General features: G+C 45.0%; 2 protein-coding genes across 10 annotated transcripts in view; one reads left to right on the top strand and one right to left on the bottom strand.

Moving 5' to 3' along the window:
- Positions 1 to 62,614: 62,614 nt before the first annotated feature.
- On the top strand, positions 62,615 to 236,980 carry SEZ6L2 (seizure related 6 homolog like 2). 4 transcript variants are annotated; one of them, XM_063935258.1, is made up of 18 exons: positions 62,618 to 63,038; positions 66,344 to 66,493; positions 82,779 to 83,030; positions 88,342 to 88,475; positions 92,420 to 92,612; positions 98,902 to 99,087; positions 100,682 to 100,847; positions 113,233 to 113,396; positions 130,176 to 130,370; positions 148,284 to 148,422; positions 216,352 to 216,548; positions 216,740 to 216,949; positions 224,356 to 224,547; positions 229,387 to 229,578; positions 229,730 to 229,768; positions 230,057 to 230,174; positions 235,230 to 235,332; positions 235,733 to 236,980. In XM_063935258.1, exons 1-18 carry the CDS (start codon positions 62,984 to 62,986, stop codon positions 235,760 to 235,762), a joined length of 2,715 nt encoding a protein of 904 aa, XP_063791328.1. In that variant the 5' UTR covers positions 62,618 to 62,983; the 3' UTR covers positions 235,763 to 236,980. The 4 variants fall into 4 exon arrangements, with proteins under 4 accessions (XP_063791330.1, XP_063791328.1, XP_063791327.1 ...); XM_063935257.1 differs by having other exon boundaries at positions 62,624 to 63,038; positions 100,679 to 100,847; XM_063935259.1 differs by having other exon boundaries at positions 62,626 to 63,038; positions 100,679 to 100,847; positions 216,755 to 216,949.
- A 49,907-nt stretch (positions 236,981 to 286,887) lies between these two features.
- Positions 286,888 to 288,358, bottom strand: part of DPPA4 (developmental pluripotency associated 4) — an 89,074-nt gene continuing 87,603 nt past the window's right edge. For all 6 annotated transcript variants that reach the window (XM_063935245.1, XM_063935242.1, XM_063935246.1 and 3 more), the window contains 4 exons: positions 287,669 to 287,715; positions 287,432 to 287,471; positions 287,284 to 287,347; positions 286,888 to 287,178 (listed from right to left, as the gene is read on the bottom strand). In XM_063935245.1, coding sequence (XP_063791315.1) covers positions 287,053 to 287,178; positions 287,284 to 287,347; positions 287,432 to 287,471; positions 287,669 to 287,715 — 277 coding nt within the window. In that variant the 3' untranslated portion in view covers positions 286,888 to 287,052. The remainder of the gene's footprint in view (positions 287,179 to 287,283; positions 287,348 to 287,431; positions 287,472 to 287,668; positions 287,716 to 288,358) is intronic.

Below are 288,358 nucleotides of genomic sequence, written 5' to 3'. Positions count from 1 at the left end.
TGTGACTGAGTAACAAGGTAACTGTGTGTATGCAGCTATGTCATTATGTGACTGTGTAACAAGGTAACTGTGTGTATGCAGTTATGTCATTATGTGACTGTGTAACAAGGTAACTGTGTATATGCAGTTATGTAATTATGTGACTGAGTAACAAGGTAACTGTGTATATGCAGCTATGTCATTATGTGACTGTGTAACAAGGTAACTGTGTGTATGCAGCTATGTCATTATGTGACTGAGTAACAAGGTAAGAGTGTGTATGCAGTTATGTCATTTTGTGACTGAGTAACAAGGTAACTGTGTGTATGCAGTTATGTCATTATGTGACTGAGTAACAAGGTAACTGTGTGTATGCAGTTATGTCATTATGTGACTGTGTAACAAGGTAACTGTGTATATGCAGTTATGTCATTATGTGACTGAGTAACAAGGTAACTGTGTGTATGCAGTTATGTCATTATGTGACTGTGTAACAAGGTAAGTGTGTGTATGCAGTTATGTCATTATGTGACTGTGTAACAAGGTAACTGTGTGTATGCAGTTATGTCATTATGTGACTGTGTAACAAGGTAACTGTGTGTATGCAGTTATGTCATTATGTGACTGTGTAACAAGGTAACTGTGTGTATGCAGTTATGTCATTATGTGACTGTGTAACAAGGTAACTGTGTGTATGCAGTTATGTCATTATGTGACTGAGTAACAAGGTAACTGTGTGTATGCAGTTATGTCATTATGTGACTGAGTAACAAGGTAACTGTGTGTATGCAGCTATGTCATTATGTGACTGTGTAACAAGGTAACTGTGTGTATGCAGTTATGTCATTATGTGACTGAGTAACAAGGTAACTGTGTGTATGCAGCTATGTCATTATGTGACTGTGTAACAAGGTGACTGCGTGTATGCAGTTATGTCATTATGTGACTGAGTAACAAGGTAACTGTGTGTATGCAGTTATGTCATTATGTGACTGAGTAACAAGGTAACTGTGTGTATGCAGCTATGTCATTATGTGACTGTGTAACAAGGTGACTGTGTGTATGCAGCTATGTCATTATGTGACTGAGTAACAAGGTAACTAGGTGACTGTGTGTATGCAGTTATGTCATTATGTGACTGTGTAACAAGGTAACTAGGTATCTGTGTGTATGCAGTTATGTCATTATGTGACTGTGTAACAAGGTAACTGTGTGTATGCAGCTATGTCATTATGTGACTGTGTAACAAGGTGACTGTGTGTATGCAGCTATGTCATTATGTGACTGAGTAACAAGGTAACTGTGTATGCAGCTATGTCATTATGTGACTGTGTAACAAGGTAACTGTGTATGCAGCTATGTCATTATGTGACTGAGTAACAAGGTAACTGTGTGTATGCAGCTATGTCATTATGTGACTGAGTAACAAGGTAACTGTGTGTATGCAGCTATGTCATTATGTGACTGTGTAACAAGGTAACTGTGTGTATGCAGTTATGTCATTATGTGACTGTGTAACAAGGTAACTGTGTGTATGCAGTTATGTCATTATGTGACTGAGTAACAAGGTAACTGTGTGTATGCAGTTATGTCATTATGTGACTGTGTAACAAGGTAACTGTGTGTATGCAGTTATGTCATTATGTGACTGAGTAACAAGGTAACTGTGTGTATGCAGTTATGTCATTATGTGACTGAGTAACAAGGTAAGTTGTGTGTATGCAGCTATGTCATTATGTGACTGTGTAACAAGGTAACTGTGTGTATGCAGTTATGTCATTATGTGACTGTGTAACAAGGTAACTGTGTATATGCAGTTATGTAATTATGTGATTGAGTAACAAGGTAACTGTGTATATGCAGCTATGTCATTATGTGACTGTGTAACAAGGTAACTGTGTGTATGCAGCTATGTCATTATGTGACTGAGTAACAAGGTAAGAGTGTGTATGCAGTTATGTCATTATGTGACTGAGTAACAAGGTAACTGTGTGTATGCAGTTATGTCATTATGTGACTGTGTAACAAGGTAACTGTGTATATGCAGTTATGTCATTATGTGACTGAGTAACAAGGTAACTGTGTGTATGCAGTTATGTCAGTATGTGACTGTGTAACAAGGTAACTGTGTATATGCAGTTATGTCATTATGTGACTGAGTAACAAGGTAACTGTGTGTATGCAGTTATGTCATTATGTGACTGTGTAACAAGGTAACTGTGTGTATGCAGTTATGTCATTATGTGACTGTGTAACAAGGTGACTGTGTGTATGCAGTTATGTCATTATGTGACTGTGTAACAAGGTAACTGTGTGTATGCAGTTATGTCATTATGTGACTGTGTAACAAGGTAACTGTGTGTATGCAGTTATGTCATTATGTGACTGTGTAACAAGGTAACTGTGTGTATGCAGCTATGTCATTATGTGACTGTGTAACAAGGTAACTGTGTGTATGCAGCTATGTCATTATGTGACTGTGTAACAAGGTAACTGTGTGTATGCAGTTATGTCATTATGTGACTGTGTAACAAGGTAACTGTGTGTATGCAGTTATGTCATTATGTGACTGAGTAACAAGGTAACTGTGTGTATGCAGTTATGTCATTATGTGACTGAGTAACAAGGTAACTGTGTGTATGCAGTTATGTCATTATGTGACTGAGTAACAAGGTAACTGTGTGTATGCAGTTATGTCATTATGTGACTGTGTAACAAGGTAACTGTGTGTATGCAGTTATGTCATTATGTGACTGTGTAACAAGGTGACTGTGTGTATGCAGTTATGTCATTATGTGACTGTGTAACAAGGTAACTGTGTGTATGCAGTTATGTCATTATGTGACTGTGTAACAAGGTAACTGTGTGTATGCAGTTATGTCATTATGTGACTGTGTAACAAGGTAACTGTGTGTATGCAGTTATGTCATTATGTGACTGAGTAACAAGGTAACTGTGTGTATGCAGTTATGTCATTATGTGACTGAGTAACAAGGTAACTGTGTGTATGCAGTTATGTCATTATGTGACTGAGTAACAAGGTAACTGTGTGTATGCAGTTATGTCATTATGTGACTGTGTAACAAGGTAACTGTGTGTATGCAGTTATGTCATTATGTGACTGTGTAACAAGGTAACTGTGTGTATGCAGTTATGTCATTATGTGACTGTGTAACAAGGTGACTGTGTGTATGCAGTTATGTCATTATGTGACTGTGTAACAAGGTAACTGTGTGTATGCAGTTATGTCATTATGTGACTGTGTAACAAGGTAACTGTGTGTATGCAGTTATGTCATTATGTGACTGTGTAACAAGGTAACTGTGTGTATGCAGTTATGTCATTATGTGACTGAGTAACAAGGTAACTGTGTGTATGCAGTTATGTCATTATGTGACTGTGTAACAAGGTAACTGTGTGTATGCAGTTATGTCATTATGTGACTGTGTAACAAGGTAACTGTGTGTATGCAGTTATGTCATTATGTGACTGAGTAACAAGGTAACTGTGTGTATGCAGTTATGTCATTATGTGACTGTGTAACAAGGTAACTGTGTGTATGCAGTTATGTCATTATGTGACTGAGTAACAAGGTAACTGTGTGTATGCAGTTATGTCATTATGTGACTGTGTAACAAGGTAACTGTGTGTATGCAGTTATGTCATTATGTGACTGTGTAACTAGGTAACTGTGTGTATGCAGTTATGTCATTATGTGACTGAGTAACAAGGTAACTGTGTGTATGCAGTTATGTCATTATGTGACTGTGTAACAAGGTAACTGTGTGTATGCAGCTATGTCATTATGTGACTGAGTAACAAGGTAACTGTGTGTATGCAGCTATGTCATTATGTGACTGTGTAACTAGGTAACTGTGTGTATGCAGTTATGTCATTATGTGACTGTGTAACAAGGTAACTGTGTGTATGCAGTTATGTCAATTATGTGACTGTGTAACAAGGTAACTGTGTGTATGCAGTTATGTCATTATGTGACTGAGTAACAAGGTAACTGTGTGTATGCAGTTATGTCATTATGTGACTGTGTAACAAGGTAACTGTGTGTATGCAGTTATGTCATTATGTGACTGTGTAACAAGGTGACTGTGTGTATGCAGTTATGTCATTATGTGACTGTGTAACAAGGTAACTGTGTGTATGCAGTTATGTCATTATGTGACTGTGTAACAAGGTAACTGTGTGTATGCAGTTATGTCATTATGTGACTGTGTAACAAGGTAACTGTGTGTATGCAGTTATGTCATTATGTGACTGAGTAACAAGGTAACTGTGTGTATGCAGTTATGTCATTATGTGACTGAGTAACAAGGTAACTGTGTGTATGCAGTTATGTCATTATGTGACTGTGTAACAAGGTAACTGTGTGTATGCAGTTATGTCATTATGTGACTGTGTAACAAGGTGACTGTGTGTATGCAGTTATGTCATTATGTGACTGTGTAACAAGGTAACTGTGTGTATGCAGTTATGTCATTATGTGACTGTGTAACAAGGTAACTGTGTGTATGCAGTTATGTCATTATGTGACTGTGTAACAAGGTAACTGTGTGTATGCAGTTATGTCATTATGTGACTGAGTAACAAGGTAACTGTGTGTATGCAGTTATGTCATTATGTGACTGAGTAACAAGGTAACTGTGTGTATGCAGTTATGTCATTATGTGACTGTGTAACAAGGTAACTGTGTGTATGCAGTTATGTCATTATGTGACTGTGTAACAAGGTAACTGTGTGTATGCAGTTATGTCATTATGTGACTGTGTAACAAGGTAACTGTGTGTATGCAGTTATGTCATTATGTGACTGTGTAACAAGGTAACTGTGTGTATGCAGCTATGTCATTATGTGACTGAGTAACAAGGTAACTGTGTGTATGCAGTTATGTCATTATGTGACTGAGTAACAAGGTAACTGTGTGTATGCAGTTATGTCATTATGTGACTGTGTAACAAGGTAACTGTGTGTATGCAGTTATGTCATTATGTGACTGTGTAACAAGGTAAGTGTGTGTATGCAGTTATGTCATTATGTGACTGAGTAACAAGGTAACTGTGTGTATGCAGTTATGTCATTATGTGACTGAGTAACAAGGTAACTGTGTGTATGCAGCTATGTCATTATGTGACTGTGTAACAAGGTGACTGTGTGTATGCAGTTATGTCATTATGTGACTGTGTAACAAGGTGACTGTGTGTATGCAGCTATGTCATTATGTGACTGAGTAACAAGGTAACTGTGTGTATGCAGTTATGTCATTATGTGACTGTGTAACAAGGTAACTGTGTGTATGCAGTTATGTCATTATGTGACTGTGTAACAAGGTGACTGTGTGTATGCAGCTATGTCATTATGTGACTGAGTAACAAGGTAACTGTGTATGCAGCTATGTCATTATGTGACTGTGTAACAAGGTAACTGTGTATGCAGCTATGTCATTATGTGACTGAGTAACAAGGTAACTGTGTGTATGCAGCTATGTCATTATGTGACTGAGTAACAAGGTAACTGTGTGTATGCAGCTATGTCATTATGTGACTGTGTAACAAGGTAACTGTGTGTATGCAGTTATGTCATTATGTGACTGCGTAACAAGGTAACTGTGTGTATGCAGTTATGTCATTATGTGACTGCTGTAACAAGGTAACTGTGTGTATGCAGTTATGTCATTATGTGACTGCGTAACAAGGTAACTGTGTGTATGCAGTTATGTCATTATGTGACTGTGTAACAAGGTAACTGTGTGTATGCAGTTATGTCATTATGTGACTGTGTAACAAGGTAACTGTGTGTATGCAGTTATGTCATTATGTGACTGTGTAACAAGGTTAACTGTGTGTATGCAGCTATGTCATTATGTGACTGTGTAACAAGGTAACTGTGTGTATGCAGCTATGTCATTATGTGACTGTGTAACAAGGTAACTGTGTGTATGCAGTTATGTCATTATGTGGACTGTGTAACAAGGTAACTGTGTGTATGCAGTTATGTCATTATGTGACTGCGTAACAAGGTAACTGTGTGTATGCAGTTATGTCATTATGTGACTGCGTAACAAGGTAACTGTGTGTATGCAGTTATGTCATTATGTGACTGAGTAACAAGGTAACTGTGTGTATGCAGTTATGTCATTATGTGACTGAGTAACAAGGTAACTGTGTGTATGCAGTTATGTCATTATGTGACTGTAACAAGGTAACTGTGTGTATGCAGTTATGTCATTATGTGACTGAGTAACAAGGTAACTGTGTGTATGCAGTTATGTCATTATGTGACTGAGTAACAAGGTAACTGTGTGTATGCAGTTATGTCATTATGTGACTGTGTAACAAGGTAACTGTGTGTATGCAGCTATGTCATTATGTGACTGTGTAACAAGGTAACTGTGTGTATGCAGTTATGTCATTATGTGACTGAGTAACAAGGTAACTGTGTGTATGCAGTTATGTCATTATGTGACTGAGTAACAAGGTAACTGTGTGTATGCAGTTATGTCATTATGTGACTGCGTAACAAGGTAACTGTGTGTATGCAGTTATGTCATTATGTGACTGTGTAACAAGGTAACTGTGTGTATGCAGTTATGTCATTATGTGACTGAGTAACAAGGTATCTGTGTGTATGCAGTTATGTCATTATGTGACTGAGTAACAAGGTAACTGTGTGTATGCAGTTATGTCATTATGTGACTGCGTAACAAGGTAACTGTGTGTATGCAGTTATGTCATTATGTGACTGCGTAACAAGGTAACTGTGTGTATGCAGTTATGTCATTATGTGACTGTGTAACAAGGTAACTGTGTGTATGCAGTTATGTCATTATGTGACTGAGTAACAAGGTAACTGTGTGTATGCAGTTATGTCATTATGTGACTGAGTAACAAGGTAACTGTGTGTATGCAGTTATGTCATTATGTGACTGTGTAACAAGGTAACTGTGTGTATGCAGTTATGTCATTATGTGACTGTGTAACAAGGTAACTGTGTGTATGCAGTATGTCATTATGTGACTGAGTAACAAGGTAACTGTGTGTATGCAGTTATGTCATTATGTGACTGAGTAACAAGGTAACTGTGTGTATGCAGCTATGTCATTATGTGACTGTGTAACAAGGTAACTGTGTGTATGCAGCTATGTCATTATGTGACTGTGTAACAAGGTAACTGTGTGTATGCAGTTATGTCATTATGTGACTGAGTAACAAGGTAACTGTGTGTATGCAGCTATGTCATTATGTGACTGTGTAACAAGGTGACTGTGTGTATGCAGTTATGTCATTATGTGACTGAGTAACAAGGTAACTGTGTGTATGCAGTTATGTCATTATGTGACTGAGTAACAAGGTAACTGTGTGTATGCAGCTATGTCATTATGTGACTGTGTAACAAGGTGACTGTGTGTATGCAGCTATGTCATTATGTGACTGAGTAACAAGGTAACTAGGTGACTGTGTGTATGCAGTTATGTCATTATGTGACTGTGTAACAAGGTAACTAGGTATCTGTGTGTATGCAGTTATGTCATTATGTGACTGTGTAACAAGGTAACTGTGTGTATGCAGCTATGTCATTATGTGACTGTGTAACAAGGTGACTGTGTGTATGCAGCTATGTCATTATGTGACTGAGTAACAAGGTAACTGTGTATGCAGCTATGTCATTATGTGACTGTGTAACAAGGTAACTGTGTATGCAGCTATGTCATTATGTGACTGAGTAACAAGGTAACTGTGTGTATGCAGCTATGTCATTATGTGACTGAGTAACAAGGTAACTGTGTGTATGCAGCTATGTCATTATGTGACTGTGTAACAAGGTAACTGTGTGTATGCAGTTATGTCATTATGTGACTGTGTAACAAGGTAACTGTGTGTATGCAGTTATGTCATTATGTGACTGAGTAACAAGGTAACTGTGTGTATGCAGTTATGTCATTATGTGACTGTGTAACAAGGTAACTGTGTGTATGCAGTTATGTCATTATGTGACTGAGTAACAAGGTAACTGTGTGTATGCAGTTATGTCATTATGTGACTGAGTAACAAGGTAAGTGTGTGTATGCAGCTATGTCATTATGTGACTGTGTAACAAGGTAACTGTGTGTATGCAGTTATGTCATTATGTGACTGTGTAACAAGGTAACTGTGTATATGCAGTTATGTAATTATGTGATTGAGTAACAAGGTAACTGTGTATATGCAGCTATGTCATTATGTGACTGTGTAACAAGGTAACTGTGTGTATGCAGCTATGTCATTATGTGACTGAGTAACAAGGTAAGAGTGTGTATGCAGTTATGTCATTATGTGACTGAGTAACAAGGTAACTGTGTGTATGCAGTTATGTCATTATGTGACTGTGTAACAAGGTAACTGTGTATATGCAGTTATGTCATTATGTGACTGAGTAACAAGGTAACTGTGTGTATGCAGTTATGTCAGTATGTGACTGTGTAACAAGGTAACTGTGTATATGCAGTTATGTCATTATGTGACTGAGTAACAAGGTAACTGTGTGTATGCAGTTATGTCATTATGTGACTGTGTAACAAGGTAACTGTGTGTATGCAGTTATGTCATTATGTGACTGTGTAACAAGGTGACTGTGTGTATGCAGTTATGTCATTATGTGACTGTGTAACAAGGTAACTGTGTGTATGCAGTTATGTCATTATGTGACTGTGTAACAAGGTAACTGTGTGTATGCAGTTATGTCATTATGTGACTGTGTAACAAGGTAACTGTGTGTATGCAGTTATGTCATTATGTGACTGAGTAACAAGGTAACTGTGTGTATGCAGTTATGTCATTATGTGACTGAGTAACAAGGTAACTGTGTGTATGCAGTTATGTCATTATGTGACTGTGTAACAAGGTAACTGTGTGTATGCAGTTATGTCATTATGTGACTGTGTAACAAGGTGACTGTGTGTATGCAGTTATGTCATTATGTGACTGTGTAACAAGGTAACTGTGTGTATGCAGTTATGTCATTATGTGACTGTGTAACAAGGTAACTGTGTGTATGCAGTTATGTCATTATGTGACTGTGTAACAAGGTAACTGTGTGTATGCAGTTATGTCATTATGTGACTGAGTAACAAGGTAACTGTGTGTATGCAGTTATGTCATTATGTGACTGAGTAACAAGGTAACTGTGTGTATGCAGTTATGTCATTATGTGACTGTGTAACAAGGTAACTGTGTGTATGCAGTTATGTCATTATGTGACTGTGTAACAAGGTGACTGTGTGTATGCAGTTATGTCATTATGTGACTGTGTAACAAGGTAACTGTGTGTATGCAGTTATGTCATTATGTGACTGTGTAACAAGGTAACTGTGTGTATGCAGTTATGTCATTATGTGACTGTGTAACAAGGTAACTGTGTGTATGCAGTTATGTCATTATGTGACTGAGTAACAAGGTAACTGTGTGTATGCAGTTATGTCATTATGTGACTGAGTAACAAGGTAACTGTGTGTATGCAGTTATGTCATTATGTGACTGTGTAACAAGGTAACTGTGTGTATGCAGTTATGTCATTATGTGACTGTGTAACAAGGTAACTGTGTGTATGCAGTTATGTCATTATGTGACTGTGTAACAAGGTAACTGTGTGTATGCAGTTATGTCATTATGTGACTGTGTAACAAGGTAACTGTGTGTATGCAGTTATGTCATTATGTGACTGAGTAACAAGGTAACTGTGTGTATGCAGTTATGTCATTATGTGACTGAGTAACAAGGTAACTGTGTGTATGCAGTTATGTCATTATGTGACTGTGTAACAAGGTAACTGTGTGTATGCAGTTATGTCATTATGTGACTGTGTAACAAGGTGACTGTGTGTATGCAGTTATGTCATTATGTGACTGTGTAACAAGGTAACTGTGTGTATGCAGTTATGTCATTATGTGACTGTGTAACAAGGTAACTGTGTGTATGCAGTTATGTCATTATGTGACTGTGTAACAAGGTAACTGTGTGTATGCAGTTATGTCATTATGTGACTGAGTAACAAGGTAACTGTGTGTATGCAGCTATGTCATTATGTGACTGAGTAACAAGGTAACTGTGTGTATGCAGTTATGTCATTATGTGACTGTGTAACAAGGTAACTGTGTATATGCAGTTATGTAATTATGTGATTGAGTAACAAGGTAACTGTGTATATGCAGCTATGTCATTATGTGACTGTGTAACAAGGTAACTGTGTGTATGCAGCTATGTCATTATGTGACTGAGTAACAAGGTAAGAGTGTGTATGCAGTTATGTCATTATGTGACTGAGTAACAAGGTAACTGTGTGTATGCAGTTATGTCATTATGTGACTGTGTAACAAGGTAACTGTGTATATGCAGTTATGTCATTATGTGACTGAGTAACAAGGTAACTGTGTGTATGCAGTTATGTCATTATGTGACTGTGTAACAAGGTAACTGTGTGTATGCAGTTATGTCATTATGTGACTGTGTAACAAGGTAACTGTGTGTATGCAGTTATGTCATTATGTGACTGAGTAACAAGGTAACTGTGTGTATGCAGTTATGTCATTATGTGACTGTGTAACAAGGTAACTGTGTGTATGCAGTTATGTCATTATGTGACTGTGTAACAAGGTAACTGTGTGTATGCAGCTATGTCATTATGTGACTGTGTAACAAGGTAACTGTGTGTATGCAGTTATGTCATTATGTGACTGAGTAACAAGGTAACTGTGTGTATGCAGCTATGTCATTATGTGACTGAGTAACAAGGTAACTGTGTGTATGCAGTTATGTCATTATGTGACTGAGTAACAAGGTAACTGTGTGTATGCAGTTATGTCATTATGTGACTGTGTAACAAGGTAACTGTGTGTATGCAGTTATGTCATTATGTGACTGTGTAACAAGGTAAGTGTGTGTATGCAGTTATGTCATTATGTGACTGAGTAACAAGGTAACTGTGTGTATGCAGTTATGTCATTATGTGACTGCGTAACAAGGTAACTGTGTGTATGCAGTTATGTCATTATGTGACTGTGTAACAAGGTAACTGTGTGTATGCAGTTATGTCATTATGTGACTGTGTAACAAGGTAACTGTGTGTATGCAGTTATGTCATTATGTGACTGTGTAACAAGGTAACTGTGTGTATGCAGCTATGTCATTATGTGACTGTGTAACAAGGTAACTGTGTGTATGCAGTTATGTCATTATGTGACTGTGTAACAAGGTAACTGTGTGTATGCAGCTATGTCATTATGTGACTGTGTAACAAGGTAACTGTGTGTATGCAGTTATGTCATTATGTGACTGTGTAACAAGGTAACTGTGTGTATGCAGCTATGTCATTATGTGACTGTGTAACAAGGTAACTGTGTGTATGCAGCTATGTCATTATGTGACTGTGTAACAAGGTAACTGTGTGTATGCAGCTATGTCATTATGTGACTGTGTAACAAGGTAACTGTGTGTATGCAGTTATGTCATTATGTGACTGTGTAACAAGGTAACTGTGTGTATGCAGTTATGTCATTATGTGACTGCGTAACAAGGTAACTGTGTGTATGCAGCTATGTCATTATGTGACTGTGTAACAAGGTAACTGTGTGTATGCAGCTATGTCATTATGTGACTGTGTAACAAGGTAACTGTGTGTATGCAGTTATGTCATTATGTGACTGTGTAACAAGGTAACTGTGTGTATGCAGTTATGTCATTATGTGACTGCGTAACAAGGTAACTGTGTGTATGCAGTTATGTCATTATGTGACTGCGTAACAAGGTAACTGTGTGTATGCAGTTATGTCATTATGTGACTGAGTAACAAGGTAACTGTGTGTATGCAGTTATGTCATTATGTGACTGAGTAACAAGGTAACTGTGTGTATGCAGTTATGTCATTATGTGACTGTGTAACAAGGTAACTGTGTGTATGCAGCTATGTCATTATGTGACTGTGTAACAAGGTAACTGTGTGTATGCAGTTATGTCATTATGTGACTGAGTAACAAGGTAACTGTGTGTATGCAGTTATGTCATTATGTGACTGAGTAACAAGGTAACTGTGTGTATGCAGCTATGTCATTATGTGACTGTGTAACAAGGTAACTGTGTGTATGCAGTTATGTCATTATGTGACTGAGTAACAAGGTAACTGTGTGTATGCAGTTATGTCATTATGTGACTGAGTAACAAGGTAACTGTGTGTATGCAGTTATGTCATTATGTGACTGAGTAACAAGGTAACTGTGTGTATGCAGTTATGTCATTATGTGACTGCGTAACAAGGTAACTGTGTGTATGCAGTTATGTCATTATGTGACTGTGTAACAAGGTAACTGTGTGTATGCAGTTATGTCATTATGTGACTGTGTAACAAGGTAACTGTGTGTATGCAGCTATGTCATTATGTGACTGAGTAACAAGGTAACTGTGTGTATGCAGTTATGTCATTATGTGACTGAGTAACAAGGTAACTGTGTGTATGCAGTTATGTCATTATGTGACTGCGTAACAAGGTAACTGTGTGTATGCAGTTATGTCATTATGTGACTGTGTAACAAGGTAACTGTGTGTATGCAGTTATGTCATTATGTGACTGAGTAACAAGGTAACTGTGTGTATGCAGTTATGTCATTATGTGACTGAGTAACAAGGTAACTGTGTGTATGCAGTTATGTCATTATGTGACTGCGTAACAAGGTAACTGTGTGTATGCAGTTATGTCATTATGTGACTGTGTAACAAGGTAACTGTGTGTATGCAGTTATGTCATTATGTGACTGTGTAACAAGGTAACTGTGTGTATGCAGTTATGTCATTATGTGACTGAGTAACAAGGTAACTGTGTGTATGCAGCTATGTCATTATGTGACTGTGTAACTAGGTAACTGTGTGTATGCAGTTATGTCATTATGTGACTGAGTAACAAGGTAACTGTGTGTATGCAGTTATGTCATTATGTGACTGTGTAACAAGGTAACTGTGTGTATGCAGTTATGTCATTATGTGACTGTGTAACAAGGTAACTGTGTGTATGCAGCTATGTCATTATGTGACTGTGTAACAAGGTAACTGTGTGTATGCAGTTATGTCATTATGTGACTGTAACAAGGTAACTGTGTGTATGCAGTTATGTCATTATGTGACTGAGTAACAAGGTAACTGTGTGTATGCAGTTATGTCATTATGTGACTGAGTAACAAGGTAACTGTGTGTATGCAGTTATGTCATTATGTGACTGTGTAACAAGGTAACTGTGTGTATGCAGCTATGTCATTATGTGACTGTGTAACAAGGTAACTGTGTGTATGCAGTTATGTCATTATGTGACTGAGTAACAAGGTAACTGTGTGTATGCAGTTATGTCATTATGTGACTGAGTAACAAGGTAACTGTGTGTATGCAGCTATGTCATTATGTGACTGTGTAACAAGGTAACTGTGTGTATGCAGTTATGTCATTATGTGACTGAGTAACAAGGTAACTGTGTGTATGCAGTTATGTCATTATGTGACTGAGTAACAAGGTAACTGTGTGTATGCAGTTATGTCATTATGTGACTGAGTAACAAGGTAACTGTGTGTATGCAGTTATGTCATTATGTGACTGCGTAACAAGGTAACTGTGTGTATGCAGTTATGTCATTATGTGACTGTGTAACAAGGTAACTGTGTGTATGCAGTTATGTCATTATGTGACTGAGTAACAAGGTAACTGTGTGTATGCAGTTATGTCATTATGTGACTGAGTAACAAGGTAACTGTGTGTATGCAGTTATGTCATTATGTGACTGCGTAACAAGGTAACTGTGTGTATGCAGTTATGTCATTATGTGACTGTGTAACAAGGTAACTGTGTGTATGCAGTTATGTCATTATGTGACTGAGTAACAAGGTAACTGTGTGTATGCAGTTATGTCATTATGTGACTGAGTAACAAGGTAACTGTGTGTATGCAGTTATGTCATTATGTGACTGCGTAACAAGGTAACTGTGTCAATTTTGGTGCTTTTCTCTGAGTTTCATGTTATCACAATTGAATCATATCCTAATCGTTAACCTCTAACAAACCATTACTACAACCTAACTCCATGGTTCACACGTTTATTCACATACAAGATACGGTTTTAGTGATTCAGGTGCACTCTCATTAGTGTTGCATCAATAAAGTTCAATATCTACTACCATTCCTCAATACACATTCCCAATCTCATCTGATCTTGGAAGCCAACTAGTGTTGGACTGGGTCAGTGCTTGGAAGGAAGACCTCCAAAGAATACCCAGTGTTGTAGATCGTTTTGAACTGGTATGGATGCACGATTTTGCTGCAATACTAACAGCAGGATCACCCTCTTTCCTCCTTCGCATTTTTCTGGCCAAGCAACTCCTGATTACTCAGCTTTTAGAACAGCCTACATGTCACCTTTAATCACACATATCACTAACATAGCACTTATGTTCTTCTTATTAACCCTCACTAATTTTCACCTGTATGCTGGTGGGGTGGTCAGCCTGTGCCGACATGATGGGGTCCCGCACCTCGTACCCATATCTAGTGTTAGGGACCCCCAGTGACAGATACGCCTTGCCATGTGGCCTGGGGGCTTAACCCTATATCTGCAGATATATGCAACCAAGATCTCTGTATTATCTGATATTATGTAGTATTATTTTTCTCTCAGTGTGCATTAGGGATAGCAAAATGTTTTTTCTTACTCAGAATTACTCCTCTCTTTTATCACGAGTGACATCACAATTTGACTGAGCAGCTTGCCAATGTGCATTGTAGTTTAGAGGGGTGGTCTTCAGGTTGCCGACTGTCAGGATCCCGGCGCACAGTATACCGGCGCCGGAATCCCGACAGCTGGCACACCAACAGTTTTTTTCCCTCATGGGGTCCACGACCCCCCTGGAGGGAGAGTGAATAGCGTAGCGCGCCACTGTGCCCGCAGCGTGGCAAGCACAGTGAGCCCGCAAGGGGCTCATTTGCGCTCGCCGCGCTGTCGGTATGCTGGCGGTCGGGCTTCCGGCGCCGGTATGCTGGTCGCCGGGAGCCCGGCCGCCGGCATACCATACTACACCCGTTTAGAGAGGTATGGATGGGTTAGCATTAGGAGGTATTGCTGACTCCAAAGTGCAATTGGAGAAGCTAGGGGTGTCTCCAGGTTAGTGCTGCCAAGAGCAGTCCCCGGTATAACAACTTCCTGCCTCCCCTAAAGGGGATGTGGCCACAGCATGCTGGGGGCATGGCCACACCTCTTTGGGGGCGTGTTTAGCACATGAGAAGCACCCACTCAGAGGAGCATAGCATGCCTCCCCAAGCCAGGGCGGTAGAGAGCCCAGGTACTTTTCAGGGGGCAAGGCCTAATCACAAGAGGCGTACACCCTGCAGCCCAGCACACAGCAGCGTGTGTTGGGCTGAGAAGAAAACTGTAGCTGTTACTTCCAGGTAAGGATAAGGGGGAGACAGGGGCCCCCAATGGTCCCCTCTATCAGACCTGGGCCCAGGTAATTTGTATCCTTACCCCCTTCTCTTGGCGCCACTGCTCCAGGTAAGCTCGCTCTCAGATGCTGTAGGAGCCATTATCATGTGGCCTTACACTGGGCTATTAGACAGAGACATATTTATAATTATTTATGGGGTGGGTTTGGGGCGTAGTGCCCCCTGTGTTGGAATGGCTGGGCTGCTTTAGGTCGGCACACCCTAACACTTTATTAACACTTACGTTTCTGCTGCAGGGTACAACTGGCTCCACAAGGATTCACATCGGGCTGTAGAGTAGGATCTTGATCCGGAGGCACCAACAGGCTCAAAGCTTTGACTGTTCCCAAGATGCACAGCGCCGCCTCTTCTATAACCCCGCCTCCCTGCACAGGAGCTCAGTTTGTAAGTTGGTGCCATGCAGTAAGCAGGCAATCAACAGGGGGGTTGCCCTTGCAGCCCATATCATAGCTGTTTGAAGAAAGAAGAAAAGAATTTCAGGACTTCAAGGGCTGCAGCATTTGATGTCAGTAGACATACTTTGCTGCAGCTCCATCACCCCCAGAGGCGCTGTATACTCCCGCGCCCTGGTTGCCGGGTAACTACAGCGGAGGCTCCGGTGTTCTTCTGTTAGTCACACACACCCGCCGCTACCATCCGGGATTGCGTGGCCACAGGTACATGGGGAGGTAAGGGGTCTCTTTGGCCGCTGTTTGCCGCAATTCGGCGTGGCCGTGGGATGGCGGGCCGCACGTGCTGGTGTGGACACTGTTATTGGGCAACCACTCCACTAGCCACCAGGGACACTGGGCACAGGTGTGGGGGTTTTTACTCTCTAGCGCCTGGTGAGGATGCCAGCAGGGGGAGAAGGCCTAACCTGTAGCCCCTCCCCCAGCCCCAGGGCGCCATTTCTGAGACTATTCCCGCCCTGGAACTGCACATATCTCCCTCACTCCCGGTCAGCCGCCATCACACACGGAGCTGAGCTGTTCCTGGGACTGCTGGGGCAAATCCTCCTCTGTAAAGCCACCTGATCGCCAGCGCTGTGCAATTTACAGGACACTTAAGTATTCTACCTGTCACTGGGACAGTGTTAGTTAAGAAAGAGTGCATACATTCAGGGTTGTGTAGGTACAAACACCCTGTGATATACATGCAGTATCTGCTGTGCATTGTTATATCTATTGTTGACACATATAGCTATACTGAGTATTACTTTGTATTGCTAGTCCAGTGCAGTTTTATGGTACATAACTTCTGCATGGTACACTTGTGATTATATATGTGTGTGTGCATGTAGCTGCTGCGTGGCTGCCATATCGGGTATTTCACTCACCGCGCTACTCCTATATTCCATAACCTGAGGGGGCTAAGTGTATCAGGTTTTCTGTATAATATAGAATTCTTTTCACAGGATATACTTGCTGGGTATTTTTCCATGTGATTTATAGTCACCATATATCTCTGGGATTCCCGGTTTGTGCTGACACAGTCACACTTCACTGGGAGTTCTGGCTAGGAATATCGCTGCTTAGAATTGTACCAGGTTTGCCCGATATTGTGCTACTTGTTATGTCAGCTACACGAGGCAATGGAGCTGGGGCTTCTCCCACTTTACGTGGTGGTGATGCCACAGACATTTTGGAGGAAAATTTGGCAGCAGAGAGTTCAGGTTCAGGGGGTTCCTTACTCCCCCCCAGTGGGTCTGTAGCACCGGGGGCAACAAATGACCCACCTTGGGCTACCTTTTCCACGCTGTTAAACACGCTAGTAACTAAATTGGCGCCCCCTGTGGGACCACCTGTGCCAATGCAGCAGTTTATGGTCCCTGCTATTAATCCGCCATGGGCAGATCAAATCTCCACTCAGTTACAGCAACTGAATCGGTCACTGACTAAATCTAAGTGTCACTCTCGCCCGCCTAAGACTAAGACGTCTTCTAAACGGGCCATTACCTCCTCACAATCCACTGCTATCCCAGACACGTCCTCAGAGGAGGATGGTGCATATACTGATCCCACAGACACTGACTCAGATGCTTCTGATGGGGAAGGGAAGTCAGTGGTGGATGTCCCCGATTTGATTGAGGCTATCAGGCTCATTCTTCAGGTCTCTGATGATCCTGAGCCTGAGGCTGACTCTAGAAAGCCGGACAGATTTAAACGTAAGAAGGTGGTTAAACAAGTTTTACTTCATTCTCAACACCTGGCTGACATACGTCAGGAGTCCTGGGAAAATCCGGTGACAAAATTCACACCGAACAAGAGGCTGTTGGCTCGCTATCCTCTCTCCGTGGAGTTATGTAAAAATTGGGAAACTCCTCCGCCTGTAGATTCTCATGTGTCGCACATGGTAGTTTCCTCTGCTCTGCCAGTAACTACCGTCACCTCTCTGAAGGAACCAACGGATAGACGTGTGGAGAGTTTTTTTAAAGCAATTTACACCCTAACGGGGGTGGTGCATAGGCCAACCATTGCAGCAACTTGGGCTGCTGAAGCTATTGAGGTGTGGGCTCAGGAGCTAGAGGTGGAGTGACCTCCTTATGCAGGGGCGGCCAACCAGTCAGTGACAAAGAGCCAAAAAACCTTGTTAGGTACGTCAAAGAGCCGACATCGAGCCAAAGGCGCGCATGCAAAAATGGAATGTGGCCTTGTGCCTGCTAGACCACACCGCTGGTAAAAAAATACATTGAAAAAGCCAGAACGACATAAAATTAAAAAAATTTAAAGTCAGATCCATTTAAAAAGCCACTTTCACATAAAATAATTGAAAAAGCTAGATTCACATAATAAACTTAAGTTCCCCCATGAGTCACTCCAGCCAGCTCCCCATGTGACACTCCTGCTAGCACCCTCCTATGTCACTCCAGCCAGCTCCCCATGGGACACTCCTGCTAGCACCCTCCTATGTCACTCCAGCCAGCTCCCCATGTCACTCCAGCCAGCTCTCCCATGTGTCACTCCTGCTAGCACCCTCCTATGTCACTCCAGCCAGCTCCCCATGTGACACTCCTGCTTGCACCCTCCTATGTCACTCCAGCCAGCTCCCCATGTGACACTCCTGCTAGCACCCTATGTCACTCCAGCCAGCTCCCCATGTCACTCCAGCCAGCTCTCCCATGTGTCACTCCTGCTACCAACCTCCTATGTCACTCCAGCCAGCTCTTCCATGTGTCACTACTTCCAGCACACTCCTTCATCACTGCAGTCAGCTCCTCCATGTGTCACTCCTGCCAGGACCCTTCTGTGTCACTCCAGCGTGCTCTGCCTTGTGTCACTCTAGCCCACCCTCATGTGTCACTAAAGTTCCCCCACCAAGTCGTGCCATTAATGCAGCCCCTAATGTGTTCTCTGTTTGCCAGTGGGTGTCTCGCCTCTAGTATCTGGCTCCTTCAATTTTCAGTCCCTGTAGTGCTGCTGCATGTCTGTCTGGAGTGCAGCAGTTTCTGTATCTGTTGTGGTCACATGATTTAGAGTGTTGGGAGCCACATTTAAATAAAGAAAGAGCCTCATGAGGCTCAAGAGCCACTGGTTGGCCACCGCTGTCCTAATGCATCTGAGCATGCTCAACAACGTCTCTCGTATATTTCTACGGCTTCTCTGTACCTTAAGGAGGCGGCCTCCGATGCCGGGGTGCTGGCGGCCAAGGCTGCTACTACGTCCATCTTGGCCAGGCGTATCCTTTGGTTGAGATCCTGGTCGGTGGATATGGATTCAAAGAAAACCCTGGAGGTGCTTCCTTTCAAAGGAGACATTCTCTTTGGAGAAGACCTCAATAAGATTGTGGCTGATCTGGCTACTGCTAAAATAGCTTGCCTACCTAGTATGGCTCCTTCCGCTCAGAAGGCTAAAAGTACTTTCCCTTGGCCCTTTCGTCCTCCAGGTAAAGCAAAAGGTCAGGCGTACCCAAAGCAAGCTCGTGCTTCCAGACCTGCCAAGCCTAGACCGAAACGAGCCTGGGCTGCCCATCAGCCTGCTTCCAAAACTGACAAGCCTGCCACATGACGGGGCGGGCCTCCCTCTGGGGGATCCCAGGGTGGGGGGCCGACTTCTAGGTTTTGCCCAGGAATGGTTGAAGACCACTTCGGATACCTGGGTAAGGGAAGTCGTCACTCGAGGTTACGACATATCCTTCAAGAATCGTCCCCCTCGTCGATTTTGCCTGACAGATGTTCCTCTGGACCCGACAAAGGCAAACATTCTGCATTCGGTGGTACATTCCCTCCTGTCCACAGGAGTGGTCGTACAGGTGCCTCTGGCTCAGAGAGGCAAGGGGTACTATTCACCGCTGTTTCTAGTCCCGATACCGAACGGGTCCTCTCAGCCCATTCTCAATCTGAAGTCCTTGAACAAGTATGTGTGGGTCTCCAAGTTTTGTATGGAAACTCTGCGCTCTATTGTTCTGGCCTTGGAGCCTGGGGACTATATGGTCTCCCTGGACATAGAAGATGCCTACCTGCATATCCCTATCGCAGTGTCTCATCAGCAGTACCTCAGGTTTGCGGTGGGCAATCTTCATTACCAATTTCGGGCGTTACCCTTTGGTTTGACAACAGCTCCCCGAGTTTTCACCAAAGTGATGGCGGTCATGACGCTACACTCCGCCATCAGTGGGTCAAGATCCTACCATACCTCGACGATCTGTTGATCCTGGCAAATTCCCCAGAACTTCTCCCGTGTCATCTCGATCTGACGGTCCAGTGCATGAAAGCCCACGGGTGGCTGATCAACTGGAAGAAATCCAACCTGGTTCCTGCTCGGACCATGATACACCTGGGAGCGTTATTGGACACTCACAACCAATGGTTGTTCTTGTCTCAGGAGAAAGTCCTGAAGCTTCAGGACAGGATTTGATGCTTCCTATCTCGTCCGCAGGTGTCGATTCATTCGGCAATGCAAGTGCTAGGTCTCATGGTGTCGGTTTTCGACATGGTGGAGTATGCTCAATTCCATTCTCGCCTTCTGCAGAAGTTAATTCTGACCAAATGGGACGGCCTGCCTCACCGGAACAAATCTCACATGATCTCCTTGTCTCCGGAGGTCCGCCTGTCACTGAGCTGGTGGCTTCAGGACCAATGATTGAGCAGGGGCCGTCCCTTCTGGATATCCAACTGGGTCCTGCTGACGGATGCCAGTCTGAGAGGTTGGGGCGCGGTGTTGGAACAACACTCTTTCCAGGGTCGGTGGACCAAGGAGGAGTCTCTACTCCCGATAGACATTCTGGAATTGCGGGCAGTGTTCAATGTATTGACAATGGCCCTGCATCTGATACAGAACAGACCTGTTCGAGTACAATCGGACAACGCCACCATGGTGGCGTACATCAGTCATCAAGGCGGCACTCGAATCAAGGATTCTTCAGTGGGCAGAACGCCATCTGCCGGCCATATCAGCAGTGTTCATTCCGGGCGTTCTGAACTGGGAAGCGGACTATCTCAGTTGTCAGGACGTACATGCCGGAGAATGGAGCCTACATCCAGAAGTGTTTCAACTTCTTGTGGACAAGTGGGGCCTTCCAGATGTGGACCTGATGGCGTCTCGACACAATCACAAGGTTCCGTTCTTTGGAGCAAGGACAAGGGATCCTCAAGCAGCATTCGTGGACGCTCTGGCAATTCCATGGAACTTCCGGCTGCCGTATGTTTTCCCTCTGGTGTCACTCCTGCCCAGAGTAATACGGAAGTTCAAGCAAGATGGAGGAAACCTACTTCTGGTCACTCCTGCGTGGCCCAGGCGGCACTGGTTCTCCGATCTACAGAGCCTCTTGTTGGATCGTCCCCTTCTACTTCCAAAATGTCCAGATCTCCTCGTTCAGGGCCCTTGTGTTTACCAGGATTGAAGCTTCCGTCCTGGGAGCCAAAGGTTTTTCTGAGGCGGTCGTTCAAACTATGTTGAAGGTCCGTAAGCCGGTTTCTGATCGGATCTACCGTAGGGTCTGGCATGCTTACTTTACTTGGTGTGCGTCTCACAATCATGACGTTTTCAAGTTTAGTACGGCAAAATTATTGGCCTTTCTACAACAGGGCCTGGACTTAGGCCTGCATCTGGACTCCCTCAAGGTTCACATCTCTGCCTTGTCTGTCTGGTTTCAGAGAAGGATTGCTACCCTGCCTGATGTCCATACATTCACTCAGGGCGTGTTGCGACTTCAGCCTCCTTATGTGCCACCCGTGGCCCCTTGGGATCTGTCGGTGGTTTTGGAGGCCTTGCAAGAGTCTCTGTTTGAACCTCTTGCATCTGCTGACCTTAAGTGGCTTTCCCTAAAGGTGCTATTTTTGCTGGCTATTGCTTCAGCCAGAAAGGTCTTGGACTTGGGTGCCTTATCCTGTAAGTCTCCCCATTTGATTTTTCACCGTGACCGGGCGGTTCTTAGAACGCAACCAGGTTATTTACCCAAGGTGGTGTCTTCCTTCCACCTTAACCAGAAGATTGTGGTTCCGGCCTTTAATTCTCCGGAGTTGTCTACCAAAGAGCAGTCTTTGGATGTAGTACGGGCTCTCCATATTTATGTGAAGAGGACATCTTCCATTAGGAAATCTGATTCTCTTTTCATGCTTCCAAGCAGACACTGGCCAGATGGATTAGAATGGTGATTGCACATGCTTATGTACAGGCTGGTCGTCCGGTTCCTGCTACTATCAAAACCCATTCTACTCGGTCGGTTGGACCTTCTTGGGTGGCCCACCATGGTGCGACCTTTGAACAATTGTGCAAGGCGGCTACGTGGTCCTCAGGGAACACGTTCATAAGGTTCTATGCCTTTGATACTTCCGCCTCCCAGGATGCTTCCTTTGGACGCCGGGTTCTTGTGCCCGCTACAGTACATCCCCTCCCATAAGGAACTGCTTTAGGACATCCCCGATGTGAATCCTTGTGGAGCCCAGTGTACCCCGCAGCAGAAAACGAGATTTATGGTAAGTACTTACCGTTGTTAAATCTCTTTCTGCGAAGTACACTGGGCTCCACAAGGCACCCACCCTGATGCACTTAGCTTCTTTGGGTTGGTATGGCATAGCCGCTGACACCCTCTCCTGTGGTGAGTGTGTGGTGTAATTGGCTACGAGCGATTGTCGTCTCTAGTACCTGCTACTGCATTGGGCTGTTAAACGAAACTGAGCTCCTGTGCACGGAGGCGGGGTTATAGAGGAGGCGGCGCTGTGCATCTTGGGAACAGTCAAAGCTTTGAGCCTGAGGGTGCCTCCGGATAAAGATCCTACTCTACACCCCGATGTGAATCCTTGTGGAGCCCAGTGTACCTCGCAGAAAGAGATTTAACAACGGTAAGTACTTACCATAAATCTCGTTTTTTCCCCTATCACATTGTATATATTTTGTATTATTTTAATCACACCTCACTTACATAGCACTTATGTGCTTCTTATTAACCCTTACTAATTTTCACCTTACTAATTTTCACCTGTGTGCTGCCCTGGGGTGGCCAACCTGTGCAGACATGATGGGGTCCCACGCTCTGGACCCATACCTAGTATTAGGGACCCCCAGTGATAGAGATGTGTTGCCGTTCAGCCTGGGGGCTTAACCTTATATCTGCAGATATATGCAACCAAGATCTCTGTATTATCTGATATTGGGGGGTAATTCCAAGTTGATCGCAGCAGGAATTTTGTTAGCAGTTGGGCAAAACCATGTGCACTGCAGAGGGGGGGGGGGGGGGGCAGATGTAACATGTGCAGAGAGAGTTAGATTTGGGTGGGGTGTGTTCAATCTGCAATCTAAATTGCAGTGTAAAAATAAAGCAGCCAGTATTTACCCTGCACAGAAACAAAATAACCCACCCAAATCTCTCTCTGCATATGTTATATCTGCCTCCCCTGCAGTGCACATGGTTTTGCCCAACTGCTAACAAAATTCCTGCTGCGATCAACTCTGAATTACCCCCATTATGTAGTGTTATTTTTCACTCAGTGTGCATTAGGGATAGCTGTATGTTTTTCTCTTACCCAGAATTTAGCACCTGAGTGACATGACAATCTGATTGATCAGCTTGCCAATAAATGTGTAACATGTCAACTTTGTTGGTTATTGAAAACACTATTACTAGAAATTGACTATACTCAGTGGTACTAATAGTTGGTACTCTCTGAGACAGGTGTTTTGGTTTTCCTGGATGTATTTTGACCGGTATCCAGTCTCTAGGTCGACAGTGTCTAGGTTGACCACTATTGGTCGACAGTAACTAGGTGTGGCCGGAGAGGCTCCAGCCACGTGGGAAATGGCCGCCGCGGCACTGAAGGGGTTAACCCCTAGTGCCCGGCGCCATTTTACAGACAATGGGCGCTTGGCGCCAGATTTGAAATACTGTGGGCGCTAGGCGCCGTGTTGTATAAATGTTTAAAATATGCAGTTGTAAATGTGTGCCGTAGTCCCGGGCCTCTCCGGAAACCACGGCAGTGAGGGCAGCCCCCGGCGCGCTGAGCAGAGTGTGCGCGCCGGGGGAGAGGGGAGCCGCTGACCGCCAGAGTCCGGGAGCTCCGTTCCCAGCAGCGGTCAGTGCAGCCCCGGGCGCACTAGCTGTGTGCGCGCCGGGGAGTAGGGAGAGCCGCTGCAGGCGGGAGATCCACTCCCGCTGCAGCGCTCTCTGTGTGTGCCGCCGCTGGGGTCCGGGAGCTCTGCTCCCGGCGCCTCAGCCCATCGGAGGTGGCCAGCCGCGGCAGCCGGGACGAACGTCCTGGGCTGCTGGGCGGCAAGGGGGGTGCTTCCCGCCGGACGCTGCGGCGAGGCCACAGATCCAGCGCCGCATACAGGGGACCGGGCTAGCCGGCTCCCTGGCGGCGGGGGGATGAGTAGGTTGGTGAGTGCTGGGGTCCGGGAGCTACGCTCCCGGCACCTCAGCGCTGCAAAGGACACAGAGCCACAGCGGCAAGTGTCCCGGGCCGCCGAGCTTCGGATCAGGAGGGTGCGCCGCTCCGTGCGGCGAGGCCACAAAGTGAGTGCCCCACTGGGAGGACAGGGAGAGCCAGCTCCCTGGACCCCAGTGGCAGGCAGACAGGCTGGAGGATGGGGGAAGCCAGCCCCATACCTCCAGCACAGACAGAGTCCTAGCAGCCAGGCTGCAGGACTAGGGGACAGGATGTAAAAAGAAAAACAAAGACATTGTTTTAAATGTAATAACATGTACAGTGTGTTTTAAATGTGATGTATTTAAAGGTAAATTGCACTTACTTGGTTGTGTGTCCCAGGAGGGGGGAATCCATGGCTGTGCAGGCTGATGGATTCTCCCAGACCTTTTCCCCAAAAACGGAATACTTTCCCATCCAGCCTCACACTTTAAAGGGGCATTGGGAGAAAGAGAAGAAGCTCAGCTGTGAAACAATCTGAGTGGTTTTCTGGAGCTCCATGGAGATCACCCGTAGTGGCCCGGAAACCTGGACCGGGGAGCCAGGCTGCCCAGCTCTGGAGCCCAAATCCAGGCTGCAGGCAGTGGGCTGGGTCCCGGGCAGGTTTCTGGAAGTCAGTTTTAGGAGGGAAAACTTCCCCCAGCCTAGACTGAACGGCACCTGGGCGTATCCTGATCCTCCAGGATGGGACAGTCAAAGGAGAACGACCACTCCCCACTGTCCATAGAGAACAATGTTAGCTGTGCATGTGACCAAGGCATGCAAAGCTCATGGGTAAACATTGATTGGTTGTACACCACAGGGCGGGCTTACCCCCTGTGGTAATGTGTATTGGAGTGGGATAAAAGGAGGGCAGTTGGCCCATAGAGATTGTATTGTACCATCTTTATTCTGCTGAAACATCTGATTGTATGCTGTTGCCCCTAGCAATAGGGAGGAGCCTTTTTAAAGGTTATTATCATTGAGCAAATAAACATCATTGCCTCAAGAAGACTGCTTCATCTTGTGACCTACAGGGTTAGGCCAAACCTAGCCCCGTTCTCCGGCTGTCCAGGGAAGCACCTAAACGTCTCCAAGTTCCGCCTTCCGCCAGCAACCGGTAGAGGCCTAGCAAGTGGCTAGTGGGGATTCGTCAACACCACACAGGTGTGGTAAGGCAGTGCGTCGGCACATACAGAGCCGAACCGTGGTTCCAAATGCCAAGGCCGGTTAGGAGTTTGGTGGTGGCAGCATAAACCCGCCCACAACGCAGTGGGTGGAGTCAGTAACAGGCGGTTACTGACGGTAAGCGGGAATCCCCTATGTGGTCAGGCCTCGTGTGACTTGACCTGCCATTCTGTGAGCAGCCAACGGGACGCGAAAGCGGCGAGTGCTTTCGTACGGGACCGTCCTGTCACACTAGGTTGACAGGGTTTATTGGTCGACAGGGTCTCTAGATCGACATGTTCTAGGTCGACAGGTCAAAAGGTCGACATGAGTTTTTAAAAACTGTTTGAACTTTTTCATACTTAACGATCCACGCGGACTACGATTGGGAACAGGGCCGTTTCTAGACAATTTGGCTCCCAGTGCGAGATTTCAAAATGCGCCCCCCCTATTGCTCTAAAAAAAAAACGTGTGCCCCCCCCCCCATATAGCCATAAAAAGACAAAGCATGCGCGCGCCATAGGCGCGCGCGCTCCCGACAAGGGTGTGTGGCCTGATTAAAATGGGTGTGGTCTCATTAAAGTGGGCATGGCCTCATCTGATATCATCACACCCACCACAGGGGGGGAAAAATAAAAATAAAAAAGTCCCCTTTTTACACATTACAGCAGGCAAGTGTCCCCATATTACACAGCGCAGCATGCAGGTGTCCCCATTTTACACAGCGCGGCAGGCAGGTGTCCCCATTTTACACAGTACGGAAGGCAGGTATCCCCATTTTACACAGTACGGTAGGCAGGTATCCCCATTTTACACAGTACGCAGGCAGGTGCCCCCATTTTACAAAGTGCAGCAGGCAGGTATCCCCATTTTACACAGTGCGGCAGGCAGGTATCCCCATTTTACACAGCACGGCAGGCAGATATCCCCATTTTACACAGCACGGCAGGCATCCCCATTTTACACAGCACGGCAGGAAGATATCCCCATTTTACACAGCACGGCAGGCAGATATCCCCATTTTACACAGCACGCAGGCAGGTGCCCCCATATTACACAGTGCGGCAGGCAGGTATCCCCATATTACACAGTGCGGCAGGCAGGTGCCCCCATTTTACACAGCACGGCAGGCAGATATCCCCATTTTACACAGTACGCAGGCAGATGCCCCCATATTACACAGTACGCAGGCAGGTGCCCCTATATTACACAGTACGCAGGCAGGTATCCCTAGTTTACACAGTGCGGCAGGCGGGTATCCCCATTTTACACAGCGCGGCAGGCGGATATCCCCATTTTACACAGTACGCAGGCAGATGCCCCCATATTACACAGTACGCAGGCAGGTATCCCCATTTTACACAGTGCGGCAGGCAGGTATCCCCATTTTACACAGCGCGGCAGGCAGATATCCCCATTTTACACAGTACGCAGGCAGATGCCCCCATATTACACAGTACGCAGGCAGGTGCCCCCATATTACACAGTACGCAGGCAGGTATCCCCATATTACACAGTACGCAGGCAGATGCCCCCATATTACACAGTACGCAGGCAGGTGCCCCCATATTACACAGTACGCAGGCAGGTGCCCCCATATTACACAGTGCGGCAGGCAGGTATCCCCATATTACACAGTGCGGCAGGCAGGTGCCCCCATTTTACACAGCACGGCAGGCAGATATCCCCATTTTACACAGTACGCAGGCAGGTGCCCCCATATTACACAGTACGCAGGCAGGTATCCCTAGTTTACACAGTGCGGCAGGCGGGTATCCCCATTTTACACAGCGCGGCAGGCAGATATCCCCATTTTACACAGTACGCAGGCAGATGCCCGCATATTACACAGTACGCAGGCAGGTATCCCCATTTTACACAGTGCGGCAGGCAGGTATCCCCATTTTACACAGCGCGGCAGGCAGATATCCCCATTTTACACAGTACGCAGGCAGATGCCCCCATATTACACAGTACGCAGGCAGATGCCCCCATATTACACAGTACGCAGGCAGGTGTCCCCATATTACACAGTACGCAGGCAGGTGTCCCCATATTACACAGTACGCAGGCAGATGCCCCCATATTACACAGTACGCAGGCAGGTGCCCCCATATTACACAGTACGCAGGCAGATGCCCCCATATTACACAGTACGCAGGCAGGTGCCCCAATATTACACAGTACGCAGGCAGATGCCCCCATATTACACAGTACGCAGGCAGGTATCCCCATTTTACACAGTGCGGCAGGCAGGTATCCCCATTTTACACAGCGCGGCAGGCAGATATCCCCATTTTACACAGTACGCAGGCAGATGCCCCCATATTACACAGTACGCAGGCAGATGCCCCCATATTACACAGTACGCAGGCAGGTGTCCCCATATTACACAGTACGCAGGCAGGTGCCCCCATATTACACAGTACGCAGGCAGATGCCCCCATATTACACAGTACGCAGGCAGGTGCCCCCATATTACACAGTACGCAGGCAGGTGCCCCCATATTACACAGTACGCAGGCAGATGCCCCCATATTACACAGTACGCAGGCAGATGCCCCCATATTACACAGTACGCAGGCAGGTGCCCCCATATTACACAGTACGCAGGCAGGTGCCCCCATATTACACAGTACGCAGGCAGATGCCCCCATATTACACAGTACGCAGGCAGATGCCCCCATATTACACAATACGCAGGCAGATGCCCCCATATTACACAGTACGCAGGCAGGTGCCCCCATATTACACAGTACGCAGGCAGATGCCCCCATATTACACAGTACGCAGGCAGATGCCCCCATATTACACAGTACGCAGGCAGGTGTCCCCATTTTACACAGTGCGGCAGGCAGGTATCCCCATTTTACACAGTGCGGCAGGCAGGTATCCCCATAGGCAGGTGTCCCCATTTTACACAGTGCGGCAGCGGCAGGCAGGTTTCAAGTTGAGAGGAAGGAAGGGGGAGAGAGAGAGAGAGAATACTTACGTCTTCCCGCTCTTCGGTCCCGCCGCCTCACATCCATCGCGCCGTCCGCCTCCTCCTTCATGCTTATCTCCTTCTCGCCTCTCCCGAGCGCTCCTGCTCGTGGGGCGGAGTTTCGCGGAATGACGCGTTTGCATCGCGACGTCACGACGCAACGCGTCATTCATTGTAGACAGAGGGAGAGGGGGCATGCCAGCGGCTCACGGAGCGCTGGGCATGCCCCCTCAATGACGAAATTGGGGGCGTGGCTCGCGATTGCAGGTCTTCCCGCGAAGCCACGCCCCCTTTTCATAGACCACGCCCCTTTTTCGGGAGCGCGTGTGTCTCTCTTTCAAGGCGGCCAAAGTTGGGAGGTATGCAGCAGGAACTTTGTTAGCAGTTGGGCAAAACCATGTGCACTGCAGGGGAGGCAGATATAACATGTGCAGAGAGAGAGAGATTTGGGTGTGGTGAGTTCAATCTGCAATCTAAATTGCAGTGTAAAAATAAAGCAACCAGTATTCCAGTATTTACCCTGCACAGAAACAAAATAACCCACCCAAATCTAACTCTCTCTGCACATGTTACATCTGCCCCCCCTGCAGTGCAGCATGGTTTTGCCCAACTGCTAAAAAATTTCCTGCTGCGATCAACTTGGAATTACCCCCAATATGAAAAACTGCAATCACAGGTGCCCAAATGGTAACTTTTGGAAAGAAACTTACATTCGGGTTCTCACCCGTAGACCCTAAGCAGTTTCTTTAACAGCCTGAGTGACAGAGGTGTGTGAGGTGAATGCAGGCAGACACGCCAGTAAGAAATACACTTACATTAGAGTTCAGTCCCTTTCCCATAATGCAGTGGTTCCCAAACTGTGTGCCGTGGCTCCCTGGGGTGCCTCGGGACACTTGCAGGGGTGCCGCGGGTTGGTGGTCCAGAACCAATTCAAATTCTGCATGGTCAATGTAAAAAGCAAAGCCAGTGTTAATGGCTGCCAATCATAAAATATATTGACAATCAGAAGCAAATCTTGTCCCTCACCACATAAGTTACCCTAAGGATGACATATAAAGACAATTTACTTTATTTAATATTTCTTTCTAAAGTTTTCAATAAGAAACTATTGGCTTAGGGGTGCCGTGAAAAAAATTCTGATACTCTGGGGTGCCGTGATTCAGAAAAGTTTGGGAACCACTGCCATAATGGTTTCTTTTAGATGACTCCAGAAGATCTCCACACCATATCAATTCCCAAAAAGGATCTTTTAATATATTCACAAAGATAAAAGATAACAAGATCAGACCAATGGCCCTCATTCCGAGTTGTTCGCTCGCAAGCTGCTCTTAGCAGCATTGCACACGCTAAGCCGCCGCCTACTGGGAGTGAATCTTAGCTTAGCAAAATTGCGAACGAAAGATTTGCAATATTGCGAAAAGACTTCTCTGTGCAGTTTCTGAGTAGCTCCAGACTTACTCTTCCAGCGCGATCAGTTCAGTGCTTGTCGTTCCTGGTTTGACGTCACAAACACACCCAGCGTTCGCCCAGACACTCCCCCGTTTCTCCAGCCACTCCCGCGTTTTTCCCAGAAACGGCAGCATTTTTTCACACACTCCCATAAAACGGCCAGTTTCCGCCCAGAAACACCCACTTCCTGTCAATCACATTACGATCACCAGAACGAAGAAAAAACCTTGTAATGCCGTGAGTAAAATACCAATCTTCATAGCAAATTTACTTGGCGCAGTCGCAGTGCGAACATTGCGCATGCGCAATAAGCGGAAAATCGCTGCGATGCGAAAAAAATTACCGAACGAACAACTCGGAATGACCACCAATGTCCGGATACTTATAAGCATAGGGATGTTTGCCATCGGCTTCCAGGCCGGTCATCACTGGCAAACATCGATGGTCGACTTGGAAGTCGATGGTAACAGGATCAAATATGCAAAAGATGGTAATGCAACTGATGACAGTGAACACAGGCAATAGTAACTCCGGTGATTGGTCTGGAAACCAACAGCAATGAATTCACACAGTCTGTATATCATGAATCATGTGCAGTGCAGGATTGGGTGTTACAGGTCAGCTGACCGCAAGTGTCATGGCAACGCCCATGCTGCACAGATGGTGGGTACACACTAGATGGACTTCAGGGGTACACAATGACAATGGGCACTGCGCCTGCGGACAGAGCATTCACGCAGCCGCAAACTGGGGCCGTGACCTCTGGAGGCCTGCACACCAGCGCGTCGGTAAGTGAGATGCCTCTGAACATCGATTCCTGACAGTACCCCCACTTTATCGGTGGGCACCGAACACCCACGAGGCTTGGAAGGAAAAAGTCTATGAAAAGCTTGAACTAACCGTGGAGCATGAACATCAGTGGCGTTGACCCAACTCCTCTCCTCAGGACCATACCCGGACCAGTCGATCAGATATTGTAGACGACCATACCGATGTCGGGAACCCAGATCTTCTCAACCTCGTGCTCTACGCCCCGATGGGTTTGAACTTTTGGAGCCGCTGGAAGAGCTTTCTGGAAACGGTTAAGAATCAAAGGTCTGAGGAGAGAAATATGAAATGGATTTTAAAATAAGGAGGAAATTTCAGCTTGTATGCCACTTGATTGATGACACGTTCAACAGGAAATGGATCAAAGAACCGCGGAGCAAACTTCATAGAAGGAACTCTGAGATGGGGGTTACGGGCGGATAACCAGACTTTATCACCTGGCTTTAAACTTGGAACTGCTTGCCTTTTCCGTTCTGCAAGGACTTTGTACTGGTTGGATGCTTTTTTGAGAGAAAGATCAATCTTTTTCCAAATCTGAGAAAACTGCTGAAGCGCTGAAAAAGCAGCGGGTACATCAACAACAGGAAGATCTTGGAAATCTGGAACTCTGGGATGTTGACCATAAACTGCAAAGAAAGGAGTAGTATCGGTGGCTGAATGATAACGGAAGTTGTGAGCAAATTCGGCCCACGGTAACAAATCCACCCAGTCATCTTGCGAAGAAGATATGTAGAGTCTTAGAAAGGTCTCACGCTCCTGGTTTACTCTCTCCGTCTGCCCATTCGTTTGCGGATGGTATACTGTGGAAAACTCGAGTTTGACTTGCAAGGCAGAACATAAGGCCCTCCAGAATCTTTCCACAAATTGAACTCCACGGTCGGAAATAATCTCCGTTGGAAGTCCATGTAATCTAAAGATTTCACGTAGAAATAATTGTGCAAGCTTTGGAGCAGAGAGCAAGCCAATGAAAGGAACAAAGTGGGTCATCTTAGAGAACCTGTCGACCATTACCCAGATGGTATCGTACCCTTTGATGGGAGGTAGATCTGAAATAAAATCCATTGACAGATGAGACCAGGGACAACTTGGTATGGAATTTGGCAACAGTTGACCAGCAGGAGCTTGACAAGGAACTTTATGCTGGGCGAATTTGCATGAAGCTACAAATTCTTGGATATCGGCTTTCATATGTGGCCACCAATAGGATTGTGACAAGAACTTATAAGTTTTAAGGATTCCAGGATGAAGTGTGAGCCCAAGACAGGAGATTTGGACGAAGCTCAGGTGAAACGAACATCTTGCCAGGAGGCGGAGCTGGAGACACATTTGTGGAAGCAGAAACCACAGGATTGAGAACTGGACGAGAGATTTGATCTGAAGATTCTTCATTAGCACTCATGGAGCGTGATAAAGCATCCGCTTTAACATTCTGAGAGCCAGGACGAAACTGCAACTTGAATTTAAAATGAGAAAAGAATAAGGCCCACCTTGCTTGTCGAGGATTCAGACACCATGCTGCCTTTAGGTAAAGGAGGTTTCTCTTACGTCCTAGAGGATGCTGGGGTCCACATTAGTACCATGGGGTATAGATGGGTCCGCCAGGAGCCATTGGAACTTTAAGAGTTTGAGAGTGTGGGCTGGCTCCTCCCTCTATGCCCTTCCTACCAGACTCAGTTTAGAAAATGTGCCCGGAGGAGCCGGTCACAGCTAGGGGAGCTCTGCAGAGTTTCCTTAGTAAAAGTTATTTTTTAGAGTTTATTGTTTTACAGGGAGGCTGCTGGCAACATCCTCCCTGCAGCAAGGGACTTAGGGTCTGAGCCACTGTCTCCGCTGACTGGACACTGAGCTCCAGAGGGGATAGATCGTTCCCCGCCACAGGGGATTGCTCACCCCAGCAGCATGCCGCCACCCCCTTACAGAGCTGAAGATTGTGGCGAGTGAGACACCGACTTCCCTAGCAAGCGGGGGGCTGGTGTGAAGATGGCGGGATCAGGGTAGGAGCGCAGTATTAACTGCGCTTCGGGAGGCTCAGCGGTACTAAAGTCCTCCGTATGACGGTGGACTGCACGCCCCGGTGGTGGGGCCGGTGGGAGCGCAGCTCAGACATTTCAGTCATGTCTGGGTGTCATCCGGCCTGGATCCCTGAGTGCAATATATTGTGTCCCAGGGATACAGGCTGGTATTTCATTTCTCTCCTCACCGATTTTCAATTCAGGCCTGCCAGCTCTGCTGGCAGACAGGACTGTCCGGCAAGACGCCATCCAGACGTTGGTGGAGGCACAGGTTCTTGTGCCAGTACCACCTCATATGCAAAACAAAGGTTTCTATTCGAACCTTTTCATATACCGAAACCGGATGGGTCGGTCAGACCCATTTTAAACCTAAAAAACACTTTTCTGAGGGAGTGCAAGTTCAAAATGGAGTCTCTAAGGGCGGTAATATCAGGAGAAGGGGTTTTCCTGGTATCCCTGGATATCGAGGATGCATAACCCCACATTCCGTTTTGGCCGCCGTGTCAAGCAATTCTCCGATTCGCTCTGTTGAACTGTCATTTCCAAGACCTGCCATTCGGCCTCTCCACAGCACCGAGGGTATTAACCAAGGTGATGGCAAGGATGATGGTTCTCCTCCGCACACAAGGGGTGAACACGATTCCATATCTGGACGTTCTGCTGATAAAGGCATCGTCCAAGGAGAAGCTGTTGCGGTCCATGGCTCTCACGAACCATCCACTCAGAGTCCACGTTTGGATTCTGAACATTCCAAAATCACTTTGGAACCATCCAGGAGGTTGTCCTTTCTGGGATTGATCCTCGACATGGAAGTGTTGAGGGTGTTTCTTCCACGCGAAACAGTGTTGGTGATGCAAACATCGGTCTGGGATGTCCTGAAGACTGCCCGGGTGTCGGTTCGTCACTGCAATTGCCTTCTGGGGAAGATGGGGGCCTCTTACGAGGCCCTCCAGTACGGAAGGTTTCATGCTAGGTTTTTCCTGCTGGATCTCCTGGACAAGTGGTCAGGATCTCATCTGCATGCACCTGAGAATTCGTCTGTCGCCAAAAGCCAGAAATTCACTCCTCTAGTGGCTCCAATTAACTCACCTTCTGGAGGGCCGCAGGTTCGGAATTCAGGACTGGATCCTTCTAACCACTGATGCAAGCCTCCGGGGCTGGGGTGCAGTCACTCGAGGGGAGACCTTCCAAGGAAGGTGGTCAATTCTGGAGGTCGGCCTACCAATCAACTTTCTGGAATTAAGAGCCGTTTACAACGGTCTTCTTCAGGCGGCCCATCTTCTAAAAAAGCGGGCCATTCAAGTGCAGTCGGACAGTGTAACAACAGTGGCTTACATAAACCGATAGGGTGGAACGAAGAGCAGAGCTGCAATGTTAGAGGTGGCAAGAATCCTCCTCTGTGCAGAAAAACACACGTTGGCGCTGTCAGCAATCTTCATTCCGGGAATGGACAACTGGGAAGCAGACTTCCTCAGCAGACTCGATCTCCATCCAGGGGAGTGGGGTCTCCATCCGGAGGTGGTCAAGGAAATAACAGACCTTTGGGGATTACCCCAAGTAGACATGATGGCCTCTCGTCTCAACAAGAAGCTTCGGCATTATTGTTCCAGGTCGAGGGACCCACAGACAGTGGCAGTGGACGCCCTGGTGTCTCCATGGGTGTTCCAGTCAGTGTACATGTTTCCACCGCTCCCACTCATCCCAAGACTCCTAAAGCTCATAAGGAGAACAAGGGTTCAAGCGATCCTCATTGCTCCAGACTGGCCGAGAAGGGCTTGGTAGGCGGGCCTTCTGGATCTACTACAAGAAGAGCCAAGGCCTCTTCCTCTTTGAGTGGACCTGCTGCACCAGGGGCCGTTCGCCTATCAAGACTTACCATGGCTACGTTTGACGGCATGGATGTTGAACGCCTGATACTAGCTCGGAAGGGCATTCCGAAAAAGGTTGTTCCTACCCTGATACAGGCTAGGAAAGGAGTAGCGTCTAAACATTACCGTCGTATTTGGAAAAAATATGTGTCTTGGTGTGAGTCCAAGAAGTTTCCTACAGTGGAGTTTCAACTGGATTGATTTCTCCTCTTCCTGCAAGCAGGTGTGGATATGGGCCTGAGGTTGGGATCCGTAAAGGTCCAGATTTCGGCCCTATCCATTTTCTTCCAGAAACAATTGGCTGCCCTCCCTGAGGTTCAGACCTTTTTGAGAGGAGTCCTGCACATCCAACCTCCCTTTGTACCGCCTACGGCACCATGGGATCTTAACGTGGTGTTGCAGTTTCTCCAATCTAACTGGTTTGAGCCTCCACAAGAGGTAGAGGTCAAGTTTCTTACATGGAAGGCTGTCACTTTGTTGGCCTTAGCTTCTGCTAGACGTGTGTCGGAGTTGGGGGCTTTGTCATGTAAAAGCCCATACTTGATCTTCCAAGAAGATAGAGCTGAGCTTCGGACACGTCAGCAGTTTCTTCCGAAGGTTGTGTCGGCATTTCATATCAACCAACCTATCGTGGTGCCAGTTGCTACGGACTCCTCAATTTCTTCAAAGTCCTTGGATGTTGTAAGGGCTCTGAAGATCTATGTGAAGAGGACTGCTCGTCACAGAAAATCAGATGCTCTGTTTGTCCTGTATGATCCCAAGAAAATAGGGTGTCCTGCTTCTAAGCAGACGATCACTCGCTGGATCAGGTTCACTATCCAGCACGCTTATTCTACGGCTGGATTGCTGTGTCCAAAATCTGTTGAGGCCCACTCTACTCGTAAGGTGGGTTCTTCCTGGGAGGCTGCCTGGGGTGTCTTGGCGTTACAACTTTGCCGAGCGGCAACTTGGTCTGGGTCGAACACGTTTGCTAAGTTCTACAAGTTTGATACTTTGGCCTCTGATGATCTGAAGTTCAGTCAATCAGTTCTGCAGGAGCCTCCACGCTCTCCCTCCCGTTCTGGGAGCTTTGGTACATCCCCATGGTACTAATGTGGACCCCGGCATCCTCTAGGACTTAAGAGAAAATAGGATTTTGGTAACCTACTGGTAAATCCTTTTCTCGTAGTCCATAGAGGATGCTGGGCGCCCGCCCAGCGCTTCATTTTCCTGCTATTATTATTTGGTTCAGTAAAACTTCATTTTAGTTGAGTACTGCATTGTTACTTGGTAAGTAATGTTTCAGCGGTTGCTGAGTTTTCAAGCTAAGTTAGCTTACTGTGCCTTGTATGCGTGAGCTGGTATGAATCTCGCAACTATCTGTGTTAAATCCTTCTCTCAAAGATGTCCGTCTCCTCGGGCACAGGTTCTAGACTGAGTCTGGTAGGAGAGGCATAGAGGGAGGAGCCAGCACACACTCTCAAACTCTTAAAGTGCCAATGGCTTCTGGTGGACCTGTCTATACCCCATGGTAATAATGTGGACCCAAGCATCCTCTACGGACTACAAGAAAATGATTTACTGGTAGGTAACCAAAATCCTATTTTTTGTGGTCGGTATAGATGGTGATGGGAAACTTGGTATCCTCTAACAGATACCTCCATTCTTTGAGGGCCAGTTTAATTGCTAGCAGCTCCTGGTCTCCGATGGAGTAGTTCATCTCAGCGGGTGAGAATCTATGGGAGAAGAACCCACAAGGGTGAGTCTTGCCATCGGCGCCCGCTTGGGACAAGACTGAGCCAACGCCAACCATCGAGGCGTCCATCTCTAACACGAAAGGCTTGTTGACATCTGGCTGCTTTAACACAGGAGCTGAAACAAAAGCATGTTTAATTTTTCGAAAGGCAGACAGTGCTTCTTCAGACCACTGGGAAGGACTCGCCCCTTTCCGAGTGAGCCAAGTAATGGGAGCTATCAATGTGGAGAATCCTTTGATACATTTTCTATAATAGTTGGTGAAGCCAATGAAATGCTAAATCGACTTGAGTGTAGTGGGAAGAGAGTTCTCTATGGTTTCCAACTTAGCTGGATCCATTTGAAGATCGGAAACGGAAATTATGTACCCTAGGAAGGGCATTGAAGAAGTTTCAAAAGTACACTTGGACAATTTACCATAAAGACGGTTCTGTCGTAGACGTCGAAGAACCTCTTTCCCTTGTTGGCGATGGGAGGGCAGGTCATAGGAGAAGATCAGGATGTCATTGAGGTAGACTACCACATACTTGTACAATATGTCTTGGAATATTTCATTGACAAAGTTCGGGAATACCGCTGGGGCATTACTTAGGCCGAAGGGCATCACTAGATATTCGTAGTGGCCATCGCGAGTGTTGAAGGCGGTTTTCCATTCGTCGCCACTTTGGATCCTGATGAGATTATAAGCCCCATGGAGGTCTAGCTTGGTGAAGATACTGGCACCTTTGACTCTGTCGAATAGTTCCAAGATTAATGGCAGAGGGTAGCTGTTCTTAATAGTGATATCATTTAAACCTCGGTAATCGATGCAGGGGCGTAATCCTCCGTCTTTTTTCTTGACGAAGAAAAACCCTGCTCCTGCTGGAGATGAGGAAGAACGGATGAACCCTTTCTGCAGATTTTCTCTTATGTACTGACTCATGGCGAGGGTCTCAAGAATGGATAGAGGATATGTGCGTCCTTTGGGTGGGGTTTTCCCTGGGAGGAGATCAATGGGACAATCCCATTCACGATGGGGAGGCAGAACATCAGCGGCCTTTTCACTGAAGACGTCAGCAAAATCCTTCAGGCCTCAGGAAGTCCAGACTGGGGTTTTAACCCTGAAGATCTCACGGGACAGATTTGAGCCAAACAGGAATGGAAACAGGAAAGACTCCATGCTGTGAGCTGTAGTGTGGACCAGTTGATTTGTGGGTTGTGTATTTAACGCCAGGGCATGCCCAGTATAATCTCATGAGTGGCTTTAGGGATGACCATAAGTTCAATGAATTTGGAATGGAGGAAGCCCACTCCTAGGACCACTGGCTTAGTCTGCTGGTTGATGGAACCCTCAGCAATACGACTACCATCCACGACAGTGAGGTAGACTGGGCAAGACAACTTTAGAACAGGAAGATTGATTTTATCAACTGCAGCCTGTGTAATAAGGTTCCCAGCAGCACCACAATCTATTAAAGCAGAAAAGGTATGTAATCCACTCTGTTTCCAATGTTACAGGGAGGATGAGGTCTTGAGAAGAAGGAGCTTTGGCTGAAATTCCTAACTTGACTCCTCCTTTACAAGTTAGGATCTGGAGTTTCCCGAATGCGACGGATAGGAACGAATCCCGTGACCAGCAGCAGCACAATATAGACACAGTCTCTCCTGTAACCTTCTTGACCGCTCCTCAGGGGTTAAGCGGGACCTATCCACTTGCATGGGCTCATCAGAAGTAGTGGATAGAGACTGTACTTGAGGCATAGCCCGATGCTTGCGAGGGTCACTTCGAGAACGTTCACTGGTTCTTTCGTGTAAACGCAGGTCCAATTTCACACATAGGGAGATTAAAGCTTCCAGTTGCTCTGGGAGCTCTCGGGTTGCCAACTCATCTTTTATACGGTCAGACAGTCCATGCCAGAACGCAGCAACCAACGCTTGATTATTCCATTTAACCTCTGATGCCAATGTCTGGAACTGGATGACATATTGTCCCATGGTGCGTGTTCCCTGGCGAATCTGGAGAATGTCAGAAGAGGCAGATATTGTACGCCCAGGTTCATCAAAGATGCGTCGGAATGCAGCAACAAATTCTGTATAGTTGTTCAGTAGAGACTCTGCTTGCTCCCATAACGGGGAGACCCAATTCAAGGCAGGACCAGTCAGGAGGGACACGATGTATGCAACCTTTGTCCTAGGTGTCGGGAACTTGTGCGGCAGCAATTCAAAGTGTACTTCACACTGATTCAGGAATCCACGACACATTTTGGGATTGCCATCAAACTTACTAGGCGTAGGAAGATGGAGACAAGACCCTGGAGAGGTAGCAACTGGAGGACCTGAAGCTGCGGAACTGGAAACTGGAGCTGGGGCTGAAGCAACAGAACTTGGAAGAGACTGTTGTAAAGTGTCCCTTGCAGGTACTGTATTATCTGCTGTTGTGCATCCTCTTGACCGAGTCGTGACACTAAACTTGGAGTGCCCCTGCCCCCACACTCTGACCGCCGTCCGGGTCCATGGTGCCTTGAACAAACTGTCAGGTCTGTAACTGTGTCTGTTCCAGGAGGGGGCATTAGTGGGTCAGTGGTGGTGGAGGAAACGAGGAGGCTGTAGAAGATTCCTGCGCATGTGCGCAATTATGTTTATTTAGCACACAGATGTATGAACAGTCACTGAAGCACAATAACAATACTGATGGTTTAAGCAAGGAAGCTGACAGAGGTATAACAACAGTCACAGGTGATGATGATCTGTAAACCAGTGAGATAAACAACAGTGATGACCGGCCTGGAAGCCGATGGCAAACATCGACGCTCGATTTGGAAGTCAATGGTAACTGTATATAAAATATGCAGATGATGGTAATGCAACTGATGACAGTGAAACGGGCAATAGTAACGCCGGTGGTTGGTCTGGTAACCAACAGCAATGAATTCACACAGTCTGTATATATGCACACGTCCAAAAAGCCAAGCAAGGCCACAGTTTGTAAATTGCAAGCTGGTTGTTTTAAGTGCCAGATGGAATAGCACAGTGCTGAACGCAGATAAACAACACACAGGTGAGAATGATGAGGGAGCACCTGGAGAGAGTCTCTTACTGCATGCATAGGTGGAAGCTGACTGTGGAAGGAGTTGTAGCAGAGCTGGATGGCTGGAGCCTGTAGTTCTACGGAGACACTGGAGCAAGGAAATCACTGGATGTGACACGTTGTTCAAGGCGATGAGACTGAGCCGATGTTCTGGATTTATACCCCCTGGCCAGCAGGCATTGGATGCTTGAATCATGTGTGCAGAAACAGCGCAGGGTTGGGTGTTACAGGTCAGCTGACTGCAAGTGTCATGGCAGCGCCCATACTGCACAGATGGTGGGTACACACTAGATGGACTTCAGGAGTACACAATGACAATGGGCACCGTGCCTGCGGACAGAGCATTCACGCAGCCGCAAACTAGGGCCGTGGCCTCCGGAGGCCTGCACACCAGCGCGCCGGTAAGTGAGATGCCTCTGAATGCCGATTCCTGACAAACGATATTTCACTCAATTTTAACATTATTTTAGTATCACCTGAATGTACTAACAGGCAATTAGAGAGATAATTCGCAAAATTCTCCTCCAAGCCCTTAAGTTCTCATTTGCATTTCCTATGCTTGTAATGGGAAAAGCGATCTGCCCGAATTTACAAAAACAAAATTGTAAAAAAATACCTGAGGGAGCCTGGTGATAATAATGCAATCTCCATATAGCGTTATCAGTGCTTCCCTCCAGTTCTCTGACTCCTGCACAGCCCTCTGTGCCTTCTGGCAGTGAAGGCTGTGCTTGGATCCGGCCCCTGTGATCAACCATGTGCGTCTGCTAGACCACAGTCTGATCACTGTATTAAAATAAAAAATAAAAATTAGTTTAAAAAAAAAAAGATAATACTTTCCTGCAGAGATCAGCGGGTTCGGTTCGTCGAGATCAGAACCCCCCCGAACTTCACTTATTTTACACGGGTCCGAAGCAGCCTCTGATCTTCCCGCCTTGCTCGGTTAACCCGAACGCGGCCGAACGTCATCATCCCACTGTCGGATTCTCGCAAAATTCGTATTCTATATAAAGAGCCGAGCGTCGCCGCCATTTTCACTCGTGCATTGGAGATTGAACGGAGAGGACGTGGCTACGTTCTCTGCCTGAAAAGCTCCATATCTGTGCTCAGTGTGCTGCAAGTATCTGTGCTCAGTGTGCTGCAAATATCTACGTTCTCTGCCTGAAAAGCACCATATATGTGCTCAGTGTGCTGCAAATATCTGTGCTCAGAGTGCTACATTTTGGTGACCAACAGTATATAGTTGTACAGTACAGTAGGCCATTGCTGTATCTTGCAGCTCTGTGTCACTGCAATTATCCATTCTATATTTGTGCTGCATTTTTGTGAGCAGTATATATAGTAGTACAGTGCAGCATTTTGGTGACCAACAGTATATAGTTGTACAGTAGACCATTGCTGTATCTTGCAGCTCTGTGTCACTGCAAGTATCCATTCCATATCTGTGCTGCATTTTTGTGAGCAGTATACATAGTAGTACAGTGCAGCATTTTGGTGACCAACAGTATATAGTTATACAGTACAGTAGGCCATTGCTGTATCTTGCAGCTCTGTGTCACTGCAAGTATCCATTCCATATCTGTGCTGCATTTTTGTGAGCAGTATATATAGTAGTACAGTGCAGCATTTTGGTGACCAACAGTATATAGTTGTACAGTACAGTAGGCCATTGCTGTATCTTGCAGCTCCGTGTCACTGCAAGCATCCATTCCATATCTGTGCTGCATTTTTGTGAGCAGTATATATAGTAGTACAGTGCAGCATTTTGGTGACCAACAGTATATAGTTGTACAGTACAGTAGGCAATTGCTGTATCTTGCAGCTCCGTGTCACTGCAAGTATCCATTCCATATCTGTGCTGCATTTTTGCGAGCAGTATATATAGTAGTACAGTGCAGCATTTTGGTGACCAACAGTATATAGTTGTACAGTACAGTAGGCCATTGTTGTATCTTGCAGCTCCGGTGTCACTGCAAGTATCCATTCCATATCTGTGCTGCATTTTAGTGAGCAGTATATATAGTAGTACAGTGCAGCATTTTGGTGACCAACAGTATATAGTTGTACAGTACAGAAGGCCATTGCTATTGATATAATAATATTACTGGCATATAATTCCACACATTAAAAAATGGAGAACAAAAATATGGAGGGTGAAATAGGGAAAGATCAAGATCCACTTCCACCTAGTGCTGAAGCTGCTGCCACTAGTCATGGCAGAGATGATTCAATACCATCAACGTCGTCTGCCAAGGCCGATGCCCAATGTCATAGTAGAGAGCATGTAAAATCCAAACAACATAAGTTCAGTAAAATTACCCAAAAATATAAATTAAAAGTGTCTGAGGAGAAGCGTAAACTTGCCAATATGCAATTTACGACACGGAGTGGCAAGGAATGGCTGAGGCCCTGGCCTATGTTCATGGCTAGTGGTTCAGCTTCACATGAGGATGGAAGCACTCATCCTCTCGCTAGAAAAATGAAAAGAGTTAAGATGGCAAAAGCACAGCAAAGAACTGTGCATTCTTCTAAATCACAAATCCCCAAGGAGAGTCTAATTGTGTCGGCAGTTGCGATGCCTGACCTTCCCAACACTGGATGGGAAGAGGTGGCGCCTTCCACCATTTGCACGCCCCCTGCAAGTGCTGGAAGGAGCACCCACAGTCCAGTTCCTGATAGTCAAATTGAAGATGTCACTGTTGAAGTACACCAGGATGAGGGTATGGGTGTTGCTGGCGCTGAGGAGGAAATTGACAAGGAGGATTCTGATGGTGAGGTGGTTTGTTTAAGTCAGGCACCTGGGGAGACACCTGTTGTCCATGGGATGAATATGTCCATTGACATGCCTGGTCAAATTACAAAAAAATCACCTCTTCGGTGTGGAATTATTTTAACAGAAATGCGGACAACAGGTGTCAAGCCGTGTGTTGCCTTTGTAAAGCTGTAATAAGTAGGGGTAAGGACGTTAACACCTAGGAACATCCTCCCTTATACGTCACCTGGACCGCATTCATCAGAAGTCAGTGACAAGTTCAAAGACTTTGGGTGACAGCGGAAGCAGTCCACTGACCACTAAATCCCTTCCTCTTGTAACCAAGCTCCTGCAAACCACACCACCAACTCCCTCAGTGTCAATTTCCTCCTTAGACAGGAACGCCAATAGTCCTGCAGGCCATGTCACTGGCAAGTCTGACGAGTCCTCTCCTGACTGGGATTCCTCCGATGCATCCTTGAGTGTAACGCCTACTGCTGCTGGCGCTGCTGTTGTTGCTGCTGGGAGTCGATCGTCATCCCAGAGGGGAAGTCGGAAGACCACTTGTACTACTTGCAGTAAGCAATTGACTGTCCAACAGTCCTTTGCGAGTAAGATGAAATATCACAGCAGTCATCCTGTTGCAAAGCGGATAACTCAGGCCTTGGCAGCTGTGTTGGTGTTAGACGTGTGTCCGGTATCCACCGTTAATTCACAAGGACTTAGAGAATTTGTTGAGGTAGTGTGTCCCTGGTACCAAATACCATCTAGGTTCCACTTCTTTAGGCAGGCGATACCGAGAATGTACACAGACGTCAGAAAAAGAGTCACCAGTGTCCTAAAAAATGCAGTTGTACCCAATGTCCACTTAACCACGGACATGTGGACAAGTGGAGCAGGGCAGACTCAGGACTATATGACTGTGACAGCCCACTGGGTAGATGTATTGCCTCCCGCAGCAACAATAGCAACAGCGGCACCAGTAGCAGCATCTTGCAAACGCCAACTCGTTCCTAGGCAGGCTACGCTTTGTATCACCGCTTTCCATAAGGGGCACACGGCTAACAACCTCTTACGGAAACTGAGGAACATCATCGCAGATTGTCTTACCCCAATTGGACTCTCCTGGGGATTTGTGACATCGGACAACACCACCTATATTTTGCGTGCGTTACATGTGGGCAAAGTCCAGCACGTCCCATGTTTTGCACATACAATTAATTTGGTGGTGCAGAATTTTTTTTTTAAATGACAGGGGCGTGCAAGAGATGCTGTCGGTGGCCCGAAGAATTGCGGGCCACTTTCGGCATTCAGCCACCGACTGGAGCACCAAACACTCCTGAACCTGCCCCTCCATCAGCTGAAGCAAGAGGTGGTAACGAGGTGGAATTCAACCCTCTATATGCTTCAGAGGATGGAGGAGCAGCAAAAGGCCATTCAAGCCTATACATCTGCCTACGATATAGGCAAAGGAGGGGGAATGCACCTGACTCAAGCGCAGTGGAGAATGATTTCAACGTTGTGCAAGGTTCTGCAACCCTTTGAACTTGCCACACGTCAAGTCAGTTCAGACACTGCCAGCCTGAGTCAGGTTATTCCCCTCATCAGGCTTTTGCAGAAGCACCTGGAGAGATTGAAGGAGGAGCTAAAACAGAGCGATTCCGCTAGGCATGTGGGACTTGTGGATGGAGCCCTTAATTCGCTTAACCAGGATTCACGGGTGGTCAATCTGTTGAAATCAGAGCACTACATTTTGGCCACCGTGCTCGATCCTAGTTTTAAAGCCTACGTTGTATCTCTCTTTCCGGCAGACACAAGTCAAGCGGAACGTGACCCGTCAACAGCTCCTCCTTCACATTCTCCCGCAACTGGGGATGCGAGGAAAAGGCTAAGAATTTTGAGCCCACCCGCTGGCGGTGATGCAGGGCAGTCTGGAGCGAGTGCTGACATCTGGTCCGGACTGAAGGACCTGCCAACGATTACTGACACGTCATCTACTGTCACTGCATATGATTCTGTCACCATTGAAAGAATGGTGGAGGATTATATGAGTGACAGCATCCAAGTAGGCACGTCAGACAGTCCGTACGTATACTGGCAGGAAAAAGAGGCAATTTGGAGGCCCTTGCACAAACTGGCTTTATTTTACCTAAGTTGCCCCCCCTCCAGTTATGTACTCCGAAAGAGTGTTTAGTGCAGCCGCTCACCTTGTCAGCAATCGGCGTACGAGATTACTTCCACAAAATGTGGAGAAGATGATGTTCATCAAAATGAATTATAATCAATTCCTCCGTGGAGACATTCACCAGCAATTGCCTCCAGAAAGTACACAGGGACCTGAGATGGTGGATTCCAGTGGGGACGAATTAATACTCTGTGAGGAGGGGGATGTACACAGTGAAAGGGGTGAGGAATCGGAGGATGATGATGAGGTGGACATCTTGCCTCTGTACAGCCAGTTTGAGCAAGGAGAGATTGATTGCTTCTTTTTTTGGTGGGGGCCCAAACCAATCAGTCATTTCAGCCACAGTCGTGTGGCAGACCCTGTGGCTGAAATGATGGGTTTGTTATCCTGTTCATACAACATAAGGGTGGGTGGGGTCCTGTTCATACAACATAAGGGTGGGTGGGAGGGCCCAAGGACAATTCCATCTTGCACCTCTTTTTTATTTATTTATCTTTGCATCATGTGCTGTTTGGGGACTATTTTTTGAAGTGCCATCCTGTCTGACACTGCAGTGCCACTCCTAGATGGGCCAGGTGTTTGTGTCGGCCACTTGGGTCACTTAGCTTAGTCACACAGCTTCCTCATTGCGCCTCTTTTTTTCTTTGCATCATGTGCTGTTTGGGGACTATTTTTTTGAAGTGCCATCCTGTCTGACACTGCAGTGCCACTCCTAGATGGGCCAGGTGTTTGTCCCGCCCACTTGGGTCACTTAGCTTAGTCATCCAGCAACCTCGGTGCAAATTTTAGGACTAAAACTAATATTGTGAGGTGTGAGGTGTTCAGAATAGACTGGAAATGAGTGGAAATTATGGTTATTGAGGTTAATAATAATATAGGATCAAAATTACCCCCAAATTCTATGATTTAAGCTGTTTTTGAGGGGGTTTTGAAAAAAAACACCCGAATCCGACAAAAAATTTTCAGGGAGGTTTTGTCAAAACGCGTCCAAATCCAAAACACGGCCGCGGAACCGAATCCCAAACCAAAACACAAAACCTGAAACATTTCTGGTGCACATCTACTTTCCTGCACCCAGGGACCGGTGATCGGTGATCTGGGAGGGCAGCCGATCATCTGATCGCTGTTTTCCAGCTGTGACCTCCGGTGCAGTAAAGTGATGCTGTGAAGCCAGCATCTCGCTTTACAGCACCGGGGGTCACAGCAGAGCACAGGATCAGATGACCGTCTGCCCTCCCAGAGCACCAATCCTGTCTGCAGGTGAGTGTAAGCGGCATGGCGGGGGAGGGGGGTGGGAATTCACGGGGTTAGCCAGCGGCAGCGCATGTGCGGTCACAATCTCAGGGTATTTTTTTAGGAAAAATACCCAGAGAGTTACAGTAAGAGGAATCGCAGGCTCAGACCTCTCTCGCAGGCGATGTATTCAATTATTGCAATGTGAATTTAAGCAAAGTTATCTCAATCCATCCACATCTGAGATGCGGCTTGTGATAAACATGGTAAATATGTAACTAGGAGGTCTGTGTACTGGAGAGAGATAAAGTGGGAGAGAGGTAAAGTACCAGCCAATCAGCTCCTAACGGTCATGTTGCAGGCTGTGTTTGAAAAATGACAGTTATGAGCTGATTGGTTAGTATTTTATCTACGTCCTCTTTATCTCTCTCCAGTTTTTGATACATATCCCCCTATGTAGTTCTGTAGCTGGGTAATTATGTTACTAGGTAAATATGTAATTATGTTACTAGGTAAATATGTAGTTGTGTAACTGGGTAATTATGTTACTAGGTAACGACAGTATGAGCCGATGTAAAACTCTGCTGCCTCCAGCCTTATAACCAAAGGCAACAGTCTCATCCTTCCCTGATTCAGTTGCCAACCTAATTTAATTAATTTGCTGAAGCCCTGGTATGTAAATCCCTGACCTGCAATAATGAAATATAACTACTACTGATCTATAAGCTCCCTTATGATTCAAGGCCGATTACACAGGTTACTACATATCCCAACACAGTCATAATCTGCTCTGACTTCTACATCTTCCAGCTCTGCAGGGTAGGAGAAAGCAGTTCCTGTAAGAAACTATCAGCAGGAACTGAGTTTGTCTAGTAGCTGTTACCAGTTTTGCACCTTTCTCTGCTTGTTCCTGGGTCTTTCTTGTGAAATACTCTGCAAGCAATGTAAGTCAGTAACCACCTGTAATATCCTTATAACTTACAATGGTGGGGTACTGGGGCGAGGTCACTGGTGACCAATCAGCTGTGACATCCTCCCAGCCACTTCTAGGCTCACTGGCTGACCTTCAGGAGACAATAAGCGGCACAGGTGGGTGGAATGAATTATAGGGGGGTCATTTAGGGGCAGTATGAATGACAAGGTGGGTGTTGAGGTGGGTACTCAATTATAGCATGTGAGGGGGAATGTATTACACATTAGGGGATGAGGGGGGGGGGTTAATTCCAGTATGGGGGGGGGTCCGAGTGAGGCGAAATTAACTACAGGTTTCTTAGTGCCGTACTCACTGATGCATGTTCTATATATATATATATATACACACACACTTTTGGGGCCTACTATAGGCTGGCATATCCTGAGACTCCTATAACGCCCTCACCACCTGCTAACATGGGACCAGCAGCCAGACACCCTCATCTCTCCTAACCAGCAGGACCAACGCCAAGTTGATGGCAACAGGTCCATTCTCTGGTGTAAAGATGAGCGTATGAAGGAAACAGGGGGACCAATGTGTTTCTGACCACAGGGTCCTTCCTCAGCTTGGACCCTGTGGTCAGAAACGTGTTTTCGGTGAAAGGGGACTTAGCGATCTCCATCTGGATTAGGCATTCCCAACTCTGCTCATTCCGGGTGATAGGGAGAGGGTTTTGTCATGTCGTCCATTATTCCTGTGTTTTTTTTTTTTTTAACCTGTTTTTATTGTAGTTTGGAATAAATTACCTTTTTTGGGGGGGAAGAAATCACTTTGTGGGATGCTGCATATACCTATATACTGCTGAAGGGACATACCAGACATGGAGGTGTAACCAGTTGTAAAGATACCTTTATGTGAACGCATCTCACTTCTATTAGGTGAGTTTCTTGTTGGAATACCACGGTATCATCTGAAGTAATAGACTGTTCTGTTCTTCTTTAACCCCCTGAGAATGTTGAATGCCCATCAGAAGAGATATCAGAATTAGGAGAAGAGTGACATATTTTCTTCAAAGAGACAGCGCTTGTTTGGATGGATTCCTCCTGATGCCCTAGGTTTCTTTGAATTATTGCTATACATTGCAAAACATAATTTACACTCTGGCCCCACATTACTGCAGCTTCGTATGTGACCTTTACTGTCACTTACACACTCACACACAAACGCCAGGAACACACCAGCACAGGAACAATTGTTACACTTGTCAGTTGTGCTGCTGCCTTAGGGGGTAATTCAGATCTGATCGCAGCAGCAATGGGCAAAACCATGTGCACTGCAGGAGGGGGCAGATGTAACATGTGCAGAGAGAGTTAGATTTGGGTGGGTTATTTTGTTTCTGTGCAGGGTAAATTTGTCTGCTTTATTTTTACACTGCAATTTAGATTTCAGTTTGAACACACCCCACCCAAATCTAACTCTCTCTGCACATGTTACATCTGCCCCCCCTGCAGCGCAACATGGTTTTGCCCATTAGCTAACAAATTTGCTGCTGCGATCAGATCTGAATTAGGCCCGTAATGTGTTTCTGCCTCAGTTGCGATGGAAGCTGCGATTGCTGGGCTACAAAATTGATCTGTCCCCCCCCCCCCCCCCTTCCTTTGTCAGTCATAGCCCCCCTTTGGTGGCCACATGTGCAGATGGCTGGTGGTGTACCGTGTGCTATCGGTGTGTATCTATTATCTCCTCATTGATTCACAACAATGGCTGCGGTGTGTAAACATGAGCTGGAGCATTGCAATGACGGAGCTATTTGTGCAGCAGAAAAAGGAATTCGTTTGTGTGACAGATTCTTGAAACGCAGGCCCTGGTGCTACATTGAAATCTATTAATTAATTGGATTGTACTAAAAACGAAACATCTCTCCCTCGGCAGAGTACAATGGCAGGCTATTAGTTTTTTTTACACCTCACTGAGCTTTCACACAGCCAGCCGGCCTTGATGTGCCTCTCACAGGCAAACTAAGCATTGATTAGGGGGACGGGGTTGTAGCGGGGCTGGGACAGTGGACGGGAGATCTCTGAGATGATCAATAGTTACACTGCGCGTGAGGCAGATTAAGCCGTCCGTCACAGGGTTACTACAAGTTTCAGGATGGCCCTTAACCCCTAGCACCATACATCTGGTCCACTATAATGTCCCATCAGAAACAACAGATATGTCCTCGTACAATGGTGTTCAAGTCACGCCAAATAGATCCTCTCGGCACGCCAGTTCCCAAGCGCCTTAACCGCGCCCGAGCAGGTTTTCACTCACAAATACAATTTCTAGAAGCAACAATCTGTATGGCTACTAGTGTACACAGTGGTGTGTGACAATTGTACACCTGTGTGAGTCTGAATCTGGGTAAGAAGGGCTCCTATGCAGCGGTTGTGGATTTTCCCCTCACAACAAGTCCCATTGATGCATGCTTATCTCTCTAAGGGTCTCGTATGGCGTACTCCTAGATGCTAGGTGTATGACTGGTTTATAGGAACTGTCCCGCAAAAATCGGGACAGTTGGGAGGTGCGCTAGTGTACCTAAGGCCTCAGTTGGGGGGGAGGGGGGGGGGGGGGGCAACGGTTCAGGGGCATGACCTCACGGGACTGTTGCTATGGCAAGTCACTCCCCCACTTTTTGTCACTCTGGGGGCATGCCCAGCGCTCTGTGAGCTGCCGGCATGCCGGCTAGTCCCTCTCTCCTGGTGAATAGATGCTATGCGCATGTTACGTACGGCAGCAAGTGAGAGAGGATCTCCCAATGCCCCCCACCACTGACAGACAGTGCCCCCAAAATGGGACTGTCCCACTAAATTCGAGGCAGTTGGGAGGTATGCTTTAATGCCCTAATCTCTCACAGTGAACGCTGCGCAGGAGCCTGACTGGAAGCAATCATTTTACAGATTCCCTTTCTCGTGTAGGATCCTTCTCAGAGATAACCCCGCCCTCCCCGCACAGTGGTTTCGGTTGATACGGATTCTAGACTTTGGGTCTGATTCAGAGATGGATCTTGAGATAATAGACACTGCCTGTATGCTTGTGTGGTCCGCTGCTGTACCCGAAGGCAGAACATCAGATCACTTGTGTGACCATCGCCCATCTCAGGATATTTGGAATGGCCAGGTTGTTCACACTGCAGAGGCCAGGCAATCACCATCTGAAGACGCAGACCCTGACCTCTCTGCTTCAAGAAAACAGGGGACGCAGACACGGATCTCTCTGCTCCAAGAAAACAGGGGACACAGACACGGACCCCTCTGCTCCAAGAAAACAGGGGACACAGACCCAGACCTCTCTGCTCCAAGAAAACAGGGGACGCAGACCCAGACCTCTCTGCTCCAAGAAAACATTCTAACCCTCCCTTGTGGGTGCCTAACCCTAACCCTCCTTTCCCCGCTGCCTAACCCTAACCCTCCCTTACCCGCTGCCTAACCCTAACCTCCCTTCCCCGCTGCCTAACCCTCCCTTCCCCGCTGCCTAACCCTAACCCTCCCTTACCCGCTGCCTAACCCTAACCTCCCTTCCCCGCTGCCTAACCCTCCCTTCCCCGCTGCCTAACTATAATCCTCCCTTACCCGCTGCCTAACCCTAACCTCCCTTCCCCGCTGCCTAACCCTAACCCTCTCTTCCCCGCTGCCTAACCCTAACCCTCCCTTACCCGCTGCCTAACCCTAACCTCCCTTCCCCACTGCCTAACCCTCCCTTCCCCGCTGCCTAACCCTAACCTCCCTTCCCTGCTGCCTAACCCTATCCCTCCCTTCCCCGCTGCCTAACCCTAACCTCCCTACCCCGCTGCCTAACCCTAACCTCCCTTCCCCGCTGCCTAACCCTAACCCTCCCTTACCCGCTGCCTAACCCTAACCTCCCTTCCCCACTGCCTAACCCTCCCTTCCCTGCTGCCTAACCCTAACCTCCCTTCCCTGCTGCCTAACCCTAACCTCCCTTCCCTGCTGCCTAACCCTATCCCTCCCTTCCCCGCTGCCTAACCTTAACCTCCCTTCCCCGCTGCCTAACCCTAACCTCCCTTCCCCGCTGCCTAATCCTAACCCTCCCTTCCCCGCTGCCTAACCCTAACCTCCCTTCCCCGCTGCCTAACCCTAACCTCCCTTCCCCGCTGCCTAACCCTAACCCTCCCTTCCCCGCTGCCTAACCCTAACCCTCCCTTACCCGCTGCCTAACCCTAACCTCCCTTCCCCACTGCCTAACCCTCCCTTCCCTGCTGCCTAACCCTAACCTCCCTTCCCTGCTGCCTAACCCTAACCTCCCTTCCCTGCTGCCTAACCCTATCCCTCCCTTCCCCGCTGCCTAACCCTAACCTCCCTTCCCCGCTGCCTAACCCTAACCTCCCTTCCCCGCTGCCTAATCCTAACCCTCCCTTCCCCGCTGCCTAACCCTAACCTCCCTTCCCCGCTGCCTAACCCTAACCTCCCTTCCCCGCTGCCTAACCCTAACCCTCCCTTCCCCGCTGCCTAACCCTAACCCTCCCTTCCCCGCTGCCTAACCCTAACCCTCCCCACTTGGTGCCTAACCCTAACCCTCTCTCCCCGGTACCTAACCCTAACTTTCTCATCCCTGCACCCTAACCCTAACCCCCCTTCTAATGCCTATACCTAACCTGCGAGCGTGTTCTGCTGGAACTATGATCAGGATTCCGGTGTCGGTATTTTGAGCGCCACGATCCCGTACGGCCGCATTTTAACTGCATCTCATTCATTCTTATTTACTTCTCTCCTTCACGTCATCTTTCCTATGTTCATCGGTGGTTTATATTTAGCTGGAGCAGATGACTTCTTATGCTAATGTGTGTCACCGGGACGTTATCAGTAAAGCTATTTCTAAAATGAAAAAGGAGAATAAAATGGAAGGGAATGCCTGACTGTTCACTCCAGGCGACACCTCCTCTGTCCTGCTCTCCCGTATTCATATATGTACCCATCGTGACGCTGGTGCGCCGGGGCTGATCATGTGTTACTGGAGTCTAGGTGCTCTAATCCTAAAGCAGTGAAAAGAGTGGCAAGTTATATAAAATTATACGTAGCAGCAGATTGGTTGCCATGGGCAACTTCTCCACTGGCTCATTTCTCCGCTCTTTTCACTGCTTCATGAATAGACCCCTAGAATGGCCTTATTATATTACCATTCATTTATATAGCGCACACATATACCGCAGCGCCTCACATAGAATATGTCAGTCATTCACATCCGTCCCTACCCCAGTGAAGCTTACAATCTATATTCCCTACCATTTGTTCACCACATGTACGCACTAGGGTTAATTTCTAGAGTTAATCAGAAGCGCTAATTAATCTACCAGTATATTTATATGGGGGGGAAAACTGGCGAATCCCAGAGAAAACCAATGCAAACACAAGAGGCACATATAAACTCCACACCTATGGATTTACAGGTTCAAGTGCAACCACATGGAGAGATTCTTATGAAAGACTTTCTACAATGACATTCTGGTTAAAGTTGAAGTTAATGACGGGCGAGGTCGTATCGTGGTCAGCTGGACTTTCCCCACCGAGACCTGCAAGACTGGAAACGTAGGGATTGTGATTATCTGGGGGAGTTCAACAAACCAGACTGTGGCCACCTAAAGAAACTGTAAGCTGACTGATGCATTCACAGAAATAGAAAATCACTACACAGCAACACATTTTGGCAGGGTCATAGCCAGAAATGTGTGGGCCCCATTACATTTTTACGGGATTCCTGTCCCAATGCTTCTAGAGAGACCTCTCTGTACTAGCTGACAATTGTATGCCCCATAGTAGTGCCCTAGTTTACTTTTTGCCACATTGTAGGGCTGCCAGTTCATATTATACCTCACTATAGTGCCTCCACTTCATATTGTGCCACATTACAATGCCCCCAGTTCATATTATGCCACACTATAGTGCCTCCACTTCATATTGTGCCTCATTACAATGCCCTCAGTTCATATTATGCCACACTATAGTGCCTCCACTTCATATTGTGCCTCATTACAATGCCCTCAGTTCATATTATGCCACACTATAGTGCCTCCACTTCATATTGTGCCACTTAATACAGTGCCTCTGGTTCATATTATACCACACTATAGTGCCTCCACTTCATATTGTGCCACTTAATACAGTGCCTCTGGTTGATATTATACCACACTATAGTGCCTCCACTTCATATTGTGCACATTACGATGCCTCCAGTTCATATTATACCATACTATAGTGCCTCCACTTCATATTGTGCCACATTACAATGCCCCCAGTTCATATTATGCCACACTATAGTGCCTCCACTTCATATTGTGCCACTTAATACAGTGCCTCTGGTTCATATTATACCACACTATAGTGCCTCCACTTCATATTGTGCCACTTAATACAGTGCCTCTGGTTGATATTATACCACACTATAGTGCCTCCACTTCATATTGTGCACATTACGATGCCTCCAGTTCATATTATGTCACACTACAGTGCAGGGCTGTTTCTAGCCAATTTAGCTCCCAGTGCAAGATTAAAAAATGTGCCCCCCCCCCCCACCCATTGACATTAAAAAAAAATATATATGCGGCCCCCCCCCCCATAGATAGAGAAAGAAAAAGCAAGCGCGCGCGCTCCCGGAAAGGGTGTGTGGCCTCATTAAAATGGGCGTGGCCTCATCTGATATCATCACGCCCACCACAGGAAAAAAAAAGTCTCCATTTTACACGCTGCGGCAGGCACGTGTCCCCATTTTACACAGTATGGCAGACACGTGTCCCCATTTTACACAGTACGGCAGGCACGTGTCCCCATTTTACACAGTATGGCAGGCACGTGTCCCCATTTTACACAGTACGGCAGGCACGAGTCCCCATTTTACACAGTACGGCAGGCACGAGTCCCCATTTTACACAGTACGGCAGGCACGAGTCCCCATTTTACACAGTACGGCAGGCACTAGTCCCAATTTTACACAGTATGGCAGGCAAGAGTCCCCATTTTACACAGTACGGCAGGCACGAGTCCCCATTTTACACAGTACGGCAGGCACGAGTACCCATTTTACACAGTACAGCAGGCACGAGTCCCCATTTTACACAGTACGGCAGGCACGAGTCCCCATTTTACACATTGCGGCAGGCAAGAGTCCCCATTTTACACAGTACGGCAGGCACGAGTCCCCATTTTACACAGTATGGCAGGCACGAGTCCCCATTTTACACAGTATGGCAGGCACGAGTCCCCATTTTACACAGTACAGCAGGCACGAGTCCCCATTTTACACAGTATGGCAGGCACGAGTACCCATTTTACACAGTACGGCAGACACGAGTACCCATTTTACACAGTACAGCAGGCACGAGTCCCCATTTTACACAGTACGGCAGGCACGAGTCCCCATTTTACACAGTACAGCAGGCACGAGTCCCCATTTTACACAGTACGGTAGGCACGTGTCCCCATTTTACACAGTACGGCAGGCACGAGTCCCCATTTTACACAGTACAGCAGGCACGAGTCCCCATTTTACACAGTATGGCAGGCACGAGTCCCCATTTTACACAGTACGGCAGGCACGAGTCCCCATTTTACACAGTACGGCAGGCACGAGTACCCATTTTACACAGTACAGCAGGCACGAGTCCCCATTTTACACAGTACGGCAGGCACGAGTCCCCATTTTACACAGTATGGCAGGCAAGAGTCCCCATTTTACACAGTACGGCAGGCACGAGTCCCCATTTTACACAGTATGGCAGGCAAGAGTCCCCATTTTACACAGTACGGCAGGCACGAGTCCCCATTTTACACAGTACGGCAGGCACGAGTCCCCATTTCACACAGTACGACAGGCAAGAGTCCCCATTTTACACAGTATACAGGCAAGAGTCCCCATTTTACACAGTATACAGGCACGAGTCCCCATTTTACACAGTACAGCAGGCAATAGTCCCCATTTTACACAGTACAGCAGGCAATAGTCCCCATTTTACACAGTATTGCAGGCAAGAGTCCCCATTTTACACAGTATTGCAGGCAATAGTCCCCATTTTACACAGTATTGCAGGCAATAGTCCCCATTTTACACAGTATTGCAGGCAAGAGTCCCCATTTTACACAGCATTGCAGGCAAGAGTCCCCATTTTACACAGCATTGCAGGCAAGTGTCAAGTGGGGGGAGAGGAAGGGAGAGGGAGGGGGGGGAGAAAGAGAGAGAATACTTACATACAGTATGAAGACACTCTTCCCGCTCTTCGGCCCGCGCCGGCTGCCTCCTCCTTCCAGCTGGCTCCCCCTCCTCTTGTCATCTGTACTCCTGTTCGGGGGGCGGAGTTTTGCGGAATGACGCGATTGCGTCGTGACGACGCAACCGCATCATTTTGCGAAACTCCGCCCCCCAAACAGGATTACTCGGGAAGGGGGAGGAGGGGAAAAAGGACCTGCAAAGTGCCGCGGCGGGCGCCCCGTGCGGTTGCACGGCTCACCAGCCGCTAGAAACGGCACTGCTACAGTGCCTCCACTTCATATTGTGCCACATTACAGTGCTCCAGTTCATATTATACCACACTATATTGCCTCCACTTCAAATTGTGCCACATTACGATGCCTCCAGTTCATATTATGTTACACTATAGTGCCTCCACTTCATATTGTGCCACATTATAGTGCTCCAGTTCATATTATACCACACTGTAGTGCCTTCACTTCATATTGTGCCAGATGACAGTGTCCCAGTTCATATTATACCACACTATAGTGCCTCCACTTCATATTGTGCCACATTACATTGCCCCCAGTTCATATTATGCCACACTATAGTGCCTCCACTTCATATTGTGCCACTTAATACAGTGCCTCTGGTTCATATTATACCACACTATAGTGCCTCCACTTCATATTGTGCACATTACAGTGTCCTAGTTCATATTATGCCACACTATAGTGCCTCCACTTCATATTGTGCCACTTAATACAGTGCCTCTGGTTCATATTATACCACACTATAGTGCCTCCACTTCATATTGTGCCACTTAATACAGTGCCTCTGGTTGATATTATACCACACTATAGTGCCTCCACTTCATATTGTGCACATTACGATGCCTCCAGTTCATATTATGTCACACTACAGTGCAGGGCTGTTTCTAGCCAATTTGGCTCCCAGCGCAAGATTTAAAAATGTGCCCCCCCCCACCCACCCATTGACATTAAAAAAATATATATATGCGCCCCCCCCCCCCATAGATAGAGAAAGAAAAAGCAAGCAATCGCCTAAGGCGCGCGCGCTCCCGGAAAGGGTGTGTGGCCTCATTAAAATGGGCGTGGCCTCATCTGATATCATCACGCCCACCACAGGAAAAAAAAAAGTCTCCATTTTACACGCTGCGGCAGGCACGTGTCCCCATTTTACACAGTATGGCAGGCACGTGTCCCCATTTTACACAGTACGGCAGGCACGAGTCCCCATTTTACACAGTACGGCAGGCACGAGTCCCCATTTTACACAGTACGGCAGGCACGAGTCCCCATTTTACACAGTACGGCAGGCACTAGTCCCAATTTTACACAGTATGGCATGCAAGAGTCCCCATTTTACACAGTACGGCAGGCACGAGTCCCCATTTTACACAGTACGGCAGGCACGAGTACCCATTTTACACAGTACAGCAGGCACGAGTCCCCATTTTACACAGTATGGCAGGCACGAGTCCCCATTTTACACAGTACGGCAGGCACGAGTACCCATTTTACACAGTACAGCAGGCACGAGTCCCCATTTTACACAGTATGGCAGGCACGAGTCCCCATTTTACACAGTACGGCAGGCACGAGTACCCATTTTACACAGTACAGCAGGCACGAGTCCCCATTTTACACAGTATGGCAGGCAAGAGTCCCCATTTTACACAGTACGGCAGGCACGAGTCCCCATTTTACACAGTATTGCAGGCAAGAGTCCCCATTTTACACAGTACGGCAGGCACGAGTCCCCATTTTACACAGTACGGCAGGCACGAGTCCCCATTTCACACAGTACGACAGGCAAGAGTCCCCATTTTACACAGTATACAGGCAAGAGTCCCCATTTTACACAGTATACAGGCACGAGTCCCCATTTTACACAGTACAGCAGGCAATAGTCCCCATTTTACACAGTACAGCAGGCAATAGTCCCCATTTTACACAGTATTGCAGGCAAGAGTCCCCATTTTACACAGTATTGCAGGCAATAGTCCCCATTTTACACAGTATTGCAGGCAATAGTCCCCATTTTACACAGTATTGCAGGCAAGAGTCCCCATTTTACACAGCATTGCAGGCAAGAGTCCCCATTTTACACAGCATTGCAGGCAAGTGTCAAGTGGGGGGAGAGGAAGGGAGAGGGAGGGGGGGGGAGAAAGAGAGAGAATACTTACATACAGTATGAAGACACTCTTCCCGCTCTTCGGCCCGCGCCGGCTGCCTCCTCCTTCCAGCTGGCTCCCCCTCCTCTTGTCATCTGTACTCCTGTTCGGGGGGCGGAGTTTTGCGGAATGACGCGATTGCGTCGTGACGACGCAACCGCATCATTTTGCGAAACTCCGCCCCCCAAACAGGATTACTCGGGAAGGGGGAGGAGGGGAAAAAGGACCTGCAAAGTGCCGCGGCGGGCGCCCCGTGCGGTTGCACGGCTCACCAGCCGCTAGAAACGGCACTGCTACAGTGCCTCCACTTCATATTGTGCCACATTACAGTGCTCCAGTTCATATTATACCACACTATATTGCCTCCACTTCAAATTGTGCCACATTACGATGCCTCCAGTTCATATTATGTCACACTATAGTGCCTCCACTTCATATTGTGCCACATTATAGTGCTCCAGTTCATATTATACCACACTGTAGTGCCTTCACTTCATATTGTGCCAGATGACAGTGTCCCAGTTCATATTATACCACACTATAGTGCCTCCACTTCATATTGTGCCACATTACATTGCCCCCAGTTCATATTATGCCACACTATAGTGCCTTCACTTCATATTGTGCCACTTAATACAGTGCCTCTGGTTCATATTATACCACACTATAGTGCCTCCACTTCATATTGTGCCACATTACAGTGTCCTAGTTCATATTATACCATACTATCAGTGCCGTTTCTTGCGGCGGGCAAGCCGCGCAACCGCGTGGGGCGCCTGCCACGGCACTTCTTGAGGACTTTTGAGGACCCTCCCCTCTCCTCCCGAGTGCCCAGCTCGGGGGGCGGGGTTTCACGGAATGACGCGATTGCGTCGTAACGTCACAACGCAATCGTGTCATTCCGCGAAACCCCGCCCCGCGAGCTGGGCACTCGGGAGGAGGGAGAAGGAGAGCCAAGCCGGCCGGCGGCGGCACCGCGCAGACGAGGGAGAGGCGGCTGAAGAGCGGGAAGAACCGCTTCAAATGTAAGTCAGCCCCTCTCCCTCTCTCTATCTCCCTCCCCCCCCCCCACCTGCCGTACTGTGTAAAATGGGGACACCTGTCTGCCGGAATGTGTAAAATGGGGACTCTTGCCTGCCGGAATGTGTAAAATGGGGACGCAGTCTCTCGGAATGTGTAAAATGGGGACTCTTGCCTGCCTTAATGTGTAAAATAGGGACACTTGCCTGCAGGAATGTGTAAAATAGGGACACTTGCCTGCCGGAATGTGTAAAATGGGGATGCAGTCTGCCGGAATGTGTAAAATGGGGACTCTTGCCTGCCTTAATGTGTAAAATAGGGACACCTGTCTGCCGGAATGTGTAAAATGGGGACACTTGCCTGCCGGAATGTGTAAAATGGGGACACTTGCCTGCCGGAATGTGTAAAATGGGGACGCTTTCCTGCCGCAATGTGTAAAATGGGGACACTTGCCTGCCGTGCTGTGTAAAATGGGGACACTTGCCTGTTGTACTGTGTAAAATGGAGGCACGTGCCTGCCGCAATGTGTAAAATGGGGACACTTTCCTGCCGCAATGTGTAAAATGGGGGCACGTGCCTGCCGCAATGTGTAAAATGGGGACACTTTCCTGCCGCAATGTGTAAAATGGGGACACTTGCCTGCCGTGCAGTGTAAAATGGGGACACTTGCCTGCCGTAATGTGAAAAATGAGGACTTTTTTTTTTTATCCTGTGGTGGCCGTGATGATGAGATCAGATGAGGCCACCCCCATCTTAACAAAGCCACACCCATTTTAACAAGGCCACACACTCTTGCCGGGAGAGCGCGTTCCTTCAGCGCGCGCATGCTTTTACTCTTTATATTTATGGGGGTGGCGCATTTTTTTTTATGTGAATGGGGGGGGGGGGGGGCGCATTTTTAAATCTCTCACTGGGAGCCAAATTGGCTAGAAACGGCCCTGCATACTATAGTGCCTCCACTTCATATTGTGCCACATAACAGTGCCCCAGTTCATATTATACCACACTATAGTACCTCCACTTCATATTGTGCCACATTACAGTGCCCCAGTTCATATTATACCACACTATAGTACCTCCACTTCATATTGTGCCACATTACAGTGTCCCAGTTCATATTATACCATACTATAGTGCCTCCACTTCATATTGTGCCACATTACAGTGCCCCAGTTCATATTATACCACACTATAGTACCCCCACTTCATATTGTGCCACATTACAGTGTCCCAGTTCATATTATACCATACTATAGTGCCTCCACTTCATATTGTGCCACATTACAGTGCCCCCAGTTCATATTATACCACACTATAGTGCCTCCAATTCATATTGTGCCACATTACAGTGTCCCAGTTCATATTATACCATACTATAGTACCTCCACTTCATATTGTGCCACATTACAATGCCTCCAGTTCATATTATACCACACTATAGTGCCTCCACTTCATATTGTGCCACATTACAGTGTCCCAGATCATATTATGTAACATTATATAACTGATGATCGGGATCCTGACACACAATGGAATACCGAAGCTGGAAAGAAGCAAGGTCAGTCTGTAGACCCTTCCACACACATTCTTATAAGTACCTGTATAAAACTCTCGCTGTTTTATTTCGGAACTTATTATTTAAATGTATATTTTATTTTGTTTCTTGCTAGAACGGGATGCAGTCAGTTTACCTCCAATCAAAATCCCGACGTTTAAAATCCCGACACCAATTGACCGATGGTCAAAATCCAGACAAGGTCAAAATCCCGACATGGACAAAATACCGACATTTAAAATACCGACAAGGTCAAAATACCGACATGTAAATGCCGACAGGTCAAAATACCGACATGAGTTTTTCATGATTTTTTTAATTGAAACCGACTTGTTCATACTTTACCATCCCAGTGGACCTGGAGAGGGAATATAATAGTGTGTGAGCGCAGCGAGCCATGCAAGGGGACGCGGTACAGTTATATGGTGTCCATGTTGACTTATGTCGACATACACACAAAAAAACAACAAAAACGCATGTCGGTATTTTGACCTGTCGGCATTTTACATGTCGGGATTTTGACCATCGGTCAATTGGTGTCGGGATTTTGAACGTCTGCATTTTGATTGGAGGTATTTCATACCGATCCCGCTAGAACTTAGAGGGACATGTACTAAGCAGAGATAAAAGTGGAGAAGTGAGCCAGTGGAGAAGTTGCCCATGGCAACCAATCAGTGGTGACATAACATTTATAAGTTGCAACCTATAAAAGCCTACAGAGCAGCTGATTGGTTGACGTGGGCAACTTCTCCACTGAATCACTTCTTCACTTTTATAACTGCTTATTACATGTCCCTCTTTATCCCTAATGCCCATGGAATATTGATGCAGATCAGTGGTAGGGGACAGAGTCAGCTGTCATTATAGTAGCTTAAAAAGTGGGCTTTTCACCATACATTTGGTTTGTGGACCAATCCGAGAGAGCCCTGCCTTATTTAGCTCTATTGGGGCAGGGACTAAAGTGAATGGGCAAATATTGTCTGTATACGCGCTGCAGAATATGTCTATATAAATAACTGGTAGTAATAATAATAATTAGTGGCGGAACTTGTGAGTACTGGGGGCAGGTGCAAAAATATGCTTTGGGCCCACCTCCTTTGTCCCACCCCAAGTACATAATATGTCACATTCATAATGGTGACTGGGAGAGGTAGTTGGTGACACGGGTGCAGAGAATGGGGGGGATGTTCCTTGGTGGAGGGGGGAAAGCAGCAGCCTCTGTTCTGTCTGTGAGAGGGGGCCACGCCCCCCGAGCTTTGCGCAGATTAGCACTCACTCAGGTAGGCTTCGGAATCACCAGATACACCGGCCATGAGCTGCCTCTAATTCACAGAGAGCTTGTCTGTGAATAAGAGGCAATGCATGGCAGTGATCATCGCCGCTAATAGGGGGCGGTCCCTTTTCAGCCCGCTCAAATGGCACGCTGATGCAGCTGCAGACGCACAAGCTCAGCCCCACCTCCCTGTGATAAGGGGCAGGTTGTTTAGGAGGTGGAACCCATCCTGCTCCCAGTGGTGGGCCAGTCTTCAGACATTGATCAAAATGGTAAGGTGGCAAGCCAGGGGAAAACTCAATGCTGGTCTGGGCAGCGGTGGGCCCCTTAGACCCCACGGGGCCCTGCTGCAGCCATGTTAGTTCCGCCCCTGATAATAATACTATATCACACAATGCATCATTGCGCTTAATCTGCTACTTTATAACAAAACTAATCCTAAGTGCCTAGGACACTATAAGCTACTTTGCATGCAGGACAAAGTACAATAGTCCAGGAACCACTGCCCGTGGTGGATAGTCTAAGTTGCGCCAAGTGTCTCATGCCATGTGGTGCAAAAAAGGAAAGGTGTATGAAGACATATATAAAAATATCTTATCTATGTATGTATTTATATATATATATATATATATATATATATATATTTATATGTATTATATATGTGTGTATATACATATATATATATATACATATACATAAGTGTGTATGAGTGTGACATCCGGGTACTGTCTTGCGAAGAAGGAAATGTTGGTGCAGAATGTGTTACGTGATACGTATGTCGGTACCAATGTGTCAGCTCGCTGTGCGAGTGTGACTGTACGTCTCCCTGTATATCTCACTCAGGCTGCTCCCCCTCCCCGGACTCTCTCCTCCAGTCTGTCTCTATCTGTCTGTCTCTTCTATCTCCCCTCTGTGTGGGTCTCTCCTCATCCTCTGATAGAATATTCTGTGGTAGTGGTAATGATCCCAGTGCCTAGCAGAGCCTGCAATGCAGAGAGTAGGGAGGAGAGAGGGGGGAGGAGAGAGTTATGTAGGGGGGAGGAGAGAGAGCGAGAGGGCACAGGGAGAGTATGGGGAGGGGGGGGGGGGGGGGGAGCAGAAGGTAAAGGAGTGATGGAGAACACTTAGATGGAGTGACAGAAAGAGGAGGGGGAGATGGGAGATATTTGGAAGAGACATAGGTAACAGTGTGGACAAAGAAAACATAATAGCAGAAAAACATTATTCCCTACTATGCAAAAAGAAGGATAAAAATGGGGACTATAGTCTACACATCTCCTAACTCTTGCCAGGCCCAACATGCTGAAAAGGCCTGCCACTGTCTCCCCATATGAACAGCAAATGAGTAACCCTAAAATATTTGGGCAAAAATGCAGGGTTACAGAACCTGCACTGGAACTACAAGTCCCAGCAGGTGCTGTGGCAGGCAAGCCACGTTGCTGCTAGTCCCATAGGAACTGTGAGCCACAAGTTCCCTTAGCCGCCCCTGTAGTGAGAGAAGGGAGCTGTCCGCCGGGCCTGGTGCTGAAACAGAGACTGCATGGAACGCACAGATACACTGTAACTATAACCTGACTCAGAGGCATGTGGCAGATTTCAGACACAATAACCCCCCTCTGGGGCAACTATGAGATGAGAAGAAAGCATTCAGCAGTGTAACAATGACAGGGCAAAAAGGGCCAGGCCTGTGGACATTAGAGACTAGGGTCCAAATCTTACCCTGAGTCATCCTGACACATTGCTCTAGCCACACAAGGGTCCAATGTCATCCAAGGCTTCTCCCTGAAGGGTTAACAGACACCCCTGTCCCTATCCCCACAGGGGACACGATTTGGTCTGGGTCCCATCTGGCTACACGTTTCCTGTCCCTCCCCCTCCTCTCCACCTCCTAAAAGTCATATTGATTCAGCTCTTGGGTACAGAAGCCCCTTCAGCTGTCAGAGCACCCCCCTCAATACCACAACAGCACCCCTGCAGGACTGGAGATCTGCTCTAGCAGGGGGACCCTCAGCCAAGATCCCCCCCTAGCCAAGGGGGGCAGGAGAAGGGAGGGGGACTTGATCTTGTAGGTGGGAGAAAGCTGCACCTTTCCCATAAGACACAAGGAGGTGTATCTGAGCATCGCAGCATCCTCCAGCAGACTGCACAGTCAGGGACCAGCGCTGCTCCATCTCCCTGGGTACACAGCCACTGCAAGGAGAGAGCCCTGGCTAGGGTAGACTGCAGGATGCCGGCTCTTCATGCTTTCTCCACGGTGCTGCTGATCCTGGCTTCTGTGCAAGGTGAGGGGCATGGCTGGGACCCAGCAGAGTGCTGCAGTGATACATGAGTGTGCATGGGGGAGCCTAGATGTATAAATCATATTTTTAATGCATCATGCACTGCACAGAACATACATAGCAATCCTTTGCATCATGTACAGGGGTGGGGGCAGGGGGCTAACATACTGACACACAAACACATGTGACCGAATACAGATTGGTATGTTCATAAATATATGCATTCAGCTGTGTATCTATGGATCGTGGGAGGTTTTAGTAGGGGGCATAGATCAATAATGTACATGAATCTGTCGCTAGGTACTTCCAATGTTTTTCTCCTATTAGATCTGGGGCTTTATATATACATAATGTTCATTGTGTGTGTGTGTGTGTGTGTGTGTGTGTGTGTGTGTGTGTGTGTGTGTGTGTTGTGTGTATATATATATATATATACATATATATATATATATATATATATATTTATACACACATTAATATATATATATATAAATATTTGTGTATGTGGTATGTGCATTAGAACACGCAGTATACATTGGTTTTCGCTCATGCCTATAATGCTTGCAGCACAGTGGGAAAAAAAGGCCAGTGGCTTCTTTTGTCTTTGTGAATACTCTGTTGCATATTGATGCCTATTACCGTATTATATGTGCATGGAAATCTATCGTCTTCTAGTCATGCGTTGGCAATACACAGCATGTGTGGTTATTGCATTAGGATGTATGGGTACATATATAAATAGATGTACAGACAGGGAGCTGGTGATAGGGTGGTTGGCGAACAGCATCGCCGCTCTGCGTGGCTGGTTGCATGTGGTTGCTGGGGGGAGTTGGGATACGCTGCAGGCCTGTGCGGCCAGGACAGAGTTAAACGGTGGCTGTACACACCAGGAGCAGACAGTGTAACGTGCCTGTCTCTCACTGGGCCTGTCTCCCAGGAGTTAGGTTATCTTGCAGTATTCCGCCCTGCCGTCACCTCTGTGACAGATAATTTAATCACGGCTGATCATCCCAATCCTGTCTCTTCAATCATATCTTCATTGCTGACTTGTCTTCTAGCCTACTCCTGTCTCCTCACTCTTTAGTATACACCTCTTATTGCTTTCTGTGCCCCCCTCCCTATTTATTCTCGCCTCCTCTGTCATAATATATATGTCACCTCCACCCAGCGCTGCCTTATTGCCTTGTGTTGTGTCCCTACCATGCCTGAGAGAGAGAGAGAGAAAGAGGAGGGGGATATAGAAAAGAGAAAGAGAGAGAGAGACAGAGAAAGAGGCAGGGAGAACGATAGCAACAACAGGCGAGAGACAGAGGGATAGAGAAACAGATAAGGAGGAAGAAGAGAAGGGAGTAGGGGAAGACAGAGAGAGAGAGAGAGAGACTGGGACGCAGAGTGAGGGTGGAAAAAAAATAGAGGCCTATTTATCACTGATCGGATGCTCGGTGACCTGGCCGCGATATTACAGAATAGCATTGCAGTTGCGATTATCCTGACGCCATGTACGAAAGAGCACCTGCATGGACGGTCCCTGCGATGTGCTCAGAGTGGTAGCGGGACTCCTGTGCATGCATGATCTACTGACCACACATGCGCGGCGACCATTTCTGGAGAGGGTTCCGGAGGAACCCTATGCCGGCTAATTTTGCAATATGAAGCCCATAGGTTACAACGGGTTAATGCCATCTTCAGACGGCGTCAGCTGCGAGGAACAAATGCCGAAAAGGGGAAAGCTATGGTGGCTGCAGCTGCTGTCGGAAATGGAGAGATATCTGCTGCGGTTCCTCTGTCATACTTATTAGTGATACAAAATATTTACGGCTAACCCAGTAGAAAATGGGTGTTTTCTGAGAATTTGCCGCAAATATTTACTGATAGTAATAGAGTAATAGAGAGTGAGATAAAGAAAAAGATGGTGAAAGAGGGGGAGAGAGGGAGAGAAATCAAGGAGCAGATTCTACCTTGAGCTACTCAGTTAGCGCTGTCCCACGCATTTCGCCACAGATGGTGCACTTAATGTGGATCTTTCCTCACAGCCGCAAGAGTTGTAAGGAAATATCTGCGTTAAATGTAACCCCTGGGGCTTGTCGCGCATGGTAACCTATGGATTCTGGGCACTTAATGTGGAATCTATGGGTTATTGTACATTAGCTGCCGGGAAATTGCCTAAACCCAGAACTTTAACTGCGCGTTAAACCCGCATCTTTATGAATCTGCCCCTAAGTGTGTCTGCAGGGGATAATATGGATACAGGTGACATACACACACTAGAAATCTAATATTCATTTTACAGTATATTATCAGTCAACTTACTCAAAGTGGGACCAGCCATTTTGTGGGTGGAGCCTCCCCCCCGGCCTCCCAGGAACATCACAAACTGCCTTATGATGTCACTAATAACTAGGGAACCGATAAGCTGCACTCCCATAAATAAGAGTACAGCCAACAACATGCCAGCCTCCAATGCAGTATGGTGACAGGGACACTGAGCACACTGGAAGCATTACAGGTGTCTATGTCAGTGTACGTACTCTGGAAATGACTCTGATGAGGTTGGTATTGCACAGGCGCAGGGAAGCGGCTGTGCAATACGTACAATAAATATTCTAATGCAGCAGGAGGCGCCTGTAGGAAAAATCCAGCATCTGCGATCCCAGTGTTGCGTCCAAAGATGCGGCATCAGATCACCGTCGCCACCGATGGTTGCAGCTCTCGCCCAGGCCGCGTAAGCCAAAGCTTACTCAGACTGGCCGTTGGATCCCTTCTGCCGGATCTAGGAAGTCTGCGTCTAAAGATGCAGACCCTGGGCATCACACCCCCAATTTGTAGAACGGTCCAGGTTACCGCCCCTCCCCAAACACCGTATTCATGCTGTGGCTAAGGGGGGACTGTGAGCTATCACACAGAACCTGTTCTGCATTTGCCATTGGGCATCTGGGCAACTCTAATGATCCTCAGGTTGCCCGCCACCGTTAAGTTGCCGTGGCCAGAGAATCTGCATCCGCCGAGGCAGTCACTGGCTTCAGCACGCTCTGCATCTCAACCCCCAAGCCTGACAATCAGGCTGCAGCTAGCACCACACTGTGAGCGGGACCGCAGCACCATCGCATCGCATGCACACCGCGGTGCCAGTGTGTGTATAGAAAAAATAGCAGTCAGTTGCCTCCAAAACATGTCTGAGTCCGGGTATGAATAAGCCCTAAGTACGGCTGTATAAGGGGGAGCATAGCAGGGATAATGGGTAAATGGATGAAAGGACAGAGAGTCTACATGTTTACAGAGTAACACAGTCTTTGGATTCGGCCCCACAGGACTGCCGCTGCTGGATGAGGAGGCCACAGAAAATCCCGAGTTGTTGCACACATCACCCCTGGGGCGCTCAGACCCAGTCTCCCTGGAGCAGCTCGTTCACCAGGCTGTCATGAAGAAAGACTTTCTAGGACAGGACACCTTCTTCGCAGGTGAGATAAATGAATATTGTTTTGTTCTACAGAATGTCTGCTTCTAATGCATCTCTCCCAACCGTCCCAATTTAGGCAAGGCGGTCCCAATTGATTTATTCAAGGGAGGGAAGAGAGTGTTGGGGCATCCTAGTGCTTTGGAAGCGCTAGGCATGCCCCTGTAGAGTGGTACACGCCTGTGTTATGGACACACCCCCTGCATAGGTTATAGCAACCCTATACGTGTACCAATTTATAATTTCCCGGTGTTGGGAAGTATGTTTACATGTGTAGGTGACTGGTGCTTTGCAAATCAAAGTTTTTTTTTTAAATACCTGGTTTTGCCTTTTAAATGATTGCTCGTGAAACAACAGTGCCCGTGTCTCATAGGCTATAACGTTTCTACCCCCATATACATTCCCACTCCCATATATCTTATACCCCTTTCACATCTCTAATGCCGGATCCCACCCGGGAATTGGAAACGGGTCCTTCCCAGGTGGGATCCGGCATTGGAGACTCTCCTACCCCTTTTGCTGGCTTCGTCGATTGCCATAGCGGCGGGGGGCGGAGCTAGCGGCGGGGGTGGCGCTGGGAGATGAGCTCATCTCTGCGCCGCCTCTCCCTATCTAGTAAACGGGTCCCGGGTCAAATCCGTTTATGCAGCCACTGACCCGATATTCAACCCGGGAATAACACTGCTTATAACCTGGATTGAATTACCGGGTCAGGCGACCCGGAAATTCGGACTTGGCGCTTTCACACCGCACACTGACCCGTGTCGACACGGGTCGATACCGAGTTATTTGTGTGGTGTGAAAGGGGTATCAGATAAAGTAAAGCTGCTATTTTAAGTGCATGTGCATCAAATGTTCTGTTTTACTGATGGAAAGAATATGCCTGCAATAAGTAAATAATTATGTATGTATATATATATATATATATATATATATATATACAATGTAAAGAAGGTAGCCGCACTCAGAGGCTGTAATGGTCAAAACTTGTATTCCACAAAGATACCAACGTTTCGGGGAACAAAACGTCCCCTTTGTCAAGGTGAACAGCATGCTGTTCATCTTGACAAAGGGGACGTTTTGTTCCCCGAAACGTTGGTATCTTTGTGGAATACAAGTTTTGACCATTACAGCCTCTGAGTGCCGCTACCTTCTTTACATTGTGTTTTATCCATGATAGAGGGCACCGGAGCATTATTGCATTTTTTGAGGGAGTTGCGGTCCGCAAATGACATTATATATATATATATATAGGACTGTGCAAAAGTTTTAGGCAGGTGTGGAAAAAATGCTGCAAAGTATGAATGCTTTTAAAATTAGAAGTGTTAATATTTTATTTTTATCAAGTAACAAAATGCAAAGTGAATGATCAGAAGCGAAATCTAAATCAAATCAGTATTTGGTGTGACCACCCTTTGCCTTCAAACAGCATCAATTCTTCTAGGTACACTTGCACCCAGTTTTTGAAGGAACTTGGCAGGGAAGTTGTTCCAAACATCTTGGAGAACTAACCACAGACCTTCATGCTAACAACTCCCTCAGTGTGTCTGTGGTCGCGCAGCATTGCCCCCATAACTGAGACGCTGGAGCCATTTTATCTGCGTACAGGATCGCAGGCGCTACCTGAGACATGCCATGAAAATGGTTGCGGGACACCTACGTTTATGTCGTCACTCCACGGTACCGCCCACAAAACAGTTGCTTCCAATCACTTGTGAGCGAATTCTCAACGCATCTACAGTATAATCGCAATTCAATTGCCATGCATGCGACTGCAGCAGTGATGCATGCGCAGACCACCGATAATCGCTCAATCAGTATAGCGTGCCACTAATAACCAGGCCCATATTCGGTAGGCGCGCTAATTTTTGGGTTATTATTTTCCATTTAAGGCTCCGCAGTGAGTTCCTGTTCATCCTATATGAGGATCTGTAAGATTACAGGTATAGCCAGATTAAGGAGGTGTGGGGGGGGGGGGGGGGGAGAGATGCAGGGCATACTGTACCCGGGCTCCCCTTTGTCAGGGGGTCCCCCGTCCAGAGCACACTGACATGACTAGCTTTCCCTCTTAAGCAGCAGCAGAACCAGCAGCCAGAATGCCAGCAGGCAGAACCAGCAGCCACTATGCAGTGCAGGCAGAGACACAGGAATATCATGTTTCTTAAACTACCGACAGAAGCTTTCTGACCAGAGGAGAGATAGGAGGGTGGAGAGAGCTGTAAGCAGTGCGGTATGGGGCGGTACAGCGTACCAGTAAGAAATTTCCAGCCGGTAAGCCATACCGCCGGGCCGTCCACCATACCTGCCTCCCGCTGGCTGCTGTGTGAGGGGAGGAGAGCTCAGCGCAGCGCCTCTCCAGACCCTCAATTCTCTGGGATGGATTGTCCAGTCTCCGGCGGCTGTGGCGGCGGCGGGGTGAATCTCATAAAGCACCGGTTTGCTAGCCATGGCTCCTGATTGGCTTCTGGTCTGCGAGCTCTGATTGGCTAACGAACCGGCGCATCATTTGAGATACCCGCCACTGGAGCTGCAGAGACTGGACTTCACTCACGAGCATTGAGGGGCAGGAGAGGCGCTGCGCTCTCCTCCCCTCACACAGCAGAAACAAGAGGCAGCGGTGAGCAGAGGAGGGGGGGGGGGGGGGCGCTGTATATCTGGCACTGTGGGGGTCATTTCTATATCTGGCACTGTGGGGCAATATATATCTGGCACTTTGGGGGCATTTGTGTATCTGACACTGTGGGTCAATGTATATCTGGCACTGTGGGGCAATGTATATCTGACACTGTGGGTCAATGTATATCTGGCACTGTGGGGTCAATGTATATCTGGCACTGTGGGGGCATTTGTGTATCTGGCACTGTGGGGGCATTTATATATCTGGCACTGTGGGGCAATGTATATCTGACACTGTAGGGGCATTTGTGTATCTGGCACTGTGGGGGCATTTGTGTATCTTGCACTCTGGGGCAATGTATATCTGGCACTGTGGGGGCAATGTATATCTGGCACTGTGGGGGCATTTGTGTATCTGGCACTGTGGGGGCATTTATATATCTGGCACTGTGGGGCAATGTATATCTGACACTGTAGGGGCATTTGTGTATCTGGCACTGTGGGGGCATTTGTGTATCTGGCACTCTGGGGCAATGTATATCTGGCACTGTGGGGGCAATGTATATCTGGCACTGTGGGGGCATTTGTGTATCTGGCACTGTGGGGGCATTTATATATCTGGCACTGTGGGGCAATGTATATCTGACACTGTAGGGGCATTTGTGTATCTGGCACTGTGGGGGCATTTGTGTATCTTGCACTCTGGGGCAATGTATATCTGGCACTGTGGGGGCAATGTATATCTGGCACTGTGGGGGCATTTGTGTATCTGGCACTGTGGGGGCATTTGTGTATCTGGCACTGTGGGGCAATGTGTAACTAGCACTGTGGGGGCAATTGTGTATCTGGCACTGTGGGGGGCATTTGTGTATCTGGCACATTTGTGTATCTGGCACTCTGGGGCAATGTGTATCTGGCACTCTAGGGCAATGTATATCTGGCACTATTGGGGTCATATGTGTATCTGGCCCGCCCATATTTGTATCATGACCCCAGTTTCATTGGCTCATTTTCATTTGGCAATGCTAATTTTTTGGCACGCACGCCTTAGGCGCGCACACACACAGAGTACCTATAAGACATTTTTTCTACTTGCACCACTGGCTGTAAGTGACACAGGGATCCCAGCTTCTCCTCCTCCTGCCCTGGGTTTCTGAGTCATGTATAAACTGTTATGCAACTAAACCATATGGGTCTAGAGATAGAGACACACACAGAGAGACCTCCTGAGTCCTGTCCCAGTGTGTAAGTAGTACAGAGGCTGCTGCTATTTTTGACAAGATAAATTATTTTATTTTTCTATGTGTATTTTAAGGTTAAGTTGTCTTTGTTCCTCTACAAGAAAAAATAAATAAAATAGTTGTCTTTCAGTTAGGTGAAGCTATAAACAGTACCCAGGCATTATTAAACTATTAGTTAAAACTAATATACACCATTGGTTTACATTTAATATACACAATCCATACCTCCCACCATGACCCATTCCAGGAGGGACAACATGCTCTCTACCTGGACTTCCTTCTTAATTTATGATTGCAATCACCTGTGTTGAAACTACCTTATCAGTTAAATAGTTCAACACAGGTGACGCCAATCATATATTAAGTGGGGAGTCCAGATAGAGAGCATTTTGTCCCTCCTGGAATGGGACATGTTGGGAGGTAAGCACAATATAATATTCATACTCCACCGTCTATCAGGGCACTCCCAAGACTTAATCCGGCCCTGATTACAGGCACCACATATGGCAAGTATATACTGATCCGGATCGCCAAACTATATACTGTCTGCCATTGCATCACTGATCTATCACTCTTGGTGGCTTCATGCTCACTTGTTTTCATTACATGTATTATTTTCATTATATATTGCATTTCCTTTTATTAATAATACATTTACAGTAATACCCACAGGCATTAACGTAAGACTGATCGCTGCATAGTCTCCACGTATTCAGGCGTCTTCCCACTCACTTATTACCATAATCCGTTTTACAATATAGCAGCCCCCACCCTTTATTCGCTCTCCCTTCCCTTTGCACCTTCATGTTTGTATGCAATGGCCGATGTTCATGCAACGAGCGGTTATTGGCGGACTGCGCACATGCTGCGATCGCACTAAGAACTTAAGGGCCCTACACACTTGTCGACCCGCCGCCGAGCTGCCCGACGGCCGATACAGCCGGCGGGCGACATGGTGGCATGGGGGGGGGGGGGGAGTAACGGGGGGAGTGAAGTTTCTTCACTCCCCTTGTCACCTGGCTCCATAGCAGTGCATGCTAATATGGACGAGATTGTCCATATTGGCCTGCATGCATAAGCGACGGGGCACCGGCGATGAACGAGCGCAGGGCCACGCATCGTTCATCGCTGGTGACGCCACACTGAACAATATGAACGTTCATATCGTTCAGTGTTATCTGCCAGTGTGTAGGGGCCATTAGAGTGATTGACAGGCAGTGGCCGTTTGGAGGTGGTAACGGGGAGTTAAAGGGGAGTGCTTGGGAAAACGTAGGAGTGTCATGGCAATTTTCGGGGTGTGAATCTGCCGATGGATTCATGAGCGTACGTGCAAATACATGGCGTCTGAGCCGCCATTGCTGTGGCCAGCCTGCGTAGCCATAGAGGAACCCTTAGCTTCAATGTTCTCCGTAGATGGGTACAGCCCGCTAATGTGTACACAGTTGGGTATGAGTTTGCGATGGCTCCGGGGGTCTTCTCTACTCATTCGTAGCCTAGAAAATTGCACTTTTGGTGCAGATCTACATTAGTTACACATCGTAAGAGGAGGAGGGAACTTGAATCCAATATTCTGACTATCGGTAGTACGATGTTTGAGTTATATTGTGCGGCAGGCAGTGGTAATTCTTCATTATTCCAGCGATGCATCACTCAGATTCCTGTATCATTTATACCACAATAAACTGGATTCAAATGAAAGGACAGAACTTAAAGTCATTATGCACTCCTATAGTTGCTGCCCCTGCACCTCCCTGGCTAGTGAAACACCAAACATTGCTTCTCTGTCCTGCCAGCAAACAGTTTACTGTGTAATGGTGATGTGCATGAACGTGGCACCTAATCTCACTGGCCACATGTTTGAGGTGTGCATGAACGTGGCACCTAATCTCACTGGCCACATGTTTGAGGTGTGCATGAACGTGGCACCTAATCTCACTGGCCACATGTTTGAGGTGTGCATGAACGTGGCACCTAATCTCACTGGCCACATGTTTGAGGTGTGCATGAACGTGGCACCTAATCTCACTGGCCACATGTTTGAGGTGTACATGAACGTGGCACCTAATCTGACTGTCTGCAGGTGTGAGGTTTCCATGAACGTGGCACCTAATCTCACTGGCCACATGTTTGAGGTGTGCATGAATGTGGCACCTAAACTCACTGGCCACATGTTTGAGGTGTGCCTGAACGTGGTACCTAATCTGACTTTCCGCAGGTGTGAGGTTTCCATGAACGTGGCACCTAATGTCACTGGCCACATGTTTGAGGTGTGCATGAACGTGGCACCTAAACTCACTGGCCACCTGTTTGAGGTGTGCATGAACGTGGCACCTAATCTGGACACAGGTGTGAGGTTTCCATGAACGTGGCACCTAATGTCACTGGCCACATGTTTGAGGTGTCCATGAACATAGCACCTAATCTCACTGGCCACTTGTTTGAGGTGTGCATGAACGTGGCACCTAATCTGACTGTCCGCAGGTGTGAGGTGTCCATGAATGTGGCACCTAATCTCACTGGCCACTTGTTTGAGGTGTGCATGAACGTGGCACCTAATTTCACTGGCCACATGTTTGAGGTGTGCATGAACGTTGCACCTAATTTCAGGTCTCGTAATTGAGGTTCAACCTTCTGTACTCCATGGGCCAAGTTATTCCCCATAACCGAGCAACCTTAGGGGAAAATTAAGCACAACCTATCGATTTGCAGGTGTGGTATAATAGCATTAGAGACAGGTGTCCCTACTATAAAACCAGGAATAATGGGAGCTATGCATCTATTGGCTGGTGGCCTATAACTGTCTCAGTGCCTTATACACAACAAATGCCATGTTATTGTACAGTAGGATAGCTCTGAGTATGGTGGCTGCTCTGCATATAGGGAGTCACTTGTTCCTCACAGCAGATACTGGTAATGTGCTTTCATGTACGTGGATCAGGCCGTAGCGGTACATGTCATCATTATGCGAAATTACAATGTGGCAGTGCCAGATTACAGGCCACATGGACCCGGGATTGCAGCGATCAAGGATCTATTGTGAGAAGCAGAGGGGCTGTGTGTTCAGTGCTGTGTGGGTTTGGCCAGTGATGTGTGGGTGTGGGCAGTGCTGTGTAGGAGTGACTAATGCAGTGTGGGTGTGTCTAGTACAGTTTGGGTGTGGCCAGCACAATGTGGGTGTGACCAGTGCCATGTACACCCCCTGCACTGTCAGCCCCAATGTCTCCCTAAATGCATAAATGTAGAGAAATTGCATCATTTTGTTAGGAAAATAGAAATACAATATAAATACTTATGATATATGGCTGACCGGGTGGCTTGTTATTTTTATGTGGAGGCCTGGAGCTGTAGTCCCATTGGGCCCATTGTAATCTGGCCCTGCAATGCGGGTCACTGCACCCATGTGATAATGTTCTCATTCTGTTGTATCACTCCCCACGTTCTGCAATTTGGGCTGAATTGAAGATAATTGGTGTAAAAAAAAACCACTTTTAACACAGATTATCTAATAACCCGAGATGTGTCGTTAAATAATTTATTTTTTACCCAAATTATAGCAGCTGGAATAGAATTTGGGATTAACAGGAGCAGCATATTATTACACTGGTGGAATGGGTCATGTTTATACGGCTGCACTGGCGACTTCACGGCGTTAAATAAGAATTTGCCGGCTGAAAGTGTAAAGGGCGTATGTAGTATGTTCCTATTCCTGGTGTCAGGGGAGGTGTATCTGCCACGGTTACCTACTCCTCACATACCTCTCTGGAGGATGTGAAGACTCACTACAGAGATGGAAAAATAATAATATATTAAGTTAATTATTTATCTATCTCAGTCTGGACTGTCTCCCACCTGTCCTTGCAGTCTTCACGTGACCTAGTTACTGTCAACCAATAGTGTTCGACCTAAGTGTGGTTGACCTTGCATACCACACCCGTTTCAACTGGCTTTCTTGCAAATTAAGTGGCGCATATTGGGGGTCATTCCGAGTTTATTGCTAGCAGAAAATGTTGGAAGCGCAGCGATGATGCAAAAAATGGCACTTCTGTGCATGCGTATGCGGTGCAATGTGCGCGCGCGACGTACTTTCACAACGGCCGATGTAGTTTCACACAAGGGCTAGCGAAGCTTTTCAGTCGCACTGGCTGCCGCAGAGTGATTGACAGGAAATGGACGTTTCTGGGTGTCAACTGACCGTTTTCAGGGAGTGTTCAGAAAAACGCAGGCGTGGCAGGAAAAACGCAGGGCGTGTTCGTGACGTCAAAACAGGAACTGAACAGTCTGAAGTGATCGCAAGCGATGAGTAGGTCTGGAGCTACTCTGAAACTGCACAAAAATATTTTGTAGCCGCTCTGCGATCCTTTCGTTCGCACTTCTGCTAAGCTAAAATACACTCCCAGTGGGAGGCGGCATAGCGTTTGCACGGCTGCTAAAAACAGCTAGCGAGCGATCAAATCGGAATAACCCCCATTGTTTGGTCACTTTATTACTGTACACGTATGCCTAACGTGGGCCATACATCTATTCGCCAATTCCCCGATGCCGACGTGATATGCTGATCGCCGCACTCCGATGATGGTGATTTGAAGACGGAGTAAGCATGACAAGCAGAAACATAAACAGAATGCCATAAAGTATTTGTGTCCTAACCAAGCAAACTCCATGATCCGTCTCACTCATTTTTTTTTCTACTTCTATTATTATGTGTTTAGCCAGAGTTTCTCAAACGCAGTCCTCGAGGCACCCCAACGGTCCAGGTTTTCAGTATATCCATAGCTCAGCACAGATGGTTAAATCAAATTGACTGAGGTCCTAATTAAGTCACCTGTGGCCAAGCCTGCATATACTGTACTTAAAACCTGGGCCATTGGCGTACCTTGAGGACCGCGTTTGAGAACCTCTGGCCAAGCCTGATTAATCATCTCTTGTGAGTCATCGGAAATATTTAGTCAAGATTCCCATCCAATAAGTCTAATGTCACTCTCATCCTGTTCTGCCTGGTCACAGTGCCGATCGCAGTCATTTCCACTGTGCACAATTAAAATCTTCTTGCAGTTCCATTGCATAAACGTTGCAGCACTTCTGAAGAACACTGTAGGTTCTTTGCCAGTCCTGTTATGTCATAAATGGGGAATAAGACAGCAAAATCAGTTTCAGAAACTTCAATCACATCCATCATCGTACCTAGGAAGATAATGAACATGCCTAATTGCATGAAGTATATATCCTAATAAGCTGACGAATCTCTTTGTAACAATAAGTCAACTTGTGCCCCACAAATAAACCAGTATCCCTGGCAAATGCTAATACTGTGTGCTAAATCATAACCCGTTATATGCACGGTCTTATTACCAAATGAAGCATTTAGATATCTCCCTACAGAGACATTACATTGACTGTTTCCCAGTGGGCGAGTTCCATTGTGTACAGAACATATGAAGCCAGAAACAGAAGCCGCTAATTACAGATGCACAGTTTTGCAAATTCTTGGTTCTGTTCCCTACATTACATTTATTTATAGCAAGAGCAGAAGGTAATAGTAGAATTCTAGTATCATAAGGGATGTTTTATTTATTTATTTATTTTTACATTTATAACCAGTGGCAGATTTTACCTAGCGGCTGAAGGGCTGCGGCACCCCAGTAAATTCCCCCACTTGAAGTGAGCCGTGCATTGACTTCATTGGCAGTGGCTTACCATTGGAAGCGCACTCTGCTAGTAACTCATCAAACGGGTATTTTCTCCCCCGGGGAATGCTGGTCCTGATTGAAAAAGAGCTTCCAATGAGGAGCCACTACCCTGCCAGTCTGTGGTGCATAGGAAAGGAGGCGTGGCCATATATTACACCCGTGTTCTCGTCACATTGGGGGCTCGTCCAGTGCTCAAGCAGCCGCTGGGTAGCCCCCAGCCTCTCTCCAGTCTCCCCATGCCGTGTGGCTGCACCTTGACACCATCCGAGGGAGTGAAGACAAAATAGCAGAGTAGCTCAGCTGTTTTGGTGTCGCCCCCTCAGATGGTGTCACCCGGTGCAGCCTGCATCCCCCCCAGTGACATCACTGCTGCCAATCCACCATCTCGACTGGGCTTCTGTAGAGATGCAATCATAAGGGCTACATTCACAACACTGACAAACATAATGCATAGTTGCCGACTTAATGGCTGCCCCCTCTTTACTGGGTAAGTGGATGGTGGGTGGCTGTGGGAGACTTGCCCACTTTCCCTTGGGACCGAGAGCTTCACCAGATTTTTGGGAGCCTCCCGGCTATTCCGGTGGAGTAGGCAAGTTTGCATTATGTTGGCACCACAGTGTTGAGAGTAATGATATCCACATTGATGAAATGTCTACAGGTAACATATTAACGACTGGCAGAATGTCGACACATTCACAATGTCAAGATCTGAAATCTTAGAGGAGTTTGACGTGAGAATTAGAGCTCAGTAAGAAAGGGCGATGGTCAGAGGTTGGTCCACTGGCCTCATTATAAGATCCTAGGGCAGTAATAGTTCTAGAAGAGGGTGGAAGTGACAGTGTCACAACATGGGGGTATTTGTTGTTCTTTTTGGACATTGTGCTTTCCATTGCTTGGGTGGTGAATTAGGCCTTCGCACTTCTCCTACACTCTTACTCCAACTTACCCAGGTGACACTGCCCCAGGAGCTGGTTTACATCAGCCATTTATAACTATTACTTAATGATGTGGGGCTCCTCTCTAGTGTCAAGGTGACCTTCACCTAGATTCCATAGGTCAGTAGGAACCAAGGGGACACTGCTTAATTCACACAGGCTCCTGACATGGGAGAAATATTCCTTATGGTCCTTTTATACAAAGGGTTGAGGTCTTCAAGAATGGTAACCATGCTTCTCAGTCCCATAAAGTTCCTCTAGTCCAGGCCTGGTTAGAGATAAGACCTTTACCATGATAGCAAATCCTTTTCTGAATCTGTATGACCATTAATTTGCCCTACTTTTCTATTCCTCTGTAGTATTACACCGTCCTATATAACAACAACACAGACTAATGCAATAAGAGCAATTCCTACCAGAAACATGGCTTAAAAATGACGATCATAAATTCTCAGCTGCTTCTGAATCTGGCCAATCAGGGCACACAAAGGTCTGATGTAGGTATCTCTGGGCGTAAGATCAGGAGGCGACTTACCTCGTCTGTGGTGTTGGGGGTACACCCATGCATTGTCTTGCTCGCTACTTATCATTCCTTCTCCCTGCACCTAAAGCCCACAAGCCATGGTCCAGAAGGTTCTACAAAGTTAGAAGGACAAGAGTCAGATATACTTAGATCTCAGATGCGCAACCTGTAAATTGTTCGCTCCGGAACAGGGTATCCGGACTCCAGGCCAACACCAATAAGGTCGACACACCTTAGGTCTACACCTGAAATAGGTCGACATGAACAAGGTCAGCATGCTAAAAGGTCGACATGAGTTTTTAAAAAATGTTTACATTTTTTGAACTTTTTCATACTTTCCAATCCACGTGGACTACAATTGGGAACGGCAGCCTGGTCTAAGTGCAGCGGTAGCGGAGCGAGGCACCTTGCCCGAAGCATGGCGAGTGAACATGGTGCACTAATTGGTCACATTACGGAGAAAATGACACCCAAAAAACATAAAAACTTATGTCGACCTTTTTCCACGTCGACCTTGTTCAAGTTGACCTTTTACCCATGTCGACCTATTTCAGGCGTCGACCTTGGTGTGTCGACCAAGTGGTGTCAACCCTGAGTCCCATACCCCCGGAATAGATACACCCAGCAATTTTCAGACATTCCCCACTTTGGGTGGGTGGGGTGTCAGGTTGGGAGTATTTATAGCATGAAAGTAAAAATAAAAATATGACCTTTCGCTTATTATTCCTATGCTATATGCCGAAGATTCTTCAGATAGAACGTTGGCAATTATAAAAGTCTCCTGTATCAGGAGAAGAGTGCAGCTGGAAAACCAAACTGTGTGCCGTGGCTCCCTGGGGTGCCTCGGGACACTTGCAGGGGTGCACTGGGTTGATGGTCCAGGACCAATTCATATTATTCATGGTCAATATAATAGGTAAAACCAGTGCTGGTGGCTGCCAGTCATAAAATATGAGGCCAAACAGAAGCAAATCTTGTCCCTCACCACACAACTGACCCTAAGGATGACATATAAACGTGATCTACTTAATGTAATATTTATTTCTAAATTTCTCAATAAGAAATTTTTGGCCTAGTGGTGCCGTGAAAAAAATTCTGATATTCTAGGGCGCCGTAATTCAAAAAAGTTTGGAAACCACTGTGCTATGCACAAGAATTTCAGGACTGGAGTTGGGCTCTGTGACTACTTATACTATTCGGTTGATGTAATCCTCTGGCGTCTTGCAGTGGCCTGCTAACAATCTCTTCAGACAGCTCCTAGAAAAGGTCATGGTAATCTATCCAGGTGACAACCTCATTTTTTCCCACAGTCTGGGCAGCAAACATAAATCTAGTTTCGGGTAAATTAAAAGAAATTTGGATTATTCACTGAAAGTAAAATCTGTGTGTGTGAGGTCACAGAGGACCCGCTTCTCGGTCACGTGACTGTGTGTGTGAGGTCACGGAACCCGCTTCTCGGTCACGTGACTGTGTGTGTGAGGTCACAGGGGACCCGCTCCTCGGTCGCGTGACTGTGTGTGTGAGGTCATGGAGGACCTGCTTATCGGCCATGTGAGTGTGTGCGTGAGGTCAGAGGACCCGCTACTCGGCCATGTTACTGTGTGCGTGAGGTCACAGAGGACCTGCTTGTCGGCTGTGTGACTGTGTGTGTGAGGTCACAGGGGACCAGCTTCTCTGCCTTGTGACTGTGTGCGTGAGGTCACAGAGGACCCGCTTGTCGGCCATGTGACTGTGAGCGTGAGGTTACAGAGGACCGGCTTCTCTGCCATGTGACTGTGTGCGTGAGGTCACAGTGGACCTACTTGTTGACCTTGTGACTGTGTGCGTGAGGTAACAGAGGACCCGCTTGTCGGCCATGTGACAGTGAGCGTGAGGTCACAGAGGACCGGCTTCTCTGCCATGTGACGGTGTGCACAGTCATACGGTCAACAAGCAGGTCCTCTGTGACCTCACGTCACAGAGGACCTGCTTGTCGGCCGTGTGACTGTATGCGTGAGGTCACAGAGGACCTGCTTGTTGACCGTATGACTGTGCGTGAGGTCACAGAGGACTGGCTTCTCTGCCATGTGACTGTGTGTGTGAGGTCACAGAGGACCGGCTTCTCGACCTTCTGACTGTGTGCGTGAGGTCCCAGAGGACCCGCTTCTCTGCCATGTGACTGTGCGTGAGGTCACAGAGGACCCGCTTCTCGACCTTGTGACTGTGTGCGTGAGCACAGAGGATCTGCTTCTCGGCCATGTGACTGTGTGCATGAGATCACAGAGGACCCGCTTGTCGGCCGTGTGACTGTGTGTGTGAGGTCGTGTGACTGTGTGCGTGAGGTCACAGAGGACCGGCTTCTCGACCTTCTGACTGTGTGCGTGAGGTCACAGAGGACCTGCTTCTCTGCCATGTGACTGTGTGCGTGAGGTCAGAGGACCCGCTACTCGGCCATGTTATTGTGGGCGTGAGGTCACAGAGGACTTGCTTGTCGGCCATGTGACTGTGTGCGTGAGGTCACAGGGGACCAGCTTCTCTGCCTTGTGATTGTGTGCATGAGGTCACAGAGGACCCGCTTGTCGGCCATGTGACTGTGTGCGTGAGGTCACAGAGGACCGGCTTCTCTGCCATGTGACTGTGTGCGTGAGGTCACAGTGGACCTGCTTGTCGGCCGTGTGACTGTGTGCGTGAGGTCATAGGGGGGTCGCTTGTAGGCCGTGTGACCGTGTGCATGAGGTCATAGGGGGGTCGCTTGTAGGCCGTGTGACTGTGTGCATGAGGTCACAGAGGACCAGCTTCTCGACCTTGTGACTGTGTGCGTGAGGTCACAGGGGGGTCGCTTGTAGGCCGTGTGACTGTGTGCCTGAGGTCACAGGGGGGTCGCTTGTAGGCCGTGTGACTGTGTGCATGAGGTCACAGAGGAACTGCTTCTCGGCCATATGACTGTGTGCATGAGATAACAGAGGACCCGCTTCTCTGCCATGTGACTGTGTGTGTGAGGTCACAGAGAACCCACTTCTCTGCCATGTGACTGTGTGCGTGAGGTCACAGAGGAACTGCTTCTCGGCCATGTGACTGTATGCATGAGATCACAGAGGACCCGCTTCTCGACCTTGTGGCTGTGTGCATGAGATCACAGAGGACCCGCTTGTCGGCCGTGTGTCTGTGTGCGTGAGGTCACAGAGGACCCACTTGTCGGCCATGTGACTGTGTGTGTGAGGTCGTGTGACTGTGTGCGTGAGGTCACAGAGGACCCGCTTGTCGGCCGTGTGACTGTGTGCGTGAGGTCACAGAGGACCCGCTTGTCGGCCATGTGACTGTGTGCGTGAGGTCACAGAGGACCCGCTTGCCGGCCTTGTGACTGTGTGCGTGAGGTCACAGAGGACCGGCTTCTCGACCTTCTGACTGTGTGCATGAGGTCACAGAGGACCCGCTTGTCGGCCATGTGACTGTGAGCGTGAGGTCACAGAGGACCTGCTTCTCTGCCATGTGACTGTGTGCGTGAGGTCACAGAGGACCCGCTTGTCGGCCATGTGACAGTGAGCGTGAGGTCACAGAGGACCTGCTTGTCGGCCGTGTGACTGTGTACATGAGGTCACAGTGGGGTCGCTTGTAGGCCGTGTGACTGTGTGCATGAGGTCACAGAGGACCCGCTTGTCGGCCGTGTGACTGTGTGCGTGAGGTCACAGAGGACCTGCTTGTCAGCCGTGTGACTGTGTGCGTGAGGTCACAGAGGACCTGCTTCTCGGCCATGTGACTGTGTGCGTGAGGTCACAGAGGACCGGCTTGTCGGCCATGTGACTGTGTGCGTGAGGTCACAGAGGACCAGCTTCTCGACCTTGTGACTGTGTGCGTGAGGTCACAGAGGACCAGATTCTCGACCTTCTGACTGTGTGCGTGAGGTAACAGAGGACCGGCTTCTCTGCCATGTGACTGTGTGCGTGAGGTCACAGAGGACCGGCTTCTCGACCTTCTGACTGTGCACGTGAGGTCACAGAGGACCCGCTTCTCTGCCATGTGACTGTGTGTGCGAGGTCACAGAGAACCGGCTTCTCGACCTTGTGATTGTGTGCGGGAGGTCACAGGGGACCCGCTTCTCGACCTTGTACCTTTGTGCGTGAGGTCACAGAGGATCCGCTTGTCGACCATGTGACTGTGTGCATGAGGTCACAGAGGACCCGTTTGTCGGTCGTGTGACTGTGTGCGTGAGGTCATGCAGGACCCGCTTGTCGGCCATGTGACTGTCTGCGTGAGATCACAGAGGGCATGACTCTCGGCCATGTGACTGTGTGCGTGAGGTCACAGGGGACCCGCTTGTCGGCCATGTGACTGTGTGCGTGAGATCACAGAGGGCATGACTCTCACCCATGTGACTGTGTGCGTGAGGTCACAGGGGACCCGCTTGTCGGCCGTGTGACTGTGTGCGGGAGGTCACAGAGGGTATGACTCTCAGCCATGTGACTGTGTGCGTGAGGTCACAGGGGACCCGCTTCTCTGCCAAATCGCTTCTCTGCCATGTGACTTCCAAGGATGGCTTTGACATGACCCATCTTAAGGTACAGATTGGTCTCAGCCTATGAGCCATACATCAGTGCAGAGACTTTCAGGTTTCACTAATTCTTGTTGGCAATGTGACAGGATGAAATCAGATGATATCACAGCACCGGACCCGGCATCCAAATATTACCAACTCCCGCCTCCTTCATCACTGAGGTTGCCGCATCCCCATTGTGTATCAGGAGATATTTAATTTCGGTAATCCTTTAAAATTAAATATGACATCCTTGTATCTCCTTCTCCAGAAGGTTCTCTTCCTCAGGGGCCAATTATGACACTGGGAATCAGGTGTTATTAGCAACTGAATGGGCCTTGGGGGAGTGATAAGAATGAGACGCGCACACACGACTTCGGTAACGCCGATTGTAAAAATTTGGAGTATATGTTAGAGATATTAGGGGAGATGTATCAAGCCTTGGAGAGAGTGGAGAATTTGCCCAAAACAATCAGAAACAACTATCAGCTACTGTCATTTATCTAAGCCAGTCCTTGAAGCTGATTGGTTGTTTCGGGAAACTTCCCCAGTTTATCTCTCTCCCAGGCTTGATACATATCCCCTTAGAAATGGCAGGGGGCTGAGTGTTAGGTGCAAATGAATGGGGAAGAGAGGGGGGGAGCAGTGACCATTCTTTGAGCACCAGACCGACTGGCAGACTGATGAAGGTCCCTTTGCAGCTGACATCGTTAATATACTGTCAATATAATGGAATTATGTCACAGTGCAGTAACAATGCTTGTGCTCCTACAACAGGTACAACCTCTGTTCCGACCCGGGCTGCCCCCGTGTCCTTGACCGAAGACCTGGCTCCAGCGGGTGTCAGTGAGACCTCCGGTGTCCTCACCACCGCCATCGGTGGGGCGTTCTCCCTGCCCCCACCTCTCAGTACATTGACACCTCCATCACCAGCACCAACCGGAGGCCCGGGGCCCTCTGCTGAAGGGGAGGAAGAGACCACGACCACACTCATCACCACAACAACTGTAACTACGGTACACAGTCCCGGTAAGAGTCACGGACATGGATATTTCATCTAATATCTAAATGTAACTAAACAATAAATTAAAACCATTAGGTAGATCCTGAAACAAACTGGTATAACGCCTCATACCGGATATGACTTCTGCATGAAATCGCCTGTTGAAATCTCAAAAAAAACACTTATTCTGGACTTGATAGATACAGTGGGGTTTCAGTAACCGTCCATCAGTGATCTGTAACCATGGAAACAAAATGGAGAAAAGCACTGATTGTTTCCATGGTAACTGGTTGCTAAGGAAGGTCAGTCATTCACAACCTACCTGAGGAATGTGGATCTGCGCCCTATTCACTCAGGGAATTATATCAAGACAATCGGTGTTGAGAGGAGATCAGGACCTCGTCCTCAAAGTCCAGCATGAGCGAAACTCCTCTCTGGCGCAGGTTCCCCACGAACTGAGTCATCACTAATCAGTACGCTTCTACAAAACGAGTAGTCTATTGAGTAATCTGTCATATCTAAGTGACCATCAGCTACAACATGTAGCGACCACATCAACTTGTAACGCGTTTCACGGGAACACTGTCCGCTTCATCAGACAGTTTACACCAGTGATAAAGACAAAGGGGCCCATTTATGAACGAGTGATAAAACGCGTTGCGTATGATAAATGGTGCTCCAGCCAGTCAGCTCCCAACTGTCATTTTTCAACACATGACGGGAGCTGAACACATGACAGATAGGAGCTGATTGGCCGCTGCACTATTTATCATATGCAACGAGTTTTATCATGCATTGATAAATGATCCCCAAAAACTTACAAATCCTGAGGAATAATGCAAGCTGCACCTTTTTCTTGTTTGCAGAGTGCAGACGGAAAGACCATTCTCTATGTGGAATGAAAGTCACTGTGCTGGCACTCTGCAAGGAATACAATATCACATGTATAATAATAGCTCTATCACCAATATCACATGTATAAGAGTAGCTCTATAGTAACATCTCTATCACCAATATCACATGTATAATAATAGCTCTATACTAACACCTCTATCACCAATATCACATGTATAATAACATCTCTATCACCAATATCACATGTATAATAGTAGCTCTATAGTAACATCTCTATCACCAATATCACATGTATAATAATAGCTCTATACTAACATCTCTATCACCAATATCACATGTATAATAATAGCTCTATAGTAACACCTCTATCACCAATATCACATGTATAATAATAGCTCTATAACCAATATCACATGTATAACAGTAGCTCTGTCGTAACACCTCTATCACCAATATCACATGTATAATAACATATCTATCACCAATATCACATGTATAATAGTAGCTCTATAGTAACATCTCTATCACCAATATCACATGTATAAGAGTAGCTCTATAGTAACATCTCTATCACCAATATCACATGTATAAGAGTAGCTCTATAGTAACATCTCTATCATTAATATCACATGTATAACAGTAGCTCTATAGTAACATCTCTATCACCAATATCACATGTATAATAGTAGCTCTATAGTAACATCTCTATCATTAATATCACATGTATAATAATAATATCTCTATAGTAACATCTCTATCACCAATATCACATGTATAATAGTAGCTCTATAGTAACATCTCTATCACCAATATCACATGTATAACAGTAGCTCTATAGTAACATCTCTATCACCAATATCACATATATAATAGTAGCTCTATAGTAACATCTCTATCACCAATATCACAGATATAATAACATCTCTATCACCAATATCACATGTATAACAGTAGCTCTATAGTAACATCTCTATCACCAATATCACATGTATAACAGTAGCTCTATAGTAACATCTCTATCACCAATATCACATGTATAATAGTAGCTCTATAGTAACATCTCTATCATTAATATCACATGTATAACAGTAGCTCTATAGTAACATCTCTATCACCAATATCACATGTATAATAACATCTCTATCACCAATATCACATGTATAAGAGTAGCTCTATAGTAACATCTCTATCATTAATATCACATGTATAACAGTAGCTCTATAGTAACATCTCTATCACCAATATCACATGTATAATAACATCTCTATCACCAATATCACATGTATAATAGTAGCTCTATAGTAACATCTCTATCATTAATATCACATGTATAACAGTAGCTCTATACTAACATCTCTATCACCAATATCACATGTATAATAACATCTCTATCACCAATATCACATGTATAAGAGTAGCTCTATAGTAACATCTCTATCATTAATATCACATGTATAACAGTAGCTCTATAGTAACATCTCTATCACCAATATCACATGTATAATAACATCTCTATCACCAATATCACATGTATAATAGTAGCTCTATAGTAACATCTCTGTCATTAATATCACATGTATAACAGTAGCTCTATAGTAACATCTCTATCACCAATATCACATGTATAATAGTAGCTCTATAGTAACATCTCTATCACCAATATCACATGTATAATAGTAGCTCTATAGTAACATCTCTATCACCAATATCACATGTATAATAACATATCTATCACCAATATCACATGTATAATAGTAGCTCTATAGTAACATCTCTATCACCAATATCACATGTATAATAGTAGCTCTATAGTAACATCTCTATCACCAATATCACAAGTATAATAGTAGCTCTATAGTAACATTTCTATCACCAATATCACATGTATAATAATAGCTCTATAGTAACATCTCTATCACCAATATCACAGATATAATAATAGCTCTATCACCAATATCACATGTATAATATAATAGCTCTATAGTAACATCTCTATCACCAATATCACATGTATAATAGTAGCTCTATAGTAACATCTCTATCACCAATATCACATGTATAATAGTAGCTCTATAGTAACATCTCTATCACCAATATCACATGTATAATAGTAGCTCTATAGTAACATCTCTATCACCAATATCACATGTATAATAACATATCTATCACTATTATCACATGTATAATAGTAGCTCTATAGTAACATCTCTATCACCAATATCACATGTATAATAGTAGCTCTATAGTAACATCTCTATCACCAATATCACATGTATAATAACATATCTATCACCAATATCACATGTATAACAGTAGCTCTATAGTAACATCTCTATCACCAATATCACATGTATAACAGTAGCTCTATAGTAACATCTCTATCACTAATATCACATGTATAACAGTAGCTCTATAGTAACATCTCTATCACCAATATCACATGTATAACAGTAGCTCTATAGTAACATCTCTATCACCAATATCACATGTATAATAACATCTCTATCACCAATATCACATGTATAATAGTATCTCTATAGTAACATCTCTATCACCAATATCACATGTATAATAGTATCTCTATAGTAACATCTCTATCACCAATATCACATGTATAAGAGTAGCTCTATAGTAACATCTCTATCACCAATATCACATGTATAATAACATATCTATCACCAATATCACATGTATAATAATAGCTCTGTAGTAACATCTCTATCACCAATATCACATGTATAATAACATCTCTATCACCAATATCACATGTATAATAGTAGCTCTATAGTAACATCTCTATCACCAATATCACATGTATAATAACATATCTATCACCAATATCACATGTATAATAGTAGCTCTATAGTAACATCTCTATCACCAATATCACATGTATAATAACATATCTATCACCAATATCACATGTATAAAAGTAGCTCTATAGTAACAGCTCTATCACCAATATCACATGTATAATAATAGCTCTATAGTAACAGCTCTATCACCAATATCACACGTATAATAACATATCTATCACCAATATCACATGTATAATAACATATCTATCACCAATATCACATGTATAATAGTAGCTCTATAGTAACATTTCTATCACCAATATCACATGTATAATAACATCTCTATCACCAATATCACACGTATAATAGTAGCTCTATAGTAACATCTCTATCACCAATATCACATGTATAATAACATATCTATCACCAATATCACATGTATAACAGTAGCTCTATAGTAACATCTCTATCACCAATATCACATGTATAATAGTAGCTCTATAGTAACATCTCTATCACCAATATCACATGTATAATAACAAATCTATCACCAATATCACATGTATAATAGTAGCTCTATAGTAACAGCTCTATCACCAATATCACATGTATAATAATAGCTCTATAGTAACAGCTCTATCACCAATATCACACGTATAATAACATATCTATCACCAATATCACATGTATAATAACATATCTATCACCAATATCACATGTATAATAGTAGCTCTATAGTAACATCTCTATCACCAATATCACATGTATAATAACATATCTATCACCAATATCACATGTATAACAGTAGCTCTATAGTAACATCTCTATCACCAATATCACATGTATAATAATAGCTCTATACTAACATCTCTATCACCAATATCACATGTATAATAATAGCTCTATCACCAATATCACATGTATAATAATAGCTCTATACTAACATCTCTATCACCAATATCACATGTATAATAATAGCTCTATCACCAATATCACATGTATAACAGTAGCTCTATAGTAACATTTCTATCACCAATATCACATGTATAATAACATATCTATCACCAATATCACATGTATAACAGTAGCTCTATAGTAACAGCTCTATCACCATTATCACATGTATAATAATAATAATAATAATAATAATAATAATAATAATAATAATAATAATATCTCTATAGTAACAGCTCTATCACCAATATCACATGTATAATAATAATATCTCTATAATAACAGCTCTATAGTAACATCTCTATCACCTATATCACATGTATAATAATAGCTCTATAGTAACAGCTCTATCACCAATATCACATGTATAATGATAGCTCTATAGTAACATCTCTATCACCAATATCACATGTATAATAATAGCTCTATAGTAACAGCTCTATCACCAATATCACATGTATAATGATAGCTCTATAGTAACATCTCTATCACCAATATCACATGTATAATAATAGCTCTATAGTAACAGCTCTATCACCAATATCACATGTATAATGATAGCTCTATAGTAACAGCTCTATCACCAATATCACATGTATAATAACAGCTTTATAGTAACAGCTCTATCACCAATATCACATGTATAGTAATAGCTCTATAGTAACATCTCTATCACTGATGTATTTTCTCTATATAGGTGCATATCTAATTGCTTTTTCTTATATTCCAGTTCTCTGTAACAACAACATCTCTGAGCTGGAGGGGCTGCTGGAGGCACCTGAATATTCTGGCGGAAGTTTCTTTGGTGGTCTGGACTGCACATACACTGTGTCTGTATACCTGGGACATGGAGTGGAGATTCGGGTGGGTGTTATGGGAGTAAAATTGAAATAATACAATTCTTTGTTACATTGCTGGGACAGGTGAGATCCCCATGAGGTAGTGGAGGTAGAAGATTGCATTGCTGGGACAGGTGAGATCCCCATGAGGTAGTGGAGGTGGAAGATTACATTGCTGGGACAGGTGAGATCCCCATGAGGTAGTGGAGGTGGAAGATTACATTGCTGGGACAGGTGAGATCCCCATGAGGTAGTGGAGGTGGAAGATTACATTGCTGGGACAGGTGAGATCCCCATGAGGTAGTGGAGGTAGAAGATTGCATTGCTGGGACAGGTGAGATCCCCATGAGGTAGTGGAGGTGGAAGATTACATTGCTGGGACAGGTGAGATCCCCATGAGGTAGTGGAGGTGGAAGATTACATTGCTGGGACAGGTGAGATTCCCATGAGGTAATGTAGGTGGATGATTACATTGCTGGGACAGGTGAGATCCCCATGAGGTAGTGAAGGTGGAAGATTACATTGCTGGGACAGGTGATATTCCCATGAGGTAGTGGACGTGGAAGATTACATTGCTGGGACAAGTGAGATTCCCATGAGGTAGTGGAGGTGGATGATTACATTGCTGGGACAGGTGAGATTCCCATGAGGTAGTGGAGGTGGAAGATTACATTGCTGGGACAGGTGAGATCCCCATGAGGTAGTGGAGGTGGAAGATTACATTGCTGGGACAGGTGAGATTCCCATGAGGTAATGGAGGTGGATGATTACATTGCTGGGACAGGTGAGATTCTCATGAGGTAGTGGAGGTGGAAGATTACATTGCTGGGACAGGTGAGATTCCAATGAGGTAGTGGAGGTGGATGATTACATTGCTGGGACAGGTGAGATCCCCATGAGGTAGTGAAGGTGGAAGATTACATTGCTGGGACAGGTGAGATCCCCATGAGGTAGTGGAGGTGGAAGATTACATTGCTGGGACAGGCGAGATCCCCATGAGGTAGTGGAGGTGGAAGATTACATTGCTGTTACAGGTGAGATCATCATGAGGTAGTGAAGGTGGAAGATTACATTGCTGGGACAGGTGAGATCCCCATGAGGTAGTGGAGGTGGAAGATTACATTGCTGGGACAGGTGAGATCCCCATTTGGTAGTGGAGGTGGAAGATTACATTGCTGGGACAGGTGAGATTCTCATGAGGTAGTGGAGGTGGATGATTACATTGCTGGGACAGGTGATATTCCCATGAGGTAGTGGAGGTGGAAGATTACATTGCTGGGACAGGTGAGATCCCCATGAGGTAGTGGAGGTGGAAGATTACATTGCTGGGACAGGTGAGATTCCCATGAGGTAGTGGAGGTAGAGGATTACATTGCTGGGACAGGTGAAATTCTCATGAGGTAGTGGAGGTGGATGATTACATTGCTGGGACAGGTGATATTCCCATGAGGTAGTGGAGGTGGAAGATTACATTGCTGGGACAGGTGAGATCCCCATGAGGTAGTGGAGGTGGAAGATTACATTGCTGGGACAGGTGAGATTCCCATGAGGTAGTGGAGGTGGAAGATTACATTGCTGGGACAGGTGAGATTCCCATGAGGTAGTGGAGGTGGATGATTACATTGCTGGGACAGGTGATATTCCCATGAGGTAGTGGAGGTGGAAGATTACATTGCTGGGACAGGTGAGATTCCCATGAGGTAGTGGAGGTGGATGATTACATTGCTGGGACAGGTGAGATCCCCATGAGGTAGTGGAGGTGGAAGATTACATTGCTGGGACAGGTGAGATCCCCATGAGGTAGTGAAGGTGGAAGATTACATTGCTGGGACAGGTGAGATCCTCATGAGGTAGTGGAGGTGGAAGATTGCATTGCTGGGACAAGTGATATTCCCATGAGGTAGTGGAGGTGGAAGATTACATTGCTGGGACAGGTGAGATTCCCATGAGGTAGTGGAGGTGGATGATTACATTGCTGGGACAGGTGAGATCCCCATGAGGTAGTGAAGGTGGAAGATTACATTGCTGGGACAGGTGAGATCCCCATGAGGTAGTGGAGGTGGAAGATTACATTGCTGGGACAGGCGAGATCCCCATGAGGTAGTGGAGGTGGAAGATTACATTGCTGTTACAGGTGAGATCATCATGAGGTAGTGAAGGTGGAAGATTACATTGCTGGGACAGGTGAGATCCCCATTTGGTAGTGGAGGTGGAAGATTACATTGCTGGGACAGGTGAGATTCCCATAAGGTAGTGAAGGTGGAGGACTACATTGCTGGGACAGGTGAGATTCCCATGAGGTAGTGAAGGTGGATGATTACATTGCTGGGACAGGTAAGATTCTCAGGAGGTAGTGGAAGTGGAAGATTACATTGCTGGGACAGGTGAGATTCTCGTGAGGTAGTGGAGGTGGAAGATTACATTGCTGGGACAGGTGAGATTCCCATGAGGTAGTGGAGGTGGAAGATTACATTGCTGGGACAGGTGAGATCCCCATGAGGTAGTGGAGGTGGATTATTACATTGCTGGGGCAGGTGAGATCCCCATGAGGTAGAGAAGGTGGAAGATTACATTGCTGGGACAGGTGAGATCCCCATGAGGTAGTGGAGGTGATAGATTACATTGCTGGGACAGGTGAGATCCCCATGAGGTTATGGAGGTGGAGGACTACATTGCTGGGACAGGTGAGATTCCCATGAGTTAGTGGAGGTGGATGATTACATTGCTGGGACAAGTAAGATTCTCAGAAGGTAGTGGAGATGGATTCTCAGGAGGTAGTGGAGGTGGAAGATTACATTGCTGGGACAGGTGAGATCCCCATGAGGTAGTGGAGGTGGAAGATTACATTGCTGGGACAGGTGAGATCCCCATGAGGTAGTGGAGGTGGAGGACTACATTGCTGGGACAGGTGAGATTCCCATGAGGTAGTGGAGGTGGATGATTACATTGCTGGGACAGGTAAGATTCTCAGGAGGTAGTGGAGGTGGAAGATTACATTGCTGGGACAGGTGAGATTCTCGTGAGGTAGTGGAGGTGGAAGATTACATTGCTGGGACAAGTGAGATTCCCATGAGGTAGTGGAGGTGGAAGATTACATTGCTGGGACAGGTGAAATTCTCGTGAGGTAGTGGAGGTGGATGATTACATTGCTGGGACAGGTAAGATTCTCAGGAGGTAGTGGAGGTGGAAGATTACATTGCTGGGACAGGTGAGATCCCCATGAGGTAGTGGAGGTAGAGGATTACATTGCTGGGACAGGTGAGATTCCCATGAGGTAGTGGAGGTGGAAGATTACATTGCTGGGGCAGGTGAGATCCCCATGAGGTAAGAAGGTGGAAGATTACATTGCTGGGACAGGTGAGATCCCCATGAGGTAGTGGAGGTGGAAGATTACATTGCTGGGACAGGTGAGATCCCCATGAGGTAGTGGAGGTGGAGGACTACATTGCTGGGACAGGTGAGATTCCCATGAATTAGTGGAGGTGGATGATTACATTGCTGGGACAAGTAAGATTCTCAGAAGGTAGTGGAGATGGATTCTCAGGAGGTAGTGGAGGTGGAAGATTACATTGCAGGGACAGGTGAGATTCTCATGAGGTAGTGGAGGTGGAAGATTACATTGCTGGGACAGGTGAGATTCTCATGAGGTATTGGGGGTGGGGGATTACATGTCTGGGACAGGTGAGATTCCATGAGGTAGTGAAGGTGGAAGATTACATTGCTGGGACAAGTGAGACTCCCATGAGGTACAATAGGGGAGGTGGAGGATTACATTGCTGGGACAGGTGAGATCCCCATGAGGTATTGGCTGGAGGACTACATTGCTGGGACAAGTGAGACTCACATGAGGTACAATAGGGGAGGTGGAGGATTACATTGCTGGGACAGGTGGGATTCTCATAGTGCAGTACTCCATGTCACAGCAGACTGACGGGAAACACTTATATAAAGATTCTTGCACGTTTACAGGTGGAGAAATTGAACCTGTCGAAAGAGGAGGCTCTAAGTATAGAGGGATTAGAAGAGGACCATCGCTTCCTTCTGGCCAATGAGACCCTGATGGCTGAGGGTCAGGTGATTCGCAGTCCAACCAATCATATTGCAGTGCGCTTCCAAACTTACCGCGCAACCAGTCCGGGCGCATTCAAACTGCGTTATCAAGGTAATAACATTATAGCCCCTCCCAAATGACTATGATAATCTCTTAGCCCCTGTCCTGTATTTGCAAAACTAAACATCAGGCGAAAGTGAATGGCTGTGTACATAAACATTTCCGATGCGATGCGTATTTGTAAATTGACGTAATTCCTGCTTGAAATGATGTTGTCATCACAGGAATTCTTACTAGATTTAGGTGCATTACTGGGTCATGTTTTTGCAGATAAAAAATTCCCATTTACTCAATTGTACGTTATCTTAAATACTGACGTGATAAAAATCTTAAAGAACTGATCTGGAATATAAAAAATAAGAATTTACTTACCGATAATTCTATTTCTCGGAGTCCGTAGTGGATGCTGGGGTTCCTGAAAGGACCATGGGGGGGGGGTAGCGGCTCCGCAGGAGACAGGGCACAAAAGTAAAGCTTTTACAGGTCAGGTGGTGTGTACTGGCTCCTCCCCCCATGACCCTCCTCCAGACTCCAGTTAGGTACTGTGCCCGGACGAGCGTACACAATAAGGGAGGATTTTGAATCCCGGGTAAGACTCATACCAGCCACACCAATCACACCGTACAACTTGTGATCTAAACCCAGTTAACAGTATGATAACAGAGGAGCCTCTGAAAGATGGCTTCCTAAACAATAACCCGAATTAGTTAACAATAACTATGTACAAGTATTGCAGATAATCCGCACTTGGGATGGGCGCCCAGCATCCACTACGGACTCCGAGAAATAGAATTATCGATAAGTAAATTCTTATTTTCTCTATCGTCCTAAGTGGATGCTGGGGTTCCTGAAAGGACCATGGGGATTATACCAAAGCTCCCAAACGGGCGGGAGAGTGCGGATGACTCTGCAGCACCGAATGAGAGAACTCCAGGTCCTCCTTTGCCAGGGTATCAAATTTGTAAAAATTTACAAACGTGTTCTCCCCTGACCACGTAGCTGCTCGGCAGAGTTATAATGCCGAGACCCCTCGGGCAGCCGCCCAAGATGAGCCCACCTTCCTTGCGGAATGGGCCTTAACAGATTTAGGCTGTGGCAGGCCTGCCACAGAATGTACAAGTTGAATTTTGTTACAAATCCAACGAGCAATCGACTGCTTAGAAGCAGGTGCACCCAACTTGTTGGGTGCATACAGTATAAACAGCGAGTCAGATTTTCTGACTCCAGCCGTCCTTTAAATGTATATTTTTTAAGGCTCTGACAACGTCCAACAACTTGGAGTCCTTCAAGTCGTCTGTAGCCGCAGGCACTACAATAGGCTGGTTCAGGTGAAACGCTGATACCACCTTAGGGAGAAAATGCGGACGCGTCCGCAGCTCTGCCCTATGTCGAATGGAAAATTAAATAAGGGCTTTTATAAAACAAAGCCGCCAGTTCAGATACTCTCCCGGCCGAAGCCAGGGCCAGTAACATAGTCACTTTCCATGTGAGATATTTCAAATCCACATTCTTTAGTGTTCAAACCAATTGGATTTGAGGAAATCTAAAACTACATTTAGATCCCACGGTGCCACCTTAGGCACCACAGGAGGCTGTATATGCAGTACTCCTTTGATAAAAATCTGGACCTCAGGGACTGAGGCCAATTCTTTTTGGAAGAATATTGATAGGGCCGAAATTTGAACCTTAATAGATCCCAATTTGAGACCCATAGACAATCCTGATTGCAGGAAATGTAGGAAAACGACCCAGTTGAAATTCCTCCATCGGAGCACTCCGCTGCTCGCACCACGCAACATATTTTCGCCAAATACGGCGATAATGCTTCGCGGTGACTTCCTTTCTTGCCTTTATCAAGGTAGGAATGACTTCTTCTGGAATGCCTTTTCCTTTTAGGATCTGGCATTCAAACGCCATGCCGTCAAACGCAGCCGCGGTAAGTCTTGAAAAAGACAAGGACCCTGCTGAAGCAGGTCCCTTCTCAGAAGTAGAGGCCACGGATCGTCCGTGACCATCTCTTGAAGTTCCGGGTACCAAGTCCTTCTTGGCCAATCCGGAGCCACTAGTCTTACTCCTCTTTGCCGTATAATCCTCAATACCTTTGGTATGAGAGGCAGAGGAGGAAACACATATACCGACTGGTACACCCAAGGTGTTACCAGCGCGTCCACAGCTATTGCCTGCGGATCTCTTGACCTGGCGCAATACCTGTCCAGTGTTTTGTTGAGGCGAGACGCCATCATGTCCACCATTGGTTTTACCCAACGGTTTAATAGCATGTGGAAAACTTCTGGATGAAGTCCCCACTCTCCCGGGTGAAGGTCGTGTCTGCTGAGGAAGTCTGCTTCCCAGTTGTCCACGCCCGGGATGAATACTGCTGACAGTGCTATCACGTGATTCTCCGCCCAGCGAAGGATCCTGGCAGCTTCTGCCATTGCCCTCCTGCTTCTTGTGCCGCCCTGTCTGTTTACATGGGCGACTGCCGTGATGTTGTCCGACTGGATCAACACCGGTCTTCCTTGAAGCAGAGGTTCCGCCTGGCTTAGAGCATTGTAGATTGCTCTTAGTTCCAGAATGCTTATGTGAAGAGACTTTTTCAGGCTCGACCACACTCCCTGGAAATTTCTTCCCTGTGTGACTGCTCCCCAGCCTCTCAGGCTGGCATCCGTGGTCACCAGGATCCAATCCTGCATGCCGAATCTGCGGCCCTCCAATAGATGAGCCTCCTGCAACCACCACAGAAGGGATACCCTTGTCCTCGGCGACAGGGTTATCCGCAGGTGCATCTGAAGATGCGACCCTGACCATTTGTCCAACAGATCCCTTTGCATGGAATCTGCCGAAAGGGATTGCTTCGTAAGAAGCTACCATTTTTTCCCAGGACTCTTGTGCATTGATGTACAGACACCTTTCCTGGTTTTAGGAGGTTCCTGACCAGGTCAGATAACTCCTTGGCTTTTTCTTCGGGAAGAAAAACCTTTTTCTGAACTGTGTCCAGAATCATCCCCAGGAACAGCAGACGAGTTGTCGGCATTAATTGGGATTTTGGAATATTCAGAATCCATCCGTGCTGCTTTAGCACCTCTTGAGATAGTGCTAAACCCATCTCTAGCTGTTCTCTGGACCTTGCCCTTATTAGGAGATCGTCCAAGTATGGGATAATTAATACGCCTTTTCTTCGAAGAAGAAATATTATCTCGGCCATTACCTTTGTAAAGACCCGAGGTGCCGTGGACAAACCAAACGGCAGCGTCTGAAACTGATAGTGACAGTTTTGTACAACGAACCTGAGGTACCCCTGGTGTGAGGGGTAATTGGAACGTGGAGATACGCATCCTTGATGTCCAAGGATACCATAAAGTCCCCTTCTTCCAGGTTCGCTATCACTGCTCTGAGTGACTCCATCTTGAACTTGAACTTCTTTATGTACAGGTTCAAGGACTTCAGATTTAGAATAGGCCTTACCGAGCCATCCGGCTTCGGTACCACAAAAAGAGTGGAATAATACCCCTTCCCTTGTTGTAGAAGAGGTACCTTGACTATCACCTGCTGAGAATACAGCTTGTGAATGGCTTCCAAAACCGTCTCCCTTTCTGAGGGGGACGTTGGTAAAGCAGACTTCAGGAAACGGCGAGGTGGCTCTGTCTCTAATTTCAACCTGTACCCCTGAGATATTATCTGCAGGATCCAGGGATTTACCTGCGAGTGAGCCCACTGCGCGCTGTAATTCTTGAGACGACCGCCTACCGCCCCCGAGTCCGCTTGCGAAGCCCCAGCGTCATGCTGAGGCTTTTGTAGAAGCCGGGGAGGGCTTCGGTTCCTGGGAAGGAGCTGCCTGTTGCTGTCTCTTCCCTCGTCCTCTGCCTCGTGGCAGATATGAATAGCCCTTTGCTCTCTTATTTTTAAAGGAACGAAAGGGCTGCGGTTGAAAGGTCGGTGCCTTTTTCTGTTGGGGAGTGACTTGAGGTAGAAAGGTGGATTTCCCGGCCGTAGCCGTGGCCACCAAATCCGATAGACCGACCCCAAATAACTCCTCTACGCATCGCCTGTCCACTGTCGTGTCCATAAAGCTCTTCTGGCCGAAATGGACATAGCACTTACCCGTGATGCCAGTGTGCAGATATCTCTCTGTGCATCACGCATATAAAGAAATGCATCCTTTATTTGTTCTAACGACAGTAAAATATTGTCCCTGTCCAGGGTATCAATATTTTCGATCAGGGACTCTGACCAAACTACCCCAGCACTGCACATCCAGGCAGTCGCAATAGCTGGTCGTAGTATAACACCTGCATGTGTGTATATACCTTTTTGGATATTTTCCATCCTCCTATCTGATGGATCTTTAAGTGCGGCCGTCTCAGGAGAGGGTAACGCCACTTGTTTTGATAAGCGTGTTAGCGCTTTGTCCACCCTAGGAGGTGTTTCCCAGCGCTCCCTAACCTCTGGCGGGAAAGGGTATAAAGCCAATAACTTCTTTGAAATTAGCAGTTTTTTATCGGGGCACCCCACGCTTCATCACACACGTCATTTAATTCTTCTGATTCGGTAAAAACTACTGGTAGTTTTTTCACACCCCACATAATACCCTGTTTAGTGGTACCTGTAGTATCAGCTAAATGTAACATCTCCTTTATTGCCAAAATCATATAACGTGTGGCCCTACTGGAAAATACGGTTGATTCGTCACCTTCACCACCGGAATCAGTGCCTGTGTCTGGGTCTGTGTCGACCGACTGAGGCAAGGGGCGTTTTACAGCCCCTGACGGTGTTTGAGGCGCCTGGACAGGCACTAATTGAGTGTCCGGCCGCCTCATGTCGGCAAACGACTGCTTAAGCGAGTTGACGCTATCCCGTAATTCCACAAATAAAGGCATCCATTCTGGTGTCGACCCCCTAGGAGGTGACATCCTCATATTTGGCAATTGCTCCGCCTCCACACCAATAACGTCCTCATACATGTCGACACACACGTACCGACACACAGCAGACACACAGGGAATGCTCTATACGAAGACAGGACCCACTAGCCCTTTGGGGAGACAGAGGGAGAGTCTGCCAGCACACACCAAAAAACGCTATATATGACAGGGATAGCCTTATGATTAAGTGCTCCCTTATAGCTGCTTTTATATTAATATATTGCCATTTATTTTGCCCCCCCTCTCTGTTATACCCTGTTTCTGTAGTGCAGTGCAGGGGAGAGACCTGGGAGCCTTCCTGACCAGCGGAGCTGTGACAGAAAATGGCGCCGTGTGCTGAGGAGATAGGCCCCGCCCCTTTTTCGGCGGGCTCGTCTCCCGCTATTTAGTACATTTAGGCAGGGGTAAATATCTCCATATAGCCTCTGGGGCTATATGTGAGGTATTTTTAGCCTTTTTAAAGGTTTTCATTTGCCTCCCAGGGCGCCCCCCCCCCCAGCGCCCTGCACCCTCAGTGACTGCCGTGTGAAGTGTGCTGAGAGGAAAATGGCGCACAGCTGCAGTGCTGTGCGCTACCTTAAGAAGACTGCAGGAGTCTTCAGCCGCCGATTCTGGACCTCTTCTTGCTTCAGCATCTGTGAGGGGGCCGGCGGCGTGGCTCCGGTGACCATCCAGGCTGTACCTGTGATCGTCCCTCTGGAGCTTCATGTCCAGTAGCCAAGAAGCCAATCCATCCTGCACGCAGGTGAGTTCACTTCTTCTCCCCTCTGTCCCTCGTTGCAGTGATCCTGTTGCCAGCAGGAATCACTGTAAAATAAAAAACCTAAGCTAAACTCTCTAAGCAGCTCTTTATGAGAGCCACCTAGAATTGCACCCTTCTCGGCCGGGCACAAAAATCTAACTGGAGTCTGGAGGAGGGTCATGGGGGGAGGAGCCAGTACACACCACCTGACCTGTAAAAGCTTTACTTTTGTGCCCTGTCTCCTGCGGAGCCGCTACCCCCCCCCCCCATGGTCCTTTCAGGAACCCCAGCATCCACTTAGGACGATAGAGAAATAAGATTTTACCAAAGCTTCCCTCCAGCATGCAGCTAGCAGAACCACAGGGGTCCGGTTTCCTGTGCTCCTGCCAAGTGTCAGAGTATCATCCAAAGTGCCTAATTAACAGTCGGAGGGGCAGGAGTCGTCGGAAGTCAAGCTTGTGATGCAGACGTGATACATTTTCCACTTAATATTCCCTCATTTCTGTCTCAGGCACCCAGGTTTTGTCACCTCCTAATCCTCACACCTCCGGCTGAGGCCACTCTCCCATGCCCTCCAGCCAGCAGTGATGTTCTGCAGATGTTCCCTATCAAGTGTTCAGCAATTGTTGACTTGCTACTGACGCGTCTTTCTCCTGTCCCCCCTACCCCCTCCCAGCCTATGTCCTGAGCTGCGTCTTCCCTCCCCGGCCCGAGAATGGGGAAGTCACCGTTACAGACCTCCACCCAGGTGGGGCAGCCAATTTCCACTGTGCTCCTGGCTTCACTTTGAAGGGCGTAGACTCTTTGGTCTGCCTGAACATCACCCGTCCACAGTGGAGTGGAAAACCACCAGTGTGCGCAGGTAAGGAGCGCTAGTTGGGCGGATATGTTGGTAGTAATTGGGATGGGGGCTTATGTGCAACACAGGTGGGCAATCACTAAGGATCATAGATAGTGCCAGAAGGGAGCGCTGTGGGACACAACTAGTCTGCATCTGTTACTAGCGAGTGAAGATCACAGGAGGTTCTCCAGAAGCTTTTGTGTCATACAGAAAAGTTGTACAGTTACTCTTGGGAAGACCTGCTGTGAAGGAACATCTCACAAATCATTGCTGACATAGGGGGTCATTCCGAGTTGTTCGCTCGCAAGCTGCTTTTAGCAGCTTTGCACACGCTAAGCCGCCGCCTACTGGGAGTGAATCTTAGCTTATCAAAATTGCGAACGAAAGATTAGCAGAATTGCGAATAGACACTTCTTAGCAGTTTCTGAGTAGCTCCAGACTTACTCGGCATCTGCGATCAGTTCAGTCAGTTTCGTTCCTGGTTTGACGTCACAAACACACCCAGCGTTCGGCCAGACACTCCTCCGTTTCTCCAGCCACTCCCGCGTTTTTCCCAGAAACTGTAGCGTTTTTTCGCACACACCCATAAAACGGCCAGTTTCCGCCCAGAAACACCCACTTCCTGTCAATCACATTACGATCACGAGAAAGAAGAAAAAACCTCGTAATGCCGTGAGTAAAATTCCTAACTGCATAGCAAATTTACTTGGCGCAGTCGCACTGCGGACATTGCGCATGCGCATTAGCGACTAATCGCTCCGTTGCGAAAAAAAATAACGAGCGAACAACTCGGAATGACCCCCATAGCCCAGAACACATAATCATATGGCCAGCAGGTGGCGCTGTTCTATAGCTGTCCATGGGAAATAGTTTGAGTTACTTTGTGCAAGCAGTTTGGCAACTCTCATGTTTTTATATGAAATGAGACAAAATTCTTTTTTTTTAAATTGTAGATAGATAGATAGATAGATAGATAGATAGATAGATAGATAGATAGATAGATAGATAGATAGATAGATAGATAGATAGATATCTGGTATTGCATCATCCTTTATACAATTATGTCATGTGCTGTGTCTGCCTGACCACTCTGACCAAAGCTGTGATAGCTAGAACTTGGCTTGCTCTGCTGCTCTTTCCTACATACATGGCAGGCTCTTGTTACTGATTCTGCAGACCTTTACTGGTACTTACAGTATACTCCCCTAGGAATGTTGCTCATACGTATTATATGATTTGGGATCGCTGGTGTCCGTATCGGTGCGGCCTCCGCCGGGGCGGGGATAGCGGTGTTTATTTATTTATTGCTTATATACTATTGGCCCGAGGCGGCACATTATGGGATGGTTGGTATGTTAGCACATAATATTGGCTCAATGTCTTATATAGTTTATGATCTATTTTTTTGTTTTGTTATTATTATTATTATTTATATACCTTGCATTAACTCTGTTATAATTTGTATTGTACGCTACTTATTTGATGCTCATATGTCTTATTTGTTATTATACTGTTTATGTGACTCTTTCTTAAACTACAAGACACATGACAGCACTGATACTAGTAGTTGGGTGCCGGGAGGGTAACAAGGTTCCTGTATATGTGTCCCCAGCAGCCTGTGGGGGTGTAATACGTAACGCCACGGTGGGACGCATTGTGTCACCTGATGTCACTGCAAACCATGCCAATAACCTGAGCTGCCATTGGCTGATTGAGGCATCAGAGGGACAGCGACTTCACCTGCACTTTGAGAGGGTCTCATTGGATGAGGACAATGACAGGTCTCTCTCTCCATATACTGTCTCTGTGACCTCTGGCTGTCTCTCTCTCCCTATACTGTCTCTATGACCTCTTCCTGTCTCTCTCTCCCTAAACTGTCTCTGTGACCTCTCCATGGGGTAAATTTACTAAGGTGGGAGTTTTTTTAGAACTGGTGATGTTGCCCATAGCAACCAATCAGATTCTACTTAAGCTGCTTCTAGAAGATAATAGATACAATCTGATTGGTTGCTATGGGCAACATCACCAGTTCTAAAAATCTCCCACCTTAGTAAATTTACCCCTATGTCTCACTCTATACTGTCTCTGTGACCTCTCCCTGACCCTCTGTCCATATACTGTCTCTATGACCTCTCTCTGTCTCTCTCTCACTATACTGTCTCTGTGACCTCTCCGTCTCTCTCTCCCTAAACTGTCTCTGTGACCTCTCCCTGCCTCATTCTGTACTGTCTCTGTGACCTCTCCCTGTCTCTCTCTCCCTATACTGTCTCTGTGACCTCTCCCTGTCTCTCTCTTACTATACTGTCTCTGTGACCTCTCCCATTCTCACTCAATACTGTCTCTGTGACCTCTCCCTGTCTCTCTCACTATACTGTCTCTGTGACCTCTCCGTCTCTCTCTCCCTAAACTGTCTCTGTGACCTCTCCCTGCCTCATTCTGTACTGTCTCTGTGACCTCTCCCTGTCTCTCTCTCCCTATACTGTCTCTGTGACCTCTCCCTGTCTCTCTCACTATACTGTCTCTGTGACCTCTCCCTGTCTCACTCTATAATCTCTGTGACCTCTCCCTGTCTCTCTCCCTCCCTATACTGTCTCTGTGACCTCTCCCTGTCTCTCTCACTCCCTATACTGTCTCTGTGACCTCTCCCTGCCTCTCTCCCTCCCTATACTGTCTCTGTGACCTCTCCCTGCCTCTCTCTCACTGTACTGTTTCTGTGACCTGTCCCTGTCTCTCTCTCCCTAAACTGTCTCTGTGACCTCTCCCTGTCTCACTCTATACTATCTCTGTGACCTCTCCCTGTCTCTCCCTATACTGTCTATGTGACCTCTCCCTGTCTCTCTCTCACTATACTGTGTCTGTGACCTCCCCGTCTCACTCTATACTGTCTCTTTAACCTCTCCCTGTCTCACTCTATGCTGTCTCTTTGATCTCTCCCTGTCTCACTCTATACTGTCTCCTTGACCTCTCCATATCTCACTATACTGTCTCTGTGAACTCTCCCTGTCTCACTCTATACTGTCTCTTTGACCTCTCTCCCGGTCTCACTCTATACTGTCTCTGTGACCTCTCCCTGTTTCTCTCTCTCCCTATACTGTCTCTGTGACCTCTCCCTGGCTCACTCTATACTATCACTGTGACCTCTCCCTGTCTCTCCCTATACTGTCTATGTGACCTCTCCCTGTCTCTCCCTATACTGTCTCTGTGACCTCTTCCAGTCTCACTCTGTACTATCACTGTGACCTCTCCTTGTCTCTCCCTATACTGTCTCTGTGACCTCTACTTGTCTCTCTCTCCCTATATTGTCTCTGTGACCTCTCCCTGTTTCACTCTGTAATATCTCTGTGACCTCTCCCTGTCTCTCTCTCTCCCTATACTGTCTCTGTGACCTCTCCCTATCTCACTCTGTACTGTCTCTGTGACCTCCCCCTGTCTCTCTCTCCCTATACTGTCTCTTTGACCTCTCCATCTCACTCTATACTGTCTCTGTGACCTCTACCTGTCTCTCTCTCCCTATACTATCTCTGTGACCTCTCCCTGTCTCACGCTATACTGTCTCTGTGACCTCTCCCTGTCTCTCTCTCCCTATACTGTCTCTTTGACCTCTCCGTCTCACTCTATACTGTCTCTGTGACCTCTACCTGTCTCTCTCTCCCTATACTGTCTCTGTGACCTCTCCCTGTCTCTCTCTCCCTATACTGTCTCTGTGACCTCTCCCTGTCTCTCTCTATACTGTCTCTGTGACCTCTCCCTGTCTCTCTCTATACTATCTCTGTGACCTCTCCCTGTCTCTCCCTATACTGTCTCTGTGACCTCTCCCTGTTTCACTCTGTAATATCTCTGTGACCTCTCCCTGTCTCTCTTTCCCTATACTGTCTCTGTGACCTCTCCCTATCTCACTCTGTACTGTCTCTGTGACCTCCCCCTGTCTCTCTCTCCCTATACTGTCTCTTTGACCTCTCCGTCTCACTCTATACTGTCTCTGTTACCTCTACCTGTCTCTCTCCCTATATTGTCTCTGTGACCTCTCCCTGTCTCTATCTCACTATACTGTCTCTGTGACCTCTCCCTGTCTCTATCTCACTATACTGTCTCTGTGACCTCTCCCTGTCTCTATCTCACTATACTATCTCTGTGACCTCCCTCTGTCTCATTCTATACTGTCTATATGACCTCTCCCTGTCTCACTCTATGCTGTCTCTGTGACCTCTCCCTGTCTCTCTCTTCCTATACTGTCTCTGTGACCTCTCCCTGTCTCTCTCTCCCTGTGCTGTCTTTGTGACCTCTTCCAGTCTCACTCTATACTTTCTCTGTGACCTCTCCCTATCTCATTTTATACTGTCTCTGTGGCCTCTCCCTATCTCATTCTATGCTGTCTCTGTAGCTATATCTGTATTGTCTCTATAGCCCTTCACCTCTTTCTGTGCGGGGTACACTGGGCTCCACAAGGATAGACATTGGGGTGTAGAGTAGGATCTTGATCCGAGGCACCAACAGGCTCAAAGCTTTGACTGTTCCCAGAATGCACAGCGCCGCCTCCTCTATAACCCCGCCTCCCAGCACAGGAGCTCAGTTTTGTAGTTGGTTCTGCAGTAAGCAGGCACATAACAGAGGGGCTGCTCCAGGCAGCCCTGAGAAAAGCTTTTTTTGAAGAAAAAAGTGAAGATTTCAAGGGCAGCAGCGGTGGTAAATGTCAGAAGACATTCACTGCTGCAGCTCCAGCTCTCCCCAGCGGCGCTGTACACTCCCGAGCCCTTGTTGGCGGGTAACTACAGCAGGAGGCTCCGGTTTTCTTCACGTCAGGCACACATGATGGGGGCTCTCCGGGATCCCGTGGCCGCGCTTCAGGAGGTGGTGAGTGGGTCCCGCTTGCGGGACCCGGTCTTTATCGCGATCCAGCGCGGTCAGTATGAGGCGGGCCGCGCGCCCTGGCGGTGGACACTGTGGCAGTACAGGCGATCCCACTAGATCACCAGGGCATGGGTGCAGGTCAGATTTTCTCTCTAAACCATTTTCAGTAGCCCACAGTACCCGGTGGTTTTGCCAGCAGGGGGATAAGGCTTAGACCTGAAGCCCCTCCCCCAGCCCCAGGGCGCCATTTCCCGCAAATGTTCCCGCCCTGGAGCTGCATATCTGTCTCTCCCTCACTCCCTGTCAGTCTCTGGGCGCCATTATCTCTCAGCTTCACTGTTCCTGGGACTGCTTGGGCAAATCCTCCTATGTAAAGCCGCCTGGTTGTCAGTGCTGTGACTTTACATGACACTTAAATATACTACCTGCCTTTTTAGACAGTGCTAGTTAAGAAAGAGTGCATTTAGTCAGGGTTTTCTAGTACAATTACCCTGTGATATACATCCAGTTCTTACTGTGCAGTGTTATATCTATTGACTATATAGCTATATATATAAGCTAGTCCAGTGCAGTATTATTGTTAGTAATAACCTCTGCATTGTACAAACTGTGACTATCTGTGTGTGCATTAGATAGCTGAGTGGTGTCCATTTCATGTCTTTCACTCAACTTGCTATCCCTATATTCTATAACCTGAGGGGGCTTGGTGCGTCAGGTGTTATTTAATATAGGATTTTCACAAAGATATACTTTAATACGTATTTTTCTCTGTGATTTAGTCACCATATCTCTCCTTTATCTCTGCTAGTGCTGAGTACACTGTGCAGGGGTTTGGGTAAGAGGTATTGTGCTGCTGCCAATTGTACTGTGTTACCTGATACTGCAAGTTATATCATGTCTGCTTCTGAGGGTAACGGTTCTGGGGCTGAACACACTGCCGGTGTTGCTGAAGCCACAGATCCCTATGAGGAGACTATAGCAGCTGTGGGCTCTGGTTCTGGGGGCTCCTTGCCCCCCAGTGGGACTGTGGCAACGGAGGTACATAATGACCCATCGTGGGCCGTTTTTTCCACGCTTCTACATACGCTAGTTAATAAACTAACACCCCCTATGGGACCCCCAATGCTGGTACAACCTTATGTGGTCCCCGCAGCTAACCCGCCGTGGGCGGACGATTTATCTGCTCAATTGAAGAAGTTGAACCAGTCCCTGACTACTAAAAAGTCTGACCATTGCTCGCCTAAGCCCAAGGGGTCCTCTAAGTGAGCGCTTGTCTCCTCACAATCCACTGCTGTCACTGACACCTCGTCTGATGAAGACGGCACATATACTGACCCCTCAGGTTCTGACTCAGATACGGCTGATGGGGAGGGTAGTTCACATGTGGATGTTCCTGATCTTTTGGAGGCTATTAAGTTAATTCTACAGATTACGGATGATCCCGAGCCATCCGTCCCTCCTAAGAAACCAGATAGGGTCCAATGTCAGAAGGTGGTTAAACAAGTTTTACCTCACTCTGACCACCTAGTGGATATACGTCAGGAACCCTGGGAAAACCCGGGTACGAAGTTTGTGCCTCAAAAGAAGATGCTGACTCGCTATCCCCTCGCACCAGAGTTGTCTAAGAATTGGGAAACGCCTCCTCCAGTAGACTCACATGTGGCTAGGATGGTGGTTTCCTCAGCACTACCTGTCACTACCGCCACGTCTCTAACAGAGCCTACGGATAAACGTGTGGAGGGTTGTCTTAAAGCGATTTACACCCTCACGGGTGCTGCACAAAGGCCCACTATTGCAGCAACATGGGCTGCAGAGGCTATTGAAGCATGGGCCTTGGAGTTAGAAGCTGAAATCTCTTCTGACCATGCTAGACAATGCTTGTCATATATTGTCACAGCTTCTCGCTATATTAAAGAGACAGCTTCTGATGCCGATATCCTAGCAGCCAAGGCCTCTACTACGTCAGTCCTGGCTTGCTGGATATTGTGGCTGAGATCCTGGTCTGTGGATATGGACTCTAGAAAAACCCTGGAGGTACTCCCTTTCAAGCGAGATATTCTGTTTGGGGAGGACTTAAATAAGATAGTGGTTGACTTGGCTACTGCCAAAACTGCCTGTCTGCCAAGTACCGCTCCTTCTGTGTCGAAGGCTAAAGGTACTTCCTTTCGCCCCTTTCATCCTTCAGCTAAAGCAAAAGATCAGGCGTACAACAAGCAGGCCCGCACTTCCAAACCTGGTAAGCCAAAGCCAAAAAGAGCCTGGGCGGCCCGTCAGCCAGCTTCCAAGGCCGATAAGCCTGCCGCATGACGGGACGGGCTTCCCCCTGGGGGATCCCAGGGTGGGGGGCCGGCTTCTAGGGTATACCCAGGAATGGTTGAAGACCACTTCAGATGCCTGGGTTCGGGAAGTTGTCACTCGAGGTTACGCCATAGCCTTCAACAACCGACCCCCTCATCGATTTTGCCAGACAGACATCCCATTGGACCAGACAAAGGCAAACACTCTGCATTCGGTGGTACAGACCTTCCTGGATACAGGAGTCGTAGTACAGGTGCCTCTTACGCAGAGGGGCCGGGGGTACTATTCTCCGCTGTTTCTAGTCCCGAAACCGAATGGGTCCTCCCGGCCCATTCTCAACCTCAAGCATTGAACAGGTTTGTGAAGGTTACCAAGTTCCGTATGGAAACCCTTCGCTCTATAGTTCTGGCCTTGGAACCTGGGGACTACATGGTCTCCCTGGACTTACAGGATGCTTACCTGCATATTCCTATAGCAGCGTCACATCAGCAATACCTGAGGTTTGCTATTGGCAACCTCCGTTACCAGTTTCGGGCATTACCTTTTGGTTTAACAACGGCTCCGCGAGTCTTCACCAAAGTTATGGCGGTGATGACGGTGGTACTCCGCTGTCAAGGGGTCAGGATACTGTCGTATCTGGACGACTTGTTAATCCTGGCAAATTCCCCAGAACATCTCCTACGTCATCCTGATATGACGGTCTGGTTTCTACAAGCCCATGGGTGGCTCATCAACTGGAAGAAATCCTCCCTGATCCCTGCTCAGAGCATGGTGCATCTGGGAGCGCTATTGGACACTCACAACCAGAGGTTGTTCTTGTGTCAGGAGAAACTCCTGAAGCTTCAGGACAGGATTCGTTGCTTCCTTTCTCGTCCGCAAGTGTCGATACATTCGGTGATGCAGGTGCTGTGCCTCATGATATCAGCATTCGACATGGTGGAGTATGCTCAATTCCATTCTCGCCCCCTCCAGAGGCTGATTCTAGCCAAGTGGGACGGCCTGCCTCACCGGATCAGGTCTCAAATGATCTCATTGACTCCGGAGGTCCGTCTGTCGCTGCTCTGGTGGCTCCAGGACCAACAATTGTGCAGGGGCCGTCCCTTCTGGCTATCCAACTGGGTCCTGTTGACGACAGATGCCAGTCTAAGAGGTTGGGGCGCGGTGCTGGAGAAACACTCCCTTCAGGGTCGGTGGACCAAGGAGGAGTCCCTCCTCTCTATCAACATTCTGGAATTGCGGGCGGTCTTCAATGCATTGAACCTAGCCCAGCATTTAATTCAGAACCGTCCTGTTCAAGTGCAGTTGGACAACGCCACCACAGTGGCTTACATAAATCATCAAGGCGTCTGGCAATGGAGGAAGTATCACGGATTCTACATTGGGCGGAACGCCATCTACCGGCCATATCGGCAATCTTCATTCCGGGAGTCCTGAATTGGGAAGCGGACTTTCTCAGTCGTCAGGACGTACATGCCGGCGAGTGGGGCCTCCATCCAGAAGTGTTTCAACTCCTAGTGGAAAAGTGGGGTCTTCCAGACGTAGATCTGATGGCGTCTCGACACAATCACAAGGTTCCAGTCTTCGGAGCAAGGACAAGGGATCCTCAAGAGGCATTTGTGGATGCGCTGGCGGTGCCGTGGAGGTTTCGGCTGCCGTACGTGTTCCCTCCGGTGTCACTCCTGCCCAGGGTAATTCGGAAGTTCAAGCAAGAAAAAGGAATTCTGCTTCTCATAGCTCCTGCGTGACCCAGACGGCACTGGTTCTCAGACCTGCAAGGCCTATCGTCAGAGCGTCCAATTCTACTTTCACAACGCCCAGACCTCCTCGTTCAGGGCCTAGCCCGGCTGTCTTTGACGGCGTGGCTCTTGAAGCTTCCATCTTAAGGGCTAAGGGGTTTTCTGAGGCGGTCATTCAAACTATGTTGCGGGCCCGGAAACCGGCTTCGGCTCGGATTTACTATAGGGTCTGGCATTCTTACTTTGTTTGGTGCGCATCTAACGATTATGACGCTTCCAAGTTTAGTATAGACAAGTTGTTGGCTTTTCTTCAGCAGGGCCTGGACTTAGGCCTACGTCTGGCCTCCCTCAAGGTTCAAATATCTGCCTTGTCGCTGTGGTTTCAGAGAAAAATTGCGACCTTACCTGATGTGCATACCTTTACTCAGGGTGTGTTGCGTATCCAACCTCCCTATGTCCCGCCTGTGGCTCCTTGGGACTTGTCGGTGGTTTTGGAGGCGTTACAAGAGTCTCCGTTTGAACCTCTTGGTTCAGCTGATCTTAAGTGGCTTTCCCTTAAGGTGGTGTTTCTGCTGGCTATTGCTTCAGCTAGAAGAGTGTCGGATTTGGGTGCCTTGTCCTGTAGTTCCCCATATCTGATATTTCAGCGTGACCGGGCGGTTCTTAGGACTCGTCCCGGATATTTACCACCTTAACCAGGAGATTGTGGTTCCGGCACTTGTTTCTCCTGATCTGTATCCCAAAGAGAAGTCTTTGGATGTGGTACGGGCTCTCCGTATATATGTGAAGAGAACTGCTTCCATTAGGAAATCTGATTCTCTTTTTGTACTGTTTGGATTTCACAAACGGGGCTGGCCTGCTCACAAGCAGACTTTGGCCAGATAGATTAGAATGGTGATTGCACATGCTGATGTGAGGGCTGGTCTGTCGGCTACTGCTCACATTACGGCCCATTCTACTCGGTCTGTTGGACCTTCTTGGGTGGCCCGCCCAGGGCCGGTGCAAGGTTTCTCAGCACCCTAGGCAAATTTTCAGTGCACCCCTCCCCACAATGGGGGTAATTCCAAGTTGATCGCTGCAGGAATTTTGTTAGCAAATGGGCAAAACCATGTGCACTGCAGGGGGGGCAGATGTAACATGTGCAGAGAGAGTTAGATTTGGGTGGGGTGTGTTCAATCTGCAATCTAAATTGCAGTGTAAAAATAAAGCAGCCAGTATTTACCCTGCACAGAAACAAAATAACCCACCCAAATCTAACTCTCTCTGCACATGTTATATCTGCCTCCCCTGCAGTGCACATGGGGGGTAATTCCAAGTTGATCGCAGCAGGATTTTTGATAGCAATTGGGCAAAACCATGTGCACTGCAGGTGGCGCAGATATAACATGTGCAGAGAGAGTTAGATTTGGGTGGGGTGTGTTCAAACTGAAATCTAAATTGCAGTGTAAAAATAAAGCAGCCAGTATTTACCCTGCACAGAAACAATATAACCCACCCAAATCTAACTCTCTCTGCACATGTTATATCTTCCTCCCCTGCAGTGCAAATGGTTTTGCCCAAAAATCCTGCTGCGATCAACTCGGAATCACCCCCAATACCCAGCCCACCAGGTGAAAAAGTGCGAAGGCTGCATCTTATGGGCGGTATTCAATTTTTTCTGCCCCATTCTACACACGTTCTGTTTCTGCTGACGGGTGTGGCATCATCATTTCAGCTCGCTACCCCTGGGGTAGCGAGGCCCCCTAACCCTTTATACAGCTAAACCTGATTACTAAGGGCACGATATGTGCAATAACGGGGATCACTTTAGAAAGGATATTGGGCGTGACATATCATTTGAATACCGCTATAAGTTCCACAGACACTTCCTGATAATATTAGTGCTGCGCGAAAGAATATTTTCTTAACATACAATTTGACGGCACACAGGGACCATATGACCCATCCAGTCTGTCCTTTAGGGTTTTGGACTAGAGAGTATTAGGGTTAGTTTACTGGTTTGGACAAGGATATTAGGGATAGGGTATTAGGGTTGTTTTGGCGATTTGGGTTAGGGTATTGGGTTAGTTTGGGGATGGGGTTAGGGTATTAAGGATAGGATATAGCGTTGGTCTATCAGTTTGGTTTAAAGGGGTTAGGATTAGGGAGAGATCTGGCTATAAATTTAGAAAGGTAGCCGGAGGGCAGCGGGTGGATGTTTCCCTTGGAGATGCACTCATGCACGGGGTAGTGGCTGCCGGCAGAGGCGTAACTAGGGTTGATGGCACTTACTCTATCAGTTAACCGCCAAGCCCTCCTGCCACCCCACCCCCACCCCCACACACCATATAGAGATAATCAAAAGGCAGGTGCCACGAGCAGCTGCAGGGTCCAGGTGAGGTGCCCGCTGCACTAATGGCAGGGTGTAAGTACTGTTGGTGTCAGGGCCAATAGTGACATGGGGAGGGAGAGAGAAAACGAGACATGGGGGAAAGAGAGGGACATGGGGGAAAGAGAGAGAACGAGACATGGGGAAAGCGAGACACGGGGAGAGAGACATGGGGGAAAAAAGAGAGACATGGCAGATAGATACACAAATAATGCCCCCTTCACTGCCCACCTCACAGTTTGACATACTGCCCCATTAATCTCCCATAATAACAGCACCACTCCTCCCCACCTTTCTTCTCCTCTCTCCAGCTCCAGTGCTGGAGAGGGAGTTACAATTCTGCATCAACTTTCCCCTCAGCAATGAATGTGCTGGAATGCACTTGGAGGGGGGAGATATGCAGTGACAATGCCAACGCAGGACAGTGTGAGGGAAGAGAGAAGCCTGCTCGCCCAACTGCACTTCCGGGGTCAGCCTGCAGCGAGTGGGCTTCAACCTTGTCCTGCTGACAGAATGAGAGAGGTGTAGTGCAGCCACATCACTAACCTGAGTGAGGCCAGTGAACAGGGGATCCGCGGCACTGTTAGGACCAGCATCAGAATAAAATGATTTTCCATCTTGGGAATGGTGGTATTTTGGGGTTGGCACCCCAAAGGAGGAAGAAGGATGAGAAGTAGGGGTGGGTCTGTGAAAATAGAATGCTGCTCATTGGTGGCTGATCTTGGGGGAGGGACCAGCCTCTAGAGCTTAGCAGGGCAGAGACTGGGTTTGTCTCTGCAGAGCCAGAGATCAAGAATATCGTGCAGCTCTAGTTGAGGAGCTAGGCGGAGGCGGGGACAGGAGTTCCCTGTAAATGGCTTTGCCTTCCTCCCAGCGTCAGCCTGAACATAAGAGTGCCCATACTACCGCTGCTGGACAGAAGTCACGGTCACCAGCTGCTGCTGAACAAACTGGTCCGGCTGCGAGTGAGTCTAAGCTGGGCACATTCCATATGACTCGCCCAGACTGAGACAGCCCGCCCCCAAAACATGTTGCCACCCTCCCTCTCGTACTGTGTGAACTGGACTACAATAGTGGATCGATAGCTGATGTATTAATCGGGCCGCCCTCAACTCCTCCCAGCTGAGCTACAGGCATGATCGCCCCGCAGTAATCTCCTCCCCGCTGTGATGCCGCTGTGATTGGCAACACTGCCGCAGCAGGAAACGCAAATGAACAACTACCAACTTACCAAGGGTGAGAGGAAGTGCCTGGCTCAGGATGACATGCAGCTTCAGCCCCGGCCGGCAGATGGGACTCCTCACATGTCTCATCCCTCATGGCGTTCCACTCAGCGCCGCCCTTCAAGTGCCGGCGCCCATAGGCAGCTGCCTAAAGCTGCCTAGTGGTAGCGCCGGCCCTGGGCCCGCCGTGGTGCGACCCTTGAACAATTGTGCAAGGTGGCTACGTGGTCCTCAGTGAACACGTTCATAAGGTTCTATGCCTTCGATACTTCCGCCTCCCAGGATGCTTCCTTTGGACGCTGGGTTCTTGTGCCCGCTACAGTGCGTCCCCTCCCATAAGGAACTGCTTTAGGACATCCCCAATGTCTATCCTTGTGGAGCCCAGTGTACCCCGCAGCAGAAAACGAGATTTATGGTAAGAACTTACCTTTGTTAAATCTCTTTCTGCGAGGTACACTAGGCTCCACAAGGCGCCCACCCTGACGCACTTAGGCCCTCATTCCGAGTTGTTCGCATGCTATCCGCTTTTCGCAGCATTACACACGCTAAGCCGCCGCCCTCTGGGAGTGTATCTTAGTTTAGCAGAATTGCGAACGAAGTATTCGCAATATTGCGAAAAGATTTTTCTGTGCAGTTTCTGAGTAGCTCGAGACTTACTCTTCCAGTGCGATCAGTTCAGTGCTTGTCGTTCCTGGTTTGACGTCACAAACACACCCAGCGTTCACCCAGACACTCCCCCGTTTCTTCAGCCACTCCCGTGTTTTTCCCAGAAACGGCAGCATTTTTTCACACACTCCCATAAAACGGCCAGTTTCCGCCCTGAAACACCCACTTCCTGTCAATCACACTCCGATTACCAGAACAAAGAAAAAACCTCATAATGCCGTGAGTAAAATACCAAACTTCTTAGCAAATTTACTTGACGCAGTCGCACTGCGAACATTGCGCATGCGCAATTAGCGGAAAATCGCTGCGATGCGAAGAAAATTACCGAGTGAACAACTCGGAATGAGGGCCTTAGCTTCTTTGGGTTGGTATGGCATTAGCCGCTGACACTTCTCTTGTCATGAGAGTGTTGTGTATGTGGCTACTAACCGTTGTCGTCTCTTTTCCTGCTACTGCATTGGACTGGTTAACTAAAAACGGAGCTCCTGTGCAGGGAGGCGGAGTTATAGAGGAGGCGGCGCTGTGCATTCTGGGAACAGTCAAAGCTTTGAGCCTGTTGGTGGCTCGGATCAAGATCCTACTCTACACCCCAATGTCTATCCTTGTGGAGCCCAGTGTACCTCGCAGAAAGAGATTTAACAAAGGTAAGTTCTTACCATAAATCTCGTTTTCTCTCTATACCCTGCCTCTGTGACCACCTGTCATGCTGCCTATCTTTATAGTCTGTCTCTGTGACACACTCCATTCTCTCTCTCTTTCTCTGTATACTGTCCCTGTGTCTCCCTCTCCTTACTCTCACTCTCTCTCTCTATATATACCCAGTGTCTGTGACTCCTTCCCTCACTCTCTCTCTGTATAGCCAGTCTCTGTGACCCCTTCCCTCACTCTCTGTATAGCCAGTCTCTGTGACCCCTTTCCTCACTCTCTCTCTCTCTGTATAACCAGTCTCTGTGACCCCTTCCCTCACTCTCTCTCTCTGTATAGACAGTCTCTGTGACCCCTTCCCTCACACTGTCTCTCTTGTCAGGCTGGTGGTCCACTCCGGCAGTTCCACGCTCTCCCCGCTCATCTATGATTCCGATATAGACGATGCCCCAGAAAGAGGTCTCCTGAGTGATGCGCAGTCTCTTTACATCGAGCTTGTCTCGGAGAATCCGGCGGTACCCCTGCTTCTCAGCCTGCGCTATGAGGGTGATTATGGCCTCTTACTGTCTACATATGAGCTCACTGGTGTCCACTACGTAAAAATTATAGTATTAATTCTTAGAGCACTCAAAGGGCCAGTACACCTTAAATAAAAGTTGATAAGTCAATACGAAAATACATCTTATTACTAATAATGAAATAAATGTGGAAATAAGTGGAAGGTTTTAGTCCCTGTTATCAGTCAATGCAGGTGGTTGGAAAGAATCCAGGCCAGGTTTTCGGTGTGGTCAAGTCTAAGAAACAGCAAGCCTGATTGCAGACACCCGTCAGCTTGTTTTAAAAAGGAATCAGCCAGAGGAACAGTGCTCCTGACGGTGAACTAGTCGCCCAGGTGATAGGCCCAGGGGGTGGTTACTGTTAGGAGTCCTGGAACTTAGTGGCCTCTGGAGTAGTTACACCCTGTTTGCAAAAGACCTGCTGTGATCTGTTATGTGACCCGTGGCTTGCTTGCAACTGCTGACATTCTGCTAAGAGCTGCCTGCCTGTGGGAAGCTGTGGAAAAATAAACCTTGCGCTTGGAACTTTTACCCGGTATATTTGATCCTTGTCACATTTGGCACCCGAACAGGGACCCTTTTGCTAGACGCTACTAAGTAGCAAAGAGTCCTGGAAAAGGTGACTGGATTTACCCACCGCGGCAGCCAGACGCATTACAGGATGCTACCCGCTGCCCCGTGACTCGGTGAGACTGAGCCGCACGGACAGCAGCTGGGTAAGTGAGTCAGGCAGGCCAGCCTGTCATGACTAAGGTTTTGTGAACCCGGTGCTAGCGAAGTCTGCGCGGGCGACTGGAGGACTACACGAATACCACCACTGACCTGGTTTGGAAGTGTTGTGGACTCTGGGTCTCTTCCGGTGACTGGGAAGAGGAACCGCGGCAAAGATGGCCGAATCCAGGTTCTCCTCATGCAGGATGAGGTCGGCAGACAGGAAGCACGTGTGGGCGCTGAAGGTCTCCTGAAAGACAGAACTGGAGGAAAGGCGCTGATGAATCAGTGAAGAATAACAGGTACAACTGTGCTAAAGGGCACGGGGTGCTTGGGGACACTGAGATGCTGGGAGACACTGAGGTGCTTGGAGACACTGAGGTGCTTGGAGACACTGAAGTGCTTGGAGACACTGAGGTGCTTGGAGACACTGAGGTGCTTGGAGACACTGAGGTGCTTGGAGACACTGAGGTACTTGGAGACACTGAGGTGCGTGGAGGCACTGAGGTGCGTAGAGGCAGTGGGGTGCGTAGAGACACTGGGGTGCTGGAAGCACGGAGATGCTGAGGCACGGAGGTACTGAGGCACGGAGGTACTGAGGCACGGAGGTGCTGAAAGCACGAAGGTGCTGGAAGCACGGAGATGCTGAGGCACGGAGGTGCTGAGGCACGGAGATGCTGAGGCACGGAGGTGCTGAGGCACGGAGGTGCTGAGGCACGGAGATGCGGAGGCACGGAGGTGCTGAGGCACGGAGGTGCTGGAAGCACGGAGATGCTGAGGCACGGAGGTGCTGGAAGCACGGAGATGCTGAGGCACGGAGGTGCTGAGGCACGGAGGCACGGAGGTGCTGAGGCACGGAGGTACTGAGGTACTGAGGCACGGAGGTGCTGGAAGCACGGAGATGCTGAGGCACGGAGGTGCTGAGGCACGGTGGTGCTGAGGCACGGAGGTGCTGAGGCACGGGGGTACTGAGGTACTGAGCTCTGGAGATCCGATCTACAACAGTAGTAAAACTGAAACACGACAGCTGTGGTTTTCAGTGGAGAACACGGAATTCAGTACTGTGCCTTTAAGACTAAACATTGCAGCTGTGCCTTTACATTGAGACTCAGGGAAATGGTGAAATCAAATGGCAACACACAAGTAAACCAAACGGTAACAAGGGAACAGAGTTTCCACAGGAACTTAGGTACAAAGGTTACCTTAAGGGAGCTCAGCATAAAGACTCACACAAGGCTGTATGTGACACGAGGAACTGGCCCAGATTCTAACTCAGCCTCCTGATTTATACTTCCTGGTCCTTGATGATTGGTGAGCAGGATTAGGTGATGCAGACAGTCTCAGGCTGGCAGAGGATTGGACAACTCTGGGTCAGGTGAACAGACACTGTCATGTGACTACTCTAGCCAAGGCTGTGATGTAGAATGAGGCCTAGCAGGCCGAGAGAACACTGAAGCCTGGACTTCTGCAAAACACAGGATGCTGGCTTTTAGACCTAAAGTTCAGATTACTGAATTCAGCCTCACACAGGAGATCACCACAGGTGGAGCTAATTAACTATTACCTCTCAGGCAGAGAACTCAGGAAAACTCATAGTGCTGACAAGCTGTTTAACTCCGTGAGTGAAAGGACACAGGATCCAGGACAGATGGCAGGGGTAAGTCACCAAATATAAAACCTACAGTCAGGATTGTGACAGTATCCCCCTCTTCAAGGGTGGACTCCGGACACCCATCTTAAATCTTAGAGGAACTTGAGAAATTCATACAGAAGAATTTAGGACCTTCGTTGATGCCTCTTCTTCTTACGGGAACGTTTGGTTTTGACCAAGGACAGCGGGATCTCCTGTAAAGAAAAACCTTCCTTAGAAAACATGGGGCCTCCCAAGAAAGGAGTAGCATCATGAACTGGATCAAATTCAGAGTTTGAGTCCAAGTCTAATGGAAGATATGAATCTCCCATAGATACACAGTTTGCAGATGAAAAGGAGGTGCACTGGAGTTTTAAATTCTCTGGGCTAGGAGAGACTCCAACATGAGCAATTTTAATGGTCGGATTCTTACCGAAGGAGATTCTTAGATTATCCCTGGGAGGACAGCACAAACTTCCTTCTGCATTCCCTTTAGAGCAGGATATCTTTACCGAGTCAGATTCCATAGGTTTAGGACCAAATTCTTTAACCACAGCATTACTAAAAGTCTGTAAGTCATGGAACACAGGATCATTACTCTCAAAAAGCATGTTGGCCCACTCCAAAGCTCTTCCTCTGAATGCCAGGAACAGATATCGAGTAACGTTGGAAGGAGTTACTGCACCTGAAGGATCAGACTCCATCCGAGAGAGAAATTGTTCAACCAGAGCGGCGTATTGCAGTAAATCTCCATTGAAGTAAATAGGTGGTAAACCATCAGATGAAAGCTTAGAGGCTGAAACTGGAGAAATCTTTGACTGGACGAGTAGGACTGGATTGGATCCGAGGATACTTGAATTGGCCGGAACCAAAGGAGACTGACCAGGCTGGTCCTGGAGTAACACTGGACCGGCTGGAACCGGAACGAACTGACCAGGCGGAGCCTGGAGTATTGCTGGACCGGCTGGAACCGGGACGGACTGAGCCCTTTCTTCACGGGGCTGAACTAAGGCAGGAGCCCCCTCTTCACGGGGCTGGGCTGAGGCAAGAGCCCCCACTTCACGGGGCTGGGCTGAGGCAAGAGCCCCCTCTTCGCGGGGCTGGGCAGCACTCTGTAGACTCTCTGGCTGGGCAGCACTCTGAAGACTCTCTGGCTGGGCAGCACTCTGAAGACTCTCTGGCTGGGCAGCACTCTGAAGACTCTCTGGCTGGGCAGCACTCTGAAGACTCTCTGGCTGGGCAGCACTCTGAAGACTCTCTGGCTGGGCAGCACTCTGAAGACTCTCTGGCTGGGCAGCACTCTGAAGACTCTCTGGCTGGGCAGCACCCTGAAGACTCTCTGGCTGGGCAGCGCTCTGTAGACTCTCTGGCAGGGCAGCGCTCTGTAGTCTCACTGGCTGGACAGCGCTCTGTAGTCTCACTGGCTGGACAGCGCTCTGAAGTCTCTCTGGCTGGACAGCGCTCTGAAGTCTCTCTGGCTGGGCAGCGCTCTGAAGTCTCTCTGGCTGGGCAGCGCTCTGAAGTCTCTCTGGCTGGGCAGCGCTCTGAAGTCTCTCTGGCTGGGCAGCGCTCTGAAGTCTCTCTGGCTGGGCAGCGCTCTGAAGTCTCTCTGGCTGGGCAGCGCTCTGAAGTCTCTCTGGCTGGGCAGCGCTCTGAAGTCTCTTTGGCTGGGCAGCGCTCTGAAGTCTCTCTGTACCCCTCACTGGGGCTGAAGACACGGACGCCCTCCCTGGGGCTGGACACTCTGAAGACGCCCCTCCTGGGGCTAGACACTTTGAAGACGCCCCTCCTGGGGCTGGACACTCTGAAGACGCCCCTCCTGGGGCTGGACACTCTGAAGACGCCCCTCCTGGGGCTGGACACTCTGAAGACGCCCCTCCTGGGGCTGGACACTCTGAAGACGCCCCTCCTGGGGCTGGACACTCTGAAGACGCCCCTCCTGGGGCTGAAGACATGGACGCCCCCCCTGGGGCTGGACACTCTGAAGACGCCCCTCCTGGGGCTAGACACTTTGAAGACGCCCCTCCTGGGGCTGGACACTTTGAAGACGCCCCTCCTGGGGCTGGACACTCTGAAGACGCCCCTCCTGGGGCTGGACACCCGGACTCCTCTGTGACTCTAAATGGCTTGAATATTCTTCTCTGGACACCCAACTTGGGATAAGGTCTTTTAATCACCGGACCCCAGTCATAAATTTGAGTCTCTTTCCGAGTAGCCATCTTGATACCCCCGTCAGCAGTAGCAGGATCGGCTACTGTGGATGACTTGTAGACATGAGCACTGTGATACTGAGATTTGTCACCATTCCCTGGCTTGCGAAGAATGCAGTCTTTAACAAAATGACCGGAATTTCCACAGTAAAGACAGAGGTGTAGCTCCCTACGCCGCTGACGTTCAGCTTCAGAGAGCTTGGGCCGTGGATAGCTCTGATGAACAACTTTTCCTTGCACAGAGGAAGAGACTCTATTAACTGGTTGGGACAAAACAGGATCAACAACGTTGGTAGTATTCCTGAGGAGATCAGGCATCACAGAGAGAATACTAGGCAAAAGTTCTTGTAACTGTAGTAACATCTGGTAGAAAATCTGCAGTTGGTCAGGAGTCTTAGAGCAGAAGGTCAGAGAATCTCTGGAGAAAGAATTCCGCTGCAGACACTGTGCCAATTGATGCTGAGTCGACTCCAGACCTTCCAAGCGTCCTGCAATATTGCTTAGGAGGTCCTGCGTCAGACAAACACTTTCGGCCGGGTCCATGGGGCCAGTTCCTACTGTCATGACTAAGGATTTGTGAACCCGGTGCTAGCGAAGTCTGCGCGGGCGACTGGAGGACTACACGAATACCACCACTGACCTGGTTTGGAAGTGTTGTGGACTCGGGGTCTCTTCCGGTGACTGGGAAGAGGAACCGCGGCAAAGATGGCCGAATCCAGGTTCTCCTCATGCAGGATGAGGTCGGCAGACAGGAAGCACGTGTGGGCGCTGAAGGTCTCCTGAAAGACAGAACTGGAAAGGCGCTGATGAATCAGTGAAGAATAACAGGTACAACTGTGCTAAAGGGCACGGGGTGCTTGGGGACACTGAGATGCTGGGAGACACTGAGGTGCTTGGAGACACTGAGGTGCTTGGAGACACTGAGGTGCTTGGAGACACTGAGGTACGTGGAGGCACTGAGGTGCGTAGAGGCAGTGGGGTGCGTAGAGACACTGGGGTGCTGGAAGCACGGAGATGCTGAGGCACGGAGGTACTGAGGCACGGAGGTGCTGGAAGCACGGAGGTGCTGGAAGCACGGAGGTGCTGGAAGCACGGAGATGCTGAGGCACGGAGGTGCTGAGGCACGGAGGTGCTGGAAGCACGGAGATGCTGAGGCACGGAGGTACTGAGGTACTGAGGCACGGAGGTGCTGGAAGCACGGAGATGCTGAGGCACGGAGGTGCTGAAGCACGGAGGTGCTGAGGCACGGGGGTACTGAGGTACTGAGCTCTGGAGATCCAATCTACAACAGTAGTAAAACTGAAACACGACAGCTGTGGTTTTCAGTGGAGAACACGGAATTCAGTACTGTGCCTTTAAGACTAAACATTGCAGCTGTGCCTTTACATTGAGACTCAGGGAAATGGTGAAATCAAATGGCAACACACAAGTAAACCAAACGGTAACAAGGGAACAGAGTTTCCACAGGAACTTAGGTACAAAGGTTACCTTAAGGGAGCTCAGCATAAAGACTCACACAAGGCTGTATGTGACACGAGGAACTGGCCCAGATTCTAACTCAGCCTCCTGATTTATACTTCCTGGTCCTTAATGATTGGTGAGCAGGATTAGGTGATGCAGACAGTCTCAGGCTGGCAGAGGATTGGACAACTCTGGGTCAGGTGAACAGACACTGTCATGTGACTACTCTAGCCAAGGCTGTGATGTAGAATGAGGCCTAGCAGGCCGAGAGAACACTGAAGCCTGGACTTCTGCAAAACACAGGATGCTGGCTTTTAGACCTAAAGTTCAGATTACTGAATTCAGCCTCACACAGGAGATCACCACAGGTGGAGCTAATTAACTATTACCTCTCAGGCAGAGAACTCAGGAAAACTCATAGTGCTGACAAGCTGTTTAACTCCGTGAGTGAAAGGACACAGGATCCAGGACAGATGGCAGGGGTAAGTCACCAAATATAAAACCTACAGTCAGGATTGTGACACAGCCATTAAACTGCAGTTGGTCACAGTTAACATTATTGATGTGGATGTATGTGGCTTAGAGACCAGAAAACGCTGTATTGTGTGTTTATTTATGGCAGTGTGGCCAGTAGGGGGGACGCACACACATCGCTAGCTGCAATTTGTTTTATTTGTCTGTTAAGACTGGCTTGCCAGAGATATTTTGTCAAGCCTGCTAAATTTATCCACAAAGTGGAGGAAGTCTGGAAAATGTTTGCTAAATTGGACATGGGGCAACAAACCCTGATTCAAGGCCAGCAAACCAAGATCCAGTTGCTGCTGGAGGAATTGGTGGAGATAAGAAAAGATGGACAGGAGCAAGAAGTGTTGCATAAGCTGACACACTCAGATGATATAGAAGCGTTTTTGTGTACCTTTGAAAGCACTGCTACCAGGCTTAGGTTAGAATGGCCAGAGGGGCATTGGGTGGCAAAGTTGTCTCCCTGTCTTCCAGGGGAGGCTCAGAGGGCCTATGTGGATTTGCCAGTGGCTGAAGCTAATTCCTAGTCTCTCCTGAAAAAGGCTGTCATCGCCAGGGTTGGCATGACGGGCCCCAGCAAAGCCCGGAAATTCCATAATTGGTGACTGAACCCCTCTGATGCTCCGAGGGTTTAGCTGGCAGAACTGGCCAGGCTAGGTAGAGCCTGGCTACAGCCAGATAAGAACAGCCCTCCGTGGATAATGGAGGTTGTTGCTCAAGACCATGCTATAAGAGTGTTAGATCCCAAAAGAGGTTTCAACTGACCAGGGGACACCGTTTATGTCTAAGGTAATGAAAGATTTGTGCCGTCTGTTGGGGGTTGAAAGAATAAACGCCTCGGGGTATAGTCCGCAAACAGACGAATTAGTAATACGCTTAAACCGCACCCTGAAGCAAATGGTAAGGCGGGCGGTATCTGAGGATAATAGAGACAGGGACCAGCTCTTACCCTATTTAATGTTTGCAGTTCGGGAGATACCCCAATCATCTACGGGGTTTAGCCCCTTTGAACTCCTTTATGGTAGACAACCCAGTGGTGTCGGGAGAGGGGGTGGGAGAGGGTACAAATTACCTGGGCCCAGGTCTGATAAATTGGTCCAGTGGGGGCCCAGGTCCACGCCTCCTTTGATTAGGCCATGCCCCCTGAAAAGTATTTGGGCCCAGCCAGGCTCTCTACTATCCTGGCTGGGAGGCATGCCATGCTCCTGTGTGTGGGTGCTTCTGATGTGCTAGACACCCCCCCAAAGAAAAGTAGCCATGCCCTCAGCATGCTGTGGTCACACCCCCTCCAGTGGGAGCAGGGGGGCCCAAGAAGTTGTTGTACCGGGGGCCGAGAATTTTTCTTGGTAGCCCTGAAACAACCTATAGGAATCCTAGATCGCTTAAAAGAAGGATGGGAACAACAACCGTCCCAAGAACCTAACATTGTGCAATTTGTATCTCAACTTTATGGTCACTTAAGACAAATTGAGCCACTTGTAAAAGAATACGTGAACTTGGCCCAGCAACATCAAAAGCTTAGTTATGATGTTACGGCAGTGAACCGGTCCTTGAAGCCGAGGGACAAGGTATTGGTTTTGGTTCCCACCCCTGAAAGTAAATTGTATGCTAATTGGCAGGGTCCTTCTGAGATCATAGAGGCAGTATTGCCTGTTAATTACAAAGTACACCAAGAGGGTAGAAGGAAAGAGGTACAGATCTATCATGTTAAGTTTTTAAAGCCCCGGAAGGGTAGTACCAATCAACCCTCTTTGTTGTCCATGAAAACTTCCAATTGTCAGGTGGCCCCATGACACCTCTTTGAATTCCAGTCAAAAGCAAGAGGTTATAGACCTGGTATCATGAAACCAGGATGGTTTCTCTGCCATCCCTGGGAAAACCCATATAATAAAGCATAATATTATTACACCACCCAGCATAATGATAAAACAAAGCCTTTGTCACATTCCCGAGGCTATACGGGCTGTGGTAAAACGAGAGGTAGAGGAAATGCTGTGCCTAAGGATTATAGAGAAGTCAAATAGTGAGTGGCATAATCCAATTGTGCTGGTAGCCAAGCCTTCGGGGGCTATAAGGTTTTGCAATGATTTTAGTAAACTGAATAAGTTCTCACAGTTTGATGCCTATCCTATGCCCCAGGTTGACAAGCTGGTAGAGAACCTAGCAAAAAGCCAATATTTAAACACTCTTGATTTGACAAAAGGGTACTGGCAGAAACCCTTAACTGATGCCACCAAAGCTAAAACAGCCTTCTCTTCCCCAGAGGGACTGTTCCAATATTAAGTGTTACCTTTTAGTTTACATGGCGCTCCTGCAACCTTCCAGAAGGCCATGAACAAATTGCGTTGGCCTCATCTGGATTATGCAGCGGCTTACCTCAATGACATCATCATCACCAGCTCTGACTGGAAAACTCACTTTCTGAGGAAAGAGGCAGTTTTGCAGTCTCTACGGGGACATGGGTTTATCGCTAACCCGGAAAAGTGTGCATTACGTATGATAGAGGCAATGTACTTTGGGTATGTTGTAGGAAAGGGACAAATTAACCCACGGATCATGCACCCTTACATTGGATGCACACAAACAAAGAGGTGAATACTTGTATGACCCGCTGGTTTTTAGTCCTAAAGCCATTCAAATTTGAGGTGCAACATCACCCTGGGAAGCTCTACCTCAATGCAGATGGTCTCTCAAGGAAATTTATGAATCCTGATTCTTCAGTCAACCCTCTGGTGAAGTTAGAGGAGGGGTAAGAGGGAGAGGGAATGAGGGTGGACTCTGGAAGGAGGTGGAGAAGAGGCGTCTTCCCAGATGGGCAATGGGAATAAAGGTAGGCAAGGTAGTGCTTTCGCCTGAAGAACTTAGCTTCACCAGGATGGTTGAGTCTGACAGGGTCAGCACGAACATAGCTGCATATATATATAACAGCAGGGAGTGGTTCGAAAGAATCCAGGCCAGGTGTTCGATGTGGTCAAGTCTAAGAAACAGCAAGCCTGAATTGCAGACACCTGTCAGCTTGTTTTAAAAAAGTATCGGACAGAAGGATCAGGGCTCCTGATGGTGAGCTAGACGCCCAGGTGATAGGCCAGGGTCCTAGAACTTAGTGGTCTTTGGAGAAGTTACACCCTACTTGCAAAATACCTGCTGTAATCTGTTATGTGACCTGTAACTGCTGACATTCTACTAAGAGCTACTGATCTGTGTCACATTTATTATATATATATATATATATATATATATATAGCAAGCGAAACTGGGCACTCGTGGTTTTCTTGTAAAAAAACACTTAGCATACAAGAGAAATTTGCAACATTTCAGGCGACTAATGCCCATGGGTCAGGCAGAAATATATATGTGTGTGTATAAATATATATATATATATATATATATATATATATATAATTGTAATATATTGTATCGACCGCTATCCTTATTTTTAAAAATAACCTTTCTTTTTATTGCTGACCCAGAGAAGTCTCATTATAGCATAAAGAGGCTCCACAGTGACAATTATATCACTGTAACTACAGCAAGTAGCAGGTTCTGTCGCCATGGCTACGTATGTGTAACAATGTAATAGGTTCAGGTTCTAGACTTCACCATGATTATGAATGTGTAATTATGTAACGGGTTGTAGCTGTCACCATGGCTATGTATGTGTAACTATGTAATAGTTTCTAGCTGTCGCCGTGGCTATGTATGTGTAACTATGTAATAGTTTCTAGCTGTCGCCGTGGCTATGTATGTGTAACTATGCAACAGGTTCTAGCTGTCGCCGTGGCTATGTATGGGTAAATATGTAACAGGTTCTAGCTGTCACCATGGCTATGTGTGTGTAACTATGTAACAGGTTCTAGCTGTCACCGTGGCTATGTGTGTGTAACTATGTAACAGGTTCTAGCTGTCGCCGTGGCTATGTATGTGTAACTATGTAACAGGTTCTAGCTGTCGCCATGGCTATGTATGTGTAACTATGTAATAGTTTCTAGCTGTCGCCGTGGCTATGTATGTGTAACTATGTAACAGGTTCTAGCTGTCACCATGGCTATGTATGTGTAACTATGTAACAGGTTCTAGCTGTCACCATGGCTATGTATGTTTAACTATGTAATAGTTTCTAGCTGTCGCCGTGGCTATGTATGTGTAACTATGTAACAGGTTCTAGCTGTCACCATGGCTATGTATGTGTAACTATGTAACAGGTTATAGCTGTCACCATGGCTATGTATGTGTAACTATGTAACAGGTTCTAGCTGTCACCATGGCTATGTATGTTTAACTATGTAATAGTTTCTAGCTGTCGCCGTGGCTATGTATGTGTAACTATGTAACAGGTTCTACCTGTCACCATGGCTATGTGTGTGTAACTATGTAACAGGTTCTAGCTGTCGCCGTGGCTATGTATGTGTAACTATGTAACAGGTTCTAGCTGTCACCATGGCTATGTGTGTGTAACTATGTAACAGGTTCTAGCTGTCGCCGTGGCTATGTATGTGTAACTATGTAACAGGTTCTAGCTGTCGCCATGGCTATGTATGTGCAACTATGTAATAGTTTCTAGCTGTCGCCGTGGCTATGTGTGTGTAACTATTTAACAGGTTTTAGCTGTCGCCGTGGCTATGTATGTGTAACTATGTAACAGGTTCTTGCTGTCACCATGGCTATGTGTGTGTAACTATGTAACAGGTTCCAGCTGTCGCCGTGGCTATGTATGTGTAACTATGTAACAGGTTCTAGCTGTCACCATGGCTATGTATGTGTAACTATGTAACAGGTTCTAGCTGTCGCCGTGGCTATGTATGTGTAACTATGTAACAGGTTCTAGCTGTCACCATGGCTATGTATGTGTAACTATGTAATAGTTTCTAGCTGTCGCCGTGGCTATGTATGTGTAACTATGTAACAGGTTCTAGCTGTCACCATGGCTATGTGTGTGTAACTATGTAACAGGTTCCAGCTGTCGCCGTGGCTATGTATGTGTAACTATGTAACAGGTTCTAGCTGTCGCTGTATGTGTAACTATGTAACAGGTTCTAGCTGTCGCCGTGGCTATGTATGTGTAACTATGTAATAGTTTCTAGCTGTCACCATGGCTATGTGTGTGTAACTATGTAACAGGTTCCAGCTGTCGCCGTGGCTATGTATGTGTAACTATGTAACAGGTTCTAGCTGTCGCTGTATGTGTAACTATGTAACAGGTTCTAGCTGTCGCCGTGGCTATGTATGTGTAACTATGTAACAGGTTCTAGCTGTCACCATGGCTATGTGTGTGTAACTATGTAACAGGTTCTAGCTGTCGCCGTGGCTATGTATGTGTAACTATGTAACAGGTTCTAGCTGTCACCATGGCTATGTGTGTGTAACTATGTAACAGGTTCTAGCTGTCACCATGGCTATGTGTGTGTAACTATGTAACAGGTTCTAGCTGTCACCATGGCTATGTATGTGTAACTATGTAACAGGTTCTAGCTGTCGCCGTGGCTATGTATGTGTAACTATGTTACAGGTTCTAGCTGTCACCATGGCTATGTGTGTGTAACTATGTAACAGGTTCTAGCTGTCGCCGTGGCTATGTATGTGTAAATATGTAACAGGTTCTAGCTGTCACCATGGCTATGTATGTGTAACTATGTAACAGGTTCTAGCTGTCACTGTGGCTATGTATGTGTAACTATGTAACAGGTTCTAGCTGTCACTATGGCTATGTATGTGTAACTATGTAATAGTTTCTAGCTGTCTCCGTGGCTATGTATGTGTAACTATGCAACAGGTTCTAGCTGTCGCCGTGGCTATGTATGTGTAACTATGTAACAGGTTCTAGCTGTCACCATGGCTATGTGTGTGTAACTGTGTAACAGGTTCTAGCTGTCGCCGTGGCTATGTATGTGTAACTATGTAACAGGTTCTAGCTGTCGCCATGGCTATGTATGTGTAACTATGTAACAGGTTCTAGCTGTCGCCATGGCTATGTATGTGTAACTATGTAACAGGTTCTAGCTGTCACCATGGCTATGTATGTGTAACTACATAACAGGTTCTAGCTGTCACCATGGCTATGTATGTGTAACTATGTAACAGGTTCTGGCTGTCGCTGTGGCTATATATGTGTAACTATGTAACAGGTTCTAGCTGTCACCATGGCTATGTATGTGTAACTATGTAACAGGTTCTAGCTGTCACCATGGCTATGTAAGTATAACTATGTAAAACGTTCTAGCTGTCACCATGGCTATGTAAGTATAACTATGTAACATGTTCTAGCTTTCGCCATGGCCTTGTATGTATAATTATGAAAAAACGTTACAGCTGTTGCCATGACTACATTTGTGCAAATATGTAACAGGTTTTAACTGTTGCCATGGCTATATTTGTGTAACGATGTAGCAGGTTCTTGCTGTCACCATAGCTCAATGGGTGTAAGTATTTGTAGCTATATAACAGGTTCTAACTGACATGTAACTGTGTAACTGTGCAGCAAGTAATAGCTTGTGTGTATCCTGAGTTACATGTTTCTCAAGGTGTGTCCAACTGAAAAAGAGCAGTGGCCCTCATTCCGAGTTGATCGGTCGCAAGGCGAATTTAGCAGAGTTACACACGCTAAGCCGCCGCCTACTGGGAGTGAATCTTAGCTTCTTAAAATTGCGACCGATGTATTCGCAATATTGCGATTACTAACTACTTAGCAGTTTCAGAGTAGCTCCAGACTTACTCTGCCTGTGCGATCAGTTCAGTGCTTGTTGTTCCTGGTTGACGTCACAAACACACCCAGCGTTCGCCCAGGCACTCCCACCGTTTCTCCGGCCACTCCTGCGTTTTTTCCGGAAACGGTAGCGTTTTCAGCCACACGCCCCTGAAACGCCGTGTTTCCGCCCAGTAACACCCATTTCCTGTCAATCACATTACGATCGCCGGAGCGAAGAAAAAGCCGTGAGTAAAAATACTTTCTTCATAGTAAAGTTACTTGGCGCAGTCGCAGTGCGAACTTTGCGCATGCGTACTAAGCGGATTTTCACTGCGATGCGATGAAAAAGAACGAGCGAACAACTCGGAATGAGGGCCAGTATTCCTGTGTCAGGTATATGTCGTCCATCACTGGATGTTATCTCATCTCAAAGCAGCTGTTTCTGAATGGATTGGGAGAGGTTCTTTCCATTGTATACTGGCCATCACATGGGACGCTGCATTGTACAGTATACTGGTTATCAGATGGGATTCTGCATTGTGTACTAGCCAACAGAGGGTATTCTGCATCATAGATTGGCCATTACATGGGACTCTGCATTGTATACTGGTCATAACATGGGACTCTGCATTGTATACTGGTCATCACATGGGACTCTGCATTGTATTCTGGTCATCACATGGGATTCTGCATTGCATTCTGATCATCAGATGACACTGCATTGTATACTGGTCATAACATGGGACTCTGCATTGTATACTGGTCATCACATGGGATTCTGCATTGTATTCTGGTCATCACATGGGATTCTGCATTGTATACTGGACATCACATGGGACTCTGCATTGTATACTGGTCATGACATGGGACACTCTGCATTGTATTCTGGTCATCAGATGATGCTACATTGTATACTGGCCATCAGATGACACTCTGCATTGTATATTGGTCATCAGATGACACTCTGCATTGTACACTGGACATCAGATGGGACTCTGCATTGTATACTGGCCATCAGATGACACTCTGCATTGTATACTGGACATCAGATGGGACTCTGCATTGTATACTGGTCATCAGATGGGACTCTGCATTGTATACTGGCCATCAGATGAGACTACATTGTATACTGACCATCAGATGACACTGCATTGTATACTGGACATCACATGGGACTCTGCATTGTATACTGGCCATCACATGGGACTCAGCATTGTATACTGGACATCAGATGACACTCTGCATTGTATACTGGCCATCAGATGACACTCTGCATTGTATACTGGTCATCATATGGAACTCTACATTGTATACTGGCCATCACATGGGACTCAGCATTGTATACTGGACATCAGATGACACTCTGCATTGTATACTGGCCATCACATGGGCCTCGGTATTGTATACTGGCCATCACATGGGCCTCAGCATTGTATACTGGCCATCACATGGGACTCAGCATTGTATACTGGCCATCACATGGGACTCAGCATTGTATACTGGCCATCACATGGGCCTCAGCATTGTATACTGGCCATCACATGGGCCTCAGCATTGTATACTGGCCATCACATGGGACTCAGCATTGTATACTGGCCATCACATGGGCCTCATCATTGTGTACTGGCCATCACATGGGACTCCGCATTGTATACTGGACATCACATGGGACTCAGCATTGTATACTGGCCATCACATGGGACTCAGCATTGTATACTTGTCATCACATGGGACTCAGCATTGTATACTTGCCATCACATGGGACTCAGCATTATATACTGGCCATCACGTGGGACTCAGCATTGTATACTGGCCATCACATGGGACTCAGCATTGTATACTGGCCATCACATGGGCCTCAGCATTGTGTACTGGCCATCACATGGGACTCAGCATTGTATACTGGCCATCACATGGGACTCAGCATTGTATACTACCATCACATGGGACTCAGCATTGTATACTGGCCATCACATGGGACTCAGCATTGTATACTGGTCATCACATGGGACTCAGCATTGTATACTTGCCATCACATGGGACTCAGCATTATATACTGGCCATCACGTGGGACTCAGCATTATATACTGGCCATCACGTGGGACTCAGCATTGTTATTGTGTAGATTGGGTTCTGCATTACATAGTTATTGTCCAATGGGTTAATTTCCGAAGAATAATTCAGGCATATGTATATGCAGTGGAGTAACACAGACAGATCACATGCATGAGGCCCAAACGAGAGAAACAATTAAATTGATTTGGAAAGAGAAAGGAAAGTTGGATTCTAGGCCTCTGTTAGCCTCTAGAGCCTCTGTGCCTATTACACTTCATTCCCCCTCTGTGACTGTCCGCTGGGTAATGTATCAGCCACTCTGCAGTGTCACACTCCTCTGTGGTCCTGTTATTACGGGGAAGCGTGCGGATTCTCCCAGCAGGGTGCGTGTGAGCCGGTCCTCAGTGTCACTAGTGTGTACTACTATTCAATAATATGCTAAAATGAGTTTTCCCCTTGTGTGATCTAATGTAAATAAGAGAGGGAGGGTTCCTGACGTTACTTCCGGGCCCGGACAGGCTGAAGTGATCGCAGCGGCTGAGTAAGTCCTGGGCTGCGCAGAGACTGCACAAGATCTGTTTGTACAGCTCTGCTACATGTGCGATTGCACACTTGCACAGCTAAAATACACTCCCCTATGGGCGGCGACTATCTGATCGCAGCAGTGAAAAAAAAACCTAGCGATCAGGTCTGAATTACCCCCACAGAGCAGCAGGTTTATTCCCAAAACCGAAAAGAGAAAACCTACAGAGATAACATCTATATGTATATTATCATTTTAGGTTTTGTGTCTTTGCTGCAAAATTGCACCAGCACCAAGCAGACAGGTAGGAAATGATGAACAGTAAGTGATCGCAGTTTAGCTGTAAGATGTAATACACAGAGGGGGTCATTCCAAGTGGATCGCTCGCTGCTGTTTTTCGCAGCGTAGTGAACAAGTTACTACTACGCATGTGTATGCACCGCAATGCGCAGGCGCGTTGTACAAGTACAAAGCGGATCCTTGCTGGGCGATGGATTTAATGAAGAATCCATTCGCACAGCCGATCGCAAGGAGATTGACAGGAAGAGGGCGTATGCGGGTGGCAACTGACCGTTTTCAGGGAGTGTTTGGAGAAATGCAGGTGTGTCCAAGCGTTTGCAGGGCGGGTGTATGACGTCAATTCCGGGTCCAAAAAGACTGAAGTGATCGCAGCGGCTGAGTAAGTCCAGAGCTACTCAGAAACTGCAAAAAACTTTTTCATCCCGCTCGTCTGCACATCCGTTCGCACACTTGCAAAGCGAAAATACACTCCCCCGTGGTCGGCGACTATGCGTTTGCATGGCTGCTAAAAGTAGCTAGCGAGCGATCAACCCGAAATGACCCCCAAAGACCCATACTGAAATTGGCTGGACTTGTCTGAGAACTGAGATATGTATGTTAGCACCCTCTTCTGTCATCTCACTGACTCTCATGCTCACCCTCTATATCTAATCTGTCTCTCTCTGTGTTTGCAGTGTTCTCAGAGACCCGCTGTTATGAACCTTTCTTGGCTCACGGTAATTTCAGCACATCTGACCCTCTCTTCTCCCCGGGGACACTGGTCTCATTCTCCTGTAATGCGGGGTACATGCTGGAACAGGGACCCCCTGTCATAGAGTGTGTGGACCCCACAGATCCTCATTGGAATGAGAGCGAGCCGGTGTGTAAAGGTAAGAGCTGGTGGCTATACCGGCAAGTTACTTATCCATTGCGCACTTATAATAAAAGTCTGTAGGTGAGTACGTACTTTTCCTATTTAGATGTTGGATGGTGAGGTCCACCCGGTGCCTGTAGGTGAGTGTGTGCTTTCCCCTATGTAGATGTAGGACGATGAGGCCCACCCGGTGTCTGTAGGTGAGTGTGTGCTTTCCCCTATGTAGATGTAGGACGGTGAGGCCCACCCGGTGTCTGTAGGTGAGTGTGTGCTTTCCCCTATGTAGATGTAGGATGGTGAAGCCCACCCGGTGTCTGTCGGTGAGTGTGTGCTTTCCCCTATGTAGATGTAGGACGGTGAGGCCCACCCGGTGTCTGTCGGTGAGTGTGTGCTTTCCCCTATGTAGATGTAGGACGGTGAGGCCCACCCGGTGTCTGTAGGTGAGTGTGTGCTTTCCCCAATGTAGATGTAGGACGGGGAGGCCCACCCGGTGTCTGTAGGTGAGTGTGTGCTTTCCCCTATGTAGATGTAAGACAGTGAGGCCCACCCGGTGTCTGTAGTTGAGTGTGTGCTTTCCCCTATGTAGATGTAAGATGGTGAGGCCCACCCGGTGCCTGTAGGTGAGTGTGTGCTTTCCCCTATGTAGATGTAAGATGGTGAGGCCCACCCGGTGTCTGTCGGTGAGTGTGTGCTTTCCCCTATGTAGATGTAGGACGGTGAGGCCCACCTGGTGTCTGTCGGTGAGTGTGTGCTTTCCCCTATGTAGATGTAGGACGGTGAGGCCCACCCGGTGTCTGTAGGTGAGTGTGTGCTTTCCCCTATGTAGATGTAGGACGGTGAGGCCCACCCGGTGTCTGTAGGTGAGTGTGTGCTTTCCCCTATGTAGATGTAAGATGGTGAGGCCCACCCGGTGTCTGTTGGTGAGTGTGTGCTTTCCCCTATGTAGATGTAAGACAGTGAGGCCCACCCGGTGTCTGTAGTTGAGTGTGTGCTTTCCCCTATGTAGATGTAAGATGGTGAGGCCCACCCGGTGTCTGTTGGTGAGTGTGTGCTTTCCCCTATGTAGATGTAAGATGGTGAGGACCACCCGGTGTCTGTAGTTGAGTGTGTGCTTTCCCCTATGTAGATGTAAGATGGTGAGGCCCACCCGGTGTCTGTAGGTGAGTGTATGCTTTCCCCTATGTAGATGTAAGATGTTGAGGACCACCCGGTGTCTGTAGGTGAGTGTGTGCTTTCCCCTATTTAGATGTAGGACGGTGAGGTCCACCCGGTGTCTGTAGGTGAGTGTGTGCTTTCCCCTATGTAGATGTAGGACAGTGAGGACCACCAGGTGTCTGTAGGTCAGTGTGTGTTTTCCCCTATGTAGATGTAGGACGGTGAGGCCCACCCAGTGTCTGTAGGTGAGTGTGTGCTTTCCCCTATGTAGATGTAGGACGGTGAGGCCCACCCGGTGTCTGTAGGTGAGTGTGTGCTTTCCCCTATGTAGATGTAGGACGGTGAGGCCCACCCAGTGTCTGTAGGTGAGTGTGTGCTTTCCCCTATGTAGATGTAAGATGGTGAGGACCACCCGGTGTCTGTAGGTGAGTGTGTGCTTTCACCTATGTAGATGTAGGACAGTGAGGCCCACCCGGTGTCTGTAGGTCAGTGTGTGCTTTCCCCTATGTAGATGTAAGATGGTGAGGCCCACCAGGTGTCTGTAGGTGAGTGTGTGCTTTCCCCTATGTAGATGTAGGACAGTGAGGCCCACCCGGTGTCTGTAGGTCAGTGTGTGCTTTCCCCTATGTAGATGTAAGATGGTGAGGCCCACCAGGTGTCTGTAGGTGAGTGTGTGCTTTCACCTATGTAGATGTAGGACGGTGAGGACCACCAGGTGTCTGTAGATCAGTGTGTGCTTTCCCCTATGTAGATGTAAGATGGTGAGGCCCACCAGGTGTCTGTAGGTGAGTGTGTGCTTTCCCCTATGTAGATGTAAGATGGTGAGGCCCACCCGGTGTCTGTAGGTGAGTGTGTGCTTTCCCCTATTTAGATGTAGGACGGTGAGGCCCACCCGGTGTCTGGAGGTGAGTGTGTGCTTTCCCCTATGTAGATGTAGGACAGTGAGGACCACCAGGTGTCTGTAGGTCAGTGTGTGCTTTCCTCTATGTAGATGTAGGATGGTGAGGCCCACCCAGTGTCTGTAGGTGAGTGTGTGCTTTCCCCTATGTAGATGTAGGACGGTGAGGCCCACCCGGTGTCTGTAGGTGAGTGTGTGCTTTCCCCTATGTAGATGTAGGACGGTGAGGCCCACCCAGTGTCTGTAGGTGAGTGTGTGCTTTCCCCTATGTAGATGTAAGATGGTGAGGACCACCCGGTGTCTGTAGGTGAGTGTGTGCTTTCACCTATGTAGATGTAGGACAGTGAGGCCCACCCGGTGTCTGTAGGTCAGTGTGTGCTTTCCCCTATGTAGATGTAAGATGGTGAGGCCCACCAGGTGTCTGTAGGTGAGTGTGTGCTTTCCCCTATGTAGATGTAGGACAGTGAGGCCCACCCGGTGTCTGTAGGTCAGTGTGTGCTTTCCCCTATGTAGATGTAAGATGGTGAGGCCCACCAGGTGTCTGTAGGTGAGTGTGTGCTTTCACCTATGTAGATGTAGGACGGTGAGGACCACCAGGTGTCTGTAGATCAGTGTGTGCTTTCCCCTATGTAGATGTAAGATGGTGAGGCCCACCAGGTGTCTGTAGGTGAGTGTGTGCTTTCCCCTATGTAGATGTAAGATGGTGAGGCCCACCCGGTGTCTGTAGGTGAGTGTGTGCTTTCCCCTATTTAGATGTAGGACGGTGAGGCCCACCCGGTGTCTGGAGGTGAGTGTGTGCTTTCCCCTATGTAGATGTAGGACAGTGAGGACCACCAGGTGTCTGTAGGTCAGTGTGTGCTTTCCTCTATGTAGATGTAGGATGGTGAGGCCCACCCAGTGTCTGTAGGTGAGTGTGTGCTTTCCCCTATGTAGATGTAGGACGGTGAGGCCCACCCGGTGTCTGTAGGTGAGTGTGTGCTTTCCCCTATGTAGATGTAGGACGGTGAGGCCCACCCAGTGTCTGTAGGTGAGTGTGTGCTTTCCCCTATGTAGATGTAGGACGGTGAGGCCCACCCGGTGTCTGTAGTTGAGTGTGTGCTTTTCCCTATGTAGATGTAGGACGGTGAGGCCCACCTGGTGTCTGTAGTTGAGTGTGTGCTTTCCCCTATGTAGATGTAGGACGGTGAGGCCCACCCGGTGTCTGTTGGTGAGTGTGTGCTTTTCCCTATGTAGATGTAGGACGGTGAGGCCCACCTGGTGTCTGTAGTTGAGTGTGTGCTTTCCCCTATGTAGATGTAGGACGGTGAGGCCCACCCGGTGTCTGTAGGTGAGTGTGTACTTTCCCCTATGTAGATGTAAGATGGTGAGGACCACCCAGTGTCTGTAGGTGAGTGTGTGCTTTCCCCTATGTAGATGTAGGACGGTGAGGCCCACCCGGTGTCTGTTGGTGAGTGTGTGCTATCCCCTATGTAGATGTAAGATGGTGAGGCCCACCCGGTGTCTGTAGGTGAGTGTGTGCTTTCCCCTATGTAGATGTAAGATGGTGAGGACCACCCGGTGTCTGTAGGTGAGTGTGTGCTTTCACCTATGTAGATGTAGGACAGTGAGGACCACCAGGTGTCTGTAGGTCAGTGTGTGCTTTCCCCTATGTAGATGTAAGATGGTGAGGCCCACCCGGTGTCTGTAGGTGAGTGTGTGCTTTCCCCTATGTAGATGTAAGATGGTGAGGCCCACCCGGTGTCTGTAGGTGAGTGTGTGCTTTCCCCTATTTAGATGTAGGAAGGTGAGGCCCACCCGGTGTCTGGAGGTGAGTGTGTGCTTTCCCCTATGTAGATGTAGGACAGTGAGGACCACCAGGTGTCTGTAGGTCAGTGTGTGTTTTCCCCTATGTAGATGTAGGACGGTGAGGCCCACCCAGTGTCTGTAGGTGAGTGTGTGCTTTCCCCTATGTAGATGTAGGACGGTGAGGCCCACCCGGTGTCTGTAGGTGAGTGTGTGCTTTCCCCTATGTAGATGTAGGACGGTGAGGCCCACCCAGTGTCTGTAGGTGAGTGTGTGCTTTCCCCTATGTAGATGTAAGATGGTGAGGACCACCCGGTGTCTGTAGGTGAGTGTGTGCTTTCACCTATGTAGATGTAGGACAGTGAGGCCCACCCGGTGTCTGTAGGTCAGTGTGTGCTTTCCCCTATGTAGATGTAAGATGGTGAGGCCCACCAGGTGTCTGTAGGTGAGTGTGTGCTTTCCCCTATGTAGATGTAGGACAGTGAGGCCCACCCGGTGTCTGTAGGTCAGTGTGTGCTTTCCCCTATGTAGATGTAAGATGGTGAGGCCCACCAGGTGTCTGTAGGTGAGTGTGTGCTTTCACCTATGTAGATGTAGGACAGTGAGGACCACCAGGTGTCTGTAGATCAGTGTGTGCTTTCCCCTATGTAGATGTAAGATGGTGAGGCCCACCAGGTGTCTGTAGGTGAGTGTGTGCTTTCCCCTATGTAGATGTAAGATGGTGAGGCCCACCCGGTGTCTGTAGGTGAGTGTGTGCTTTCCCCTATTTAGATGTAGGACGGTGAGGCCCACCCGGTGTCTGGAGGTGAGTGTGTGCTTTCCCCTATGTAGATGTAGGACAGTGAGGACCACCAGGTGTCTGTAGGTCAGTGTGTGCTTTCCTCTATGTAGATGTAGGATGGTGAGGCCCACCCAGTGTCTGTAGGTGAGTGTGTGCTTTCCCCTATGTAGATGTAGGACGGTGAGGCCCACCCGGTGTCTGTAGGTGAGTGTGTGCTTTCCCCTATGTAGATGTAGGACGGTGAGGCCCACCCAGTGTCTGTAGGTGAGTGTGTGCTTTCCCCTATGTAGATGTAGGACGGTGAGGCCCACCCGGTGTCTGTAGTTGAGTGTGTGCTTTTCCCTATGTAGATGTAGGACGGTGAGGCCCACCTGGTGTCTGTAGTTGAGTGTGTGCTTTCCCCTATGTAGATGTAGGACGGTGAGGCCCACCCGGTGTCTGTTGGTGAGTGTGTGCTTTTCCCTATGTAGATGTAGGACGGTGAGGCCCACCTGGTGTCTGTAGTTGAGTGTGTGCTTTCCCCTATGTAGATGTAGGACGGTGAGGCCCACCCGGTGTCTGTAGGTGAGTGTGTACTTTCCCCTATGTAGATGTAAGATGGTGAGGACCACCCAGTGTCTGTAGGTGAGTGTGTGCTTTCCCCTATGTAGATGTAGGACGGTGAGGCCCACCCGGTGTCTGTTGGTGAGTGTGTGCTATCCCCTATGTAGATGTAAGATGGTGAGGCCCACCCGGTGTCTGTAGGTGAGTGTGTGCTTTCCCCTATGTAGATGTAAGATGGTGAGGACCACCCGGTGTCTGTAGGTGAGTGTGTGCTTTCACCTATGTAGATGTAGGACAGTGAGGACCACCAGGTGTCTGTAGGTCAGTGTGTGCTTTCCCCTATGTAGATGTAAGATGGTGAGGCCCACCCGGTGTCTGTAGGTGAGTGTGTGCTTTCCCCTATGTAGATGTAAGATGGTGAGGCCCACCCGGTGTCTGTAGGTGAGTGTGTGCTTTCCCCTATTTAGATGTAGGAAGGTGAGGCCCACCCGGTGTCTGGAGGTGAGTGTGTGCTTTCCCCTATGTAGATGTAGGACAGTGAGGACCACCAGGTGTCTGTAGGTCAGTGTGTGCTTTCCTCTATGTAGATGTAGGATGGTGAGGCCCACCCAGTGTCTGTAGGTGAGTGTGTGCTTTCCCCTATGTAGATGTAGGACGGTGAGGCCCACCCGGTGTCTGTAGGTCAGTGTGTGCTTTCCCCTATGTAGATGTAGGACGGTGAGGCCCACCCAGTGTCTGTAGGTGAGTGTGTGCTTTCCCCTATGTAGATGTAGGACGGTGAGGCCCACCCGGTGTCTGTAGTTGAGTGTGTGCTTTTCCCTATGTAGATGTAGGACGGTGAGGCCCACCTGGTGTCTGTAGTTGAGTGTGTGCTTTCCCCTATGTAGATGTAGGACGGTGAGGCCCACCCGGTGTCTGTTGGTGAGTGTGTGCTTTTCCCTATGTAGATGTAGGACGGTGAGGCCCACCTGGTGTCTGTAGTTGAGTGTGTGCTTTCCCCTATGTAGATGTAGGACAGTGAGGACCACCAGGTGTCTGTAGGTGAGTGTGTGCTTTCCCCTATGTAGATGTAGGACGGTGAGGCCCACCCGGTGTCTGTAGGTGAGTGTGTGCTTTCCCCTATGTAGATGTAGGACAGTGAGGACCACCAGGTGTCTGTAGGTCAGTGTGTGCTTTCCCCTATGTAGCTGTAAGACGGTGAGGCCCACCTGGTGTCTGTAGTTGAGTGTGTGCTTTCCCCTATGTAGATGTAGGACGGTGAGGCCCACCCGGTGTCTGTAGGTGAGTGTGTGCTTTCCCCTATGTAGATGTAGGATGGTGAGGCCCACCAGGTGTCTGTAGGTCAGTGTGTGCTTTCCCCTATGTAGATGTAAGATGGTGAGGCCCACCCGGTGTCTGTAGGTGAGTGTGTGCTTTCCCCTATGTAGATGTAGGACGGTGAGGACCACCCGGTGTCTGTAGGTGAGTGTGTGCTTTCCCCAATGTAGATGTAGGACAGTGAGGACCACCAGGTGGCTGTAGGTCAGTGTGTGCTTTCCTCTATGTAGATGTAGGATGGTGAGGCCCACCCGGTGTCTGTAAGTGAGTGTGGTAGGTTATCGCCTGATATTCCTGATACACTCCACCGTATAAGAGTCGTGGGGGAGGTGTACGGATATATGTGGGTCGCAGTAATTTCCAGTTGCCATAGTAACTATTATAGGCTCTCGAATAACTCTTCAATGGTTAGAAGAAAAAAAACTTCAGGGATGGCGAGCCTTAGACACAGAGGAAGTGATGTGAGGTCATATATATATATATATATATATATATATATATATATATATAATACAGTCAATTATTCACTTTCTGTTACCATATAGCAGAATACTGTATCGGAGGAGCTTGTTGTACTACAAGCCCCAGCATTCATGTTCACTCTAACATATGTTTCTGCATTTTAAATAATCTTGTCCAATAAGTATTACCGCATACAGGCCAGGGGATAAGGACTATGGTGGTCATTCCGAGTTGTTCGCTCGCTGACGATTTTCGCAGGGCAGTGATCAAGTGAAAAAACGGCAAAAATGCGCATGCGCATAGTACACAGCGCGCATGCGCTAAGTACTTTCACACAAAATTTTGTAGATTTACACAAGCTCGAACGACGTTTTTTCAACGCTTGAGTGATCGTAGTGTGATTGACAGGTACTGGGTGTTTCTGGGCTGAAACTGGCCGTTTACAGGGAGTGTGCTAAAAAACGCAGGCGTGCCAGGTAAAAATGCAGGAGTGGCTGGAGAAACGGGGGAGTGGCTGGCCAAACGCAGGGCGTGTTTGTGACGTCAAACCAGGAACTAAACGGACTGAGGTGATCGCAGTGTAGGAGTAGGTCTGGAGCTACTCAGAAACTGCAGGAAATTATTTAGTAGCAGTTCTGCTAATCTTTCGTTCGCTATTCTGCTAAACTAAGATACACTCCCAGAGGGCGGCGGCCTAGCGTTTGCAATGCTGCTAAAAGCAGCTAGCGAGCGATCAACTCGGAATGAGGGCCTATGGGTGAGAACTAATTCTACATTGTAGAGCAAGGTCTCCTCTGTAAATCCGCCTGATTCATCAGCGCTGTGATTTTACAGACACTTAAGCATTCCACATGTCATTTTAAGACAGTGTTAGTCAAGAACAAGTGTACCTCTACCAGAATATATTGTACCTCCACCGTGCAATGAGATAAGTTTTTTTATCCTTCAGACTCAGCTACTCATTGTTTTTATGTTTCATTTTTATAATGGTATTTGTTATTGTGCTCAGTTCCTTCATGGTATTTTATTACATTTATATATATTTTATTGATACTGGCTTTTAGTCTCCATTTTTAACGGTCATATAGAGCATTCACTTTTTTATCACATTTGGTCGCCGTACTCCTATTCCTTTTATTTATCTATCTATCTATCTATCTATCTATCTATCTATCTATCTATCTATCTATCTATCTATCTATCTATCTATCTATATACACTGCTCAAAAAGATAAAGGGAACACTAAAATAACACATCCTAGATGTGAATGAATGAAATATTATTAAATACTTTGTTCTTTACATAGTTGAATGTGCTGACAACAAAATCACACAAAAATAATCAATGGAAATCAAATTTATTAACCCGTGGAGGTCTGGATATGGAGTCACACTCAAAATTAAAGTGGAAAAACACACTACAGGCTGATCCAACTTTGATGTAATGTCCTTAAAACAAGTCAAAATGAGGCTCAGTAGTGTGTGTGGCCTCCACGTGCCTGTATGACCTCCCTACAACGCCTGGGCATGCTCCTGATGAGGTGGCGGATGGTCTCCTGAGGGATCTCCTCCCAGACCTGGACTAAAGCATCCGCCAACTCCTGGGCAGTCTGTTGGTGGATGGAGCGAGACATGATGTCCCAGATGTGCTCAATTGGATTCAGGTCTGGGGAACGGGCGGGCCAGTCCATAGCATCAATGCCTTCGTCTTGCAGGAACTGCTGACACACTCCAGCCACATGAGGTCTAGCATTGTCTTGCATTAGGAGGAACCCAGGGCCAACCGCACCAGCATATGGTCTCACAAGGGGTCTGAGGATCTCATCTCGGTACCTAATGGCAGTCAGGCTACCTCTGGCGAGCACATGGAGGGCTGTGCGGTCCCCCAAAGAAATGCCACCCCACACCATTACTGACCCACTGCCAAACCGGTCATGCTGGAGGATGTTGCAGGCAGCAGAACGTTCTCCTTGGCATCTCCAGACTCTGTCGCGTCTTGTCACATGTGCTCAGTGAGAACCTGCTTTCATCTGTGAAGAGCACAGGGCGCCAGTGGCGAATTTGCCAATCTTGGTGTTCTCTGGCAAATGCCAAACGTCCTGCACGGTGTTGAGCTGTAAGCACAACCCCCACCTGTGGACGTCGGGCCCTCATACCACCCTCATGGAGTCTGTTTCTGATCGTTTGAGTAGACACATGCACATTTGTGGCTTGCTGGAGGTCTTTTTGCAGGGCTCTGGCAGTGCTCCTCCTGTTCCTTCTTGCACAAAGGCGGAGGTAACGGTCCTACTGCTGGGTTGTTGCCCTCCTACGGCCTCCTCCACGTCTCCTGATGTACTGGCCTGTCTCCTGGTAGCGCCTCCATGCACTGGACACTACGCTGACAGACACAGCAAACCTTCTTGCCACAGCTCGCATTGATGTGCCATCCTGGATGAGCTGCACTACCTGAGCCACTTGTGTGGGTTGTAGACTCCGTCTCATGCTACCACTAGAGTGAAAGCACCACCAGCTTTCAAAAGTGACCAAAACATCAGCCAGAAAGCATAGGAGCTGAGAAGTGGTCTGTGGTCACCACCTGCAGAACAACTCCTTTATTGGGGGTGTCTAGCTAAATGCCTATAATTCCCACCTGTTGTATATTCCATTTGCACAACAGCATGTAAAATTGATTGTCAATCAGTGTTGCTTCCTAAGTGGACAGTTTGATTTCACAGAAGCGTGATTGACTTGGAGTTACATTGTGTTGTTTAAGTGTTCCCTTTATTTTTTTGAGCAGTATATATATATATATATATATATATATATATATATATATACAATATATATATATATATATATATATATAGGACCTCCTGTGCCATTGCAGCCACATATTGTCCCTGTGGTAAATCCGCCCTGTCTACCTGTGTACCCAGATACAAATATGTAATCAGTCTTTGGTTAGACAAAAACATCTAAGCAGGCCACTTCCTCCTCACAATCCACTAATACATCAGATGATATTTCTGATGTGGATGGGGAGTATACTGATCCGTCAGACACTGATACAGTTGCTTCTGATGAGGAATCTACAACTCAGGTTGATGTCCCTGACCTAGTGGAGGCTATTAAGCTGATTCTACAAATCGATGATGATGTAGATCCCACTACTGCATCTAAGAAACCTGATAAGTTTAAATGTCAGAAGGTAGCTAAAGTAGTCTTACCGCATTCTGACCATTTAGTAGACTTACGTCAGGAACCTTGGTCTTCTCCAGGAAAGAAATTCTCTCTGTCTAAAAAGATGCTCGTTATCCTCTCCCTGCTGAGTTGTGTAACAAGTGGGAAAATTCACCTCTAGTGGATGTCACCTGTCTTGTGGTGTCATCTACTCTGCCTGTCACCACTGTCACATCACTGAAGGAACCGACAGATAAGCGTGTGGAGGGATGCCTGAAGTCTATTTACTCCCATATAGGTGCTGTACATAGACCCACTATAGCGGCCTCCTGGGCCGCAAAAGGAATTGAAGCATGGGTTCAGGCAATAGAGGATGAGCTGCCTCAGGATATATCTGACACTGCCAGACAATATCTGTCTCATATTACTACCGCCTCACAATATATTCAGGAGGCGTCCTCTGAGGCAGGTGTAATGGCGGCCAAGGCTTCGACCAAGTCCATCCTGGCTCACCGAATTCTGTGGTTGAGGTCATGGAAGGTAGACCTGGACTCCAAAAAGACTTTGGAGGTACTTCCTTTTAAGAGAGACATCCCATTTGGGGAAGATCTGAATAAGATTGTGACTGACTTAGCAGCTGCTAAGACTGCATTTCTCCTGAATACCAATCCTTCTGCACAGAAGGCAAAGAGTACCACTTTTCGTTCCTTTCTACCTCAAGGGAAAGCAAAGGGTCAGACATACCTGACAAGCTTGTGCTCCCAAAACCACTAAGCCCAAAACTAAACAATCCTGGGCTGCCCGTCAGCCTGCTTCCAAACAAGACAAGCCTGCTGCATGACGGGTCGGGCCTCCCCCTGGGGGATCCCAGGGTGGGAGGACGACTTCTGCAGTTCACCCAGGTCTGGTTAAAGGCCACTTCAGACGCATGGGTGCGAGAAGTCATCTCTCAAGGGTACGCAGTCTCTTTCAAGAGATGTCCCCCTCTCCAGTTCTGCACGACGGTTATTCTTTCAGACCCATTGAAGGCGCAAGCTCTACACCTGGTTGTGTGTTCCCTCCTGGATACAGGTAGTGGTAGTGCCGGAACCCCTGTCCCAGAGAGGCGGAGGATACTACTCGACCCTGTTTCTAGTCCCGAAACCCAGTGGGTCTTTCCGGCCTATACTCAACCTCAAATCACTGAACAAATTTGTGAGAGTGTCCAAGTTCCGTATGGAAACACTGCACTCGATTGTACTGGCCATGGAACCCGGATATTATATGGTATCCCTGGATATACAAGATACTTATCTGCGGTTTGCTATTGGCAACCTTCACTATCAGTTCCAGGCTCTGCCGTTTGGACTGACCACGGCCCCTCGGATCTTCACCAAGGTTATGGGCGTGATGACGGCTCATCTGCGTCATCAGGGAAACAGGATCCTGCCATATTTAGACAACTTGCTGATCCTGGCGAACTCCCAAGATGTCCTCCTTAGTTATCTACAACTGACGATACACTTCCTACAAGCCCATGGGTGGCTCGTCAACTGGAAGAAGTCTTCGCTGGTCCCTGCTCGGAGCGCGGTACACCTGGGGGCACTGCTGGAAACACACAGCCAAAGACTGTTTCTTACTCCAGAGAAAGTCCTGAAACTTCAGGACAGGATCATATACTTCCTCGCTCACCCAAGAGTGTCGATACACTCGGCGATGCAAGTACTAGGCCTGATGGTGTCGGCTTTCGACATGGTAGAGTACGCTCAATTTCATTTCCGCCCTCTAATCCTTTCCAAGTGGGATGGCCTGCCTCATCGGATCAGGTCTCAAATGATCTCCTTGACTCCGGAGGTACATCTGTCACTGAGCTGGTGGCTACAGGACCAACAGTTGAGCAGGGGCCATCCCTTCTAGATCTCCAACTGGGTCCTCCTGACAACAGACGCCAGTCTGTGAGGTTGGGGCACGGTGTTGGAGCAACACTCTCTCCAGGGCCGGTGGACCAAGGAGGAATCTCTCCTCCCGATAAACATTCTGGAATTGCGAGCAGTGTTCAATGCTTTGACTCGTGCCCTGCCTCTGATACAGAACAGACCTGTTCAAGTACAATCAGACAACACCACCATGGTGGCATACATAAACCATTAAGGCGGCACTCGAAGCCGCATGGCAATGATGGAAGTGTCAAAAATCCTTTGTTGGGCGGAACGCCACCTGCCAGCAATATCAGCAGTGTTCATTCCGTGAGTCCTCAACTGGAAAGCGGATTTCCTCAGTCATCAGGACGTACACACTGGAGAGTGGAGTCTTCATCAGGAAGTCTTTCAACTCCTAGTGGGCAAGTGGGGTCTACCAAATGTAGACCTGATGGCGTCCCGACACAATCACAAAGTTCCGGTCTTCAGATCAAGAACAAGGGATCCTCAAGCAGCATTCATGGACCGACTGGCAATTCCATGGAACTTTTGTCTGCCCTACTGTTCCCTCCAGTGTCACTTCTGCCCCGGGTACTACGGAAGTTCAAGCAAGAAGGAGGAATACTACTTCTAGTCGCTCCAGCGTGGCCCAGATGGCATTGGTTCTCAGACCTGCAGGGTCTATCGATAGAGCGTCCTCTTCTGCTTCCTCAATGCCCAGACCTCCTCGTTCAGGGCCCTTGTGTCTACCTGGACCTGGCCATACGGCTTTGATGGTATGGCTCTTGAAGCTTCACTCCTGAGGGCCAAATGATTCTCCGAGGCGGTTATCCCACTATGCTAAAGGCCCACAAACCGCCTTCTGCACGGATTTATTATAGGGTCTGGAATTCTTTCACCTGGTGTGCTGCTAAGAATTATGATACTTCCAAGTTTAGTACTTCCAGACTTCTGGCTTTTTTGCAACAAGCCATGGATTTAGAACTTCATCTGGGCTCCCTCAAGGTTCACATATCTGCCTTGTCAGTGTGGTTTCAGAGAACAGTTGCGTCTATGCCTGACATTCATACTTTCACTCAGGGCGTACTGTGGATTCAGCCTCCCTATGTCCATCCTGTGGCTCCATCGGATTTGTCTGTTGTCCTGAATGCCCTGCAAGAGTCTCCACTTGAACCTCTTGAGTCAGTGGACCTTAAATGGCTCTCAGCCAAGGTCCTGTTTCTGCTGGCTATTGCTTCTGCTAGAAGGGTGTCAGACTTCAGCGCTTTGTCCTGTTATCCACCCTTTTTAATATTTCATCGTGACCGACCAGTTCTTTGAACTCGCCCTGGTTATTTACCTAAGGTGGTGTCATCTTTTCACCTTAATCAAGAGATTGTGGTTCCAGCCTTCATCTCTTCAAAATTGTCCTCCAAAGAACGGTCTTTGGATGTGGTACAGGCTCTCCATATATATGTGGAGAAGACTGCCTCTATCAGGAGGTCAGATACCCTCTTTGTACTGTTTGGTTTCCACAAACGCTGCTGGACTGCGAATCTGCAAACCTTGCAGCATTAACAGAAAAAGAAAAAGTATTCCTACACAGGCTCATAGACTTTAAATAACTTTAAGTCATCATCCTAATAGGTAGATGACCATTAATTGATTAAAATATAACTTTTATTAGATATACGTTAGTAGCTTACGAAATATTTGCAAGTGAAAAATGAAAAAATGTGAACCAGTGTACAAATTACATGTGAATTAAAATGCTAAACCACTGTTCTTGTGTGTTTTGTATTTGTTATTAGAATGTATATGAAATGTTGCTAAAGTAGAGTATAGTTACTGTAGCAATTTCTGTTGTTTAAAGAGGATACACTTGTATCTGTACTGGGCTGATATGAATTTCTATTTGTTTGTATGGTAACCTCAATGTTACTTGTTGTGCCTTTCACTTATTATCACATGGGAACATACAAGGCCAGATTAACAATGGGGCGGATGGAGCTACAGCTCCAGGCCTCCACATAGAAATAGGCCCATCATCATAACTATTAAGATTGTATTTATATTTTTTCACTAAATTATGCATTTTTTTAATATTTTTACATATTTAGGGAGACATTGGAGCTGATAGTGTAGTGGGTGAACAGAACTGATCACACCTCCCATTTCTCACAATAGGCCCTTGAATGTTTTTAGCTCCAGGCCCATGTGGCCCTTAATCCGGCCCTGGGAACATATAGGAGGTGTGTGCATCACCTACATATAATTAGCCCTTTGTGAATCAGCAACAGCTTGTATCCATCTCTACAACAGAGAGTGTGTTTCCCAGTTGTATATATACTATACATCATATATCTTAAATTAATTTATTGAGACACAATTATGCACTGAATGATAGAGCCTTCTCAGTTAGTTCAAATAAAGTGTTACTGGTGATAAATTTAATTTAATTTAACTTATGACATATAAATTGATGCGTACAGTGGAATGTATCAGTTTTACCATCTAATGGACTTTATTGGCCCCCTCCTCATTTATCTGTAATCACATTTCGTAGGGACCTAATTCTCACACGATAAGGTATAATCCCCACTAGAATTGTGGGCATATGGTACCCGTAAATGTGATCGCATGTGTGGTTGGCTGGAGTGATGTTGAGTGTGTGTGTGTATGTTCTATCACACACTCAATGAAAAATATAATACCCCGCCTTCTGGCATCAATTATTATTATTATTATTATCAGTTATTTATATAGCGCACACATATTCTGCAGCGCTGTACAGAGAATATTTGCCCATTCACATCAGTCCCTGCACCAGTGGAGCTTACAATCTCTATTCCCTATCACATGTACACACAGACACATTCACGCTGGGGTTAATTTTTGTTGGGAGCCAATTAACCTACCAGTATATTTTTGGATTGCGGGAGTACCCAGAGGAAACCCACGCAAGTACGGGGAGAATATACAAACTCCACACAGTTAGGGCCATGGTGGGAACCGAACCCATGACCTCAGTGCTGTGAGGCAGTAATGCTAACCATTACACTATCCATAGTGCCCCCATTATAGGTCATTATCCAATATCACAATGTGTCTCTTTGTAGCCTTGAAATATATGAAGAAGCCCACATACTGTAGGCATATTATAAAGTTATTGTAATATCTCAAATGTGCACACAAATGAGTAACTAATAGTATTGTATATCACATCTCTCAGTCGTCAGTTATCATAAGTCATCCTGAGTCCACTTGTATATAACCCACATTATGATATACAGATTCACCTGTCCAGGCGATTAAATGTAGTAAGTCACCATAATAACATATTTATAGTACATCAGGCAGTATTGTTTAATGAAGCACCTCTCAGCGCCCGCCGTTACTAATTGTAATAGAGTGTCTAATTCTGCCCGGACACCGGTGAATTACTTAAAGCGGCCAGTGATCTCCTTAGATTTAACTTACAGATGTCACTTGACACATGCATCAAGAGCCTACTTAGATATATTATGAGTTTATGATGATCTCAAATTTGTACATAAATGGGTGTTTATTGACACTATCTGTCACGTATCTCAGCTGTCATAAAAATCCTGAGTCCGTTTTCTCCACTGGCTCACTTCTCCACTTTTATCACTGCTTAGTACATGTCCCCCTTAGTATATTGGTTTACAGTCCGGCCGGCCGGCGGTGTTATATACTGAAGCGCCTCTCAGCGCCCGCCGTCAGTAAGTAGGATAGTGTGTATAGATTTACCCAGACAGTGGTAATACTGCTAACCGTGGCAAATGATCCTGCATGGTGCTATTTGCACATATCATATGGTACACTCACAACACAGAGTATTTGCACACATGTGCGTCCAGAGTCTCCACTGACACACAGCTATATATAATATCAATAAGCTGCTGTGGTGATCGAGTCCCGCACACAGCGGCTGTCACACTCCGACACGTATTTTAATCAGTTCATACAAATACACACATATATATACATTTATAAGGGCTTAAATACCCATTTTCTCAGTGGTTTAGCTATTAAAATGAGCAAACGCGTTTGACACGTGTACCGCACTGTCTGCCTAACGACCGTTTCGCTTTACAGCTAAATCATAGGAAACCCGAGTTTCAGGTGGAAGGGAGTTAAATAGCCCATCCATGTCCTCTATTCGTTGTCAGTTTTGTTCATACAAATACACACATATATATACATTTATAAGGGCTTAAATACCTATTATCTCAGTGGTTTAGCTATTAAAATGAGCGGACACGTTTGACACGTGTACCGCACTGTCTGCGTAACGACCGTTTCGCTTTACAGCTTAATCATAGGGAACCCGAGTGCCAGGCGGAAGGGAGTTAATTAGCCCATCCGTGTCCTCTATTCGTTGCCAGTTTTGATTGACACTTAGTTAGACCAGTCAAAATTCCTATTTGTCATTCAAATTGATACTGGCTCCATAGAGGGAGTTTAAACAAAGAGTAACATATGTATCAATATAATATTATTGAAACATAATGAGTTATCAGTGCAGTATAAAATACTATTGAGACATGACAAGTAAACACTGCAGTGTAAAATAAATCTGTTAATCAAAGACTATTTACTACAATTGATATATATAAGAAGGAGACAGATATATCAATTCAAGGATAGTCAGGCACAAATTGGAAAAGATTGTGTTGTTAAATTATATCCAGATTGTATGAACATGTCACACATGGCTTCATTCCATATGTAGAGAAATGGTGTCCAAAAAGTTGAACCCAGATTCATATACATTAATTGCATCTGATGCCCAAAAGCATATGGACAGTGAAATATTATATTTGAGTATTAATGCTATTATAATCATATCTGTTTATCATGAATTAAACTCAAGTATACATAACCCAAGTATCTATTCCCATGAATTGTTCTATCATATTTATAACGGTGAATAAAATAAAGTGCAACCACTCGTGTATACAATTCCTGATAGTCGATCATATTTTACAATGGATAGGATCGACTATCAGGAATTGTATTAGAGGTATTGCAGGTCAATCTCCTTTATCATGGAGATCCATGGTGACTTCTATGATCCATAATAACTTAAAGTAGGGGGTGAATTATATCTTATGACGGGAAGCAGTTGGTTGTCCGACGGATGGGATCCCGGCGATCAATATATCTATGCCGGGATGCCGAGGGAGGACATGATGCCGACGTCAATATACAGACACTGTTTGGGATGCCGACGACACATTACTGACAGTTAGCATCCCAAAGGTCCTCACAGTGGGACACGCTGGAGTCCTGCCAAGGGATTTTAGGTTTAGGTAGGAGAAGGTAGGTTAGCTTTAGGGATCAGGGATGGGAAGGTTGGGGTTAGGGACCGGGGAGGGAGGGTTAGGTTTAGGCACTAAGAGGGGGAGATTAGGGTTAGGCATCAAGCAGGGAGGGTTAGGGTTAGGCACCTAGTGGGGAAGGTTAGGGTTAGGCACCCCCAAGGGAGGGTTACTGTAGGGAAAAGGTGAGGGTTATGGGGGGCTACCGGGATTCTCATGGATGGAATGCTGCTGTCGGTATACTGACAGCTGGAATCCCGTCCATTGGCAAATCATACTGATCCCCTTATGACATGTGTTTCCAAGCAATCAATGAAGTGATGACATCAGAACTCTGCGATTGTAGATGACATCAGAACTGTTTATATACAGTAGATATTGGCACCACTTGTGTATTATAATATTATATTACTTATGGGGGATTATTAGGATTTAATAGCAATCCATGATGGGGTTTGTAGTCCTTCAATGTACGGCTAGGTCCTACCAAACATGCGCTTGCTTAGCTCCTTAGAAATGATTTTAAAATGTTTTTAAGTGTGCTCATAAATTCCGGTCATCCTGCGGGAGTACGCGGTGTAATATGCTGTCTCTTTCCTCCCCGTAGCGCTCTGTGGTGGGGAGATCTCCGAGCCGGCTGGGGTGATCCTGTCTCCGGACTGGCCGCAGAATTACGCCAAGGGTCAGGACTGTGTATGGGGGATCCATGTTCAGGAGGACCGGAGGGTGCTGCTGGAGATAGAGATGTGAGACTCTTCATTTCATTGCACAGTGAATATAGCATGTTACGCTGTAACCTATAGCAACCAGTCACAGTATCACTTTTTATCAAACTTCCGAATGCGCTAATAATAAACCCTTATGTCTGAGGTTGAAGGTTGCCACGAGAACCACAGCCCATTATACTCCTATTATTGGGAAAATGGAATAATACACCCTCCCAGCACCAACCAAAAGGCAGCCTACGGTGCATACACAAGGGTAACCGTAACCCCAGAGGAAATGTACAAATGTAAGAAGTGTGTATAAACCGCTGGCACCAAGCAAAAAGAAAAAAAGAAAAAAATGTTTAAAAGACGGAAATATTTATCTCTTTTACGGCGAGATGTAATGCCGCCCGGCATTACATCCCGCCGATGGTGTTTTCTCTCAAATGGTCAGAGTATCCACGTGCATATACAGATGTGTCCTCTTACACCCTTGCTGCAGTCATGCTAAACAGCCCTTGAAGTCGTGCCATGCTGTGGCAGGACCCGATAGAGCTGAGCGTCTTTTTTTTCTTAATGTTTACCCCGCGAAAATGCATTGTAGACACAAAGTAATGTAATAGGATGCACAAGCAGTATCACTTTAATCAGCAGCTTCTGCTGATTAAAATGGTATGCTGCATGCCTATATTCTGTGCGTGACTGCGGCTGTATCTGCATCCGAAATGTCATGTTACAGTGTTATCCAGGAAAACACTATAGCAGAGCATTTTGCATGCAGATACAGTCGCAGTCACACACAGAATATAGGCATGCCGCATCTCATTTTACTCAGCAGAAGCTTCTTGTGCGTATTATTACATTACTTTGCATCTATGACACATTTTTGTGCAAAAATGCAAAAAAGACGCTCTGTGCTACTGAGTGACACGGAACTCGTGCGTTAAGTGTAACGTGACTTGTAGCGCTCGGAGTAAAGATGTAAGAGGACACATCTGTATGGAGAGAGAATAAAGCAGATAACAGTGCGATATTGCTAAAAGGCTATATTTATTCACACAATTTTAAAAGATAAAATAAAAAATAAAATAATTGAACATCAAATGGATAAATCACAGTAAACAGTATTATCTCACTTATCTCTGACTGGTAAGGCCACAGATACCCACCTTACTCTATCCTGTGATCCCAAGTGCCCATTAAGGAGACACAGGCCCCCAATCCCCGAATGCCTGATCCTCAGATAAACCTGATCTTACTGTAAATGCGACATAATTCTTCAATGTCGGCTCAATTTAAATGCACAGTACAGTACAGTCCCGTTATTAGTGATAAGCACATTACATCTGTCCGTTATTAGTGATAAGCACAATACATCTGTCCCCTGTTATTAGTGATATGCACAATACATCTGACCCCTGTTATTAGTGATACACACATTACATCTGTCTCCTGTTATTAGTGATACGCACATTACATCGGTCACCTGTTATTAGTGATACGCACATTACATCTGTCCCCTGTTATTAGTGATACGCACATTACATCTATCCCCTGTTATTAGTGATACACACATTACATCTGTCTCTGTTATTAGTGATACGCACATTACATCTGTCCCTGTTATTAGTGATACGCACAGTACATCTGTCTCTGTTATTAGTGATACGCACAGTACATCTGTCCGTTAATAGTGATACGCACATTACATCTGTCCCCTGTTATTAGTGATACGCACATTACATCTGTCCCCTGTTATTAGTGATACGCACATTACATCTGTCCCTGTTATTAGTGATACACACATTACATCTGTCCCGTTATTAGTGATACGACATTACATCTGTCCCCTGTTATTAGTGATACGCACATTAAATCTGTCCCGTTATTAGTGATACGCACATTACATCTGTTCCCTGTTACTAGTGATACGCACATTAGATCTGTTCTGTTATTAGTGATACGCACATTAAATCTGTCCCGTTATTAGTGATACGCACAGTACACCTGTCCTTGTTATTAGTGATAAACACAGTACATATGCCCCTATTATTAGGTATACGGACATTACATCTGTCCCGTTATTAGTGATACGCATAATACAACTGTCCCTATTGTTGGTGATATGCACAATACAGCTGTCCCCTGTTATTAGTGATACGCACATTACATCTGTCCCGTTATTAGTGATAAGCACATTACATCTGTCCGTTATTAGTGATAAGCACAATACATCTGTCCCCTGTTATTAGTGATATGCACAATACATCTGACCCCTGTTATTAGTGATACACACATTACATCTGTCTCCTGTTATTAGTGATACGCACATTACATCGGTCACCTGTTATTAGTGATACGCACATTACATCTGTCCCCTGTTATTAGTGATACGCACATTACATCTATCCCCTGTTATTAGTGATACACACATTACATCTGTCTCTGTTATTAGTGATACGCACATTACATCTGTCCCTGTTATTAGTGATACGCACAGTACATCTGTCTCTGTTATTAGTGATACGCACAGTACATCTGTCCGTTAATAGTGATACGCACATTACATCTGTCCCCTGTTATTAGTGATACGCACATTACATCTGTCCCCTGTTATTAGTGATACGCACATTACATCTGTCCCTGTTATTAGTGATACACACATTACATCTGTCCCGTTATTAGTGATACGACATTACATCTGTCCCCTGTTATTAGTGATACGCACATTAAATCTGTCCCGTTATTAGTGATACGCACATTACATCTGTTCCCTGTTACTAGTGATACGCACATTAGATCTGTTCTGTTATTAGTGATACGCACATTAAATCTGTCCCGTTATTAGTGATACGCACAGTACACCTGTCCTTGTTATTAGTGATAAACACAGTACATATGCCCCTATTATTAGGTATACGGACATTACATCTGTCCCGTTATTAGTGATACGCATAATACAACTGTCCCTATTGTTGGTGATATGCACAATACAGCTGTCCCCTGTTATTAGTGATACGCACATTACATCTGTCCCGTTATTAGTGATATACACTGTGCATCTGTCCCTGTTATTAGTGATATGCACATTACATCTGTCCCCTGTTATTAGTGATACGCACATTACATCTGTCCCGTTATTAGTGATATACACAGTGCATCTGTCCCTGTTAATAGTGATATGCACAATACATCTGTCCCGTTATTAGTGATACGCACAGTACACCTGTCCTTGTTATTAGTGATAAACACAGTACATATGCCCCTATTATTAGGGATAAGTACATTACATCTGTCCCGTTATTAGTGATACACACAATACATCTGTCCCCTGTTATTAGTGATACGCATAATACAACTGTCCCTATTATTAGTGATATGCACAATACAGCTGTCCCCTGTTATTAGTGATACGCACATTACATCTGTCCCGTTATTAGTGATATACACTGTGCATCTGTCCCTGTTATTAGTGATACGCACATTAAATCTGTCCCGTTATTAGTGATACGCACAGTACACCTGTCCTTGTTATTAGTGATAAACACAGTACATATGCCCCTATTATTAGGGATAAGTACATTACATCTGTCCCGTTATTAGTGATACACACAATACATCTGTCCCCTGTTATTAGTGATACGCATAATACAACTGTCCCTATTATTAGTGATATGCACAATACAGCTGTCCCCTGTTATTAGTGATACGCACATTACATCTGTCCCGTTATTAGTGATATACACAGTGCATCTGTCCCTGTTATTAGTGATATGCACAATACATCTGTCCCGTTATTAGTGATACGCACAATACATCTGTCCCCTGTTATTAGTGATACGCACATTACATCTGTCTCCTGTTATTAGTGATACGCACATTACATCTGTCTCCTGTTATTAGTGATACGCACATTACATCTGTCCCTGTTATTAGTGATACACACATAACATTTGTCCCTGTTATTAGTGATACAAACAGAACATCTGTCCCCTGGTATTAGTGATACGCACAGTACATCTGCCCCTATAATTAGTGATACGCGCATTACATCTGTCCCCTGTTATTAGTGATACGCATATTATATCTGTCCCTGTTATTAGTGATAAGCACAATACATCTGCCCCTGTTATTAGTGATACGCACATTGCATCTGTCCCCTGTTATTAGTGATATGCACATAGCATCTGTCCCCTGTTATTAGTGATAAGCACATTACATCTGTCCCGTTATTAGTGATACGCACATTACATCTGTCCCTGTTATTAGTGATAAGCACATTACATCTGTCCCCTGTTATTAGTGATACGCACAGTACATCTGTCCCTGTTATTAGTGATATGCACATTACATCTGTCCCCTATTATTAGTGATACACACATTACATCTGTCCCGTTATTAGTGATACGCACATTACATCTGTCCCCTGTTATTAGTGATATGCACATTACATCTGTCCCTGTTATTAGTGATACGCACAGTACATCTGTCCCTGTTATTAGTGATATGCACATTACATCTGTCCCTGTTATTAGTGATAAGCACATTACATCTGTCCCCTGTTATTAGTGATACGCACAGTACATCTGTCCCTGTTATTAGTGATATGCACATTACATCTGTCCCCTGTTATTAGTGATACGCACATTACATCTGTCCCTGTTATTAATGATGAGCACATTACATCTGTCCCCTGTTATTAGTGATACGCACATTACATCTGTCCCGTTATTAGTGATACGCACATTACATCTGTCCCTGTTATTAGTGATAAGCACATTACATCTGTCCCCTGTTATTAGTGACATGCACATTACATCTGTCCCTGTTGTTAGTGATACGCACATTACATCTGTCCCCTGTTATTAGTGATACGCACATTACATCTGTCCCCTGTTATTAGTGATATGCACATTACATCTGTCCCTGTTATTAGTGATACGCACATTACATCTGTCCCCTGTTATTAGTGATACGCACATTACATCTGTCCCCTGTTATTAGTGATACGCACAGTACATCTGTCCCCTGTTATTAGTGATACCCACATTGCATCTGTCCCCTGTTATTAGTGATATGCACATTACACTTGTCCCTGTTATTAGTGATATGCACATTACATCTGTCCCTGTTATTAGTGATACGCACATTACATCTGTCCTTGTTATTAATGATGAGCACATTACATCTGTCCCCTGTTATTAGTGATACGCACATTACATCTGTCCCGTTATTAGTGATACACACATTACATCTGTCCCTGTTATTAATGATGAGCACATTACATCTGTCCCCTGTTATTAGTGATACGCACATTACATCTGTCCCTGTTATTAGTGATACGCACATTACATCTGTCCCTGTTATTAATGATGAGCACATTACATCTGTCCCCTGTTATTAGTGATACGCACATTACATCTGTCCCGTTATTAGTGATACACACATTACATCTGTCCCTGTTATTAGTGATACACACAATACATCTGCCCGTTATTAGTGATACGCACATTACATCTGTCCCTGTTATTAGTGATACGCACATTACATCTGTCCCTGTTATTAGTGATACGCACATTACATCTGTCCCTGTTATTAGTTATACGCATATTACATCTGTCCCGTTATTAGTTATACGCACATTACATCTGTCCCCTGTTATTAGTGATACGCACATTACATCTGTCCCTGTTATTAGTGATACGCACATTACATCTGTCCCTATTATTAGTGATACGCACATTACATCTGTCCCCTGTTATTAGTGATACGCACATTACATCTGTCCCTGTTATTAGTGATACGCACATTACATCTGTCCCTATTATTAGTGATACGCACATTACATCTGTCCCCTGTTATTAGTGATACACACATTACATCTGGCCCCTGTTATTAGTGATACGCACATTGCATCTGTCCCCTGTTATTAGTGATACGCAGATTGCATCTGTCCCCTGTTATTAGTGATATGTACATTACATCTGTCCCGTTATTAGTGATACGCACATTACATCTGTCCCTGTTATTAGTGATACACACAATACAGCTGCCCGTTATTAGTGATACGCACATTACATCTGTCCCTGTTATTAGTGATACGCACATTACATCTGTCCCTGTTATTAGTGATATGCACAGTACATCTGTCCCGTTATTAGTGATACACACATTACATCTGTCCCTGTTATTAGTGATACGCACATTACATCTGTCCCCTGTTATTAGTGATACGCACATTACATCTGTCCCAGTTATTAGGGATAAGCACATTACATCTGTCCCCTGAGGGAAATGTTACCAGTGGAGTACCCCAGGGATCTGTACTTGGACCAGTGCTTTTCAATATCTTTATTGGTGACATTGCAAATGGGATTAAAGGGAAAGTATGCCTTTTTGCAGATGACACAAAGGTATGCAACAGGGTAGACACACCAGGTGGGGTAAAACAAATGATTGAGGATCTAGGTAGACTAGAGGAATGGTCAAGAGTCTGGCAATTACAGTTTAATGCCAAAAAATGCAAAATCATGCACTTGGGTCTCAAAAATCCTAAAGCTAAATACAGTATTAATGGCACTATACTGGAAACTACTGAGGAGGAAAGGGATCTAGGAGTCACTATTTCAGATGACTTAAAGGCAGGTAAGCAATGTAACAAGGCAATGAGGAAGGCTAGTCAGATGCTTGGCTGCATTGGGAGAGGAATCAGCAGCAGAAAGAAAGAAGTAATAATGCCACTGTATAGGTCATTGGTGCGGCCTCATCTAGAATACTGTATTCAGTTCTGGAGGCCATATCTTCAAAAGGATATTAATACATTAGAAACTGTACAAATGAGGGCAACTAAAATGGTGCATGGCCTACATCACAAAACATACCCAGAAAGACTAAGAAATCTCAATATGTATAGTTTGGAGCAGAGAAGAGAAAGGGGGGACATGATAGAAACTTTCAAATATATGAAGGGTTTTAACAAAGTCCAGGAGGGAAACATTCTCCAAATGAAGAGAAGCAATAGGACACGAGGACATGCACTGAGACTGGAGGGGGGGAGGTTCAGGGGAAATTTGCGGAAAAATTATTTCACAGAAAGGGTAGTGGACAAGTGGAATAGCCTCCCATCAGAGGTGGTAGAGGCTAAGACAGTAGAGCAATTTAAACATGCATGGGATAGACATAAGGATATCCTTACAAAGAAATAAGGAACAAATAAGGTTAGTGATAAAAAAAAAATAATATATAAAAAAAAAAAAGGGGCAGACTAGATGGGCCAAGTGGTTCTTATCTGCCGACAAATTCTATGTTTCTATGTTATTAGTGATATGCACAGTACATCTGTCCCAGTTATTAGGGATAAGCACATTACATCTGTCCCCTGTTATTAGTGATACGCACATTACATCTGTCCCTGTTATTAGTGATACACACATTACATCTGTCCCTGTTATTAGTGATACGCACATTACATCTGTCCCCTGTTATTAGTGATACGCACATTACATCTGTCCCTGTTATTAGTGATACGCACATTACATCTGTCCCTGTTATTAGTGATACGCACATTACATCTGTCCCGTTATTAGTGATACACACATTACATCTGTCCCATTATTAGTGATACGCACATTACATCTGTCCCATTATTAGTGATACGCACATTACATCTGTCCCTGTTATTTGTGATATGCACAGTACATCTGTCCCTGATTATTAATGATATGCACAGTACATCTGTCCCTGTTATTAGTGATATGCACATCACATCTGTCCCTGTTATTAATGATACGCACATTACATCTGCCCCTATTATTAGTGATACACACATTACATCTGTCCCCTATTATTAGTGATACGCACATTATATCTGTCCACTGTTATTAGTGATACCCACAGTACATCTGTCCCTGTTATTAGTGATATGCACAGTACATCTGTCCCCTGTAATTAGTGATAAGCACAATACATCTGCCCCTGTTATTAGTGATACACACATTACATCTGTCCCTGTTATTAGTGATACGCACATTATATCTGTCCCCTGTTATTAGTGATATGCACAGTACATCTGTTCCCTGTTATTAGTGATACGCACATTAAATCTGTCCCTGTTATTAGTGATAAGCACAATACACCTGTCCCTGTTATTAGTGATACACACAATACATCTGCCCGTTATAAGTGATACACACATTACATCTGTCCCTGTTATTAGTGATACGCACATTACATCTGTTCCTGTTATTAGTGATACGCATATTACATCTGTCCCTGTTATTAGTGATAAGCACATTACATCTGTCCCTGTTATTTGTTATATGCACATTACATCTTTCCCGTTATTAGTGATATGCACAAGACATTTCTCCCTGTTATTAGTGATACGCACATTACATCTGTCCCTGTTATTAGTGATATGCACATTACATCTGTCCCTTTTATTAGTGATACGCACAGTACATCTGTCCCTGTTATTAGTGATACGCACAGTACATCTGTCCCTGTTATTAGTGATACGCACATTACATCTGCCCCTATTATTAGTGATACACACATTACATCTGCCCCTATTATTAGTGGTACGCACATTATATCTGTCCACTGTTATTAGTGATACCCACATTACATCTGTCCCTGTTATTAGTGATATGCACAGTACATCTGTCCCCTGTTATTAGTGATAAGCACAATACATCTGCCCCTGTTATTAGTGATACGCACATTACATCTGTCCCCTGTTAGTGATACGCATATTACATCTGTCTCCTGTTATTAGTGATACGCACATTACATCTGTCCCCTGTTATCAGTGATACACACATTACATCTGTACCTATTATTAGTGATAAGCAAATTACATCTGTCCGTTATTAGTGATACGCACCGTACATCTGTCCCTGTTATTAGTGATACGCACAGTACATCTGTCCCTGTTATTAGTAATATGCACATTACATCTGTCCCGTTATTAGTAATACGCACATTACATCTGTCCCCTGTTATTAGTGATACGCACACTACATCTGTCCCGTTATTAGTGATACACACATTACATCTGTCCCCTGTTATTAGTGATACGCAAATTACATCTGTCCCATTATTAGTGATACGCACAGTACATCTGTCCCGTTCTTAGTGGTACGCACAGTACATCTGTCCGTTATTAGTGATACGTATAGTACATCTGTCCTTGTTATTAGTGATATGCACATTACATCTGTACCCTGGTATTTGTTATACGCACATTACATCTGTCCGTTATTAGTGATACGCACATTACATCTGTCCCGTTATTAGTGGTACGCACAGTACATCTGTCCCCTGTTATTAGTGATACGAATAGTACATCTGTCCTTGTTATTAGTGATGCGCACATTACATCTGTCCCCTGTTATTAGTGATACGCACATTACATCTGTCCCGTTATTAGTGATACGCATATTACATCTGTCCCCTATTATTAGTGATACACACATTACATCTGTCCCGTTATTAGTGATACGACATTACATCTGTCCCCTGTTATTAGTGATATGCATATTACATCTGTCCCCTATTATTAGTGATACACACATTACATCTGTCCCGTTATTAGTGATACGACATTACATCTGTCCCCTGTTATTAGTGATACACACATTACATCTGTCCCGTTATTAGTGATACGACATTACATCTGTCCCCTGTTACTAGTGATACGCACAGTACATCTGTCTCTGTTATTAGTCATATGCAAATTACATCTGTCTCTGTTATTAGTGATATGCACATTATATCTGTCCTTGTTATTAGTGATACGCACAGTACATCTGTCCTGTTATTAGTAATACGCACATTACATCTGTCCCCTGTTATTAGTGATACACACATTACATCTGTCCTCTGTTGTTAGTGATACGCACATTACATTTGTCCTGTTATTAGTGATACGCACATTACATTTGTCCCCTGTTATTAGTGATACACACATTACATCTGTCCCTGTTATTAGTGATACAACATTACATCTGTCCCCGGTTATTAGTGATACGCACATTACATCTTCCCCTATTATTAGTAATACGCACATTACATCTGTCTTTGTTATTAGTGATACGCATATTACATCTGTCCCTGTTATTAGTAATACACATATTACATCTGTCCCCTGTTATTAGTGATATGCACATTACATCTGTCCCTGTTATTAGTGATACGCACATTACATCCGTCCCTGTTATTAGTGATACGCATATTACATCTGTCCCTGTTATTAGTGATACGCATATTACATCTGTCCCTGTTATTAGTAATACACATATTACATCTGTCCCCTGTTATTAGTGATATGCACATTACATCTGTCACCTGTTATTAGTGATACGCACATTACATCTGTCCGTTATTAGTGATACGCACAGTACATCTGTCCCTGTTATTAGTGATACGCACATTACATCTGTCCGTTATTAGTGATATGCACAGTATATCTGTCCCTGTTATTAGTGATATGCACAGTACATCTGTCCCTGTTATTAGTGATATGCACAGTACATCTGTCCCTGTTATTAGTGATACGCACAGTACATCTGTCCCTGTTATTAGTGATACGCACATTACATCTGTCCCCTGTTACTACTCTAGTGATACGCACATTACATCTCTCTCCTGTTATTAGTGATACGCATATTATATCTGTCCCCTGTTATTTGTGATACGCACATTACAGCTGCACGTTATTAGTAATACGCACAGTACATCTGTCCCGTTATTAGTGGTACGCACAGTACATCTGTCCCTGTTATTAGTGATACGCACATTGCATCTGTCCCCTATTATTAGTGATACACACATTACATCTGTCCCGTTATTAGTGATACGACATTACATCTGTCCCCTGTTATTAGTGATGTGCACATTACATCTGTCCCCTGTTATTAGTGATACGCACATTACATCTGTCCCCTGTTATTATTGATATGCACATTACATCTGTCCCCTGTTATTAGTGATATGCACATTACATCTGTCCCTGTTATTAGTGATAAGCACATTACATCTGTCCGTTAATAGTGATACGCACAGTACATCTGTCCCGTTATTAGTAGTACGCACAGTACATCTGTCCCTGTTGTTAGTGATATGCATAGTACATCTGTCCTTGTTATTAGTGATACACACAGTACATCAGTCCCTGTTATTAGTGATACGCACATTACATCTATCCCCTGTTATTAGTGATACACACATTACATCTGTTCCCTATTATTAGTGATACGCACATTACATCTGTCCCCTGTTATTAGTGATACGCACATTACATCTGTCCCCTGTTATTAGTGATACGCACAGTACATCTGTCCCCTGTTATTAGTGATACGCACATTGCATCTGTCCCCTGTTATTAGTGATATGCACATTACACCTGTCCCTGTTATTAGTGATATGCACATTACATCTGTCCCTGTTATTAGTGATACGCACTTTACATCTGTCCTTGTTATTAATGATGAGCACATTACATCTGTCCCCTGTTATTAGTGATGCGCACATTACATCTGTCCCGTTATTAGTGATACACACATTACATCTGTCCCTGTTATTAATGATGAGCACATTACATCTGTCCCCTGTTATTAGTGATACGCACATTACATCTGTCCCTGTTATTAGTGATACGCACATTACATCTGTCCCTGTTATTAATGATGAGCACATTACATCTGTCCCCTGTTATTAGTGATACGCACATTACATCTGTCCCGTTATTAGTGATACACACATTACATCTGTCCCTGTTATTAGTGATACACACAATACATCTGCCCGTTATTAGTGATACGCACATTACATCTGTCCCTGTTATTAGTGATACGCACATTACATCTGTCCCTGTTATTAGTGATACGCACATTACATCTGTCCCTGTTATTAGTTATACGCATATTACATCTGTCCCGTTATTAGTTATACGCACATTACATCTGTCCCCTGTTATTAGTGATACGCACATTACATCTGTCCCTGTTATTAGTGATACGCACATTACATCTGTCCCTATTATTAGTGATACGCACATTACATCTGTCCCCTGTTATTAGTGATATGCACATTACATCTGTCCCTGTTATTAGTGATACGCACATTACATCTGTCCCTATTATTAGTGATACGCACATTACATCTGTCCCCTGTTATTAGTGATACACACATTACATCTGGCCCCTGTTATTAGTGATACGCACATTGCATCTGTCCCCTGTTATTAGTGATACGCAGATTGCATCTGTCCCCTGTTATTAGTGATATGTACATTACATCTGTCCCGTTATTAGTGATACGCACATTACATCTGTCCCTGTTATTAGTGATACACACAATACAGCTGCCCATTATTAGTGATACGCACATTACATCTGTCCCTGTTATTAGTGATACGCACATTACATCTGTCCCTGTTATTAGTGATATGCACAGTACATCTGTCCCGTTATTAGTGATACACACATTACATCTGTCCCTGTTATTAGTGATACGCACATTACATCTGTCCCCTGTTATTAGTGATACGCACATTACATCTGTCCCAGTTATTAGGGATAAGCACATTACATCTGTCCCCTGTTATTAGTGATATGCACAGTACATCTGTCCCAGTTATTAGGGATAAGCACATTACATCTGTCCCCTGTTATTAGTGATACGCACATTACATCTGTCCCTGTTATTAGTGATACACACATTACATCTGTCCCTGTTATTAGTGATACGCACATTACATCTGTCCCCTGTTATTAGTGATACGCACATTACATCTGTCCCTGTTATTAGTGATACGCACATTACATCTGTCCCTGTTATTAGTGATACGCACATTACATCTGTCCCGTTATTAGTGATACACACATTACATCTGTCCCATTATTAGTGATACACACATTACATCTGTCCCATTATTAGTGATACGCACATTACATCTGTCCCTGTTATTTGTGATATGCACAGTACATCTGTCCCTGATTATTAATGATATGCACAGTACATCTGTCCCTGTTATTAGTGATATGCACATCACATCTGTTCCCTGTTATTAGTGATACGCACATTAAATCTGTCCCTGTTATTAGTGATAAGCACAATACACCTGTCCCTGTTATTAGTGATACACACAATACATCTGCCCGTTATAAGTGATACACACATTACATCTGTCCCTGTTATTAGTGATACGCACATTACATCTGTTCCTGTTATTAGTGATACGCATATTACATCTGTCCCTGTTATTAGTGATAAGCACATTACATCTGTCCCTGTTATTTGTTATATGCACATTACATCTTTCCCGTTATTAGTGATATGCACAAGACATTTCTCCCTGTTATTAGTGATACGCACATTACATCTGTCCCTGTTATTAGTGATATGCACATTACATCTGTCCCTTTTATTAGTGATACGCACAGTACATCTGTCCCTGTTATTAGTGATACGCACAGTACATCTGTCCCTGTTATTAGTGATACGCACATTACATCTGCCCCTATTATTAGTGATACACACATTACATCTGCCCCTATTATTAGTGGTACGCACATTATATCTGTCCACTGTTATTAGTGATACCCACAGTACATCTGTCCCTGTTATTAGTGATATGCACAGTACATCTGTCCCCTGTTATTAGTGATAAGCACAATACATCTGCCCCTGTTATTAGTGATACACACATTACATCTGTCCCTGTTATTAGTGATACGCACATTATATCTGTCCCCTGTTATTAGTGATATGCACAGTACATCTGTTCCCTGCTATTAGTGATACGCACATTAAATCTGTCCCTGTTATTAGTGATAAGCACAATACACCTGTCCCTGTTATTAGTGATACACACAATACATCTGCCCGTTATAAGTGATACACACATTACATCTGTCCCTGTTATTAGTGATACGCACATTACATCTGTTCCTGTTATTAGTGATACGCATATTACATCTGTCCCTGTTATTAGTGATAAGCACATTACATCTGTCCCTGTTATTTGTTATATGCACATTACATCTTTCCCGTTATTAGTGATATGCACAAGACATTTCTCCCTGTTATTAGTGATACGCACATTACATCTGTCCCTGTTATTAGTGATATGCACATTACATCTGTCCCTTTTATTAGTGATACGCACAGTACATCTGTCCCTGTTATTAGTGATACGCACAGTACATCTGTCCCTGTTATTAGTAATACGCACATTACATCTGCCCCTATTATTAGTGATACACACATTACATCTGCCCCTATTATTAGTGATACGCACATTATATCTGTCCACTGTTATTAGTGATACCCACATTACATCTGTCCCTGTTATTAGTGATATGCACAGTACATCTGTCCCCTGTTATTAGTGATAAGCACAATACATCTGCCCCTGTTATTAGTGATACGCACATTACATCTGTCCCCTGTTAGTGATACGCATATTACATCTGTCTCCTGTTATTAGTGATACGCACATTACATCTGTCCCCTGTTATCAGTGATACACACATTACATCTGTACCTATTATTAGTGATAAGCAAATTACATCTGTCCGTTATTAGTGATACGCACCGTACATCTGTCCCTGTTATTAGTGATACGCACAGTACATCTGTCCCTGTTATTAGTAATATGCACATTACATCTGTCCCGTTATTAGTAATACGCACATTACATCTGTCCCCTGTTATTAGTGATACGCACTCTACATCTGTCCCGTTATTAGTGATACACACATTACATCTGTCCCCTGTTATTAGTGATATGCAAATTACATCTGTCCCATTATTAGTGATACGCACAGTACATCTGTCCCGTTCTTAATGGTACGCACAGTACATCTGTCCGTTATTAGTGATACGTATAGTACATCTGTCCTTGTTATTAGTGATATGCACATTACATCTGTACCCTGGTATTTGTTATACGCACATTACATCTGTCCGTTATTAGTGATACGCACATTACATCTGTCCCGTTATTAGTGGTACGCACAGTACATCTGTCCCCTGTTATTAGTGATACGCATAGTACATCTGTCCTTGTTATTAGTGATGCGCACATTACATCTGTCCCCTGTTATTAGTGATACGCACATTACATCTGTCCCGTTATTAGTGATACGCATATTACATCTGTCCCCTATTATTAGTGATACACACATTACATCTGTCCCGTTATTAGTGATACGACATTACATCTGTCCCCTGTTATTAGTGATATGCATATTACATCTGTCCCCTATTATTAGTGATACACACATTACATCTGTCCCGTTATTAGTGATACGACATTACATCTGTCCCCTGTTATTAGTGATACACACATTACATCTGTCCCGTTATTAGTGATACGACATTACATCTGTCCCCTGTTACTAGTGATACGCACAGTACATCTGTCTCTGTTATTAGTCATATGCAAATTACATCTGTCTCTGTTATTAGTGATATGCACATTATATCTGTCCTTGTTATTAGTGATACGCACAGTACATCTGTCCTGTTATTAGTAATACGCACATTACATCTGTCCCCTGTTATTAGTGATACACACATTACATCTGTCCTCTGTTAGTGATACGCACATTACATTTGTCCTGTTATTAGTGATACGCACATTACATTTGTCCCCTGTTATTAGTGATACACACATTACATCTGTCCCTGTTATTAGTGATACAACATTACATCTGTCCCCGGTTATTAGTGATACGCACATTACATCTTCCCCTATTATTAGTAATACGCACATTACATCTGTCTTTGTTATTAGTGATACGCATATTACATCTGTCCCTGTTATTAGTAATACACATATTACATCTGTCCCCTGTTATTAGTGATATGCACATTACATCTGTCCCTGTTATTAGTGATACGCACATTACATCCGTCCCTGTTATTAGTGATACGCATATTACATCTGTCCCTGTTATTAGTGATACGCATATTACATCTGTCCCTGTTATTAGTAATACACATATTACATCTGTCCCCTGTTATTAGTGATATGCACATTACATCTGTCACCTGTTATTAGTGATACGCACATTACATCTGTCCGTTATTAGTGATACGCACAGTACATCTGTCCCTGTTATTAGTGATACGCACATTACATCTGTCCGTTATTAGTGATATGCACAGTATATCTGTCCCTGTTATTAGTGATATGCACAGTACATCTGTCCCTGTTATTAGTGATATGCACAGTACATCTGTCCCTGTTATTAGTGATACGCACAGTACATCTGTCCCTGTTATTAGTGATACGCACATTACATCTGTCCCCTGTTACTACTCTAGTGATACGCACATTACATCTCTCTCCTGTTATTAGTGATACGCATATTATATCTGTCCCCTGTTATTTGTGATACGCACATTACAGCTGCACGTTATTAGTAATACGCACAGTACATCTGTCCCGTTATTAGTGGTACGCACAGTACATCTGTCCCTGTTATTAGTGATACGCACATTGCATCTGTCCCCTATTATTAGTGATACACACATTACATCTGTCCCGTTATTAGTGATACGACATTACATCTGTCCCCTGTTATTAGTGATGTGCACATTACATCTGTCCCCTGTTATTAGTGATACGCACATTACATCTGTCCCCTGTTATTATTGATATGCACATTACATCTGTCCCCTGTTATTAGTGATATGCACATTACATCTGTCCCTGTTATTAGTGATAAGCACATTACATCTGTCCGTTAATAGTGATACGCACAGTACATCTGTCCCGTTATTAGTAGTACGCACAGTACATCTGTCCCTGTTGTTAGTGATATGCATAGTACATCTGTCCTTGTTATTAGTGATACACACAGTACATCAGTCCCTGTTATTAGTGATACGCACATTACATCTATCCCCTGTTATTAGTGATACACACATTACATCTGTTCCCTATTATTAGTGATACGCACATTACATCTGTCCCCTGTTATTAGTGATACGCACATTACATCTGTCCCCTGTTATTAGTGATACGCACAGTACATCTGTCCCCTGTTATTAGTGATACGCACATTGCATCTGTCCCCTGTTATTAGTGATATGCACATTACACCTGTCCCTGTTATTAGTGATATGCACATTACATCTGTCCCTGTTATTAGTGATACGCACTTTACATCTGTCCTTGTTATTAATGATGAGCACATTACATCTGTCCCCTGTTATTAGTGATGCGCACATTACATCTGTCCCGTTATTAGTGATACACACATTACATCTGTCCCTGTTATTAATGATGAGCACATTACATCTGTCCCCTGTTATTAGTGATACGCACATTACATCTGTCCCTGTTATTAGTGATACGCACATTACATCTGTCCCTGTTATTAATGATGAGCACATTACATCTGTCCCCTGTTATTAGTGATACGCACATTACATCTGTCCCGTTATTAGTGATACACACATTACATCTGTCCCTGTTATTAGTGATACACACAATACATCTGCCCGTTATTAGTGATACGCACATTACATCTGTCCCTGTTATTAGTGATACGCACATTACATCTGTCCCTGTTATTAGTGATACGCACATTACATCTGTCCCTGTTATTAGTTATACGCATATTACATCTGTCCCGTTATTAGTTATACGCACATTACATCTGTCCCCTGTTATTAGTGATACGCACATTACATCTGTCCCTGTTATTAGTGATACGCACATTACATCTGTCCCTATTATTAGTGATACGCACATTACATCTGTCCCCTGTTATTAGTGATATGCACATTACATCTGTCCCTGTTATTAGTGATACGCACATTACATCTGTCCCTATTATTAGTGATACGCACATTACATCTGTCCCCTGTTATTAGTGATACACACATTACATCTGGCCCCTGTTATTAGTGATACGCACATTGCATCTGTCCCCTGTTATTAGTGATACGCAGATTGCATCTGTCCCCTGTTATTAGTGATATGTACATTACATCTGTCCCGTTATTAGTGATACGCACATTACATCTGTCCCTGTTATTAGTGATACACACAATACAGCTGCCCATTATTAGTGATACGCACATTACATCTGTCCCTGTTATTAGTGATACGCACATTACATCTGTCCCTGTTATTAGTGATATGCACAGTACATCTGTCCCGTTATTAGTGATACACACATTACATCTGTCCCTGTTATTAGTGATACGCACATTACATCTGTCCCCTGTTATTAGTGATACGCACATTACATCTGTCCCAGTTATTAGGGATAAGCACATTACATCTGTCCCCTGTTATTAGTGATATGCACAGTACATCTGTCCCAGTTATTAGGGATAAGCACATTACATCTGTCCCCTGTTATTAGTGATACGCACATTACATCTGTCCCTGTTATTAGTGATACACACATTACATCTGTCCCTGTTATTAGTGATACGCACATTACATCTGTCCCCTGTTATTAGTGATACGCACATTACATCTGTCCCTGTTATTAGTGATACGCACATTACATCTGTCCCTGTTATTAGTGATACGCACATTACATCTGTCCCGTTATTAGTGATACACACATTACATCTGTCCCATTATTAGTGATACACACATTACATCTGTCCCATTATTAGTGATACGCACATTACATCTGTCCCTGTTATTTGTGATATGCACAGTACATCTGTCCCTGATTATTAATGATATGCACAGTACATCTGTCCCTGTTATTAGTGATATGCACATCACATCTGTTCCCTGTTATTAGTGATACGCACATTAAATCTGTCCCTGTTATTAGTGATAAGCACAATACACCTGTCCCTGTTATTAGTGATACACACAATACATCTGCCCGTTATAAGTGATACACACATTACATCTGTCCCTGTTATTAGTGATACGCACATTACATCTGTTCCTGTTATTAGTGATACGCATATTACATCTGTCCCTGTTATTAGTGATAAGCACATTACATCTGTCCCTGTTATTTGTTATATGCACATTACATCTTTCCCGTTATTAGTGATATGCACAAGACATTTCTCCCTGTTATTAGTGATACGCACATTACATCTGTCCCTGTTATTAGTGATATGCACATTACATCTGTCCCTTTTATTAGTGATACGCACAGTACATCTGTCCCTGTTATTAGTGATACGCACAGTACATCTGTCCCTGTTATTAGTGATACGCACATTACATCTGCCCCTATTATTAGTGATACACACATTACATCTGCCCCTATTATTAGTGGTACGCACATTATATCTGTCCACTGTTATTAGTGATACCCACAGTACATCTGTCCCTGTTATTAGTGATATGCACAGTACATCTGTCCCCTGTTATTAGTGATAAGCACAATACATCTGCCCCTGTTATTAGTGATACACACATTACATCTGTCCCTGTTATTAGTGATACGCACATTATATCTGTCCCCTGTTATTAGTGATATGCACAGTACATCTGTTCCCTGCTATTAGTGATACGCACATTAAATCTGTCCCTGTTATTAGTGATAAGCACAATACACCTGTCCCTGTTATTAGTGATACACACAATACATCTGCCCGTTATAAGTGATACACACATTACATCTGTCCCTGTTATTAGTGATACGCACATTACATCTGTTCCTGTTATTAGTGATACGCATATTACATCTGTCCCTGTTATTAGTGATAAGCACATTACATCTGTCCCTGTTATTTGTTATATGCACATTACATCTTTCCCGTTATTAGTGATATGCACAAGACATTTCTCCCTGTTATTAGTGATACGCACATTACATCTGTCCCTGTTATTAGTGATATGCACATTACATCTGTCCCTTTTATTAGTGATACGCACAGTACATCTGTCCCTGTTATTAGTGATACGCACAGTACATCTGTCCCTGTTATTAGTAATACGCACATTACATCTGCCCCTATTATTAGTGATACACACATTACATCTGCCCCTATTATTAGTGATACGCACATTATATCTGTCCACTGTTATTAGTGATACCCACATTACATCTGTCCCTGTTATTAGTGATATGCACAGTACATCTGTCCCCTGTTATTAGTGATAAGCACAATACATCTGCCCCTGTTATTAGTGATACGCACATTACATCTGTCCCCTGTTAGTGATACGCATATTACATCTGTCTCCTGTTATTAGTGATACGCACATTACATCTGTCCCCTGTTATCAGTGATACACACATTACATCTGTACCTATTATTAGTGATAAGCAAATTACATCTGTCCGTTATTAGTGATACGCACCGTACATCTGTCCCTGTTATTAGTGATACGCACAGTACATCTGTCCCTGTTATTAGTAATATGCACATTACATCTGTCCCGTTATTAGTAATACGCACATTACATCTGTCCCCTGTTATTAGTGATACGCACTCTACATCTGTCCCGTTATTAGTGATACACACATTACATCTGTCCCCTGTTATTAGTGATATGCAAATTACATCTGTCCCATTATTAGTGATACGCACAGTACATCTGTCCCGTTCTTAATGGTACGCACAGTACATCTGTCCGTTATTAGTGATACGTATAGTACATCTGTCCTTGTTATTAGTGATATGCACATTACATCTGTACCCTGGTATTTGTTATACGCACATTACATCTGTCCGTTATTAGTGATACGCACATTACATCTGTCCCGTTATTAGTGGTACGCACAGTACATCTGTCCCCTGTTATTAGTGATACGCATAGTACATCTGTCCTTGTTATTAGTGATGCGCACATTACATCTGTCCCCTGTTATTAGTGATACGCACATTACATCTGTCCCGTTATTAGTGATACGCATATTACATCTGTCCCCTATTATTAGTGATACACACATTACATCTGTCCCGTTATTAGTGATACGACATTACATCTGTCCCCTGTTATTAGTGATATGCATATTACATCTGTCCCCTATTATTAGTGATACACACATTACATCTGTCCCGTTATTAGTGATACGACATTACATCTGTCCCCTGTTATTAGTGATACACACATTACATCTGTCCCGTTATTAGTGATACGACATTACATCTGTCCCCTGTTACTAGTGATACGCACAGTACATCTGTCTCTGTTATTAGTCATATGCAAATTACATCTGTCTCTGTTATTAGTGATATGCACATTATATCTGTCCTTGTTATTAGTGATACGCACAGTACATCTGTCCTGTTATTAGTAATACGCACATTACATCTGTCCCCTGTTATTAGTGATACACACATTACATCTGTCCTCTGTTAGTGATACGCACATTACATTTGTCCTGTTATTAGTGATACGCACATTACATTTGTCCCCTGTTATTAGTGATACACACATTACATCTGTCCCTGTTATTAGTGATACAACATTACATCTGTCCCCGGTTATTAGTGATACGCACATTACATCTTCCCCTATTATTAGTAATACGCACATTACATCTGTCTTTGTTATTAGTGATACGCATATTACATCTGTCCCTGTTATTAGTAATACACATATTACATCTGTCCCCTGTTATTAGTGATATGCACATTACATCTGTCCTGTTATTAGTGATACGCACATTACATCCGTCCCTGTTATTAGTGATACGCATATTACATCTGTCCCTGTTATTAGTGATACGCATATTACATCTGTCCCTGTTATTAGTAATACACATATTACATCTGTCCCCTGTTATTAGTGATATGCACATTACATCTGTCCCTGTTATTAGTGATACGCACATTACATCTGTCCGTTATTAGTGATACGCACAGTACATCTGTCCCTGTTATTAGTGATACGCACATTACATCTGTCCGTTATTAGTGATATGCACAGTATATCTGTCCCTGTTATTAGTGATATGCACAGTACATCTGTCCCTGTTATTAGTGATATGCACAGTACATCTGTCCCTGTTATTAGTGATACGCACAGTACATCTGTCCCTGTTATTAGTGATACACACATTACATCTGTCCCCTGTTACTACTCTAGTGATACGCACATTACATCTCTCTCCTGTTATTAGTGATACGCATATTATATCTGTCCCCTGTTATTTGTGATACGCACATTACAGCTGCACGTTATTAGTAACACGCACAGTACATCTGTCCCGTTATTAGTGGTACGCACAGTACATCTGTCCCTGTTATTAGTGATACGCACATTGCATCTGTCCCCTATTATTAGTGATACACACATTACATCTGTCCCGTTATTAGTGATACGACATTACATCTGTCCCCTGTTATTAGTGATGTGCACATTACATCTGTCCCCTGTTATTAGTGATACGCACATTACATCTGTCCCCTGTTATTATTGATATGCACATTACATCTGTCCCCTGTTATTAGTGATATGCACATTACATCTGTCCCTGTTATTAGTGATAAGCACATTACATCTGTCCGTTAATAGTGATACGCACAGTACATCTGTCCCGTTATTAGTAGTACGCACAGTACATCTGTCCCTGTTGTTAGTGATATGCATAGTACATCTGTCCTTGTTATTAGTGATACACACAGTACATCAGTCCCTGTTATTAGTGATACGCACATTACATCTGTCCCGTTATTAGTGATACGCACATTACATCTGTCCCCTGTTATTAGTGATACACACATTACATCTGTTCCCTATTATTAGTGATACGCACATTACATCTGTCCCCTGTTATTAGTGATACGCACATTACATCTGTCCCCTGTTATTAGTGATACGCACAGTACATCTGTCTCTGTTATTAGTGATATGCACATTAACGCTGTCCCCAGTTATTAGTGATATGCACATTACATCTGTCACTGTTAGTGATACGCATAGTACATCTGTCCTTGTTATTAGTGATACGCACAGTACATCTGTCTGGTTATCAGTAATATGCACATTACATCTGTCCCTTTTTTTAGTAATACGCACATTACATCTATCCCTGTTATTAGTGATATGCACATTACATCTGTCCCGTTATTAGTGATTTAGTGATACACACATTACATCTGTCCCTGTTATTAGTGATACGACATTACATCTGTCCCCTGTTATTAGTGATAAGCACATTACATCTGTCCCCTATTATTAGTGATACACACATTACATCTGTCCCCTGTTATTAGTGATACACGCATTACATCTGTCCCCTGTTACTAGTGATACGCACAGTATGTCTGTCTATATTATTAGTGATACGCACATTACATCTGTCCTGTTATTAGTTATAAGCACAATACATCTGTCCCTGTTATTAGTGATACGCACATTACATCTGTCCCTGTTATTAGTGATACGCATATTACATCTGTCCCTGTTATTAGTGATACGCACATTACATCTGTCCCCTGTTATTAGTGATACGCAAATTACATCTGTCCACTTTTATTTGTGATACGCACATTACATCTGTCCGTTATTAGTGATACGTATAGTACATCTGTCCTTGTTATTAGTGATACGCACATTACATCTGTCCCGTTATTAGTCATACACACATTACATCTGTACCCTGTTATTAGTGATACGCACACTACATCTGTCCAGTTATTAGTGATACGCAAATTACATCTGTCCACTTTTATTAGTGGTACGCACAGTACATCTGTCCCCTGTTATTAGTGATAAGCATAGTACATCTGTCCTTGTTATTAGTGATGCGCACATTACATCTGTCCCCTGTTATTAGTGATACGCACATTACATCTGTCCCGTTATTAGTGATACGCATATTACATCTGTCCCCTGTTATTAGTGATACACACATTACATCTGTCCCGTTATTATTGATACGACATTACATCTGTCCCCTGTTACTAGTGATACGCACATTATATCTGTCCTCTGTTGTTAGTGATACGCACATAACATCTGTCCCGTTATTAGTGATACACACATTACATTTGTCCCCTGTTATTAGTGATACACACATTACATCTGTCCTCTGTTGTTAGTGATACGCACATAACATCTGTCCCGTTATTAGTGATACGCACATTACATTTGTCCCCTGTTATTAGTGATACACACATTACATCTGTCCCTGTTATTAGTGATACAACATTACATCTGTCCCCTGTTATTAGTGATAGACACATTACATCTGTCCCCTGTTATTAGTGATACGCACATTACATCTTCCCCTATTATTAGTAATACACACATTACATCTGTCCCCTGTTATTAGTAATACACACATTACATCTGTCCCCTGTTATTAGTGATAGACACATTACATCTGTCCCCTGTTATTAGTGATACGCACAGTACATCTGTCTTTGTTATTAGTGATACGCATATTACATCTGTCCTGTTATTAGTTATAAGCACAATACATCTGCCCCTGTTGTTAGTGATACGCACATTACATCCGTCCCTGTTATTAGTGATACGCATATTACATCTGTCCCTGTTATTAGTGATACACATATTACATCTGTCCCCTGTTATTAGTGATATGCACATTACATCTGTCCCTGTTATTAGTGATACGCACATTACATCTGTCCGTTATTAGTGATACGCACAGTATATCTGTCCCTGTTATTAGTGATATGCACAGTACATCTGTCCCTGTTATTAGTGATATGCACAGTACATCTGTCCCTGTTATTAGTGATACGCACAGTACATCTGTCCCTGTTATTAGTGATATGCACATTACATCTGTCCCCTTATTAGTAATACGCACATTACATCTGTCCCCTGTTACTACTCTAGTGATACGCACATTACATCTCTCTCCTGTTATTAGTGATACGCATATTATATCTGTCCCCTGTTATTTGTGATACGCACATTACAGCTGCACGTTATTAGTAATACGCACAGTACATCTGTCCCGTTATTAGTGGTACGCACAGTACATCTGTCCGTTATTAGTGATACGCATAGTACATCTGTCCCTGTTATTAGTGATACGCACATTACATCTGTCCCATGTTATTAGTGATACACACATTGCATCTGTCCCCTATTATTAGTGATACACACATTACATCTGTCCCGTTATTAGTGATACGACATTACATCTGTCCCCTGTTATTAGTGATATGCACATTACATCTGTCCCCTGTTATTAGTGATACACACATTACATCTGTCCCCTGTTATTATTGATATGCACATTACATCTGTCCCCTGTTATTAGTGATATGCACATTACATCTGTCCCTGTTATTAGTGAAACGCACATTACATCTGTCCCCTGTTATTAGTGATATGCACATTACATCTGTCCCCTGTTATTAGTGATATGCACATTACATCTGTCACTGTTAGTGATACGCATAGTACATCTGTCCTTGTTATTAGTGATACGCACAGTACATCTGTCCGGTTATTAGTAATATGCACATTACATCTGTCCCTTTTGTTAGTAATACGCTCATTACATCTATCCCTGTTATTAGTGATATGCACATTACATCTGTCCCGTTATTAGTGATACACACATTACATTTGTCCCCTGTTATTAGTGATACACACATTACATCTGTCCCTGTTATTAGTGATACGACATTACATCTGTCCCCTGTTATTAGTGATAAGCACATTACATCTGTCCCCTATTATTAGTGATACACACATTACATCTGTCCCCTGTTATTAGTGATACACGCATTACATCTGTCCCCTGTTACTAGTGATACGCACAGTATGTCTGTCTATATTATTAGTGATACGCACATTACATCTGTCCTGTTATTAGTTATAAGCACAATACATCTGCCCCTGTTATTAGTGATACGCACATTACATCTGTCCCTGTTATTAGTGATACGCATATTACATCTGTCCCCTGTTATTAGTGATACGCACATAACATCTGTCCCCTGTTATTAGTGATACGCACATTACATCTGTCCTGTTATTAGTGATACGCACGTTACATCGGTCCGTTATTAGTGATACAACAGTATATCTGTCCCTGTTATTAGTGATACACACAGTACATCTGTCCCTGTTATTAGTGATATGCACAGTACATCTTTCCTTGTTATTAGTGATATGCACATTACATCTGTCCCGTTATAAGTAATACGCACATTACATCTGTCCCCTGTTACTTGTGATACGCACACTATATCTGTCCCATTATTAGTGGTACGCACATTACATCTGTCCCCTGTTATTAGTGATACGCACATTACATCTGTTCCCTGTTGTTTGTGATACGCACATTACATCTCTCCGTTATTAGTGAAACACACAGTACATCTGTCCCTGTTATAGTGGTACGCACAGTACATCTGTCCGTTATTAGTGATACGCATAGCACATCTGTCCTTTTTATTAGTGATACACACAGTACATCTTTCCCTGTTATTAGTGATACACACATTACATCTGTCCCTGTTATTAGTGATACGCACATTACATCTGTCCCCTGTTATTAGTGATACGCACATTACATCTGTCCCTGTTATTAGTGATACGCACATTACATCTGTCCCTGTTATTAGTGATACGCACATTACATCTGTCCCGTTATTAGTGATACACACATTACATCTGTCCCATTATTAGTGATACGCACATTACATCTGTCCCATTATTAGTGATACGCACATTACATCTGTCCCTGTTATTTGTGATATGCACAGTACATCTGTCCCTGATTATTAATGATATGCACAGTACATCTGTCCCTGTTATTAGTGATATGCACATCACATCTGTCCCTGTTATTAGTGATACGCACATTACATCTGCCCCTATTATTAGTGATACACACATTACATCTGTCCCCTATTATTAGTGATACGCACATTATATCTGTCCACTGTTATTAGTGATACCCACAGTACATCTGTCCCTGTTATTAGTGATATGCACAGTGCATCTGTCCCCTGTTATTAGTGATAAGCACAATACATCTGCCCCTGTTATTAGTGATACACACATTACATCTGTCCCTGTTATTAGTGATACGCACATTATATCTGTCCCCTGTTATTAGTGATATGCACAGTACATCTGTTCCCTGTTATTAGTGATACGCACATTAAATCTGTCCCTGTTATTAGTGATAAGCACAATACACCTGTCCCTGTTATTAGTGATACACACAATACATCTGCCCGTTATAAGTGATACACACATTACATCTGTCCCTGTTATTAGTGATACGCACATTACATCTGTTCCTGTTATTAGTGATACGCATATTACATCTGTCCCTGTTATTAGTGATAAGCACATTACATCTGTCCCTGTTATTTGTTATATGCACATTACATCTTTCCCGTTATTAGTGATATGCACAAGACATTTCTCCCTGTTATTAGTGATACGCACATTACATCTGTCCCTGTTATTAGTGATATGCACATTACATCTGTCCCTTTTATTAGTGATACGCACAGTACATCTGTCCCTGTTATTAGTGATACGCACAGTACATCTGTCCCTGTTATTAGTGATACGCACATTACATCTGCCCCTATTATTAGTGATACACACATTACATCTGCCCCTATTATTAGTGATACGCACATTATATCTGTCCACTGTTATTAGTGATACCCACATTACATCTGTCCCTGTTATTAGTGATATGCACAGTACATCTGTCCCCTGTTATTAGTGATAAGCACAATACATCTGCCCCTGTTATTAGTGATACGCACATTACATCTGTCCCCTGTTAGTGATACGCATATTACATCTGTCTCCTGTTATTAATGATACGCACATTACATCTGTCCCCTGTTATCAGTGATACACACATTACATCTGTACCTATTATTAGTGATAAGCAAACTACATCTGTCCGTTATTAGTGATACGCACCGTACATCTGTCCCTGTTATTAGTGATACGCACAGTACATCTGTCCCTGTTATTAGTAATATGCACATTACATCTGTCCCGTTATTAGTAATACGCACATTACATCTGTCCCCTGTTATTAGTGATACGCACACTACATCTGTCCCGTTATTAGTGATACACACATTACATCTGTCCCCTGTTATTAGTGATACGCAAATTACATCTGTCCCATTATTAGTGATACGCACAGTACATCTGTCCCGTTCTTAGTGGTACGCACAGTACATCTGTCCGTTATTAGTGATACGTATAGTACATCTGTCCTTGTTATTAGTGATATGCACATTACATCTGCACCCTGGTATTTGTTATACGCACATTACATCTGTCCGTTATTAGTGATACGCACAGTACATCTGTCCGTTATTAGTGATACGTATAGTACATCTGTCCCCTGTTATTAGTGATACGCACATTACATCTGTCCCGTTATTAGTGATACGCATATTACATCTGTCCCCTATTATTAGTGATACACACATTACATCTGTCCCGTTATTAGTGATACGACATTACATCTGTCCCCTGTTATTAGTGATATGCATATTACATCTGTCCCCTATTATTAGTGATACACACATTACATCTGTCCCGTTATTAGTGATACGACATTACATCTGTCCCCTGTTATTAGTGATACACACATTACATCTGTCCCGTTATTAGTGATACGACATTACATCTGTCCCCTGTTACTAGTGATACGCACAGTACATCTGTCTCTGTTATTAGTCATATGCAAATTACATCTGTCTCTGTTATTAGTGATATGCACATTATATCTGTCCTTGTTATTAGTGATACGCACAGTACATCTGTCCTGTTATTAGTAATACGCACATTACATCTGTCCCCTGTTATTAGTGATACACACATTACATCTGTCCTCTGTTGTTAGTGATACGCACATTACATTTGTCCTGTTATTAGTGATACGCACATTACATTTGTCCCCTGTTATTAGTGATACAACATTACATCTGTCCCCGGTTATTAGTGATACGCACATTACATCTTCCCCTATTATTAGTAATACGCACATTACATCTGTCTTTGTTATTAGTGATACGCATATTACATCTGTCCCTGTTATTAGTAATACACATATTACATCTGTCCCCTGTTATTAGTGATATGCACATTACATCTGTCCCTGTTATTAGTGATACGCACATTACATCCGTCCCTGTTATTAGTGATACGCATATTACATCTGTCCCTGTTATTAGTGATACGCATATTACATCTGTCCCTGTTATTAGTAATACACATATTACATCTGTCCCCTGTTATTAGTGATATGCACATTACATCTGTCCCTGTTATTAGTGATACGCACATTACATCTGTCCGTTATTAGTGATACGCACAGTATATCTGTCCCTGTTATTAGTGATATGCACAGTACATCTGTCCCTGTTATTAGTGATATGCACAGTACATCTGTCCCTGTTATTAGTGATACGCACAGTACATCTGTCCCTGTTATTAGTGATACGCACATTACATCTGTCCCCTGTTACTACTCTAGTGATACGCACATTGCATCTCTCTCCTGTTATTAGTGATACGCATATTATATCTGTCCCCTGTTATTTGTGATACGCACATTACAGCTGCACGTTATTAGTAATACGCACAGTACATCTGTCCCGTTATTAGTGGTACGCACAGTACATCTGTCCCTGTTATTAGTGATACGCACATTGCATCTGTCCCCTATTATTAGTGATACACACATTACATCTGTCCCGTTATTAGTGATACGACATTACATCTGTCCCCTGTTATTAGTGATGTGCACATTACATCTGTCCCCTGTTATTAGTGATACGCACATTACATCTGTCCCCTGTTATTATTGATATGCACATTACATCTGTCCCCTGTTATTAATGATATGCACATTACATCTGTCCCTGTTATTAGTGATAAGCACATTACATCTGTCCGTTAATAGTGATACGCACAGTACATCTGTCCCGTTATTAGTAGTACGCACAGTACATCTGTCCCTTTTGTTAGTGATATGCATAGTACATCTGTCCTTGTTATTAGTGATACACACAGTACATCAGTCCCTGTTATTAGTGATACGCACATTACATCTGTCCCGTTATTAGTGATACGCACATTACATCTGTCCCCTGTTATTAGTGATACACACATTACATCTGTTCCCTATTATTAGTGATACGCACATTACATCTGTCCCCTGTTATTAGTGATACGCACATTACATCTGTCCCCTGTTATTAGTGATATGCACATTACATCTGTCCCCTGTTATTAGTGATACGCACAGTACATCTGTCTCTGTTATTAGTGATATGCACATTAACGCTGTCCCCAGTTATTAGTGATATGCACATTACATCTGTCACTGTTAGTGATACGCATAGTACATCTGTCCTTGTTATTAGTGATACGCACAGTACATCTGTCCGGTTATTAGTAATATGCACATTACATCTGTCCCTTTTTTTAGTAATACGCACATTACATCTATCCCTGTTATTAGTGATATGCACATTACATCTGTCCCGTTATTAGTGATACACACATTACATTTGTCCCCTGTTATTAGTGATACACACATTACATCTGTCCCTGTTATTAGTGATACGACATTACATCTGTCCCCTGTTATTAGTGATAAGCACATTACATCTGTCCCCTATTATTAGTGATACACACATTACATCTGTCCCCTGTTATTAGTGATACAAGCATTACATCTGTCCCCTGTTACTAGTGATACGCACAGTATGTCTGTCTATATTATTAGTGATACGCACATTACATCTGTCCGTTATTAGTGATACGTATAGTACATCTGTCCTTGTTATTAGTGATACGCACATTACATCTGTCCCGTTATTAGTCATACACACATTACATCTGTCCACTTTTATTAGTGGTACGCACAGTACATCTGTCCCCTGTTATTAGTGATAAGCATAGTACATCTGTCCTTGTTATTAGTGATGCGCACATTACATCTGTCCCCTGTTATTAGTGATACGCACATTACATCTGTCCCGTTATTAGTGATACGCTTATTACATCTGTCCCCTGTTATTAGTGATACACACATTACATCTGTCCCGTTATTAGTGATACGACATTACATCTGTCCCCTGTTACTAGTGATACGCACAGTACATCTGTCTCTGTTATTAGTCATATACACATTACATCTGTCTCTGTTATTAGTGATATGCACATTATATCTGTCCCCAGTTATTAGTGATATGCACATTACATCTGTCCTTGTTATTAGTGATACGCACAGTACATCTGTCCTGTTATTAGTAATACGCACATTACATCTGTCCCCTGTTATTAGTGATACACACATTACATCTGTCCTCTGTTGGTAGTGATACGCACATAACATCTGTCCCGTTATTAGTGATGCGCACATTACATTTGTCCCCTGTTATTAGTGATACACACATTACATCTGTCCCTGTTATTAGTGATACAACATTACATCTGTCCCCTGTTATTAGTGATAGACACATTACATCTGTCCCCTGTTATTAGTGATACGCACATTACATCTTCCCCTATTATTAGTAATACACACATTACATCTGTCCCCTGTTATTAGTGATAGACACATTACATCTGTCCCCTGTTATTAGTGATACGCACAGTACATCTGTCTTTGTTATTAGTGATACGCATATTACATCTGTCCTGTTATTAGTTATAAGCACAATACATCTGCCCCTGTTGTTAGTGATACGCACATTACATCTGTCCCTGTTATTAGTGATACGCACATTACATCCGTCCCTGTTATTAGTGATACGCATATTACATCTGTCCCTGTTATTAGTGATACACATATTACATCTGTCCCCTGTTATTAGTGATAGGCACATTACATCTGTCCCTGTTATTAGTGATACGCACATTACATCTGTCCGTTATTAGTGATACGCACAGTATATCTGTCCCTGTTATTAGTGATATGCACAGTACATCTGTCCCTGTTATTAGTGATACGCACAGTACATCTGTCCCTGTTATTAGTGATACGCACAGTACATCTGTCCCGTTATTAGTGATACGACATTACATCTGTCCCCTGTTATTAGTGATACACACATTACATCTGTCCCGTTATTAGTGATACGACATTACATCTGTCCCCTGTTACTAGTGATACGCACAGTACATCTGTCTCTGTTATTAGTCATATGCAAATTACATCTGTCTCTGTTATTAGTGATATGCACATTATATCTGTCCTTGTTATTAGTGATACGCACAGTACATCTGTCCTGTTATTAGTAATACGCACATTACATCTGTCCCCTGTTATTAGTGATACACACATTACATCTGTCCTCTGTTGTTAGTGATACGCACATTACATTTGTCCTGTTATTAGTGATACTCACATTACATTTGTCCCCTGTTATTAGTGATACACACATTACATCTGTCCCTGTTATTAGTGATACAACATTACATCTGTCCCCGGTTATTAGTGATACGCACATTACATCTTCCCCTATTATTAGTAATACGCACATTACATCTGTCTTTGTTATTAGTGATACGCATATTACATCTGTCCCTGTTATTAGTAATACACATATTACATCTGTCCCCTGTTATTAGTGATATGCACATTACATCTGTCCCTGTTATTAGTGATACGCACATTACATCCGTCCCTGTTATTAGTGATACGCATATTACATCTGTCCCTGTTATTAGTGATACGCATATTACATCTGTCCCTGTTATTAGTAATACACATATTACATCTGTCCCCTGTTATTAGTGATATGCACATTACATCTGTCCCTGTTATTAGTGATACGCACATTACATCTGTCCGTTATTAGTGATACGCACAGTACATCTGTCCCTGTTATTAGTGATACGCACATTACATCTGTCCGTTATTAGTGATATGCACAGTATATCTGTCCCTGTTATTAGTGATATGCACAGTACATCTGTCCCTGTTATTAGTGATATGCACAGTACATCTGTCCCTGTTATTAGTGATACGCACAGTACATCTGTCCCTGTTATTAGTGATACGCACATTACATCTGTCCCCTGTTACTACTCTAGTGATACGCACATTACATCTCTCTCCTGTTATTAGTGATACGCATATTATATCTGTCCCCTGTTATTTGTGATACGCACATTACAGCTGCACGTTATTAGTAATACGCACAGTACATCTGTCCCGTTATTAGTGGTACGCACAGTACATCTGTCCCTGTTATTAGTGATACGCACATTGCATCTGTCCCCTATTATTAGTGATACACACATTACATCTGCCCCGTTATTAGTGATACGACATTACATCTGTCCCCTGTTATTAGTGATGTGCACATTACATCTGTCCCCTGTTATTAGTGATACGCACATTACATCTGTCCCCTGTTATTATTGATATGCACATTACATCTGTCCCCTGTTATTAGTGATATGCACATTACATCTGTCCCTGTTATTAGTGATAAGCACATTACATCTGTCCGTTAATAGTGATACGCACAGTACATCTGTCCCGTTATTAGTAGTACGGACAGTACATCTGTCCCTGTTGTTAGTGATATGCATAGTACATCTGTCCTTGTTATTAGTGATACACACAGTACATCAGTCCCTGTTATTAGTGATACGCACATTACATCTGTCCCCTGTTATTAGTGATACACACATTACATCTGTTCCCTATTATTAGTGATACGCACATTACATCTGTCCCCTGTTATTAGTGATACGCACATTACATCTGTCCCCTGTTATTAGTGATACGCACAGTACATCTGTCTCTGTTATTAGTGATATGCACATTAACGCTGTCCCCAGTTATTAGTGATATGCACATTACATCTGTCACTGTTAGTGATACGCATAGTACATCTGTCCTTGTTATTAGTGATACGCACAGTACATCTGTCCGGTTATTAGTAATATGCACATTACATCTGTCCCTTTTTTTAGTAATACGCACATTACATCTATCCCTGTTATTAGTGATATGCACATTACATCTGTCCCGTTATTAGTGATACACACATTACATTTGTCCCCTGTTATTAGTGATACGACATTACATCTGTCCCCTGTTATTAGTGATAAGCACATTACATCTGTCCCCTATTATTAGTGATACACACATTACATCTGTCCCCTGTTATTAGTGATACACGCATTACATCTATCCCCATTACATCTATCCCCCATTACATCTGTCCCCTGTTATTAGTGATACGCACATTACATCTGTCCCGTTATTAGTGATACGCATATTACATCTGTCCCCTGTTATTAGTGATACACACATTACATCTGTCCCGTTATTAGTGATACGACATTACATCTGTCCCCTGTTACTAGTGATACGCACAGTACATCTGTCTCTGTTATTAGTCATATGCACATTACATCTGTCTCTGTTATTAGTGATATGCACATTATATCTGTCCCCAGTTATTAGTGATATGCACATTACATCTGTCCTTGTTATTAGTGATACGCACAGTACATCTGTCCTGTTATTAGTAATACGCACATTACATCTGTCCCCTGTTATTAGTGATACACACATTACATCTGTCCTCTGTTGTTAGTGATACGCACATAACATCTGTCCCGTTATTAGTGATACGCACATTACATTTGTCCCCTGTTATTAGTGATACACACATTACATCTGTCCCTGTTATTAGTGATACAACATTACATCTGTCCCCTGTTATTAGTGATGGACACATTACATCTGTCCCCTGTTATTAGTGATACGCACATTACATCTTCCCCTATTATTAGTAATACACACATTACATCTGTCCCCTGTTATTAGTGATAGACACATTACATCTGTCCCCTGTTATTAGTGATACGCACAGTACATCTGTCTTTGTTATTAGTGATACGCATATTACATCTGTCCTGTTATTAGTTATAAGCACAATACATCTGCCCCTGTTGTTAGTGATACGCACATTACATCTGTCCCTGTTATTAGTGATACGCACATTACATCCGTCCCTGTTATTAGTGATACGCATATTACATCTGTCCCTGTTATTAGTGATACACATATTACATCTGTCCCCTGTTATTAGTGATATGCACATTACATCTGTCCCTGTTATTAGTGATACGCACATTACATCTGTCCGTTATTAGTGATACGCACAGTATATCTGTCCCTGTTATTAGTGATATGCACAGTACATCTGTCCCTGTTATTAGTGATATGCACATTACATCTGTCCCCTTATTAGTAATACGCACATTACATCTGTCCCCTGTTACTACTCTAGTGATACGCACATTACATCTCTCTCCTGTTATTAGTGATACGCATATTATATCTGTCCCCTGTTATTTGTGATACGCACATTACAGCTGCACGTTATTAGTAATACGCACAGTACATCTGTCCCGTTATTAGTGGTACGCACAGTACATCTGTCCGTTATTAGTGATACGCATAGTACATCTGTCCCTGTTATTAGTGATACGCACATTACATCTGTCCGTTATTAGTGATACGCACAGTATATCTGTCCCTGTTATTAGTGATATGCACAGTACATCTGTCCCTGTTATTAGTGATATGCACAGTACATCTGTCCCTGTTATTAGTGATACGCACAGTACATCTGTCCCTGTTATTAGTGATACGCACATTACATCTGTCCCCTGTTACTACTCTAGTGATACGCACATTACATCTCTCTCCTGTTATTAGTGATACGCATATTATATCTGTCCCCTGTTATTTGTGATACGCACATTACAGCTGCACGTTATTAGTAATACGCACAGTACATCTGTCCCGTTATTAGTGGTACGCACAGTACATCTGTCCCTGTTATTAGTGATACGCACATTGCATCTGTCCCCTATTATTAGTGATACACACATTACATCTGTCCCGTTATTAGTGATACGACATTACATCTGTCCCCTGTTATTAGTGATGTGCACATTACATCTGTCCCCTGTTATTAGTGATACGCACATTACATCTGTCCCCTGTTATTATTGATATGCACATTACATCTGTCCCCTGTTATTAGTGATATGCACATTACATCTGTCCCTGTTATTAGTGATAAGCACATTACATCTGTCCGTTAATAGTGATACGCACAGTACATCTGTCCCGTTATTAGTAGTACGCACAGTACATCTGTCCCTGTTGTTAGTGATATGCATAGTACATCTGTCCTTGTTATTAGTGATACACACAGTACATCAGTCCCTGTTATTAGTGATACGCACATTACATCTGTCCCGTTATTAGTGATACGCACATTACATCTGTCCCCTGTTATTAGTGATACACACATTACATCTGTTCCCTATTATTAGTGATACGCACATTACATCTGTCCCCTGTTATTAGTGATACGCACATTACATCTGTCCCCTGTTATTAGTGATATGCACATTACATCTGTCCCCTGTTATTAGTGATACGCACAGTACATCTGTCTCTGTTATTAGTGATATGCACATTAACGCTGTCCCCAGTTATTAGTGATATGCACATTACATCTGTCACTGTTAGTGATACGCATAGTACATCTGTCCTTGTTATTAGTGATACGCACAGTACATCTGTCCGGTTATTAGTAATATGCACATTACATCTGTCCCTTTTTTTAGTAATACGCACATTACATCTATCCCTGTTATTAGTGATATGCACATTACATCTGTCCCGTTATTAGTGATACACACATTACATTTGTCCCCTGTTATTAGTGATACACACATTACATCTGTCCCTGTTATTAGTGATACGACATTACATCTGTCCCCTGTTTTTAGTGATAAGCACATTACATCTGTCCCCTATTATTAGTGATACACACATTACATCTGTCCCCTGTTATTAGTGATACACGCATTACATCTGTCCCCTGTTACCAGTGATACGCACAGTATGTCTGTCTATATTATTAGTGATACGCACATTACATCTGTCCGTTATTAGTGATACGTATAGTACATCTGTCCTTGTTATTAGTGATACGCACATTACATCTGTCCCGTTATTAGTCATACACACATTACATCTGTCCACTTTTATTAGTGGTACGCACAGTACATCTGTCCCCTGTTATTAGTGATAAGCATAGTACATCTGTCCTTGTTATTAGTGATGCGCACATTACATCTGTCCCCTGTTATTAGTGATACGCACATTACATCTGTCCCGTTATTAGTGATACGCATATTACATCTGTCCCCTGTTATTAGTGATACACACATTACATCTGTCCCGTTATTAGTGATACGACATTACATCTGTCCCCTGTTACTAGTGATACGCACCGTACATCTGTCTCTGTTATTAGTCATATGCACATTACATCTGTCTCTGTTATTAGTGATATGCACATTATATCTGTCCCCAGTTATTAGTGATATGCACATTACATCTGTCCTTGTTATTAGTGATACGCACAGTACATCTGTCCAGTTATTAGTAATACGCACATTACATCTGTCCCCTGTTATTAGTGATACACACATTACATCTGTCCTCTGTTGTTAGTGATACGCACATAACATCTGTCCCGTTATTAGTGATACGCACATTACATTTGTCCCCTGTTATTAGTGATACACACATTACATCTGTCCCTGTTATTAGTGATACAACATTACATCTGTCCCCTGTTATTAGTGATAGACACATTACATCTGTCCCCTGTTATTAGTGATACGCACATTACATCTTCCCCTATTATTAGTAATACACACATTACATCTGTCCCCTGTTATTAGTGATAGACACATTACATCTGTCCCCTGTTATTAGTGATACGCACAGTACATCTGTCTTTGTTATTAGTGATACGCATATTACATCTGTCCTGTTATTAGTTATAAGCACAATACATCTGCCCCTGTTGTTAGTGATACGCACATTACATCTGTCCCTGTTATTAGTGATACGCACATTACATCCGTCCCTGTTATTAGTGATACGCATATTACATCTGTCCCTGTTATTAGTGATACACATATTACATCTGTCCCCTGTTATTAGTGATAGGCACATTACATCTGTCCCTGTTATTAGTGATACGCACATTACATCTGTCCGTTATTAGTGATACGCACAGTATATCTGTCCCTGTTATTAGTGATATGCACAGTACATCTGTCCCTGTTATTAGTGATACGCACAGTACATCTGTCCCTGTTATTAGTGATACGCACAGTACATCTGTCCCGTTATTAGTGATACGACATTACATCTGTCCCCTCTTATTAGTGATACACACATTACATCTGTCCCGTTATTAGTGATACGACATTACATCTGTCCCCTGTTACTAGTGATACGCACAGTACATCTGTCTCTGTTATTAGTCATATGCAAATTACATCTGTCTCTGTTATTAGTGATATGCACATTATATCTGTCCTTGTTATTAGTGATACGCACAGTACATCTGTCCTGTTATTAGTAATACGCACATTACATCTGTCCCCTGTTATTAGTGATACACACATTACATCTGTCCTCTGTTGTTAGTGATACGCACATTACATTTGTCCTGTTATTAGTGATACTCACATTACATTTGTCCCCTGTTATTAGTGATACACACATCACATCTGTCCCTGTTATTAGTGATACAACATTACATCTGTCCCCGGTTATTAGTGATACGCACATTACATCTTCCCCTATTATTAGTAATACGCACATTACATCTGTCTTTGTTATTAGTGATACGCATATTACATCTGTCCCTGTTATTAGTAATACACATATTACATCTGTCCCCTGTTATTAGTGATATGCACATTACATCTGTCCCTGTTATTAGTGATACGCACATTACATCCGTCCCTGTTATTAGTGATATGCACATTACATCTGTCCCTGTTATTAGTGATACGCACATTACATCTGTCCGTTATTAGTGATATGCACAGTACATCTGTCCCTGTTATTAGTGATACGCACATTACATCTGTCCGTTATTAGTGATATGCACAGTATATCTGTCCCTGTTATTAGTGATATGCACAGTACATCTGTCCCTGTTATTAGTGATATGCACAGTACATCTGTCCCTGTTATTAGTGATACGCACAGTACATCTGTCCCTGTTATTAGTGATACGCACATTACATCTGTCCCCTGTTACTACTCTAGTGATACGCACATTGCATCTCTCTCCTGTTATTAGTGATACGCATATTATATCTGTCCCCTGTTATTTGTGATACGCACATTACAGCTGCACGTTATTAGTAATACGCACAGTACATCTGTCCCGTTATTAGTGGTACGCACAGTACATCTGTCCCTGTTATTAGTGATACGCACATTGCATCTGTCCCCTATTATTAGTGATACACACATTACATCTGTCCCGTTATTAGTGATACGACATTACATCTGTCCCCTGTTATTAGTGATGTGCACATTACATCTATCCCCTGTTATTAGTGATACGCACATTACATCTGTCCCTGTTATTATTGATATGCACATTACATCTGTCCCCTGTTATTAGTGATATGCACATTACATCTGTCCCTGTTATTAGTGATAAGCACATTACATCTGTCCGTTAATAGTGATACGCACAGTACATCTGTCCCGTTATTAGTAGTACGCACAGTACATCTGTCCCTGTTGTTAGTGATATGCATAGTACATCTGTCCTTGTTATTAGTGATACACACAGTACATCAGTCCCTGTTATTAGTGATACGCACATTACATCTGTCCCCTGTTATTAGTGATACACACATTACATCTGTTCCCTATTATTAGTGATACGCACATTACATCTGTCCCCTGTTATTAGTGATACGCACATTACATCTGTCCCCTGTTATTAGTGATACGCACAGTACATCTGTCTCTGTTATTAGTGATATGCACATTAACGTTGTCCCCAGTTATTAGTGATATGCACATTACATCTGTCACTGTTAGTGATACGCATAGTACATCTGTCCTTGTTATTAGTGATACGCACAGTACATCTGTCCGGTTATTAGTAATATGCACATTACATCTGTCCCTTTTTTTAGTAATACGCACATTACATCTATCCCTGTTATTAGTGATATGCACATTACATCTGTCCCGTTATTAGTGATACACACATTACATTTGTCCCCTGTTATTAGTGATACACACATTACATCTGTCCCTGTTATTAGTGATACGACATTACATCTGTCCCCTGTTATTAGTGATAAGCACATTACATCTGTCCCCTATTATTAGTGATACACACATTACATCTGTCCCCTGTTATTAGTGATACACGCATTACATCTGTCCCCTGTTACTAGTGATACGCACAGTATGTCTGTCTATATTATTAGTGATACGCACATTACATCTGTCCTGTTATTAGTTATAAGCACAATACATCTGTCCCTGTTATTAGTGATACGCACATTACATCTGTCCCTGTTATTAGTGATACGCATATTACATCTGTCCCTGTTATTAGTGATACGCACATTACATCTGTCCCCTGTTATTAGTGATACGCAAATTACATCTGTCCACTTTTATTTGTGATACGCACATTACATCTGTCCGTTATTAGTGATACGTATAGTACATCTGTCCTTGTTATTAGTGATACGCACATTACATCTGTCCCGTTATTAGTCATACACACATTACATCTGTACCCTGTTATTAGTGATACGCACACTACATCTGTCCCGTTATTAGTGATACGCAAATTACATCTGTCCACTTTTATTAGTGGTACGCACAGTACATCTGTCCCCTGTTATTAGTGATAAGCATAGTACATCTGTCCTTGTTATTAGTGATGCGCACATTACATCTGTCCCCTGTTATTAGTGATACGCACATTACATCTGTCCCGTTATTAGTGATACGCATATTACATCTGTCCCCTGTTATTAGTGATACACACATTACATCTGTCCCGTTATTAGTGATACGACATTACATCTGTCCCCTGTTACTAGTGATACGCACAGTACATCTGTCTCTGTTATTAGTCATATGCACATTACATCTGTCTCTGTTATTAGTGATATGCACATTATATCTGTCCCCAGTTATTAGTGATATGCACATTACATCTGTCCTCTGTTGTTAGTGATACGCACATAACATCTGTCCCGTTATTAGTGATACGCACATTACATTTGTCCCCTGTTATTAGTGATACACACATTACATCTGTCCCTGTTATTAGTGATACAACATTACATCTGTCCCCTGTTATTAGTGATGGACACATTACATCTGTCCCGTTATTAGTGATACGCACATTACATCTTCCCCTATTATTAGTAATACACACATTACATCTGTCCCCTGTTATTAGTGATAGACACATTACATCTGTCCCCTGTTATTAGTGATACGCACAGTACATCTGTCTTTGTTATTAGTGATACGCATATTACATCTGTCCTGTTATTAGTTATAAGCACAATACATCTGCCCCTGTTGTTAGTGATACGCACATTACATCTGTCCCTGTTATTAGTGATACGCACATTACATCCGTCCCTGTTATTAGTGATACGCATATTACATCTGTCCCTGTTATTAGTGATACACATATTACATCTGTCCCCTGTTATTAGTGATATGCACATTACATCTGTCCCTGTTATTAGTGATACGCACATTACATCTGTCCGTTATTAGTGATACGCACAGTATATCTGTCCCTGTTATTAGTGATATGCACAGTACATCTGTCCCTGTTATTAGTGATATGCACATTACATCTGTCCCCTTATTAGTAATACGCACATTACATCTGTCCCCTGTTACTACTCTAGTGATACGCACATTACATCTCTCTCCTGTTATTAGTGATACGCATATTATATCTGTCCCCTGTTATTTGTGATACGCACATTACAGCTGCACGTTATTAGTAATACGCACAGTACATCTGTCCCGTTATTAGTGGTACGCACAGTACATCTGTCCGTTATTAGTGATACGCATAGTACATCTGTCCCTGTTATTAGTGATACGCACATTACATCTGTCCCATGTTATTAGTGATACACACATTGCATCTGTCCCCTATTATTAGTGATACACACATTACATCTGTCCCGTTATTAGTGATACGACATTACATCTGTCCCCTGTTATTAGTGATATGCACATTACATCTGTCCCCTGTTATTAGTGATACACACATGACATCTGTCCCCTGTTATTATTGATATGCACATTACATATGTCCCCTGTTATTAGTGATATGCACATTACATCTGTCCCTGTTATTAGTGATACGCACATTACATCTGTCCCCTGTTATTAGTGATATGCACATTACATCTGTCCCCTGTTATTAGTGATATGCACATTACATCTGTCACTGTTAGTGATACGCATAGTACATCTGTCCTTGTTATTAGTGATACGCACAGTACATCTGTCCGGTTATTAGTAATATGCACATTACATCTGTCCCTTTTGTTAGTAATACGCACATTACATCTATCCCTGTTATTAGTGATATGCACATTACATCTGTCCCATTATTAGTGATACACACATTACATTTGTCCCCTGTTATTAGTGATACGACATTACATCTGTCCCCTGTTATTAGTGATAAGCACATTACATCTGTCCCCTATTATTAGTGATACACACATTACATCTGTCCCCTGTTATTAGTGATACACGCATTACATCTGTCCCCTGTTACTAGTGATACGCACAGTATGTCTGTCTATATTATTAGTGATACGCACATTACATCTGTCCTGTTATTAGTTATAAGCACAATACATCTGTCCCTGTTATTAGTGATACGCACATTACATCTGTCCCTGTTATTAGTGATACGCATATTACATCTGTCCCTGTTATTAGTGATACGCACATTACATCTGTCCCCTGTTATTAGTGATACGCAAATTACATCTGTCCACTTTTATTTGTGATACGCACATTACATCTGTCCGTTATTAGTGATACGTATAGTACATCTGTCCTTGTTATTAGTGATACGCACATTACATCTGTCCCGTTATTAGTCATACACACATTACATCTGTACCCTGTTATTAGTGATACGCACACTACATCTGTCCCGTTATTAGTGATACGCAAATTACATCTGTCCACTTTTATTAGTGGTACGCACAGTACATCTGTCCCCTGTTATTAGTGATAAGCATAGTACATCTGTCCTTGTTATTAGTGATGCGCACATTACATCTGTCCCCTGTTATTAGTGATACGCACATTACATCTGTCCCGTTATTAGTGATACGCATATTACATCTGTCCCCTGTTATTAGTGATACACACATTACATCTGTCCCGTTATTAGTGATACGACATTACATCTGTCCCCTGTTACTAGTGATACGCACAGTACATCTGTCTCTGTTATTAGTCATATGCACATTACATCTGTCTCTGTTATTAGTGATATGCACATTATATCTGTCCCCAGTTATTAGTGATATGCACATTACATCTGTCCTCTGTTGTTAGTGATACGCACATAACATCTGTCCCGTTATTAGTGATACGCACATTACATTTGTCCCCTGTTATTAGTGATACACACATTACATCTGTCCCTGTTATTAGTGATACAACATTACATCTGTCCCCTGTTATTAGTGATGGACACATTACATCTGTCCCGTTATTAGTGATACGCACATTACATCTGTCCCTGTTATTAGTGATACGCACATTACATCCGTCCCTGTTATTAGTGATACGCATATTACATCTGTCCCCTGTTATTAGTGATATGCACATTACATCTGTCCCTGTTATTAGTGATACGCACATTACATCTGTCCGTTATTAGTGATACGCACAGTATATCTGTCCCTGTTATTAGTGATATGCACAGTACATCTGTCCCTGTTATTAGTGATATGCACATTACATCTGTCCCCTTATTAGTAATACGCACATTACATCTGTCCCCTGTTACTACTCTAGTGATACGCACATTACATCTCTCTCCTGTTATTAGTGATACGCATATTATATCTGTCCCCTGTTATTTGTGATACGCACATTACAGCTGCACGTTATTAGTAATACGCACAGTACATCTGTCCCGTTATTAGTGGTACGCACAGTACATCTGTCCGTTATTAGTGATACGCATAGTACATCTGTCCCTGTTATTAGTGATACGCACATTACATCTGTCCCATGTTATTAGTGATACACACATTGCATCTGTCCCCTATTATTAGTGATACACACATTACATCTGTCCCGTTATTAGTGATACGACATTACATCTGTCCCCTGTTATTAGTGATATGCACATTACATCTGTCCCCTGTTATTAGTGATACACACATGACATCTGTCCCCTGTTATTATTGATATGCACATTACATATGTCCCCTGTTATTAGTGATATGCACATTACATCTGTCCCTGTTATTAGTGATACGCACATTACATCTGTCCCCTGTTATTAGTGATATGCACATTACATCTGTCCCCTGTTATTAGTGATATGCACATTACATCTGTCACTGTTAGTGATACGCATAGTACATCTGTCCTTGTTATTAGTGATACGCACAGTACATCTGTCCGGTTATTAGTAATATGCACATTACATCTGTCCCTTTTGTTAGTAATACGCACATTACATCTATCCCTGTTATTAGTGATATGCACATTACATCTGTCCCATTATTAGTGATACACACATTACATTTGTCCCCTGTTATTAGTGATACACACATTACATCTGTCCCTGTTATTAGTGATACGACATTACATCTGTCCCCTGTTATTAGTGATAAGCACATTACATCTGTCCCCTATTATTAGTGATACACACATTACATCTGTCCCCTGTTATTAGTGATACACGCATTACATCTGTCCCCTGTTACTAGTGATACGCACAGTATGTCTGTCTATATTATTAGTGATATGCACATTACATCTGTCCTGTTATTAGTTATAAGCACAATACATCTGCCCCTGTTATTAGTGATACGCACATTACATCTGTCCCTGTTATTAGTGATACGCATATTACATCTGTCCCTGTTATTAGTGATACGCACATTACATCTGTCCCCTGTTATTAGTGATACGCACATAACATCTGTCCCCTGTTATTAGTGATACGCACATTACATCTGTCCTGTTATTAGTGATACGCACGTTACATCGGTCCGTTATTAGTGATACAACAGTATATCTGTCCCTGTTATTAGTGATACACACAGTACATCTGTCCCTGTTATTAGTGATATGCACAGTACATCTGTCCTTGTTATTAGTGATATGCACATTACATCTGTCCCGTTATAAGTAATACGCACATTACATCTGTCCCCTGTTACTTGTGATACGCACACTATATCTGTCCCGTTATTAGTGGTACGCACATTACATCTGTCCCCTGTTATTAGTGATACGCACATTACATCTGTTCCCTGTTATTTGTGATACGCACATTACATCTCTCCGTTATTAGTGAAACACACAGTACATCTGTCCCTGTTATAGTGGTACGCACAGTACATCTGTCCGTTATTAGTGATACGCATAGTACATCTGTCCTTGTTATTAGTGATACACACAGTACATCTTTCCCTGTTATTAGTGATACACACATTACATCTGTCCCTGTTATTAGTGATACGCACATTACATCTGTCCCCTGTTATTAGTGATACGCACATTACATCTGTCCCTGTTATTAGTGATACGCACATTACATCTGTCCCTGTTATTAGTGATACACACATTACATCTGTCCCGTTATTAGTGATACACGCATTACATCTGTCCCATTATTAGTGATACGCACATTACATCTGTCCCATTATTAGTGATACGCACATTACATCTGTCCCTGTTATTTGTGATATGCACAGTACATCTGTCCCTGATTATTAATGATATGCACAGTACACCTGTCCCTGTTATTAGTGATATGCACATCACATCTGTCCCTGTTATTAGTGATACGCACATTACATCTGCCCCTATTATTAGTGATACACACATTACATCTGTCCCCTATTATTAGTGATACGCACATTATATCTGTCCACTGTTATTAGTGATACCCACAGTACATCTGTCCCTGTTATTAGTGATATGCACAGTACATCTGTCCCCTGTTATTAGTGATAAGCACAATACATCTGCCCCTGTTATTAGTGATACACACATTACATCTGTCCCTGTTATTAGTGATACGCACATTATATCTGTCCCCTGTTATTAGTGATATGCACAGTACATCTGTTCCCTGTTATTAGTGATACGCACATTAAATCTGTCCCTGTTATTAGTGATAAGCACAATACACCTGTCCCTGTTATTAGTGATACACACAATACATCTGCCCGTTATAAGTGATACACACATTACATCTGTCCCTGTTATTAGTGATACGCACATTGGCCCTCATTCCGAGTTGTTCGCTCGTTCTTTTTCATCGCATCGCAGTGAAAATCCGCTTAGTACGAATGCGCAAAGTTCGCACTGCGACTGCGCCAAGTAACTTTACTATGAAGAAAGTATTTTTACTCACGGCTTTTTCTTCGCTCCGGCGATCGTAATGTGATTGACAGGAAATGGGTGTTACTGGGCGGAAACACGGCGTTTCAGGGGCGTGTGGCTGAAAACGCTACCGTTTCCGGAAAAAACGCAGGAGTGGCCGGAGAAACGGTGGGAGTGCCTGGGCGAACGCTGGGTGTGTTTGTGACGTCAACCAGGAACGACAAGCACTGAACTGATCGCACAGGCAGAGTAAGTCTGGAGCTACTCTGAAACTGCTAAGTAGTTAGTAATCGCAATATTGCGAATACATCGTTCGCAATTTTAAGAAGCTAAGATTCACTCCCAGTAGGCGGCGGCTTAGCGTGTGTAACTCTGCTAAATTCGCCTTGCGACCGATCAACTCGGAATGAGGGCCATTACATCTGTTCCTGTTATTAGTGATACGCATATTACATCTGTCCCTGTTATTAGTGATAAGCACATTACATCTGTCCCTGTTATTTGTTATATGCACATTACATCTTTCCCGTTATTAGTGATATGCACAAGACATTTCTCCCTGTTATTAGTGATACGCACATTACATCTGTCCCTGTTATTAGTGATATGCACATTACATCTGTCCCTTTTATTAGTGATACGCACAGTACATCTGTCCCTGTTATTAGTGATACGCACAGTACATCTGCCCCTATTATTAGTGATACACACATTACATCTGCCCCTATTATTAGTGATACGCACATTATATCTGTCCACTGTTATTAGTGATACCCACATTACATCTGTCCCTGTTATTAGTGATATGCACAGTACATCTGTCCCCTGTTATTAGTGATAAGCACAATACATCTGCCCCTGTTATTAGTGATACGCACATTACATCTGTCCCCTGTTAGTGATACGCATATTACATCTGTCTCCTGTTATTAGTGATACGCACATTACATCTGTCCCCTGTTATCAGTGATACACACATTACATCTGTACCTATTATTAGTGATAAGCAAATTACATCTGTCCCTGTTATTAGTGATACGCACAGTACATCTGTCCCTGTTATTAGTAATATGCACATTACATCTGTCCCGTTATTAGTAATACGCACATTACATCTGTCCCCTGTTATTAGTGATACGCACACTACATCTGTCCCGTTATTAGTGATACACACATTACATCTGTCCCCTGTTATTAGTGATACGCAAATTACATCTGTCCCATTATTAGTGATACGCACAGTACATCTGTCCCGTTCTTAGTGGTACGCACAGTGCATCTGTCCGTTATTAGTGATACGTATAGTACATCTGTCCTTGTTATTAGTGATATGCACATTACATCTGTACCCTGGTATTTGTTATACGCACATTACATCTGTCCGTTATTAGTGATACGCACATTACATCTGTCCCGTTATTAGTGGTACGCACAGTACATCTGTCCCCTGTTATTAGTGATACGCATAGTACATCTGTCCTTGTTATTAGTGATGCGCACATTACATCTGTCCCCTATTATTAGTGATACGCACATTACATCTGTCCCGTTATTAGTGATACGCATATTACATCTGTCCCCTATTATTAGTGATACACACATTACATCTGTCCCGTTATTAGTGATACAACATTACATCTGTCCCCTGTTATTAGTGATATGCATATTACATCTGTCCCCTATTATTAGTGATACACACATTACATCTGTCCCGTTATTAGTGATACGACATTACATCTGTCCCCTGTTACTAGTGATACGCACAGTACATCTGTCTCTGTTATTAGTCATATGCAAATTACATCTGTCTCTGTTATTAGTGATATGCACATTATATCTGTCCTTGTTATTAGTGATACGCACATTACATCTGTCCCCTGTTATTAGTGATACACACATTACATCTGTCCTCTGTTGTTAGTGATACGCACATTACATTTGTCCTGTTATTAGTGATACGCACATTACATTTGTCCCCTGTTATTAGTGATACACACATTACATCTGTCCCTGTTATTAGTGATACAACATTACATCTGTCCCCGGTTATTAGTGATACGCACATTACATCTTCCCCTATTATTAGTAATACGCACATTACATCTGTCTTTGTTATTAGTGATACGCATATTACATCTGTCCCTGTTATTAGTAATACACATATTACATCTGTCCCCTGTTATTAGTGATATGCACATTACATCTGTCCCTGTTATTAGTGATACGCACATTACATCCGTCCCTGTTATTAGTGATACGCATATTACATCTGTCCCTGTTATTAGTGATACGCATATTACATCTGTCCCTGTTATTAGTAATACACATATTACATCTGTCCCCTGTTATTAGTGATATGCACATTATATCTGTCCCTGTTATTAGTGATACGCACATTACATCTGTCCGTTATTAGTGATACGTACAGTATATCTGTCCCTGTTATTAGTGATATGCACAGTACATCTGTCCCTGTTATTAGTGATATGCACAGTACATCTGTCCCTGTTATTAGTGATACGCACAGTACATCTGTCCCTGTTATTAGTGATACGCACATTACATCTGTCCCCTGTTACTACTCTAGTGATACGCACATTACATCTCTCTCCTGTTATTAGTGATACGCATATTATATCTGTCCCCTGTTATTTGTGATACGCACATTACAGCTGCACGTTATTAGTAATACGCACAGTACATCTGTCCCGATATTAGTGGTACGCACAGTACATCTGTCCCTGTTATTAGTGATACGCACATTGCATCTGTCCCCTATTATTAGTGATACACACATTACATCTGTCCCGTTATTAGTGATACGACATTACACCTGTCCCCTGTTATTAGTGATGTGCACATTACATCTGTCCCCTGTTATTAGTGATACGCACATTACATCTGTCCCCTGTTATTATTGATATGCACATTACATCTGTCCCCTGTTATTAGTGATATGCACATTACATCTGTCCCTGTTATTAGTGATAAGCACATTACATCTGTCCGTTAATAGTGATACGCACAGTACATCTGTCCCGTTATTAGTAGTACGCACAGTACATCTGTCCCTGTTGTTAGTGATATGCATAGTACATCTGTCCTTGTTATTAGTGATACACACAGTACATCAGTCCCTGTTATTAGTGATACGCACATTACATCTGTCCCGTTATTAGTGATACGCACATTACATCTGTCCCCTGTTATTAGTGATACACACATTACATCTGTTCCCTATTATTAGTGATACGCACATTACATCTGTCCCCTGTTATTAGTGATACGCACATTACATCTGTCCCCTGTTATTAGTGATATGCACATTACATCTGTCCCCTGTTATTAGTGATACGCACAGTACATCTGTCTCTGTTATTAGTGATATGCACATTAACGCTGTCCCCAGTTATTAGTGATATGCACATTACATCTGTCACTGTTAGTGATACGCATAGTACATCTGTCCTTGTTATTAGTGATACGCACAGTACATCTGTCCGGTTATTAGTAATATGCACATTACATCTGTCCCTTTTTTTAGTAATACGCACATTACATCTATCCCTGTTATTAGTGATATGCACATTACATCTGTCCCGTTATTAGTGATACACACATTACATTTGTCCCCTGTTATTAGTGATACACACATTACATCTGTCCCCTGTTATTAGTGATAAGCACATTACATCTGTCCCCTATTATTAGTGATACACACATTACATCTGTCCCCTGTTATTAGTGATACACGCATTACATCTGTCCCCTGTTACTAGTGATACGCACAGTATGTCTGTCTATATTATTAGTGATACGCACATTACATCTGTCCTGTTATTAGTTATAAGCACAATACATCTGTCCCTGTTATTAGTGATACGCACATTACATCTGTCCCTGTTATTAGTGATACGCATATTACATCTGTCCCTGTTATTAGTGATACGCACATTACATCTGTCCCCTGTTATTAGTGATACGCACATTACATCTGTCCCGTTATTAGTGATACACACATTACATCTGTCCCCTGTTATTAGTGATACGCAAATTACATCTGTCCACTTTTATTTGTGATACGCACATTACATCTGTCCCGTTATTAGTCATACACACATTACATCTGTCCACTTTTATTAGTGGTACGCACAGTACATTTGTCCCCTGTTATTAGTGATAAGCATAGTACATCTGTCCTTGTTATTAGTGATGCGCACATTACATCTGTCCCCTGTTATTAGTGATACGCACATTACATCTGTCCCGTTATTAGTGATACGCATATTACATCTGTCCCCTGTTATTAGTGATACACACGTTACATCTGTCCCGTTATTAGTGATACGACATTACATCTGTCCCCTGTTACTAGTGATACGCACAGTACATCTGTCTCTGTTATTAGTCATATGCACATTACATCTGTCTCTGTTATTAGTGATATGCACATTATATCTGTCCCCAGTTATTAGTGATATGCACATTACATTGTTATTAGTGATACGCACAGTACATCTGTCCTGTTATTAGTAATACGCACATTACATCTGTCCCCTGTTATTAGTGATACACACATTACATCTGTCCTCTGTTGTTAGTGATACGCACATAACATCTGTCCCGTTATTAGTGATACGCACATTACATTTGTCCCCTGTTATTAGTGATACACACATTACATCTGTCCCTGTTATTAGTGATACAACATTGCATCTGTCCCCTGTTATTAGTGATACGCACATTACATCTTCCCCTATTATTAGTAATACACACATTACATCTGTCCCCTGTTATTAGTGATAGACACATTACATCTGTCCCCTGTTATTAGTGATACGCACAGTACATCTGTCTTTGTTATTAGTGATACGCATATTACATCTGTCCTGTTATTAGTTATAAGCACAATACATCTGCCCCTGTTGTTAGTGATACGCACATTACATCTGTCCCTGTTATTAGTGATACGCACATTACATCCGTCCCTGTTATTAGTGATACGCATATTACATCTGTCCCTGTTATTAGGGATACACATATTACATCTGTCCCCTGTTATTAGTGATATGCACATTACATCTGTCCCTGTTATTAGTGATACGCACATTACATCTGTCCGTTATTAGTGATACGCACAGTATATCTGTCCCTGTTATTAGTGATATGCACAGTACATCTGTCCCTGTTATTAGTGATACGCACAGTACATCTGTCCCTGTTATTAGTGATATGCACATTACATCTGTCCCCTTATTAGTAATACGCACATTACATCTGTCCCCTGTTACTACTCTAGTGATACGCACATTACATCTCTCTCCTGTTATTAGTGATACGCATATTATATCTGTCCCCTGTTATTTGTGATACGCACATTACAGCTGCACGTTATTAGTAATACGCACAGTACATCTGTCCCGTTATTAGTGGTACGCACAGTACATCTGTCCGTTATTAGTGATACGCATAGTACATCTGTCCCTGTTATTAGTGATACGCACATTACATCTGTCCCATGTTATTAGTGATACACACATTGCATCTGTCCCCTATTATTAGTGATACACACATTACATCTGTCCCGTTATTAGTGATACGACATTACATCTGTCCCCTGTTATTAGTGATATGCACATTACATCTGTCCCCTGTTATTAGTGATACACACATTACATCTGTCCCCTGTTATTATTGATATGCACATTACATCTGTCCCCTGTTATTAGTGATATGCACATTACATCTGTCCCTGTTATTAGTGATACGCACATTACATCTGTCCCCTGTTATTAGTGATATGCACATTACATCTGTCCCCTGTTATTAGTGATATGCACATTACATCTGTCACTGTTAGTGATACGCATAGTACATCTGTCCTTGTTATTAGTGATACGCACATTACATCTGTCCCTTTTGTTAGTAATACGCACATTACATCTATCCCTGTTATTAGTGATATGCACATTACATCTGTCCCGTTATTAGTGATACACACATTACATTTGTCCCCTGTTATTAGTGATACACACATTACATCTGTCCCTGTTATTAGTGATACGACATTACATCTGTCCCCTGTTATTAGTGATAAGCACATTACATCTGTCCCCTATTATTAGTGATACACACATTACATCTGTCCCCTGTTATTAGTGATACACGCATTACATCTGTCCCCTGTTACTAGTGATACGCACAGTATGTCTGTCTATATTATTAGTGATACGCACATTACATCTGTCCTGTTATTAGTTATAAGCACAATACATCTGCCCCTGTTATTAGTGATACGCACATTACATCTGTCCCTGTTATTAGTGATACGCATATTACATCTGTCCCTGTTATTAGTGATACGCACATTACATCTGTCCCCTGTTATTAGTGATACGCACATAACATCTGTCCCCTGTTATTAGTGATACGCACATTACATCTGTCCTGTTATTAGTGATACGCACGTTACATCGGTCCGTTATTAGTGATACAACAGTATATCTGTCCCTGTTATTAGTGATACACACAGTACATCTGTCCCTGTTATTAGTGATATGCACAGTACATCTGTCCTTGTTATTAGTGATATGCACATTACATCTGTCCCGTTATAAGTAATACGCACATTACATCTGTCCCCTGTTACTTGTGATACGCACACTATATCTGTCCCGTTATTAGTGGTACGCACATTACATCTGTCCCCTGTTATTAGTGATACGCACATTACATCTGTTCCCTGTTATTTGTGATACGCACATTACATCTCTCCGTTATTAGTGAAACACACAGTACATCTGTCCCTGTTATAGTGGTACGCACAGTACATCTGTCCGTTATTAGTGATACGCATAGTACATCTGTCCTTGTTATTAGTGATACGCACATTACATCTGTCCCTTTTGTTAGTAATACGCACATTACATCTATCCCTGTTATTAGTGATATGCACATTACATCTGTCCCGTTATTAGTGATACACACATTACATTTGTCCCCTGTTATTAGTGATACACACATTACATCTGTCCCTGTTATTAGTGATACGACATTACATCTGTCCCCTGTTATTAGTGATAAGCACATTACATCTGTCCCCTATTATTAGTGATACACACATTACATCTGTCCCCTGTTATTAGTGATACACGCATTACATCTGTCCCCTGTTACTAGTGATACGCACAGTATGTCTGTCTATATTATTAGTGATACGCACATTACATCTGTCCTGTTATTAGTTATAAGCACAATACATCTGCCCCTGTTATTAGTGATACGCACATTACATCTGTCCCTGTTATTAGTGATACGCATATTACATCTGTCCCTGTTATTAGTGATACGCACATTACATCTGTCCCCTGTTATTAGTGATACGCACATAACATCTGTCCCCTGTTATTAGTGATACGCACATTACATCTGTCCTGTTATTAGTGATACGCACGTTACATCGGTCCGTTATTAGTGATACAACAGTATATCTGTCCCTGTTATTAGTGATACACACAGTACATCTGTCCCTGTTATTAGTGATATGCACAGTACATCTGTCCTTGTTATTAGTGATATGCACATTACATCTGTCCCGTTATAAGTAATACGCACATTACATCTGTCCCCTGTTACTTGTGATACGCACACTATATCTGTCCCGTTATTAGTGGTACGCACATTACATCTGTCCCCTGTTATTAGTGATACGCACATTACATCTGTTCCCTGTTATTTGTGATACGCACATTACATCTCTCCGTTATTAGTGAAACACACAGTACATCTGTCCCTGTTATAGTGGTACGCACAGTACATCTGTCCGTTATTAGTGATACGCATAGTACATCTGTCCTTGTTATTAGTGATACACACAGTACATCTTTCCCTGTTATTAGTGGTACGCACAGTACATCTGTCCCCTGTTATTAGTGATACGCATAGTACATCTGTACTTGTTATTAGTGATGCGCACATTACATCTGTCCCCTGTTATTAGTGATACGCACATTACATCTGTCCCGTTATTAGTGATCCGCATATTACATCTGTTCCCTATTATTAGTGATACACACATTACATCTGTCCCGTTATTAGTGATACGACATTACATCTGTCCCCTGTTATTAGTGATATGCATATTACATCTGTTCCCTATTATTAGTGATACACACATTACATCTGTCCCGTTATTAGTGATACGACATTACATCTGTCCCCTGTTACTAGTGATACGCACAGTACATCTGTCTCTGTTATTAGTCATATGCACATTATATCTGTCTCTGTTATTAGTGATATGCACATTATATCTGTCCCCAGTTATTAATGATATGCACATTACATCTGTCCTTGTTATTAGTGATACGCACAGTACATCTGTCCTGTTATTAGTAATACGCACATTACATCTGTCCCCTGTTATTAGTGATACACACATTACATCTGTCCTCTGTTGTTAGTAATACGCACATTACATCTGTCCCGTTATTAGTGATACGCACATTACATTTGTCCCCTGTTATTAGTGATACACACATTACATCTGTCCCTGTTATTAGTGATACAACATTACATCTGTCCACGGTTATTAGTGATACGCACATTACATCTTCCCCTATTATTAGTAATACACACATTACATCTGTCCCCTGTTATTAGTGATAGACACATTACATCTGTCCCCTGTTATTAGTGATACGCACAGTACATCTGTCTTTGTTATTAGTGATACGCATATTACATCTATCCTGTTATTAGTTATAAGCACAATACATCTGCCCCTGTTGTTAGTGATACGCACATTACATCTGTCCCTGTTATTAGTGATACGCACATTACATCCGTCCCTGTTATTAGTGATACACACATTACATCTGTTTCCTGTTATTAGTGATATGCACATTACATCTGTCCCTGTTATTAGTGATACGCACATTACATCCATCCCTGTTATTAGTGATACGCATATTACATCTGTCCCTGTTATTAGTGATACACACATTACATCTGTCCCCTGTTATTAGTGATATGCACATTACATCTGTCCCTGTTATTAGTGATACGCACATTACATCTGTCGTTATTAGTGATACGCACAGTATATCTGTCCCTGTTATTAGTGATATGCACATTACATCTGTCCCTGTTATTAGTGATATGCACAGTACATCTGTCCCTGTTATTAGTGATACGCACAGTACATCTGTCCCTGTTATTAGTGATATGCACATTACATCTGTCCCCTTATTAGTAATACGCACATTACATCTGTCCCCTGTTACTACTCTAGTGATACGCACATTACATCTGTTTCCTGTTATTAGTGATACGCATATATCTGTCCCCTGTTATTTGTGATACGCACATTACAGCTGCACGTTATTAGTAATACGCACAGTACATCTGTCCCGTTATTAGTGGTACGCACAGTACATCTGTCCGTTATTAGTGATACGCATAGTACATCTGTCCCTGTTATTAGTGATACGCACATTACATCTGTCCCATGTTATTAGTGATACACACATTGCATCTGTCCCCTATTATTAGTGATACACACATTACATCTGTCCCGTTATTAGTGATACGACATTACATCTGTCCCCTGTTATTAGTGATATGCACATTACATCTGTCCCCTGTTATTAGTGATACACACATTACATCTGTCCCCTGTTATTAGTGATATGCACATTACATCTGTCCCCTGTTATTAGTGATATGCACATTACATCTGTCCCTGTTATTAGTGATACGCACATTACATCTGTCCCCTGTTAGGAAAAGGACTTAGGTGTCCTCATAGATAGCAAGCTAAGAAGTAGTATCCAAAGTAGGACTGCAGCAAAGAAGGCTAATAAGATATTAGCATGCATAAAACGGGGTATTGATGCTAGGGACGAGAGTATTATACTCCCGTTATATAAATCACTAGTGAGGCCACACCTTGAATACTGTGTACAGTTCTGGGCACCGTACTACAAAAAGGATATCCTGGAGCTTGAAAAGGTACAGAGGAGGGCGACCAAACTAATTAAGGGCATGGAGACGATGGAATACAAGGAAAGGCTTGAAAGACTAGGCATGTTTACATTGGAAAAGCGGAGACTAAGAGGGGATATGATCAACATCTACAAATATATAAGGGGACAATACACAGAGCTTGCGCGGGACCTGTTTTTGGTTAGATCAACACAGAGGACTCGTGGACACTCGCTCAGGTTAGAGGAGAGGAGATTCCGCACAATACAGCGTAAAGGCTTTTTCACGGTAAGGACAATACGTGTTTGGAATTCCCTGCCCGAGGGAGTTGTAATGGCGGAATCTGTCAACACCTTTAAGAATGGGTTAGATAAATTCCTATTGGAAAAGGATATCCAGGGGTATGGTGCATAGTCATGCATTATAGTTACTATAAATAGGGATAAAATGCAACGGCTGACAGCAGCATCAGTCAGAAATTTTAGTCAAATCATCATGCATAGGACACCACAAATAGGTTGAACTCGATGGACAATTGTCTTTTTTCAACCTCAGATACTATGTTACTATGTTACTAGTGATACGCACATTACATCCATCCCTGTTATTAGTGATACGCATATTACATCTGTCCCTGTTATTAGTGATACACACATTACATCTGTCCCCTGTTATTAGTGATATGCACATTACATCTGTCCCTGTTATTAGTGATACGCACATTACATCCATCCCTGTTATTAGTGATACGCATATTACATCTGTCCCTGTTATTAGTGATACACACATTACATCTGTCCCCTGTTATTAGTGATATGCACATTACATCTGTCCCTGTTATTAGTGATACGCACATTACATCTGTCCGTTATTAGTGATACGCACAGTATATCTGTCCCTGTTATTAGTGATATGCACATTACATCTGTCCCTGTTATTAGTGATATGCACAGTACATCTGTCCCTGTTATTAGTGATACGCACATTACATCTGTCCCGGTTATTAGTGATACGCACAGTACATCTGTCCCTGTTATTAGTGATATGCACATTACATCTGTCCCCTTATTAGTAATACGCACATTACATCTGTCCCTGTTATTAGTGATACGCACAGTACATCTGTCCCTGTTATTAGTGATATGCACATTACATCTGTCCCCTTATTAGTAATACGCACATTACATCTGTCCCTGTTATTAGTGATACGCACATTACATCTGTCCCTGTTATTAGTGATACGCACAGTACATCTGTCCCTGTTATTAGTGATATGCACATTACATCTGTCCCCTTATTAGTAATACGCACATTACATCTGTCCCCTGTTACTACTCTAGTGATACGCACATTACATCTGTCTCCTGTTATTAGTGATACGCATATTATATCTGTCCCCTGTTATTTGTGATACGCACATTACAGCTGCACGTTATTAGTAATACGCACAGTACATCTGTCCCGTTATTAGTGGTACGCACAGTACATCTGTCCGTTATTAGTGATACGCATAGTACATCTGTCCCTGTTATTAGTGATACGCACATTACATCTGTCCCATGTTATTAGTGATACACACATTGCATCTGTCCCCTATTATTAGTGATACACACATTACATCTGTCCCGTTATTAGTGATACAACATTACATCTGTCCCCTGTTATTAGTGATATGCACATTACATCTGTCCCCTGTTATTAGTGATATGCACATTACATCTGTCCCCTGTTATTAGTGATATGCACATTACATCTGTCCCTGTTATTAGTGATACGCACATTACATCTGTCCCCTGTTATTAGTGATATGCACATTACATCTGTCCCTGTTATTAGTGATACGCACAGTACATCTGTCCGTTAATAGTGATACGCACAGTACATCTGTCCCGTTATTAGTAGTACGCACAGTACATCTGTCCCTGTTGTTAGTGATATGCATAGTACATCTGTCCTTGTTATTAGTGATACACACAGTACATCTGTCCCTGTTATTAGTGATACGCACATTACATCTGTCCCCTTATTAGTGATACGCACATTACATCTGTCCCCTGTTATTAGTGATACACACATTACATCTGTTCCCTATTATTAGTGATACGCACATTACATCTGTCCCCTGTTATTAGTGATACGCACATTACACCTGTCCCCTGTTATTAGTGATACGCACAGTACATCTGTCTCTGTTATTAGTGATATGCACATTAACGCTGTCCCCAGTTATTAGTGATATGCACATTACATCTGTCACTGTTAGTGATACGCATAGTACATCTGTCCTTGTTATTAGTGATACGCACAGTACATCTGTCCCGTTATTAGTAATATGCACATTACATCTGTCCCTATTGTTAGTAATACGCACATTACATCTATCCCTGTTATTAGTGATATGCACATTACATCTGTCCCGTTATTAGTGATACACACATTATATTTGTCCCCTGTTATTAGTGATACACACATTACATCTGTCCCTGTTATTAGTGATACGACATTACATCTGTCCCCTGTTCTTAGTGATAAGCACATTACATCTGTCCCCTATTATTAGTGATACACATATTACATCTGTCCCCTGTTACTAGTGATACGCACAGTATGTCTTTCTATATTATTAGTGATACGCACATTACATCTGTCCTGTTATTAGTTATAAGCACAATACATCTGCCCCTGTTATTAATGATATGCACATTACATCTGTCCCTGTTATTAGTGATACGCATATTACATCTGTCCCTGTTATTAGTGATACGCGCATTACATCTGTCCCCTGTTATTAGTGATACGCACATAACATCTGTCCCCTGTTATTAGTGATACGCACATTACATCTGTCCTGTTATTAGTGATACGCACGTTACATCTGTCCCTGTTATTAGTGATATGCACAGTACATCTGTCCCTGTTATTAGTGATACGCACAGTACATCTGTCCCTGTTATTAGTGATATGCACATTACATCAGTCCCGTTATTAGTAATACGCACATTACATCTGTCCCCTGTTACTTGTGATACGCACACTATATCTGTCCCGTTATTAGTGGTACGCACATTACATCTGTCCCCTGTTATTAGTGATACGCACATTACATCTCTCCGTTATTAGTGATACACACAGTACATCTGTCCCTGTTATTAGTGGTACGCACAGTACATCTGTCAGTTATTAGTGATACGCAAAGTACATCTGTCCTTGTTATTAGTGATACACACAGTACATCTGTCCCTGTTATTAGTAGTACGCACAGTACATCTGTCCGTTATTAGTGATACGCATAGTACATCTGTCCTTGTTATTAGTGATACACACAGTACATACGTCCCTGTTATTAGTGGTACGCACAGTACATCTGTCCGTTATTAGTGATACGCATAGTACATCTGTCCTTGTTATTAGTGATACACACAGTACATCTGTCCCTGTTATTAGTGATACGCACATTACATCTGTCCCGTTATTAGTGATACGCACATTACATCTGTTCCCTGTTATTAGTGATACACACATTACATCTGTCCCCTATTATTAGTGATACACACATTACATCTGTCCCGTTATTAGTGATACGACATTACATCTGTCCCCTGTTATTAGTGATACACACATTACATCTGTCCCCTGTTATTAGTGATACACACATTACATCTGTCCCCTGTTATTAGTGATACGCACATTACATCTGTCCCCTGTTATTAGTGATACACACATTACATCTGTCCCCTGTTAGTGTTACGCATATTACATCTGTCCCCTGTTATTAGTGATACGCACATTACATCTGTCCCCTGTTATTAGTGATATGCACAGTACATCTGTCCCTGTTATTAGTGATACGCACATTACATCTGTCCCGTTATTAGTGATACGCACATTACATCTGTTCCCTGTTATTAGTGATACACACATTACATCTGTCCCCTATTATTAGTGATACACACATTACATCTGTCCCGTTATTAGTGATACGACATTACATCTGTCCCCTGTTATTAGTGATACGCACATTACATCTGTCCCCTGTTATTAGTGATACACACATTACATCTGTCCCCTGTTAGTGATACGCATATTACATCTGTCCCCTGTTATTAGTGATACGCACATTACATCTTTCCCCTGTTATTAGTGATACGCACAGTACATCTGTCCCTGTTATTAGTGATACGCACATTACATCTGTCCCTGTTATTAGTGATACGCCCATTACATCTGTCCCTGTTATTAGTGATACGCACATTACATCTGTCCCTGTTATTAGTGGTACGCACATTACATCTGTCCCTGTTATTAGTGATATGCACATTACATCTGTCCCTGTTATTAGTGATATGCACACTACATCTGTCCCTGTTATTAGTGATACGCACAGTACATCTGTCCCTGTTATTAGTGAGACGCACAGTACATCTGTCCCTGTTATTAGTGATACGCACAGTACATCTGACCCCTGTTATTAGTGATACGCACATTACATCTGTCCCCTGTTATTAGTGATACGCACATTACATCTGTCCCTGTTATTAGTGATATGCACACTACATCTGTCCCTTTTATTAGTGATATGCACACTACATCTGTCCCTGTTATTAGTGATATGCACAGTACATCTGTCCCTGTTATTAGTGAGACGCGCAGTACATCTGTCCTTGTTATTAGTGATACACACAGTACATCTGTCCCTGTTATTAGTGGTACGCACAGTACATCTGTCCGTTATTAGTGATACGCATAGTACATCTGTCCTTGTTATTAGTGATTCACACAGTACATCTGTCCCTGTTATTAGTGATACGCACATTACATCTGTCCCGTTATTAGTGATACGCACATTACATCTGTTCCCTGTTATTAGTGATACACACATTACATCTGTCCCCTATTATTAGTGATACACACATTACATCTGTCCCGTTATTAGTGATACGACATTACATCTGTCCCCTGTTATTAGTGATACGCACATTACATCTGTCCCCTGTTATTAGTGATACACACATTTCATCTGTCCCCTGTTAGTGATACGCATATTACATCTGTCCCGTTATTAGTGACACGACATTACATCTGTCCCCTGTTATTAGTGATATGCACATTACATCTATCCCCTGTTATTAGTGATACACACATTACATCTGTCCCCTGTTATAAGTAATACGCACATTACATCTGTCCCCTGTTATTAGTGATACACACATTACATCTGTCCCCTGTTAGTGATACGCACATTACATCTGTCCCTGTTATTAGTGATACGCACAGTACATCTGACCCCTGTTATTAGTGATACGCACATTACATCTGTCCCTGTTATTAGTGATACGCACATTACATCTGTCCCTGTTATTAGTGATATGCACACTACATCTGTCCCTGTTATTAGTGATACGCACACTACATCTGTCCCTGTTATTAGTGATACGCACAGTACATCTGTCCCTGTTATTAGTGATACGCACAGTACATCTGACCCCTGTTATTAGTGATACGCACATTACATCTGTCCCTGTTATTAGTGATACGCACATTACATCTGTCCCTGTTATTAGTGATATGCACACTACATCTGTCCCTGTTATTAGTGATACGCACACTACATCTGTCCCTGTTATTAGTGATACGCACAGTACATCTGTCCCTGTTATTAGTGATACGCACATTACATCTGTTCCCTGTTATTAGTGATACACACATTACATCTGTCCCCTATTATTAGTGATACACACATTACATCTGTCCCGTCATTAGTGATACGACATTACATCTGTCCCCTGTTATTAGTGATATGCACATTACATCTATCCCCTGTTATTAGTGATACACACATTACATCTGTCCCCTGTTATTAGTGATACGCACATTACATCTGTCCCCTGTTATTAGTGATACACACATTACATCTGTCCCCTGTTAGTGATACGCACATTACATCTGTCCCTGTTATTAGTGATACGCACAGTACATCTGACCCCTGTTATTAGTGATATGCACATTACATCTGTCCCTGTTATTAGTGATACGCACACATCTGTCCCTGTTATTAGTGATACGCACAGTACATTTGTCCCTGTTATTAGTGATACGCACAGTACATCTGACCCCTGTTATTAGTGATACGCACAGTACATCTGTCCCTGTTATTAGTGATACGCACAGTACATCTGTCCCTGTTACTAGTGATACGCACATTACATCTGTCCCTGTTATTAGTGATATGCACATTACATCTGTCCCTGTTATTAGTGATACGCACATTACATCTGTCCCTGTTATTAGTGGTACGTACATTACATCTGTCCCTGTTATTAGTGATATGCACATTACATCTGTCCCTGTTATTAGTGATATGCACACTACATCTGTCCCTGTTATTAGTGATACGCACAGTACATCTGTCCCTGTTATTAGTGATACGCACAGTACATCTGTTCCTGTTATTAGTGATACGCACAGTACATCTGACCCCTGTTATTAGTGATACGCATAGTATATCTGTCATTGTTATTAGTGATACACACAGTACATCTGTCCCTGTTATTAGTGGTACGCACAGTACATCTGTCCGTTATTAGTGATACGCATAGTACATCTGTCCTTGTTATTAGTGATACACACAGTACATCTGTCCCTGTTATTAGTGATACGCACATTACATCTGTCCCGTTATTAGTGATACGCACATTACATCTGTTCCCTGTTATTAGTGATACACACATTACATCTGTCCCCTATTATTAGTGATACACACATTACATCTGTCCCGTTATTAGTCATACAACATTACATCTGTCCCGTTATTAGTGATACGCACATTACATCTGTCCCCTGTTATTAGTGATACACACATTACATCTGTCCCCTGTTATTAGTGATACACACATTACATCTGTCCCCTGTTAGTGATACGCATATTACATCTGTCCCCTGTTATTAGTGATACGCACATTACATCTGTCCCCTGTTATTAGTGATATGCACAGTACATCTGTCCCTGTTATTAGTGATACGCACATTACATCTGTCCCGTTATTAGTGATACGAGATTACATCTGTCCCCTGTTATTAGTGATATGCACATTACATCTATCCCCTATTATTATTGATACACACATTACATCTGTCCCCTGTTAGTGTTACGCATATTACATCTGTCCCCTGTTATTAGTGATACACACATTACATCTGTCCCCTGTTATTAGTGATACGCACATTACATCTGTCCCCTGTTATTAGTGATACACACATTACATCTGTCCCCTGTTAGTGATACGCACATTACATCTGTCCCTGTTATTAGTGATACGCACAGTACATCTGACCCCTGTTATTAGTGATACGCACATTACATCTGTCCCTGTTATTAGTGATACGCACACATCTGTCCCTGTTATTAGTGATACGCACAGTACATCTGTCCCTGTTATTAGTGATACGCACAGTACATCTGACCCCTGTTATTAGTGATACGCACAGTACATCTGTCCCTGTTATTAGTGATACGCACAGTACATCTGTCCCTGTTACTAGTGATACGCACATTACATCTGTCCCTGTTATTAGTGATATGCACATTACATCTGTCCCTGTTATTAGTGATACGCACATTACATCTGTCCCTGTTATTAGTGGTACGCACATTACATCTGTCCCTGTTATTAGTGATATGCACATTACATCTGTCCCTGTTATTAGTGATATGCACACTACATCTGTCCCTGTTATTAGTGATACGCACAGTACATCTGTCCCTGTTATTAGTGATACGCACAGTACATCTGTTCCTGTTATTAGTGATACGCACAGTACATCTGACCCCTGTTATTAGTGATACGCATAGTACATCTGTCCTTGTTATTAGTGATACACACAGTACATCTGTCCCTGTTATTAGTGGTACGCACAGTACATCTGTCCGTTATTAGTGATACGCATAGTACATCTGTCCTTGTTATTAGTGATACACACAGTACATCTGTCCCTGTTATTAGTGATACGCACATTACATCTGTCCCGTTATTAGTGATACGCACATTACATCTGTTCCCTGTTATTAGTGATACACACATTACATCTGTCCCCTATTATTAGTGATACACACATTACATCTGTCCCGTTATTAGTCATACAACATTACATCTGTCCCCTGTTATTAGTGATACGCACATTACATCTGTCCCCTGTTATTAGTGATACACACATTACATCTGTCCCCTGTTATTAGTGATACACACATTACATCTGTCCCCTGTTATTAGTGATACACACATTACATCTGTCCCCTGTTAGTGATACGCATATTACATCTGTCCCCTGTTATTAGTGATACGCACATTACATCTGTCCCCTGTTATTAGTGATATGCACAGTACATCTGTCCCTGTTATTAGTGATACGCACATTACATCTGTCCCGTTATTAGTGATACGAGATTACATCTGTCCCCTGTTATTAGTGATATGCACATTACATCTATCCCCTGTTATTATTGATACACACATTACATCTGTCCCCTGTTATTAGTGATACGCACATTACATCTGTCCCCTGTTATTAGTGATACACACATTACATCTGTCCCCTGTTAGTGATACGCACATTACATCTGTCCCTGTTATTAGTGATACGCACAGTACATCTGACCCCTGTTATTAGTGATACGCACATTACATCTGTCCCTGTTATTAGTGATACGCACACTACATCTGTCCCTGTTATTAGTGATACGCACAGTACATCTGTCCCTGTTATTAGTGATTCGCACAGTACATCTGACCCCTGTTATTAGTGATACGCACATTACATCTGTCCCTGTTATTAGTGATATGCACTGTACATCTGTCTCTGTTATTAGTGATACGCACAGTACATCTGTCCCTGTTATTAGTGATACGCACATTACATCTGTCCCTGTTAGAAGTGATACGCACATTACATCTGTCCCTGTTATTAGTGATACGCACATTACATCTGTCCCTGTTATTAGTGATACGCACATTACATCTGTCCCTGTTATTAGTGATATGCACATTACATCTGTCCCTGTTATTAGTGATATGCACACTACATCTGTCCCTGTTATTAGTGATACGCACAGTACATCTGTCCCTGTTATTAGTGATACGCACAGTACATCTGTCCCTGTTATTAGTGATACGCACAGTACATCTGACCCCTGTTATTAGTGATACGCACATTACATCTGTCCCTGTTATTAGTGATACGCACATTACATCTGTCCCTGTTATTAGTGATACGCACATTACATCTGTCCTTGTTATTAGTGATACGCACATTACATCTGTCCCTGTTATTAGTGGTATGCACATTACATCTGTCCCTGTTATTAGTGATATGCACACTACATCTGTCCCTGTTATTAGTGATACGCACAGTACATCTGACCCCTGTTATTAGTGATACGCACATTACATCTGTCCCTGTTCTTAGTGATACGCACATTACATCTGTCCCTGTTATTAGTGATATGCACACTACATCTGTCCCTGTTATTAGTGATATGCACACTACATCTGTCCCTGTTATTAGTGATACGCACAGTACATCTGACCCCTGTTATTAGTGATACGCACATTACATCTGTCCCTGTTATTAGTGATACGCACATTACATCTCTCCCTGTTATTAGTGATACGCACATTACATCTGTCCCTGTTATTAGTGATATGCACACTACATCTGTCCCTGTTATTAGTGATACGCACACTACATTTGTCCTTGTTATTAGTGATACGCACAGTACATCTGTCCCTGTTATTAGTGATATGCACAGTACATCTGACCCCTGTTATTAGTGATACGCACATTACATCTGTCCCTGTTATTAGTGATACGCACATTACATCTGTCCCCTGTTATTAGTGATACGCACATTACATCTGTCCCTGTTATTAGTGATACGCACATTACATCTGTCCCTGTTATTAGTGATACGCACATTACATCTGTCCCCTGTTATTAGTGATACGCACATTACATCTGTCCCTGTTATTAGTGATACACACAATACATCTGCCTGTTATTAGTGATACGCACATTACATCTGTCCCGTTATTAGTGATACCCACATTACATCTGTCCCCTGTTATTAGTGATATGCACATTACATCTGTCCCCTGTTATTAGTGATACGCACATTACATCTGTCCCTGTTATTAGTGATACGCACATTACATCTGTCCCTGTTATTAGTGATACGCACATTACATCTGTCCCCTGTTATTAGTGATACGCACATTACATCTGTCCCTGTTATTAGTGATACACACAATACATCTGCCTGTTATTAGTGATACGCACATTACATCTGTCCCGTTATTAGTGATACCCACATTACATCTGTCCCCTGTTATTAGTGATATGCACATTACATCTGTCCCTGTTATTAGTGATACGCACACTACATTTGTCCTTGTTATTAGTGATACGCACAGTACATCTGTCCCTGTTATTAGTGATATGCACAGTACATCTGACCCCTGTTATTAGTGATACGCACATTACATCTGTCCCTGTTATTAGTGATACGCACATTACATCTGTCCCCTGTTATTAGTGATACGCACATTACATCTGTCCCTGTTATTAGTGATACGCACATTACATCTGTCCCTGTTATTAGTGATACGCACATTACATCTGTCCCCTGTTATTAGTGATACGCACATTACATCTGTCCCTGTTATTAGTGATACACACAATACATCTGCCTGTTATTAGTGATACGCACATTACATCTGTCCCGTTATTAGTGATACCCACATTACATCTGTCCCCTGTTATTAGTGATATGCACATTACATCTGTCCCCTGTTATTAGTGATACGCACATTACATCTGTCCCTGTTATTAGTGATACGCACATTACATCTGTCCCTGTTATTAGTGATACGCACATTACATCTGTCCCCTGTTATTAGTGATACGCACATTACATCTGTCCCTGTTATTAGTGATACACACAATACATCTGCCTGTTATTAGTGATACGCACATTACATCTGTCCCGTTATTAGTGATACCCACATTACATCTGTCCCCTGTTATTAGTGATATGCACATTACATCTGTCCCCTGTTATTAGTGATATGCACAGTACATCTGTCCCCTGTTATTAGTGATATGCACATTACATCTGTCCCTGTTATTAGTGATACGCACATTACATCTGTCCCTGTTATTAGTGATACGCACAGTACATCTCTCCCTGTTATTAGTGATATGCACATTACATCTGTCCCTGTTATTAGTGATACGCACATTACATCTGTCCCTGTTATTAGTGATATGCACATTACATCTGTCCCCTGTTATTAGTGATATGCACATTACATCTGTCCCCTGTTATTAGTGATACGCACATTACATCTGTCCCTGTTATTAGTGATACGCACATTACATCTGTCCCCTGTTATTAGTGATATGCACAGTACATCTGTCCCTGTTATTAGTGATACGCACATTACATCTGTCCCTGTTATTAGTGATACGCACAGTACATCTGACCCCCGTCTATGCCTTGCAGACTGAACATCCGTCGGAGTGATGCCCTGACAGTCTATGATGGTGATGACCTGACAGCGCGAGTTTTGGGCCAGTATATGGGGGTTCATCAACGGTTCAACCTGTTCTCATCAGCCAATGATGTGACCCTGCAGTTCCAATCTGACCCCAATGACCCTGTATTTAGCTTGAGCCAGGGATTCATCATCCACTTCAAAGGTACCTACTGAGTGTGCAGTCAATATGAGAATGCCGCCTAACCATTTAGTAGGGATTAGTGACATCACTGAGGCATTTTGTGCCTCCTGCCTCATTCTCATGGCAAGTGATTCATCACAAATGTGTGTAGGGAACAACTTGTACCGTGTAATATGTGCTGTTTTATAAGAATAACATAAATATATCACCAGTTCATCTCCCCCTAGAGGTGCCACGGAATGACACCTGCTCAGCTTTGCCCGATGTGCAGTCCGGCTGGAAAACCTCCTCCCACCCCGATCTCATCCGCGGCACAGTCGTCACCTATCAGTGTGAACCTGGCTATGACATCATCGGTTCAGACATCCTGACCTGCCAATGGGATTTGTCCTGGAGCAACGCCCCTCCCACATGCGAGAAGAGTGAGTGATTGGTTCAGTCTGTTCCTGGACCCCAGATAGGTGGACAAGATAAATAGCGTATTCAGCTATCCAATCACGGTCAGATGCGCAAAGCGGGAAGTATTTGGGAGTTTGGGAGGAATGTAAATCGTCATATATAATAAAGGGAAATCGATGGAAAATTGGCTGATTCTGAATAGTACTAGAAAAGCAATAGACAGCCAGCCAATCAGCAGCGTCCTGGGAGAGAGGCCGCTCCCAATTAGCTGGCTGTCTGTCTAGTTGGTGGGCTCTTACTCTAACACATTTTATGTTAGGCCTTCATTGCGATTGGTCCTTTCCCTTTAATGAAGTTTAAAAACATAGGGATTCCTTTTCTCCTAGTCCATAGTGGATACTGGGATCTTGTACTTTAGTACATGGGGTATAGTCTACTGGAGCCTTGGCACTTTAAAACTTTTAGTGTGTGTATGTGTGTGCTGCCTCCTCCCCTCTATGCCCCTCCTACCAGACTCAGTCTAAGGAAACTGTGCCCGAGGAGATGGAGATAATCTGAGAGAAAAATAATACACCTGCTGTGCGGCAACAAGCCAACACACAACCAGAAACGAAAGGAGGGCGCTAACCTGAACAGAGGATAGCAACCCAACCAAATCCGGATAGCACAGCTATCCCAACAACATAACGGGACCGCAACGCCGGTCCAACCCAATACTTACACAGGTAAGCAGGAAGGAAGCACTGAGGCGGGCGCTCAGTATCCACTACGGACTAGGAGAAAAGGAATTACTGGTAGGTATTAAATTCCTATTTTCTCTTACGTCCTAGTGGATACTGAGGTCTTGTACTTTAGTACCATGGGGAAGTCCCAAAGCTCCCAAATGGGTGGGAGAGTGCTGAGACCCCCGAAAAACCACCTGACCAAACTGAAGGTCATCCTTGGCCAAGGTATCGAACCTATAGAATTTGACAAACGTGTTTGAACGAGACCAAGTTACAGCTCGGCACAATTGTAGGGCCGAAACACCCCCGGCAGCCATCCAGGAAGAGCCCACAGACCTCGTAGAGTGGGCCTGAATAGATGTCGGCAAAGGCAGAGCCGCCAAAGTATAGGCCTGTTGCATGGTCAACCGAAGCCAACAAGCAATAGATTGCTTAGAAGCTGGCCGACCAACCTTGGAGGCATCATAAAGGACAAACAGCGAGTCATATTTCCGATGATGGGCCGTTCGTTTGACATACATCCTCAGAGCCCTGACCACATCCAAGGACTCAGGACCAACGGAAGCATCAGACAACACTGGAACCACAATAGGCTGATTCATATGAAAAGCTGACACCACCTTAGGCAAAAACTGAGGACAGGTCCTAAGTTCCACTCTGTCTTCACAAAAAATCAAATAAGAGCTCTTATAAGATAAGGCCCCTAATTCAGAGACACACCTGACAGACGCCAAGGCTAATAACATCACCGTTTTCCAGGTGAGAAATTTTAACTCCACCCTATTTAAGGGTTCAAACCAATCCGATGGGAGAAAGGACAAAACCACATTGAGGTTCCATGACCCCTAGGGTCACCGCTACCCAACACCGGAGGCTGGCATCTGTTGTCAGTAGAATCCATGAGTGGATATTGAAACTTCTGCCCTCTACCAGGTGAGGAATCTGAAGCCACCATGACAGAGAAATCCGGGCTTTTGGAGACAGGGTCACTTCCTGATGCATGTGCAGGTGAGAACCCGACCATTTGTCCAGCAGATGCAGTTGAAACGGCCGGGCATGAAACCTGCCGTAATGGATTGCCTCGTAAGCAGCCACCATCTTGCCCAGTAATTTGATGCACAGATGTATGGACACCTTGCGTGGTCTGAGTACTGAGCGGACCATAGCCTGGATAGTCAAGGCCTTGTCCATCGGGAGAAACACCTTTTGAGATACCGTATCCAGTATCATTCCCAGGAATTGAAGACGTTGGGTCGGTTCCAGGTGAGATTTCTTGAAATTGAAGATCCACCCATGATTCGTGAGTAGGCGAGTAGTCAGATCGATGCTGTGTAGCAGACGTTCCCTGGACACAGCCTTTATTAGGAGATCGTCCACGTAGGGGACAATGTTTACTCCCATCCTGCGCAGTTGTAGCATCATCTCAGCCATGACCTTCGTGAAGACCCTCGGAGCTGTGGATAATCCGAAGAGTAAGGCCTGAAACTGGAAATGGTTGTCCAATATGGCGAACCTGAGGTAAGCCTGATGGGCCACATAGGAATGTGAAGGTAAGCATCCTTGATATTCAGAGACACCAGGAACTCCGCCTCCTCCAGAGCGGACACCACCGCCCTCAGAGACTCCTTCCTGAATTTGAACACCCGCAGATACGGGTTGAGAGACTTCAGATTCAAGATGGGTTGCACCGAACTGTCTGGTTTGGGAAAGACAAAAAGACTGGAGTAAAAACCCCTGTGCATAACAGAGGAGGTACAGGAACCACCATCCCTGTCTGCAAAAGTTTTTGAATAGCCTCTTGTAAGGTAACTTTTGCTGCGGGTAAAGCTGGTAAGCCCGACTTGAAAAACCTGTGAGGAGGCAGCGTTTGGAATTCCAGCCGGTATCCATGGGAAATGAGGTCCCTCGCCCAAGGATCCCGGCAGGACTCTGCCCACACGTGGGCGAAGTGTTGAAGGTGAGCACCTATCTGAAAGTCAACTTGCTGCTGGGGCCAACCATCACGCGGAGGGTTTAGCGGCAGGGGATCTGGCAGTCTGGTCCATGGAGACGGCAGGAGCAGGTTTACGGGACTTACCACGAGATCCTCTGGAGGTGGTGGAGCCCCCTCGGCCCCTAACTCTGAACCTTGCCACATGAAAGGACTGCAAGAAGTGTCCGGTGTAAGAACGTCTAGCAGGTGGCTCAGCCGACGGCAGGTAGGTAGACTTACCCGCCGTTGCTTGGGAGATCCACTTATTCAATTCGTCTCCAAACAAGGCATCACCTGCAAAGGGAAAATTTTCAACACCTTTCTTGGAATCAGTGTCCGCCACCCATTGACGTAACCATAGAGCTCTGCGCGCTGAGACCGCCATAGCAGTAGTGCGGCCTTTATAGCCTCGCTCATAAAATTTGCAGCATCTGGTATGTGTTGCAGTACAGTAACTACTGTACATCACCTCGGGGGAGAGAGTCTAAACCATCAATAATGTTATCAGACCACTTCACCACCACCCTGGAGATCCACCCACAAACAATTGTAGGGCGCTGTGCTGCCCCTGCTGCCATATATATTGCCTTGAGCGTTGTCTCAATTTTACGGTCAGCTGGCTCCGTTAGGGATACCACCCCAAGGACTGGCAGCTCCAATTTTTTTGACAGTCTGGATATCGAGGTATTTTTTCCCACACCTTCCTATCATACGCGGAAAGTGGGAAGGTAGATAAAAACCTCTGAGAAATCTTAATTTTTTTTATCAGGATTTAACCAAGCTTCCTTGGCTAGGGAGTTTAATTCCTTAGACACCGGAAAGGTAGCTGAACTCTTGGGCCTAACATTAAAATATATCTCCTCATCTGGTTCCGCCTCCGGTATGTGAAGGTCCTCCCTTATAGCAAAAATGAGGGCCTCCACCCCAGGGGACAGAAAACTGTCCTCGTCCATATCATCCTCATCCACATCTGGCTGATCAGAATCAGTATCAGTGTGGAAAACCTGTGGCAAGGAGAGTGTGTGTGAAGCCACTAGAGGAGGTTGTGAAGCCTTCTTGGAATCTGTTGCCCTAGCCACACAATCTGTGGAGTGTTTTAACACGTGCCTCCCTCTTAGCTGCTGCTAGCTCAGAATTTACATTGTGAATCATGCTTTTAAAGCTATCCAACCAGTCAGGTGCCTGTGAGCTGGTTCCTTGAGGAGACCAGGAACATTGCTCACACATGTAGAATTACAGGCAGCACACATAACTAAGTCCTCAGACATGATACAGTACCCAAAAAAGAAAAAAAAAAGCGCAGCTAAATGCCCCACACAGACCCTAAAAAGCCCTTTGGAGTGACACAGAGGAGCGGACCCAGTACACAGAACCACAAAGCGCATATGTAGTAAATATAATAACAGTGCAGCAGCGCTACCGCTGGCGTGCTCTCCCCTGGCTATGACCCCCTGGTACCAGTTCTGACAGCCCGTAACAGCGTGGATCCTGGAGGAGCAGTGTGCCTGCAGCCTTGATTATCCGCAGCAGCAAGGAAATGGCGCCTTCCCGCTCCAGGAAGCCCCGCCCCTCACAATGGCACTCGGTCCATTTCAATTTTATACTGGCAAAAGGCGTAAAACACTATTTCTGTACTGTATACAGTCCACACAAAGCCTTACAGACTGTGAGCACTGCGGGGCTAGTAGCCCTGTGCCAGTATGTCCGCGGCAGCACCGGGCCCGTGACCGCCACGCGACCTGCCGCCATTCCGCACCAGGGACCCGCTAACCGGGATCCCGATGTAACACTCACCGCACCAGTACCTTTGCCATCTGTTAGAGGGTGGCGGCTAGCTGCCGGCGTGGGCACATATACTAACGATATGTGATCAGTACCTCAGGAGCTCAGTGTCATTAACCATTAACCCTCAGGAGGTTGGTTTGGTCCCCCCTCTAAGTCCCACGAAGCAGGTAGTCTGTCTGCCAAGCAGGGCTACCTGAAAATAATAAACTACATTTAAAGTAAAGAAAAAAATCTGTGGAGCTCCAGAGAAGTGCACCCGGCTCCTCGGGCACATTTTTCTAAACTGTCTGGTAGGAGGGGCATAGAGGGGAGGAGCCAGCACACACATACCCACACTAAAAGTTTTAAAGTGCCAAGGCTCCAGTGGACTCGATCTATGCCCCATGGTACTAAAGTACAAGACCCCAGTATCCACTAGGACGCAAGAGAAAATAAAGAAGGTTCTCATGACGAGATAGCCCCAACCATCATGTGTGGGTGCTGTAACGTGCTGCTAAATGCGTAGGCTATTGTATTTCCTCCGTCGCCTGTGTCTGGCAAATGCATTCCGTTTAATTATTATGCCCTGATTGCTTTGTGTTGTATGAAGGGTTTAAGCTGATGGAGTGATAATTCTGTGTGATATCTGCAACTTAATATGCACAGTTATGCCAGCTAGGACACGGGAGATTTATTTATGCAAACAAATACATTTTCTGTGAGTTTTTATTTAACCCATGCTCTATTAAGGAAACTTTCATAAAACATCTGAAAATCAGTAACAAATAGTCTGATACTGTCACATTTTGTATATACTGTACAACTGACTATATGTATTCAGGCGGGTGGTATTCATGTGACCGCCGGTCAGCTGACCGACAGTCACATGACCTCCTCCACCAGCCCGACGGCTCACTGTCCCGATGGTCGGCATGCCGACCAACAGGGACTATTTCCACTCGTGGGTGTCCACGACACCCATAGAGTGGGAATAGAACCCGTGGCGACCGCAGGTCGTCACCGAGCCCGAAGCATGGCGAGCGCAGCGAGCCCGCAAGGGGCTTGCTGCACTCGCCCCTCCCCGCCGGGATCCCATTCAGGCGACTCAGCCTCTGTTGCTGCATACAAGTGACTCAGGGGGTAATTCAGATCTGATCATAGCAGCAAATTTGTTAGCTAATGGGCAAAACCATGTGCACTGCAGGGGGGGGGGGGGCAGATATAACATGTGCAGAGAGAGTTGGATTTGGGCGGGTTATATTGTTTCTGTAAATACTGTCTGCTTTATTTTTTAAACTGCAATTTAGATTTCAGTTTGAAGACACCTCACCCAAATCTAACTCTCTCTGCACATGTTATATCTGCCCCCCCCCTGCAGTGCACATGGTTTTGCCTGTTAGCTATCAAATTTGCTGCTGCAAGCAGATCTGAATTAGGCCCTCAGTCCTTGTTACTACATACAGGTGACTCAGCCTCTGTTGCTGCATTCAGGTGACAGCCTCTGTTGCTGCATACAGGTGTCTCAGCCTTTTTGCTGCATATAGGTGACTCGACCTTTGTGCTGCATTCAGGTGACTCAGCCTCTGTACTGCATTCAAGTGACTCAGCCTCTGTGCTGCATATAGGTGACTCAGCCTCTGTGCTGCTTTTAGGTGACTCAGACCTTGTTATGGTAGCTCAGCCTCTGTTGCTGCATACAGGTGACTCAGCCTCTGTTGCTGCATACAGGTGACTCAGCCTCTGTTACTGCATTCAGGTGACTCAGCCTCTGTGCTGCATTCAGGTGACTCTGCCATTGTGCTGCATATAGGTGACTCAGCCTTTGTGCTGCATACAGGTAACTCAGCCTTTGTTGCTGCATATAGGTGACTCAGCCTCTGTTGCTGCATACAGGTGACTCAGCCTTTGTGCTCCATTCAGGTGACTCAGCCTTTGTTGCTGCATACAGGGGGCTCAGACCTTGTTACTGCATACATGTGACTCAGCCTGTTTCTGCATGCAGGTGACTCAGTCTCTGTTACTTCATAAGGCATCTCAGCCTTTGTTACTGCACACAGGTAACTCAGCCTCCGTTGCTGCATACAGGTGACTCAGACCTTGTTACTACATACATTTGACTCAGCCTCTGTTGATGCATTCAGGTGCATCAGTCTTTGTTACTGCATACAGGTGACTCAGCCTGTGTTGCTGCATAAAGGTGACTCAGACCTTGTTGCTACAGGTGACTTAGCCTTTGTTGCTGCATACAGGTGATTTAGCCTTGTTGCTACATATAGTCGACTCAGCCTTTGTTACTGCATACAGGTGACTCAGCCTTTGTTACTGCATACAGGTGACTCAGCCTTTGTTACTGCATACAGGTGATTTACCCTTGTTGCTACATATAGCCGACTCAGCCTTTGTTGCTGCATACATGTGACTCAGCCTCTGTTGCTGCATACATGTGACTCAGCCTCTGTTGCTGCATACATGTGACTCAGCCTCTGTTGCTGCATACATGTGACTCAGCCTCTGTTGCTGCATACAGGTGATTTAGACCTTGTTGCTACATACAGTCGACTCAGCCTTTATTACTGCATACAGGTGACTCAGCCTTTGTTACTACATACAGGTGACTCAGCCTCTGTTACTGCATACAAGTGACTCAGCCTTTATTACTGCATACAGGTGACTCAGCCTCTGTTGTTGCATACAAGTGACTCAGCCTCTGTTGCTGCATACAGGTGACTCAGCCTTTGTAGCTGTATACTGATGAGTACATAAACGTATACCCCTACTGTAAGCATGGATATAAATCCTGTTCTTCGTGTATGCTATGTTATTATCCTCCAGTGACTATCCATATCACCTGACTGCGGTGACCCAAGACACTGTCTCACTCATTATCACCATAAGACCTTTCCGAACAGTACAGTACACCTCCATGGACAGATATGTAATCAGTGTAAATGTTTCTGCCCCTCTCTAGTCCTGAACTGCGCAGACCCCGGAGAGATCGCAAATGGAGTGCGCAGGGCATTTGACCAACGTTTTCCCATCGGCTCCCATGTTCACTATTCATGTAATGAAGGTTACACGCTGGAAGGGAGCGAAATTCTGACTTGTTACAACAGAGACACTGGAACCCCCAAGTGGAGCGACCGTATCCCCAAATGTGTCTGTGAGTAATTTGTCCATTATACTATATAAATAATTATGTATCCCAAAAAGTAAATTGTATGGATATTTGAAGTCACCCAGAGTTACGTGGCCATATCAAGTTAGAAGGTTGTAGGCCATGTGTATTATATAGGCCATGAATCTCTCGAGTGACTTCCAAAATCCAATAGCCTTATAATCTGCAAAAAGGACTTGTGTTATCCAGGCAAAAGTCTGGTCCAAATGTATAACTAATACACACAGTGATTTATGCATAAAATCACGGGATCCGGTCTGAAGATCGACAGTGTCTAGGTCGACAATGTTTAGGTCGACCACTATAGGTCGACAGTCACTAGGTCGACATGGATGGAAGGTCGACAGGGTTTCTACTATTTCTAGGTCGACATGTGCTAGGTCGACAGGTCTAAAGGTCGACATGAGTTTTTCACATTTTTTTGGGGGGGGATTTTTTCATACTTAACGATCCATGTGGACTACTATTGGAACGGTAAAGTGTGCCGAGCGAAGCGGTAGCGGAGCGAAGGCACCATACCCGAAGCATGGCGAGCGAAGCGAGCCATGCGAGGGGACGCGGTGCACTAATTTGGGGTCCCGGTCACTTTACGAAGAAAACAACACAAAAAAAAATAAAAATCCTCATGTCGACCTTTAGACCTGTCGACCTAGCACATGTCGACCTAGAAACCCTGTCGACCTTCCATCCATGTCGACCTAGTGACTGTCGACCTATAGTGGTCGACCTAAACATTGTCGACCTAGACACTGTCGATAAAACGAACCACACCCAAAATCACACGGTCGGTAATGTCCCTATTCATGTGTCAATGGATCTATCTATAAAATTATATTTGTGTAATCAGCAATTTCTGATCTCAAAATTCAGTTGATTCTACCCGTGTGTCCCGGGACTTACCTCATGTCTGCCAGAGCATCGTGCAAGGCCAAAAACCTGTTGTGCCCACATATAGTATATCAGGAGAGACGGAAAATTAGACTTATAATAGCGTTATGATGAATATGGTTGGCTTCAGAAAAAAACTGAAGAAGATAAACAACAAAGCTGTGCAGCATACTGTAGGAACAACGGTATTTACAAGAGAGGACCAAATTCAGGGACTAACACACAATCTCAATAATGATAATATCCCACTGATAAGTGCTTATTTAAGTGAGGAAGTAGTCTGTGACCGATTAAAAAATTTAAAGATTAATAAGTCACCGGGTCTTTATGGAAAATTCACCTAAGGGTTCTAATGGAGCTTCACTCTGAACTTGCAAGACCGCTATTTTTGATCTTTAAAGATTCAGTTATATCAGGTATGGTTACCAAAGACTGGCGTATAGCGGAAGTAGTGCCTATATTCAAAAAGGGAAGTAAAGCTGAACCGGGTAATTATAGACCAGTTAGTCCTACATCTATAGTGGGTAAAGTATTGGAAGGTATTCTAAGGGATAGTATTCAGAAGTTCCTTGAAGCCAATAAGGTCATTGAAAGGAATCAATATGGATTTGTGAAGGACAGATCCTGTCAAACCAGCTTACTTGGCTTTTATGAAACAGTAGGTGCGAACCTTGATCAGGGTAAGGAGGTGGATGTAATCTTTTTAAACTTTGCCAAAACTTTCGACACAGCACCACACATGCGACTTATCTATAAGCTACAAGAAATAGGGCTAGGAAGCACATTATGCACTTGGGTCAAAAATTGGTTAGATAATAGAGAGCAGCGCGTTGTGGTTAATGGATCATTTTCAAATTGGACTGAAGTGCTAAGTGGTGTGCCACAAGGATCTGTATTCTGTACTAGGACCACTATTGTTCAACATTTTCATTAACGACCTAACAGCAGGTCTAGAGAGCATGGTGTCAATTTTTGCAGATGATACCAAATTGTGTAAGGTTATAAATACGGAGGAGGATGCTGAGTCTCTTCAGAATGACTTAGTTAAACTAGAAGCATGGGTAGCCAAATGGAGACTGAGCTTCAGTACAAACAAGGGTAAGGTAATGCACTGTGGTAGCAAGAACAAAAATAACACCTACATACTAAATTCGGTAACATTATGGGATTCTGTACTGGAAAAAGACTTAGGTGTTCTCATAGATAGCAAACTAAGCAGCAGTACCCAAAGTAGGATTGCAGCAAAGAAGGCCAATAAGATATTAGCATGTATAAAACGGGGAATTAATGCAGGGGACGAGAGTGTTATACTCCCGTCATACAAATCACTAGTGAGGCCACATCTAGAATACTGTGTACAATTTTGGGCACCGTACTACAAAAAGGATATCCTGGAGCTAGAAAAGGTTCAGAGGCGGGTGACCAAACTAATTAAGGGCATGGAGACGCTGAAATACGAGGAAAGGCTTGCAAGGCTAGGCATGTTTACACTGGAAAAGAGGAGACTAAGAGGGCACATGATCAACATCTACAAATATATAAGGGGACAATACACAGAGCTTGCGTGGGACCTGTTTTTGGTAATATCAGCACAGAGGACACGTGGACACTCGCTTATGTTAGAGGAAAGGAGATTCCGCACAATGCGGCGTAAAGGTTTTTTCACAGTAAGGACAATACGTGTTTGGAATTCGCTTCCTGAGGGAGTTGTAATGGCGGATTCAGTCAACACCTTTAAGAATGGGTTAGATAAATTCCTAATGGATAAGGATATCCAGGGTTATGGTGCATAGTCACGCACTATAGTTACTATAAAAACAGGAATAAAACGCAATGACTGACATCATCAGCATCAGACAAAATTTAGACCAAAATAAGGAGACCACAAAAAGGTTGAACTCGATGGACAATTTGTCTTTTTTCAACCTTAGATACTATGTTACTAATTCAAGAACATGGGTACCAGTACCTTAGTTCCTCTCTAACCATCACGCAGGGTATCTGCAGCAATGGAGTCATTAAATATGCTCCTCATGTCACCATGCTCAGGGTATCTCCAGCAGTGGAGTAATTAGATGAGTTCCTCTCTAAACCATCATCAGGGTATTTCCAGCAGGGAAGTCATTAAATGTGTTCCACACTCCCACCATCATGCTCTTGTCATCATGCTCAGGGTATCTCCAGCAGTGGAGTCATTAGATGAGTTCCTCTCTCCACCATGATCATGGTATTTCGAGCAGAGGAGTCAATAAATGTGTTCCTCACTCCCACCATGATCATGGTATTTCCAGCTGGGGAGTCATTAAATGTGTTCCTCACTCCCACCATGATCAGGGTATCTCCAGCAGGGGGTCATTGGATGAGTTCCTCACTCCCACCATGATCAGGGTATCTCCAGCAATGGAGTTATTACAAGAGTTCCTCATGTCACCATGAGCAGGGTATCTCCTTCAATGGTGTTATTAGATGAGTTCCTCACTCCACCATGATCGGGGTATCTCCAGCAATCTAGTCATTAGATGAGTTCCTCACTCTACCATGATCAGGGTATCTATAGCATTGAGGCCATTAGATGAGTTCCTCACTCCACCATGATCGTGGTATCTCCAGCAATGGAGTTATTACAAGAGTTCCTCATGTCGCTATCTCCAGCAATGGTGTTATTAGATGAGTTCCTCACTCCACCATGATCAGGGTATCTCCAGCAATGGAGTCACTAGATGAGTTCCTCACTGTACCATGATCATGGTATTTCCAGCATTGGGGTTATTAGATGAGTTCCTCACTCCACCATGATCACTGTATCTCCAGCATTGGAGTCAGTAGATGAGTTCGTCACTGCATCATGAGGCATTATACCAGTTTGTCAATGCATCATTGGAGGCATTATACCAGTTCTTCACTCCACCATGATCAGGGTATCTCCAGCAGTGGAGTCATTTGATGAGTTCCTCACTCTACCATGATCAGCATATCTCCAGCATTGGAGTGATTAGATGAGTTACTCACTCCACCATGATCAGGGTATCTCCAGCAGTGGAGTAATTAGATGAGTTCCTCACTCCACCATGATCAGTGTAATCTCCAGCATAGGAGTCAGTAGATGAGTTCCTCACACTACCATTATCAGGGTATTTACAGCATTGGGGTCATTAGATGAGTTCCTCACTCCACCATGCCATGATCAGAGTACCTCCAGCATTGGAGTCAGTAGATGAGTTTGTCACTCCACCATGATCAGGGTATCTCCAGCTTTGGAATGATTAGATGAGTTCCTCACGCTGCCATGGAATAATGTATCTCCAGCACTGAGCCACTGGCTGAATTTATCATTACATCATTACCCCATGATTAGTTTATCTCCAGCATTGGAGTCCTTAAGTGGTTTCTTTCTTAGTTCCACCATGGGACAATGTTTCTCTAGCTTTGGAGTCATTAGATGACTTCCTCACACCATCTTGGGACTGCGTGGCTCCAGCATATAGAGTAACTAGATGAGCTACTCATTCCACCAGGTTATGTAAAGGGGTCTTAATAAAGGGACAAATAATTGATTGTAGTTTATTTACAATTGTTAGTAATATTTAATGGTCATGATTTAGTATACTTTTCTGTATTAGAAATATTTCTATAGTGATTTCATAACAGAAATATACAATACCAATATTAACCAGGGACCATTGTCTAGTCACACACTCATTCCAGAAGCTTGTTGCAATTCACACAATTAACACAGGGTGTCGCTGTCACTTGTGTACTGTATACAACTGGTTGTGGATGCTATATAAACCTAATCATAAATATCAGCACACATGTATATAGATAAATGGTATATTTAGTTTACACGCACAGACCAGTCGCTGATCCCCACCATAGTTCCACTATCACCTTGAACCTTTGTCAGTGTCTTGTGATTAATTGTAACCCACTTTCCAGTGAAGTACGAGCCCTGTCTGAACCCCGGGGTCCCGGAGAACGGCTACCAGACCCTCTATAAGCATCACTACCAGGCTGGGGAAGCGCTGAGGTTCTTCTGTTATGAGGGATTTGAGCTGATTGGTGAAGTCACCATTATCTGTGTTCCTGGACACCCATCTCAATGGACCAACCAACCGCCCCTCTGTAAAAGTGAGTGTAACCACTGCGCCATAAGGTGACACAAGGTCCCTCCGAGACACCATTGATGTATAGGACTGTCCCGGGGCCTCCCTAGATCTATATGATATGAATGTAACCAAATATATATCACACTGAGGTTCCTTCTTTTCCATGTTCTCAGTTGCATACGAGGAGCTCTTGGACGACAGGAAGTTAGAAGGTCTGAATTAATGGATGTTTGTGACATCACTGTCCCCACAAAAATGTCACCTCAAAATGCCATTACCATTACGGCTGCCTGTACCATCCCCCTATTTGTTCTTGCAATGACTTTACACGCTACTGTGCTTCCTGACATGTGAACCAACCAATGCAATTCACTTCCTGACCATTACCCATCATCACCTTCATGTCTCCAAGGTTTGTGGCCTTCGTGACCCCTTGTCTTGTCATCCAGAACAGGACCGAGTGCTCCCTGAAGTGATAGCTTGTCTTTATTCTTTTCCAGTTGCTCAGACGACGGACCCCTCCCATCAAATGGAGGGCGGGAACATAGCGCTAGCCATCTTCCTGCCAATCATCCTGGTCATCCTGCTGATTGGTGGAATTTACATCTACTACACAAAGTGAGTGGATCCGTGGCCGAGTGGATCGGTCAGGAGTTACCTACCTATAAACTCTGGGCCGCAGCGAGCAACCCAGACTATTCTGTAAAATTGCGTAGTGATAAGAGTTAACCTGGCCAAAGCCATGGAAAATGAGGACCGCTGTAATTATTTATAGTGTGACTGGCGCTTACTGACTGTTGAAGTTTACAGACGGTTGATGCGGCCATTTTGGCAGTGACTGGTTCCTAAGGAATGTCTACACCGCACACTCATGCAGCGTCTTAGTGATGTCATTCATTTCTAGTGAATGGATTGGCTGCATAAAAGCAAAGCCCACAAAATGGCTGCCTCCATTGTGCGTAGGTGACAGGCACACAGATAGTACATAGGCACCCTGGTTGCTGTTCAGTATATATACGGGGGCAGTGGCGTCACAAAGATGGTGCGGCTTGCACCCGAGTGTCACCGGCGAGGGGTGACACCAAAGTGCCGGCTCCTGCTCACTGACAGTAGCCGGATGCTGCACTGTAACGTTACAGTGCAGCAACCCGGCTCCTGTCACTGTGTAGAAGCCGGCACTGCAGCAGGAGCACTCCCCGGGGGCAGCCCGCTCCTCCCGGACCTCCGGCATGATGAAAACTGGGGTTGGAAAGGCTAGCCACGCCCCTGCCTTGTGAAGTCACGCCCCCAGAGCTGGCCCAAACCAATATGATGCCCTAGGCAAGATTTTGGCTGGTGCCTCCTAGCACCACCGCTAGTTCCGCCTCTGACCCTGCACCCCTTTCCCTTTCCCAGCACCATCACCCCCCACCCATAGCAGTCCTTTTTTTTTTTTTTTTTTCTACCCCCTGTAATTTAAATAAGAACAGTGTGCACATTCAGTGCACAGCCCAAAAAGGTATGTGTTTTTGCTGGCAAGGGGCATGGCCACACAATAGTACCCCCAATTCAAATTATACCACACAGTAGTGCAACTTTAATCACAATTTATCATACGATAGTGTCTCCTATTCACATTACATCACACAGTAGTACCACTATACCTTATATACGTTACTCCTCACAGTAGTGCCCCTCATTCACATAATATCATACTGAATTGCTCCTTATTCACATTACACCACACCATATTGCTCTTTATTCTCATTACACCCCACAGCAGTGCCCTTTCTATACGTTACGCCACACAGTAGAGCACCTTATACACATAATGCCACATATAGATAATGCATTTATACACATAATACCACACAGTAATGCCCCTTACACATATGACACACATTATTAATGTCCTTATAAACATAATGCACCTTACACATTATGCCAACCCTTATTAATGCCCTTATACACATAATTTCCCTTACACATATGACACACATTGTTAATGCCCTTATACACATAATGACAGACATAATTTCCCTTACACATATGCCGCACATTATTAGTGCCCTTGTACACGTAATGACACACATAGTGCCCCTTACACATATGTAACACATTATTAATGTCCTTATACACACAATGACACATATAGTTCCTGGCGTGAGTCAACTGGCAGCTCTGCTAACGTCGGGTGCCTATTTTTTATGAAAATGCATCTTATTTGCATTGCTATGTCGCTAGGATGCACAAGCAGCTTCTGCTGATTAAAATGATATGTGGCATGCCTATATACTGTGTGCGACTGTGTCTGTATCTGCATACAAAATGCTACACACAGAATATAGGCATGCCGCATATCATTTTAATCAGCACAAGCTGGTTGTGCCCCTAGGCATACCAGATGCCCTAGGCAATTGCCTAGTTTGCCTATGTCTGGGGCCGGCTCTGCACGCCCCCATCGCGTGAAGCCATGTCCCACCCCACTAAGCCACCCCCCCTTTTTTTGTCCGCCGCACCTGGTGTCAAGGGGCTTAGTGACACCACTGGTAGGGGGGTAATTCAGATGTGGTTTGGAGTAGTGTTGCAGTAACCATTATGCGAATGGGTCCTGCAGCGACGGATGCAGGACGGCATGAGACTGTCAGTCACTGACAGTCTGATGCCGTTTGGAATCTGGGAAGGGGCGGCAACGACCCCTGTTTCTCCAAACAGAGGCGTGTCGCTGCAGGGGAGGGAAGTGGCCAGGGATCTCTGTCGGAGGATGGAGACTTCCGGGCCTTTAGGTGGTAGCTGTGGTAGTCGACTTAAGCGACCTCATGGGTCAGGCAGCCGACCAATGGTGTGGGAGATAACCCAGTAATGCACTCGGACCAGTAATGCAGGAAGAGGCGTGACGCCCCATGCTGCATTACCATATTAGTGCTATCGCTGCTGCTTCAATGTAAGTGTGACGCCCCCTGCTGCATTACCATATTAGTGCTATCGCTGCTGCTTCAATGTAAGTGTGACGCCCCCTGCTGCATTTCATATTAGTGCTATCGCTGCTGCTTCTATGTAAGCGTGACGCCCCCTGCTGCATTACCATATTAGTGCTATCGCTGCTGCTTCTATGTAAGTGTGACGCCCCCTGCTGCATTACCATATTAGTGCTATCGCTGCTGCTTCTATGTAAGCGTGACGCCCCCTGCTGCATTACCATATTAGTGCTATCACTGCAGCTTCAATGTAAGTGTGACGCCCCCTGCTACATTACCATATTAGTGCTATTGCTGCTGCTTCTATGTAAGCGTGACGCCCCCTGCTGCATTACCATATTAGTGCTATCGCTGCTGCTTCTATGTAAGCGTGACGCCCCCTGCTGCATTACCATATTAGTGCTATCGCTGCTGCTTCTATGTAAGCGTGACGCCCCCTGCTGCATTACCATATTAGTGCTATCGCTGCTGCTTCTATGTACGTGTGACGCCCCCTGCTGCATTACCATATTAGTGCTATCGCTGATGCTTCTATGCAAGCGTGACGCCCCCTGCTGCATTACCATATTAGTGCTATCGCTGCTGCTTCTATGTAAGTGTGACGCCCCCTGCTACATTACCATATTAGTGCTATCGCTGCTGCTTCTATGTAAGCGTGGTGCCCCCTGCTGCATTACCATATTAGTGCTATCGCTGCTGCTTCTATGTAAGCGTGACGCCTCCTGCTGCATTACCATATAAGTGCTATCACTGCTGCTTCTATGTAAGTGTGACGCCCCCTGCTGCTTTACCATATTAGTGCTATCACTGCTGCTTCTCTGTAAGCGTGACGCCTCCTGCTGCATTACCATATTAGTGCTATCGCTGCTGCTTCTCTGTAAGCGTGACGCCCCCTGCTGCATTACCATATTAGTGTTATCGCTGCTGCTTCTATGTAAGCATGACGCCCCCTGCTGCATTACCATATTAGTGCTATCGCTGCTGCTTCAATGTAAGCGTGACGCCCCTGCTGCATTACCATATTAGTGCTATTGCTGCTGCTTCTGTGTAAGCGTGACGCCTCCTGCTGCATTACCATATTAGTGCTATCGTTGCTGCTTCTATGTAAGCGTGACGCCCCCTGCTGCATTACCATATTAGTGCTATCGCTGCTGCTTCTATGTTAGCGTGACGCCCCCTGCTGCATTACCATATACGTGCTATCACTGCTGCTTCTATGCAAGTGTGACGCCCCTGCTGCATTACCATATTAGTGCTATCGCTGCTGCTTCTATGTAAGCATGACGCCCCCTGCTGCATTACCATATTAGTGCTATCGCTGCTGCTTCTATGTAAACGTGACGCCCCCTGCTGCATTACCATATTAGTGTTACACTGCTGCTTCTATGTAAGCGTGACGCCCCCTGTTGCATTACCATATTAGTGTTATCGCTGCTGCTTCTATGTAAGCGTGACACCCCCTGCTGCATTACCATATTAGTGTTATTGCTGCTGCTTCTATGTAAGTGTGACACCCCCTGCTGCATTACCATATTAGTGCTATCGCTGCTGCTTCTATGTAAGCGTGACGCCGCCTGCTGCTTTACCATATTAGTGCTATCACTGCTGCTTCTATAAGCGTGACACCCCCTGCTGCATTACCATATAAGTGCTATCACTGCTGCTTCTATGTAAGTGTGACGCCCCTGCTGCATTACCATATTAGTGCTATCACTGCCGCCTCTTTGTAAGCGTGACTCCCCCTGCTGCATTACCATATTAGTGCTATCGCTGCTTCTTCTATGTAAGTGTGACGCCCCCTGCTGCATTACCATATTAGTGCTATCGCTGCTGCTTCTGTGTAAGCGTGACGCCCCCTGCTGTATTACCATATTAGTGTTATCGCTGCTGCTTCTATGTAAGCGTGACGCCCCCTGCTGCATTACCATATTAGTGCTATCGCTGCTGCTTCTATGTAAGCGTGATGCCCCCTGCTGCATTACCATATAAGTGCTATCACTGCTGCTTCTATGTAAGTGTGACGCCCCTTGCTGCATTACCATATTAGTGCTATCGCTGCTGCTTCTATGTGTGTCACCCCCTTCTGTATTACCATATAAGTGCTATCACTGCCGCCTCTTTGTAAGCCTGACGCCCCCTGCTGCATTACCATATTAGCGCTATCACTGCTGCTTCTATGTAAGCGTGACGCCCCCTGCTGCATTACCATATTAGTGCTATCGCTGCTGCTTCTATGTAAGTGTGACGCCCCCTGCTGCATTACCATATTAGTGCTATCGCTGCTGCTTCTGTGTAAGTGTGACGCCCCTGCTGCTTTACCATATTAGCGCCATCGCTGCTGCTTCTGTGTAACGGCATCTTCCCTTGAGCGCTGCATTAAATGTCAGTTACATTAGGTGTCATAGACGCTTGAGATGTGGAAATGAACGAGCGTTTTCCCCTGCGGGCAGTGGGCTAAGGGTAGTGCAAGTATGTGGAGCAGCCAATGTCTGAAAAGCTGCAGCACAAACGTTCTCGACCGCAACAGTAAATTCCGGTTGGTATGGGGTCATCGGAACTAGCCTATTCCATTACCATGCCATGACTAGTATAATAAGACAGTGGCACAAATGATGTATGCTCTATTTGCACTTACTAATAAACCATCTCGGACTGTTACATGGAGATGTGAAATAGCGCGCGCCTACTCCTGACTCTCCTGTAATTCCATCCTTAGGTTTCAAGGGAAATCGCTGTTCGGATTCTCTTTCCCAGCCTCACATTCTTACAGTCCCATCACTGTGGAGTCCGATTTCAACAACCCATTATACGAGGCAGGGGTGAGTGTGGTGATATATCGTTTATCATGCTGTGGGTGTGTAAAGGGTACATCCGGGGCTGAGCTGGCTGGAAGTCAGGGTAGTGGCGGCAGTTTCACACCATCAGACAGAAACCATCCATGGTGAGCCATTGATGGTTTGTATTGTGCACATGAGCAGTCGTATATGCAAAACACTTTTGTATTCACCATCGGGCTTAGCCCCCGCATGTTAGTGGAATGAGTTTTAGTTGTGCGATTTTTCTCACAACTGCAACTCATGCTGAATTATTCCTTATGTACTAAGCCTTGGAGAGAGATAAAGTACCATCCAACGATTGTGTAGCAGTACAGTGTGGGTGTGATAGATGTGAGGCTTTGCTCTGTATACTATGCACTGATTGCCTCTCCCTCTCTTTCAGGATACCCGGGAGTATGAGGTGTCGATTTGAAGATGGGTTGAATTTATGGGTACAAACACGGGGCGGGTGGGGTCATACGTGAGAGATATCAGATTATACACAGATTGAGGGTCTTAATTTACAGATTGCAATCACAAGCTGCACAGTCCCTCACCCTGCGATCGTCTGTCATGTGATCACCCACAGAGTTCTAAACACTTGGGGGGCTTTGAACTTTATCCCGTGTCTTCTTAAAGGAGGAGGCGCTGCCATCTTGGAGAGAACCGTGATTGTGGCAGGCTCATTAAAATAGCACAGTAATTTACTATGACCAACGTACTATGGTAGGAAGTGAGTTTAGGGAGGGAAATGATAGACAAGTCATTGTTTTCTTATTTCAGTAGGAACACATTTCCTGTATAGTGGTGCGGGTCTCTTGGGGAAAATCAGTCCAATAAGAGCCATGCTTGTTACTGTTAGTCACCCCCCATCTCCAGATCTCTGCCTTCCTTCACTGCAAAACCCAGGATTGTATGTATAAGCTATTGTGGTTGTAAAATAGATAGTGCTTTTTAATTTCACCAGGACAGCAATTACTATTGATATTTGAAGCACACCTCCATCCCTTAGGAGATGTGTTTGTTTTAAATCCCCATTTTTAATATTTACCTACATTAAAGGTTAAAGGGGAAGGGGGGTGTTCAGGGATTTATTTGACCTGTATGTATAGGTAAAAAACATAGTTCAGTCTTGGTCTCCAAGGAAATGGCCACCCTTGTCCAGCACCAGAGACACTTATGAATAGTGTCAGGTGACTAGTCTGTTTAAAACTCTGTGCCTTCACCCTGCAAACATCCATCAGTCATCGTGTGACCTCTCACCCTTGTAAATGTCATTTGTGCCAAAGTAATACTGCAATGTCTGTGCTCTAGCGGGAGCTTCCCATGACTCCATTAAATCCTCCAGCACCGGGGCCCGGGCCCCACATCCACACACAGTATTGCTCTTTACACCGCTCTCCTACCAGAAAGGATCGAAATGATCGCTCAGCTGTACATCACACTCTCCCCGTCTGTCTCCATTTCTTTTTTTTTCTCCCACAAATTAATTTCAGGAGACTCAAACATGGCCGCCACAGGGCACCGATGAGTGTCTGATTCGGGCACACCTTTAAATCTCTCATACCGTCCGTCTGTTTGTGTCACCTCCAGCTCCGCTTGTCAAACTGGCTTTATTTTCAGGCAATAAAGAGCGAGATTTGTAAAATAACGTGTCTTGTCTTGAGTGCATATCCCCATCTTAATCCCTTGGAGTGCAGCCCTTGCTATGATAAAGTGGGGGCAGCAACTGTCTGTCTGGAACAAGATGGTTTATTTACTAAGCCTTGGACGGAGTTAAATTACCAGCCAACCAGCTCCTAACGGTCATGTCACAGGCTGGGTTTGAAAAATGACAGGAGCTGATTGGCTGGTACTTTATCTCCAGTGAAACAAGGAAGAGAATGGGGTTGTACTGGTAAGGTGCACCAAGAAAATATGTTTAAAATGTAACTTTTATTATCAAATTAAGAGGCCGCACATCGGTCAGCGTAGCGAAATATATGGTTAACATTGAATATAGAATCCAAGGAAATTGTGCTCAAAGATAGAGAAGTGATAAGAATTAAAATTCTCCACTCCGAGGATCGCAAGAACTACCAATATCGGGTAAGTATAACATATACTCAAATGTCAGATTAATCTATTGTGTGTACCGGGTAAGTAAGGCATGTACTCAAATGTCAGATTAATCTATTGGCCCTCATTCCGAGTTGTTCGCTCGGTAAATTTCATCGCATCGCAGCGATTTTCCGCTTAGTGCGCAATGTCCGCACTGCGACTGCGCCAAGTAAATTTGCTATGAAGTTAGGTATTTTACTCACGGCTTTTTCTTCGTTCAGGCGATCGGAGTGTGATTGACAGGAAGTGGGTGTTTCTGGGCAGAAACAGGCCGTTTTATGGGCGTGTGTGAAAAAATGCTACCGTTTCTGGGAAAAACGCGGGAGTGGCTGGAGAAACGGAGGAGTGTCTGGGCGAACGCTGGGTGTGTTTGTGACGTCAAACCAGGAACGACAAGCACTGAACTGATCGCACTGGCAGAGTAAGTCTCGAGCTACTCAGAAACTGCACAGAGATGTCTTATCGCAATATTGCGAATCTTTCGTTCGCAATTTAACTATGCTAAGATTCACTCCCAGTAGGAGGCGGCTTAGCGTGTGCAAAGCTGCTGAAAGCAGCTTGCGAGCGAACAACTCGGAATGAGGGCCATTGTGTTTACCGGGGTAAGTAAGGCATGTACTCAAATGTCAGATTGATATATTATATATACCAAGTTATATGCCCACAGCTTCCAGTAACCTATACAGCGTAAGTATTCACCCTAACATGTGCTTTCACCATTCACCGTGTGTGTGTCAAATAATAAACAACTTGTCGGCACTGATTTTTGTGCCCGCAGGTTGCTGCTGACTATTAAATAAATAAATTAAGTTGCTGCTGCTGCTGCTATTAAATAAATAGAAACAGCTTGTTTCCAGTATGTATCACTACATTCATCAATGGAATTGGCACTATATTAAAGGCCATTCCTGCCTGTGTCCATCAATCCCATGAAAATATGCGAGTACATTGAGTCGACACAACCTTTATGTGTCCCGTGTTGATAATATGGGCACTCACTGTTAGGATCTCCCGTTAATACATGAATTGTATAGTATAAGGTAGACAAATCGGGGTTAACACGTTCATTAATATGGACGTAATAGTCACTGATCCGTGATTTGCCCCTAGGCTGCTGATGAAATTTAAACGAAGATTAAGTGTGCCCGATGTTCAGAATGTATTGCAATCACAAAATGCAGGCAAAACCAATAGATACTCTGTGATTTGCTAGTGTGCAGGGACAATTTCTATCCTAAATTCCCAAAAAATAGCTGATAGTGGGAGTGAGTATACACGCCAGCTTATCATATGGCTGGTTAAATCCACTGATTGCACACAGTGTCCTTAGTACCGATGGCACCATGTACCAGTTAGCTGCACGGACGACCACACTGCAACGGTATTACAGTTAATGGGCATTGATCTACATGCCGGGTATTCCCGTGTTGACCTTATAATGGTGTGGTAGCCCCTAATAAACACTGAGTACCTAAGTGTTAACAATAGCCCTGATTGCTTGAACTATCAGGGGTGATTGCGCTGCAGTGACATATGATTGATCTATGTTGGATTAATTAGAGAGTGACCCCGTGTTTGCTGCACAATAATGTATCCACCCTTTATAGATATGAAATAAATGGATGTTATCAAGGGTACTATAGGCTGTAAATTGCAAGAGTACCTATACTGCATCGGCAAACTAATTAAACAGCATTTGTCCGATTAACGGGCATTCCCGTATTTGCCATACAGTGATATGTCAATCCCTAATGAGCACACAATAAGTCGATGATACTGAAAGCACTTTTAGCTATAACTTATGAGGGTGAATCCACTGCAGCGGCATGTGATTAATCAGCATTTGTCCGATTAACGGGTATTCCCGTATTTGCCGTGCAGTAATCCAACCCCCCGGGTACACCACAAATAGCTATTCAGATAGTTAATGAAAAAGCATCGGGGTGGAAAGAAATGCAGATACGCGCATTTCGCAGGTAGCTTTTTCGAGGCTTAACCCGAGTGCCACTCTTGACAGGCTATTTATTGATACGAATGGGCCAATCCCATGTGATTCAGTAGTCACATGACCACCTTATCCAATCACAGTCCGCAACTCTCTGCTCCTGATCGTAACTATACTCAGTGTATCCTTGGTTGCATTATGTTGAGAGACCGTATGGGACACAAATAAAGCTGGTATCTGTATTAGAGTGCTTTTATTGCCAACATACTATCAAATCGTGTCCCACTCTCCCCATGCATTATACTGCATATGGAAACAGATATAACCTCCCTCCATAGATCTTCACATTAATATGGCAATCTCCATTAAAATCATAGATCCGATCTCAAAAAATAAATAATAATAAACAATAATAGCTAAATCATAGACCTCTCCCGGTTCTTCATTAATGCCCAGGTTGAAGCAGTGTCCGGAAAAAGTGTATAACAAGGGGTCCTTAGTTGCTACTATTGAAGGGAGGACGTCCCATCCAAGTGGAAGATGTCATTAGCTATACACATGTGAGCCAAAGCTTCCTGTGTATAATGGATTCCCCGTAAGGCGCCACTGTCCTGGCTCGATACAATTGAGTACTTCTATACCCTTATTGTTAAGATTCATAATCACATTGTCGCAACTGCCAGGCCTAAATATCCCCAGTCATCAGTGTCATTATATCTCATACACTAATAATTAGGTCTAAAGCCCATTAAATTAGTCTTGATGTGTCTGCGGGTTCAAGATATCAATCAATTACGTATCCGAAAAAAACAGTGATCTTTGTTATTAAAATGTATAAACTCATGTAGGACAACATCCCACACCCAAAAGACAAGTGACCTTTATTAATATATAATATATATTCATGACAACAGCATTCGGTATCCCTTCTGATGAGATGTAATCTATAATTGATCCATTGCCGTTGTGCAGAAACTAACAGAAGTGCTGCTTAACCCGTGTTGTAATAAAAAGAGTGATCTTATTGTCACATTGTGGTGGACATGGGGTAAGTGAACGAACATATAATGATGGTGAATAGAGATACACACAAAGTGGATCAAGAAATGTACCTGCATTGTGCAAATACTTATTACACTATACTCTGTGTTTGAGAAAATCATGCTAATATGTGACTGAAGTCGTGAGTGCCCAAGTATTATTATCCAAATCATGTAAATAAAATAATACAATAAAAAAAAAAAAATACAGGTACGGAAATATAAAAAATACTCAAAGGTGCAACAATAAGTGAAAAAAATATAAAAAAGAAAAGTGGTTAAACCTATACAAGTGTGAAGACCGTGACCATAAACAAATAAAAATGAATATAAAGAGTGTGATATGCGGCTCACTATATAAGTGTGTACTGTGATTGCGTGAATGATTGGTATATAAATATCTCGGGAGCCATAGCTGCCTGATCATGATAGCCGTGGTCACTGTTCAAAGGGACCCCCCGTCAGTTCATTATTAATCCAAGGGGTTTATAATTATTACTTTATGATATTCTAGAACCACAGACAAATAGATCTTACGTGTACAAAAATCCACGGACCACCTTCTTTAGGACATCGAGGTGAGTTAAGGGGATCTATAGGAATACTTTGTTTTATGAGATACCATGGGATCCATACAGTGTAGACCAATTGGTTCCAGCTGGTTTGACTGGAGGTGTACGAATAAACTGATTTACAGAAATGAACTGTAACTGTTGGTCTCATTGAGGCCTGTTGGATGTAAAGTATTCATGAGGAAGATCATCCTAGTTTCTGTTTTTAAAAGTTCTTGGTCAAGATCCCCTGCACGTATCCCTAATTTGATATGCTTCATCCCAAAGGCCCTGAGTCCGCTGGGGTCTGCATTATGAAATTTATGAAAATGCCTTGCTACAGGTGAAATGATTCTAAAGTTCTCAAGGTCCCTGTTGGCATTATGTATATTGCCAACGTGTCCTAATATTCTTACTTTGAGGGGTCTGATTGTCTTCCCAATATATGCTTTATTGCAGGGACACTCTAGATCAGTGTTTCCCAACCACGGTCCTCAAGGCACACTAACAGTCCTGGTTTTAGGGATATCCAGGCTTGAACACAGGTGACTTAATTAGTACCTCAGTTATTTTGATTTAACCATCTGTGCTGAAGCCTGGCTATCACTAAAACCTGCACTGTTGGTGTGCCTTGAGGACCGTGGTTGGGAATGCCTGCTCTAGATGGTAAATTGTACCCGCCGTCGTGCATGTGATTAAGCCTGATATGGTCCATTTCTTGTTGAATTTATCCAAGTAAAATTTCTTGGGGACCATATATTTACAGGCTTTGCATCTTCCACAGCATGTAGATCCTTGCAGTGTTGACTTAGGATCTATCCTTGACATGTGACTGTGGACGAGTTTGTCCCGTATATTGGGTGACCTCCTCCAGCTACATTTGACCTTGTCTGGTAAGATTTTATTAGGATCACTGTCTGTTTTAAGGACCTGCCAATGTCTCTGTAAGATGGAATCTATATTACGCCTATGGGCATTAAAGGTTCCAATGAATCGAATGGGTTCTTCATTCTGGGATCTCAATCTTGGTTTCAAAATGGACTCCCTGGAATGTTGTTCTGTCTCTTTAATGGCTTGTTTAATGCTTCTCCCACTGTAGCCTCTTTCCATGAATCTCCTACTCTGTTCTTGTTTCCTAGTCCTGAATGTTTCTACATCTGAACAATTTCTATTTATTCGCAAGAATTCACCTCTTGGAATGGCATGAATAGTCGCGGGGAAGTGAGAGCTCTTGGCATGGAGAATACTATTTGTAGCAGTTTTCTTCCTAAAGTTATCTGTGAGGATGTTGCCTTCTTCATCGAGTCTTATAGTCAGGTCCAGGAAATGTATCTGTTCCTGGCTCATTTCACAAGTTAGTTTGAGATTCAGGTTATTGGTGTTTAAAAGAGAGATAAATTGTTTGAGGTCCCCGAAGTTGACCTTCCCACAAGAAAAAGATATCGTCAATATATCTGCAGTATATGAGAATGTTCTCGGTGTACTTCTCCATTGATTCGTGGAACACAAATTCCCTCTCCCACCACCCCAGGTAGAGGTTGGCATAGGTGGGGGCACAAGCGGTCCCCATCGCCGTTCCTCTCACCTGGAGGTAGTGGGATTCATTGCAGACAAAGAAATTCCTGGTCAGGATAAATTGTAATAAATCAATGATAAAGTTGTTAAAATCACAATGCGCTTCCATATCCAGAAATAACTTTGCTGCTTGAATATCCTGTGTGTGTTGTATGCTGGTGTAAAGACTTTCCACGTCACAGGAAACCAGCCATACGCCAGGGTTCACTCGTAAATTGAATAATTTGTTTAAGACATCCATCGTGTCCCGCAAGTATGATGGCAAGGTAACAACATGCTTTCTAAGAAATTGATCTACAAACACACTGGCCTTTTCAGTAAGGCTGCCCTTACCAGACACAATCGGCCTGCCAGGCGGCTTCTTTTTGTTCTTGTGTACTTTGGGGAGGAGATATAGCGTTGGCGTCTTGGGGTTGGTAACCTTGAGAAACTCAAAATCCTTCTTTGAGATGATACCATCCGTACATGCATTAGTGATCAGGTTGTTATATTCCCTCAGGAATTTCTGTGTGGGACTAAAAATTAATTTCTTGTAGCAGCTCATGTCATTGAGTTGCTTTTCTAGTTCCTCTATGTATAGCTCCCTAGGCCACAACACTACATTCCCCCCTTTGTCGGATGGTTTGATTACAACATCCTGCCACTCAAAAAGCTCCTGTAATGCCTCCCTCTCTCCCTTGCTGATGTTATCTCGATAATGTCTATTGTGTTGGAACAGAGAATCCAAGTCTCTTGATACCAATCTCTGAAATACTTGTACCTGCAGGCATATCTTCCCATCAGGATAGAAGGTAGATCTTTTCTTGATTTTGTCCTTATCAAATGGTACTGGATGAACTTGATCTGATCTTGTGTTCTGATCTAAATCCTCTAATATTCCCAAGGCTATCTCATTCTCAGAATCCAATTCCAGGGGGACTCCATCTGCAGCGGGAGTTTGTGGATAGTTGGGGATAGGGTTGCAGAAGAACTTTTTTAGAAGGAGTTTGCGCGTGAACAGGTTGAGATCCTTCTCACACTCAAACCTGTCCAGATTATATGTGGGGGAGAAGGAGAGGCCTTTACTGAGTATAGAAATCTGGTGCTCTGTCAGGCTTTTATCTGTTAGATTGATAATTCTAAGGGAGTCTGATGTAACGGATTCTCCTGTTGTCATCAGATCTCTTACTTCCTGTACCTCCTCCTCTCCGTTAGTTCTTCTCTCCAATCTAGAGTATCCCTCTTTCTTCTTGCACCCTTGGCCCCTCCTGATTTTTCTCCGTCTTTCCCGATATTGTCCCTTGTATCCCTGGGAGATTTGCCTAAAAAATCCCTCCTTTGAAACCTATTGCTGCTCCTGGGATTTTCTCCTTCAGAGGAGTCTAATTCAGATGTGGAATAATTGGAGGATTGTGCATTCCTGGTTTTAACATTTTTAACAGTGGGGATATTCCATCTGAAGACCCTGTTAAGTGAGTAATCGGTTTTGTCTCTTTGATATTTCCTTCTCTTTCTTTCAATGATTTCATTTTCATAATCTTCTATTTCTTTTTTATATTGTTCGTAACGTTGTTGGAATTTATCAAGAGATTCATAACTCTTTAGTTTCTCGCCTAACTGTACTATCTCCTGCTTTAATTGATTCAAGATAATTTCATCATGTCTCATTAAGATTTTAATTAGATCCCGAGAACACTGAGTTAAAACTTTCTCCCATTCCATTTTTAACTCATCATTCGCTAATTCATATGCCGGGAATAGTTTTGGTCTTAAACCTCTAGGAGTGAGATTATTCTTTAGGTAATTGTCAAATGTAGATCTATTCCATCCTGTTTTGCTCTGTTTCATCAGTGCTAATTTCAGGGAGAATAGGTCATCTGTCCAATCTGTTATTCCGGTATTTAATCAATTTGTGTCACCTCCAAACATGGTCTCCATGTCATTTTTCAGTTTGTCACGTCTATTTTCCAGATCTCTGGACAGACTAAAGGTGGACATCCTGTCAGTCGACATTCAAGTTAATATAGAAAAATACAAAATTTCTAAGAATAGTGAGATAGACACAATTGTTATGAATCAATTCAGTAATACTGTGAGGTGCTAGATTCGGAGAAACTGATCACTCAGTATGCAGATATCCGACAACAAGAACTGGAAAAGAATCTGTACTCTCAAATTTCATATCACAAAATACTACAGTGAAATAAATCACATGTAATAACCCCAATGAATGCATTGAAGAATTAATGTACATACATTTTGGGGGTGCTACCTAAGACAACCATTAGTAACACATGAAACAAGGAAGAGAATGGGGTTGTACTGGTAAGGTGCACAAAGAAAATATGTTTAAAATGTAACTTTTATTATCAAATTAAGAGGCCGTACATCGGTCAGCGTAGCAAAATATATGGTTGAAATTGAATACAGAATCCAAAGAAATTGTGCTCAAAGATAGAGAAGTGATAAGAATTTAAATTCTCCTCTCCGAGGATCGCAAGCACTACCAATATCGGGTAAGTATAACATATACTCAAATGTCAGATTAATCTATTGTGTGTACCGGGGTATGTAAGGCATGTACTCAAATGTCAGATTGATATATTATATATACCAATTTATATGCCCACACCTTCCAGTATCCTATACAGCGTAAGTATTCACCCTAACATGTGCTTTCACCATTCACCGTGTGTGTGTCAAATAATAAACAACTTGTCAGCACTGATTTTTGTGCCCGCAGGTTGCTGCTGTCAATTAAATAAATAAATTAAGTTGCTGCTGCTGCTAATAAATAAATAGAAACAGCTAATTTCCAGTATGTATCACTACATTCATCAATGGAATTGGCACTATATTAAAGGCCATTCCTGCCTGTGTCCATCAATCCCATGAAAATGTGCAAGTACATTGAGTCGACACAACCGTTATGTGTCCCTTGTTGATAATATGGGCACTCACTGTTAGGATCTCCCGTTAATACATGAATTGTATAGTATAAGGTAGACAAATCGGGGTTAACACGTTCATTAATATGGACGTAATAGTCACTGATCCGTGATTTGCCCCTAGGCTGCTGATGAAATTTAAACGAAGATTAAGTGTGCCCGATGTTCAGAATGTATTGCAATCACAAAATGCAGGCAAAACCAATAGATACTCTGTGATTTGCTAGTGTGCAGGGACAATTTCTATCCTAAATTCCCAAAAATAGCTGATAGTGGGAGTGAGTATACATGCCAGCTTATCATATGGCTGGTTAAATCCACTGATTGCACACAGTGTCCTTAGGATTTACAGTTACAAGTACTTTCAGTATCACTCATTTATCCTGTACCTACCTAGGTTTAACACAACACTGCACGGCAAGTACGGGATTACCCGTTTATCGGACAAATGCTGATTAATCATTTGCCGGTGCCGGTGCAGTATGGGTATTGTTGTAACTCATAGTTAAAGGTGCTCTCGATATTATTCACTCCATGTTCATCAGGGTGTGATATACCGCTGTATGGCAAACATGGGAATACCCGGTAAACCGGACCAATGCTGATTTAAAATATGTTATCCTGAGTGTATTCACCTGCACGATTCATAGTTAAAAGTACCTCAGTATCACCTTATTCATTGTGTATCTGCTAATACATCATGGCACGGCAAGTACGGGATTACCCGTTACTCGGACAAATGCTGTTTAATTAGTTTGCCGATGCAGTATAGGTACTCTTGCAATTTACAGCCTATAGTACCCTTGATAACATCCATTTATTTCATATCTATAAAGGGTGGATACATTTATCAAGTATGAAAGACTTGTATATTAGAAATGTATTAAGGAAAGCTAGGAGTATATTTACTGATGAGAGTCATCCAAATTGTTTGATCTTTGAAAGATTGCCATCTTTAAAACGGTTCAGGAGTATCCGCGCTCATTCAAACCGCATGTCAAATAGCTTTTTTCCAACTGCTATCCGGCTGTTAAATGATCAGTAGGTTGTGTGCAAATGTTTCCAAAATGTGGCAAAATGTTACTGTTATTTTTATGGCTTTGTGAGACTCTTATTGCATTTTAATTGACATTTTCGTTGTCGATTTTGCTAATGACAAATAAAGTATATTATTATTATTATTATTATTATTGTGCAGCAAACACGGGGTCACTCTCTAATTAAACCAACATAGATCAACCATATGTCACTGCAGCGCAATCACCCCTGATAGTTCAAGCAATCAGGGCTATTGTTAACACTTAGGTACTCAGTGTTTATTAGGGGGTACCACACCATTATAAGGTCAACACGGGAATACCCGGCATGTAGATCAATGCCCATTAACTGTAATACCGTTGCAGTGTGGTCGTCCGTGCAGCTAACTGGTACATGGTGCCATCGGTACTAAGGACACTGTGTGCAATCAGTGGATTTAACCAGCCATATGATAAGCTGGCGTGTATACTCACTCCCACTATCAGCTATTTTTGGGAATTTAGGATAGAAATTGTCCCTGCACACTAGCAAATCACAGAGTATCTATTGGTTTTGCCTGCATTTTGTGATTGCAATACATTCTGAACATCGGGCACACTTAATCTTCGTTTAAATTTCATCAGCAGCCTAGGGGCAAATCACGGATCAGTGACTATTACGTCCATATTAATGAACGTGTTAACCCCGATTTGTCTACCTTATACTATACAATTCATGTATTAACGGGAGATCCTAACAGTGAGTGCCCATATTATCAACACGGGACACATAAAGGTTGTGTCGACTCAATGTACTTGCATATTTTCATGGGATTGATGGACACAGGCAGGAATGGCCTTTAATATAGTGCCAATTCCATTGATGAATGTAGTGATACATACTGGAAACAAGCTGTTTCTATTTATTTATTAGCAGCAGCAGCAGCAACTTAATTTATTTATTTAATTGACAGCAGCAAACTGCGGGCACAAAAATCAGTGCTGACAAGTTGTTTATTATTTGACACACACACGGTGAATGGTGAAAGCACATGTTAGGGTGAATACTTACGCTGTATAGGATACTGGAAGCTGTGGGCATATAAATTGGTATATATAATATATCAATCTGACATTTGAGTACATGCCTTACTTACCCGGTACACACAATAGATTAATCTGACATTTGAGTATATGTTATACTTACCCGATATTGGTAGTTCTTGCGATCCTCGGAGTGGAGAATTTTAATTCTTATCACTTCTCTATCTTTGAGCACAATTTCCATGGATTCTATATTCAATGTTAACCATATATTTCGCTACGCTGACCGATGTACGGCCTCTTAATTTGATAATAAAAGTTACATTTTAAACATATTTTCTTTGTGCACCTTACCAGTACAACCCCATTCTCTTCCTTGTTTCATGTGTTACTAATGGTTGTCTTAGGTAGCACCCCCAGAATTTATGTACATTAATTCTTCAATGCATTCATTGGGGTTATTACATGTGATTTATTTCACTGTAGTATTTTGTGATATGAAATTTGAGAGTACAGATTCTTTTCCAGTTCTTGTTGTCGGATACTTTATCTCCAGCCAAGGCTTAGTAAATAGACTCCTAAGATGCGATTTATGAAAAAGTTGCATCTCTGTGACCTATTCGGTGTCAGTCACACCTGCAAAACTCAAGCTACACCTCCCTCCCCTTGTACCTGGCGGAGACGAGACTGGACTGTGACTGGAGGCGTGGCTTCACGGACAGTACAGAACATGATTAAAATCGCAGCACACAATACAATTTTTTTTTTTTTTTAAGTAATGGCCGAACTGTGCAGCAGATAAGTAACCAACTCAGGTGGCTTGGAGGGTATCCGTTCACATGGTCGACCATGTTATGGTTGACAGTCATTAGGTCGACCACTATTGGTCGACATTGACATGGTCGACATGGACACATGGTCGACACATGAAAATGGTCGACACATGAAAGGTCGACACATGAAAAGGCCGACATGAGTTTTTTTTACTTTTTTTTCTTTTGGGGAACTTTTCCATACTTTACGATCCACGTGGACTACGATTGGAATGGTAATCTGTGCCGAGCGAAGTGGTAGCGGAGGGAAGGCACCATGCCCGAAGCATGGCGAGCGAAGCGAGCCATGCGAGGGGACGCAGTGCACTAATTGGGGTTCCCAGTCACTTTACGCAAAAAACGACACAAAAAAGAAAAAAAACTCATGTCGACCTTTTCATGTGTTGACCTTTCATGTGTCGACCATTTTCATGTGTCGACCATGTGTCCATGTCGACCATGTCAATGTCGACCAATAGTGGTCGACCTAATGACTGTCGACCATAACATGGTCGACCATTCATACCGGAACCGCTTGGAATATTCGATGAGGGCCATAGGGAGCCATGCGAGGGGACGCGGTGCACTAATTGGGGTACCCAGTCACTTTACGCAAAAAACGACCCCAAAAAAGTAAAAAAACTCATGTCGACCTTTTCATGTGTTGACCTTTCACGTGTCGACCATTTTCATGTGTCGACCATGTGTCCATGTCGACCATGTCAATGTCAACCAATAGTGGTCGACCTAATGACTGTCGACCATAACATGGTCGACCATTCATACCGGAACCGCTTGGAGTATTCGATGAGGGCCATAGGGAGGGGTGCATGAGATGTCCAATCACCCAAGGTGCAACCATGCAGAGTGTACAGTTGCTCCAGGTGTCTGGGTAGATCTCTTCTTTCTCCTGTTGGTAGCCCAGCCCCATCATATGATGTCCTATGCTATGTGGCTTTGTTAGCCTTAATTTCTTCGTTGTGGTTGTAGGTTCACTACAGTCACCTTTGCACCTATTTCTCACGATTCCACACCCATTCCAGCCAGTGGCAGACCCAGGCTTGGTCCTACCAGGTGGAGGAGGCTCCTCCACTCTAAGCTCTTCTAAACAATCTCTGCATGGACCAGGCTGGTATGGTTGGCTTCCTCTCCCTTTACGCTCAGACTCCTGCGGTGCTCAGTCCTTCTCCTTGGAGCGTGGAGCAGGAATGGGCGCAGTCGGACTCCAGGAGGAGAGGGAAAAGATGGTTCCTGGACTTGTAGGAGTGTAAGTAGTGTAATTGAAATCTCTGCATGCAATTAGTTGTAGTGTACACACCTAGAAGTTTTAGATGAATGCAGGTCTTAGCCTTTGATATTTAAAAAAAAAACAAAAAAATCACTGATTGGTCTAGAAGCTACAACCTCCCCCTCTAGAGGATGCCCACCACCCACTCTTACATGGGCTATAGTAGAGCTCATCAGCTAGCAGTCTGTGACCGCTGGGTTCATCAGGACGCTTTAAGGTGTATTTCCACTAGATCAATAAGTCACACTAACACTTTAATATACAAATAATAAAATATACTTAAAAAAACAACAACTTGTAAAGATGGTTGGATAATAAATAAGGGGATACCTGGAATATATCTGCACTCCCTAGTACTTGGGATAGAGGATACACAATAGATATATCCATAATACAGGATAAACCGTTTGTTCCAGTTATCCAAGTATCTTTCCATGCAGCATAGAATTCTGGGACATAGTTAACCCTGGCACCGCTGAGACTTTTACCCTTACCAATACAGGTACATGTATATGTAGAGCACGAGTCCCACTAGTACTCAGCACTAAAGGAGTTCTAGCTTTGGGACACATTTGACAAACTGTCCCTGATCATAGCTACATGTCAAAGCCAAATATTGGCCCTATAGCTATATAAGGTGAGTGCCCTATATGCTCGCTGTGTACCAGTGGCAGATCCAGGGAAGGGAGGGTGGCGATGAGTGAGGATACCAGCTTTCAATAGAGTAGAGAAAAACATGTTCCTAGCACGCACAGTGAGAGTGACCACCTATTACACCTATAACTATTGACAAAGATAGATTTTATATACAGTGTATATATATATATATCTATATATCAGTGGCGTGCGGTGAGGTCAGGGCCGGTGAGGCACTGGAGGCATAATGTTCACCGAGTCCCGCTGATGACCCCTACCGCCTCCGAGCTGATGCCCGCTACCACCCCCAAGCCGATGCCAGTTACCGATGACCCTGATGTGGAAGCTTGTGCTACTACTGTATTTCAGAATGTCCACTAGTAATTATGTCTATCCGCCTCAGAAAATTAACTGTTGGGTAGATAAGGCGATATGGTTGACTTACTTGTGAAAGACAGACAGAAGATGACAGGGGACGGCAGAAAAAGAGACACAGAGGAAAGAGACTGACAGGCAAACAGACAGAGGATGTGAGATGATGGTGGAAAGAGACAGACCAGCAGATAGAAGATGCGAGAGGACAGAGGAAAGAGACAGACTGGCAGACAGAGGATGTGAGTGGATGGCAGAAAGAGAGAAACAAAGGAAAGAGACAGACAAGCATACAGGCAGTGGATGTAAGAGGATGGTGGGAAGAGACAGACAGGCAGACAGAGGGTGTAAGAGCATGGTGGGAAGAGAGACACAGATTAAAGAGACAGACCAGCAGGCAGAGGGTGTGAGTGGAAGGCAGAAAATAGGATTTTAATTACCTACCGGTAAATCCTTTTCTCGTAGTCCGTAGAGGATGCTGGGGTCCATATTAGTACCATGGGGTATAGACGGGTCCACCAGGAGCCATTGGCACTTTAAGAGTTTAACAGGGTGGGCTGGCTCCTCCCTCTACGCCCCTCCTACCAGACTCAGTCTAGAAACTGTGCCCGAGGAAACGACATACTTCGAGAGAAGGAAATACACAGATAGTGGCGAGATTCATACCAGCTCACACAACAAGGCAAATCCGTCCAACATACCGGAAAACTCAGCAACAGCTGAAACAGTACTGAAACAGTAAAGAAAGCCCAACTTACTTAGGAACCAGGCAGTACTGAACCAAATAACCACTGCAGGATAAAAAAGTGCTGGGCGAGCACCCAGCATCCTCTACGGACTATGAGAAAAGGATTTACCGGTAGGTAATTAAAATCTTATTTTCTCTTACGTCCTAGATGCTGCTTGGGTCCATATTAGTACCATGGGGATGTACCAAAGCTCCCAGTACGGGAGGGAGAGCGCGGAGGCTCCTGCAGAACAGCTTGACTAAACTTGAGGTCATCAGAGGCCAAAGTATCGAACTTGTAAAACTTAGCAAACGTGTTCGACCCCGACCAAGTAGCCGCTCGGCAAAGCTGTAAAGCCGAGACATCCTGGGCAGCCGCCCAGGAAGAACCCACCTTACGAGTAGAGTGGGCCTTAACAGATTTTGGACATGGTCATCCTGCCGTAGAATATGCATGCTGGATGGTGAACCTGATCCAGCGAGAAATCGACTGCTGAGAAGCAGGACACCCAATTTTCTTGGGATCATAGAGGACAAACAGAGAGTCTGATTTTCTGTGAGAAGTCCTCCTCACATAAATCTTCAAAGCCCTCACAACATCTAAGGCCTTTGAAGCAATTGAGGAGTCAGTAGCCACTGGCACCACAATAGGTTGGTTGATGTGAAAGGCCGACACAACCTTAGGAAGGAACTGTGGACGAGTCCTGAGTTCCGCCCTATCCTCATGGAAGACCAGATAGGGACTTTTACAGGACAAAGCCCCCAATTGCGATACACGTCGAGCAGAAGCCAAGGCCAACAAAGTGACCGCCTTCCACGTGAGAAACTTGATTTCAGCCTCCTGCAGAGGCTCAAACCAATCCGATTGTAGGAACTGCAACACCACATCAAGATCCCATGGGGCCGTTGGCGCCACAAAAGGAGGCTGGATGTGCAGAACCCCTTTCAAAAAGGTCTGAACCTCAGGGAGGACAGCCAATTATTTCTGGAAGAAAATGGATAAGGCTGAAATCTGGACCTTGATGGAGCCCAATTTCAGGCCCATATCCACACCTGCTTGCAGGAAAAGGAGAAACCGTCCAAGTTGAAACTCCACCGCAGGAAACTTCTTGGATTCACACCAAGACACATACTTTTTCCAAATACGATGGTAATGTTTAGACGTTACCCCCTTCCTAGTCTGTATCAGGGTAGGAATAACCTCGCTCGGAATACACTTCCGAGCTAAGATCTGACGCTCAATCGCCATGCCGTCAAACGTAGCCGTGGTAAGTTTTGATAAGCGAATGGCCCTTGTAGTAGAAGATCCTCCCGAAGAGGCAGAGGCCTTGGATCTTCCAGCAGTAGATCCAGCAGATCCGCGTACCAAACCCGCCTTGGCCAGTCCGGAGCAATGAGGAATGCCAGAACCTTTGTTCTTCTTACAAGTTGTAGACCTCTTGGGATAAGAGGAAGTGGAGGGGACACATACACTGACGTTTACACCCATGGTGTTACTAGTGCGTCCACCGCCACTGCCTGTGGGTCTCTCGACCTGGAACAGTACCTCCTCAGCTTCTTGTTGAGGCGGGAGGCCATCATGTCTATGTGAGGAACCTAACCGGTGACCTCCTCGAACACCTCCAGGTGGAGGCCCCACTCTCCTGGATAGAGATCGTGTCTGCTGAGGAAGTCCGCTTCCCAGTTGTCTACTCCCGGAGTGAAGATTGCTGACATCGCTACAGCGTCAGCGTGCCTTTCTGCCCAGAGGAAGATTCTTGTCACCTCTGACATTGCAGCCCTGCTCTTCGTACCGCCTTGTTAATTTATGTAGGCCACTGTGGTCACGTTGTCCGACTGCACTTGAACAGCCCGATCCTGTAGAAGGTGTGCTGCTTGAAGAAGGCCGTTGTATACTGCTCTTAGCTCTAGGATCCTGGGACAGGCAAAACCACTTGTTTTGACAGCCTGAAAACAGAGGCGTCAACTATAGGCGGGGACTCCCATTTTTTTCTATCGGCCTCCGGGAAGGGAAAAGCAACCAGAACCCTTTTAGGGATCTGGAATTTCTTTCTCTGGGGTTTCCCAGGCCTTTTCAAAAATGGCATTTAGTTCCTTAGAAGCCGGGAAGGTGAGAGGTGTTTTCTTACTGTCTGTGAAAAAAGCCTCCTCAACCTGCTCAGGAGGTGTGTCAGAAATATAAAAAAAGAATTTATAGGAGCACTGAAAAAATGTCATTCAATTACTTAATAGTAGTTTTATTTAAATACATTCATAAGACAAAATAAAAATACTTTAAAATTGTGCAATTTGATTCAAGCCCATGTCCATATCTCCTTAAAATGCCATCTCAAAAGGCTATATATGTACCAGTCCAACTGACTGTTTGTAACAGACTTGTGTCTCAGTGCTCCAATGGACACCAAATCCCTTTATGTAACAGTTTTTTACAGTCTCTGTGGTACCACTTAAATTTGTATCCAAGCACGGGGCAGAGCGCTGTGGCTACCTGAATAACTACAGCGGTATGCTACGACCCCTAGTTTTTGCAGCCGTAATATGGAGAGCTTGTTACTGACGGCTGTCCCGGTTATTCACGGCTGTCACGGCTTTAGCTTCTCTTGCAAGGGGAGCGGACCTCCTTAGCCAGGCACCGCTTCAGCTGTGTCCCCAATCAGAACGGCTGGTCGGCCCGCCGTGCAGTCACAAGGAAGATGGTTGGACTATGGGCAGTAGGAGGGCATTTTTGCTGGGATTCTACTGTCCATAGTCCAACCATCTTCCTTGTGACTGCACAGCGGGCCGACGAGCCGTTCTGATTGGGGACACAGCTGAAGCGGTGCCTGGCTAAGGAGGTCCGCTCCCCTTGCAAGAGAAGCTAAAGCCGTGACAGCCGTGAACAACCGTGACAGCCGTGAGTACCAAGCTCTCCATATTACGGCTGCAAAAACTAGGGGTCGTAGCATACCGCTGTGGTTATTCAGGCAGCCACAGCGCTCTCCCCCGTGCTCGGATACAAATTGAAGTGGTACCACAGGGACTGTAAAAAACTGTTACATAAAGGGATTTGGTGTCCATTGGAGCACTGAGACACAAGTCTGTTACAAACAGTCAGTTGGACTGGTACATATATAGCCTTTTGAGATGGCATTTTAAGGAGATATGGACATGGGCTTAAATCAAATTGCACAATTTTAAAGTATTTCTATTTTGTCTCATGAATGTATTTAAATAAAACTACTATTAAGTAATTGAATGACATTTTTTCAGCCCTCCTATAAATTATTTTTTGTAATTCTGTTTTGTAGTGGGTGGAACAGCACCGCCAGTAGGAGCTGCAGAGATTTGTTATTTATTGAAGTGGTATATGTGTATAGATTTTTTGGTGGATTAATAAGCGCTGTGTTTTTATTTTTAGTAATTTGTGTCAGAAATATGTAACACATCCCGCATGGCCTCAATCATCAACTGCACCCTCCTAGCAAGTTATGCCGTCCCCCTTGAAACATCCCCATCACCGTCTGCTGTGTCAGAGTCGGTATCCGTGTCATCTTGCGTAATTTGGGCAAGAGCGCGTTTGTGAGAATGTGCCGCAGGGGGCCCTGGGGGAGCAGTATCTGACCATACAACCATAGAGGACTGCAATACCTGAGTTGCATGCTCAGTTCTTGCAACCCTTTCAGAAATCTGAGAAATAGCCCCCATAGGAGAGGCTAACCATTCCGGTTCCCTAGCCGTGATCTGCGCTACAACAGTGCAACCCTGATTACGTGGGATGGGATCTTCCTGAGAAGATATATCCTCTGCAGCATATGAGACAGAGACTCTAGACATGGTCGCTTGTACACCCCACATACACACAGGGTACAGGGCAGACAGAGTTTCCCCCCCCAAGAGTGGCAGAGAGACACAGAGATTGGAGCCAACCTACACACAGCGCTATATAGGTATAAGGAGACCCTTAACCAGCGCTGTGTCCCTTAATAGGTGACACAGTCTCTACACAGCCTCCCTTCCCTTCTACAACCCCCTGGTACCGTACATATAGCCGGAGTTGCTCTGGAGGGACTGTTCTTCACTTGGCAGCGTGTCTGCAGGCAGGAAAATGGCGCTGAATGCTGCTGGGTCCGCTCTGAGGAGAAGCTCCGCCCCCTTAATGATGCTGTCTTCCCGCTGTTCCAAGATTATACCAGCCTGAGAATTTAGTGCTGGCTGAGAGCCGAGGACCCCGACAGGCTTTCTGGTCAGTGTGTGGTTAAGGCGCCGGCTCAGGGCGCCCCTCACAGTGCCGCACCAAGTACCGCTGAGCCCCCAGAGTGCAGTTAGTACTGTGCTCCTAACCTGTAGCCGCCATCTTCACATCAGCTCCCTGCTTGTTAGGGAGCCGATGACTCACTCGCCACACTTCAGCTCTGTAAGGGGGTGGCGGCATGCTGCTGGGTTGAGCGTTCCCCTGCTGCGGGGATAGATCTATCCCGTCTGCAGCTCAGTGTCCAGTCAGCGGAGACAGTGGCTCAGACCCCGCAGGTCAGACACTGCTCCCCCCCTCAGTGCCTCGATGCAGGGAGGCTGTTGCCAGCAGCCTCCCTGTAAAATAACAAACTCTAAAATAAAAAAAGCTCAGGAGAGCTCCCCTAGCTGTGACCGGCTCCTCCGGGCACATTTTCTAAACTGAGTCTGGTAGGAGGGGCAAAGAGGGAGGAGTCAGCCCACACTATCAAACTCTTAAAGTGCCCATGGCTCCTAGTGGACCCGTCTATACCCCAGGGTACTAATATGGACCCCAGCATCCTCTAGGACGTAAGAGAAAAAGAGACATACAGAGGAAAGAGACAGACAGGCAAACAGACAGAGGATGTGATAGGAGGGTGGGAAGTCAGACACAGAGGAAAGAGACAGGTAGAATGAAGAGGCAGGTGGCAGAGAGTAACCGATAGATGGACAGCAGAGAGACAAACAGAATGAGGGGACAGTCAGACAGAAGAAAGATACAGAGGGGGGAAATCACATATCAGCCCCTCTCCCCTGAAGCCATTACCTTGCTATGTCTGCCCATATATGATGACACATCAGCAGTGCCGTAACTAGGCATTTTAGCGCTATGTGCAAGAAATGACATTGGCGCCCCCCCCATGTAAGATAGGGGCAGTGCGCGCCGAAGGCGTGCGAAAAATATATAGGGGCGTGGCTTTATGGGGAAGGGGCGTGGCCACAAAATAATAGCAATTCATACTATGGTGCACAGTAGTCTCCATTATTCGAATTACGCTGCACAGTAGCGCCACTACACCAGGTAGAGCCCCTTTTATACATTACAGCAGACAGCGTCCCCCTTTTTACACATTACAGCAGACAGTCCCCCTTTTAGTTTTTACACATATTATGGCAGACAGCGTCCCCCTTTTTACACATTACAGCAGACAGTCCCCCTTTTTACACATTGCGGCAGCCACAGTCCCCCTTTTTACACATTGCGGCAGCCCCAGTCCCCCTTTTTACACACTGCGGCAGCCAGTCCCCTTTTCACACATTGCGGCAGCCAGTCCCCCTTTTTACACATTGCGGCAGCCACAGTCCCCCTTTTTACACAGTGCGGCAGCCCCAGTCCCCCTTTTTACACAGTGCGGCAGCCCCAGTCCCCAGTTTTTACACACTGCGGCAGCCAGTCCCCTTTTTACACATTGCGGCAGCCACAGTCCCCCTTTTTACACATTGCGGCAGCCCCAGTCCCCCTTTTTACACATTGCGGCAGGCAGGTCCCCTTTTTACACATTGCGGCAGCCCCAGTTCCCCTTTTTACACATTGCGGCAGCCCCAGTCCCCCTTTTTACACATTGCGGCAGGCAGGTCCCCTTTTTACACATTGCGGCAGCCCCAGTCCCCCTTTTTACACATTGCGGCAGGCAGTCCCCCTTTTTACACATTGCGGCAGCCGGTCCCCCATTTTACACATTGCGGCAGCCAGTCCCTCTTTTTACACATTATGGCAGACGGTGTCCCCCTGAGAGAGAGAGAGAGAGAGAGAAAGAGAGAGAAAGAAAGAAAGAGAGATATACTTACCTTCTCCCCGCTGGCAGTCAGGCTCCTCGTGCAGCTCCCTCTGTGCAGGCATCGGACAAGGAGGAGGAGGGAGGGGGACTGGAGCCGCAGCAGCGCTATTTCATTGGTAGTAAGCGCCGCTGCAGCATCCCCCTCTCCTTCCGTATTGGCTGCCCGGCGCTGCTGTGGATGCTGGGATGAAGGAACCGCATCCCAGCATCCACAGCAGCGCCAGGCAGCCAATACGGAAGGAGAGGGGGATGCTGCAGCGGCGCTTACTACCAATGAAATAGCGCTGCTGTGGCTCCCTGCTCCCCCACCCTCCTCCTCCTTGTCCGCTGCCCGGCGCTGCTCTGTGCTCTCTTCTCCCTCCACAGCGCGGCGGCGCACGGCGCACACAGCAGAGGCGGCATGTAATGAGTCAATTTGACTCATTACATGCCGCTGGCCGTGCGCCCTCAGGGCAACTGCGCTGTGTGCCAAGCCCACTTGGCACACACGTAGTTACGGCCCTGCACATCAGGCTGCTCCTCACTGGCACACCTCTACACCTGCCACATGGGAGCTATTGCACAGGCAGGAAGGATCAGGAAGTGGTCTGCAGAGGAATGGGGGCAGGTGCTGTAACGCTGCTGCAGAAGGGGAGGAGCCCCGGAGACAGCCTTCCCCTGTATGTGAGTCACTTACCGGGCTGTTGCTGCTGGAGTTCCGTGGGGGAGCTGCAAAGCCTCATACCACTTCCAGGAGTAATGATGGTTGCCGGCCCTGCCCACTGTCCAATCGCAGCGGCCTCAGGGACAGGGGTGTGCTTTCATATGAGCTGAAAGCACGCCCCTGTCAAAGCGGTACTTCTGTGAGGTGCCGCTTCTGCTGCTTTTTTTAACGGGCTTTCACTGCCCAACGCTTGGCCCCGCCCCCCTCTTCCGGCCCTTTCACACTGGCAGCGGGAGGCCTCCAAAACACATTTAAAACAGTGATTTACCAGGTAAAAATTATTAAAATAATATCAAGGCTAAAGCAGATACTTATGACACACAAAGGAAAATAACTGAGCCGGTGCCCTCCTTAACTCGGCAACTTAGCCACACGTAAATGTAAAGAACAATGTAGGCGGCGCTCGGAAATTAATTCAGAGTCAAATCAGGACTGCAACAACATTTCGAAGTTTAATCACTTCGTCCTCAGGTTACAAAGAATGAAACAAACACACATACCTTATAAACTCTCCCCACCATGTGTACCGTGCTCCGACGCGGGCCCGGCCTGTAGACAGTAGCAGATCTTGCCACGGGCAAGCAGGACTTTTGCCCGGGGCGCCATCCGGAGGGCGCCGCACCAGGGCAAGATCCGCTGCTGCTGTGCCCCCCGCTGCCCGTTGCCCCCCCGCTGCTGCTGTGAAGAGAAACTAGACGCGTACGCGTCTAGTTTCCCTTCGTGGAGAGGTCCTTTACTGTGCGGTGCGCGATGACGTCATCGCGCACCGCACAGCAAAGGTCCGCTGTGCGGTGCGCGATGACGTCATCGCGCACCGCACATCATTTCAGTCTGTACAGGGGGCATAAATGACCACGCCCCCTGTACGTAGCCACGCCCCCTATTGTCGCCCGGGGCGCCCAGCGCCCAAGAACCGGCCCTGCCTGTAGACACCCACTGATGACGTCACCATGCTGCGCCACATCACCGCGGCAACAAACTAGTACTTGTATGTTTAGTTTGTTGCCCGGGTGATGTGACACGGTGAAATAGCAAGTATACGGACACAATAGAACGGAGACAGGTGAGTCCACAATCAAGTGGAGACTTTGTTGCATTCTGATTTAATCACAGTCTATCACTACGTTGGATCACAATTAAGACATATTGGGGGAGATTCAAATGTTTGAAAAGTCAGTTGGGAGTCTGTTTTTTCCTATCTAATAGACTGGAAACACCAGACACCCAACCGACTTTTCAAACATTTGAATCTCCCCCTTATTATCCATTTGATGAATCCAGTGATATAAATATGGACTTTTTTATTTTAAATTTTATTATTATATTATTACGTCTACAGCAGACACGATAACAGTCACGTGACTATTTTTTTTGTATAACATAGGATGCCGTTTACGTATCAGTTGTTATTAAATGTTTGTGAATATATATTTTTAAGATGCATAAAGGTATATAAATAAATAAGGTGTGTGTTCAGTCATAAAGGCAAAGGTAGAAGTGTGTTTGGTTTGATAGTGCAGATGGTTTTATCCAGCTGACACTAATTAAAAGTTGTGCGGACACAGACACAACTGGACTTAACTGCTGCTTGCTGTATTTTTGGATAGATTATATACATATGCAATTTTTTTTATAAAACTGCATAAATATTAGCGTCTCAATTAGTTGTGTGTGGATATTCCAGCATAAAAACCTCATACCATCTGTGAAACACGGTGGTTTGGGCCTGTGTTGCTGTATCCGGCCCAGGACGACTTGCCCTCATTCATGAGACAATGAATTCTGAATTATACCACAAGATTCTAAAGGAGAATGTCAGGACATCTGTCCATGAGCTTTAGCTCGAGAACGTGGTTCATGCAGCAAGACAATGACCCAAAGCACACAAGTCATTCCACCAAAGAATAGTTAAAAAAGAATAAAGTTTTGGGGGGGTGTGGCCTGACGGCAGAGACGGACGGACGCATGGAGCCAGAGCCTCGTTTCGCCACACCAAAGCAAGCCTGAAGTCCCCGTCTGAGGCTTACCAAACCGGACGTGTGTGTCATCTGCAAGCCCTGGGATCCCCTCAGCGTCACCCGCAGGTGTACGCACTTGCTCTTTGCAGTCCTGGTACGGCGGCCTAACAACAGAGCAGAAGCCGCGGCCTCAGTTAGCTAAGCGGACTAGACTGCCTGCAGCGGCACCCTTGTTGGCGCTTTGTGGTCAGCGCTGTAGCTTGACGGACAGGAGCAGCGCAAGATACTGGGCTTTATATATTGAGAAGTCCTGCAGGACACTATATATATTTAAAGTGTGTCGTACTGTGGAATTTGGTGGCCTCTGGAGACTCTGGTGGGAGTCATTTGTCCTCCAGTTGGCACTCATTATATGCTTCCTGCGCTTTAATTTTTGTTTGGGCCTCTGCTGCGCTTAATTGTATTGTTTATTAGTATTACACCCTGCAGGAATCTCTGTAAACAATGTCATTAAAAGTCGCACTTTTTGCTGATGACGGTTTACTTTTCCTTTCCAACCCTGATACTTCGCTTCTAGCTGTACTTGAGATTATGTCTTCATTTGGTCTGGCTTCAGGGTATAAAGTTAATTTAGATAAAACAGAGATTCTCCCTATTAGTGGCCTGGCTACACACTATAGTTCTTTATCAGTTCTATAGCAATTTCATATATCACGAAGCTCTCTCAAGTATCTTGGTGTCTATATTACTGCTGATTTCACATCTGTGGTCATTGGTGATTGGCTGCTGGAGACCAGTATTTATACGGATTATCAATTAGAGATGAATAGGTTTACCCCTTATTCCCCTAGTGCATTATTACACTCTAAAATCGAAGATATTCCATCAGCTATACTGGATAATGGTGGTCATTCCGAGTTGTTCGCTCGCTAGCAGTTTTTAGCAGCTGTGAAAACGCTATGCCGCCGCCCACTGGGAGTGTATTTTAGCTTAGCAGAAGTGCGAACGAAAGGATCGCAGAGCGGCTACAAATTTCTTTTGTGCAATTTCTGAGTAGCTCAAAACCTACTCAGCGCTTGCGATCACTTCAGACTGTTCAGTTCCTGTTTTGACGTCACAAACGCCCTGCTTTCGGCCAGCCACGCCTGCGTTTTTCCTGGCACGCTTACGTTTTTACGAACACTCCCTGAAAATGGTCAGTTGACACCCAAAAACACACTCTTCCTGTCAATCACTCTGCGGTCAGCAGTGCGACTGAAAAGCTTCGCTAAACCCTGTGTGAAACTACATCGGCCGTTGTAATAGTACATCGCGCGTGTGCAATGCGCCACATATGCATGCGCAGAAGTGCCGTTTTTTTGCCTCATCGCTGCACAGCGATCGAATGCAGCTAGCGATCAACTTGGAATGACCCCCAATATCCTTTTTAAAGATACAGATTACTCATGGATTACTATTAAAAGGAAGTTTGCAGGTAACATTCTTTTTTCCCCATATGTTCCTCTATAGCAGAGATTTTCAACCTTTTACAACTCGCGGCACACTGAACAAGATTTAAATATTGCCAAGGCGCATTCAAGTATAACGGTGATGCATGGTGCAGTTGCGTGTCCTAGGATGTCATATCGCAGCTTCTCCATAAGGAACGCCTGAGCCAAATCTGAGAAAGTCAGAAGAGCCCAACACTGCCCGGGCCCAAAATTAGAACTAGCTCTGCAATCACTAAACCCACCAGTATTGATCGTTCCAGGGCCTCAGTAGCGGCAAAACACTGACAGGCTGGCTCTGCTTCTATGGCGGTACGCCAGGAGACTGCTCAGGGCACACTAGTGTGCCATGGCACAGTGGTTGAAAAACACTGCTCTATGGGGTAGCCTGGCCGTCCCACCATCCATAACTAATAGTACTTATCTGCGTTGGAAAGAGAAAGGTTTGTCATCCATTGCCAAAGTGTTTGATCTAGGTGGGCAGTTGTACTCATTTGCAAGTTTACAACAGTTATACTCCTTACCGAAGTAACATTCTTATATATATCTTCAGGCTAGACACTATGGGGGGAATTCAAATGTTTGAAAAGTCGGTTGGGTGGCTGTTTTTTCCCTATTAGATCAGATAGTCGCTGCTCATGAAGAGTGAAAACCCTCCCCGTGCAAGTGTGCGATTGCATGTGTACGGCGTGCAAAAACTTCACCAAGCAACGGACATATCTGTTCACAACTCACTCACCATCGAATGATTTTTCCAGTCTGCACGCAGCCCAGGACTTACTCCTACAGTGCGATACAAACAGGCTGATCGGGTCCGGAGCTGAAGTCACACACCCGCCCTGAAAACGCTTGGGAACGCCTGAGTTTTTCTTGGCACTCCCCGAAAAAGGGCAGTTCCCACCCACAAACATCCGCTTCCTGACAATCACCTTGAATCGCCCGGTGCATAAGCAGTCATTCGATAATCGGCCACTGTGCAATTTCGCTCAACAGTAATCAAGTCTGAATCGAGCCCAATGATTCCACTCAAATATTTACAGTCCTCATATCTACATAAGATCATATTCGTACTATTCATAGGACATATATATCTCCTGCCCAACGTAAACATTTGGTATCGTCAGAATCTGGTGCGTGCCCAAAATGCCGTATGTCTAACGCAACTTTTATACACTATGTGGGAATGTGGAAAAGTAAAAAATTCTGGTGCAAAGTGGTTCAATTTGCTAATACTAGGGGGGTCATTCTGAGTTGATCGCACATAGTAACTTTTTGCTGCCCGTGTGATCAACTATACACCGCCTATGGGGGGAGCGTATTTCTGCATAGCAGGGCTGCGAACGCTTGTGCAGCCCTGCTATGCTAAAAAAAGATTCCTGTAAAACAAGACCCTGTGCAACGGATCCAGCGACGAAGGTCCCGGGATTGACGTCAGACATCCACCCTCCAAACGCCTGCGTTGGACTCACCACTCCCAGAAAACGGTGAGTATCCGCCCCGGAATGCCTCCCCGCTATCAATCTTCTTGCGATCGCGCTAGGGATCACTTTCTTCTTGTCGTTGCTCGGTGATGGCTGTAGCTAGGCAACAACGCCTGTGCGCATTGCGGGCGCCGCGCATCCACAGTCCCAACCAGTTTGCACTGCTGCGACAACCAGCAGCGTGCGAACGGGTCAGAATGACCCCCTATATTTGCTGCAATTATAAAAACTGGGATTTAGGTCCAGACAAATGTCTTCAACTTAGACTCATTACGACCCTTGTTACAATTGCACGGAAAATGATTCTCACACATTGGGTTAGCAGGTCCTCTCCCGCTTTTTCGGCAGTTAAACAAAAAATGTTGCAGATTTTATATTGTGAGCGACGTTCGGCTATGCCTGATGTCAACAAAGGAGTAGAAAGGTCTTATCGGAAATGGGAGCCTTTCATAGATAAATTCAGGGCCGGATCTATACCTTGGGGCGCCCAGGGTGAAAAAATAGGGGTGTGGCTTCATAGGGAAGGGGCGTGGTCAGTTTATGCCCCGTGTAGCTGTGCCATCAGTAGTTGTGCCCCCTGTAGAGTTGTGCTCCCTAGTTGCGCCGCTTACAAAAAAAATAAAAAATTAATACTCACAATCCCCGCTCCTGCTTCCCAACCACAGCTGCCCTCCGTCTCCGGCCGCCGGCTCCGCTCCACGGATCTATGGGAGAGACGTCATGACGTCTCTCCCATAGCACCGCACAGACACTAGAGGTCAATTATGACCTCTAGCATCTTTAGAGATGAGCGGGTTCGGTTTCTCTGAAACCGAACCCGCACGAACTTCATGGTTTTTTCACGGGTCCGAGCAGACTCGGATCCTCCCGCCTTGCTCGGTTAACCCGAGCGCGCCCGAACGTCATCATGACGCTGTCGGATTCTCGCGAGACTCGGATTCTATATAAGGAGCCGCGCGTCGCCGCCATTTTCACACGTGCATTGAGATTGATAGGGAGAGGACGTGGCTGGCGTCCTCTCCATTAGAAATTAGATTAGAAGAGAGAGAGAGATTGTGCAGAGTCAGACAGAGTTTACCACAGTGACCAGTGCAGTTGTTGTTAGTTAACTTTTATTTATTTTAATATAATATATCCGTTCTCTGCTATATCCGTTCTCTGCCTGAAAAAAAACGATACACAGCAGCAGCCAGTCACACAGTGTGACTCAGTCTGTGTGCACTCAGCTCAGCCCAGTGTGCTGCACATCAATGTATAAAAGGCAAAGCTTATAATAATTGTGGGGGAGACTGGGGAGCACTGCAGGTTGTTATAGCAGGAGCCCCCAGGAGTACATAATATTATATTAATTTAAAATTAAACAGTGCACACTTTTGCTGCAGGAGTGCCACTGCCAGTGTGACTAGTGGTGACCAGTGCCTGACCACCAGTATAGTAGTATATTGTTGTATGTATTGTATACTATCTCTTTATCAACCAGTCTATATTAGCAGCAGACACAGTACAGTGCGGTAGTTCACGGCTGTGGCTACCTCTGTGTCGGCAGTCGGAACTCGGCAGGCAGTCCGTCCATCCATAATTGTATTACAATATATACCACCTAACCGTGGTATTTTTTTTTCTTTCTTTATACCGTCGTCATAGTGTCATACTTGTTACGAGTATACTACTATCTCTTTATCAACCAGTGTACAGTGCGGTAGTTCACGGCTGTGGCTACCTCTGTGTCGGCAGTCGGCAGGCAGTCCGTCCATCCATAATTGTATTATTATTATAATATATACCACCTAACCGTGGTTTTTTTTTCATTCTTTATACCGTCATAGTGTCATACTAGTTGTTACGAGTATACTACTATCTCTTTATCAACCAGTGTACAGTGCGGTAGTTCACGGCTGTGGCTACCTCTGTGTCGGCAGTCGGCAGGCAGTCCGTCCATCCATAATTGTATTATTATTATAATATATACCACCTAACCGTGGTTTTTTTTTCATTCTTTATACCGTCGTCATAGTGTCATACTAGTTGTTACGAGTATACTACTATCTCTTTATCAACCAGTGTACAGTGCGGTAGTTCACGGCTGTGGCTACCTCTGTGTCGGCAGTCGGCAGGCAGTCCGTCCATCCATAATTGTATTATTATTATAATATATACCACCTAACTGTGGTATTTTTTTTTCTTTCTTTATACCGTCGTCATAGTGTCATACTAGTTGTTACGAGTATACTACTATCTCTTTATCAACCAGTGTACAGTGCGGTAGTTCACGGCTGTGGCTACCTCTGTGTCGGCAGTCGGCAGGCAGTCCGTCCATCCATAATTGTATTATTATTATAATATATACCACCTAACCGTGGTTTTTTTTTCATTCTTTATACCGTCGTCATAGTGTCATACTAGTTGTTACGAGTATACTACTATCTCTTTATCAACCAGTGTACAGTGCGGTAGTTCACGGCTGTGGCTACCTCTGTGTCGGCAGTCGGCAGGCAGTCCGTCCATCCATAATTGTATTATTATTATAATATATACCACCTAACCGTGGTTTTTTTTTCATTCTTTATACCGTCGTCATAGTGTCATACTAGTTGTTACGAGTATACTACTATCTCTTTATCAACCAGTGTACAGTGCGGTAGTTCACGGCTGTGGCTACCTCTGTGTCGGCAGTCGGCAGGCAGTCCGTCCATCCATAATTGTATTATTATTATAATATATACCACCTAACCGTGGTTTTTTTTTCATTCTTTATACCGTCGTCATAGTGTCATACTAGTTGTTACGAGTATACTACTATCTCTTTATCAACCAGTGTACAGTGCGGTAGTTCACGGCTGTGGCTACCTCTGTGTCGGAACTCGGCAGGCAGTCCGTCCATCCATAATTGTATTATATACCACCTAACCGTGGTTTTTTTATACCACCTAACCGTGGCAGTCCGTCCATAATTGTATACTAGTATCCAATCCATCCATCTCCATTGTTTACCTGAGGTGCCTTTTAGTTCTGCCTATAAAATATGGAGAACAAAAAAGTTGAGGTTCCAAAATTAGGGAAAGATCAAGATCCACTTCCACCTCGTGCTGAAGCTGCTGCCACTAGTCATGGCCGAGACGATGAAATGCCAGCAACGTCGTCTGCCAAGGCCGATGCCCAATGTCATAGTACAGAGCATGTCAAATCCAAAACACCAAATATCAGAAAAAATAGGACTCCAAAACCTAAAATAAAATTGTCGGAGGAGAAGCGTAAACTTGCCAATATGCCATTTACCACACGGAGTGGCAAGGAACGGCTGAGGCCCTGGCCTATGTTCATGGCTAGTGGTTCAGCTTCACATGAGGATGGAAGCACTCAGCCTCTCGCTAGAAAAATGAAAAGACTCAAGCTGGCAAAAGCAGCACAGCAAAGAACTGTGCATTCTTCGAAATCCCAAATCCGAATTCCGAGCCCACCCGCTGGCGGTGATGCAGGGCAGTCTGGAGCGACTGCTGATGCTGACATCTGGTCCGGACTGAAGGACCTGACAACCATTACGGACATGTCGTCTACTGTCACTGCATATGATTCTCTCACCATTGATAGAATGGTGGAGGATTATATGAGTGACCGCATCCAAGTAGGCACGTCACACAGTCCGTACTTATACTGGCAGGAAAAAGAGGCAATTTGGAGGCCCTTGCACAAACTGGCTTTATTCTACCTAAGTTGCCCTCCCACAAGTGTGTACTCCGAAAGAGTGTTTAGTGCCGCCGCTCACCTTGTCAGCAATCGGCGTACGAGGTTACATCCAGAAAATGTGGAGAAGATGATGTTCATTAAAATGAATTATAATCAATTCCTCCGCGGAGACATTGACCAGCAGCAATTGCCTCCACAAAGTACACAGGGAGCTGACATGGTGGATTCCAGTGGGGACGAATTGATAATCTGTGAGGAGGGGGATGTACACGGTGATATATCGGAGGATGATGATGAGGTGGACATTTTGCCTCTGTAGAGCCAGTTTGTGCAAGGAGAGATTAATTGCTTCTTTTTTGGTGGGGGTCCAAACCAACCCGTCATTTCAGTCACAGTCGTGTGGCAGACCCTGTCACTGAAATGATGGGTTGGTTAAAGTGTGCATGTCCTGTTTTGTTTATACAACATAAGGGTGGGTGGGAAGGGCCCAAGGACAATTCCATCTTGCACCTCTTTTTTCTTTTATTTTTCTTTGCGTCATGTGCTGTTTGGGGAGGGTTTTTTGGAAGGGACATCCTGCGTGACACTGCAGTGCCACTCCTAGATGGGCCCGGTGTTTGTGTCGGCCACTAGGGTCGCTTATCTTTCTCACACAGTCAGCTACCTCATTGCGCCTCTTTTTTTCTTTGCGTCATGTGCTGTTTGGGGAGGGTTTTTTGGAAGGGACATCCTGCGTGACACTGCAGTGCCACTCCTAGATGGGCCCGGTGTTTGTGTCGGCCACTAGGGTCGCTTATCTTTCTCACACAGTCAGCTACCTCATTGCGCCTCTTTTTTTCTTTGCGTCATGTGCTGTTTGGGGAGGGTTTTTTGGAAGGGACATCCTGCGTGACACTGCAGTGCCACTCCTAGATGGGCCAGGTGTTTGTGTCGGCCACTAGGGTCGCTAATCTTACTCACACAGCTACCTCATTGCGCCTCTTTTTTTCTTTGCGTCATGTGCTGTTTGGGGAGGGTTTTTTGGAAGGGACATCCTGCGTGACACTGCAGTGCCACTCCTAGATGGGCCCGGTGTTTGTGTCGGCCACTAGGGTCGCTTATCTTTCTCACACAGTCAGCTACCTCATTGCGCCTCTTTTTTTCTTTGCGTCATGTGCTGTTTGGGGAGGGTTTTTTGGAAGGGACATCCTGCGTGACACTGCAGTGCCACTCCTAGATGGGCCCGGTGTTTGTGTCGGCCACTAGGGTCGCTAATCTTACTCACACAGCTACCTCATTGCGCCTCTTTTTTTCTTTGCGTCATGTGCTGTTTGGGGAGGGTTTTTTGGAAGGGACATCCTGCGTGACACTGCAGTGCCACTCCTAGATGGGCCCGGTGTTTGTGTCGGCCACTAGGGTCGCTGAGCTTAGTCATCCAGCGACCTCGGTGCAAATTTTAGGACTAAAAATAATATTGTGAGGTGTAAGGTGTTCAGAATAGACTGAAAATGAGTGTTAATTATGGTTATTGAGGTTAATAATACTATGGGATCAAAATGACCCCCAAATTCAATGTTTTAAGATGTTTTTTAGGGTTTTTTGAAAAAACCACCCGAATCCAAAACACACCCGAATCCGACAAAAAAAATTCGGTGAGGTTTTGCCAAAACGCGGTCGAACCCAAAACACGGCCGCGGAACCGAACCCAAAGCCAAAACACAAAACCCGAAAAATTTCAGGCGCTCATCTCTAGCATCTATGTGCCGCTCCCACAGCAACGCATCTACACAGCACCGCAACGGCGGCACCCTGGGCAAAAATCCTGCTTGCCCGGAGCAAGATCCGCTACTGGATACATTAAATGTCTCTACACAGAATCACATATTTCAGTTGTATGAGAAACACTGATTGGTACTTACTTAGACGAATAGCATCTGATACGTAAATGTTTGTAGTCATTCATTTTTCACCATAGTTTTCCATAGTTCTAAATGTTCTACGGCAGATTGTAAAACTTATTTTCCTGTCTCGCTGAAACAGACCAGACTTTCGATATTCTTTTGGTATACTTAAGTCCCCTTTCCTTCCCTATTGTGTAATGGCTTGATGTCTTTTTCTTTGTGTTTCAAGGTAATTGTTGGAAATTGTATTCCGTCAGAGTATCACGCTATGCTTTTCAAGCTCATTTTCTGTCCAGGGGACGCTTAATTATCTTGTACAGATATGTAAGAAGTTGCTGCTTTTTGTAGGTTTTAATTGACTTGTTATGGAAGATGAATATCTTTGTGCGCTCTGCTCAAGAAAGGAATTCTCTATACTCTGCTGATTGCGATTTTGTTTGCACTGTACCACGTATTGTTTTCTATCTTTGTGAAAACTAACAAAACTTTCATAAAAAAAAAAAAGAATTAAAGTTTTGTAATGGCCAAGTCAAAGTCCTGACCTTAATCCAAAGGAAATGTTGCGTAAGGACCTGACGTGAGCAGATCAGGGGAGGAAACTCACCAACATCCTAAACTACAAACAACGTCAGAAGCGTCTGGGCTAAAGAAAAAAGAGAATCTATGCGGCATTGCCAGGAGAAAGATGAGACGGAACAATGCAGTAGAGCTGAAGGCCGCTATTGAAGCATCCTGGTCTTCCATGATACCTCAGCAGTACCACAGGCTGATAGAATCCATGCCACGCCCCATTGAGGCAATTCATGCAAAAGGGGCCCAAACCAAGTACTGAGTACATATGTATGATTATACTTTTCAGAGAGCCGACATTTCTGTATTTAAATTCCTTTTTTATTGATTTTATGTAATATTCTAATTTTCTGAGATTTCGGATTTGGGGTTTTCTAAAGCTGTAAGACACAATCCTCAAAATTATAACAAATACAGGCTTGAAATATCTCATTTTGCATGTAATGAGTCTATATAATATACACTGCTCAAAAAAATAAAGGGAACACTAAAATAACACATCCTAGATCTGAATGAAAGAAATATTCTTATTAAATACTTTGTTCTTTACATAGTTGAATGTGCTGACAACAAAATCACACAAAAATTATCAATGGAAATCAAATGTATTAACCCATGGAGGTCTGGATTTGGAGTCACCCTCAAAATTAAAGTGGAAAAAATAAGAATTTACTCACCGGTAATTCTATTTCTCGTAGTCCGTAGTGGATGCTGGGAACTCCGTAAGGACCATGGGGAATAGCGGGCTCCGCAGGAGACTGGGCACTATAAAAGAAAGATTAGGTACTATCTGGTGTGCACTGGCTCCTCCCTCTATGCCCCTCCTCCAGACCTCAGTTAGGGAAACTGTGCCCGGAAGAGCTGACACAATAAGGAAGGATTTGGAATCCAGGGTAAGACTCATACCAGCCACACCAATCACACTGTACAACTCGTGATACTATACCCAGTTAACAGTATGAATAACAACTGAGCCTCACGAAAAGATGGCTCATAACAATAACCCTTTAGTTAGGCAATAACTATATACAAGTATTGCAGACAATCCGCACTTGGGATGGGTGCCCAGCATCCACTACGGACTACGAGAAATAGAATTACCGGTGAGTAAATTCTTATTTTCTCTGACGTCCTAGTGGATGCTGGGAACTCCGTAAGGACCATGGGGATTATACCAAAGCTCCCAAACGGGCGGTAGAGTGCGGATGACTCTGCAGCACCGAATGAGCAAACTCAAGGTCCTCCTAAGCCAGGGTATCAAACTTGTAGAATTTTGCAAATGTGTTTGAACCCGACCAAGTAGCAGCTCGGCAAAGTTGTAAAGCCGAGACCCCTCGGGCAGCCGCCCAAGAAGAGCCCACCTTCCTCGTGGAATGGGCTTTTTCTGATTTAGGATGCGGCAGTCCAGCCGCAGAAAGTGCAAGTTGAATCGTGCTATAGATCCAGCGAGCAATAGTCTGCTTTGAAGCAGGAGCACCCAGCTTGTTGGGTGCATACAGGATAAATAGCGAGTCAGTTTTCTAGCCATCCTGGAAACATAGATTTTCAGGGCCCTGACTACGTCCAGCAACTTGGAATCCTCCAAGTCCCGAGTAGCCGCAGGCACCACAATAGATTGGTTCAAATTAAACGCTGATACCACCTTAGGAAGAAATTGGGAACGAGTCCTCAATTCCGCCCTATCCATATGAAAAATCAGATAAGGGCTTTTACATGACAAAGCTGCCAATTCTGATACACGCCTGGCCGAAGCCAAGGCCAACAGCATGACCACTTTCCGCGTGAAATATTTTTGCTCCACGGTTTTAAGTGGCTCAACCAATGCGACTGTAGGAAATCCAACACCACGTTGAGATCCCAAGGTGCCACTGGAGGCACAAAAGGGGGCTGAATATGCAGCACTCCTTTAACAAAAGTCTGAACTTCAGGCAGTGAAGCCAGTTCGTTTTGGAAGAAAATCGACAGAGCCAAAATCTGGACCTTAATGGAACCCAATTTGAGGCCCATAGTCACCCCTGACTGTAGGAAGTGCAGAAATCGACCCAGCTAAAATTCCTCCGTTGGGGCCTTCCAGGCCTCACACCAAGCAACATATTTTCGCCATATGCGGTGATAATGTTTTGCGGTCACATCCTTCCTAGCTTTAATCAGAGTAGGAATGACTTTCTCCGGAATGCCCTTTTCCTTTAGGATCCGGTGTTCAACCGCCATGCCGTCAAACGCAGCCGCGGTAAGTCTTGGAACAGACAGGGCCCCTGCAGTAGCAGGTCCTGTCTGAGCGGCAGAGGCCAAGGGTCCTCTGAGATAATTTCTTGAAGTTCTGGGTACCAAGCTCTTCTTGGCCAATCCGGAACAATGAGTATAGTTCTTACTCCTCTCCTTCTTATTATTCTCAGTACCTTGGGTATGAGAGGAAGAGGAGGGAACACATAAACCGACTGGTACACCCACGGTGTCACTAGAGCGTCCACAGCTATCGCCTGAGGGTCCCTTGACCTGGCGCAATATCTTTTTAGCTTTTTGTTGAGGCGGGACGCCATCATGTCCACCTGTGGCCGTTCCCAACGGTTCACAATCAGCTGGAAGACTTCTGGATGAAGTCCCCACTCTCCCGGGTGGAGGTCATGCCTGCTGAGGAAATCTGCTTCCCAGTTGTCCACTCCCGGAATGAACACTGCTGACAGTGCTATCACGTGATTCTCCGCCATCAAAGAATCCTTGTGGCTTCTGCCATTGCCACCCTGCTTCTTGTGCCGCCCTGGCGGTTTACATGGGCGACCGCTGTGATGTTGTCTGACTGAATCAGAACCGGTTGGTTTTGAAGCAGGGGTTCTGCTTGACTCAGGGCGTTGTAAATGTCCCTTAGTTCCAGAATATTTAAGTGTAGGGAAGTTTCCTGACTTGACCATTGTCCTTGGAAGTTTCTTCCCTGGGTGACTGCCCCCCAACCTCGGAGGCTTGCATCCGTGGTCACCAGGACCTAGTCCTGTATGCCGAATCTGCGGCCTTCGAGCAGATGAGCACTCTGCAGCCACCACAGCAGAGACACCCTGGCCCTCGGGGACAGGGTGATTAACCGATGCATCTGGAGATGCGATCCGGACCACTAGTCCAACAGATCCCACTGGAAGATCCTTGCATGGAATCTGCCGAAGGGACTTGCTTCGTAAGAAGCTACCATCTTTCCCAGGACTCGCGTGCAGTGATGCAACAACACCTGCTTTGGTTTCAGGAGAACCCTGACCAGAGATGATAATTCCTGGGCCTTCTCCTCCGGGAGAAATATCTTCTTCTGTTCTGTGTCCAGAATCATGCCCAAGAACAGCAGACGCGTCGCAGGAATCAGCTGCGACTTTGGGATATTCAGAATCCAGCCGTGCTGATGCAGCACTTCCTGAGATAGTGCCACGCCGACTAGCAACTGCTCTTTGGACCTCGCCTTTATAAGGAGATCGTCCAAGTACGGAATAATCATGACTCCCTTCTTTCGGAGGAGCATCATCATTTCGGCCATTACCTTGGTAAATACCCACGGTGCCGTGGACAGACCAGACGGCAACGTCTGGAATTGGTAATGACAGTCCTGTACCACACCCTTGAGGTACTTTGAACTTGAACTTTTTTATATAAATGTTCAAGGATTTTAAATTTAGAATGGGTCTCACCGAACCGTCTGGTTTCGGTACCACAACATTGTGGAATAGTAACCCCATCCCTGTTGAAGGAGGGGTACCTTGATTATCACCTGCTGAAGATACAGCTTGTGAATTGCCGCCAGTACTACCTCCCTTTCTCTGAGGGCAGCAGGCAAGGCTGATTTGAGGTAACGGCGAGGGGGAGTCGCCTCGAACTCCAGCTTGTATCCCTGTGATACTACTTGCAGAACCCAGGGATCCATCTGTGAGCGAGCCCACTGGTCGCTGAAGTTCCGGAGACGCGCCCCCACCGCACCTGGCTCAGCCTGTGGAGCCCCAGCGTCATGCGGTGGACTTAGAGGAAGCGGGGGAAGATTTTTGATCTTGGGAACTGGCTGTCTGGTGCAGCCTTTTTCCTTCTTCCCTTGCCTCTGGCAGAAAGGAAGTGCCTTTGACCCGCTTGCTTTTCTGAGGCCGAAAGGACTGTACCTGATAATACGGTGCTTTCTGAGGCTGTGAGGGAACCTGAGGTAAAAATTTTGACTTCCCAGCTGTTGCTGTGGATACGAGGTCCGAGAGACCATCCCCAAACAATTCCTCACCCTTATAAGGCAGAATCTCCATGTGCCTTTTAGAATCAGCATCACCTGTCCACTGCCGGGTCCATAATACCCTCCTGGCAGAAATGGACATTGCATTAATTCTGGATGCCAGCCGGCAAATATCCCTCTGTGCATCCCTCATATATAAGACAACGTCTTTAATATGCTCTATGGTTAGCAAAATAGTATCCCTGTTGAGGGTAACACTATTATCTGACAGGGTATCAGACCACACTGCAGCAGCACTACACCTCCATGCTGAGGCAATTGCAGGTCTCAGTATAGTACCTGAGTGGGTGTATACAGACTTCAGGATTTCCTCCTGCTTTCTATCAGCAGGCTCCATCAAGGTGGCCGTATCCTGAGACGGCAGTGCCACCTTTTTTTGACAAACGTGTGAGCGCCTTATCCACCCTAGGGGATATCTCCCAACGTGACCTATCCTCTGGCGGGAAAGGGTACGCCATCAGTAACTTTTTAGAAATTACCAGATTCTTATCGGGGGAAACCCACGCTTCTTCACACACTTCATTCAATTAATCTGATGGGGGAACAAAACACTGGCTGCTTTTTCTCCCCAAACATAAAACCCCTTTTTAGTGGTACTTGGGTTAATGTCAGAAATGTGTAACACATTTTTCATTGCCGAAATCATGCAACGGATGCCCCTAGTGGATCGTGTATATGTCTCAACCTCGTCGACACTGGAGTCAGACTCCGTGTCGACATCTGTGTCCGCCATCTGAGGTAGCGGCCGTTTTTGAGCCCCTGATGGCCTTTGAGACGCCTGGGCAGGCGCGGGCTGAGAAGCCGGCTGTCCCATGGCTGTTACGTCATCCAGCCTTTTATGTAAGGAGTTGACACTGTCGGTTAATACCTTCCACATATCCACCCACTCTGGTGTCGGCCCCGCAGGGGGTGACATCACATTTATCGGCACCTGCTCCGCCTCCACATAAGCCTCCTAATCAAACAAGTCGACACAGCCGTACCGACACACCGCACACACACAGGGAATGCTCTGACTGAGGACAGGACCCCCCAAAGTCCTTTGGGGAGACAGAGAGAGAGTATGCCAGCACACACCACAGCGCTAATTAATCAGGGATTTACACTAATAGAAAGTGATTTATCCCTATAGCTGCTTTTTATATACAGTTTGCGCCTAAATTTAGTGCCCTCCCTCTCTTTTTAACCCTTTGAGCCTGGAAACTGCAGGGGAGAGCCTGGGGAGCTGTCTTCCAGCTGCACTGTGAAGAGAAAATGGTGCCAGTGTGCTGAGGGAGATAGCCCCGCCCCTTTTTCGGCGGACTTCTCCCGCTCTTATAATTGTATTATGGCAGGGGATTTTTACACATATATAGCTTATTAGGCTATATTATGTGTTGTTTGCCAAAGTTAAGGTACTCTAATTGCAGCCCAGGGCGCCCCCCCCCCCCCCCCCCCCAGCGCCCTGCACCCATCAGTGACCGGAGTATGTGGTGTGCATAGGGAGCAATGGCGCACAGCTGCAGTGCTGTGCGCTACCTTAATGAAGACCGAAGTCTTCAGCCGCCGATTTCCAGGACGTTCTTCTTGCTTCTGGCTCTGTAAGGGGGACGGCGGCGTGGCTCCGGGACCAAACGACCGAGGCTGGGCCTGTGTTTGATCCCTCTGGAGCTAATGGTGTCCAGTAGCCTAAGAAGCCCAAGCTAGCTGCAAGCAGGTAGGTTCGCTTCTTCTCCCCTTAGTCCCTCGTAGCAGTGAGTCTGTTGCCAGCAGATTTCACTGAAAATATAAAACCTTACAAATACTTTCTTTTCTAGGAGCTCAGGAGAGCCCCTAGTGTGCAACCAGCTCGGGCCGGGCACAGATTCTAACTGAGGTCTGGAGGAGGGGCATAGAGGGAGGAGCCAGTGCACACCAGATAGTACCTAATCTTTCTTTTAGAGTGCCCAGTCTCCTGCGGAGCCCGCTATTCCCCATGGTCCTTACGGAGTTCCCAGCATCCACTAGGACGTCAGAGAAACACACTGCAGGATGATCCAACTTTGATGTAATGTTCTTAAAACTAGTCAAAATGAGGCTCAGTAGTGTGTGTGGCTTCCACGTGCCTGAATGACCTCCCTACAATGCCTGGGCATGCTCCTGATGAGGTGGCGGATGGTCTCCTGAGGGATCTCCTCCCAGACCTGGACTAAAGCATCCGCCAACTCCTGGATTGTCTGTGGTGCAACGTAGCGTTGGTGGATGGAGCGAGACATGATGTCCCAGATGTGCTCAATTGGATTCAGGTCTGGGGAACGGGCGGGCCAGTCCATAGCATCAATGCCTTCGTCTTGCAGGAACTGCTGACACACTCCAGCCACATGAGGTCTAGCATTGTCTTGCATTAGGAGGAACCCAGGGCCAACCGCACCAGCATATGGTCTCACAAGGGGTCTGAGGATCTCATCTGGGTACCTAATTGCAGTCAGGCTACCTCTGGCGAGCACATGGAGGGCTGTGCGGCCCCCCAAAGAAATGCCACCCCACACCATTACTGATCCACTGCCAAACCGGTCATGCTGGAGGATGTTGCAGGCAGCAGAACATTCTCCTTGGCGTCTCCAGACTCTGTCACGTCTGTCACATGTGCTCAGTGGGAACCTGCTTTCATCTGTGAAGAGCACAGGGTGCCAGTGGCGAATTTGCCAATCTTGGTGTTCTCTGGCAAATGCCAAACGTCCTGCACGGTGTTGGGCTGTAAGCACAACCCCCACCTGTGGACGTCGGGCCCTCATACCACCCTCATGGAGTCTGTTTCTGATTGTTTGAGTAACCACATGCACATTTGTGGCTTGCTGGAGGTCATTTTGCAGGGCTCTGGCAGTGCTCCTCCTGTTCCTCCTTGCACAAAGGCGGAGGTAGCGGTCCTGCTACTGGGTTGTTGCCCTCCTACGGCCTCCTCCACGTCTCCTGATGTACTGGCCTGTCTCCTGGTAGCGCCTCCATGCACTGGACACTACGCTGACAGACACAGCAAACCTTCTTGCCACAGCTCGCATTGATGTGCCATCCTGGATGAGCTGCACTACCTGAGCCACTTGTGTGGGTTGTAGGGAGGTCATACAGGCACGTGGAGGCCACACACACTACTGAGCCTCATTTTGACTTGTTTTAAGGACATTACATCAAAGTTGGATCAGCCTGTAGTGGGTTTTTCCACTTTAATTTTGAGTGTGACTCCAAATCCAGACCTCCATGGGTTAATACATTTGATTTCCATTGATAATTTTTGTGTGATTTTGTTGTCAGCACATTCAACTATGTAAAGAACAAAGTATTTAATAAGAATATTTCATTCATTCAGATCTAGGATGTGTTATTTTAGTGTTCCCTTTATTTTTTTAAGCAGTGTATTAGTTTCACCTTTTAAGTTGAATTACTGACATAAATGAACTTTTGCACAATATTCTAATTTTCTGAGTTTCACCTCTAGCATAGGCATTCCCAACATTGGTCCTCAAGGAACACCAACTGTCCATGTTTTAGTGATCTCCATGCTGGAGAACAGGTGAATTAGCACCTCCGTTATTTTGATTTAACCATCTGTGCTGGAGCCTCACTAAGGCACTGTAAGTGTGCCTTGAGGACCAAGGCTGTGAAATCCTGGCTTAGTACATAGACCCTAACTGTGGCTAAGGCCCTCAGTGAGTTTTAATAGGTTATCTCCAGTGCTATCTAGAGCAGAGGTTCTCAAACTCGGTCCTTGGGGGCCCACACAGTGCATTTTTTGTAGGTCTCCTCACAGAATCGCAAGTGAAATAATTAGCTCCACCTGTGGACCTTTTAAAATGTGTCAGTGAGTAATTAATACACCTGTGCACCTGCTGGGTTACCTGCAAAACATGCACTGTGTGGGCTCCCGAGGACCGAGTTTGAGAACCTCTGATCTAGAGCGTTTTAAAGCCACTAACATAGTATTATAGTATTTTTGTTGGGCAGTCGCCATTACTCAATAATGAGCCGTTTATCAATAAGAGAATGCCCATTTCATATAGGTTTCCTAAAATACCAAGTGGTTTTATTAAAAGTATATATAATATTAGGGGCGTGTGGGCACCCTCCTCCCCACGGCACAGTAGGCTCTGGCAGACAAAGGCACAATGAAGGTAAGTCCTAAAAATGTGTACAATTTGTCAGTTTTAGGGATGGGTTTGGGGCGTGAGGCCCCTGGGATGTGTGGTTGGGTTGCCTCTGGGTGGCACACTATGACATTTTATTTAGCAATTTTTTATAGCACTCATCTTCTGCTAATACTACACTCCCCCCCCCCTTTTTTTTTTTTACAATTTTCACCTGTGTACCACTTTTTAATACATAGCTTTCTGCTTGTTTCTTAACACTCACTAACACCTTAGTTAATCACTGGTGTGCTGCCCTGGGAGTGACTGGCTCTCACCATCTTTTTGGGGTTCCGTGCCCTGGATTCAAACTTAGTGTTAGGGACCCACCAGAGACGAGGTCACCTAGACGCTGGTTGGTGGGCTGGTGTTTTTTGGCCAGAAAGTATACCAAGAACCTCAAATGTGCTCTATGTTAGATTGCAGAGTTTATTATAATAATTCTGACTAGTAGTGCTTGGTATTGTAGACTGTGCATCAGCACGATATTCTCTTTCTTTGTGGAACTACAAGTCTCAGCATGATAGCACCTCCCACTATATGTGTAATTAGGATGTGCAGTCCAAATTCCCCCTCCCCCATAAAAAGCAGAGAAACCGCAAATAGTATTTACCAAAGCGCCAAGTCTTAAACAGAAGTTAGTTCCAACTGTGCCTCAAAATAAAATCTTGACCTCAAATGGTTTTTCCTTGCTCTTTTATGTCAACCTTAAAGAATAAAACATTCTGTCAAACATCACTTGCAACTGCAATTATGTGGTGTATTTAGGAGTGCGCTTGCAGCCTCCAGTACATAGGAAAAACCTCAAGACCTCTGAAAGTAAGAATAAGAGAACATTTATTCTAGAAAAAGGACTTGCAAGGCAATCTATCAAAACACTTTCAAGATGTTCATCAAAAAAAGCCACCATAAGGGTGTGTACACACGGTGAGATATTTTCTTGAGATTTTGACTATATAGTCAAAATCTCAAGAAAAGTTAGTGCAGATCGCAAGGTGAAAGTCACCTTGCGATCCCGATGCGCGGCCCCGCCAGGTCGGCATCGCAAGAAAAGATAGACTGTGCAGGCAAGTCAATCCCTGCTAGATCTGTGTACTATCTAGTTCATCTCACATGTCAATGTCATCTCACATAAGCCAAAATCTCACATAAGCCAAAATCGTAAGCACACATAGTCCATATCTCAAGAAAAGTTAGTCAAAATCTGTTCTATCTGGGCTCTGGGGAGTTCAGGGGAAATCGCAAGTAAAAATCGGGCATAGCAAGGATCTCACACAAGTTTGAAATAGTTATCGAAAGAATCAACAAAGATCACAGGAGGTGGCGGCAGACAGAAAAACTTTTCCGAAGAGAAACATTTTGTATTTTCCAGCTCAAAACTATGTCCCCTAATGAATTCAATCAAGACATTGATTTGGGGGTCTTTTATTTATTTTAATTTTATACATATCGCTGCCTGAGACGGCAGACCCGCCTCCGCTGCCTGAGACAAAATATTGGAAGGTGGGGAAAATACTGGAAGGTATATTAAGGGACAGCTAACAGGAGTACTTGGAGACATCCAAGGTTATTAATAGAAACCAGCATGGTTTTGTGAGGGACAGGTCATGTTAAACTAACGTAATTAGCTTCTATGAGAAAGTGAGTGACAATCTTGGTCGGGTAAAAGCCGCGGACTTGGTCTATTTAGATTTTGCAAAAGCCTTCGGCACATTACCACACATGAGGCGGATTTTCAAATTAAGAGAGCTTGATTTAGGAAACAATATTTGTACTTGGATAAGTAATTGGCTGGATAACAGGGAACAGCGAGTGGAGGTTAATGGGATGTTATCCGCCTGGGCGCCAGTACTCAGTAGAACACCGCAAGGGTCCGTACTTGGGCCACTACTGTTCAACATTTATTAATGACCTAGGAGAAGGTCTGGAAAGCAGTGTGACAATTTTTGCAGATGATACTAAACTGTGTAGGGTAATTCATTTAGACAAGGATGTTGAGTCTATACAGTATGACTTATTTAAACTGGAAGTTTGGGCAGCTAAATGGAGAATGAGGTTGAATGTAGAAAAATGTAAAGTTGTGGACTTTGGGACTAAAAAATAAACATACAACCTATAAATTAAATGGGGAAAATGAAGGGGAAACGGTAATTGAAAAAGATTTGGGTGTGCTCATCGATAATAGATTTAGCAACAGTACCCAGTGTCATAGTGCAGCAACAAAGACAAATAATAAGAATTTACTTACCGATAATTCTATTTCTCGGAGTCCGTAGTGGATGCTGGGGTTCCTGAAAGGACCATGGGGAATAGCGGCTCCGCAGGAGACAGGGCACAAAAAGTAAAGCTTTAGGATCAGGTGGTGTGCACTGGCTCCTCCCCCCATGACCCTCCTCCAAGCCAGTTAGGTACTGTGCCCGGACGAGCGTACACAATAAGGGAGGAATTATGAATCCCGGGTAAGACTCATACCAGCCACACCAATCACACCGTACAACTTGTGATCTAAACCCAGTTAACAGTATGATAACAGCGGAGCCTCTGAAAAGATGGCTCACAACAATAATAACCCGATTTTTGTAACTATGTACAAGTATTGCAGATAATCCGCACTTGGGATGGGCGCCCAGCATCCACTACGGACTCCGAGAAATAGAATTATCGGTAAGTAAATTCTTATTTTCTCTATCGTCCTAGTGGATGCTGGGGTTCCTGAAAGGACCATGGGGATTATACCAAAGCTCCCAAACGGGCGGGAGAGTGCGGATGACTCTGCAGCACCGAATGAGAGAACTCCAGGTCCTCTTTTGCCAGGATATCAAATTTGTAGAATTTTACAAACGTGTTCTCCCCTGACCACGTAGCTGCTCGGCAGAGTTGTAATGCCGAGACCTCTCGGGCAGCCGCCCAAGATGAGCCCACCTTCCTTGTGGAATGGGCCTTAACCGATTTAGACTGTGGCAGGCCTGCCTCAGAATGTGCAAGTTGAATTGTGTTACAAATCCAACGAGCAATCGCCTGCTTAGAAGCAGGCGCACCCAACTTGTTGGGTGCATACAGTATAAACAGCGAGTCAGATTTTCTGACTCCAGCTGTCCTGGAACATATTTTCAGGGCCCTGACAACTCCTAGCAACTTGGAGTCCTCCAAGTCCCTAGTAGGTGCAAGGCACCACAATAAGCTGGTTCAGGTGAAACACTGACACCACCTTAGGGAGAGAACTGGGGACGAGTCCGCAGCTCTGCCCTGTCCGAATGGACAAACAGATATGGGCTTTTTTGAGAAAAAAACACCAATTTGACACTCGCCTGGTCCAGGCCAGGGCCAAGAGCATGGTCACTTTTTATGTGAGATGCTTCAAATCCACATATTTGACTGGTTTTAAACCAATGTGATTTGAGGAATCCCAGAACTACGTTGAGATCCCACAGTGCCACTGGAGGCACAAAAAAGGGGTTTGTATATGCAATACTCCCTTGACAAACTTCTGGACTTCAGGAACTGAAGCCAATTCTTTCTGGAAGAAAATTTACAGGGCCGAATTTGAACCTTAATGGACCCCAATTTGAGGCCCATAGACACTCCTGTTTGCAGGAAATGCAGGAAACGACCGAGTTGAAATTTCTTTGTGGGGCCTTCCTGGCCTCACACCACGCAACATATTTTCGCCACACGTGGTGATAATGTTGTGCGGTCACCTCCTTTCTGGCTTTGACCAGGGTAGGAATGACCTCTTCCGGAATGCCTTTTTTCCCTTAGGATCCGGCTTTCCATCGCCATGCCGACAAACGCAGCTGCGGTAAGTCTTGGAACAGACATGGTACTTGCTGAAGCAAGTCCCTTCTTAGCGGCAGAGGCCATAAGACCTCTGTAAGCATCTCTTGAAGTTCCGGGTACCAAGTCCTTCTTGGCCAATCCGGAGCCATGAGTATAGTTCTTACTCCTCTACGTCTTATAATTCTCAGCACCTTAGGTATGAGAAGCAGAGGAGGGAACACATACACCGACTGGTACACCCACGGTGTTACCAGAACGTCCACATCTATTGCCTGAGGGTCTCTTGACCTGGCGCAATACCTGTCCCGTTTTTTGTTCAGACGGGACGCCATCATGTCCACCTTTGGTATTTCCCAACGGTTTACAATCATGTGGAAAAAACTTCTCAATGAAGTTTCCACTCTCCCGGGTGGAGGTCGTGCTGAGGAAGTCTGCTTCCCAGTTTCCATTCCCGGGATGAAAAACTGCTGACAGTGTTATCACATGATTTTCCGCCCAGCGAAAAGTCCTTGCAGTTTCTGCCATTGCCCTCCTGCTTCTTGTGTCGCCCTGTCTGTTTACGTGGGCGACTGCCGTGATGTTTTTCCCACTGGATCAATACCGGCTGACCTTGAAGCAGAGGTCTTGCTAAGCTTAGAGCATTATAAATTTACCCTTAGCTCCAGTATATTTATGTGGAGAAAAGTCTCCATACTTGATCACACTCCCTGGAAATTTTTTCCTTGTGTGACTGCTCCCCAGCCTCTCAGGCTGGGCTCCGTGGTTACCAGCATCCAATCCTGAATGCCGAATCTGCTGCCCTCTAGAAGATGAGCACTCTATAACCACCACAGGAGAGACACCCTTGTCCTTGGATATTGGGTTATCCGCTGATGCATCTGAAGATGCGATCCGGACCATTTGTCCAGCAGATCCCACTGAAAAGTTCTTACGTGAAATCTGCCGAATGGAATTGCTTCGTAGGAAGCCACCATTTTTACCAGGACCCTTGTGCAATGATGCACTGTTTTTAGGAGGTTCCTGACTTGCTCGGATAACTCCCTGGCTTTCTCTTCCGGGAGAAACACCTTTTTCTGGACTGTGTCCAGAATCATCCCTAGGCACAGCAGACGTGTCGTCGGGATCAGCTGCGATTTTGGAATATTTAGAATCCACCCGTGCTGATTGTAGCAGTATCCGAGATAGTGCTACTCCGACCTCCAACTGTTCCCTGGACTATGCCCCTATCAGGAGATCGTCCAAGTAAGGGATAATTAAGACGCCTTTTCTTCGAAGAAGAATCATCAATTCGGCCATTACCTTGGTAAAGACCCCAGGGTGCCGTGGACAATCCAAACGGCAGCGTCTGAAACTGATAGTGACAGTTCTGCACCACGAACCTGAGGTACCCTTAGTGAGAAGGGCAAATTTGGGACCTAGAGGTAAGCATCCCTGATGTCCCGGGACACTATATAGTCCCCTTATTCCTGGTTCGTTATCACTGCTCTGAGTGACTTCATCTTAATTTGAACCTTTGTAAGTGTTCAAAAACAAATTTTTAGAATAAGTCTCACCTAGCCTTCTGGCTTCAGTACCACAATATAGTGTGGAATAATACCCCTTTTCTGTAGTAGGAGGGGTAATTTAATTATCACCTGCTGGGAATACAGCTTGTGAATTTTTTCCCATACTACCTCCTTGTCGGAGGGAGACTTGGTAAAGCAGACTTCAGGAGCCTGCGAAGGGGAAACGTCTCGACATTCCCATCTGTACCCCCGGGATACTACTTGTAGGATCCAGGGGTCCTGTACGGTCTCAGCGCCATGCTGAGAACTTGTCAGACGCGGTGGAACGCTTCTGTTCCTGGGAATGGGCTGCCTGCTGCAGTCTTCTTCCCTTTCCTCTATCCCTGGGCAGATATGATCTTATAGGGACGAGAGGACTGAGGCTGAAAAGACGGTGTCTTTTTCTGCAGAGATGTGACTTAGGGTAAAAAACGGTGGATTTTCCAGCAGTTGCCGTGACCACCAGGTCCGATGGACCGACCCCAAACAAGTCCTCTTCCTGTATACGGCCATACTGTGCCGTTTGGAATCTGCATCACCTGACCACTGTCGTGTCCATAACATCTTCTGGCAGTTATGGACATCGCGTTTATTCATGATGCCAGAGTGCAAATATCCCTCTGTGCATCTCGCATATATAGAAATGCTCTATAGTCAATAAAATACTGTCCCTGTCAAGGGTATCAATATTTTTAGTCAGGGAATCCGACCAAGCCACCCTAGCTCTGCACATCCAGGCTGAGGCGATCGCTGGCCGCAGTATAACACCAGTATGTGTGTATATACTTTTTATTATATTTTCCAGCCTTGTCAGCTGGTCCTTGAGGACGGCCCTATCTATAGACGGTACCGCCACTTGTTTTGATAAGCGTGTGAGCGCCTTATCCACCTTAAAGGGTGTTTCCCAACGCGCCCTAACTTCTGGCGGGAAAGGGTATACCGCCCATAATTTTCTATCGGGGGGAACCCACGCATCATCACACACTTTATTTAATTTATCTGATTCAGGAAAAACTATGGTAGTTTTTTCACATCCCACATAATACCCTCTTTTGTGGTACTTGTAGTATCAGAAATACGTAACACCTCCTTCATTGCCTTTAACGTGTGGCCCTAATAAGGAATACGTTTGTTTATTCACCGTCGACACTGGATTCAGTGTCCCTGTCTGTGTCTGTGTCGACCGACTAAAGTAAACGGGCGTTTTAAAACCCTTGACGGTGTTTTTGAGACGTCTGGACCGTACTAATTGTTTGTCGGCCGTCTCATGTCGTCAACCGACCTTGCAGCGTGTTGACATTATCACGTAATTTCCTAAATAAGCCATCCATTCCGGTGTCGACTCCCTAGAGAGTGACATCACCATTACAGGCAATTGCTCCGCCTCCTCACCAACATCGTCCTCCTACCTGTCGACACACACGTACCGACACACAGCACACACACAGGGAATGCTCTGATAGAGGACAGGACCCACTAGCCCTTTGGAGAGACAGAGGGAGAGTTTGCCAGCACACACCAAAAACGCTATAATTATATAGGGACAACCTTATATAAGTGTTTTCCCTTATAGCATCTTAATATATATATAAGCATATCGCCAAATTAGTGCCCCCCCTCTCTGTTTTAACCCTGTTTCTGTAGTGCAGTGCATGGGAGAGCCTGGGAGCCTTCCCTCCAGCCTTTCTGTGAGGGAAAATGGCGCTGTGTGCTGAGGAGATAGGCCCCGCCCCTTTTTCGGCGGCCTCGTCTCCCGCTCTTAACGGATTCTGGCAGGGGTTAAATATCTCCATATAGCCTCCGGAGGCTATATGTGAGGTATTTTTAGCCAAAATAGGTATTCATTTGCCTCCCAGGGCGCCCCCCTCCCAGCGCCCTGCACCCTCAGTGACTGCCGTGTGAAGTGTGCTGAGAGGAAAATGGCGCACAGCTGCAGTGCTGTGCGCTACCTTTAGAAGACTGAGGAGTCTTCTGCCGCCGATTCTGGACCTCTTCTTACTTCAGCATCTGCAAGGGGGCCGGCGGCAAGGCTCCGGTGACCATCCAGGCTGTACCTGTGATCGTCCCTCTGGAGCTGATGTCCAGTAGCCAAGAAGCCAATCCATCCTGCACGCAGGTGAGTTCACTTCTTCTCCCCTAAGTCCCTCGTTGCAGTGATCCTGTTGCCAGCAGGACTCACTGTAAAATAAAAAACCTAAGCTAAACTTTCCTAAGCAGCTCTTTAGGAGAGCCACCTAGATTGCACCCTTCTCGGCCGGGCACAAAAATCTAACTGGCTTGGAGGAGGGTCATGGGGGGAGGAGCCAGTGCACACCACCTGATCCTAAAGCTTTACTTTTTGTGCCCTGTCTCCTGCGGAGCCGCTATTCCCCATGGTCCTTTCAGGAACCCCAGCATCCACTAGGACGATAGAGAAAAGGTGTTAGCATGCATAAAACGGGGAATTGAGACAGGGGATGAGAGAGTACTCCTGCCACTGTATAAATGGGGTGCGGTTATGTGACCGTTCTGTGTCCATTATAGGAGTTAATATACCTCCAGGACACAGTGATATTACATACAGTATATTTTTAATAAAACCACTTTGTGTATTATGATACCCATATGGAATGGACATTCTCTTATAAATAGCTCATTCCTGAGGAAGGAGGATTGTCAAACAAGAATACTATAAGGATTTGGAATTCTCTGCCAGAGAAGGTAGTAATGGCGGACTCGGTCAATATCTTTAAAAATGGATTAGATAAATTTCTAACTGAAAAGGATAGCCAAGGATATAACATTTAAAATGAATGTATTTTAGTAACCGCATGGATTATAGCTGTCAATTAGACTTAAATATAACTTCATCTGGGTCATTATAGTTAAACTATAGATACATACAGAATAGTGTAAGAATTATAATACAGGTTGAACTCGATGGACAATTTGTCTTTTTCAACCTCATTAACTATGTTATCCCCATTCATTGCCTGATTGAGCAGACCGGTCTGCAAAACGCGTTGCAACCACAATATTCGTTAAGGGCCCTACACACTGTGCGAACGGCCGCCGAGCTGCCCAACCGCCGATACGGCAGATGGGCGACCCGGCAGATGGGGGGAGGTGACGGGGGTGGGGGGGGGAAGAGTGTGAAGTTTCTTCACTCCCCCCGTCACCCGGCTCCATAGCAGTGCATGCTAATATGGACAAGATTGTCCATATTTCCATATTGGCCTGCATGCACAAGCGACGGGGCACAGACTATGAACGAGCGCGGGGCCGCGCATCGTTCATAGTTGCTGCCTCCACACTGAAAGATATGAACGGTATCTCGTTCATTAATGAACGAGATTGTTCATATCTTTTAGTAATATCGGCCAGTGTGTAGGGCCTATAAGACTTTTCAAAAATTATTTCAGGCTTCATATTTATTGCCTGTTCCCAATGTTTTTATATATACAGCTACATTTTTTTTTTTTAAATTGTAGATTATACCAATATTTTAATTTTTTTGGTCTATAAATTGTGAAGCAAAATTGAATTTATTGTGTGTCCATTATAGGAGTTAATATACCTCCAGGATACTGCGATATTACATACAGTGGGTTGGGTATGCCTTACCGGCGCTGGGGATACCGGTGGTAAGCATACCGACCGCGGGATCCCGGCACGGGGAAGCGAGCGTAGCGAAGCCCCTTGCGGGCTCGCTGCACTCCCCACGCGGCAGGCATGGAGGCGAGCTGCGCTTGCCAAAGGTTCTATTCCCACTCTATGGGTATCGTGGGGACACCCACAAGTGGGAATAGTCCCTGCTAGTCGGCATGCCCAATTTGATGGGGTGGTTGGGAAGCCTTTATTTTTCTCCTTGGCTTCGAACAAAGATCAATTCTTCCATTACATTAGGCACCAGTCACTGGCCTTTCTGTGGTCCTCAGTGAGTTGACCAGTTCCCGGTGAATAAACCTCCCCCCACAGCATTTTCACAAGTACTGTTTCATTTCATGAAACGACCATCTCTCTGCAACAGGTAAGACAGGCAAGGACATCCTTTTTAATAAAAATAAAATAACCACTTTCTTTTATTTGCTACTTTATGAAGAAATAAATCAAAAATAGCAAAATTGCTCAAGCTTAGCAAAAAGTTGTGAAATTCTGAGGTAAAATTAGTCCATTTTAATTCGATACATTAAAAGTAATCATCTTGTTCCAGGCGTTATATAGGAACCGGGCTGCTCTCTTGCTTCCCAAGGGGAGAATGCACAACAGCCGGGCAGAAAGGCTGCAACACCTTCTCCGAGTCCACGTGTCCCATTGCCATTTGGTCAAGAAGCTCATCCACCTGCAAGAGCCACAATTACTGTCTAATGGCTGCACTGCTGGCCACATAAGACGGAAGTCTGGGTATTGGGTATGGACTGATCCTGCAGATCATCTCTCCTCTTACCCTGCGTGCGTACTCCGGGTCCTCCTGGGGATGGAATCGGCCAGACTTGCAGGAACGAGATGCTCTGCAGAAAAGAGAGGCTCATGATTTGGGTGGGGGTTGTGTCATACAGACACACAGAGAGACGCAGGACAGACCCATCGCTTACCCGACAGATTTCTGCAGAACGCTGTGAGGGTAGGTCCTTTCTGCAATATAAACGGTGGCATTAGTTGATGTATAAGTTGATGCATCTGCTCTAGGACTTGCGTCGGACTCCGGGCCATGCCCACTAAGAGCACGGAAGCAAGGCCACCAATTACCAGAGCTCAGGATATTTTCTCCTACCAGCTGTTTATCATGAGTCTACCCCACCCCCACCCCCATACCCCTCGATGATTCCTACCTTGTGGAACAGACTTTTGCAGCAGGCGAGATTCCTTCTCTCCATTTCTGCCGGATCAGAATACAAAACGTAAGAAATGGTAATGTCTCATACTGCCGCAGAGTCCAAGTTACCTTTCCTACATGTGCAACCACTATTATTGCCCCAGTACAACACGATACATAATGCAACCATCATTCTAAGGGCATGCATCGTACTGTACTTCTATATCCATCTCTATTAATATATATACTGAAAGTTTGCTGAAACACTATTAAAGGGGCCAATATAAGCAGATAAGCAAGGACAGTTCCCAGCCATTGTTTAAAGAAAACACATACACCGTAGTTGCCCTAGTCTCTGAGAATATCCTGGAGATCCCCACATTAGAGGGGGGGAGACCATTTAAGATAGCAGGTAATTACCCCACCAGGGTGCTAACCTGGCTGTGACGTGGGCGGGGGACATGCAGGGATTATGCAAATTGTCTCATCAAGCCACACCCACCTGAGGGGACACAAAGTGAGCAAGGGAGGGCTGATGAGTCATCAAGCACATAACTCCGCCCACTTGTCAGCACAAATGGCATGAAACCACACCCACATATTTATTTATTTTTTAAACCAACTGTCCTCCACACCTCCTGGACAACAGGTCTGAAAAGTGGACAAGTACCAGACCAATTATTAAAGTGGGACATGCCCTGCAGAA

The sequence above is a fragment of the Pseudophryne corroboree genome, chromosome 7 (assembly GCF_028390025.1).
Source record: "Pseudophryne corroboree isolate aPseCor3 chromosome 7, aPseCor3.hap2, whole genome shotgun sequence".
In the NCBI taxonomy this organism is placed as follows: Eukaryota; Metazoa; Chordata; class Amphibia; order Anura; family Myobatrachidae; genus Pseudophryne; species Pseudophryne corroboree.
Note: the sequence above shows the minus strand (reverse complement) of the source record. Positions and strands in the feature narration are given on the sequence as shown.

Excerpts from the sequence above, each read along its gene's own strand:
- SEZ6L2 (XM_063935257.1), top strand. The coding sequence starts at position 62,984 with ATGCCGGCTCTTCATGCTTTCTCCACGGTGCTGCTGATCCTGGCTTCT. Across the intron at positions 113,397-130,175 it reads TCTCAGCCTGCGCTATGAGG|TGTTCTCAGAGACCCGCTGT; the intron begins GTGATTATGGCC and ends CTGTGTTTGCAG. Across the intron at positions 235,333-235,732 it reads ACCCATTATACGAGGCAGGG|GATACCCGGGAGTATGAGGT; the intron begins GTGAGTGTGGTG and ends CCTCTCTTTCAG.